The sequence below is a fragment of the Xenopus tropicalis genome, chromosome 7 (assembly GCF_000004195.4).
Source record: "Xenopus tropicalis strain Nigerian chromosome 7, UCB_Xtro_10.0, whole genome shotgun sequence".
Classification (NCBI taxonomy): domain Eukaryota; kingdom Metazoa; phylum Chordata; class Amphibia; order Anura; family Pipidae; genus Xenopus; species Xenopus tropicalis.
Window position 1 is genome coordinate 90,536,484 of NC_030683.2, and position 288,358 is coordinate 90,824,841.

Below are 288,358 nucleotides of genomic sequence, written 5' to 3' on the forward strand. Positions count from 1 at the left end.
CCAGAATCATCCTCCTGTACAATTTAGGCCATTAGATTTTCCTGTAACTATTATTGGGCATTGCAATCTAACGATAACATTGTAATCTGGTTACCAGCACTTCATATTTACCATGGTGCAGGTGGATGTAACCTATGCAAATGGTTTCCATTTTTTATGGTTCTTTATTTTTGTGCAATCTGTTCTGCCTCTCTCTGAAATGAAAGCTAAATAGCTTCTTATTTCTAAAATCGGTGACCCTGGGAACCAAAAAGCAGGTTCAATGAGAAAAGTGTTTATTGTTATTATTTTGGGAACACGTCTTTATTTTGTTTTTGTCATATTCACACAAATTCCCAGTTGCTAGGGTCAATGACCCTAGCAACAAGTTAGCAGGTTTAATTCCAAACTGGAGTTTAGCAGAATAAGAAGTTAACTTATAAGCCGTAGAAATGACAAATTACACTGTTCATATCATACTACATGTAAGGTGAACTTCCCCCTTTAATTAAAAAAAAAAAAATAATAATATTCTCGATCACTAAGGCCATTATTGTCTCGTAAGACTGCCAGCAAAGGGTGACTGAGACACCAGAAAAAGCTTTCTCAGGGTTTAGAAAAATGAATAAGGAAGGAAACAAAAGGTGTTTCTGTCCCCTCCACCCCAGGACACTCGCAGCAAACAGCTGGTAACTGACAGTGAGAAAGCAACTCTTGTGGCAGTACCAATTTACAGACATGCTGTGAGGAACTCATTTCTCAGTGGTACTTTCCACTGTTGAACTGAAAAACAACAGCAGTTATCAGAATGTACTTAGCAACAATGTGAAATGAACGACTGCACTAACAGCTTTAAAATCACCTAGGCTTATATGGATAAAAAGGCATTGTTACAATGGCTCAAAACTCTTTTCCTCTTTTTTTTTTTGTTGGTTTAATTTTTATGTAAGAAAGTCAAAAATGAGACAGTTTCTTTTAACTGGAGAACGGCTTCCCAGATGTGGGTTCTTCCTTTCCTTTGTACTTCCTCTTGCCATGTGTGAAGGGTATATACCTGTATTTTATCATGTGCTGGAAAACAAACATAGGACTAGAGTTAAACTTGTTGGTCTCTTGCACTTATTAACAAGCTATAGCTAAACATGTTTCTACAGTGTGGACTACACAAGTTTCAACGATATAGCAAGATGTGGCTGTTTGAGAAACAGCCTGTCCACTTCGTGATGCTACTGCATCTACAGGGATGTAATGGTACTGGGTGTGGATTCTGGCTTGGAAACGAGAACTGCACCCAGGCTGAAGTCGTGCCTTAAGGTGCAGTAACATCACTGAGCGGAGGTGACCAGACAGGCTGTTTCTCGGCCTTCCTTTATGATAGTAGCCAAAAGAGATATTCAAGCCCATGAAAAACAAGAATTAAATCCAAAATCATATAATGTATTGTTTATAACCCCATAAAAACAAGGTAAAATATACAAGACATTGCTCATTGAGGCCTTCATGTTTCTACTTATACCTATCGGTGAGTGCTACTATTTTGTGTTTCTACTATTTTAGACAGACGATTTTGCATTGGTGCTACCCTAATTCTTGCCCAGTCAGAATTTTTAGGTTGAACTCTATGTAGGTCATATTCATATGTATAAATGCGTATTACAAAAGGACTTTTTAATGCAAAGAAAGCTATGTATGTATACTAGAGAGAACATAAAGGGGAAATTAATCTGAAACAAAAGATTCATGCAGAACAGAACCATAACAGCCTCAGTAAAACAAGATCACCACAAGTTATTTGTACCACTCACTATAAGCCTTACACTACATTTATAATGAATCATCATGATGAAAGACAAGTAGGTTACTGTCTGTTATTTTTCCTTTGTAAACAAGTACCATATGCCACGGAGATAATCTTAATCCGTATAAAATATACTTGACTGCAGAGGATGAATTACTTGCTGGCTGAAATGTGTGGCCATGATCTTTTTTGATGAATACTGAATCCTCCACAAAAGTTGTGAGATACTGACAGTACCCATACTTATAGTGGTAGGATAGCCCCCTTGTTCTATCATCAGGGCTTCAGCTACACAGAGCAAACTGTTAAAGGAACAGTACCACCAAAAAATGAAAGAATTTTAAAGTAATTAAAATATAATATACTGTTGCCCTACACTGGTAACACTGGTGTGTTTGCTTCATGAACACAATTATAGTTTATATAAATAAGCTGCTGTGTAGCCATGGGGGCAGGCAATCAGGCTGGAAAAAAGGAGAAAAGGCACAGGTAGCAGATAACAGATAAGCTGTGTAGCTTGTCATTGTATTTTATAGAGCTTATATGTTATCAGCTATGCAACCTGTGTTTTTTGAATGGCTGCCCCCTTGGCTACACAGCAGGGTATTTATATAAACTATAGTAGTCTTTCTCAAGCAGACATACAACTTTTACCAGTGCAGGGCATCAGTATATAGTCGAATTACTGTGGTGTTACTGTTCCTTTAGGATGAAGACACAAGGAGCTACAAGTCACAGTTACTAAAATTGTTTCTGCATGTGTTTTAGCAGAGGCAATTCTCAATATTGTCTATGGCAGGGTATCTTCTATCATTTAGAAGCCGTGACAAGTAGCTGCTACTAAGTAGCTCTGTGTTTCTTCACCCTTAGGCTAATGTCTCACAGAGAGGTTAGTCTCTGGTATTTTTAAAAAGTGAGTTCCAGAGACAAGTAACTAGTTTTGTCTGTACATAGACAAGAATATAAATCGCCAGTACCTACTTCAAATCGCTATGAGACCCTTTTGAGTGATTTTACAAAGAAAGCACTGTCATTCAAAACTATAGGAATCACTGAAAGGGAGTGGTTTGTAACAGAGAGCCAATTATCTAAAGTTAAACCAGCTCAGTTAAAGAAAAAACTATACCCCTGAACAATGTGGGTCTCTATAAGAATATATTGCATAAACCAGCTCATATATAAAACCCTATTTCATCTAAATAAACCAGTTTCATATAAATATATTTTTTTAGTAGTATGTGCCATTAAGGGCCATCTCCTGGGATCATAGTGCACGCAAACAAGCCAGGGCACATCAGCCAATTAATGGACAGAGCTTTGGCTTTTGCTCCCACACTACTTCCTGTTACAGTTAGAGCTGCATTATTTCTAGTCATGTGATCTCTGTGGGAGCACACAGCCCATCACTAAATGGTAGATCAAGAGAAAAGATGCAAGTGCCTGTAAGTGGTAACACCAAACAATGCAAGAATAAACGGCACGTTATTTTTAACCAACTCATGTTAAAAAAAATATGTATACTTACCCTTTAAATGGGTCCCAAACATGTTTTTCAGTTCTAACAGTACACTGGAAATAATGACTTTTTAATAGTTCTAATTATTTATTTATTTATTTATTTTTAATTCTTGCCCTTTTTTCTAAGATTCACCTTCATTTTCCACCTTTTCGTGTTTCCTATAAGCAGCTAAGATACACATTACTGCTAAAAAAAAAAAAAAAGCCACTGAAACTCGCGGGCGACTAATCTCCCCATCTGTCACAGCCCTTATGAAGCATGAGCAACCATGCCCTCCTCTTTGCTGCAGCATACTTCCCCAAAACATTAGCATCCATTAGTGTGAACAGTCTAATGCAATTTATTTATTTATTTCTCTTACCTTTATCTGTCTTTTCATAGTGATGCAAAAAAGCATGATAAAATACATAACCAGGATAGGCCAAAATACAGGAACATTAAATGCATCAAAGAACGTGCATACCATTGCAACAACAATTCCTTTTGTTGCAGAGTGCCTACAAAGCAAAATAACAGGTCACAATCATTGTATTTATGGTGCATGTTTAATTCAGGACAGAAAATGCAATCATTTGTCATAAAGCTACTGATTAAATTACTGTATGTGGAAGTGCTAGCCAAGCATCAATACAACCAACCTTAGCCAGTAAAATGTATATGTGTTTCTATGTAGCCATACTAACCAGAATAAGGAATTTGAGGGTATGATGCATTTTTTTGGTAAACATGAAAAAGCATCAAATCAAACAAAAAGGATGGCACTGTAGAAAATATAATAGGCTTTTTCAATTATACCTGCTGCTTGGTGCTGTATATCTATTGTTCATGGATGCTTTTTTTCCCCCTTAAATTAGGATATGTAAATTAGTTTGATTAGGTTTGGGATTCAGTTGAATCTTTTGTAAAGGATTCTGTATTTGGCCAAACACAATAATTATGGATTCAATGCACTGTTAAAAACTAGTAGCAAAAGCGCATACCTCGAGGGCCAGTTGTTAATAACTGAATGGAGGCAGAGCTACTATAAGATGAACTGATGCATACTGATACACATTAGTTTTTGTTTTTAGACCTTAAATAGCACCATTACCAAAATATAGTTATCAACACAGTGCTAGTAGACCACTTTCAGAGTCAAAGGTGGAACACTTTACACATAAGACACACATTAAGTTACCCACCAAAATTTAAATTCAGGCAGTCTTCTGATAAATGGCCGAAACTCCTCATTTTGTTTAGTAGGTAATGAAGGTCCCTCATCTATTTAGAAAAGAGACAAAAAGCAAGTTTTTGAATTAGTAAAATCTATCAAGCTAGGACCCAACATCAATAAGCAGAAGTACTACAGTACACTTACCACTACCCTACACTATCCCTACCCTACAGTACACTATCTCTACCCCCTACCCTACAGTACACTATCCTTACTCTACAAGTACACTATCCCTACCCCCTACCCAACAGTACACTGTCCCTACCCAACAGTCCACTGTCCCTACCCCCTACCAAACAGTCCACTGTCCCTACCCCCTACCAAACAGTCCACTGTCCCTACCCCCTACCAAACAGTACACTATCCCTACCCAACAGTACACTCACCCTACCCCCTACCCAACAGTACACTCACCCTACCCCCCACCCTACAAGTACACTATCCCTACACTACAGTAAAATACCTTTTCTTCTGCCTACTTTGCATTCTCTTTCAGAAGTCAGTAGTTCAGTCTGTTTAAACACCCTTAGATCTTAAAATAAGCATAAGCAGAGGAAAGGGCAGGTAGAAAGCAAAAAAAATATAAGGAATTCTGAAATCACTCCTTTAAAGCAGTTCCACATATTTTTTTTTAGTAGTATTAGCTACATCAGTAAAGAGTATATGGCAATTCAAGGCTTCAATACATGCATTACATTTTGGCTAGAAGATTATGTGAAATATTGATAGCATTCAACTGAATTTTCAGCCCCTTCTCTGTCTGTCTATTTTATTATTACAACATTTTTATTGGTAAAGATAACAGGAAACCAACAAAACAGAGCTTTAAAGAGCAAGCTTTAAAGAGCAAGGAAAGGCTTCTACTATAGCCCCTAATATATTGTAGAGCCCCCTTTGCCTGTAGCAAATCGCTTTCCCCCTGGTGTCTGTTACAATATTTAGTATGTGAAAGGTACTCCAAATGTTATACATTTATGGGGCCACGATTGCAAATGTGGATTTCTGATTGTGGCCCTTGCGCTATAGGTAGGGTTAGGGAGGTTATACCTAGAGCTGGGCGGTATGACCAAAAATTTATATCACGGTATTTTTCAAAATTATATCGGTGTCACGGTATTTGACGGTATTTTTTTTTTCCCATGCATGATTAGGTGTTAACCCCATTTCATAATAAATTAGAGAATAATTACTGCAGTATTGAAAACCAGGCAAGCGAAGGATTGGCAACAGAAAGTCGTAAGGTAAATCAGGCAGGCTTAGTTTCCCAGGCAAGGCCGCAGACAACATAGCACAGGAGGAGGCGTTTGATAGCTTTAAATACCCCCCATGCATGTGCAGAACCGGCACCGTCAGCGCGTCACGGACGTGCACGCTTTGACATGCACGTGCGCTTTGACGCATGTGCACCTGGACGCGCGTGCGCAACGTCCCGCGGACAACGGGACGCGCGCGCACGCAAGGAGGCGCGCGAGACCGGCCCGTACGGGTGAGTACCCTGACACCCCGGTATTGCGGTATCTGAAAAATTAATATAGTTTTAAAAAAAAACACCGGTATTCGGTATTAAACGGTATATCGCCCAGCCCTAGTTATACCGGCACAGTTTCTGTCATATTATGCCACTATCATATCATTCACAGAACTACAGTACTAAACATAATTAATAAACAGCATGAGAATGCCTTGTTTTGCTCGCTCGACCCCCCTCCCCCCTGCGCTTCGGTTTCCTCAGCGTCTGTATGCTGAAGGGGAGCGCGCTTGCTTCTGTCTCTGAAAATGAGCACTGCGCATGCGCCACCTACAGTGTTCCGGTCACATAGTCTTAGCAGGAGCGATGCATTATGGGAATCCTCTTTACCCAGCTCAGCGTTTTTTGTTCCTGTTTGGCTTCAGATCTTTTGAACAGGTGAAATATGGGGAGACTTAAGGGCACTATTGAGACAACTGAAGGTATGCCTGCAGCTTGAGATTAACTCTTTATTAGCCTTTCCTTCTCCTTCTTAATACAATATACACTGCACACTGTTGGTAAAGCTAACAGAGGGATTGCACTGAAACAAATCATCAGACCAAATATATAATTGGTAATTCCAAAGGGAAACAAAAAAGAAAGGAGGGGAAAATTGTGAAAAAGAGTTACAGTATTTTAAGGTAGTACAAGAGGGGGGAATGAAATAGCCAAAAGTAAGAAAAAGAGAATGAAGTATCATAAGATAACATTTTATGATAAAGTAAAATGAGGTAACGTAAGGTGAGTTAAAGTAAACTAAACAAAGTACCAGGAAATCAATGAGAAAGAGAAGTTTTATAGAAGGATAAAGTAGTATATAAACCTGTAGAACAAAGATTTTAACTATAAAAGGGTAATACCCTTTTAAGTGCCGACAGCAGTGGCCACTATTAAGATTAGTTTGCTATGATATTGATATAATGATATTGTGCCTTTGAATGTGATCAGTGTGGCTGTGCCATAGAGGTTTTTTTTTTTTTCTTTCTGTTTGATGCACTGTTTAGCACCCACAAGATAAACAACTGACTGATTTAAAAAGAGGATGTGGCAATTGGCCTTGAGGGGTGGTAATGCTTATACACACAAGCAATAGATATTGTTGGTTGAAAAGTGTAATAATTATAGTGTCAACAGTTGAAATAAAATGAAAAATGCGGCACTCTGTGCCTCACAGTAGTCCCTTCCCTTTAGTTATCAGGTTACTCTCCTACTTAGCAGTAGTTAAGAAAATGTCAAAAAAGTAAGGAGTGCAGATATATAGCCTTCCTGCATTAATCCATTATCAGTCTTGTGCTCTGTATATACTTTTAGGCTCAGAATACATTTTCTGTAGTAGTGTCTTATGCTTTAGCTAGTTAACCTTGAAAGCATGATACTTTTGTTTTACATGTATAGAATAATTTTTCACTTGGATTTTCTGGAACTTTTAGTTAACAATGTTAGGCTGTTAACACAGTTTACTAAAATACAGTGCTAACAACCGGAAATACAAAAATGCTGTCAGGAAATTATCAGTTCACCTTTGACTACACTTACAGGAAAAACAAGAAAGAATTACAGGGCCATACCTGAGTCTTCCATTAAGGATGGATCTACCTTTGGAGATAAGAATGCTATGAATAGATTTAAGTGATAAATACCCAAGGCATATGTCACTATGTACCAACCCTGTAAAGACAAATAAAATACTGATTAAAGCAAGTAATAAGATAAATCAAACAAAATACTATACACAATAAAAGCCAGAAGCCATCATGTACTGTGCACCATGTAAAATGACTGTAGAACAGACTTACCTGTAGTATATACACCCTTATCATGTAGATGAAACTAAGGCCCAGTGTCATCACCCATCGTATTGCTGTGAATGGTGTGGATTTGTCTAAAAACGACTGATAAATCTGAAAGATATTTAGCAACATATAAAGAAATAAAACAATTTCAGATTTATTTTTACGTATATTCTAACCCTATGGCATACTGTACCCTTAAGCCAGTGCATGTGGATAAACTGTCTCTGCATTTTCAAACATATAAAGTAGGACTGTTCTACTAGCTTAGTTACTCCATTTGCACTAATATAAGGTCAAGAGAGATTCTGGGCCCATGGCCAAGTCCTTTATTATGTGTACATAGCCTGGGATAATTTGAAATGCTGTTGCAACACAAAACTGCTGCCATCCTTCTGTCATAGTATAAATCAACATGCACATGTATATTTATGCCTACGATTAGCCTCTGCCCTAATAGTATAAGGTCACACTAATAACAGCAATGCAGCAATTTCATATTTGGACCACAGTACGAGTTGCTCTTCCACAGCCCTGTACAATAAATGCCTGTGATCTTTGTTTTCTGCAGGGCTAGAAGTATGTTCTACACACAGACAATGGACTCTGCTTAGGTCTGACAAGCAAGAGGTGCGGTTTTGTTTAGAAACTCTGCCTGTCAGAGCTAATAAAATAAATGCTCAGAAGTGTATTAAAACTCCGGTCAGCGTTATGCCAGAATGTATGTAATTATTTGCCATCTCAACAGGCTTTGTGAAATCTATAGAAATCAACGGTGAAAATCAAATGAGTAGAAAACCTGCATAGAAAAAGTTAATACATTTACATCTATGCTGATCTATATAGTATTTTTTATATGCAGCTAACCCAGATTTTTTGTGTTACTGGAAATAATTTTCTGTACCACTTTTAAGAACCCCTTAAAAAATAAAAATGGGTGCCTAAGTGAGTGGTGGGCAAATGGAACCTCCTGTTCAATTTTTTGACACTGCAATAATTTCTGAGCTTTGATTAATTGCTTTTTGAAGAGATGTGGAAATATGAAATGAACAAGTCCTGTAAGAATATGCAGCGATAGTTGCACTTACCTGCCCAAGCCTTGAAAAGAACCGAAACACCACTGAAGGCTTTCCATGAACCGACTCACCAACACTGTCTCCTTCTGACATTCTGTTTCTGTGCAAAAAATAAGTAAGACTTACTCAATGAATAAAAAATACAGTGTTTTTTAGCAGCATCATTATCTAAGAACACAATTTGCTTGTGCCAAAGAACAAAAAGCAGCCCTGTGGAAAATAACCCGAAAACAGAATTATATTTAAACTATAGTTATACAGAAGAATCCAGATTCAAATCCAAAGATTCTGTATAGTTTTTCCATTATGTTTTCGTATGCCGCTAACAGATTTCACTTGTCCTAACTGCAAGTTAACAGTGTGCAATGCACTACTCACAATTAGCATGGTTAAAGGAGTGGTTCATCTTTAAGTTAACTTTTAGTATGTCAAAGGAACAGCAAATTCTTAGCAACTTTTCAACTGGTCTTGTTTTGTTTTAGGTTTTTTTTTTTGCCTTCCCTTCTTACTCTTGGCAGCTTTCAAATAGGGGAGCAGCCAAAAAGCTATTGTTATTTGAGGCTACAAATTTATTGGTATTGTTAGTTTTTATTGCTAATCTTTATAATCAGGCCTTCTTTTATTTATAATCCAGTCTGTCATTTACACCACTGCCTGGTTGCAAAAGTAATTTGGTCTGGCAACTAGGCAACTGCTTAAATGGCAACTTGAGAGCTGATGAACAAAAAGCAAAAAAAACTCAAAAACTGCAAATCATAAAAATGAGGATGAATTGTAAATTGTCTAAGAATAACACTTTCTATAACATACTATAGCATGTAAAAAGTGCATCAAAACCAAAATAACTGCACATAAGTACAGCTAAAAATGTGGCAACATTTAATATTTTTTTTGTAACTTAAATTTTATTTGTTTTTTTGACAGCATAATTTTTACATACAGTATTTGTTTCTTCAAGGTGTAGTGTTATACATTGTATGATCAGTAACAGATATCGTATGATGTAAAGTCAGGTCAAATTTTTTATACATGTAAATAAAATAAAGGAAGGGGGGGAAAATTCAGGGGAATAAACAAATAAGATACAGTTGTACTAGTAACAGTTCTAAAGCAACATTTAATATTGAGTAGGCCTAACTTATATTTGCATACCTACTCAGAGAGAGAGTAGCATACCTACTTGCTGATTTGAGAACAACTGCAATGGGAGTTTGTTTGTAAGTGATCTGTTAACAAATGACTTATTGAAGTTTAAGGCTACAGCCATATATGGCACATAATCGTGCATTCTACTGCAGAAACGCACTGTATGTGGCTGCACCAGGGCCGAAGCAGTGGCTCTGGGTGCAGTAACAGATGTAGGATAATTGAAGCTCAAGAGTTCTTTCTTGGCCTACGTTTATCCACAGCCCTTAAGTCAGTCTGGTGTGGCATTAACCTAACAGAAATCATAAATTGACATCCATATTCTTGTTTATTTACAGGTAAATGTGCTTTTCACCTCTATGGTCCTGTATGCTGCATTTTGCAATTTTATTTGTAAATGCTTTTCTTTGCATTCAATACTGCCAGCTGTGCTATAACTGTAGTGTTCATTTCCAGCTCCTGAAATTGTAACATTATATAAACTCTCTGTAGTCATGCAACCTGCACATTTTATGACACCTCCATAAACTCCTCTGTAAACTCTTTTTTATCTTAGTGTTCATCATTCTCTTGCTCTGCTCTCACCCTGTGTCAAATCTTGCTGATCACTTCGCTGGTTAATCAGTTCAGATCACTTGTGATTCACCAGTCCTGTATGCTGCAGTACCCAGCTTTTAGGGCCATGGGGTTTGTTTCTAAGGTTTGAACTTAATGGATTTTGGTCTTTTTTTCAGCCCAACTTAGCCGATTTATTCTACTCTTCCACAAAACTGTTCACGTTTCACTACAACATTACAGCAATCTGACTTTCATCATATGCATTGCAGCACATAATAAAGTAATGTTCAATAACGTTTGTAGCCATGAACAAAGAGCACAAAATAGTAGTATTGCAGTAATAATGAAACAGAACAAAATTCTCACATAATTTAAGCAACCATCTTAAAAATGTGCTAAATTTACATGCTACATGTGCCACGTGAAAAAGCACAGACTGGAATTTTTCAGCAGATGTTAGCGTGTAAAATGTTGTTGTTCCTAAGTGATTCATTTACAAGTGATCTAGAGAAGTTTAAGAAGGAGAGCTACTGCAGAGAACCCTGGAATTGGTCTGCCTGCTACTGGATAAATGGATTGATTAACATCTTAAAAGATATATTGTTCTTGAAATTAGAAGCCATCTGCTCCAGCAATACCTCTTTGGAAAGTAGACTACAAGTTACCTGCTACAAAACAGGCCATGTCAAAATTATTCATGTTTGTAGTGTGTGCATAATGCTACCCTAAGAAGGCCCTTCTTTTAACCCTCCCACTGACTCATTATTCTCTTTATCCCTGCTACCACTTACATAACCCACCTTATATAAACTATAACTATATAAACTCTGCTGATCCTAAATGATATCCATACATTGTGGATATGTTGGTTCAGGGAGTGGGTTTGTTTGGTAGATTATAATTTCAATGGTTCTTACTACTTAATACTAAAAGTCAATTAACGCAAACCAAGAATTGAGCAAATTGTTTCTCAATATTATAGAGTAGAACATAGGTGCACATGAAGAACAGCCTGAAATTTAGGAGCACTGCACCTGTATGCCACAAGCACAACTTTTTCCCATTTTAACATTACTGGAAAGGTTTGCAACAATTCTCTGGTTTCTATAGATATATTATGGTAAAAAAATGACACGAATCCTTGCATGCTTGTAAGAAGAGTAATGGTACACAAAGCTATGCCCCTCTGCTTGTGTTTTTCCACAAGCGGAGAAAAGCCGATGTGCTCCCATGTCTTTGCACTGACAGGCACAGTATCAACCTGTGTGTAGACAAAGGAAGCAGATATCAGCATGAAATTGCAGTTTCACACTTTCGCATCAATATCGACTCTGCATCTGCACATTATGCCCTATCAGTGCAAAGACACAGACGGGAGGACTATGGGTTTTTTCCACAATTGGGGAAAACCAAACTATTAAAAGCAGAGACACAACTCTGTGTGCCATTAGCCTAAGGGTGCTGCCTTACTAGCAATAAGTAGAATGCTATGCTATAAAGGAGGAATTATTTGGAAATGCCACGTATTTTAATGTTTGTGTAAATGTTTAACAGAAATTCTTGCTTAAGGCAAAAATATATAAGAATCCTCTTCTTTAAATAGCCGAAACTGAAGTGATATTTGCTGCTTATACACAATTTGAGCATCTGACCAAAAATTAAAGAGAACATGCCTTGTGCGTGGCCAGTTTAGGTTCTAGATTACGTTATCTACACAAATTAACAGCTCTCAATGCAATCATTTTATGGATGCAGCATACACTGCTGGGTGGGCAGAAACACAGATATGTTCCCCCTCCACCCCCATCAGCATCTCTGCCAAAATCACAGTTGCATGTTGTGCCACTGCACATGTGCTTTTTTTAAACAAGGGTGTTTTTTCCATTCAACATTTATTTCTTTATTATATTGTAAACAAATAAAATACATAAAAATGTAGTATTTTTTGCATTTAGAAAAAAATGCACTATACCCAGAATACAATAGTATCAATGAACTCATGCTTAGGTTACTCAAACCAGCATCTCAAATGCACAAATGAAAAAAAAAAAAAAAAAATGGTACATGGAATTGTGTATGTCACAAGGAATGATGTAAGTAAGGGATAACTAGATTAGTTGCTTTCTCAGTCACAGTTTAAAGGAGAAAGAAAGGTAAAAACTAAGTAAGCTTAATCAGAAAGGTCTATGTAAATACAGCTATAAGCACTCACAGAAACGCTGCACTGAGTTCTCTGAAAAAAGATTTCTTGTGTTTGTAATTCCTGTGCCACAGACACGCAGCTAATTAGCCAAATATCACCCACCCGTAGGTGGGGATATCGGGAGAAGATCCGCTCACTTGGGATGGGAGGGTCTTTATTATGCTAAAATCATTATCTATATTCAAATAAACTCTCTTGATTATAGGGATGGAAGGCAAGGCGGTATTAAGGGTTAAAAATGTGCTTTATAATAAAATATGGATTTTACCATAGGTGTAAATTACCCCATTATCTTTCATAAAGCTAATGTTTTACCAGCATAAATAGTCTATTTACATCAAAACTAATTGGTCTAAATGATCAGACAATAGTTGTGACTAGATGTATTGCATTCTGGGTTTAGATTCTGGTGGAGAAGAAATATGCAAACAGAAAATCAAAGTCAGAGAATCTAAATCTGGATCAGCACCATAAGAAACCTATTTGCATTACTAGTCCCTGCATGGTACTACTCTACTGTCACACTCTCTAAGTCTTTCCCAGAGCCCAGTCTGCTTCTGGGGAGGTGGCACCCTTGTGTTTCAGTATCCCATTTGCTGGACATGTACAAGACTCACAAGCGTCATTGTTTTCCTTCTCCATTTTCTTTTTATATACACCATTATATCTGGGCCTGCTGTCAGCCACTAACGTGTGTCCTGAAGTGTTACGTATATCCTGTATATTATATCATTCTTAACGGTGCACTGAGATGGCATCAGTTATAATCGGTGCTTAGTAACATAATTTCTGTCACTGAAACTTGTGTATTATAATAAATAATATACCTCCTGTTGGAAAATAAGAAGATATTAGAAGTCACTTCAGAGTTTCCTGGACCTGTTAAGTACTTGGCCTTTGGCCTTATGCTTAAATGATCATGGAATGCATCTGTGACTTATAATATGTTTATATATTTCAACAGAGGGTATATAATTCATTATATTTCCCATATAGCCCCTGAATGCTATGGTTACTGATTCTAACAGCCAAAGCATATAAATGGAGCATCATAGGTTGGACCTCCCAGCCCCATCAAACAATGAATGCGGAGAACAGGGATACTAGTTTGTTTGGTTGGTTCTCACAAAGCTGTAATTTTTCAATGATTTCCTAAATCAGCCAAGATATTATGTAAATAGGTTTAATACTAAAAAGCTGACTGTTTACCCAATGTGGTGTTACAGCAATTGTATATATACAGTATCTACCTGAGGGCTGAATCAGCTCCTCCGCTGGCAACTTACCTTGCCAGCACCTATATTTTTTTCTTTAATAACAAATTACATTGGACAATAAACAGACATTACACCTACCATCCCTGCAAAAGCCACAATGATTGCACATTGGCCTAGCTTTTCTCACTGCTTTTAAAACGTATACTGTAAATTGGCCTGGCCATGAAAGATCATTTACAAATAAATCTAATAAAGAAAGGTATGAATGAATACCCCTTTGTCCCCACAGTTTCCCAGACCAGCAGAACCAGACTACGAAGCATACCAAAAAGAGAGTTTTAATTGTGGAAATCAAGGCAGTGTATTACAGGCAGCATTGTAAATCAATGTATAAAACATACGCTAAGAATCCACTAACCATTTATACATATTAGATATAAAATGAAAGAAGAATGATGGGAGCCTAGACCTTCTTTCCAAGGCCATTTAGCAACTGGGAGATGTAGTTTACATAGGTACCAAAGCAATGGTTGTGGCAGCTCAAAAAACTACATCTCCCAGCATGCGCCAGCGCTGACCAACTCACTTCCGCCTCTCCCTTTGAGCGCAACAGACGATGCAGGGCAAACTGGCTGGCAAGGCGTGAAGATCTGGAAATGCTAACACCTCATAAACGGACGCACAATTAATGTCTGTGTAGTAAACTGAATAGAAATTATGTGGCGGTGCTGCTCTAGAGAGGGTAACAGTCCTTACCTTCTAGGTCCTGTCCGAGTCGGAACTGAGAGCTCCTAAAGCGTACACGTCACTGTCCCAGCCCACCGGCATTACACGGAAGTAGCGAAAACAGAATGCGCGGTGACCTCGCATCGGATTGGAGAGTTCTGAACTGACCTGTTACTTCATATCCTCTAGCTGCGGTTTCCTAGGAAACAGGTCAGCAGCGATGTCAGGAGATTAAATGTGTTTTGCTGATTTAGTTCGTGCCACTATTTTGTGTGAGGATTTAGGTTTAAAATAATAGAGAACCAGAACTGGATAATTATTTCTCTCATGGTATTGGCTGACAGTTGATACCTCTGTAGAAGTAAAGAGCTAATAAAATAGCATTTCGGTGGCCGCCTTGCCAGACAATCTCCTGCTATTTTTGAAATCACTCTTCTTATCTAGTTTGAGAGATTTGGCTGCAGCGGGAATTTTAAAGTTAATGCTAAGTGCAAAGAATACAGACACATTTTCCTTTTATATGGCAGCCAAGTGTCCTCAAATACCTAGGGATACTTGTTCCAAGAGACACCTCTACAGCTGCTGTGATCAACTATGAAAAGTTACCCCTCCAAATCAAGAATTACCTAAAAATTGCATATTAGCCTAGGCTTTCCTGGTTTGGGAAAATTAACTTAGTAAAAATGATTATTTTACAAAAATTCTTATTCTTCAAAACCACCCATCTTCCACACAAGCCAAACATTTTCCTTACAGTAAATCAAATACTTACACAATTCGTTTGGGGACATAACACTCCCTGTATAAGTGCAAACACAGGTATGGGATTGGACTACCTGATTTACTATCCTATTGACAATCTGCAGGTTGTAACTGTGTTGTGGATAGTTCCACCATACACAGCAGGAGGACTGGTTACAAATAGAACAACACAGCAAGTACAATCACCCCTCACCCCTACCCTGACTAATTCCACATGAGAGACAACATACCATTACTGTCCTGTTGGTACTACAACACACTGTCGACATGGGACAACCTCATGAGCATCACACTCTTTCCTGTAGAATGGGCCTAATGACACCCCTAAAAGGTAACCCCTCTTTTCCCCCGTGACCTTCTCAATAAACGATACACAGAAAACTTACCTTTCATACAGGCACAAACCTCTACCGGGCTACTCCCTTTAGACATACATTTCCCAGCTTTGTTCAGAAATGTATGTACCGCCAGTTAACACACTTAAACACACCAAACACACCCAGGAAAAGAAGAACTACTTAAAGACACAACCCTCTGAAGATCTGTGCTTAGCTAAGATCATACCAACCTATACCCTCTCTCAGATCTATTCTATCCTACTAGAACCCAAAGGCGAACATTTCCCCAGTTTCAAGCAATGGGAAAATGACTTTAACTGTTCTTTTACAGAATGGGACTGGGAAAACTGTTTTACTCTAATACACAACATGGTAACTGCATGTAAGGCACAATAAACTAATTATAAAATAATCTCTAGATGGTATAAATGTCCCTCAGTCTTACAAGCTACAGAATGTTCTCCACTGTATCAGACAAGGTGTTTCAGTACCCAGAAAGGGGGCATAAAGCACGTATGGGTGGAATGCCTGAAACTACAGCCTTTTTGGACCATGGTATCAAATTGTTTCCAAAGTGCTATGTGTAGACCTCTCCCCAGACCCAGTTAAGGCATTGTTATCTATACTACTTTTTAACCCTGGAGTCTGTTACTGCTTTCCCCAGTCTGTATCCTATCTTGTGCAGCTTTCCATCCCCCAGATGTCTGCACTGATTTTATTTGACCATAATATGCCCTTCTCTGCTATGTTGCTGTGACCTACCCTTCTACCTTTTCCTGTTCCCTTCCCTGTTTTTCCTGTACCTGTTTACCTATTAAGACATTTATGCTATAAACAAAGTGATATAGATCATTACTGCTTTTTTTATTCTCTGTATGTTACGTTTATAAACGAAAAATGAATAAAGAATGTGCAAAAAATAAATAACATTGCTAATTGTCTTTCCAAATTGTATTTGAAACCAAAATAATTTATGAAAGGGTAGCCCAGATTTTATTCAGTAATGTATTCATTATTCAGTAATGTACTTTTTGTTCTTGGTCAGTGCCACACTAAGGGCTGTCAGCATGCTGAGGTGATGGGGATAGTAGCACAATGCGCAGTAAAGGCAGGAGACTGCAAATGAGCAGACAGTAAACGCAAACCGTGCATGCAGGGTTAATCACTGGGGGAAATGTATTTACTTGGGACACACTCCACTGATTATAACTGATTATTTAAAGTGGCCCTCCTCTTCACTTAAAAATACGCACCAGTCTGGTGTACCATCCTTATGAGGCCAGAACAACCATCTTTTTCCTGTCCCAAAGACATTTGCTGCTGCCCTGGAATGTGCACACACAGCAGAGCAAAGGTTGGGCATTTTACATTCCAAAGCATTCCCTAAGACTTGAGAGTGTAGAATGACTGAGCTCAGGGTAGTCAAACAAATCCTCACTCCCAGTGATTAAGCCATTTCTTTTGGTTGAACTCAGGTCAGCATTAATTTCGAACTTAGATTTGGTGCATGTGCCCTTCTGAGTTTGGCAATATTAAGAGGCGCTGTGTCTATATATTACCATTCTCAATAAAGGGCAGTACGGTATAAACAAGGTATAAAGAAGGCAGGAGTGAATGAATATCCCTCTGATGTGGGAAACATAGCGGTAAGTCTGTGCCAGGCAGCTGCCATTGGTTTCCCCTATCACTGCACAAGACTCTAGGGGAGGAGACTGCTTCTACAAACAGGGAGCCTTAGCCTATCGACATGTGCTAATCGCCTATTGGCTCTTGACGGCACCCAAGCCACGCCTCTTAGCTACGGCTCACGTTTGGGTTGCTATGTAAACATCTCGTAAAGACATGGCGGCCCCCTGCAAAATGACCAGAAACTCTAGGTACTATACGGGCGGAATAAAGAAGCAGCTTCGCGATGGTAATAAACTGGGGGAATAACTGGGTACGGATGGGGGCGGTGTGTGTGTATATATAAATATATCTAAATACACACACGTTTATTGTCTAAAATCTAGCTACTTGCACATACATTCATTCATGCTTGCTATCGTTGTATTGGTTACATACCAGGTACCTGTTTTTTCTATACGGCAAGTCACTTAACCCTACAGCAACATTATTTTATGAAAAAGAAAAAAGGTCGTTATCTATGGAAATACATTGAACTGCTTATCAGTCTGTACCCCACTTTGTCCCCCATACTTCTTAGCCCCACCCACCACCCAGCAGGCATAGCATTCATGTCTAATGTAGTTATGCCTGTAGTTGTATTTATGGCATGGTGCGTCTAAGGTTGGTCCTTGTCAAACTGGCTTCTTATTGTCCACGGTTTTAGTAATTTACTGAAGTAGGAATCATTTCCAGACATTTCTTTGCTCAGATCAGTAACTTCTGTCACACTGTGCCAATAGAATGGAGTTAGAAATATCAGAAGCAGTGCTGTATTTATGTCTAGCACTGCCCTGGACACCAGACCTCCACCCTCCATATGCAGAAGAGTCTGTGCATGAATTGATCCCCAAGTGTCTGGCAGTAGGCTTGTTTTTTTATGTATATGCATTCAAAAGCAGCCCTAATAAATCTGCCACCCTAAGCAAATGCTCCCAGGTTCCAACATAGAGAATACTGCCCTGACCAAGAGACTCTTTCTGATTCAGTAAATTAAGCTCTGGCACAGTAGGAGGGGTAGAATTCTGGGCAGCTTTATGGCCACTGGTTGGATAACCCCTTTCTCTGCTTTCTGGAGAGCTGTGTCATATTTCTAGTGTACTTTGTTAAAAAACCACAGAGTGGCAGCATTGTTTCAGTGGTTTCACTTTGGTGCTTTAATCAAAAAGACATATAAAAGAAAATAAACAGATGTGTAACTAAAATAATGAATCTTAAGAGAAATGGAGCTCTTTAATATTGTAGTAGGTATTTCACAACCAGGGCTAGCCTTGCTGATGTAGCTGGCATTCCAGATAACAAGTATTTACCAATAAACTGAGAGAGCTACATCTCATCTGTGTTCAGTTTTGTGGCAATGTAGGAAAAGCTTGGAACACTGTTACATTTGAGATCAGGCACACTGGTAGGTGTTGAACATAAAAACTGCTTTGTTGATTATTTTGCATTCAGTGACTTGTATGTGTCAGGGTGTGCAACATACAAAAGCAGTAATAATCTTTATTTACTGAGTACCACCAACTTTTTCTGTCTGAGACTCCAGCAAAAGTCATTTGTTTGCAGCAGGAAAAAAACTGTCATGTTGATGAATCACACTAATTAAGGTTTAAAGCAACCAATGAAAAAGTAGTATTTTTTGGTCATTTTTGCGATGACAATTAAAGGTTAAAACCATCAGTCAGTCCTAATCCTGTAGCTGCCCCCAATTCAGTCTTTGGCAAAGAACCTAATAACAAACCCACACACAGTAATAACCTGAAACTGCAGCTGCTCATGTGATCTTATTTATTTATAGCTGGGATTTCTAACCTGCAGTCCTGCAAGCTCTTGGAGTAGTAGCTAAACAAGTTGAAAATCCCAGGCATAGTATTATTACCTACATTTTTTTTATTAGGAACCTTAACCTAAATTTTACTCTTCACTCATACTCAGATGCAGGGATCCTCAAACCTTTTAAGCAGGGGGCCAGTTCATGGACCCTCGGACTGTTGGGGGACCAAACCATAGTCCTCAAACTGCACCCCCCTGCTTCAGCTCCCTGCTGCGGGGTCAAACTACGCACGCTCCTGTGTCCTCCCTCTCCCTGCTCTCCGCTGTGTCCTCCCACTCCCCACTGTGTTCTCTCTTTCCCAGCTCCCCCACTCCGTCCATCCTCCCTCTCTTATTTCCCCCTCTCCTGCTCCCTACTGCCAGTGGTGAGGATGCAGCGGGGGCTGGGTAAATTACCCTGAGGGGCCGGATCCGGCCCACAGGCAGTTGTTTGAGGATCCCTGCCATAGTGTATTAATCACAACTCTCTGTCTTCCTCGATCAATCTTGATAGAAGTGTTGTTACTGTATGTAAACAAAGGTAATACTGTGTAAAAGTAACAATTATGAAACATAAAAAATTGTAACAGCATAGTAACAAAGACAAAGCTGTAGGTAAAATGTCCCATGGGTCAAATGCAGAAAACAAGCAATTAAGAAGCAGCGTGCAAAGTGCAATTTTTGGATGCAGATTTTAAATTCCCCCCCAACCTCCCTTAATGTGGTATCTTTCTCAGAATTCCAGCATCATTGCAAGTTACGTTGATAGAATGGGGATTGCAGTACTTTAGTCACACAGAAGAAAAGTTAAGTCTGTTGTGGCTACAGATACAACCCACTGTCGTAATTCTGACATCTAGGGTGGGGGTAGTTCCCTAGCATCAATAAGCATGCTTGTGCATAATTAGGAAGAGTTGATGCACGTTGGTGCTCAGCACAAGTGTCAATTTGTGCCCAACTTTTGTTCATTTTTGTGCAACAATGTTTGTAAAGCTCCAGATGGCTAATTTATGGACACAAGTTTTAACCAAAATGCAATGTTTCTTAAAAAATATAGCCTAAAAGCTTTAACATACTAAGTAGAGTTTGCTGCAATTTACATGCAGTTTACCAGTGCAGATGCATTTTCACTGGTGCAAGTTTTTTTTTTTTATGATGTAATTGATGATGTAAGTCTGTGATTCACTAGGTGCAAGGGAATCTGAAAGTACCACTTTCTCAAGGTAGGTGTTTATTCCAGGGGTTGTGTCCATGTGCACATGTACTATGAACTTCGATGTACTTCAGACAGGACTGGCGCATTTTTGTACATACATGTTGTAAGGATCATGTATAGAAGCAAAGTATCTTAACTGAATATTCTTAAGTGCACAACTTTGAATCAGTGTAATCACTTTGTACTTTTGCTGTTTAATAAACCTTATCATCAGGCTGAAGGAAGCAGGGACATAAGGAAAAGGCAACAATCTCATTAATGTTGTTGTTTTTTTCTAACTTTCTAGTATTTAGTTAAACGGTTCTCCACAGGGAGATATTAGGACTCATTTACAACCTCTGAAACAGGGCGCAAAATGCAACGACCAGACACAAACCACCCTGGTTTTTGCAGTTTGCACCCAGCCCTATCCTTAACACCCTGCCGTATCTTTAGCACCCATAGGTTCTTGTACATTAAAATAGAGTGCAAAAACCGGTGCCTCTCTATTGAAAGGCTGCATTGAAATCCCCTGATTCAAGTGCTCTATAACTAAGAACTGCAATGTGCAATTTTACTTACTGCTCTAGTGCTCGTGACAGGGGGTTTCATAAATGAACCATTATGTGCCATTAGTCTAAAGAGCAAACAGTGCTACAGCTTGCAGTAAGTTTGCTACAAGGAACTGAGAGGCACAGAATAGGTAAATAGTCATTATATGTACAGTAAATGGTATAAATACAAAGTATTTCACTAAGAATCTTTTTTCTCAGTACAAATGTACAAGTTTGTAATGTTGAAAGTAATGTTTAAACATAAAAGCATATTAAGTCACACTTTGTCAATCAATATGACACCTAACGGTACCGCATAAAGATTTTAACAAGCAGACCGTCTATTTATTTTTCTTTCCAATATCAAAAGAACATTGTGACTGTACTCTGATGCCATGTACCCATGCCGATTTTTGTTTGAATAACTAATTATAACATTAACAGATTGTGCCAAACTAAACTTCACACGGCAGCTGTAACATTGTTTCAGCTAAATCCAAAAGAAATATTTATGACTCACTGAGCATATTGTCTGCTGAGCTCCACGGAATCCTGCGAATTCTGATTTGCATGTACCTGCTTACAGAGGCTGACTTCACTTCAGCTTCTACCAACTTGCCATCTGATACACTTACTTAAAACAAAAAATAACCTTTCAGGACAGCGTGAAGCAAACATTCATTCTTTGTCTTGGCAAGCTGGGAAGCTGATATTTTCTTAAAAAAAAACTTTTTATAAATAGAGATAAAGCATGCACTTCTTTTGCTTATGTGATGAAATGGAATTATACCCTACCCTGTACATTTAACCCTAGGGGATGCATTCACTGGATTTTTTCAGATATGTACAGTAAAACAAAGTACATAGTAGACAAAGCTAAATAAAGGCACTTATTTATGTTTATGTCTCTATGTCTGTCTTATTTAGACTCATGTTTGTGTTTGGAATTGCCTTTTTTAAACTGTTTAAATTGGTTTCTAAAACCAGATATAAGTTTATATGTCTTCTCATGCTTTAATCCTTTATAAAAGCAAGTTCAATAAACTTCCCCATTCAGGTTTGTGCTTCCAGAGTTCTTAATATTCTCCCATTTTGAGATGTGCCTGGGCAAGGAGCAAGCACTCTTTTGCCACATAAGTACTCTCACCAGCAAAATTCCACATTACATAGAAAAAGGAAATAATTTTTAATATATGAAGTCTATGGGAAATGGTCTTTCCGTAATTCAGAACTTTCTGCATAATGGGTTTCCGAATAAGGGATCCCATACCTGTACACAAAAGCTCAAACAGCCCTCCCCAACCACCAGACCACTAAATAGTGACTGTCTAAAGCAGTCCCCTTTTTACCTTTGAGCCATATTCAAATTTAAAAAGAGAGAGCATTAGAATAAATAAAAATTTTTGGGCTGGTGAGCAACATGTTACAGGTTGGGGATCACTGGTCTATAGCATCTTACAGTACCCACAGATTGTCAGTCTGGGCCTGGTGTCCCTTTAATGATAAAATGTTAAGTTGTAGATTTAGAAACCACTGGGCTGGTGCCTTAAATTCTTACTTAATATATAGATGAAGGACGATTTAATGGTGCATTATATCTTACACCTAAAACATATTACAGGTATGGGACCCATTATCCAGAATGCTCGGGACCTGGGGGTTTCTGGATAAAGGGTCTTTCTATCATTCAGATCTCCTAACTTAAGTCTATTACAAAAATAATTTAAACATTGAATAAACCCAATAAGATAGTATAGGTTGTGTGCTGGGTTTACTCGGATGGGTTGAACTTGATGGACAGTGGTCTTTTTTCAACCCTATGTAACTATGTAAGATTGTTTTGGCTCCAAAAGGGATTAATTATATCTTAATTGGGATCAAGTACAAGGTACTGTTTAGACAGAGAAAAAGGAAATAATTTTCAAAAATGTGAACTATTTTATTAAAATGAACATTTTATTAAAATGGAGTCTATAGGAGATGGCCTTTTCGTAATTCAGAACTTTCTAGATAATGGGTTTCCGGATAAGTAGTCCGATACCTGTACAGTGGAACACCATTCATTATACCTGAGAGCCTGCACAGAGTGTGGATTTATATACAACCGTCCACCCCTGCCACCACAACCATAGGCTCTGCTTCCTCTATTGTTAGCCTGCTTTATGGGAGACTTTACTAATACAAAGGAGAATTAAATGTTTTCAAAATTCCTTTCTTACCAATCGTCTCACAGTCATTCATCAAAAGTCTATAGGGGACAATTACAATGGCCCACATAATGTGGGGTATGTGAGGAATGCCCGCAGACCAAGCAGGAAAATTTATTTCACAGTTACTAGGGCAGTGAGACTTTAATATTTATTTATCTTTCATCTTTTAGCTTCTTATATTTAATTTTTTTCTTGGGCTTCAAAACAGCATGACTTTATATTATGATAACTGTTTATTGATTAATCTTTTCTGTATTAAAGTTATATAATTAAATGCACATTGGGAGTGTGACCTGTTTGTATTTGTGCTGTGCCTGTCTGATCTTAGCCCTCAGCAGCCATTCCATATTTAATGGAGAAGAAAATATGAATTGTATGCAGCATAGCATAATTATGACTGTTATTATATGAATCCCAATAAATCGTTGTGCTACACAAAGGAAAGGAATCAGAATATATAATTTCTTTTTTTTCAGGTTATGGACTTTATGTTTATGAAAACTCATTTTTCCGCTATGAAGGCCAATGGAAATCTGGCAAAAAACATGGTAAGAAAATGATTTATTAAAATACTTTATTAAAATATGTTGTCCAACTTGGTACAAAAACACGCCATGATTCACAGAATTCGGAAGAACAATACTCTAGGGGGCTGATTTACTAACCCACGAATTTGAATCCGAATTGGAAAAATTCCGATTGGAAAACGAACATTTTGCGACTTTTTCGTATTTCTTGCGATTTTTTCGGCGCCTTTACGACTTTTCGGAAATTATCGCGACTTTTTTGTTACCAATATGATTTGCACGAAAAAACGCGAGTTTTTCGTAACCATTCCGAAAGTTGCGATTTTTTCGTAGCGTTAAAACTTGCGCGAAAAGTTGCGCTTTTTTCGTAGCGTTAAAACTTAAAAGGCGCGGCGTTTTGCGCAAGTTTTAACACTACGAAAAAATCGAAACTTTTTGCGCAAGTTTTAACGTTACGAAAAAATCGCAACTTTCGGAATGCCTACGAAAAACTCGCGTTTTTCCGCAAAAATCGTATTGGTAACGAAAAAGTCGCGATAATTTTCCGTAAAAATCGCAAAATACCAATCATTACGAAAAAAACGCAATCGGACGCATTCAGCCCGTTCGTGAGTAAGTAAATGGGCCCCTAGATGTGGCCATACATGAGCAGATTTAAGCTGCTAATTTGGGTCCTTTAGACCGATTCAGCAGCTTTTCTGCCTGTGTAAGGGGCCCTCCAATGGGCCTCCCCTATCGATATCTGGCCGAAAATCAGCCAGATGTTGATCGGACAGGCTTGATTTTCCTGTTGATGTGGTCCTTGATCCGACGGCTCCATTTGCCTTCATTGTAAAACAGTTGGATTAGAACTATATTGCCCACCTTAGGTGGGTATATCAGGGGAAAGATCTTATAATGTGTGGCCACCTTAATTTAGGGGTTCTTAAATCAGACCTTAGTTTTATCAGCAGTGCATGTTTGGTGCATAGTCTTAACATGGAACAGTTGAATCAAGTAATGGTTCGGTATATCTGGTAGACAAACTTGTTGTCCTTGGAATATCAGCAAGATTTTCAAGTAAAAATCCTAGTTTTGGAGTACAACCAGGGTAAACTGAATTGCAGACTGTTTTACCCTCATTTGGGCACTTATATGGACACACTTTGTGACACTAATAGTGATGTAAAGCCAAGGAATTCTTTCCAAGGGCAGCACATTTGGGCAAAAGAGACCCTTTACTTATTTTAATTCAAAGGAATAGGAATCCTTTGAGCAACAATGTGTAAGCCACTGGTTGGGGATCAGTGGCTTACACATTGGGTTTTAAAGCACTTACTTATTGCATTATTTTTAATAACATATACCAACTCCTCTTACTCATTAGATCAGCCATTATACAAACCGGATTCCAAAAAAGTTGGGACACTAAACAAATTGTGAATAAAAACTGAACGCAATGATGTGGAGGTGCCAACTTCTAATATTTTATTCAGAATAGAACATAAATCACGGAACAAAAGTTTAAACTGAGAAAATGTACCATTTTAAGGAAAAAATATGTTGATTCAGAATTTCATGGTGTCAACAAATCCCCAAAAAGTTGGGACAAGTAGCAAAAAGAGGCTGGAAAAAGTAAATTTGAGCATAATGAAGAGCTGGAAGACCAAATAACACTAATTAGGTCAATTGGCAACATGATTGGGTATAAAAAGAGCTTCTCAGAGTTGCAGTGTCTCTCAGAAGCCAAGATGGGTAGAGGATCACCAATTCCCACAATGTTGCGCAGAAAGATAGTGGAGCAATATCAGAAAGGTGTTACTCAGCGAAAAATTGCAAAGATTTTGCATCTATCATCATCAACTGTGCATAACATCATCCGAAGATTCAGAGAATCTGGAACAATCTCTGTGCGTAAGGGTCAAGGCCGTAAAACCATACTGGATGTGTAACAAAATTACCGGTGCGGCGGGGACGCCCGCCGCGCCGCTCGTTTTGCCGGCTTCCTACTAGTGCGCGCGCCGCGCGCCTTCATTCTATTTAAGGGCGCAGGCGCGCTGACGCATGACGTCAGCGCGCAATGGCGCCAAATTTGAAATATTTAAAGGGCCTTTCCTGTGTTTCTCATTGCCCGTGATAGGTTTATTCCTGGTGCTTGAATTTGTGCTTAAAGCTTTTGTTTGTTCCTGTTTTTGACCCTGCCTGGCTTTGACGATTCTGATTATCTATATCCTGATCCGTGCCTGTCCTTGACTACCGTTTTGCCTCATCCTTCTGATTGATTATCCGGTTTGACCCATTGCCTGCCTGACGATCCTAGTTATCTGCCCGCCTCGACCCAGCCTGTCTGACCACGTATTCGCCTACTCCTACCTGTACTGTGACCATTGGCCTTAAGACTTTCTACAGTCGTGCCCCATTGCTAGCCAGAACTCCTGCTCTGCACCTCTCGTATAAGTCCAGGTGGCATCCGAGTAGCTGAGGGCTCCTCCCAAAGCCAAAGGCGGTCACGCTACTGGTGAAGCACGAGCCGAGACCAGGGTGCTTGGCACTTGTTCTGGTATTGGGTGCCGACCGTGACATTCAAAGAGGCTTGTAAACTATATGTCAGTTTCTTTCCTCATTCATTCCCTACTGATGAGGAGAGAGTAAGATTTGTAATGACCCTCCTTCAAGGTGACCCTCAGATTTGGGCCCTCAGATTGTCCACCTCAGACCCAGCCCGTTCTTCCTTAGATAGTTTCTTTGACTCCATGGCGATTCTCTACGATGACCCGGATCGTGCATCCACTGCCGATGCCGCGATTCGTAGGCTTCGTCAGGGGAAACGGGATGTAGAGGTGTATTGTACTGAATTCCGTCGGTGGGCAGTAGAAACTGGCTGGAATGACATGGCCTTGCGCAGCCAGTTTCGTATAGGTCTGTCTGAGTCTATCAAGGATAGTCTGGTCAACTACCCCCTATCTTCTAACCTGGACGACCTCATGTCTTTAGCCATCCAGGTAGATAGGAGACAGAGGGAAAGAAGGGGTGAGAGGAATTCCTCTCTTCGTTTTAATTTTTTCAGCTCTCCCAAAGCTGTGTCTAACTTTGAATGTGCGGGGTCCTCCGTACCTTTGCCTCAGGAAGAACCCATGCAATTGGGCATTTCTCACTTATCCCCTGAGGAAAAGGCTCGCAGGCGTACTCAAGGGTTGTGTATATACTGTGGGGAGAAGGGTCATTTCCTAAATCAATGTCCTAAGAGGCCGGGAAACTCCCAAGCCTAAATGGAGAAGGGGAGCTCCATTTGGGTGCAGGTGTTTCCTCTCCCCTATCTGCCTCTAGGATTTTGATTCCGGTCAAATTAACATGGCCCGTGATAATGTCACGGTCGGCACCCAATACCAGAACAAGTGCCAAGCACCCTGGTCTCGGCTCGTGCTTCACCAGTAGCGTGACCGCCTTTGGCTTTGGGAGGAGCCCTCAGCTACTCGGATGCCACCTGGACTTATACGAGAGGTGCAGAGCAGGAGTTCTGGCTAGCAATGGGGCACGACTGTAGAAAGTCTTAAGGCCAATGGTCACAGTACAGGTAGGAGTAGGCGAATACGTGGTCAGACAGGCTGGGTCGAGGCGGGCAGATAACTAGGATCGTCAGGCAGGCAATGGGTCAAACCGGATAATCAATCAGAAGGATGAGGCAAAACGGAAGTCAAGGACAGGCACGGATCAGGATATAGATAATCAGAATCGTCAAAGCCAGGCAGGGTCAAAAACAGGAACAAACAAAAGCTTTAAGCACAAATTCAAGCACCAGGAATAAACCTATCACGGGCAATGAGAAACACAGGAAAGGCCCTTTAAATATTTCAAATTTGGCGCCATTGCGCGCTGACGTCATGCGTCATGACGTCATGCGTCAGCGCGCCTGCGCCCTTAAATAGAATGAAGGCGCGCGGCGCGCGCACTAGTAGGAAGCCGGCAAAACGAGCGGCACGGCGGGCATCCCCGCCGATGGCAGCGCGGTGGGCGTCCCCGCCGCACCGGTAATTTTGTTACAGGATGCCCATGATCTCCGGGCCCTTAAATGACACTGCACCACAAACAGGAATGCTACTGTAAAGGAAATCACAGAATGGGCTCAGGAATACTTCCAGAAACCATTGTCAGTGAACACAATCCACCGTGCCATCCGCCGTTGCCAGCTGAAACTCTACAGTGCAAAGAAGAAGCCATTTCTAAGCAAGATCCACAAGCTTAGGCGTTTTCACTGGGCCAGGGATCATTTAAAATGGAGTGTGGCAAAATGTTCTGTGGTCAGAAGAGTCACGATTCAAAGTTCTTTTTGGAAATCTGGGACGCCATGTCATCTGGAACAAAGAGGACAAGGGCAACCCAAGTTGTTATCAACGCTCAGTTCAGAAGCCTGCATCTCTGATGGTATGGGGTTGCATGAGTGCGTGTGGCATGGGCAGCTTGCATGTCTGGAAAGGCAGCATCAATGCAGAAAAATATATTCAGGTTCTAGAACAACATATGCTCCCACCCAGACGTCATCTCTTTCAGGGAAGACCCTGCATTTTTCAACAAGATAATGCCAGACCACATTCTGCATCAATCACAACATCATGGCTGCGTAGGAGAAGGATCCGGGTACTGAAATGGCCAGTCTGCAGTCCAGATCTTTCACCTATAGAGAACATTTGGCGCATCATAAAGAGGAAGGTGCGACAAAGAAGGCCCAAGACGATTGAACAGTTAGAGGCCTGTATTAGACAAGAATGGCAGAGCATTCCTATTCCTAAACTTGAAAAACTGGTCTCCTCGGTCCCCAGACGTCTGTTGAGTGTTGTAAGAAGAAGGGGAGATGCCACACAGTGGTGAAAATGGCCTTGTCTCAACTTTTTTGGGATTTGTTGACACCATGAAATTTTGAATCAACATATTTTTCCCTTAAAATGGTACATTTTCTCAGTTTAAACTTTTGTTCCGTGATTTATGTTCTATTCTGAATAAAATATTAGAAGTTGGCACCTTCACATCATTGCATTCAGTTTTTATTCACAATTTGTTTAGTGTCCCAACTTTTTTGGAATCCGATTTGTACTACAGAAACTTCCCACACTTGGTCAAGTAACTGGCTGGTTAAACCACAGACTGGGCTCCATGGTTTATTTTGTATCTTTTCATTTACTGAACTTGCACACATAATAAGCAGTCTTCCCTCTAAGCTGTAAACTTTATGAAATTTTGTATAACAATCAAACTTGCATCAGCACATTAGATTCAAAGTTAATGCAGTGTGCACTTAGTGCTTTCAAACAAGTATGATGCATAATTTCATTGTTGCCTGGATCCACCCATATGGTGCGCACATGTTCAACACATAATACATTGTTCTAAAATCATGCAAAAACAACACAAGCCTGCAAAAAATTAGAGGCACTTTGATTGTAACTTGTACAGAATAGGGATCTCTTTCTAGTCAAGTCATAAATTATCTGACTTTATTTATCTGTTTCAGACCCTGAGTAGAAATTTTCCTTTCCTGTGTCTGCAAAGCTCAACATACACTTGTGTCACTATATAAATAAATATATATATGTTAACCCAGCCTAGATTAAAATATTTACATATAACATAGCATAGGAAAGGATGGCAAGGGAATGCACCGCCATGATTCATTGTTGAAATTAGTATTGTATTAGTATTGGACGCAACCCATGCATCCATCTGCCTTGTGTGCCTTTAGCTCAAAAGTCTGACAGTTGTGGGAAGGTGTTGCAAGCTATGTTGTATCGGTTATTGATTGCTTTATATGTTACTCAGTATGTCCAATGTATGAAACCCACTTATTGTACAGCGCTGCGGAATATGTTGGCGCTTTATAAATAAATGTTAATATTAATATGTTTATCAACATCTATAATATTGGTATCAGATTCTTCTGCAACTCATGGGCTTTGCAAACAGGGATCAATTTTGTTAAACTATAGTGACTACTTATAGAGATCGTGGCCCTCTTTTACTAACGGGGATAATAGCAAAATTAATTCAGTTAATGTTTTTTCCCACAATGCATTTTTTCCCATTGACTTCCATTCATGTGTTGACATTGAAGTTTCAAGTTTATACTTCTCATGTTTATAGTACTCACTTTCACAGTTGCAAAAATAAGCATACACTAATACAGAGCAAGTACCATGGTCCATGTCAGGTGTAAAATATTGCTAAACAGATAGTAACACGTATTTCTGCAAGGAACTGCACAGCCAGTATGGCAAACACGGCCTGTCCACGAATTGTCAAACATTTTGTTGACAATACTTACGGGCAGGGTGTACTGACAGGCACTTTTCAAGTAAAGCGAGAGGATAGGGAGGCAATAAACAGGATTTTAAGCTTGGGAGGAGCCCAAGACAGGAGCCTTGTTTACCTTACCCCTAGCTCTGGCCCTGCCTCAACACGACTGAACACCTGTAAGATGAATCAGAGACAGACCTGATCAGCCAACCCAGTCACTGCTCAACATCTAGGAAGGGAAACGTATGTTTTACCTGCAAATATACAAATATATATATATATATATATATATATATATATATATACTGTATTTATAATATACTATAATAGAGGGAGAGCACACTCAAAAAAACAGAAAAATGCCTGGGTGCCGGGTGCAGAGTTATAAAGTATAGAAAACCAAGAAGGACTCAGCACTGAGCAGGACTTGATAGAAAAATCAAAATAATTCTTTATTGTGCAATATCAACATTTCAGTCACATATTAGGACCTTTCTCAAGATGCCTCATGGGGTCCCCAATCCCCTCTAAATACCCTGTGAAAGTATTTGGCACCAAATTGCATCACAGTGACATCACCCACCCCCACCCTTAAAGGAGAAGAAAAGGTAAAAACTAAGTAAGCTTTATCAGAAAGGTCTATGTAAATACAGCCAAAAGCTGTCAAAAGAAACAAGATTTCTTGTCTCTTTGTTTTCCTGTGCCAGAGTCTGCACAGCTCTCTCCTCTCTTCCCTCTCCTGCTCCCCCCTCCTTAAAGAATGCTAAGAACTCCCTCCCCCCCCCTTAGGAATGTGTGATCTGAGCCATACAGCTGGAAGCTTCCTTATAGTCTAACTGAGCATGTACAGGGGTCTTGGTCTTGGTGAAGGATTTTCTTTACAGAGCTCAGTGCTTTTTGTTAGTTTCTATGAGGCTTCTGATCATCTGAACAGGAGAAATATGGGGAGACTTAAGGGCACTATTGAGAGAACTGAAGGTATGCCTGTAGCTTGAGATTAACTCTTTATTAGACTTTCCTTCTCCTAAAGTGAAAAAAAAATAAACTTACAAGAACATAGAAATATCAAAAAAGTAAATAAATACAAAAGTAGTGACTCAAAACTAATAAAAAGGCCTGGAGAAATCAACTTGAAGTGTGAGAGCCAAATAGAAAGTATGTTTCTAATCACAACATTGTAGCAAATACCAAGTATGTGAATAGTAGTTACATATGTAACCGGTATAGAATCAGGGAATATATATATATTTATATAAACTTGTTTTATTATTACTTATTTATACATTGTCTATTTTTGTGCTAACAGTCCCAAAACATGCCTTATTTGTAGGTCATGGGAAGCTTTTATTTAAAGATGGAAGTTATTATGAAGGGGAGTTTGCGGATGGTGAGATTACTGGAAATGGGTTACGTTACTGGTCATCATCTGGTAAGTTCTAATATGCCAATATGAAAACAGAAAAGACTGCCATTAAAGGTTTGCAAGTATCTTATTAAGTATACAAGCAGTCAGAATTTTCATTGAAAACATGAATTTTCATGGATTTAATAAACAAACGAATTGAAGTCCTGCTGTTTGTCGGACACTGGAATGTGTAATTTATGAAGGGACATAAAAACCCTTTCTATTTTTTCTCAAATATAGCTGAAACTAGTACTTGCCAACATATGGCTTACTGTAGAACAGAAAACATTGGTTTAATCCCAGTTATAGGGATTCTAGAAAGTCACATTAAAAAAAGAAAAAAAAAATCTGCATTTTCACAACACCTATGTAGTGCTTTCATTCTTATTCATTTATGCATCAAGCATTGGTGAATGGTATATTCTGCAAACAGACTAAGCTATGCGTGACTGTGAAATACACAAACAAACTCGCACCAAAAAGTGGAAAGCAAAATTCTCTTTAAAACAGGGAAGTATCTATGGTAACAGACATTTATACAGGTATCGGACCTCTTATCCGGAAACCCATTATCCAGAAAGTTCCAAATTACGGGAAGGCAATTTCCCATAGACTCCATTTTAATCAAATAACTCACATGTTTAAAAATGGTCTTCTTTTTCTCTCTAATAATATAACAGTAGCTTGTACTTGATCCCAGCTAAGATATAATTAATCCTTATTTGAGCCAAAACTATCCTATTGGGTTTATTTACTGTTTAAATAATTTTATTAGTAGACTTAAGGTAGGAGACCCGAATTATGCAAAGACCCCTTATCCGGAAAACCCCAGGTCCCGAGCATTCTGGATAATGGTTCCCATACTTGTAGTATATTTCTATAATGGCTTTGAGAAAACCTAAGATATTGCCTTTTCTGTGGAGAGTGCCATTTAATGAACTGTTTGCATGGTTAGAGGAAAGGATTTAGCAGGAATTATGTGGAAACAGGCATTAGCTTGCGTTAAGTACCAAGCCAGATAAAAATATAACAAATGAAGCTTTAGAAATTCACTAGCAGTTTCTTAGAAAGCAAAGACACACTTGATTTTGGTGGATGTGTTAATAAGCTTTCAGTAGTGATATGGCCATACATTCGCCAAACCTCCCTCCCAACCATCCAACATGATTGCAGGAAACTGCCCCCGTTCTTCCATATACAGCCAGATGGTCACGTAGTATGGTTGAAATCGACCAAACTGTCTAACCAAATCTGAGCATAAATAGCCAGATGGAATTTTTTAAATTAGTCTGTTGGGTCAGTCAGAATCAGAGTTATGTATTACTGTTCATAGCTGTCCTTCAAGTTTAATTTAAATTTTCCTCTTTATTCACAAAATTTCACATATTGATAAGTATGAGATGCAGCTGCCCTTTCACAATGTATTTATGCAGTAATTCAATATTAGGTCAAATTTAGTTGGTATATAAGTCTCTCTCTCTCTTTTTTTTAATAGGAAACAAATATTCTGGAGAATTCCAAACTGGAGAGATTCATGGTCATGGTGTAATGCAATACAAAGATGGTGGAAGATATGAAGGAGAGTTTGTATTTGGAATAAAAGAAGGTAAGTGGCAGGACTAGAATATTTTGCTATCCACCTACTCTCCAACTATAAAGTCTGACACTTATTTGTGCAGTAGTTTTGAGCGAATTTTTTCTCCAGGTTTTGCTACAAAGCCCCTTGTCTCCAATGGCTGTAAATAAAATGTTTCCCTGTAAAAAAAAAAAAAACTGTTGCCCATTGACTTTATAGCATTTTGCGAATTTTGTGAAATGGGACAGATTCACCCATCACTATTGCACATCACTATTGTCTTATTCCATCTATTGATAGTTTATATAACTAGAAATGGTTTGTTCTAGTTTGTATGTAATGCACTTCCTATTTCCAGGAAAGAAAGAGGGAATTATTTTGCAATCAGAAGTAAACATTAGGTTTGTTTGTCCTAACCCAAACCTAAACTCACACCTCATTTACTAATTCCATGGGTGCAAGTTTTGAAGCCCTTCTACAGTGCACTTTGGCCCTTGGGATTTGTGGTGCAAGCTGCACTTTGCAAATAGTGCCATATAAAATATCAGTCTTTGGGTACAGAGTGCAGTTGGGTGCAAAAGAGCCCTCTACATAATGCCTTATTCACTTGTTTCCTCTCTGTTCTATTATTTTTAATGTACAGTGCTGTACACAAGTGATGCTATATAAATAAAAATATACCTACATACAAATCAGGTTTTCACAGTGAGATCAGGTACAGGTAAACCAGCACTTTCTACCTGGTTGCAGGCAGGTAATATTGGTAATCTTGTCCCATGCCTTTTGAGATATGAATAAATAGTTTTTTTTCCTGTACCGTATATACTCGAGTATAAGCTGATCCGAATATAATTTTCCCTAAGAAAACTGGAAAAACATATTTACTTGAGTATAAGCCTAGGGTGGGAAATGCAGCAGCTACTGCCAGGATTAAAGACGATCTAAATTTGCTAAAATAAAACATTGTTTTTAAGTGTGCAATAATCAGTTAAACATCTTAAAGGAGAAGGAAAGGCTAAGTCATTTGGGGGTGCCAAAATGTTAGGCACCCCCAATGACTTAAATTGCTTACCTTGTACCCCGGGCTGGTGCCCCTGTTAGAAGATAACCGCATCAGCCCGGAGTACCTGTAGTGAGCGCCTCCTTCTTCCGCGTTTTTCTGCGGCGAATTCCCTGGGCCGGCGCATGCGCATTAGAGAGAGAAGCCGGCTTTGTTGTTAAAATTCGGCTTTTCACTCTAATGCGCATGCGCAGCGTGCCAACGCGGAAGACGGAAGCGCTCGTAGCTACCCCGGGCTGGTGCTGTTCTCTCTTAACAGGGGCACCAGCCTGGGGTACAAGTTAAGCGATTTAAGTCACTTGGGGGTTCCTAATAATAGGAAGATGACGATTTAATGTTACCTATACAATACTTTACTAGAGATGTTTGCAAGCATAGTGGGAATAAGTTATATGGCCAAGATCTGGGAAGTTTTCCTGGACAAAGTGGAATTTGGATGGAGAAAAATGAGCAGGCAAATCTTAGAGCCAATCCTACTTCAGTCTGTAAAAGGCTTAAATGTGAACCAGACAACAATACATAATGCCAGAATTTAATAGGAAAGTAGTTCTGATTTAAAGCTTAAATACAAAACATATATACAGTAACATAATTGAATGACCCTATTTATTTTGAGAGAAATACACAGAAAAACAACAAACCAAAACACAAATGTTTATGTCTTTTAATTTAATTTACTACTAAATGTTCTAAAATGTTCTGACTCTTTTAAAGCAAGGCTTTCACAGCAGAAACAACAACCGCCCCGTTTCCAAGACCAGTGCAAGCTCAGTCTATACTGCGTATGTGCCAACTGGTGAGAAGAGGGGGGGGTACAGTTGGTATAAAAAGGTTTAGCTGTAAACCCAATAACTTTTTTATTAAATTATTTTCTATAATATAACATTGCAACATGTGAGGATCAGTATCCATCAGTGGCCAAATTGAAAATCTATGATTGCAGGAAAAAGAGGTAAATAAAACAAAAGGATCTTTTACAGATAATCATTTACGTTGGGCAGTCACAGTGGTTAGCCCTGCTGCCTTGCAGCACTGGGGTCCTCGGTTGAGTCCGGCTAGCGTGCTCTATGCAAGAAGTTTGTATGTTCTACCTGTGCTTGTGTAAGTTTCCTCCAGGTGCTCCTGTTTGCTCCCACACTCTAAAAACACACAAGCAGATTCATTGGCTCCTGATGAAATGTAAATTTAAAAGGCACTTTAGAAGAAGATCTACTGAGTGCACATCACCCTCCACACCCCCCCCCCCCCCAGCTCCACTGCCAGATTTGTACAGGTATGATCTGGCGGTGGCTGGGAACGTTTTTTATTTATTTATTTTAAATTTACTGAATATATAGGCCCCCCAAATAAAGCTGCCACCCTAGGTACAGGCCCTCAAGTGCATATATATAAATAAAGCCCTAACTTTAACAAATTCTTTTTTTACATGTTTCTTCTGCACAGGACATGGTTTGCTGATGGACAAAGAAGGACAAACATACAGTGGAGCTTTTCACAATAACAAGAAATATGGTGTAGGCCAGATGAAATTTATGTGAGTTACAATACAAATGTAAGAAAAATTATAACTGTGCATGCAGCTTGTATTGTAGTTTTATTCATAGCCAACATTTTACACACTACAACATTCAAAAACCTTTAACCAGGAGAAATGTAGAATGCAAAGGGTGTGAAAGGGAATGTCATGCCTTAAATAATTACTTTTAGTTTTTAATTTTTATTAAAAAATGTACATTTTTCTATCAAGTACAACTTACACTGACACACATTTGATTGGTTACTAAGTGACCTATAGTCATTTTGTTTGCTTTTATTAAGATAACTACAGGAAACCAGAAAAAGCTTTTCTGGAGGCATTAAGGGTGGGGGCACATGAAGCAGATCATTTGTTTTCCTCCACCGGTGTTTTTCACCCTCTTGTACTCCTTCCCATAGCCCCATTCATAGGCACAGTGTCAGTCTGTGTGAAGCTTCATGGAGCAGATATCAGCGCAGAAATACATCGTTTCATATTTACACGTTGATATCTGCTCCGTGTCTGCAATTGTTTACACTGTTAAGGGACGGGAAACATTTTTATGATAGTTCCCGTATTAAGTGTAGCTCTTGCACATCTTACCTCTATTTCTTCTTATTTGACAAAGAGTTCTCTTAGCCCTCCACCCCTCCTCTAAAAGAGTAATGTTTCATGTTTATCCTCTCTCCTTGATTTTATGAAAACGAAATATCTAGAACTTATAAAAACAAAAGATAACATTTTCCACGTTATGATAATTATGATATACTTGCTACAGTGAAAAAAAAGAAATTAGCATTCTGTTTTATAAATAAATACATATTGGCAAGGCAGCTAAGGTCAAAATTAACAAATGAAAACATTTGGGTTCCAATGGGTTCCAAGCTGCACAGTGCACACCGCACCTGTGTCAAGCAGGTTTAGTGTTTATCTGTAAACACTTGGCTAGTGTTTTAGGTCATCTAATGCTAAATGTGTCTGCCAGCAGGATAGCATCACACTGAGTGCGCACGGCTTGCAGTCCAGTGAAATGTGTTTTGACGTCATGCATTCCAAATGGGTTTCTAAAGCTTACAGTGTAATGCAAGCTGGCTCTCTGGCAGCCACCACTGGCCACATGTCATATGGTTTCTTTCCTTGGCACTTCATCAGTTGAGGCTGGCACAGAAAGAACAGCAGGTGTGCCACATTTTATTAGACACAAGTGGCACCAAAGTGACAGGCCCATCTGAGTTAAAGGATATCCCACAGAAAGGACATTTTAGGTTTTCACATGGCCCCCTTGTATGTGATTCATATGTATTTTAACTCGATTATTCACTTTTAAATTTTGTATGTAATATGACAATATTATATATATATTTATACCAGTCTAGTACAGTTAGAAGAGTGGAATTAAACTTCTTACTAGCTGCTTTGGGTAGCCAAGCTGGGGTACATTTTGCCCATGTTGCTACAGAATGGTCATAAGACTTCTTGCATCATTGTCCATTGTACAGAAGATTTTATTAAAAGACGTGAAAGTGTAAAATACTAGGTAGTATGTATAATAAACTAAAGAACTATGGACACAAACTCCAATGGTAAGTTAGAATTAGTGTAATGTAATACCATGTAATTTACATAATATTTTGTGTGTGTGTGTATGTTCTTCTTTGATGCTTCTAGGTTCATCTGTTTTTAACTATTGTTAAATGTGACTATATTGAACATTTAGTAACTAAATGTATGCTCATGAGCTTAATATCAGCATTAAGATAATATATTTAAGCAATCAGAAATTAACACTAGATTGATGTGAATAGAACAAATTGTGCTTATGTGTTCACCGTGATTAGTTCAACACTATCATTTATCATAGCAGTAATCTTGTGTGATTAAATATCTCATAACCCTGGATTGTTCACTTGCATTGTCCAGATCTACTAAAATTTGACAAATGGATTTGCTTCTATTCTCAAATAAGAGGTTGAGTACTGATATTTGGTGATGAGGCCTAGCTTACATAAGTGTTCCAGTTTATCCACAGGTTTTCAGGTCAGGTCTCAGTGCAGGCAGACTTGTAAACTCACTACAGTAACAGGTTCTTCACTACTGTCAGTAATTTGCATTTGAAGCCTAACTTAACCCACTCCTTTGAAAAGCATGGAATCATACAATATCCGTCCAAACCAGTGGTACAGGAAGCACAGCAAGGGCATGGCCTCTGTACAGGCCAATCAGGTTCCTCCATTCTCATCTCTGGGGTTCTGTTTGGCTCTTGCTTTGTGCATGGTGCTGATATCCTGCAGAAAAAAGGGAATAAACTGCTGCTACAAAACAGAAAGCAAGGAATTGTCAAGAATAGTGGCACATTTGTCAACAATGATGGGTGTGGTTGCTATTGAAATAGTAAATAACAAAATAGAGTCCTTGGGGGGAATATAAATATGTATTGGGACATAGCATCCAGTGCCTGGGTCTCTACATGTATAGCCTAGACCAGGCTGCAATGACCAGTTTTATCTCTTATGCCTTCAGATGGTTAATAAACAACATTTTCTGCTGTAATATTTCCAGAAATGAAATGTGAAAGCTTGACTTCACCTTTTACTGACATTTTTTTTAGGTTTGCATTGGTTTATTTATAAAGTTGCCATGTTTATCATTACAGGAATGGTGATCATTATGAGGGAGATTGGATTTTGGATCAGAGACAGGGACATGGAGTTCTTCAATGCACTGATGGATCTATTTATGAGGTAACACATATTATTAATAATGGTTGGGAAAATAAAATATACATATTCCATGGAAGATTAGGCATTGGATTGCTGCAACTGGGGTTGGCCCGGAGGGGTTAAACCTGAAGAACGTTGGCCTTTTTTTCAACCCAAAGATTAAACTGTCTTCACTTTTTTAATAATTATGTCAATATTATTCAATTCAAACTTCATGAATGTGGGCACAGCAGTCCCTAGTTCCCTTTATATAAGAGCTTAAGTATCTATGCCATGATACATTTGATTGGACAGTTGTTCTTCTTAAATTAGTCTAACAAGCTGTAGTTTAGGTTTTTTTTTGTAATTCAGTGAGAAAAGGGTTTATCATTTGAAAACTCATAGACAAGATTCAATTTGAGATGCAATTCAATTCAGAGAAACTTATCTTTTTGAAAAGTTTTCTCTCCTCAGATTGAATCTTCTCCATGAGATTTCACATGATAAACCATTACATAATGTTTTCTTTCTGAATTAAATCTGGTCCATTATGCAGCTTACATGGTTTAAAGGAACAGTTAATGGTTACTATAAAAAAAAAATTATACGTATAATACAAATTATACAAATATAAATGATGTAAGCAGCTTATACCTTCTTGGGGCTGCACATGGGTTGGATTATTTGGTGCCCAAGGCATATACCCTCTCTACTATACTACTTGGGGAAGGATATTTAATTATTTTTATTTTACCATGTGTCCGTAAAGTGCAGCATAAATAAAAAAAGCAGAACCCAGAACTGCAGAATCTATGGAGTTGATGCGATGGCACTTTTTGTCAGTGCCATCAGTTTTAAGAAGGATGGTAGGCAAAGGGTTAATCTAAATGACACACATTTTAAGTGTCAATACTAGTTTTGCATCACTGCTTTAATTTCTGATATGAACTTTGCCCCAAAAACCATTATCCCTGGGTTATGGCCATACCATCCACAGTTTGGTAATTAAGGCCCATTAATACATTAGTAGGAAGAAGTCAGTGATTTAATGAAAAATGGTGGAAAAAATTAGGGATATTATGGAAAAATAGGCTGCAAGCCAGCACAAGGGGCAGACCATTACTCCAGGTGCAGGTGCTCTGTTTCTAGGCTGAAAGGGTGCAGTGAAGTTGTCCCCATCCCAACAGCCTGTATCCCATCTATGTAATTTGATCGTTGGGCCATCAGGCCAAACAATCTGATCAATCCGACATTGTCCACCTCATCAGGTAAAGCTCTGCTCTTTTGGCAATCTCTCCAAATGGGCAGATCCTTTAGTAAATTGTTTACCATTGTTCTGTGCCAGACCCCTGCAGGCTTTAATTGTAATGTGACCTCATTGCATCCCTCTTATGTATACACCCTTCAATTGTACAGCACTTATGAATACAGTCACGTGAAAAAGTAAGTATACAACCCATGTAAAGTTATTTGCTCTTTAACATATGTGGACAACTGGACATCTCAATCTTCATTCAAAGACTATATTTAGAGAAAGGTGATGTAATTGAACAAAAACACAAGGATAAATTAACTTTGCAGTAATGTATTCAACAAAAGATTAACCATTATGCCATTTCCTTCTGTGGAAAAAGTATGTACGCCCTTGGCTCTGAAACCTGGCATTTTCCCCTTTGGCAGAAATAACCTCAAGTAGGCGTATCTTATAACTACCAGTCTCTGATAGTGACTGCATGGAACATACTGTATTATACATACTGTATAATGTATTATACATTATTAAAACAGAGACAAGTCTGGCTGGGGGGCGGGGTGAGGGACTTGCTCAGTGTAATATTACCATTGCAAGTTGATTGTGTTTAACAGTGAGAGTAAAGGACCCCTCTCTCTTTCTTTAAGACCTTTTAAATAAAATCAAATGGCAGTTGACTTCTGCCTTGTAAAGTCAATTGGCAAAACAGACTGTCTTTCAAGCACTGTTTCTTTGCAACTGAGATTAGAGGACCTCTCCTAAAGGTTAAAGAAATTGTCTTGACCCCTATTGAAATTATACCCTGCTCCTTTTTTGAAGTGTGCCTACTAATTTTTATTATTGTAGGAACATGACAACATCCTGCAAAAAAATGAAGTTCCCATGAATTGGGTTTAATTAATCTGACAATTTACATTTATATATAGAAAACATAAGGTCACGGTGCTTAGTAATGTTACACATTAAGCCCTTCTGGGATTTCTATAAGCTAGGGAAATAATGGTTTCCTTTTATTTTAAAGAAGTTTCCTCTCCCAGCTTTATGCTAATTGAATCCTAGATTTCATGAATAATATATTCATTTTTTCAAGCTAGGAATCTATCACACTGCTATGTTAATGTGCAGTGTATTAATATTGATTGCAATTATCTTCCATTATATCTCAATTAGCAAGCTCCTCTACTGCAACAAGGCTCAGCACCGTGAACCAAGTGTGAATCTGTGATTTCTCAAATGGCTGCAGTAGATTATTTCACTCAATCAGACTGCTGTCTTGTCAGAAAAAAAAATCATTTAATTATCTAGCCTGCAGTGTTGGTGGAGTAAATAAAGAATGCATGCTTAATCATTTTAAACTGAACCTGATGTATTCCCTGCTATAATGGGCTGAGGATCTGCAGGTCTTTCCTGTTTTTTTCTCTATCCTTTCTAGGATACGATTCTCATGAATTATTAAGAGAGAAACACAGCAGATATATGTATTTATAAATAGTATAGAACACTTAAAATACAGTAAGAAGGGTTGACAGTTTACAGGCAAGGCATATATGCACAATTAGTTTTTAGTTGTTTTGGAAATACAAATATAGGATCTGGAATGTTCGGGACCTGGGGTTTTCCATATAAGAGAAAAAAACCTGCGCAATTTGCTAAAGTATTATCTCGTGCGCTCGTGCGCAGAAATAATACTAACGCATGATTCACAAACACTTAGACGCGCTAATTATCGCATTTGTCTGTGCGAAAAATAACGGTAATTATAGAAAAGTACAGTTAATGAGCTTTTGGCAATAAAATATGGACTTTGCAGTGTTATTTATTCAAGTATGTGTTGGCCCTAGAGTGATGCAGCCTCCAGTTTGCAGGGAAATGGTCATTTTAAAAAAAGTAGTGTTACGAAAGTAATGCCATGTATTGCTAATATGTGGTGCGTTTTTTCGCACACGGCGACTGTTTGTGCGCGATGCGTTGATTAGCGTGCGTTCCGTCAAATACCGCACGAAAATAGTCTTCGTGACTTAAATAACGCAAGCAGCATCGTGTCTAAATTAACGCAAATATACTTTGTGAGTCGTGCGTTAAGACACAAAAAATTAGACGCGATAAAATTTTTACCGCATGCTATAAATAACAAACGTTTTAACGCACTTTAATGAATCATCCCTATTGTCTACTAAAAATCATTTAAAAATTAAATAAATGAAATAGCATTGCTTTACTTAAGGATTAATTATATCTTAGTTAAAATCAAGTACAAGGTCATGTTTTTTATTAAAGAGGAAAAATGAAACATTTTAAAAATTTTAATTATTTGCTTAAAATTGACTCTATGGGAGATGTCCTTCCCCCAATTTGCAGCTATAATGAGTACCTGTAGGCTTATGCCACACATAGCATTTATCCGTAGGCCAAGAATCCATCCCATATGCTTGAATCAGCACTCTTCTGTGTCTGCACCCAGAGCCACTGTGTCAGCCTAGGTTCAGGCAGACAGAGTGGTTTTCGGCTCAGAAACGCATGAGCACGCTGAAACTTGCTCTGTGTGCCTGCACCGGGCTGGGGCAATGGCTGTGGGTGCAGAAGAGCACTGATTCAAATGCAGGGGCCTTCGTTTATCTGAGGGCCATGTGTAGCATTAGCAGTACCATTCTGGTCAATTATGCAGTGTGACTACATGGCTACACAAGGATACCAGACTTGTGGTATCACTATGAAATATATAGTAAATAAACACAATTCAATGAAGCTTAACATCTTTTTTTGTGCCAGGGTGATATTTTGAAAAGGTTTAAATACTGTTCCTTTAAATCTGTTTTTGCTGTAGACCAGACCAAAATGTTATTAAATCTCTGAGCCAGGGGTGCAGTCCAAAAAGTCCTTCATCTAATACTGCTTCCACCAACTGAAAGTAAATGGAGAGCTATACCCCTAGATTGTTGTTCCCAATCTGTGGGTCATTGTATAAAAGGTTTTCCAATCTGCAGGCCAGTCCTGATCAGTAAAAAAGAGTAGAAAAATTGCTGGTGTAGTGGTAGCCAATGTAAACAGGTAAATAGGAAGAAAAGTGCAAGTAGGGCGCAATATTCAGATGCAACATGTTGTGTCTCCGCTGTCCATTAAAGGAATTGTTTGTGTGTGTGTTAAGCCTGCCTTGCTGCTTTTCTTCCTATTTACCTGTCTCTATTGCCTATGCTACTTCTGGTACAGCACTGATCACCTGACAGGGGGAACTGCATATTTTCCAAATAAATAGACAACCCTTGTATTATTATTACAATTTGTGGTATAGTGGTGTCAAAAAATCGTGGTGCGTTATCAGACTTTTCAGGTAGTTATTGATGTTCTGTACGCTTCATAATATGGCTCCTTTAAAAACTGGTAGTGTAATGGGCACAAAACTGCATCTATCAGTTGTGCAGGAAAAGTGCACCCTCCACCCTTGCTCTAGTTGCAGTAATAATTAAAAATAATTGTCAAGCATATTTTTTATATCTGTTAAGCAGATATGCTTTTTATTTTGACATCTGTTCTTTCATTCTAATTTATGCTATAGGCATATGAATGATAGAATTATTGATTTTTAAATCAAAGCTCAGTCTCACCTTAAAGCTAATTAGTATACCAATTTCTTTATACTGTAGTACTGTATACACATGTGTTGTGCAGAGACAGGCCATATGTTCTTTTTGCATGGAATTTGAATTCCTTGACCTAGTGCAATCGACAAGTTAAAAAGTAAAAACATACTTCTATATATAGAAGCTTGGGGTTCTAAGTATAGGCAGATGTGTAAAATTGTTTAAGCTACTTATGAATTGATCTTGATTGCTGGGATGGTACCTGACATTGTAGTGTGTATGGTTCTTGGTCAAACAGTACATTGTGCTGTGACCCTAAATCTGTGAGTACAAGATTATTTTCAGCATTGTAACGCTCATACTTAATAAGCTAGTTGTGCCCATTTAGGTACTTTAAGGTATGTTTGACTACACATCTGCATTGTATCAGTTTGCTGATTTAATGTAAGGTTGAGTAAAATCCAGTAAATTTATTATGCCAGAATTTGCTATCTGCTAAATATTTATTAGTATCTACACAGAAAAGTGCATGGTTAGTTCTGATGCCATATATCTCGGCTACAAATAGCAAGTGGAAAGTGGAACATTCAAGCTAGTGTGGGATAGTTTGCTGCATTACAGTTTCCCCATAACAGCCAATAAAATATTTGTATTCATGTTACTGTGTTATGTTATGTGTGTTACTGTGGGCTACAATACCTTTACAAATTGACACCCATGCTAGTAAGTAAATACCAGAGTTTGTAGAGATCTCTTGCACATTCCTGCATATGCAGTGGGCTCTGATGTGTTGGGCAAAGCCACATTACCTATTTAATGCTATGGGTAAATGAAGTGCCATACTCTGTTACCTTTAAGCAGGGAACACTGTCCTTTTACCTTTAGCTGCCCTCATACCAGCATGGAAATAATGGCATGAACAGAAAATGTGGTATAGCTAAACATAATGTAGTAATAATAATTCAGTTTTTCGAAAAGTTCACACAAAATATTAGTTTTGCAGACACATTGCAAATTACTGCCATGCCATCAGACCTTACACAGAAATAGCAATATTAGTATTTGGTAGTATATATTATTATCTGACCCTTACAAACTATTTATTTTCAACCTTGGTATTGTATAACTTTGTAAAACAAAGTAATTGAGTCTGAGGAAATAAATGATAAAGAGGAAGCAAGAAGAAAGAGAAAGGAAGTCTAGCCCCCATATGTAGTAAAAGGCTGTTTGATTGCTATAGGTTACTGCTCCTGGGCAAACTTAACGCCTTTCATTACATAACCCCATAGGTGAGTAAATGGTTGGGAGAATAATTTATGTCGATGAAAATGACTGGGACTAGAAGAATTACATTTGTTAATGTGGGCTGCCTTGTGTAATGTAACTAAAAGAAATGTAAGGTAAGGGTAAAACTTTGAAAGAAATAATAATTTTAAGCAACATTCCACTACTCACTAATTAAAATTGTTTGGTGATTTTTATAGTACTTTGTAGATGATGTGTTAGGTGTTGTAGATGAATAGTGTTTTCCCCATTAGTATTCCCCTACACTGCTGTTCCTTACTCCATGGGGCACATTCATGAAATGCGAGATCGAATCTTGAATGGGATAAATTCGGATTGGATACGATAATTTCTTAAGATCGCAAATATCACAAAAATGCTTACGAAAAAATAATATCGTATTGGCGATCCGAAAGTCACGAAATTTTCGTACCGAACGATTGTAAACAGCGGAAAAACCTTTTCCGATTTTTTAGTGCAAGCGTACAGAAAAGTTGCACAAGCGTACGAAAAAGTCATGCGCCCGGTGGAAAAGTCGCGCAAGCGTAGCAGTAGTTGGCTGTCTTCCAAGCAAAACTCCCACATTTCCCACAATGCATTGTGTGTTCTGGGTTTAACAGACCTGTAAAAAAAGAGAATCACAGACCATGCAGTCTTGGATGGGCCTACTGCTTAATTGTTTCATTCCTACATGTAGTCAGGACCAACAGTGAAGGGAACAACAAAGGACAGACCTACTGCTTTCCATAGCAATTACCTATGCAAATAACTTTAAAATTATTGAACATGTTTTAAACAATGTATATTAGAAAGTTGCAATTGCACTAGAAATTTTCTAAGTCTGGTTGGCTTCATTTTCACAATTCGCCATGTGAATGATGTTTGCTCCCTATTTTTTGGGTGCAACTGCTCTGCGGTGATTGACGAAGGCCACTTCAGAACTGCTGAAGCTACTGCCTGGTTTGGAAGTAGTGGTAGCTTGAAAAGGTGCAACTACGTTGTATTTGGAACAGAAGGAAGCACTGGAGCCGAGTGCAACCGTGCAAAAGTGCAAGAAGCACTTTTTTAGGCTAGTGCCTTTACTGAATGGGATTGACTACGAGGAAATATGCATCATCATAACTGAGTTTGTGGTCATAAATGTCCCCCTTTATATTTAGATGTCCTTGGAAGCACAAATAATATGTAATGCAAGAGAGCAGGTTTGTGTCATACTAACAAATGAGGCAGTACAGCAAACCACCAGATCTTCATACTTGCAGTTATATTATTAACAATGAAGCTGTTTGATGCCAAAACAGAAACTACAGTCTGCAACTTCTTATATATTTTATCTTTGTGGACATGAAAATAAGATACGCACTCAGTAAATCAGAAAAGTGCCAAACAGACACTATCTGCACACCTGATGTCAGCTCATCGTGTGAATGACGGCTGACAGCAAGATAAGAGCAGAAGAGATAAAAACATATTCCTGAATGAAAACCAGAAAAAAACCTGCTGGGAAATCGCTTTGGTGGAAGTGAAAAGGGACATAATGCACACAATAGCAGTGGTAAAATATACATGAAGAAACAAGCTAGAGGCATCCTGGAAAGCAATGAAAAATTCATAATCTCAACCGCAATTATGAAAAATACTTTCCTTTCCTGACTTTGTACAGAAGCGATGAGCAGCTACAGCTCAGCATTGCTCTCCTTTTACATGTTTTTATTCCCTCTTATTTTTTTATGTATTATGAATTAAAAGGATTAACCCGGCACCATTATAGCTAAAACTACTCCAAAATGTTGTTTAATACCATGATGTTATTTAAGCTTTGTAGGCTGGATGAACTGGTTTTTGTGTGATTATTTATTATGCCTACCTTCATCCGAATGAAATAATTTAATATCAGTATCACAAAGATAAACTCTAGTCACACTGATCATCTTGTGTTGTATTTTTCCAGACATGTTATATCTTTCATTTGTGGTTTCTTGATGAGTTTTGGAGGTTTTTAATACCCTTAGCAGAGTATCTGTGCAAAGGAAACCACTAGGTGGCTCTCTATGATCTCTGTATTGGTTCCTTGAGAAAATGTAATCGGTTTGATGCTAGTTGAGCCTCCCGCTGGGCTGTAAATGTTTACCACTACAGTTACATTTTCAATAGAAATGTGCTTAAAGGTGGAACAATTTCTTGCTGGGAACAAAATCCAACAACACTGCCAACCAACAATTCTAAGTACTCAGGCAGATACTTAGAAAGGTAGAGCATGTACAAATGCCTTTAAAATCCCTGTATAAATACAGATTCAATTGAAATAGCTGCATTTAAGGAAAACCGTGTCAATTTTATGATTAGAATTTTCTTTCATTTTATCTCCACATCCACCTAAGTGACATGATTTTTAATAGTGTCAAAGTCATTTTTACTTTATCTGGACCTGGTTTCTTCCATTGCATGCTTAAGTCTCAACTTGCTTTATAAACCCTTACAGGAAAAAAAACGTTTGTTTTTTTTTTTGTTTTTTTTTTTTTAGTGTAGAGTCTCGTGCTGGTTTACACAGCCTTGTGTTTGTCTGGTTGAGAATATAAAAACTGTCTATGTTGTTGCTTTTAACAGGGGTCATTTATGATGACCGCTGACAGAAGTGCAAGAGCAGTAAAGGGGTCAAGAACTTACCCCTTAGTGCTCATGCAGAAAGCACTTCTGTACAGGGTTTGGCTGTGTGCTTTGCACCCTCCCTAGGTTGTAAAGAGTAGTGAGAAAACTAACCTTTAGAGAACAGTGTTAGCTTATGGACCTAGCTAGCTAGAATCTCTTGTTAATGCTGGAGTGGTACCTCTAAACAGAGATGCACTAAATTACTAATTGTTGATACAGCCTCATACCAATTTACCACAAAACTTCATATCATAATTTTCATGTTCATGTACAAGTGGATCATTTGTGAAGTAAAAAAATGTGTTTTTATTAAAAGGAATCTGGAACCCAGTTATTGGTTCCATACACCTGTGCTATCAAAAGCTTCTTTGCACAATGTGTTTTCCTTCTGTGGCAAAACAAGCAAGGAATTAAAACTAATATAGATCAAGTCTTTTAGCATCCTCTGTTACTACAGGTATGGGACCTGTTATCCAGAATACTCGGGACATGGGGTTTTCCAGATAAGGGGTCTTTCCATAATTTGGATCTCCATACGTTAAGTCTACTAAAAAATCAATAAAACATTAATTAAACCCAATAGGATTGTTTTGCATCCAATAAGGACTATTTATATCTTAGTTGGGATCAATTACAAGGTACTGTTTTATTAATACAGAGAAATAGGAAATCAGTCTTAAAATTCTGTACTATTTGGTTAAAATGGAGTCTATGGGAGACAGGCTTTCCATAATTCGGAGCTTTCTGGATAATGGGTTTCCGGATAAGGGATCCCATACCTGTACTAAAAAACTGGCATAATCAAAATGATAAACTTACCTCAGATAGGACCAATAAAGGGAAGCTACACTTTTTATGCCAAGAAAATGCATTTATCTTTATTTAAATGTTTAATAAAGATCTTCACAAAGGGTGTTCTTTGCATGGAGTCTTATTTATGTGCTTTTTGTGTTTATTAATGTTTCTATGTCCTTAAATAACACAACAACATCTTATCCAAATATTACCTTTTAAAAGAATGTTAACAAAGGCATTTATGTCAAAGCAAGAGAAGCACAGACTTTTAGTGGTGTTTCTAGATCTGAAACAGGGTTGAGAAATATATCAATAATTTAAAAACAGGATGCCCCATGTCCTTTGACTCGGCTAGAAAGAAAGGGTCTAAGAATACAGTCCTTAATAACTCTCTAGATTCCCCACCTGTACAACCAGTTACCTGTCTATGTGCAAAAAAAACGGTTGCCAGGGGTATACTGTATGTATAGATAGTATCCAAAAAAACACTGTGCCAAGAACATGCTTTGGACCACTGGTGCCGCTGGTAACAGGACTGGATTAATTTCTCACACATACTCATATACAAGTCTCTTGCCTACTTGTCTGTCTTCCTGTATTTTAGGTCATGCTTCCATAATGCATAACTTACCAATTAATGGTATATGTTTTATAAATATCTGTACAGTCCCACCACATTTATACAAAGTCTAAGAACAAAATTTTATGTATTGTGCTATTTGTATGACACATAGCAAAGCTCTTACAGGTGTAACATTTTTTTGCTACATATTTAATCTTGCCACACTAGGGGGCCCATTTACTAGCATTCGTATTTTTTTCTTCGTAAATTGTTTTTTGTGCGCAAAAAATCATAGATTTTTTTTCACGGTTTTAAAAAAAACTACTAAATTCAGAATGTTGATAATTGGGCCTTTAGGTATTGTCATTAAAAGCACAGTACAGCATGGATCAAAGGTAATCTTTGGATCATAGAATCATCAGTTTACCATTATTTTTTTAAATTCCTACTGTTTCTCTTAAACATTTTTTTTGCACCCATCCCAGTCTGTCTCTTTACCCTCTTTTTGCCCAGATCTCACTTTCCTACATATCTTCATTTTCAGTACCCATCTTCAGATCTCATCATTTTACTTTCTTTTTTTGTCCTTTCATTTTCTCTTTTTCTCATACCTCATGTCTAGATCTACTTCCCTTTTTCACTTTGCTTGCCAGTCATCCTTTCTTGTTCTTTGACTTTTCTTCAAACCCATGCCAATGTGCATGATTTATTCCACTCTGTGCTTCCATGTACATGCGGTGCTGATGCGTTTCATTCCTTTATAGGGTGTGTATGTGTGTGTGAGAAAATGGGTCAAGAGCAGTCAGGAAATAAGGTTCAGCTTTAAAACTCCTACTTGCTTGGTTGAGTTGCTTTGGGTTATGGAGTCTCTATGGGAAGAAGCACCATCCTCACATTACAGGGGGAGTAGAAAGATAGATGCCTAGAATTTCTTTTCCTAGTGCACTAGCAGTCAAGCTCAACTAGTACAGAAAAAACATACTTAAAAACTTTTAAGAAATATGTATAACAATTTATTGGGGGTCATTTCTAAAGTTCGCACAGCGCGTATTTTTTCACAAATGGTGAATAGTGTTTTCCCCTAAGCGCTTAAATTTTGCACTGCTGTGCCCATCGTTCCTTTTTTTTTGAATGGCAGTGAAATGGGAATTGTGCACAAAAATTCAAATGAGATTGCAATTTGCATGAGCATGTCCTTTGTGTTTGTTTGTTGTGCGCGAATATATCAATAAGATTTTCACTTTGCAAATATAAACTTGCAAAATTAGTTTAGCAAATATATTTTCTGTCACCAAAGGTGTGGCGTAACTTGGATGCAGAGTGTGCGCATAAATATTCGCAATTTGCGAATATGCCATATGTAAAAAGTTTTTGCCTACATTCGCTCTGCGAAAAAAAATTGCAATTATGTTTGCACATTAAATGCACCAGTCTTGTCCAGTTTTTTAAATATAAAGGCAAGCAGGGCAAATATGTTCACTGTGCGAATAATTCTGAGCTGCGCAAATTTTATAAATGACCCCCATTAAAAGTTGTGTATTGCCCAACAGTCATTAAGAATATAGGTGATGAGAAAGGCAAATTATGGAAAATAAACCAATCAGAAAGTAGATTATGCAGTATTTTTCCTTTAAATAGGTATGTGATAATTGATGATTTAACAACACATAGAAATACATTTTTTTCTTGCATGTTCATTCAAGTAATGTTTAAGAACTTTGTGTTTTGATATTTGAGTTTCAGATCTGTTTAGCATAAACTGTTGCTTGTGTATGTGTGTTTATTTTTATTTGGATAATGCTACTTGTTTAGACAGCATTGTATTAATGTTTCTAATATTTAAACATACATACATACATACAAACATTACAATCAAATACATGCTAATATACACATTTACAAAGATCATTTGCCAGGGGGCTGTAGGTCCATGCCCTCCTGTATAGCTTACATGCTTAACAATGTTGTTACACATGTAATATTAAATATGAAATTCTATTTATGAGACCTTTGTTCACAAACCCAGTTCCTCTACACCTACTTGTCAGGTTATCCAGCCAGGTGCCCAGGTGAAACAGCCAGCAGCACGTGTGACCTGTAGGGAGGATTCATTCACATTGATTTATCTCTGCACCTATGAGAATTCCAGGAAAAGTTGCACTGTTGGGGAAACCACTCTTTAATGATACCATAATGTGTGGAACTAAAGCTTTGATTCTAGCTGTGGCTGAAAGGAAAATTGTTAGTGTGTGGGTTAAAGCCTTCTTAAATCAGAAGCAAATGAAAGAAAGCTATTATTACTTTCCTGTATAATTCTTTAGTTACTAAACAATGCATGCATCTCTTTAGCGCTCACGGTACTTTGGTTATTTGCTGCTTTTGTAGATGAATATTCGCTACTTTTTCTAATAGAAGAATACATTGTTTTTTTCCATCTGAAATGAAGTGAACAGGCAAACCATTGATTGGTGTTTTAGATATTAAGCTCTCATACTATTTTTACACATGGCTAATCCATTTTTCGCGTTTGCTCCTAAACCTATGTCTTTACCTAAGTCTTTTATATAAATCAATTTATCTTTCAACTTATCTTTCAGCATCTGACGTAATTAACTGTTAATTTAGAATTGACAATTGAATTGCTAATTGTCCCAAATAATAATATTTGTGGGCTGCTGAAGAGTGCTAGATATGTCAAACAGTATTTTCTTCTGTACAGGCATAGATAGAGGGCATTGCCCAAATCCAATTTAGGGGCATAAATAAATGTGTACATACAATGGCACATTAAAAAAATTATAAATGAGTAGAGGTGATGGGATATAAAAACAGTGGCCAGTGGGGACAAAGGTGTATGGGAGACCATAAGGGGGAGGACTCTGCAAAAGATATTAGAAGCAAAAAAATAATAAAATAAAAAATGCAATATTGTATTGTAGAAAAATTACATTCTGGCACATCACATACCTTATACTATCCTTTCATTTTAGTGCCATGCATAACCATGTCCATATTAAGGACACCACATATTATCATGTTTTTTTTTCTTCCATTTTTTTCCCTCCCTATTTATTGTTTCATATGAGGACATATTTACTGTTCTTTAAAGCTTTCCTCTATGTGTCTATGTGAGGTTTCATTTTTAATTCCTGCTCTATCTCACAGGTCTGAAAACAGCATGCATGTGAGCGCCTGGATTTATGACACTTAAATACAAATATAGAATCTGAATTTATGTAGGAGACATAAATCCGCCACATAATTAAGAATCCATGTCTGCATGCACTTGGTGTAGATAAGAGGGAGAAAGGGAGTAAAATGTGAGATATACATAGCCAAATTACATATATGAATATGTATTATACATAAAAAGCCTAAGGCACATTAAAATCAACCAATCTAGGGGGGTACATTAAAACTTCTATTTGGCATAAAGGGGTAATTACAGCAGCTTGGTGTACTATTCAGTTATTATTTATTCATTGGAGTGTTTTTCTACTGAAAACATAATTCATTATATCTTATTTGATCAAATACTGTTATGATCCTGAGTCTCTTAATATTTCTGTCTCTAAATTTAAGGAACATTCTGAAGATTTTAGATTTACTGTATGGCTATATTCCTTACTGATACCTATATTATGCACAGCATCATCAACGTATGAGTCAATGGCAGGTGTCCTTTTTACAAATGGACGATCTTTCTTTGCTTTATGGTTTTAGAGGTTTTTGGTTTTTCTTGATGCTGACATTTGTGCTTTTTTCCACATCTTTTTTAATTTGTGTTTTTTCAGTTTGGGTCTTTTAATAAATTACTAGACATTAGTGGTTTTTGTGGATTTACTGAAGTCGTAGGTTCAAAAACCTCTAAAACCACGAAAATAAGAATGTTGATAAATGAGCCTCTATGAGGCAGAGTTATTAAAATTTGTATTTGTGAAATGTTTGTGGTTTTTTTCGAGAACTAAACTCACTTTTTAAAAAAGCTCTAATGCCTCTGCATTTATTAAAAAATATGATTATAAAAAGTATGAATGAAAAAAAACCTCAAAAAACTCTAAAACCTTGTAAATAATGTACATTATATATATATATATATATATATATAATTTTTTTTTTTTTTTACAATTTTCAAAGGACAGCTCCCATTGACCTCTACATGACCTCACTAGCATTTTGTATTAGAATTTTTTTTGGTTTTTACACTCACACTTAATTTCAGAAAGTTAGTGGTTTTAGAGTAATTATTTAAATACATGATTTTTTTGTGCTAAAGAATTTTTTTTATTTTTTTTTCTTTGATTTAGCTCTCTTTAGACTGCTTTTTCCAATCTGTTCTCGCTTTTATGTTTGTAATGTCTGTGCCCTTGACAGCAGGCAGGGAGGAGGCACTGTTATCTTAAAAACAACCTAAGTTTAATGTTTTGTAAAGTTTCTAGAAGTGGTATATTTTTAATTGTTAGTATTTCTTTAAATAACCTTCCAATGGCCTAATAAGGAACTGAGGCAAAAATAAGTAAAATTAATAGAGCTAAAATGATTGATTCACTTAGGGGCAGACTTATCATATTTATTAAATGGTGAGTTCTAACTTTCATCCATTGATAAATACGCTTCTCAAAATCCCATAGGAATGAATAAACATGGGTGGGTTTTAATGTATTAATCTCTAAACTTACATTTTGATAAATCTGCCCCTTAATTATGTATAAACAGGCCATAGGAGCATTTTCAGCAAGTTCCTTTTTTACAGCCAATTAACTTATACTGTAATTGTTACATATAGGCAATTTTATGAAAATAACCCACTCGTTTTTAATTTAGAAAAGCAATCCTGATTTTAACCTTTATGAAAATTCTTTTTCACCCTCATATTTGTGTTCTACGTTTGAAGTCACGATGTGGAAAACGGAAAGCATCTTGCAAATAATATATCATCAATGAAATATACAAGTTTTACCTTGATGGAGAGTTATTGTTGGAAAAATGCTTTCATATGTATTCCTCTTTCTGAAATTCCACAAAATGTGGTTTTATTTATGCAATGATAACATGTTTTTTGACATGCCATATGTATTAATCACACCTTTCTGGGGGGCTCTTTGTGGGACCAATCAACATCTGAAAGGATTAAAAATTCCTTGTACTTTCAGTGCTTTCTAGCAGTGCCATTATATTGAGTGTCAGTGTTATGAAAAATGTGCTCTAAAAGGATTCCACAGTCAAAGTGCATTACCACTTCATGCTAGTAAAATGGCTTTACAAGAGTTCAGAACCTACACAGAGTATAAGTAATAATGTATGTCCGCCAATCTTCTAGTCCACAATTTCATCAGAGTATGGAAGTGCTAGTCAGTGTCACAACTTGGATTTATATTGCAGAAAAAAGACAAGATGAACATTCTAAAGGTGATGGTACCAGATTATGTCAGGAAAGAAAGAGACCATTAGCTAAAGGAAAAATATACTCTTTCTTTTTAAAGTATAGTTTATATTTCATTCATTTCCTTTTCAGTATGCAGTGATGCTTGGAGAGTCAGCTTATGGTGTGAATAGCTGATTCCTTGTCTGTGCAAGTATATATACATTCTAATCAGAGACCCATTTATGGTGTAGGGACACTTAGCTGCTGTCAGGAGTCCCAGTGAAAAGGGGATCGATGTGTGTTGATATATATTTGTAACTTTTAATAGCATATAATGATCCAATTTTAATGTTTTTGTAAATTAATACAATTTCCTTCCCAACCTTAGTATATTGTATGTGCAGATCTCCTCCAAAAAAAACATAAAGGTGCTAAATATTGGAACAAAAAACATTTCCACCAAGATAACGGTGGGAAGATCCAAGAGGAGAGAAAAAAACCCTTCCGGATAAAAGAAATTCAATAAAAAGCGTTATGAAAGTAGATGGCACTTATATGACTTGTGTTACACACACATAGCACTGCCTTAAAACAAAAAATAAGAGGCCTTAAAGGGAAACTTTACCCCCAAAGAATGTAGATCACTATATAAATATATTGCATAAAACTGCACATATGTAAATCCTTGCTTCATCTAAATAAACAATTTTCATAAAAATATATTTTTTAAGTAGCATGTGCCATTGGTTAACCCTAAATAGAAATTTGCCATTTTAAGTACTAAGGGCTGCTAAGGATCATACGATTCATGGTGCACACAAATAAACCAAGGCACACATATATATGGCACATCAGGCAGTTAATGGACAAAGGTCTTTTACTCCCTCACTTCTTCCTGTTACAGTTAAATTATTAATTTATGTTCTTTTGGACAAGTATGCATCCTAAACTGCTGATATGCAAGATAGTGGAACATAGCTTCTGGTGGGTAGGACTTGGAGAGAACTAAAAACTCTTTCTTGATGCAAGAAATATTTAATGGAATTACTAAGACATTTCTAACTTTAGTAGGTTTACAGGTTCTTAACTAATAGCATAAACACATAGCATAAATTGCACATTATATGGGCTTCATTGTATAATTTCATTGGCAAGTTGTGTTGTTTCTCCAAATCCTTGTTTTCTCTAACAGTCGTCTGTGGGACACAGGGACCATGGGGTATAGTAGCTACCATCAGGAGGCAGGACACTAGAATAGGAAGAAGAGGCCTAACCCCTCCTCCCTGCTGCTATACCCCCTTGCACTTCCTGCCTTAACCAGTTTTTTTCTAGTCTCCCACAAGGAGACAGGATCATCTCTCTCGCAGACTATGTTTCATCGGCCAGATCCAATCTGGCAACAGGGGTCGTCCTAGAGGTCTCCAACAGGAGCCCCTCTACCCAGGCTTCCCCCTACGTGGGAAAAACAGGGCGTTGGGGCTCTCAAGTAAGCTTATTACTAGCCTCACAGATTCCCTGCCTCTGACTACAGAGGACAGAAGCCCAGCGTTTCCTCCTGGTGCCATCTATCCTGCCTAGCCAGCGCTGCCTATGCGTGCCTCCCATGCCTTGCCCTGCCCTGCCTCTCCCAGCCTTAGTTAGCTTGCCTGCCTGCCATTCTTGCTCCTCTGCAGGGGTTGGGTCCCTCTCGCTGTCTCTCCGGCTTCTCCGGACCTTCCGAACCCGATGCGTTCCACCGTTTGCGTTCCACCGTTTGCGTTCCACCGTTTGCGTTCCACCTCCTGCACAGGCGGATGACGTCACGCGCCATGCTGGATTCTTCTCTTCGCGCCTTCCTTCTTCGCGTGCTCCTCCATACAGCACAGGATCATGTTGGCTCCTTCTGCTCTCCATCCTGAATCGCTGGCTCTCCCTCTCCATCCTGATCCAGGCAGATCGTTTCCCAGGGACCGGGTACAGTTTTCACCTCAGGAGCTAGGCGCTGGCACAAGGGAGATAGGCTTACTGGGTAGGGTGGGCAGGCACGCAGGCTATAAGGGGTTTTTCCCCCTTCATACAATGTAATAGGCACTCTGTTATTTTGAAACAGAAAAAAAAAAAGTTTTCTTTTCTTATGCTATTCTGCCCTGTTTTTTCACTGGCACCGCAACTGCTCAGTACTGACCTGTACTAGCACTGCTCTGGCACTATACCAATACGGTTTGTTCTGTACCGGCACTGTACAAACTCTGTGTTTGACCTACCGTATATACTCGAGTATAAGCCGACCCGAATATAAGCCGAGGTACCTAATTTTACCTAAGAAAACTGGAAAAACTTATTGACTCGAGTATAAGCCCACCCAGTTACATGGGAGTAGGAGAAACAATAGGTTACCTCAAAACAGTTCTAATGTGTAGCACTTGCTCCTTCTGAAAGCTCAGACCCAAGCACAATACCCTGAGAAAGAAGTGAGAAGTGACAGGTGTAGGAGAGCACAGTAGCTGGTGGATCCAGGCGAGGTGTGCCTAATATCACTGCAAGAGGGCTAAGCAAAATAACATCTCCTGAATATGAGTTCTGTATAGTAATAAATAAAATATGAGTTCTGTATAGTAACAACAACTAATACAGCTGTACAAACTAAATTCCAAATTGGGAAATATATCCTCCTTTTACATTATATATAATTGGACATTCACTAGAAGTCAGTGTACTGTTTTCATAATTCCTCGAGGGGGGCCCTCTTGTGCTGTTAGCCAAGAAACATGCCCTCTCTGCTGTACTATAGAACCAGCCCTTTATTTTCCACTAAAATAAAATATTATTTCATTATGCTCCACTTTTGCCCTTTAACCTGCCATTATTAATGCTCAGTATTGTTACTATGAAGTATGAATGATTCTGCAAAACGTTGGGGCCCAGAGCTCCCCATGAGGGCCAAGGCTAGTGCCACACGGGGCAGATTCACAGCCTGCAGATAAACGCAGGCCCAGAATCTGCCCCTACACTTGAAGAATCTGTCCAGGGGCAGGCACAAGCAGTGTATAGCTTCCGTGCATCCCTTAATGGCGCAGCGATGTGTCTCGCTTTCAAAGTAGATTCCGCAAGTGCAGCTGTGTGAGAGTGGCTGTCTTTGCCCCAGGATCCTGTCCACCAAGTTCGGCACTTACCCCTAGCTTCCGTGCATCCCTTAACTTAATGGCGGCGTTGCTTACGATGCCGGCAGCACGCACGTTCGGTCATCCAATCGCGCGCAACGATTTACCGTATATATCCTAGTATATGCGCGAGTATAAGCCGAGGCTTACTTTTTGAGCACATTTTTAGTGCTGAAAAACTCGGCTTATACTCGAGTATATACGGTAATTCACTATTGACGCCATACTGCCTCCATACTGATATTGTGTTGGCACTGTACTAGCATTGCTTCTGCTCTGTTTGTTTTTTCCTGCCTCTTTTCCCAGCTCTATCGCTACTGAATCATGGCAGAGGGCAATTCAGACGGCCCCTTTTCCAGGGGGACCTCTAGCGCATCCAAAGTAAAATATCTTGCCTGCGCCAGGTGCTGCAAACGCCTCAGGCAAGAAGGACCCACTATGCTCCTCCTGCTCCAAGATTCCAGCTGAGACTACTTCCCAGGCCCAGGAACTTACGCCCCTGGTCCAGACCGAGGAACCACAGGACGGGCCTCCGCCCGTGGAGACGCAGGCAGCACAGCCACAGGTCGCGGCCTCCAACCAAGAACCCCCATCATGGGCTGTTTCTCTTTCTACAGGCATTCCCAAATTAGCAGCATGCCTGGACAAGCTGTTGGACAAGTTGGATCGGGAGGATCCAGATCCCCGAACCAAATCCCTTAAACGCCAAGTACCGCCTCACACCGAAGAATACTCCGATTCTGATTCACCGCAGCCCTCGGCCACATGGGACGAACAGTCCCTAAGCGAAGGGGAAATTTCTGATGAGGATGACCTTGCTGACACTGAGGAAACTTCCAAAACTCCATCGGAAGCAGTAGCCTCCCTCATTGTGGCAGTCATATCTTGCCTTGACCTCAAGACGCCAGAGGCTCAGACTTCGGCGCAATCACTATTCAAGCGCCAGAAGAAGCTACTGTCCATGTTTCCCACCCACGAACAGTTGGATAGCATCATTCAGTCGGAGTGGGATCACCCAGAGAAACGCTTCCAAGCCAATAGGCGGTTCCAGCGCTCATATCCGTTCCCTCAGGAAGCCCTTCACAAGTGGTCCACTCCACCTTCAGTGGATGCACCCGTCTCACGTCTCTCCAAGAACACTGCCCTTCCGGTCCCTGACTCCTCTTCCTTCAAAGACTCTATGGACAAAAAGACGGAAGGGTTCCTCAGAGCCACATACACTGTGTCCGGAGAAAGACCCGTCTTAGCATCGGCGTGGGTAGCACGGGCCATCCAAACCTGGTCTACCTCATTAATCGATGGCATAAACTCTGGCGCCCCTAGACAGGAACTGGCGACCCTGGCATCCCAAATCAAGGACGCCAACGAATACCTGCCATCAGTCGAACTTCCGCACTATCGCTGGCGGCACGTCGTTCTCTGTGGCTAAAACTGTGGTCGGCCGACCTCTCATCCAAAAAATCGCTTACCACCATCCCAGGCGACAGGGGGTAAGAGTACTCTACTTCCACAACCAAGGAACCGTACCTCCTTTCGTCGAGGACGCTTTTTCCGCACTAGACCATCCAAGGCACCACCCTCTAGGGATTACCAATCCCAGAATTCCAGCAAGCCTAGATTCCAAGGCCGTCCCAAATACTCGTGGCAAAACAAAAAGCCTCAAGCCAAGACTTCCGATAAGTCCTCCACAGCATGACTACCTCCCTCCAGAAGATCACACCCCGGTCGGAGGCAGACTCCGCCTCTTCCGAGATGAATGGCTTCGCCTCACCACAGACACGTGGGTACACGACATAATCACCTCAGGTTATCGTCTCGAATTTGTGTCCGGGCCACCCAACCGTTTCTTCATGTCCTGGCTCCCTCAGGATCCACACAAACAAGATGCCTTCCTCTCCATCGTCCAGGACTTGTTGGAAGAAAGTGTTATTGTTCCGGTTCCTCCCGGCGACAAATTTCGAGGCTTCTATTCCAACCTTTTCATCGTCCCAAAAAAGGACGGATCCTTCCGACCCGTCCTGGACCTAAAACACCTGAACGTCTTCATTTGTTCTTCACGATTCAAGATGGAATCCCTACGGTCAGTAATCGCGGCCATGAACCCCAACGAATTCCTGGTGGCCCTGGACATCAAAGACGCATACCTCCATGTGCCCATTTTCCCTCCCCATTGGAAGTTTTTGCGCTTTGCGATCAAAAACAATCACTTCCAGTTCACCGCACTCCCCTTCGGACTCACCTCAGCCCCCAGGATATTTACCAAAATCATGTCGGCAGCCGCAGCCTCGCTGAGATCCAGAGGAGTCTCCATCACTCCTTACCTGGACGACTTACTGCTCAAAGCACCCTCTCGCCCAGCAGCCACATCCCAGCTCTCTCTGGTCATGGACACCCTGACCACGCTGGGATGGAAGATCAACATAGCAAAATCTCGGCTAACGCCAGCTCAACGCATGCCCTTCCTAGGCATGCTCTTTGACACGACACAGCAAAGGGTCTACCTCCCACCAGAAAAGATCGGCAGAATCCAGAGCCTAGTTCGGCAACTCATCCACACCCCTCAGCCCTCCATTCGATTTGCCATGCAAGTGCTGGGATCCCTGGTATCCTCTATAGAAGCGGTCCCCTTTGCCCAGTTCCATCTAAGGACTCTACAGTGGAACATTTTGGATCAATGGAACTGCAGCTCTCTCTCCCAACCAATCAAGCTTCTACCCAGAACAAGAGTAGCCCTGTCCTGGTGGCTCAATCTGACTCACCTGGAGAAGGGCCGTTCCCTACAGGAACCACAGTGGCTCATACTAACCACGGACGCCAGCCTCCAAGGCTGGGGCGCAGTCCTGGGACATCTCTCAGCTCAGGGAATCTGGGCAGCAGCAGAGACCCGACTTCCAATCAATATATTAGAAATCAGAGTGGTACGGCTAGCTCTATGCCACTGGCAGAACCGACTCACAGGACGCGACATCAAGATCCAATCAGACAACGCAACCACGGTTGCATACCTGAACCACCAGGGGGGCACAAGAAGTCGACAAGCACTCAAGGAAGTCAGTCGCATTCTAACATGGGCAGAAGCAAGGGAGGTACGGCTAACCGCGATCTACATCCCCGGACTCGAGAACTGGCAGGCAGACTATCTCAGCCGTCAAAGAATCGATCCAGGGGAATGGGCCTTGAATCCCAAGATCTTCCTAGACATTGTGGACCTATGGGGACTCCCAGAGGTAGACCTCATGGCCTCCCGTCACAACCGGAAAGTGACGCAATTCATGTCCAGATGTGGAGACCCCCTAGCGCTAGCAGCTGATGCCTTGACGACCACGTGGGACTTCGACCTGGCTTACGTCTTCCCACCTCTCCCTCTGCTTCCCAGAGTTCTCCGAAAGATCAGATCAGAAAGATGCACAGTCATACTGATAGCTCCACATTGGCCCAGAAGAGCCTGGTTCACCGAGCTGGTGGTGCTCAGCAGAGCAGATCCGTGGCCTCTACCTCTCACTCCCGACCTCCTCACTCAAGGGCCAATCCTCCACCCTGATCCAGCCTTCCTGAATTTGACGGCGTGGCTATTGAGTCGTTAGTTCTTACCTGGAAAGGGTTCTCCCAAGATATCATACGCACCCTGATGGCGGCTAGAAAGCCCGTGTCCTCTAAGACTTACCATCGCGTGTGGAAAACGTACAACGACTGGTGCAATCAGACAGGAAACTCCTTCCAGGACCTATCAGTTCCACGCTTACTATCCTCTGCCGCCATGGGACCTCAACCTGGTCCTATCAGCACTGCAGGTTCCTCCATTCGAGCCGCTAGCCACCATTCCGCTAGCCTGGTTGACCTGGAAGACGGTTTTTCTTCTGGCCATCGCTTCAGCTCGCAGAGTGTCGGAAATTGGCGCTCTTTCCTGCCAGCTCCATTTCTGATATTCCACGTGGATCGAGCAGTTCTTCGAACCCTCCCATCCTTTGTTCCCAAGGTGGTTTTGACATTCCACATAAATCAGGACATCACGATCCCTTCGTTCTGTCCTCATCCAGCATCTCCCAAAGAGGTGGCTTTACATTCCTTGGACCCGGTGCGGGCCCTCAAATTCTACTTGCACCGTACCCAGGACATACGAGCGACGACATCTCTATTTGTCCTTCATTCAGGAACACGAAAAGGTCACCAGGCATCCAAGACCACCATATCCCGCTGGATACGGGAAGCCATACGAAGAGCCTACGTCGCCCATGGAAGATCTCCTCCTGTCCACATCACGGCGCACTCTACCAGGAGCATAGGCACCTCCTGGGCCTTCAGGAACAGAGCCTCAGCCAAACAAGTCTGCAGGGCCGCTACTTGGTCCTCCATCCATTCATTTACAAAATTCTACCAATTTGAGGTATTCGCAGCATCTGACGCGCACTTTGGTAGAAAAGTTCTACAAGCGGCAGTGAATTAAACCTATATTCTATCAACCGCTTCTCCCGCCCTGAAATTCTGGGACAGCTTTGGTATGTCCCCATGGTCCCTGTGTCCCACAGACGACTGTTAGAGAAAAGGAGATTTTGTGATACTCACCGTTAAATCCTTTTCTCTCAGGAAGTCTGTGGGACACAGGGCTTCCCCCCCCCTGGAAGCGGAAAACTCTGAACTTCTCTCTGCCTACATGTATATAGTTATAGTTACTCGTTACCTTGTTGGTTCTTGTTGACAAAACTGGTTAAGGCAGGAAGTGCAAGGGGGTATAGCAGCAGGGAGGAGGGGTTAGGCCTCTTCTTCCTATTCTAATGTCCTGCCTCCTGATGGTAGCTACTATACCCCATGGTCCCTGTGTCCCACAGACTTCCTGAGAGAAAAGGATTTAACGGTGAGTATCACAAAATCTCCTTTTACTGCACATCTTTTGATTTTTAAATGAAATAACTGTATTCTTTGCAGTCTTTTTTAACAGAATTAAAGATCAGAGTTTACTCTAGAAGCATTACTATAATTCTGCATGCAATCAGACTATTTTACAGTATTGTTCTGCAGTATGTGAGACATTTTCATGTTGTGATGCCCACCTGGCATTTGTTCAAGTGCTCCAAGGCATATGTTTGCTTCTATTCCATCTCACTTACAGGCTTTTAGATGCTAGTTTGCTAATGAACACTGCTACTCTTGCTAAACAGGTGTGAAGCTGAATGGAATTCCTGATGTGCTAAATATTTACACTATATTCTTACTCGTTGCTACCTTCCACTAAAAATAGTATGTGACCAAGTGTTAATGTTTTTTCCCACTTATCACATATGTTACAGCTCATATTTTTGGTTGTTTGTCTACATTACATGTCACTATTTGTTTTTCACTGATTACTATAAAATCAAATATACTTTTTCTATTCACAAGAGAAGTCCTGTAATCCAGTGTAATAAATAAACATGAAAAAAATGTATTTCCTTTCATACATGTTACTATGGCTGATCAGAACTAAATGTTAATGGTGGATTAAGTGAAGCTTAAACCCTAGGTTACTCTCTACACATCCTCCCATTCCCAACTGACACCTCCTACCTAAGTTGCAGATTTTTGTCCCATTTTGATTTGATTGTCTATCATTGAAATCTGCACCTTTAAAAAGTAGGGGTGAACACTATTGTAAACTTGAAATTGAACATCTTTTAGTACTCCCCATGTCTGATTCCTGTGTCATTATAATGAAGGGAAAAATTACAAAATTATCTCTATATGTAAGATACCAGCAAGATGCCTGACGTAGCATTCTCATTGGTCAGTTCTTTTGCATTTAGAATGAAGCTTTTTTGGTAGAATTCTCATTGGCGAATTTTCTTGCATCTATAATAATGTTTTTTGGCAACTTCTGTAGTAAAACTAGGGGGCGCAGTGGGACAGCATCATGGCTGGGTTTACAACCCCTTAAAACAAAACAGTGATTCATTAAGAATTCTAACATTTCTCTAAGTTTTAACTGCAACTTGCTTTTCAAGGGTAAATAATTGTCTTTTTAGTGATCATCTGATACGTTAGAATGACAGCAGCTACATGGAGCTGGACACTGCTCCTTTATAAACTATTGCAAAAGTAAAAGTTGTGCTCTTTAATATATTAATATCGATGAGCACAGAAGATCTCCCGTGTTGTGGCCAGAAGGACAGCGAACATATAAGGGACAACGCACACTAGAGTAGTTTTGTACAAGGAAAGCCTATTTTACTAGGGCATAAAAAATGTTAGGCACCTCCCCAGAGAAACAGATCACTGAGCCGGTATTTACTTACCTTACAGTAATTGGCTTAGGTGATCATGCATATGCAGTAGAGTTTCACTTCACTATGTGCTAGGGGCGCCAGGAAAAAGGTAGTAAAATAGTTAATGTAAAGTAAAATGCCACACAGGCTGGTGCTTCATTTTTTCCAAACAGGAGCACAGGCTGTTGGATGAAAAAAACATTTCACCCCCCCAGTGAAAGCACTTTTCTTGTCTTTATTTATGCTTCTGTCTTTATGTATTTTTAAGTCACCTTCTTTGCAGCCCTGCCTAATAATTTAAAATTGTTTAGTGTCAGTATGCGCCAAGACCTGCACACTATGTACAAGGAGGTGTAGTGGATACTGACACCCCAGTCACATTATATTCAATAAGAGGCAGTGGGTAGCAGACTAACATTTGTTTTTAATTTATTATATGGTAAATGTTCAGTCCACAGGTCTCTAACGGGATAAATGTACCGTATATGGAAACTTGAATAGCCATCCTATTTTAGCAGCAACATATTCTGCAGTGGTGTACAATAGATGGAAGTATACATTGAACATACAGATTCATATACAAAAGACAACCAATAACTGATACAAAAGGTAAAGGGAGCCATGCCCAAAATGTCTGGTATATGGACACTTAATTGAAATCAATCAAGTGTCCATATACCAGACATTTTGGGCATGGCTCCCTTTACCTTTTGTATCAGTTATTGGTTGTCTTTTGTATATAAATCTGTATATTCAATGTATACTTCCATCTATAGGGGTCAGTTACGAACCCAAGTGCAGTGTGCAAAGTGTAAGTTATGTATAAAACTCAACAAACAATTCTTCACATATTTGGAGCTTTGCTTATTCACCTTTTTTTATTACATCTTTGCTTTATAAAACTTTACTCCACTTTATTTGATTTAAAGCTGTCTCCCAGGGTTTAGATTTTTTTTTCATATTAGTACCAGATTTCTGTTACAATTTCCAAGTTAAAATATACAAGTTTTATTTTCTTTCTATCAAAGGAAACACATTTTTTTTGGATGAATTAGAACTCTTACTCAGTGTGGTGTTGAAAATTATAACTAGAGCACATAATAAACTTGAAATGATGCTGTTTTTTATTTGAAAAAAAAAGAATGTGTTGCCACAAACACCAGTGGAAGACATGTGTACCTTAGCAATGGCACCCTGAGCTACAAGACGGGGTAAGGATCCCTAGCTAGCAGGAGATCACTCTTTTGTAAGCTTTTGTATAGTATAGGCATTGCTCTTTCTAGCTTATATCAGTGGTGCACTGTCTTTGCTTGGGTTCCTAATGGTATTCTACTGCTTATTAGTCCACTGGATATTATGGGAATCCACTTAACTGATGAGGATTTTGTGATCATTTTGTTCAAAAATGAACAAAATAATGAAATCAGTTAAGGTCTGTAGTTACACGAAGATCAAAAGACTTTGAAAATTTAGTATTTCTCTCCTCCAATCCAGTAGCAAAGAAAATTTAGTTTTTCTCTCCTCCAATCCAGTAGCAAAGAAAATTTAGTTTTTCTCTCCTCCAATACAGTAGCAAAGAATTGCTTTAATGGCTTCCTTGTCAAGGTTAGGCAAAAGGTGCCACTACTAATATAAACTGTTTTACTAAAACCTAGCACTACAAGAATTATTCACCATTTATCACAGAATATAAAAATGGAATATGTACACAGTATATACCAAGTTCATATTCTATTTTCAACAGTTAGGCAACGCAGAAGAGGTCATTTACAAACAGGAAGTCAGTGAACAAAGTGCAAAAAACACGCATACCCCATGCCAAGGTGCAGAGTTTTAAGGCCACCCTTCCATGCTAAACTCCATCACCTATTTTAGTCTGCAAAACCCCCTTTATGCTGAAGGCACTGTGTCTGTCTGCATACTGCACCAAAACTAGCCTTCCTGTTTCCCTATATGCCAAAGACATATAGGGCCTGATTCACTAAAGGGCGATAAAAATTATCGCACGCTTTTTCGCGTTAAAAAACGCAAAATAATTTGCTCGCGATTCACCATAGTATTATCGCGTGCGAAAAATCGCCATTTTCGCATGGGTTATTTCTCGCACTAGTTTTACCGTTTTGCGTTAATTTCCGCGCTGAAAAGAATACGATTGCATGATTCACTATAACTTTTGCGCGCTAAATATCGCATTCGGCTATACGAAAATTAATACCTACTACAGGCAGGCGAAAAATTATACAAAAGTACAGTAAATGAGTTTTTTGCAATAAAATATGGACTTACAGTGTTATTTATTCAAGTATGTGTCTTTTTACTCAATTTTACTAAAGTATTGGCATGTATGGAATTTCGCTACTAATATACAGTTCTATAGCGGTTAATATGTTGTCGCCAAAATATACTGTACTGTAGCGGCGAATATTTTTTTCGCGCAAAATACATTACTTTGTATATTTTGGCGATATTTTTTTTTCGCGATTTTGTAATCTCGCGAATTACGGACATTTTGTGGCGATTTTGTAATCTCGTGACATGTGCGACTTGTGGCCATTTTGTGTCATTCAGCCAAACTGAGAGGAGATGCCTGGGGTTTCTGACTTGCTACCAGGGGAGAGGGGGACCACCCACCTCCGGGGGACTTAGGGGTCCACGAGAGGAAGAGGGCAATCCTGGCTGAGCTAAGACAAGGTTTGCTCGCCAGGTTTGCCCTTGATGTGGGCCCCCACCAGCTCCGGCGGCTGTGGTCCGACCTTAAGCGCAGGAGCCCAGAACTGGTCGCTGAAATTAGAGAAGGTAATTATTGTACTTTATTATGCTTTTACAGTATACGTTCAGTAAAAGATTTAGCAAGTAATTTGAACTAAAGGTACAAATGTAAGAAATGTCAGGGATGATGAAAGTAACATAGTAACATAGTAAGTTGGGTTGAAAAAAGACAAACGTCCATCACGTTCAACCATAATGCCAGTGAGGAACTGAAACGTTGCTCACAATAAACCTCTGAATATATTACTTCACATCTTTGTGACTCCTTGTCAAAATCCTGTGTGTGCTGTCACCCCATGCCTGTCTAGATTTTGCTTTGCCCCAGGCACCCAGGTATTATTATTCCTTATGGTGTGCAGCTTCCCAGCACTTCCTATTGTATATATATATATATATATATATATACACATCTATTTTCAAATACATATGCATAAATAAGTTTAAAGCAGGGGGGAAGCAGCAGGGAGCGGCCCATAGTGTGAGTCATTTGGGGGAAGGGCCACGAATGTTTTAGGGGGCCCTGGCTAACAATGTCTGTGTGTCCTTTGTATTGATGTGAGGGTTCACAGGGGGAGGGGCCATTGGGGGCATGGGAGGAGGGGGGCCCAAAAAATGTTGTTGTGAGGGGCCCCGTTATTTATGATGGTGTATGAATGTATATATATATAATATATTACACAAAATAACATCTTGCAATACTATTTCACAGAACTTCAGCTGGCGCCTCCTCCCCAGGCCCAACCCCAGGCCCTCCAGGCTCTACCCCCCCCAGCGGCCCAACTTCCTGTGGCCCATCCACCGGCCCCCGCGGACCAACTACCGGCCCCAGAGACCCAAGAACTGGCCCCAGAGGCCCAAGAACTGGCCCCCGGACCATTGGGTGAAGACCCAGAAGAGGCCTCCGAGGCCGAATATGCCCCCGAGGCCCCAGACACCCCCCCCCCTTCTTTCCTCCCCCAGTTTCCCCTCAGTTTCCCCCCAGGCCCTTGGGTTCTCCCCCCAGGCCCCGGACTCTCCCCAGGCCAAGCGCTGGGCGCCAGGTTCTCCTGCGGGACCATCAGTGCAGGAGGACCTGGCCAACGTGAAAGCTGAGCTGGCCCAGCTCCGGGGGGAGGTGGATCAACTCCAGAGGGACATGGATGAACTCAGGGGCAGCAAACCCTAAGTTTTTTTACCCCCCTTTTTTATTTTATTATTTTAAGTAAAAGTTTTTATTTTTCTACTTTTGAACTGAGTAATGTGTCATTATTTTTCCTTCCTTGATATGGTATTCTATACTTTCATGTAGTTTCCCCTACACTCTTACATTTATCAGTAACAGCATCAATATGCTATATGGTTTAAATGTTTGCAAATATTCTGCCAACAATTTAGTCTTTAGCCCATTTTGCTGAATAGTAAAACTTGCGTTAATTAGTACGTAGCGTATTTTCTGCCGAGTATGATAACTGCCAATCCAATGTTTTGTTGCCAGAATAATTGCAATATTATATATGGTCCCATTTAATAAAGTGCCCACAACATATTTGCCATTTATTCTGTGTCTAAAATCTCTAACTTAATTTAAGCCACTTTAGCAAACAGACCCCTAAGTATTTGGCTAAATATTCTTAAATGCCCCCCCCCCCCAATTTATTATCTCTAGCACTTCTTTTTTTTTCTTACTTAGATTTTTATAATTTTTTGGGGGGGGGTTTGCAAATAAACTTTTATACAGCACCTCTCTAGCACTCTGTGCTCTCCCAGGGCAAAATGTCGCCATTTTTATGCTGCCGATTGTCGCATATTTCATGCGATAGGTTTGTCGCGACAATTAGCGCATGCGAAAATACCGCGCACGCTATTTATCGCATTGAAATACCGCGCGTAAAAAAGTGTGAGTATGCTTATAGTGAATCGTGCGAAAAATCGCAAAAATTAAGCCGCGGTAAAAATTTTAGCGCACAATAAAAATAGTGCACGTTTTATCGCCCTTTAGTGAATCAGGCCCATAAAGTTAGTGAAACACTGGAACTGAAGGAAACAAACACCTTTCTTTTGGTGCAATGCACATAAAACAGTTTACAGTGTCAGATTAGCAAATTCAATTTGACCATTATATTATTATTAAAGTGTATTTGTGATTCAAAGTGTTGAATTAAATTGCCTATATTGATGATTAACTGATCAGTACTGTGCATTAAGCTACTAAAATGGCCCCTTTAAACAAAAGAGGGATTGTTTGTTCATAAACTGTAGTATATTCAAGCTGGCCAGCTACTTCAAATTGTCTATGGTCTGGCCAATCCTGCACTCACTTTAATCTGATTCATTGAGAATGGTCCTATTTTATTATACATTTTTCAGAGAAACAAAGTTTAACCTGCAGTCTTAAATGTGGGTGTGCACGCACATTTACATTGGCTTTGACTGTATGCATTTTGTGGTTACATCCTAGTTGCACCCCTGCCTTATGGCTTGAAAATGTTTTGTTGTGAACACAACTTTCCTTTTTGCTATAGTTTATACAGGAGCAGTGGCTAGCTCCATATTGTAGCTTCCATCTTTCCCAACTACAGTCGGTGATCCCAGTGGAGGCCAATTAAAAGGGCAATCAATTGAGTTGTCACCTTTGAAAACAAGTTTGAAAAATGTATAACGAAGCAGTAGAATTCTTAATAAATTAGATAAACATGAGTGTAAGACTGGCCGGACTGGGGATGACTTGGACATACAGTAGTTAGCTAATATATTGCAATATACGAGCAATCAGGCCAAGGCGCAGATGGTTTGGGGTTGATCTCTTCTGCCTGTTCTCCCCGCCTACAACCTTATACTGCTGGCTTGAGCTTCCGGATTTATAGTTGCCTGCTCCGCTCCACCCCGCCCCTTTTGTGATGTCATCGGTGGGTTGGGCTTGGGTCTATAAATAGAGGGGAGAATCCTGGTTGGGTAGGGTTCGGGTTAGGGTCAGGTCACGTTTTTATTGACCCGCACATCACTAATACAGTTAGATTAACTGGTTCCTCATAATGACCACAGTGGGTGTGAATGTTATAGGAACCTTATATTGTAAGCTTCACTGGAGTAGGAACTGATATAGATGGTGTATTGTCTTTGTAAAGTATGCTGGTGCTATATAAATAAATATTAATTCAATAATAAAAGATCGTACCCACACAACTCAACCATTCCCAGTCAATGGGATAATTCCTCAGTGGTAGCCACAATATTATGCATCTGGGTATAATATTTTTATGCATAATACTAAACACATCCCTTTTTTAGACAAATAATTCATTTATGTTTAAAAGGTGCCTATGGATTCCAGGGGCTAGTGGATTTGTCAGTTATGTGTCAGTATAATTGTATTTACAGTATATTCATGGAGAGATATAAAATATTTTTTTAGATTTTGTTTTATGGCCCACAAAAAATACACCTAAGTACCTGCAGTTTAGCTAGTTTGTGTGATACTTGTTAACTTCCTATTGACAAATCGTGTAGCTGAACTTGGAAAGGCAGTCTGTGCATCACATGCAAGGGAAGCGTCTGGTAACGAGTGCCGCCTGCTTTCCCAAATTTTGCATGTGTCAATATAACTTTTTGGCGAATTTATTCCACATTTGACAGATGTATGAATGCTCATTGTTAGAAATTCAAATTGCATGGCATTCCTCTATCTAGGATTCTGGCGCAGCTGCTGGATAACAAAACGTAGGCTAGAATGGATAACCAATTACTGCAATTTCTTTCAGGCGAGATATTTGCTTGTAATGTGAAACATTTGTCTTCCTAGAAAGTACCCCCCCTTCTTTTTTTCTTTTTAGATTGTGAAAAGTGCATAATCTTTTAATATTGTGTGGTCCGCCATTCAGCTTGTCAGAGAAATGGTTGCAGCATCTTTCTAACTAGTTGCTCCTGTCCAAGGCCCACCCAGTTTGCTATTGAGAAGTCACAGAAGTAATCCCTTCTTTATTAGGCAGCTTGCATAGCAATCCTAATGCAGAACTAATTTTATTTTCTTTAAATTTCAGGGACAGTGGCGAAACGATGTGTTCAACGGACAAGGAATTATGATTCATTGCTCAGGAGTAATTTATGATGGACTGTGGATCAATGGTCATCCTGCTGGTATGCACAACATTATGCTTTGCATGTATATATAAATATAAATAAGTAGGTGGCTTGTCTCCTTGGGTTGCCTTTAGTGCTAGCAGTTATGTGGCACTGTGTTCTCAATTAGCTTCTCTGATGGGGCTTTATGACATGACAGCAAAACCAGCACCAGTTCAAATTCGCTGTATAGAAACACAGAGTGAATAGAACAAATTTAGACCTAGAACTGCATGGGATCAGAAAGAAGAATTGCACAGATAGATTTTTTTTGTAAAATTTCAAGATATTATGCTTTTGTTGTAGTCAGTTGCAAATCCCAACCATCTGCTATGGGTGTATGGGATTAGAGGAGTCTGAATGAAATGATTGTTACAAATAATATATATTATTTTTCTTCTGCTATTTGTGGGTGAAAGCCAGGTGTGTGTGAAATAATAAAGATTTCGTATGAGCTTTTATGCAGCGGAAGTAACATGCAATGATTAAATGGCACAAAATTGTTAATTCAATTCCCTGTCAGAAAATAAGCATTATTCAGTATAACCTTTGGTCATTTACTGCAACTGAATTGTGTGTTAAAGAACCATTATACTTAAAATATGTTTTCTTAGTATCATGGAATACATATGCTGGCAGAGTTTTTTCTCTATGCAGGATATGAGAAGTTTAGAGGATCCTCTTTACTTATGCTATGTCTAACGTATTTCATTATAGGTCTTGCTGGAATTGAATCATGCTTTAATCATACTTTCAATTAAATTAATACCCCTTGTGCCTAGTCTATATAACACAATAGAAGGGCTATGTGCAGTGATAAGAAAGGTTGTGGCCAGCCTACCTAAATGACTGGTAGCCTAGCATGACCTGTGGCCCAAGTGGTTGTATTGTAAAGGTAGCTTTACTTAAAAAGGTATTTAATTAAACTGAACTCAAATGTGTTAGCTGTTAAAAGCACATTTGTATATTTACAGATTATACTCTGCAAGTTTAAAACAGTTAATATGTGACACATACACAGGTTACTTTTGTGCATATAACTTGGAAGTATTGGCAAATTCAAGCTTCATGATGCAACTGCTGACGTGTTTGGGTGGTTCCAGAAGAAGAACAAGGGGTACGCAGGAGAGTTAGATGCCTCAAGAGCAGTTTTTTGTTTTTTTTTTGGGGGGTGGGGCACAATTTTGAGGGTAGTAATCTACGGGGAAGGGTGTGACCAGAGAGTGGCAGGGGGGATTGTGAGTGAGCAGAGGGGGTGTGAATGAGTGGTGGGGGGCACTGTCAAGACATCTGTCCAAATAATATTGCCTTGGGCACCAACAGTACTTGGCCCAGCTCTAAGTGGTTTAAAGGTGTGCTTACTGGGTATTATCAGGCATCTACTTAAAATGACATTGTAGCAAATGTGGCTTTTATGCTGCTTGTTTCTTAAAACAGTTGCTCATGTGTTTCAGATAAACACAATGTATGTATGTATGTATGTATATCTTTATTTATAAAGCGCTACTTTTGTACGCAGCGCTGTACAGTAGAATACATTAATGCAAACAGGGTGTTAATAAGATAATAATAGATAAATACAAAGTATAACAATAAATACAGATAAATACAGCTGCAATAAGATAAGAGTCGAGGACACAAGAGGAAGGAGGTCCCTGCCCCGTAGAGCTTACAATCTATATGGGAGGGTAACTAACAGACACAAATATAAGTGCTGTAGGTCACAGTGGGTGACACTACAATATAAGTGCCAGTTCCCAGGTCAGGTGCTGGGTGAGTGCTCCAGAAGGTAGTCTTTAACTTTAGTTTTAAAAAGACTGGGGGAGGATTCTCTCCAGAGGAAATCAGGGAGGGCATTCCAAATGTAAGGGGCAGCAAGGCAGAAAGGTTTAAGGCGGGAAACCGCAGTAGTAGTGGGGGGCGCAACCAAGCGATTGCTCTGCGAGGAACTAAGGAGTCGTCCAGGAACGTACAGAGACACAAGGGAAGAGATGTAGTGAGGAGCAGAGGAATGGAGGGCTTTGAAGTTTAGGAGAAGAAGTTTGTAAGATTCAAGTAGGTGATTTTTTAAGGCTTCCAAGTTATACTGTGGTTGCAGGTTCAAAACAAACTATTCATTATCACAGAAGATATATGAAGTAAAAGGGCATAACTACTGGACCCCACAGAGAAACCATTTTGGGGCTGTCCTAAACTTTGTAGCTAAGGTTTTTTTCCATAAATTTATGTTAAACCACCTTTTGTATTTCCCAGCAGTTGCATGTTCTGCTTCTCTGTGTTGTGGCCTCCCTGGAGGAGGTCTTAATAGTTGAAATAGCAAGGGGCAATTACTGAAGAGCATACTAACTTCAGAACAGAAATCACACATTAAATCATGTCACCGAAATTCTGAGGCACGCCTTTATATCAAGCACTGATTACTGTAACTCTCATTTAATTGGCTTTCCCCTCTAAAGACAACCAGTCACCCTCTGCCATGCCACTCTGCCAATCCCTGCACTGGCTTCTGCTTCCATCCAGAATAAAATTCAAACTAATGACACTAACATTTAAAGCACTTCATAGCTCTGCCCCACTCTGAACATACAGGTATCTCTATGAACAAATCATATGATCATATGAGCATACTCACTAAGCCGCTTGTTATGCTCCTCTACTGACACATTTCTTTAGAGAAGCTTACCTTTAACTATAGTGTCAGATTCTGCTAAATGCAATGCTTAGTTCTTCATCTCCCACCTAATATTGCCCATCCTCACACCGTGTGTCTTAATCCATTCTCCTTTTAGATTGTAAGCTCTTTTGGGCAGGGCCCTTTTTACGTCTTGTATTGCTTACTTTGTTTGGTTGTATGTATACACTAATTTATTGTATAATGCTGCAGAATATGTTTTATAAATATGCGTTGATTATAATAATAACAACAACAGAAGAGTCATGTTGGAGTTCTAGAAAGAAAGTAGAAGTAGGTGTTAAACAATGCAAAGTCATTGCACAACTTAATGTAGTTTGTATCTGTGAAAAGGTTGGGGCAAGCAGCCAGTCAAACACAATTAGTAATTAAGACAGTCAGTGTAAAAAAAGGCGTAAGAGTGTTTTCTGAAGAGTTTCAAAAACAAAATCAAACATGGTCAGCATGGCAGAAAGTAGTTGGTGAAAAAAGAAAATGTACTACAGACGTCCGTGCAAAAACTAGAGGAAATAAGTAACATATAAATTTAGGTTGAAAAAAGACATACATCCATCAAGATCAACCTTAATGCCTATACAGGTATATAACCTATCTAACTGCTATTTGATACAGAGGAAGGCAAAAAAAAAACATCTGAAGTCTCTCTAATTTGCCACAGAGGGGGAAAAAAATCCTTCCTGTCTCCAAGATGGCAATCGGACCAGTCCCTGGATCAACTTGTACTAAAAGCTATCTCCCATAACCCTGTATTTCCTCACTTGCTAAAAAGTCATCCAACCCCTTCTTGAAGCTATATAATGTATCAGCCAGTACAACTGGTTCAGGGAGGGAATTCCACAACTTCACAGCTCTCACAGTAAAAAATTATTTCAGAATGTTTAAACGGAACCTCTTTTCTTCTAAACGGAGTGGGTGCCCTTGGTTATATAGTAAAATATGCCAGCATTCACCAATTAATGCTGCAGCTAAGTTTGTAGGTGTTTATTTTTACAAAACAACTAGCTTTCAAATAGGATGTTTTAGTATTTGAGTTATTATTTCCATGTAGGCAAAACATAGCTAATGAAAAGCATAGCTTGAAAATGACTGCGCAACATTTACTGTATGCAGTGTGCCAGAGACTGGTAGTTACCAACCGAGCATCGTGTTCCCAGGGCTCTGTTAATGGCTGTCAAGAATTATAGTTAAGAAGTAAAGGAAATATTTCTTTCCAGCCAGCAATTGTGATGTTTCGCTGCCAAGTGAAAGAAAACTTTCCTTCCATTTATGATAAGCCCACCAAGGCTTGGGCATTTTTCTTTCCATTGTTCCCAGTTTTCCTATTTTCTTTCAACACTGCATGTTTTATATGTCCATGCTTGGCTAGCATATCTCCCCTTTTTTTATAAATTACACTATGGTGCCCACAATTCTTTTGTTATTGTGTTTTGTACACTATATTAAAATATTCTCTGGAATAAATAGTTCTCTGGAAATTCTGCATCTCTTCATGAAATATCATCTAAAGACAAGTGGTACTGTTTTATGTCATGATCTAATGTCAGCATTTCTTCTGATTGCAACATTAAATGTGAGATTGCATTTTTACTTTAAAAAATGTTAGAGCTTTTATAATTAATACAATTATTTTGGAAAGCAAATAACTTTAAACTCAGCTCACACAGTTATAAATCAAGGTAAAATGCAGTTGTAAACCCAGCAAAATCAAAATCCCCAATTCTTAAAGGAGAATAAAAGGTTCTGATACTCTTTGCCCATAGATAGGCTTTAATATGCTAACCAGCTATATTTGTATGGTTAAAAAAACTATTCTATAGCCAAGATAAGAGTTTTTTTCCTTTCCTATACTTATGCAGTTGTCATTTTAGTTGGGTTGTTTGATACATGCAGTTACATTTATGCGGCCTTCCTATTGTACTGCAATAAATGCTTTTCTTGCTGTAGTAATCAATATTGTGTTTAAACTTGTTAATATATTGCAAGTCTTTGCTACTTAAACTACATGTGCAACATACTATTTTTTCAGATTTAAGATCTATTTACCCTAAAGGTGTTATTCCTCTTTCTAGCTGTTTTAGATACTTTGTTATTCACGTGGAATTCCCAAGTTAGTTCTGTGTATGCTCTCCTCTGCACTGCATGTTGGTAGGGCCTACATGCTATACTCAGTTCTTCCACTGGAAGCTGGAGGGAGAGCTGAAGGGAAGTATGAACTTACTGGAAACAAGAAAAATCTCAAAAGAAATTCTATAAAGCATTTCGATTGTTGCACCTGATGCTTTTAAGTTCCCTATCGGAAGCTTAAAGGGGTGGTTCACCTAAGTTAATGTTTAATATGTTATAGAATGTTTTGTTCCAAGCAACTTTGCAACTGGTCTTCATTATTTAGTTGTTATAGTTTTTTTTTTAAAATTATTTATCTTCCTCTTCTACATGTTTCCATCTTTCAAATGGGGCCACTGACCCGACAGCTAAAAAATCTATTGTTCTGTGAGCTTACAATTTTATTATTTGTGTTACTTTTTATTCCTTATTTTTCTGTACAGGCCCCCTCCTATTCATATTCCAGTGTCACATTCAAACCACTACCTGGTTGCTAAGGTAAGCAAGACCTTAGTGACCAGAGAACTGCCAAACAAAAAGCTAAAAACTAAAGAACCAAAAACAATACTAAAATGAAAATCAATTGCAAACGGTCTAAGTATATCATTGTCTACATTATACTAAAAGTTATTTTAAAGGGAAACCACTCTTTTAAGCAGTATTACTTTTAAATTTTTATCAAATTAACTACTGTTTGCGTTAGTTTAAAATGTGTATGGAGTATATGAACTGGCTCATGCATGGCTGGGATCATTAGCTGATAAAAAGAGCAGCAAAATAACTTTAAAATTAAATTAACACTGCTCAGTAAGAGAGAGCAAATCAAATGGTAAAATGTTGATGTACTGGCAAATATGTCAGTCAGCAAACAGGAAGCATAATGACTTTAGAACATTAGCATCATGTAGTTATCATTAGTATGAAACCATCAGTATGATGTTATACAGTATGCTACGCATTATTATATTGGGTAGAGCTTAACTTGTATAAACAGGCTATGAGCAAGTGGCAGGGTATGTAAGTATAAACAGTCCAGTTTAACAAATGGCTGATAGCATCTCAATGTTAGGTTGAGGTTAGACCTTTTCTTTAAACATGCAAATCTCCAGAGATGGAAAACAACCTGGTAACATGGAAAATGCTGTTAGGATCTCTATTAGGGTAGATACCAGCAAGGATCTGTAATTTTTCATATTCAGATGCAAATGACCAGATGTGGAATACTTCCTGATGCTAGACTCATTGGGGTCATAGCAAACTCTGGTTACTGTAATCTTAATTTGGCATTGTCAGTTTAATAATCGGAACCTTATTCACAAAAAGTCAGAATGGTGGGGGAACCATCATCCTTAATACTTACAAATTGCTGTGGTATGACATGTCACATGGATAAAGATCTTAGGTATACATATCTGGAAAGCCTCTCAGAGAAATACGTTTAATTTCAGCAAAATTGCCCTGAAAGGAACATTTAACACAAAGCTATCTAACACTGGTTTTCAGTCTTTCAAAACGCTTGGGCTTCCTATACTGTTCTGTTTAGGTACCAACAGACAAAAAAGGTCCACTTTGATGCTACACTTGGCACCAGTGAAGAGCATATATTTAAATTAAAAAAAGTACTGTATAATAAGCATGATATTTATCAACACCTATTTAAGATTATTATATAACACCTATTGTAAAATAGATAGATATTGGAAGACACCAATGATTTTGTGGTTATATACAAAGCCATTTTACAAGTGCTTATATTTAGGAAATGGAACTCTAAGATAATTTCTAATATCAGGCATGGTATCTATTATGATTCTCCTTTTCTCTATAAAATAACATTAACACAGTATCTTGTATTTAAACTAAGTTATACATCCATGAGGACTAAACACTTCTCTTGGGTTTTTTAATGTTTAAATATTTTTCAGCAACCTTAAGGCATTGTACAGAACATTAAGGAGAGGCCCTTTATCTGCAAAACTCCAGGTCCTAAGCATTTCCTGTATTTTAAAGTTGGGTTACAGTATTCTCTATACACTGTAATATATATGTCATACGATTTTACCCATGTCATGTGAAATTACTATGCACCAGCATCACTAAGCACAATTGAATCATTTTTTCAAGGGTTTTACATATTTTCAATATTTTACATATTTTCCCATGTTCCTTTCAGTTACAGGTTAGTATTATAAATGGTATTTGTTACTTTTTTCACAGTTGCTGCCAAGAAGATGGTTATTATAGGGGAAGACATAATTAATTTTATCCAAGGATCACGTTCCACTGTTCACGTTCAGATACAGACTGAAGAAGGGGAAACTGTGAAAAGTGAGTTCTTAATTCTGTTCAGTTCCCTGTTTTATACTTCTATAAACCAGTTTTTTTTATAAAAAAAAACTAGTAACCAATATATGTATATGTTTTTGGGAAAGTTTCGTAATTTGTGTCAAGTCGTCTTCAACTGTTGGCTGGATAGACATATTTTAAATTGCATTCTTTTAATATGTACAGTATCTGCCTTGATTCATTTAAAAGGCGGTTCTGTGTAAGACCTAAATTTGATGTACTTTATGAACAAAGATGTGCAACATTTATGCATTTTAATTGAAGTTGCAGGTATGTTATTAAAAGTAACATCATTCTGTTATGCTCATATCCACTTATTTTAATTTCTCACAGAGTAAACCATTGCAACGAATCAGTGATTTGTTTTTTAGCCAGCTGCAGGTATTATATTGTTTTATTTATATATATATATATATATATATATATATATATATATATATATATATATATATATATATATATAAAACAATATACAAAGCCGGAGGAAGAGCACAGTTTGGTGCTCGAAACGTCGGATTTTTTCAATAAACCTTTTTTATATTTTCACAAAGTCCCTATGTGTGCGGTACTCTGCTTGTCTATTGAATTGTTTGACCAGCACCGAGGGCATTTGATTTTGTTTGAAGGGTGTGCTCCTTTCTGTTCTTGTATATATATATATATATATATATATACAGGTAAGGTATCCAAGGTGAATTAACCAAATTGAAGGAGGGGTCTAATGTGAGACCTAGACAACTGCCTTGGGAAACCAGATGTAGGGTGAAGTCACTGACTGTAATGTTAAATGGGGGAGGGGTGGAACCAGGATAAGGTGGGAATATGAGCAGCGCGGTATAAAAATTAAAGCAAACATTTTTCCTTTGTTAAAAATGTGCCCCACTGCAGTGGGGCAGTTTTTTATATTTATTTTTAAACACATTTTATACAGCCCCAATGAACTAATGATAACAACTGCATGGCGTTCCTGAAAGATACAGCCATAATAGGGAGGAGAAGCCTACTTGCTTTTGTACAGAGAGTTACGTTTATGGATATTTTTGAGAGGGGATCTTTGTTGACCATAATCTATCCTGTCACTTATAGTGTGGGGTAAATATAGTAAAGGTAAAGCACTACTCCATGTTTTAAAGTGATTTTAAACCCTGAATTAAAATATATAACAATGTCCCTAACCTAATAGCCAAAATTCATTTTTCTAGTAGAGTAGGGATAGGTCTGAAATGAGATGCTCATTCTCTAAATATTATTGTAATGGTGGCCATACACAAGTTGATTTCATCTGCTGCTATTGGTCCTTTAGACCGATTGGGCAGCTTATCTGCCCATGTTTGGGCACCACCGAAGGGCCTACCTGACCAACATCTGGCCTGAAATCAGCCAGATCTTAATTGGTAAAGTTTGACTTTTCCATCGGATTGGGGCCCACATCGGCTTGTTGATGTGTCCACGAACCAACAACGCCTATGCCCACCTCTTTAATTAGATCATTTGGCCACCTTCTTAGTGAATTTCATTATGTCCCTTAGTCTAAAAATCCCATACCTGTATACACAATTATATATGTATTAAAATGATAATAGCACTCTTTAATTTTTACTAAAGCGACCTGCAGTCAATCATGCTGCTCTTTAAAGAAACAACAAACAAACAAAAAATTCAGTTATAGCTGTATCATTTTATATAGATTATGATTTATATACATATTATACTTTATATTTACTTTTCTCAGCTATTATATAATATTATATAACTGAATATAGTCATACACTTAAATCACTCCATATAATATGGGATAGAACATTCTGCTGGTTGCCAAAATGGATTGATGACAAAAGAGGAAAAAAGCTATGGCATTTTTACAGGGTTCTCATTTTTTAATGGATGTACTGGCAACATCAGGCTTCTCAATCTAGGAGAGAAAATGTTAATTTCTGTGAAGTCTGACATTTTTTCTGCACAGCAGGAATTTCATCCTTCTCACCTTCTTAAAAGCATTCTATTTCAGTCAAGGTTTTCTTATGCTGTAACTCAGATTTAAAATGAGGATGGCTGAGGAAAACCATTTAAAAATAATACAAAATAACCCTTTTCTTTCAAAATCACAAGGTTACATATAAACATGGATTCAAATATAAAGTATGAGTTTATAGAGTCAGTGGAGACTGGTTGATAGCTTCTTTGTGTGCATCCCTGCATTAACTTGTTTGGGGGGCTGCAAATATTTGGCACATAAGGAATGTTTGTTTGTTTGCACCAATGTTTTTGTTTCTCACATCAAAACATTTAAATGATCTAAAGGTGTTATGATGAAAGAAATCAATATTTCTGCTTATATTCAATTCCTTTTTTTGTAATTAGAGTCCTGTGTTAAATTTTAGTTATTTTTTACATTTTATCTACTCACAAAATTCAGTCAGTGTCAATTAATCCAATTGCGAGTTTACATAAAACTCCCTCAAAAGCTAATTTTTCACTTCTGGGAAAAATTCACAAAACTGATAAAAAAATTCACAAAACGGCAAAAAACATGCATGTGGCTACCGCAGAATTGTTTGAGGGCACTTTTTTTTTACGTGATCACAACTTTTTTTTATGCAAGTTTTTGACGTCACCTCAACAAGTCTGTGGCATGCATTACAGTCAATGGGTGTTTTATCTCAGCGAATCTTTTTGTCAAGGCAAATTTTTCGCAGCAGGTTTGTGAAAAAATTAGCCAACAGTGAAATGTGGAATTTCACAGCAAATCCATGCCTGCCAAAACAATTCGCTCATAACTTAACATTATATATATATATATATTTCCCATTATGAAAGTTCTTTATTGTTAGCAATGCCAAATAATGCCCTACAGCCACTGTAAGAGAATGATACCAAAACTGGCTATAAAGGGAAACTATGAGAGAAACTCAACTGAAAAAAAATTTGTACAATTCATTTCATTCGTATGCACTTGTTGTTGTGATCCGATCATTTTTCTGAAGGACCAAACGGTTGGCTCAGTCTCATACTGCTCACCTCAAGGTAGGCATATTCGGGAAAGGTCTGCTCATTTGGCAACTTCACCGAACAAGCAGATCTTTCAATGTATGGCCAGTCATACTAGTCATTCTAGAAATAATAGGAAACACTCATATTGACTTAAACACCAGATGCATTAGAATACCATTTTTACAGTATTTGTTTAAGGTTAATAGCCTGTGAGATAAAATACTGCATTTTACTTCATCCTTCTTAACTTTTCCTGCTTTCCTTTTTCAGTTACATTTTGTTAACATTATTCATGTTTGCAACAACCTCAAATCAATAACCAAGGCATATTTAAAGAACCACAAATGTTGTAGGTGTTTAAAATTCAATACATGATGTCTCTGATAACTAAAATGGCTTGTTCCCCTTCAGTGTAATATATTTCTATTTTGGTTTACAGATGAAAATGGACGTGTCTTAAAAATCAGTGCTGGGATAAAATACTCCCAGCCCAACAGAAGTCAGACTCTGAGCTTTTTAGAACTAATAGAGGACTTAGAAGAAAAGCCTTTTCAGAGTCCTTTGTAAGTATTTTATGATGGATTATATCCATATCCAGCCTTGAGCAGTACTATATAAAAATAGGGTGGATATACAAAATTGCCCCTCTATGCACAATAAATATTTAAATCCTTGACTGAATTCCCATTGTGCAGCTCACTGAAACATTTGCATTCTCCTACTTAGCATACATTTAATAAATGTGTGGACTGCATAAGGATATAAAGGCCCAATAATCAGCATATGGTTATAGAAATTGCACTTGAATAGATGTATTTCTTAGCTCCTGGTTTATACCATTACAGAAATAAAGCAATTAAGTCTATTGTTGAATTCTTCGTGGAATTCTTCAGTTAGTTAATTGAAGATATGACTGCAGGTATTTTGTCTTTTTATCCTTGAAGTGTACTTAGAAATTTTACTGACATATTAAAGAACATATTGTTCTGAACACCAAACCTGTTTTCATTCACAGTGGCTATGAATGTATTAACTATCCTCTGACACAAACTGCATCAAGGAGCCAACACCAGAAAGACACTATCCCTTTTAATAGCCAGTCTGGATCTGCACCTTTTGGTGGATCCCACCTTTTAGAGAACAGCATATCAGAACATGGGTTTGTGGCTTCACAAGAAGCAGGATTGGCACTTAATTCTTCTGGTGGTGAGTACCAGTAGCTTTAAATATTTTAAAGTTATCATTTTTTATTATATATGTACAAACCACAGATTAGTCTCACAAATTGTCTTCTCATTTGAAAGACATCATTATTTAAGCTTATAACACAAGGTTATTTCTCTTTCTGTATTCTTGTATATTAACTTGTTAACTGACATAGATGTCAAATTAGCTAGTAGAGAGTAAAAAATTAACAGTGGAGAGAACACAAATTGCATAGAAAAGGTATTTTACCTGTTTATTATGGCCACAGAGTGTCAAAGCAGGATAAGGATTAGGGTGGTAAAAACTCCCTTCATTAGACCACCTAAAACATTATCCTGGTTTGACATTCTGTGGCCACAATATATGGGTTAAACACCTTTTCTGTGCAACACATGTGCATGTCCTATTCATGGCCATTTGACATTAATCCTTGTGGAAACATGCCTAGACTCAGGGGGTAGAGAATTGGAAGCATATACAGAATCAGAGGATTGAACAAAGAAGAATCAGTAGAATCATAATGAAAGGAAAGGGCAAGAATTAGGATGAAGTAGCACAGTCAGAATCAGGGCAGACAGCAAGCAGATAAACACAAGAACAGACACAGGTCAGGACAGGTGACAGTCAAGACAAATATGGAAGAGATTAAGGTTAGGACCAGGTGGACTTTCACCCAATAACTCAGCAGGAATTATAATCTGTAATCGGATGGCATAACAATTCAATAAAATTACAAAACTACAAAAACAGCATAAATTTATTGAACATAAAATCATTGTCACGCAAATGTTGCAGTGCAATGGTGTGTGTTTGGGTGCAGAGGAGGAATAGCTGGTGTCATTTTGGTAAGTCCTTACACACATGTTACCCAAGTAATGTTGTCCACATTTCCTTGCCAGATACATAACATTGATGTTGCTGGTGTTTAAAGGGATTGTTCACTTTGTTCAACTTTCACAAACCTAACAGTTCACATTAATAGAACATTCTTTGGCTGATACATAGTTAACAGAAAATGTGCAGCTGAAGAGATATTCACCTCATCCCACTGCTGATCCTTCACTTTTGCACAGACCATATGCTGGGGGGGGTCAGTGACCCCTATAATCACTACAGTTGCTTTTTTACTTCCTTATATGATGTCACAAATAGTTCTGGCAGCAGTATGCTAGATTTGTTATATTCCTATGCCATTGCAAGGGAGAAATTAACCAATGACCTTTCAATTTATACAACTGGTTAGAGTGCACAAGCATCCAATGAGAAATCCAATAGGAGAAAAGTAAGAGCAAAGCCTGGGCATGGTAATGCAAGCATATAGGAAGTTCTCAGTGTTAAAAATAGGCCACTCCCATCCCTTTAGAAAACCGATCAGTGAGACAGAAGAAGGACTGATTTAACAGGTATAGGAAGCAATTTTACAGTGGCCTTACTTACTTTTTTATGGAAAAGGGATTTTCTAACACGCTTAGAGCATTGTTGATGGACATTGAAGGTGAACAACACCTTTTATTAGTTTTAAAAGTTGCCTAATTTGGTTGGAATCCTGCTGTTAACTCTATTTACTGAACTCCTCTTCCTTTTTAAAGGCACACCTTGTATTAAAACTTTAAAATATCCTTATAGTTTACAATAGTAGATACAGCATTCCTTGCACCCTACCCATGCCTAGGGTACTGTGCTAGTCCTAGGTCCATGCATAGCCTATAGCCAGAAATGTTATTTTTATTTTGTCAAACTTTTAATAAATGGAAATGGCAAGTGCAGGATTTCATTTTCCAGCTCTATTTGCATACCTAATAAAAATGCCATTCTTTGTAGTTTTACACGTCACTCCTCCTGCGGCATTGTTTTATACAAATATACTAATTGCATCTTCATTTTTTATTGAAATTTTATTTTAAGCGTAGCTAATTCATTTGCTATTCCTCCCCCATGCCAGACGTGGTTTCTGAGTCACAGTTAATGCTACCTACTCCTTCTGAACTGAGTCACAGCTGTGAAATGATTGTCAAGATGCACAATGAATAACGATGTTCTAAAATAAGACAATGGCAAATTGCTTTCAGTGTTGCAGTGCGGCTGTAGCATTGCCCTTGCTCTTTCCTGGGGGCTGTCATGCCTTCACTGCTGACTTTTGTGTACTTGAACACATAAGAGTCATCCTAGAAACCATAGACCTTGGCAAGATCTAAGATGAAAATACTGTTATTGTATGATACACTGGAATTTTATCATAGACATTAACCTAAGAGATATGCATACAGTTGTACAATTGAGCAGATTTTAATAAACATGAATGAAATTCAAGAGCAGGTATTGTCAGCCATTGATTGCTTAATAGCTTTGCATTCTTTATGAACATAGATAGTTTTCTATACAGTATGACAAAAGGACACAGGATAGATTGAGGTTTGAGGGAATGTTGCATCTTGGCTTTCACACTCATCTTAAAATATAATTTCTTTAGCAATGACCCTTAAAGGAAACCGATACCCCTGAACAATGCACGTCTCTATAAAAATATATTGCATAAACAGCTCATATGTGAAACTCTGCTTCATCTAGAAGAAACTGTGTGAAACTGAATGAATACAAGAACAATTATAAAGAGAAGCCATGATTGGCACATGCCTCTTACATGGCTGTGCCTGAGAAAAGGCTGTGATTGGCCAGAATATTTATATAATCACAGCAACTTCTTACAGCCTCGTGCCTGTCTGAGCAGAGAGTGAATCCAGAGCACAGTAATAGACATGTGAAAAGGGCCAGACCTTGGCACAGAGGTGTAGAAAAAAAACCGAAAACACTGTGCCCGCAATTTGTTTGTTTATATTCTGAAAGTAAAACTCTGCACTGTAAATATATTACAGGAGGTAGGTTATTATGTTATTCAGAAGGCAGCTGTAAAACAATAAGATATCACAGATTGTGCTATTTCTATGATTTTAGAGTACAGTTTGTTTTATGGTTTCTTCAGTTGTCTCCAGGAGCATGAATTTCACATAATGAAAAGGGTACAGTGACATGTTCCTACATCAAAAGAGAAAAACAACTATACCTTTATTCTTTGCACCTCTTGATAGCATCAGTGAAAGAGCATGCACATCCTGTGAGCTAGGGCAGGGATACTACTGTTAGAGAATGAACCTGCCTACCCTTTATTCACAGCATGTTCTTCATGTTAGCTCAGGCAGGAAAGCTCTCTTACGTTGTTTGTTATTATGTGTCATTATTACAGTCTTATTAAAGTCTGTAGGTTTCGTAACAGCAATCTTATTGCTGGGCTGCCAAAGAGAAATACTGTACAACCAGAAGTAGAAAGATACTCACAGTATATAATATGATTAGATAATAACCTAGTAGATAGATTTATAGTTTATCTGGTAGTGCTTTTGGAGGACTTTTACATGATATAATTTTTTTTTTTTAGAGAGAGAGAGAGAATAATTACTGTGTCACAAATTAAGTTAGATTAAGTCAGCTGAATTGCACTATATATTGTATCTCTTCACCTTGGTCAGTGTGCAAGTGAAGTAAGCACAAGGGATGAGGCATGGAGGTTTTCACTTCAGACAGCAAGCACTGCACCCCCAGATTTGCTCAGATCAGTGCCACTGGAAGTTCCAAGTCTCATTTATGAAAAAATAGATATAACACATAGTACATATGGAAGCCATTCACTAAGGTACTTATGCCCATAAGTGCTCTTAGCACCTGAGGCAGCACCAGTGACACTATTTTGCTATCAAGAATTATGTATAAGTTTATATATTGACACAAGGGATTCCAAGAATTGACACCAGCTTGAATGAGACAGTAGTTTCAGGGTTCCACTCAGTGGGGCCCAGACTGCAGGCTCTCTATAGCCATTGGCGTGTGTGGTCTGGGAGGGGGCCGGAGGTAGGTTCCAGTACTCGCCAGGCCCGTTTGAAGTTTGTTTTACGGGGGCCCGGCATGGTGTTTTTACTAACTTTCGCTAAACATCAGATGCTGATCTGTCATACTTCTGAAAGATTTAACTAATGGTCACTAATTTGCTTCCATATTGGTGCATTGCATGCAAGTTTTGATGGTCTCAACTTACAAAGCACCTGCAATGACTCTGTATTTCTAGAAAAAGAGACACTGCAATTTGGGTAAAAAAAAAAAACATCAGTCGGGCCTGAAATTGCCAGGTTGCTCAATGCTCTACCTTAGTAAATAAGGCTAAGGGCACATAGGACAAATGTTCAGTTTCTGTTCTTCTGCATTTTTTACAAAGTCGGAGCTAAGCGGCACATATGCCATTTGTGCCCTAGTCTAAAGGTGGCCATACATGGGCCAATTTCAGTGGCCGATATTAGTCCTTTAGACAAATTTGGCATCTTATCTACCCGTGTATGGACACCACCGATGGGCTTCCCCGATGGACATCTGGCCTGAAATTGGGCAGATCTTGAACAGGTAGGTTTGATTTTTCCGTCGTATCGGCGACCGCATCGGCTTGTTGATGCGGTCTCTGATCCGATGGTGCCTTTGCCCCCCATTTTAATTTGATCGTTTGGCCCTGGGGCCAAACGATTAAATTAGCCTGATATTGCCCACCTATACTAAACTAATACTATTAAACATCTTGAGATTAATTGAAATTAATTTGTTTTAATAAATGTTACATAGTTATATGCAGACTACTTAGCTGTTGATATAAAGAAACTTTTTTTTCTCTTTAATACATAATCATTTGCAATATATACACATATATATATATATACTGGTATATAGTACTGTATATGTATATATGTATATGCAGCATATTTATATGCAATACTTTTCCAAGAGTGGAGTACTTTTATAATTTTTCTTATCTGACACATAACTTTAAAAGCAACAGCTAAATTTGATAAGCAGCCCAATGATGCAAGCTACAGTGTAAGTAAATCTCAATGTTGCTAGCAAAGAGCAGAGTTAATGATGACTGGCATCACACAGAGACCCAAGATCTGTGCTTTCAGTCTCCTGCATTAGCATGGAATGATGAAGATGTTTTTTAGGCAACAGGGGGTCAGTGTTAACTTCACAGCTAAGCACCCGGGTGTCAGACTATCTGAAAAAAAAACCGAAGAGTCAAACATGGCAACATATAAATGCGGTTTAAGAAATATATTTTATTTTGTGAATTTTTTTCAATGTATTTGCTTCCCAATAATTTACATATCTTCCTGGTGTTAGCACTATATGAAGAAAAGCTCTAACTCATTCAGAACAAAATACATTATCAAATTCCATGCTGCTCTTCAATCAAATAAGCTATTAGTAACCCCAAACTTGCTTATAATTTATTGGTCATTACATGCTTTTAGATTTCAGTGGACATTATTTCCCCTCTGTGCAATTTTCTGTGTGCTATCGGGGAAGGAAAAGGGAATAAACTGGGATAAGGTGGAATAAAGGAACATAAGAGGCAAAGAACAATTGCAAAAGTAGTGACTGGCAGCAGTATATGTAGATTCATTCTGTACTGTTAAACATATATTCTCATTTCACCTTGTGTTACAAGACATCAGAGCTGATTCAAATACAAGACTCCATAGACTTCTTCCACCGGTGTCATGTGACTCTGTCTCATATATCTTGGCTTAATAATGCAGTGATGGGGTGCAGCTATCAGATAAAAACATATGTTCTGGAAACAGTACAGCCATTGAATTATGGCACCCTGATCTCCTACTTTGCCTAAAGCCAAAAGGAACTTTAAGATATCCTTTTTTTTCATTAAAATTAAACATAAAGGCACTTCCACTAAATAAAAAGCACAAAAAACAAACAGCAGAACAAACGTGATATGCATTCAGAGAGACAACTTTGAAAAATGAAAGGGAAGGTCAAGAGTATCAGAGCCAGTAGACAGGTCTAGAAGGATAAGAACAGAAAATGGCTTTGGAAGTCTGGAAGTCATTTACATCTTTATATGGGGCTGTTTTAGTGGGATTTTTAACTAAAAATAACTAAAAGGCTGTAGAGTTTCAGTAAGTTATGGATTTGAAGTTAGGTGTAAGGTAAAAGAGAAGGCAATTTCCAGGTGTTTCGAGAGAAAAAACATAAAAGATCCAGCTTAGTTTTTATTAAGCCATAAGGGGTAAACCATAAGCAAAGGTTTATCCCACGCATGCTTTAAAGAAAAGGGAAAAGATCTAAAAGCCAGAAAGGTTTAAAGATGCAGGGATGAGTGATGACAGCATAGCATAAGGAGTGCTGTTACCCTTTAAAAAGGGATCTACCATTTTGGCCGTGCTTCACTCACAAGGCATTCCATTTCAAATACCAGTGTTTTATCTGCAACACAAATCAAAACTGATGGTATTGTTTCTCTGCTGTCTTTGAGAAAACAATAGGGTTAAGGTCTGACAAAGCGTGTAGTAATGCATTTCACTAATATTCTTTTAGCACCATTGCAAATGTGGCTAATACTAATTCTATAACATGTGTGTTTATGAGTTGGGAGCCCAGTAACTACACACCTTGTCAAAATCACAGATTAATTAAGTGAGGAGGAGGGAGGCATGAGTATGAGAATCTGTGGATGGAATGCACCCTTCTGCAAGAGACTGTGGATCATTTAAGTGCAAATAACAAGTTATTTGTAGTGATAAGTGACTGTGTCCCGTTTCGCCAAGAAATTTGCGAAACTTGAAAAAAATTCACAAAACGCAGCACGCACAATATTTTTTGACATGACTGCGACTTTTTTTGATGCACACAATCTTTTAATTGTCCGCAAATTTTCTGTGGGGAAATTTTGCACATGTTTCGTAAAAAAAATTGCCAATGGTGAATGCAGTGGGATTTTTGTTCAGCCACTAACACACATTTAAAAAATCCACAAGTGGAAACCTCTCAGATAAATGCCAACTTGAGTCCATTTCTCAGGCAGAGTATCACCTGAAAAATCTATCTCCAATCTATCATCCCTACCTTGGAGCTCAGTGCTGCTTTTTTGGCTGACCTGCCTAGCTTGCAATCTTGGAATGTATTATACTGTCAGGGTACCCATTCCCTAACTTACGCTAAAAGGATTGTTCCTCTAGGGCACATAATCTTTAGAGGGGCCTTGTCTGTCCAGGACGAAACACAATTCATTCTTTCTAACGTTCCCGTTCCTGACACAAGCGCATGTAAGCACTGAACACAGGTGGAATGCACAGGTGAAATGCAGCATGTTGTGTTCCACCTGCATTTGATGCTTCTATGCATCTGTGTTAGTACACTGTAGAGGGAAAATGGGTTGTTTCTGTTCCTAAATTCCCCTGTGGTGGAAAGCAGAAACAAACACTCGCCTGTACGAAACACTACTGTCTGACTATGTCTCCCAGCATTCTCCAGCAGTTGCTGATCCCTAGAGTTTTCCTATGTTTGGCATCATAGTATTTACATGCTTTGATACTATGCATGTATAGCCAGTTAATGTTTCCAGCTTTTAAAAAAAATGATAGCGCTTGATTGCCCTTCCTACCTCCCAGATTAATACTAAATATATTCATCTCTCAATATGAGATAAACTGTATTGTTGACATGAAATACTTAAATCCTGCTTAATTTTTAGTTAACTTCAAATCATGTCTAACGTGGAATGCAAACGAGACCATCTTCACAAGGTGGAAGCGTTCCAAATTTTATAATCCTATTATTGGCTAAATTATAGAACCCAGATTTAGCTTCAAAGCACTTTGATTTTATGGTCAAAATGATAGTTATATTTAGTCTGTTAACCTTTGATAATTCCCTCCCACTGCTTTAAATTGTAGAACATTTTTTATGCTAATTGTTGTCAGTGGGGTTTCTGCCACAGCCCCTCCGTAATTTAAACCCATTGCATCATAATGCAGGTGCTGATAATTGCAGAACTGCTTTATTATTGACAGATTGGCTGCATTTTAAACTTGTGCTTTATGCAATTTATTTTTAGATCACGCTTGTGAATATCCTTTACAATCCCTGGGGGGAAAAAAGCAGAAGCAAAATAGAATAAAATGTATTTGTAGCCATTGTATTTGTCATTTTACGATTTCAACTTCAAAAAATGTTTGGTTTTCTGATATTTTTGTTTAAGGATGAATTTACTATATTAGAAAGAGTATGGACATTCATGGTTAAAAAAACTCAAATGCAAATTATATAACCTCTAGTAAAATAATGTATATATGATATAAAATATATGCTTAAGGACATGGCAGACAATGTATTGTTAGTGCTGCAGTCTTTATAGGGAAACAAATACCCTTAGCCCTGTGGTCACATTCTATTACATAGAATGTTAGATTGACAGAATTATGGTGCACTAAAGTACCATTACAAGAGTATCATTTGAAATACTAGTAGTAAGGTAAGTAATAAGCAAAGGAGTAGTATGCTTTCCGCGAACAATGCTCCTTTTAAATAAATTAACCGCTGTGCATCTGTTAAAAAAATGAAATGCAAATTTATTTTTAAAAGACAGTAGGGCTCATTTACGTCCGTAATTGTGGTCCCTGAAATTTCTCTGCAGTCAGTTGTGTGTGAAACCACTTTCATTAAAGGTACTTGTGTCAAAATGTGCTCCTTTTACTTCCATATAGTTGCGTTCGGCACTACTTGGTCCTTGCCTTCCATCCCGAACTGAGCGGCAGCAGAACCCTGGAACTACCTCACCTCCCGACCAGGCTGTTGCTCAAAGGTTTCTTTAGTGCTCAGTATCAATAGATGCAGCACACTTGCCCCTAAAGATTAGAGTGCAGATGTCATGTTGCAGTAGGTGCAGCACAATTGACCCAAACGCATCCTCTCTTTGCGACCACAATGTCTCTGAAATTCTGGAAAAAAGGCATTGTGTAATAAAACAATGATGCCAATTGTGCTTACAATTGCACTTTGGTCACTGCACTTGCAGGGGTAGATGAGTCCAAGTATATGTTATAAGCAGTCTTTCCTGCTACTGGAGCACCTTCACCGGTAAAGTACTGTTTTTTTATCTCTAACTTAAACCACTTCAACCAAACTGAGTTGTTGAATACTGCAAATTATAGACATGAGTTGGCAGGCCAAAGTCAAAAGGCTGGCAGCATATCCTCTATAATATGCCATGGCACGTAATACTTTCATTTGTTGGCAAGGTAATTGTGCAATAAGTATAGGTTCTGAGTGGGTATAAATAAATCATTACATGTTATTTATTAGTAGAAAGACTGGCACTTGTTTAAGTCACAGGCTCAGTAGGTACCAGTATAACAAAAGGTAAATCTGCATATAAATATTATAGATGACAAGCTTTGCCATAAACCATAATAGCTTCTCATTGTATTTTGTTGCTTATTTCTGAATGTATCACTTATAAAATATATTGCTGGCTTTTATTTCAGTGTATGCAAGGTTAGTAGCATTTTCTTATAATAACCAAAATATGCTGCAGTTTAGGCAACTAAAAGCTAGCTAAAGGTCTCACAGATTTATTCCAGCTAGCATCTGCATAAGGCCACACATATTTTATTGTTTGAGGGCATATATTGCCTTTGATAAAAAAAAAAATTCTGGAAGACTCAGAAGCTATTGCTGTGGATATGACAACGTTTATCTGTTAGAATCATGTTTAATTTGATGTGCATTCTTAATTTCTCTTAGATATCCTTGAGGAAAGAATGTCTTTGATGTTGCCTCAGCAAAAAATGTAATTCTTTGACGCTGAACATATTACTGTTTATCCCTAGGGAATATAAATGTCCTATTCCTGGGAAAATGCATCCTTTTTGTACCTTATTAATTCATTTAATTGAAATTTCACTTTCACACCCATTCATTTTCTAGTAAATACATGTTGTCCTTTGCTCTTTCATGGAATGTCTTTATGATGAAAACCATGCCCCGTCTTCATACCTCTCCCCGCTTATGTTCGTCTACGCTTCTGGCAAGCATGCATAAACACTAGGTGTGGTGGTATAAATCATAAATTATAGTTTTACTATTTTGTTTCACATCAGTTTTATCCTTTATAATTTAACTGTGGTTTCACAAACTCCATTTGAGCAAAAAAAAAAAAAAATACAATTATGAAGGGTTCATTATTAGGGTTGTTGGGTCTGAGATGGTCGTTTGCGGAGTGAAGCTTGTCATTATGCTAACTACATATTACAGGGGGTCAAACATGGCAAGCACAGATGTCACAATTCAAGTCTCTTCTGTAATTATCACAAGCAATGAAAATAAAAATGCTCGACTGCTGAAAACTGGTTATTTAATTTATGAGGTCAAGCCTAAAGAATAAAACATTACTTGGGTCTGTATAAAACTACTAAGAGATGGCAGGGTTGCATTTCATTACAGTTTGCTAAAGTTAGAACATACAATCGCTGTAAGCTACTGGCACAATCACATACAGCAGTTTCAACATTAAACCTGTCAGTGCTGGTACTTTTGGGATCTTGCACAATCCCTTTAAACAGGCAGTATGCAATAGATCAAAGGGCATCCAGGAAACGTAGAATCTATGCTGCAATAGCATCTCAGTACAATGCTGTAGATTTTACGTTTGCCATCTTTCAAATGGGTTGTTCACATTACTTTTAGTATGATGTACTGTAGATATTCTGAGACAGTTTGAAATTGGTCTGAACGGGTCCAAATTACCCTACCAGCCAAGTGGTGGTTATGTGAGTAAGATACTGGAATATGAATAGGAGAAGCCTAAAAAGAAAAATAAGTAATAACATTTAACAAGAAAAGGTGTAGGAAGAAGAAGAAAGTGTTGGAAGAAGGCAAATAACCCAAAAACTATTAAAGATAAAAAAATGAAGCCGCTGAGAATTTCTCATTCCATAACATACTAAGGGGTTGATTCACTAAAGGTCGGTAAGCGTTATCGCATGTTTTTTTGTGTTAATATTGACGCAATAAATAACGACCGATTTGTCAAAGTAATTTTGCATGCGTTAAACCACGTGCTACTGCAATGCGTTAATTTTAACGTATGCGTTAATTCGCATGCAGAAATAATACTAACGCATGATTCACAAACACATAAGAAGCGTTAGACGCGCTACATATCGCATTAGTCTGTGCGAAGATTAACACCTACTTGGGGCAGGCGGTACTTAAAGAAAATTGTGGTTGGTGAGCGTTTGGCAAAACAACATGGACTTTGCAGTGGGATTTTTTCAAGTATGTGTTGGCCCTAGAGTGATGCAGCCTCCAGTTTGCAGGGAAATGGTCATTTTCAGAAAAGTTTTACAGACGTAATGGTTACGTGCGTTAAATCATGTGCTAATATAGCAGGCGGCGAAATATATTGCGATCAGCGGGAATTAACGCACGTGCGGAAAATAACACAAGAAAAACACCCATCGCGACTTAAATAACACAAAGAACATTGCGTCCTTTTAGTGAATCGTGCGTTGTCGCAAAAAATAAGAAGCAATAAAATTTTTAACACATGCTATAAATAGCGCTCGTTTTAACCTAAAAGTTCATTTGTAGGTAAACCCCTTTAAAAAGTAAAATAATGGCATAAAAGGTTTTTTACCATAAAAGTAAAACATCTTTTTTATTCACACAGGGCCCACCACCACCCAGCCAGCCACCTAAAGGCCCACCAACCAGCCATCGCCGCTCCCAGCTCCCGCTCTGCCCACAGCCACTGCCATTCTTGCTCTGCTGCGCTACTTAATTTGCACAGCCATCTTTAATTTTCAACAGTGAAGTAAGTAGTGCAGCAGAGCAGGGAGAGGTGGTGGATAAGGGGAGCTGGCTTTCAGGCTGGTGGCAGGGCCCAACAGGGTTGGGGCCCAGTGGGTTTTTTCACGGTATCCTGGTGGGCCAGTCTGACCCTGTATTTATATACATAAGATAGTATTGTATTCAGAAACTTCACATACGTAAGTTCTCTAGTTTTTCAGGTGCAATTGAAACAGTTGCTGTTAGGGTAGAAAGTTTTTGTACAGAGATGGTTTACATTTAAATTAAGGGGCTTTTTATCATGCTGTGTAAAAAACGTTCATCAAATTCACCACACATTGCCGTGGGCTGGCATGGAAAAATGTGTATAATTACCAGATTTATTCTAGGCAGTTGAATATAATTCTATTAAAAAATGGTGTGTAAAAACAGCTTTTATGCCACAATTTGCACCGTTTTTTAGTTCCCGCTTAATTTCATCCCCCTTGACATTAAATGAATAGTTCAAAAATGTAATCTATAAAGGCTCGAGTGAGCAAATGTCTAACATAATAGCCAGAACTCTACTTCCTGCTTTCAGCTCCCTTTCAGCTTTCATTTGTGAGCACGCAGGTCAGCTTCAAATGTAAACTAACTGAACAGTTATGTCCCATGTGGCCCCACCTCAAGTCACTGATTGGTTACTGACTGCTAACAGCTAAGAGAGCTAAAAGCAGGAAGTAGAGTTCTATATGTTAGACATCTGTCCACTGCAGCCTTTATGGATTACATTTTTGGCTAACTAACTATATTGAAAACTTTTTTTATTTTACACAGTCTATCTATGTTACACAGTTTCATTTTCATACTAAACTATTCCTTTAATGGCTCTATGCAAGGTCTGACGTGGCAAAAAATATGATGATCAGGCAGTGTAAAAGAAAGTACACACCTTTATAACACCTATTTTTACACCATTTTTGCGGTTTAATTACAAACCGGATTCCAAAAAAGTTGGGACACTAAACAAATTCTGAATAAAAACTGAACGCAATGATGTGGAGGTGCCAACTTCTAATATTTTATTCAGAATGGAACATAAATCACGGAACAAAAGTTTAAACTGAGAAAATGTACCATTTTAAGGGAAAAATATGTTGATTCAGAATTTCATGGTGTCAACAAATCCCAAAAAAGTTGGGACAAGTAAATTTGAGCATAACGAAGAGCTGGAAGACCAAATAACACTAATTAGGTCAATTGGCAACATGATTGGGTATAAAAAGAGCTTCTCAGAGTTGCAGTGTCTCTCAGAAGCCAAGATGGGTAGAGGATCAACAATTCCCACAATGTTGCGCAGAAAGATAGTGGAGCAATACCAGAAAGGTGTTACCCAGCGAAAAATTGCAAAGATTTTGCATCTATCATCATCAACTGTGCATAACATCATCCGAAGATTCAGAGAATCTGGAACAATCTCTGTGCGTAAGGGTCAAGGCCGTAAAACCATACTGGATGCCCGTGATCTCCGGGTCCTTAAACGACACTGCACCACAAACAGGAATGCTACTGTAAAGGAAATCACAGAATGGGCTCAGGAATACTTCCAGAAACCATTGTCAGTGAACACAATCCACCGTGCCATCCGCCGTTGCCAGCTGAAACTCTACAGTGCAAAGAAGAAGCCATTTCTAAGCAAGATCCACAAGCTCAGGCGTTTTCACTGGGCCAGGGATCATTTAAAATGGAGTGTGGTCAGATGAGTCACGATTCAAAGTTCTTTTTGGAAATTTGGGACGCCATGTCATCCGGACCAAAGAGGGCAAGGAAAACCCAAGTTGTTATCAACGCTCAGTTCAGAAGCCTGCATCTCTGATGGTATGGGGTTGCATGAGTGTGTGTGGCATGGGCTGCTTGCATGTCTGGAAAGGCAGCATCAATGCAGAAAAATATATTCAGGTTCTAGAACAACATATGCCCCCATCCAGACGTCATCTCTTTCAGGGAAGACCCTGCATTTTTCAACAAGATAATGCCAGACCACATTCTGCATCAATCACAACATCATGGCTGCATAGGAGAAGGATCCGGGTACTGAAATGGCCAGTTTGCAGTCCAGATCTTTCACCTATAGAGAACATTTGGCGCATCATAAAGAGGAAGGTGCGACAAAGAAGGCCCAAGACGATTGAACAGTTAGAGGCCTGTATTAGACAAGAATGGGAGAGCATTCCTATTCCTAAACTTGAGAAACTGGTCTCCTCGGTCCCCAGACGTCTGTTGAGTGTTGTAAGAAGAAGGGGAGATGCCACACAGTGGTGAAAATGGCCTTGTCCCAACTTTTTTGGGATTTGTTGACACCATGAAATTCTGAATCAACATATTTTTCCCTTAAAATGGTACATTTTCTCAGTTTAAACTTTTGTTCCGTGATTTATGTTCTATTCTGAATAAAATATTAGAAGTTGGCACCTCCACATCATTGCGTTCAGTTTTTATTCACAATTTGTTTAGTGTCCCAACTTTTTTGGAATCCGGTTTGTACAACACGGTTTAGTAAATAAGTCCACAAGTATGTTTGATGTTGAAAGTAATATTTCATTACACACCAATAGGTGGTATCAGTTGTGCCCAACTCAGTCCTGGCTAATTTTCTCAGTGCCAAACAGGCTACAATTGCACTGTCCATACAGGCAGTCACTGTTGGTGAAGGGGGCTTTTGCCCAGAACCCACTAAAGCCTTAAAGTGGTCCTATACTCAGAAACTATTATTTGGGCCTTTTTTATTATTACAGCATTTTCAAAGAAAATTAGACCAGGGAATATTGTAATGGAACAGTATCTACAATTCTGTGCTATTTTATAGCGCTGTTCCTGTAAGACAACCACAAGAATAAAAATGCCTGTATTGGTTCCTTTCCCAGTGCTAATTACCAAAGATGTAGGATTTTTCCTCTTGAATTCTTTCTACATCTGTCTGTCCAGGTAAGTTCTTGAAACTCCATCCATTGCGTTAATGCGCAGGATTACTGCTTGGAGAGCCTCAATAATAAGCTGGCTTTCACAAAGGAGAAGCCCTGCATGTCTTCTGCTTATTGTAAGCCCCCTGCGGTAAAACTCAGCCTGCACAGCTATCTTCTGTTGGAAGGTTTATATTATTCTAGGATATTATTCTAGGAGCTGAACGTGCTATAATGCATTGCTGGCTCCTGTAGAGAAGATAGGTGGGCAGACTGAATGCTACAGCAGGAGGCACACAGAAATAAATGCATTTCTTTTACGTTTCACCTGCACTTTATAGGCAGAAGATGCCAGTGAGCATCATGACACAGCATGTAAGCCTTTATAGGAGAAGAGAATGTATTTGACTCGAGTGATGTGGTCTAGGCATCCATACAAAGGTACCTGTGTAACCTATAGCAGTAGTTTCCAGAATTCCCGTTCTGACTCTGCAGAACCATTCACTTTTGCCTCCCTGAAAATATCACCAACCATATGTAACATTCTTGCAGATCAGTGCAGGTCAGTGGGTGAGTTTTTGAGGTGCAGTGAAATACTGAATGTTAGAAAAATATATTGTATTTAAAGGTATACCATAAACGCTTGCTCACTGGTGGACAAATTTTATGCAGGTGCAATTATTCAGTGCAGAAATAACGGATTGCAATAGAAAAAATCATTATTTTGGTTTCTGTGTCTGATGTACTATTCATTATTCAGATTCCCAGGAGATATTTAGTGTATAAGGCCTAGATCTTATTAACCCCTATGTATTTAATAAAGGATTCTGGAAGTTCAAGACCAACAGCAAATGGGGACCTAAGTTAAGAATCACTACCTAATAGTGATATTTAGCATTCTGATATAAAAAAAATACTTGACAACCAAGAAAGTGTTGTTTATTATGGTTAATCTCAAACTGCTAGGATTCATTGAGGATTTCCCAGGAAATTGTATAAAAATGTCCCTTAATGTGTGTATTTGCTTCCTTGTACTATGTAATTCAGAGGAATAAGGCTTAGGGCTTGTAGCTAGATATCTTGAAGCTTCTAAAAACCTGTTGTAGGAATAGAGGAAGAAAAGAAATACAATAACCCTCTGGAGTACAGTAACCCTCTTCAGCACCTACATGCACCATGGCAACATATGGAATATATGTGATACTGACACAATTTGAAAAGTAACTGGTATGTTATAATGGAGCGATAATAACCTGTACAGTTTTTGTATAAAAGTAGCAGATGTATGTGGCAATGCAACATTAGCTCTGTGGGAACAAAGAGCAGCTGCTAGTCTCCCAGTTTCACCTCTCTGTGTTCCCTATTACTCCTGCTCCATACTCAAATCAGAAATAAAAATACTGGGGCAATAAGTGATTCAACGTTGCAGCTTTTTGTTGATATATAGACAGTATATTTGCTGTCAAAATGCCGGGTTCAGTGCTCCATTAAATTTGTGCTGTATCAAAATGAGTCAGTAAATGGTGCATTAAAACAGAATTTGATCATGAAACCTATTTCATATGCCCATTTTAATATCCTTGTTTCCCAGTCTTTAAAAAAGTAATATATCTGTTCCATTATTATTTTTTTTCTAATTAATTTACTATAATAATACACTGCATTTTTCTGTAATAGAGAAAGAGGATCCTGGAATGATGTTATTGATTATGATGTCAAAATAATAACTCTATTTAATTCCTATTCTATCTGACAGTCATAAATCTTTACTGCTGCATCCATTTCATATTCTTTGTTTTTTTTTAATTTATTATAAATTAAATCTGTTTAATAAAGAAAAACATTGTTGTGGCATTGTGTATGGCATAACATTGTACTGATGTAGGTTAATATGTTACACATTATATGGAGTAGGAAACAGAAGCCAAGTTTCAGCACACGTTTTACATTTTAAAAGCCAAATTGCATCCTATTTCTCAATTAACAGTCAGGCACCAGATGTACAGAAAAGAACCATAACATGTTTGTTTTTTAATCATAGTAGAACACAAGGGAATAGCATTGATAGCATCTGTGTGCATCCTCACCTGCTGCTCCTACAGGATTCAGCTCTGCACGGTAGTACTGAAGAGGTGGTTAATAGAAGCCATACCCAAAGAGGAGAGCATTAGATTCCCTCATGGTGAGAAGGCTGTAAATGTACATGTGGATGTAATGAACCCGCGCAAACTTCAATTTATTCTCAAACTCTCTAGATAAGAGCACATTATACGTAACGCTAAAAAACAGTCACACACCCACTCATATCCTCTATAATTTCAGTGGTTCCTCACAAATAGATATTAGAAAGCCTTTTACAGTAAGGTAATATACATATATAGCATCTAACTGAATGCTTATGAAGTTCCTGTTGATGCTTTCATATGACGCTTTCATTGCTACTACTTATTTGCACTTCAGTCTTAACTGATTTGTAATAGAGATTTTGAATAATAGAGATACATGTCATATCATCTGCACAGTAATTAGAGTAAGTAGGTGTACCCTCAGAAAAATGCTTTCTCATTTTTGTTAATTTACTTGGAAATATAGATTTGTTTTTTTTAAATTTCAATCAATATATTTAGGTTGCCTAATCCACTGGGATGGGTATCACACTACAAGACATATTGGGCCAGATACAATTTAGTGAGAAAAATGTTTATTACATGAAAACTCATAGATGAGATTCACTAAATTCAGAAAAACCTCTCAAAGTTTATCACATACATCTCTATTGAATTCTATGGGGAAAAACTGGAACTGAACTTAGAGAAACATTTCTTTCTCCCCGAATTAAATCTTTTAAGTTTTCATGTGATAAACCAGATAACTTTTTTCACTGAATAGAATCTGGTCCATTATCTCTTGGGCTGCTTCCAGTTTGTCAGATACACTACGGGGCACATTTACTAATCCACGAATCCGAATCCCGAATGGGAAAAAAATCGGATTGGAAACGAAAATTTTGCGACTTTTTCGTCGCTGTCGCGTTTTTTCGTATTTTGCGCTTTTTTTTTCGCCACAGTCACGACTTTTTCGTCATCACCGCAATTTTAGTATTGAGCAATTGTAAACGGCGGAAAAATCCGATTTTTTTCACGACGGCGACGAAAAAGTAGTGGAAAATATACGATAAAGTCGTAACGCGGGACATACGAAAAACTTGCGACGACGGCGAAAAAATCGCAAAAATACCGATCATTACGAAAAAACGCGTTTTGACGCTTTTGGTCCGTTCGTGCATTAGTAAATCTGCCCCTACAGGTACCACTGGACCAAGGACTATGTCAATGATCCGATGTGGTCTCTGATCCAATCCAAAAATCATCAGGGAGGGATGGCTCATCGGGGACCCCCATACATGGGCATCTTAAATCTGCCTGTGTATGGGGCCCCCCAATTGGCCATCCCATGGATTGGATCGGGGACCGCATCGGATCATTGATGCAGTCCTTGGTCCGACAGCACCTATGCCCATTATTGTAATTCAATCGCTTGGCCCTAAGACCAAACAATCGAATTAGCTTGAAATGGCCCACCTTATGTGGGAATATCAGGAGAAGATCAGCGAGGTCACCAAACAAGGAAATCTTAACGTATATGGCCACCTTAAGACAGTTGAAAATAATCATAGAGAGAAGCTCAAAGTGCTCAACACAACATACAGAGGTAATGCTTGGTTTAGGTTGGTCTTATCCATACAGCTGAGTGGGTACCCATCATGCCAGAGTCAGTAGAAAGGGTTACAAAGCAATTCTGCAGGTTATTAAAGGTGTTATAAATATTTTCAAAGTTAGTAATTTTATGCTCTTATTCATTTTATTGCTTGCAACCTAAGCGGATTATTAGAGAATCCTTTTGTAGGGTGTGTCATGTCATCTGTCCCTGCCCATGTTTTGATTATCCCTGTGTAGCCCACTTTAGAAGGATTTCTGTGCTGCTACCTGCTGATTACTTATTCTTGGCGCTACAGGAGTCCTGAGCCCCCGCTTACTATGGGGGTTAATAAGGATTTCTCCCTTAAAGGCGTGCCTCCACCCAGGGATGATGTTGTGGAACTATAATCCACCCCCTGGGAACTTAACAGTCTCTAGTACCTCTGCCTTGGATCCACACACAGCCCCCAGTACCTTGCCCCTCCCTGGGGTAGTAGCTTACCGGCAGGTAGGTGATCCTTGTGCAGGAAATAGTCAGATACACACGGAGTATGATGAATTAGATAAATCGGTTTATTAGGGCAGGACCTCTCCAGGAGTGGCACATATTAATTCACACAGCATGCAGGGCTTTATCTCCTCACTACTCATTGAGTGCTTTCTCCTGTTGGGCAACTCACGGTACTCCCGCCAAGTGTCTCCTTCTAGGTGATCTCCCCGGTACTCACGCCAGAAGGCACCCCCTCTTGGGGTCCTTCCCGGTACTCACGCTAGGCAGCCTCACCACAGGCAGCCCACCCCGGTACTCACGCCTAAGCCCCCTCAGATCCAGCCTCCTTGGGTTAGCGGTGACCTTGTCCACCTACCTAACCACTTATGGCCCTGCACTCCGGCTGATGTAATGCCGGGAGGTCTTAACCTCACTTCCACTCCTGGAGGGGCAATGTCCGCCCATTCTAAACTCCTGGTGTCCTACATATTACTCCTAGAGCAATCTATTATATAACTTCTAACACTAAGCTATACCTGGGGTACTCCTTACTGGAGCAGTCCCCAAAATGTCTGACTCACAGCACATGGCTGCATCCCCTTATATGGGCCTATGCACCACCCTGTGGCCAAATCCCGAACTGCAGGTTTACACCCTATTAACTATTGACAACCCAGTCATCCCAGTGTCCCTGTTTCCCAGCACCACCCTGTGGCCTGTCCTAGGGGTTCCTGTCCTAAGGGCCCATTTTTGGTAAACCCCTACATTCTCCCCCTACAAGAAAATTGTCACCTCCTGGCTGACACACATTCTACCAAATACAATACATTTACCATGTTGTTACATCACGCTTCACAGCTCCTCCAGGAGACTGCCAGGGTACAATGGATGAACTGGAAAGGAAAAGTGAGAGAAAACAAAATCCCCACCCTCCAAGTCTTTGTGAAAGTCCCCACAAGAGTCTCTATCCCTTTAGACATTTCACACTCAAAGAAGAACCGGACAATTTATTTGCCCAAAAATCAAAACACATTTCTTTATTTTACATCAAAGAAAATAAAGGCAAACTTTTCTTTTTCCTGGCCCACCCCTCCTCCTTGAGGGAGTCCAGGTCCCAAAGTGCTCCCACTTTGAGCTCTCCTCCACCGACTGGTGGTACTTTTAGCACAAAGAGCCCTCCTGGGCTAACTTAAAACTTTCCCACTCTGGGATAAACTGCAGACTCCTCACTCCCAACCAGCCGGTTGGCTGCGGTCTTGGCTCTCTCTCTTTAGCCACCAACAGTCTCTCCTTGAGAAAGTGAGTCTCTCCTTGAGAAGGGTACCCAACATTGGTACTGCCTCCTGAACTGAAGAATCCCCTCCTGGGGCTAACTCTTTGCCTCCGGGGCATTGCTCACACCATGTGACTGAACCGGATTTTTATGTCCTCATAGGGAGCATAATAATTGGGATGTGGCTTTCTAGCCTTCTCCCCATTGGGCAGAACAACCTCTAGAAAGAAATACTTTGGATGGGGACTCTTCCTCCCACTGCTGTAAACTGTGTGGCGCAACACGGTGCGGCCCCACCACCATTCCTTTTCCAAGGCCCGGAGAAATCTCCACGCAGCCATCCTTTTCTTCACATCAGAGTGATGCAAGGCATTGCCTGCCCTCTTTTCCTTGGCAGAGATTTCTGCTATGATCCATTCGTCTAGCAGATCCTCCATCTTTTCAAACACCCACAATGGTGCGTATGGCATGAAATAGCCCCAGAGCCTGAATATTTTGTAATTGATGACCCGCTGAATGCGTGACACCCTACAGAACACATCTGGGTCAGCTTTGCCAGGCAGCACCCAAAACTCTTTTTCCTCCTCTTTGGGAATTTTCCTAGGAGCGTAAAAGAGGTCAGGCAGCTTGAAGATTTGAGGGCTGAACACATCCTCATCCTCCTCATCATCTTTCCAGGGTTCCTCCCCGCCAGGAGTAATACTGCTGCTATATGGCCCTATGGCTCCTATTAAAGGTTGATCCCCTCTAAACAGGGCCTGCTGATAAGAAGGCAGAATTACCCCTTCTTGGGTCTCTCCCTCTATTTTTGGCACACTGGAGGTTATTATCCCCTCCTCCTTAGGGACTTGCTGCTCAACTGGGGGTTCACAGTCCACTCCACTGGGCTCAGGGGTTATACTTGGAGCTATAGGCGAGGTGGGCGCAGGCTCACTCCCTTCTCCCTCCCTGTCAGGCACCTCTGGTGGAGACTCCCCCTTCTCTATCTTTATTTCTGCGGGCACTTGGACATCACCCCCTAAGGGCCTTGATTCCACAGCTCCCTCTGACTCTGTCACAGCCGTGACACTGCCGGTCCCCCCATCTCGGGTAATTAAGGGTGCGGTTCCCAGCTTACCACAACGCCGCCTGGGCATCAGCGCTATTGCTGCACTCGGCTCCTGGCTGACCCGCTCCTCTTTCAGGGGACCCAGCCAACATCTGCGGCCACAACGGATACAGCGCCCGAGTATTGCAGACAAGGCCTGAAATGCTTCGGCTCCACACTCCCCGCACAGAGGCACCATCACCGGCTCCCCCTTGGAGGTGGATTTTTCCGCAAAAGACCCCAGCCAAATGTAGCGGTTACTCTCACCACCCTTCATGCCTTCCTTGGGTCTTTCCGGTAGGGACTCTGGGCCCTCGCTACCGCTCTCACTAGTTGCATACATGTCAGGAATGTAGTGTAGCAGCCAGTCACTCACGCGTCTCACACTGGATGCTGACTGGGAATTTCCCAAAATGGCCGCCATGACGTCGGCGCGCATGATCACGCCCTCAGCTCTTGGCGCACTTTCCAATGCCTCTTATTGGCCGCAGACCCTCACGGGGCGGTCACTTGCACACGTACACTACACGTCACCCCCGGCCCGCCTCTTTTCGCGAGTCTTCCTAGGCTCTCTTGGCGCCAACTCTCTGCAATCCTATTGGCCAGGAGCCTTCCTTGCTCCTCTTTCGCGCCAACTCCCCTCTTGGGATGCGGATCAGGGGTTGCCCAAATCTGGCCCAGTCGGAAGTAGGGTACTGTAGTTACGCTAGGCCTCAATTCCTTTAGGGCCCTTTCTTCTAAACGGTTCTCAAACCGATCTCAGCAGTGCCTCCAAATGTAGCCCACTTTAGAAGGATTTCTGTGCTGCTACCTGCTGATTACTTATTCTTGGCGCTACAGGAGTCCTGAGCCCCCGCTTACTATGGGGGTTAATAAGGATTTCTCCCTTAAAGGCGTGCCTCCACCCAGGGATGATGTTGTGGAACTATAATCCACCCCCTGGGAACTTAACAGTCTCTAGTACCTCTGCCTTGGATCCACACACAGCCCCCAGTACCTTGCCCCTCCCTGGGGTAGTAGCTTACCGGCAGGTAGGTGATCCTTGTGCAGGAAATAGTCAGATACACACGGAGTATGATGAATTAGATAAATCGGTTTATTAGGGCAGGACCTCTCCAGGAGTGGCACATATTAATTCACACAGCATGCAGGGCTTTATCTCCTCACTACTCATTGAGTGCTTTCTCCTGTTGGGCAACTCACGGTACTCCCGCCAAGTGTCTCCTTCTAGGTGATCTCCCCGGTACTCACGCCAGAAGGCACCCCCTCTTGGGGTCCTTCCCGGTACTCACGCTAGGCAGCCTCACCACAGGCAGCCCACCCCGGTACTCACGCCTAAGCCCCCTCAGATCCAGCCTCCTTGGGTTAGCGGTGACCTTGTCCACCTACCTAACCACTTATGGCCCTGCACTCCGGCTGATGTAATGCCGGGAGGTCTTAACCTCACTTCCACTCCTGGAGGGGCAATGTCCGCCCATTCTAAACTCCTGGTGTCCTACATATTACTCCTAGAGCAATCTATTATATAACTTCTAACACTAAGCTATACCTGGGGTACTCCTTACTGGAGCAGTCCCCAAAATGTCTGACTCACAGCACATGGCTGCATCCCCTTATATGGGCCTATGCACCACCCTGTGGCCAAATCCCGAACTGCAGGTTTACACCCTATTAACTATTGACAACCCAGTCATCCCAGTGTCCCTGTTTCCCAGCACCACCCTGTGGCCTGTCCTAGGGGTTCCTGTCCTAAGGGCCCATTTTTGGTAAACCCCTACATTTGTATAATGCCACAACTGTCCTTCCTTAAAATTGAGACTAACAATCACAAAATAGTCTATTTTTTTGTCCACAATGGTAGTCTTCATTGGTATTGGCACTTACCAGAAACAGATGGGAGGCCAGCTGTTATTGTATAATCCTACAGTACTCTAATTTACAATCTAATTTGTTAATACTTTTGTGATGACTTAGGACTTTGGTAAAACTTTTTTTTTTAATCCTGTAAATAAAATCTTTTATAATGACTCAGATGGCCAAAAGGCAAACATCATTATTATTTGTGATATCACCCTGACCTGTCACTTTGCCAAGTTTAAAATTCTCAATATTATATAAAATCTCTTGTTCATTTAAAAATCTTGGCTAACATTTTTTTGGCTTCAGAAAAAAGCTCCTTTAATAAGGCTTCTATAAAACGTATATGCAGTTTTTCTTCAGTAAAATGCCTTTATATGGGGTTCTTGAAAAATTCTATATGCTTAATATTCCTTACCCCTTTGATTTTAATGTAATATGTTAAAGGTTTCTTTAAACTAGTGTCTTGTATATCTTTATTGTGTTCTATCATTTGGACTTCAACTTTTCTTTTGAATTTGCTCATTTTCTTTATATCTTTTTTACTGTCCCTAATTCTAAACTATTGGAATATTTTCCAAAAGAAATATGTCATATAAATAGACAATGCCTGTTAATTTAGACATATGATCATACATTGGGACTCATTTTGGGGAGAAAACCATCAAACTTGTACAGGAATATGAGAAAACAGCAAGAAAACTGACAGACTATAGAAACCCCCTGCGCTTCAACCTCAGATGCCGAAAACATGGGTTTATACCATGCAGCATACGTCTGGATTCCACAATAAAGGGCCACAAAGCCAAGCAGATTCTACAAAAGGCCCAAAAAACAACTGCTAAATGAACGCGCAAGACAGACCCATTTTACAGTTGATGCCATAAAACATAATATCATTCAACTAGAACAGAGCCTGACCTCACTTACCTACTGCAGTCTTGGAGAGAGTGATTGGTTTCACAAAACAAGCACAACTATTGCAGCACAGTAAGCAGAACAAGTTCTCCATTTTGGTATCCTGTTCTGGGAACAACCAAAAAGAGGAGAAATTAAGATGGAGGAGAAAGGAAGAAATGGGGACACAGGAAAGCAAAGAAAGGTGGGTAAAGAATCCGTTTGACAGGGCTCTTACCCAGCCTGAAATGGAGGTCCTAGCCAAAAACCATCCCTGTGGTAGATATCATTGCAGCCACTGAAGCCTCAATCCACAACAACAAAGTACAGTATCACAAAATGAGGCTGAACAACTTCGCCTCAGCGTGTCTGCAGCCCTAGCCAGTGCCAAACTACCTCCATGAAACCTGACGTCACAGGAAAGGAAGGCACTGACATCCCTCAAAAAGGACTTGAACATCACCATCCTACCCGCGGATAAAGTGACACTTCTAAGTGACAACAACACATATGAAGCGCTAAGAAGGGACCAGACCAACAGATACACGAAAAAGGCCACAAACCTTTTAAAACAGCTGCAGGAAGACGAAGCCATTGATCGGACCATATATCATCGCCACAAAAAACTTAAAAGGATTTTTAATAAACACCGCATCTGGACCCAAAAAGACCCAATCCCATAGCATAAGAAGAGTAACATTATATATGCAGTACAGTGCAGTGAGGAGTGCTCTGACTTATACAGTATGTGGTAGAAACCAAACAACAGTTACAGAAGAGCCAGCTCCTCCGTGTACCTACATCTAACGGAAAAAGGACACACATTTATAGACTGCCAGGTCCAGATTCTAGACAGGGAGAGTGACTGGTTCAAAAGAGGTGTTAAAGAGTGAAAACAGAGAAAACAAGTTTGAATAGAGGCGGGGGTGCGACATCTATTGTCTGCCACATACAATGCTGTTTTGGCACCTCCCCCTGGAAGGTTTAATAACACCTCGAAACTCCAATCATGCTAATACAATCAACACCTCACCTTCATGAGATCCCTGATCCCATTCTGGTTATGATAAACAGATTATGCTGATTGGAGCAACATTCCAGGGTATTTACTCCAGGAAGGTCTTTGTAAGAGTCATTCTGAATTGAGAAAGCCAGTTGGATGACTGGCGAAACATCTTCAAGAAAAAAAACAGCAAGTCCAGTTGATTTGACTTATTACTACAGAAATACGAATAAACATAAAATGAAAAATCCAGGTCATTTGTGGTATCTATGACAGTCTAATACCAGCACTTATTGGGGCACTGAGATGTTGCCATTTTTTAGTAGACTTTCTATTTTGCATTTGATTTACAGATGTACTAAAATATCTTTCACAATATTTAAAAATGATTTCACATTCTCAGTTTTCATTAAAAGATTTTTTACAGCTATATGAAAACATTTGTCATCATTCTAATGCTCGTAAAATGACCTTTTAAAGTAAAGGGCAAGAACCTCAGTAAAACTTCTAATAAAAATGTAAAATGCTTAAGAATAAAAATTCTTAAGTGCGGTGAACTATAAGATTAAAAAAATTGACTTTGTTTGCCATAAATAGCAGCACGTGTAAATGGTGGTAAAATTCCAGTTTGGAAATCAAATTAAACACTCCCTTTAACAGACATTATAACCCCTGCTGGCATGACATCATTAGAGTCTGACCACCTACAGAGCCCATGGGTACAGTTTTTTTCATTTATCTTTCATGGCTGATTGTAAATAGCCACATTTTTGTAAATTAAACACCAATTACTGATGGTGCTTAAACTGTTAGGTATTTGAAAATAATATCTTTCTAGTCTTGTTCTCTAAGCTTATTAAAAAATGATACCTGCTACAACTACCATGCATAACACATGAAAGATGATAAAAACTACTTTAGCAGCTGTTCATGCTGTTTGTGTAATTAAGACCCATTGTCAGTTAAAGGTGAACTGTCACCAAAAGAAATACATCCAAATCTTACTCTACAAAGTTAGCTGAGCAAATTAAACAATTACACTAGTTAAATCTTGTTTCCTTCAGTCTTTTGGAATCTACAATTACATCAAGCAGAATGCCAAGAAGCCATTTTGTGAAAGCTCTCATCAAGGTAATATTTGCATCATGTATATGCTCCAAGGACCTGATACACATGAGGGAATATGGGGAGCACAGTGATATCCAGGAAATGCAGAATGGAATGTGAAAGTGGTTGATGTGATTGAGGCAAAAAAGTGGGAAAGCCAATATATGATCAACAGCTGAGATGGGAGTTTACGAAAAATTTGAAATTCATATTTAATTTCAAAAGGGCTTTTCTTGTGCAGCTTTTTATGGCTGACATGTTCCCATTAAGTATGCTACCTATGTGCCAAGAGAGAGGACTGTTATAAACAGTGTCGGACTGAGATGGCAGGGGCCCACCAGAAAACCCTGGTCCATGAGCCCATTCTCAAAACTGTCATTTCTCCTCTCCTCCCTCAAACGCTATTATCCTAGTCTCTTTTATCTACATACTATACTTTATTTTTATATCTATCAAACTTCCTTGTTCCCATACAGAAATATTGAATGACCATAAAAATAGGCTAAATAGATAGAAGCAAGAGGGCCCACTGAAACCTGGGCCCACCGGGAGTTTTCTTGGTATCCTGGTGGGCCAGTCCGACACTGGTTCTACTGTAAAAAACTATGTTCAGCTAACCTTTGATTCTTGCTTTATTATGTTTTAGGCTAAATTTTATCCCAATTGCAACAGGCACAGGCATTTTACATTGCCTCACAGGGAGAACTTCTGCAATCAAAACAACTGTGCCTGCTGACAGTTTCTTCAATTCATGTAGCAGATGTTGCTGCTTGTAGGCCCTGTCTTTGGAAGCAGCATCTGCCCCACAGAGCTGATTTCCAAGTTATATGAAATGTCAGGTCATAGCATATTGAATATCATGGTTCTCACTGAGAGCACCACTGCAATGTGGAGGCACACAACTAAATTCACAAATGAGAAAAGTGCAAATGTTTCCTTTTTATTAAAAACCATAACAAAAAAATGTGGACGCCAAAATAACCAAAAGAAACCCAAACACCTTGAACTGTGAGTTTTACATCACTTAAATACACCCCAAAAATATGAAAAAAATACCTTGAACTGAAAAAATATTGCCTTGGACAGCTCCCATTGACTTCTGAATGACATTGATAGCTTTTAGAAAGCACAGTTTTACATTTACATTTGACAAATAATAAAAAGAACAAATTGCATTTTAGCGCAAAAAAACACGAATCGTAGAAAAAATACGAAAGTTAGCGAATTGGCCCTTAATTGTTCTTAACAGAACTTTGAATAGAAAATATAAAAATAGTGAATTTTTTAGATTATCACCTAAAAGAGGTTTAACAAATTATCTAATTAATTTGAGAACCATCATTTAAGCATCTACGATATGCTCTCATTCAAAACAATGCAGTATTCACTAGGAAAGCCTGAAAGGCGACTTAAGAAATAATGCCAAATCCTTTCTTGTCATATTAGTCAAACAAAATAATCTCTACTTGCACTATATAAATTATTTAATTTGTTCCTTCTTGATACTCACAATCACAGCAAGCAGGCAGGTACCATTTTGTGGATACTGTTATTAAGGCAAGTTTTGAATCATCCCAAAATATTGTGTATGTGCCAAAATGGGGGACCTGATGCCCATTCACAGGCTACACAATAATAGACAGTGAGAAGGGAATGGAGGAGTGCAGTGACATCTAGAAACTGCTGAATGGAAAATGAAAGTACTGTAATTGCTTGCCTGAGGCATAGAGACAGGATTTTTAAATACCTTATATACTTTAATACTTTATAAAAGGTATTTTAATAAAAAAAAGAATTAAAATTGTAATTTTTAATTTGAAAATGACTTTTATTATACTGCTTTTTATGTCTGGGTGACAGTTAACTGACAGTTAATTGTTAGGGTGGCATATATTTTAATAGCATTTGTGGCCAGGGTCTAAGCAATGGTTTTTACATATGTACATATGTACATATGCTAAGAACACCCACCATTTGTTTTTAATTCTTCTGCATGATCATCCATAAGTTCCTCAGTAAACAGACACTTTTTCTCATAATTATTTTTGAATGAGCCCCCAATAAAGCTAAGTATGCTTTACTCATATTTGTACTGTATTGCAGTTGATGCCAGTAGTTATGACATCAAACACTCAAGAATCTTACTTTAGAACATTGATAAAAACATGCAATATTTTACTTTACGTTAAAATACGAAAAAAAGTAATGCTTTCCTTGTCAAGGACACCAAATTTCGACTTGTGTGCCACAGGTTTTCCTCTGATGTAAAAAGTCATAGAACATAAAATGGTTCTTGTAGCATTGGTTGTTCAATGTCAAAAATCTTGATTCTGTCATCATATACAAAGGTGAGCTGTTTTTAAAAAAGATGTTGACAACATATTATGCAGTAAAATGCAGTATGACAAGTCAAATTAATAAAATATGTCCACCTCGAAAACAAAACCCTTCCTAATATGTTAAGACAGATTAAATATCAAACTATCTTTATCTTGGTGGCTGCTGTAGTATCAGCTTCAATCTTATACTGAGTTTAATCACTTTTGCTCTCGATCCCTAAGGGGCACATTTACTAATCCACGAACGTCTGAAAAGCGCCCGAATGCGTTTTTTCCGTAATGATCGGTATTTTGCGATTTTTTTGTAAATTGTCGCGACTTTTTCGTAGCCATTACGACTTGCTCGTAAATTGTCGCGCCTTTTTCGTAGCCATTACGACTTGCTCGTAAATTGTCGCGACTTTTTCGTAGCCGTCGCGCCGAATACGAAAGTTTCGGATTCATTCAAGCTTCAGTATCGTGACTTTCCTTGGGCCAGGTTGGAGTTGCAGAGTGCCATTGAGCCCTATGGGAGACTTTCCTTGGGCCAGGTTGGAGCTGCAGAGTGCCATTGAGTCCTATGGGAGGCTTCCAAAATCATGCAAAGTCGCAAAGGTTTGCCCACCGTTTACAAGCATTCAATACGAAAAAGTCGTGACAATTTACGAGCAAGTCGTAATCGCTACGAATAAGTCGCGACAATTTACGAGCAAGTCTTAATGGCTACGAAAAAGTCGAGACAATTTACAAGCAAGTCGTAACGGCTACGAAAAAATCGCAAAATGTTCGTTTCCAATCCGAATTTTTCCCATTCGGATTCGTGTATTAGTAAATGTGCCCCTATGAGTTGCTATTTGATAATTTTGCTTACAGTTGCATAAAGTCACCATGATTTTTTAGCCACAATGCCTGTTGCAGTTTGTCAATTAAATTGTCTTGAAAATTGTGGAGGGATTGCCCTATGGCCGATGAAAGCTGCATTATAAGTTTGCAAATAAGAACCCTTTCTTCAGTGCTACATAATGTACTACTATTGCAATTTTTGACAATTTGTCATAAAAAGCACCATTAAAGGAACCAAAGCATGATAAATACCTTATGGATTTGTTTTTTTTTCATAGGTACAGCAGCCTTGTGACAATAATAATTAATTCTTTCAAATTTGCCTGACCTTTTTTTTTTCCACAAATATTTTTGCTGGTTTTTCGAAAATATTCAATGCCAAAATGCATAATGTTTGCTCAAATTCATACCAAAAATTTTAGCTCATTGCTAACATTTAACAGTAACTGGCAAATTTATAATTTGAAAGTTACCCATAGCAACCAGTCAGTGATTAGCTTTGTTCAGTCATCTGCAGGTAGAAAAATTCAAGCAAAAATTTGATTGGTTGCCATGGATTCCTGCAAATTTGCCCAGTGTTGGTAAGTGCGCTTTCATTTGTTTTGTAATGATGTAGATAGAAAATTTACCAACTCTGTCAAATAACTTTTTTTCAAAGGTTTTTTAGGTTCAGCTCTTTAAAACTGCTCATGTAAAAGCAGCTATTTCTAATGTAATCAAACATGGAAAGTTTTTTTTCATAACTTGGATTATCATAGGTTGGTGCCAGTACTTGGCCACATAATGAATCTATTTTTCCTATATTTTACGATCATGGTGAATTTCTATGGTAACAGGAGCCATGTGTGGAATGTTAGAATATATTGAAAGCAGCAACATTATGTCATCTGTTTCCTAATTAGAGCTGCTGTAATGTGCAGTATGCATGAAAAACAATAAGACGCCTAAAGGAAAGATAAAGAACATGTACAGTACTACATACAGTATCTCATAAACACCAATTCTGCCATTGCAAAACATTTTTTTAAAAATAGTGCTCTATTAATGTCGAGAGTCATAAATAGTCTGAACCCAAAGGCAGCTTTCTTGTAAACCTTTGCTGCGGTTAGAAATAATAAAAAACACACATTTATTCAGAATAAATTGAAAATCTCTATACTATTGGGGTAATGTTATAAAAAGTCATATCTGCCCACATCAAGTAACCCATAGCAACCAACAAGATGTTTGTTTTTAAACAGATGACTAGTAAATGCTATCTGCTGGTTAGTTGCTATGGGTTACTAGACAAGTAGCAAGTTTGAAGAATTCATCTACCCAAAACCGTTGCTTTTTTTTTTTTTTTTAATTAAAGGGATTCTGTCATGGAAAAACTGTTTTTTTCTTAAAATGTATTAGTTAAAAACGCTCCTTCAACAGAATCCTGCATTAAAATCTCAAAAGAGCAAACATTTTTTTGAAAACAACATTTTGAAATTTTAAATGGGGCTATTTTTAGTTTCCCAAGTGCCCTCAGCCATGTGATCTGTGCTCTGATAAACTTCAGTCACACTTTACTGCTGCTCTGCAAGTTGGAGTGATATCACCCCCTCCCTTTCCCCCCCAGCAGCCGATCAGCAGAACAATAGGAAGGTAACAAGATAGCAGCTACCTGACACATGTATTCAGATATCAGTATATCACATAAGCATTAATAGTAAAAACCCAAGTCCAGCTCATGACATGGAGTAAGATAAACAATAGCTTATCTGAAAGCAGTTTTAATATATAGTGCTGGCTCCTTCTGAAAGCTCAGGATCAAGCACAATGCACTGAGATGGCTGCCTACACATCAATATTACAACTTAAAAATATACATTTATTGATTCAAAAGTAAAATTTGAAATGGTAGAATAAATTATTTGAAATGTACACTGTGTAATTTAGTAATAAGAACTATACCATAAAAATTATGACAAAATCCCTTTAAGGCATTACTTAAAGGGGCAGAACTCAGGCCCTCCCAAGCACAGACTCATTATTGTGAAATTTACTCCTTACTTTCTAATGATATGATCTTTAAGTTATTGCTTGGTAGTTCTTTGAATTGCTTGGTAGTTCCATGAATAATTTCCGTCTCTCTGTGTGCGCTATGTGCACTCTCTACGTGCATTAATATTTTACTAATCCATTAGTTGTATTAAAGGTTCTGATGCAGGGACAGAAATCAGGACTTTCCTTCCTTTTTGGGAAACAAGGTCTTACAAGGGATTATATCACCATCTATAAATATATTTCTGAAAATCCATTCAGAGACTCACAAGGCTCAGTTTCTATTGTAAAAAGATACCACAGCTGAAAAAAACTAATTTTATTGATCATGTATGTACCATTTTTGGCCTATAAGGTCTTTTATATGAAGTTCCCCCCAATAAATGCCATTCATTAAAGGAACATTAATGAAAATACATCTGAAAATGAAAATGAAAGTGTTTTAAAGTAATTTAAAGATAATGTACTGCTGCCCTGCACTGGTAAAACTGGAATATTTGCTTCAGAAAGCCTACTATAGTTTATATAAATAAAATGCTGTGTAGCCACGGGGGCAGCCATTTAAACTAAAATAGGGCTAAATGACACCTGTTACATAGCAGATAATGGAAAAGCTCTATACAACACAATGGGTTTAGTTCTTACTCAGGAATCAAAACTCATTGTATTCTACAGAGCTTATCTGCTATTTATCCTGTGCCTTTTCTCCTTTTTCAGGCTGAATAGTTACCCTTTTGGCTATAGATGAAAAATGTGGTGATCAGTGAGGATCTCATCCTTTAGGACACACAACTTAGACCTGTCCTTACCACCTGCCATAGGCTGATGCAGGCTGTGCATCCTAGCATTTTGAACATTGCACCTCTGAGTGACATGCATGTTACGAGGTGTGGGGGGGGGGTGGTAGAATGGAAAGCCTATATGCTCCCACCCAACTCATTATAAAGACCAGAGGCCTGTGGCTATTTGCAAAAAAGTTACGTAGGGTAAAAAAAAGACCATCAAGTTCAACCCTTCCAAGTGAACCCAGCACGCATAAACCTATACTGACCTATCTATACACTCACATACAGACCCATACTGACCTATCTATACACTCACATACAGACCCATACTGACCTGTCTATACACTCACATACAGACCCATACTGACCTATCTATCCACTCACATACAGACCCATACTGACCTATCTATACACTCACATACAGACCCATACTGACCTATCTATACACTCACATACAGACCCATACTGACCTATCTATACACTCACATACAGACCCATACTGACCTATCTATACACTCACATACAGACCCATACTGACCTATCTATACACTCACATACAGACCCATACTGACCTATCTATATACTCACATACAGACCCATACTGACCTATCTATACACTCACATACAGACCCATACTGACCTATCTATACACTCACATACAGACCCATACTGACCAATCTATACACTCACATAAATAAACCCATACTGACCTATCTATACACTCACATACAGACCCGTACTGACCTATCTATACACTCACATACAGACCCATACTGACCTATCTATACACTCACATACTGACCCATACTGACCTATCTATACACTCACATAAATAAACCCATACTGACCTATCTATACACTCACATACAGACCCATACTGACCTATCTATATACTCACATACAGACCAATACTAACCTATCTATACACTCACATACAGACCCATACTGACCTATCTATACACTCACATACATAAACCCATACTGACCTATCTATACACTCACATACAGACCCATACTGACCTATCTATACACTCACATACAGACCCATACTAACCTATCTATACACTCACATACAGACCCATACTGACCTATCTATACACTCACATACAGACCCATACTAACCTATCTATACACTCACATACAGACCCATACTGACCTATCTATACACTCACATACATAAACCCATACTGACCTATCTATACACTCACATACAGACCCATACTGACCTATCTATACACTCACATACAGACCCATACTAACCTATCTATACACTCACATACAGACCCATACTGACCTATCTATACACTCACATACATAAACCCATACTGACCTATCTATACACTCACATACAGACCCATACTGACCTATCTATACACTCACATACAGACCCATACTGACCTATCTATACACTCACATACAGACCCATACTGACCTATCTATACACTCACATACAGACCCATACTGACCTATCTATACACTCACATACATAAACCCATACTGACCTATCTATACACTCACATACAGACCCATACTGACCTATCTATACACTCACATACATAAACCTATACTGACCTATCTATACACTCACATACATAAACTATATATTTCATCACATCAATACTAAGGGGTCCATTTATCAAAGTACAATTACTGCCGAATACAAAAAAATCGTATTTTCTTTTTAAGTTTTCGTACTGTGTATATTTTTTGCGACTTAATTGTTAATTTGCGCAACTTCTTCGTACTTTGCTACAAAAAGAGCAACAATTTGTGCAAAAAATCGCATTTGTCGTGCCAAGTACGAAAGTTTTGGATTCATACAAGCTTCAGTATCGTGACTATCCTTTGGCCAGGTTGGAGCTGCAGAGTGCCATTGAGTCCTATGGGAGGCTTCCAAAAACATGCATAGAAGGATCAAAGTCGGAAAGGTTTACCTGCCGTTTTCATGATATTTCCGATCATCAGAATTTATCGTATCTAATCCGAATTTTACCCATTTTGATTACCCGATTCGAACTCCTACTTTGATGAATCGGCCCCTAACTGCAGATTTTAGTATCACAATAACCTTGGATACTAAGCCCCTCTTAAGGGCAGATTTATCAAAACACGAGTTCGAATCCTGAAAAGGAAAAATTCGGATTGGAAGCGAAAATTTCTGAAGATCGCAAATATCACGAAAATGCTTATGAAAAAATTGTATTAGTTACGATAATATCGTATTGGTGCTCCGGAAGTCATGAAATTTTCGTACCGAACGATTCTAAACAGCGGCAAAACCTTTCCGATTTGTTCGCGCCTAAGATACGAAAAAGTCATGCAAACGTCAAAAAAGTCGCAAAAGCGCCGAAAAAGTCGGGCAAGCGTTGAAAAAGTCGCGCAAGGTACGAAAAAGTCGCAGGAAATACGATTGAACTGATCGAACAAACGTTCAGAATGTTCCTGGATAAGTAAATGTGCCCCTTAACGTGCAAAAAGGATGGTGGGGTGTGATTTTTTTTGCAGTTGGAGCAGTGTGAATGTGCCTTTTTTTGCCTTTTAGTATAATGTCAAGAAACAGCAGTGAGCTGATCGATCCCTTTGGAATTAAGGCAGACCCCAAAGACTGTGTGAAAATTGATAATTGTGTGGCTGCTACTTAAGTTCACAGTGTAGAGTAGGTGCTGTAAACCTAAACCCGGTGCTTTGATTGTGCCAATCATATACATTTTATGAACTGGACATATTTAACTGCAGCTTCTGGCTGCGCTTCAGTTGAAAAAAAAAAAAAAGAAAATTAATATTTTAAATTTCAGCCTTCTCCATATTCCCTCTCATCAATGTAGCAGTGTCAGTTATTAATAATCCACCCTTTAAATTTTCATCCTTTCACTCTTTTATACGTGAACATACTGTAATTTTAATTTTCTTTTTCTCTCCTTCAAATGTTTTTCATGACCTAATTTTGCTTGCTTTATTGCTGTTTTTGCATATTCTGTTTAATTTTTATGGTAATAAAATATTTTTCATTGTAAACCTTACATTTCTATGCTAAGTAAAAATCTGCTGTATTTCTACTTATTGTTTATATTGGGAAATATACACCATTAGAAGAATATGTTATGTTTACCAATACTTTCAGTTTTCTCCCTCACCTATGCTTTAAATTAGTCTCATTGGTAGTGATGAGCTATTTTGTTTGCCAGGCATGGATTTGCAGGTAAATTCTGCAGAAATAGTTGCAGTTGCATTAAAAAAAGATGTGATTGCGTCAAAAAAAGTTATGTCGCGTCAACAAAAAGTCACAGATTCACCAAAAAAGAAGCAGTTGCGACAAACAAGACGCAGTAGCCGTGTTTTCCAAATCTTTCGCCGTTTTGTGAATTTTTCAGCAGTTATGTAAAGAAAAAGACAGATTTGCTCATCATTACTTTTTGGCACTGTATCCATGTTATTGAATGTAAGTATAGGTAATAGTTGTACCATGTTAGCCACTGATAGATGCAGGAAGTGGAATTCCAGCCTAGGCACACCACACCTAGGGGCTGATTTATCAAAGTACAATTGGGTCCAAATGGGAAAAATTTGTATTTTCTGCATATTTTCTGCGATTTTTTCGTTAATTTCCACAGCTTTTTTGTACTTTGCGACAATTTGTGTGACAAAATCGTTTTTGTTGCAACGAGTACAAAAGTTTCAGAATTCATTTCAGCTTTGGTATCGTGACTTTCCTTTTGGCCAGGTTGGAGCTGCAGAGTGCCATTGAGTCCTATAGGAGGCTTCCAAAATCATGCACTGAAGGACCAAAGTCAGAAAGTTTTTTGCACCATATACAATCGTTTGGATACGAAAATTTCAGATCGTACCACAATATTTTCGTACGACCATAATGCGAAATTTTCACGCTTTTAACGCACATCAGAAATTATCAGATTTAATCCGAATTTTTTCTATTGTATTCAAATGTCCTATATTCGAACTTTGATAAATGGGCCCCCAATAATGAGTTATGTTCTAAATGGCAGAAATACCCTTCTTACAAATTCAGTCATTTCAGTGTGAACTTGGAGCGAATGGGCATTCATCTATGTGATCCTCAGTGATCCCCAACTATTGACTTGTGAGCAACATGTTGCTCACCCCCCCTTCCCTTTGATGTTGATCCCAGTGGCCTAAAAGTAGGTGCTTATTTTTACATTTCTGGCTTGGAGGCAAGTTTTGGAAGCACAGAGACACAGTTTTACTCCAAGCAGAGCCTCCTGAAGGCCAGCAATCCACATGGGGCCACCAAATAGCCAATCACAGACCTATTTTCCACAAATAACTTTTTTCATGCTTGTGGGGCTCACCAACACTATTTACATCTGTGTGTGTGCTCACAATTAAAAAAAAAGGTTGGGGATCCCTGATCTAGGTGATATCCCATATCCCTGATATGTATTACTGTGTGCCACTGGATAATTAACAACCTAGGGGCACACATACTTGCTCGGTTAAATTAGCCAATGAATGGACTGAGCTCTGACTCTGAGAGAGAACACAGCCCATCACTAAATAGTGGCTCAGGGTAATAGATGTAAAAGGTCAATATTTACTGATATATATATATATATATATATATATATATATATATATATATATAAAATGTATAAATACCGCACTCACAGGTCTTTTGAAAACAAAAAATATTTATTGGCAAAAGACTTAGTCTTTTGCCAATAAATATTTTTTGTTTTCATAAGACCTGTGAGTGCGGTATTTATACATTTTATACCTATGCCTTGTGATTCTGCACCCAGGCAGTATTTTCCCCATTTTTTTAAAGTGAGTGCCTGATCTCCACGCTCTTATATATATATATATATATATATATAAAACACAGTTTGGTAAGATTCTTTAATAGTGTGATCATCCCCCCATTACCCTCCCTTTTGTTTAGACACATAAGGGTTGATTCACTTATCGCATGCTTTTTTGCGTTAAAATAGATGCGAAAAAAATGCGCTATTCGCTAAAGTATTATTGCATGCGTTAAGTTGCATAATACTTACTAATAATACTAACGCATGATTCACAAACACTTAGACGCGCTAAATATCGCATTAGTCTATGCGAAAATTAACACCTACCTGGAGCAGGCGGTAATTATAGAAAAGTACAGTTCATGAGTTTTTGGCAACACAATATGGACTTTGCAGTGGGATTTATTCAAGTTTGTGTTGGCCCTAGAGTGATGCAGCCTCCAGTCAGGGAAATGGTCATTTTAAAAAAAAGTAGTTTCACGAACGTAATGGTGTGTATGGCTAATATGGCGTGCGCGTGAAAAGTAGCGCACGTGTGTTAATTAGCGCGTGTGCGACAAGTAGCACGTTGCGTCAAATACCGCAAGAAAATAGTCTTCGCAACTTAAATAATGCAAAGAGCTTCGCTTCTAAATTAACGCAAATATCCTTTTAGTGTGTTAAGACGCGAAAAATAAGACGCAATAAAAATTTTAACGCATGCTATAAATAGCGCTCGTTTTAACGCACCTTAGTGAATCAGCCCTATAATCATCATACTACCTTCTGCTATTTACTTTTTATATCTTGAAATATTAAACCTTCTTTGTGCAAGATATCATTTACCAACTTCGAAATTTCCTTTTTTCTCAAATTACTGAGGTCACGTGCACTAGGAAAGATAACTGTGCTGATGAAAAGTCGAGCATGAACAGGAACAACAGTCATAAAATTAAATCAAGATTGTATTTCATGAACATACATAATAAGCTTTGCTCTCTATTGAGAAATTTGGTATGCTGAATAAATGCAATTAGAGAATGTGCAGATTTAAAAATGGTGGCTATCATTCTCAGCAATTAGAGGCCCTGCGTCACCATTGGTAATCAAGTGAGTCAGTTGCATTGTATACACATTCAGGTGTCATTTAACATTCCTACTGCATACTTATTCAGCAACACTATGCAAAGCAAAATGTCTCATTCTCAGTGCACAGACACCCATCATTATACAGAATGGCCTGCATCATTCCCATTGTATAGACAACAGTGAAATCATTTGTGTTGTTTTTCGCTGTATATATATCCACTTTACTTTATAGGACCCCCTATTTTATTTGCAGTAGAGAGATACAGGATGTCACCATATGTGTAGTAAAATGTGCCTAAAGACATTTCTGCAAAGGGTTTAACTGATACATTTAGACATACTGCACTATATATTTATTTTTAGGGTTTTAGAAATTCTAATGCTCCATTATTCACTGAACTTTTATGCATATAAATTTAAATACATAACCCAGTATTTAATACAAAACCCAACATATAGTAATTCATAATTATTATAGGTAAGAGTAAAGATATTGAACAGGTCTTACATTAAATATTCAACTTGTTTGTGACAGTGACACCAAAAAATTAAAGTGTTTTAAAGTAATTAAAATATATGTTATAAATGTACTTTTGCCCTGCACTGGTAATGTGGGAGTGTGAGTGTTTGCTTCAGAAAGGCTACTATAGTTTATATTATTATTATTATTATTATTATTAACTTTTATTTATAAAGCGCCAACATATTCCGCAGCGCTGTACAATAAGTGGATTTCATACATTGGACATATAAAGCAATCAATAACCGATACAAGAGGTGAAGAGGGCCCTGCCCAAAAGAGCTTATATAAGCAAAACCATGGCTACACAACATTTGAGTATTCAGGGCCCGATTCACTAAAGTCCGAAATAAGGAGTGTTATTTATAGCATGCGTTAAAAATCTTATCACTTCTTATTTTTCGCTCGATTCACTAAAAGGACACTTGTCATAATTAAGAAGCGATGTTCTTGGCGTTATTTATCTTGCGACGACATATTTTCAAGCAATATATTACACAGCGCACAACATATTACGCAGCACGTTGCTTGAAAATATGTCGTCGCAAGATAAATAACGCCAAGAACATCGCTTCTTAATTATGACAAGTGTCCTTTTAGTGAATCGAGCGAAAAATAAGAAGTGATAAGATTTTTAACGCATGCTATAAATAGCACTCCTTATTTCGGGCCCTTAGTATTTTACTGCAACCGCAACTTTTTCTTTGATTCGCAGCTAATTTTTTCGCAAAACTATTTGCCAATGGCGAAAGGTGGAAATTTGCTGTGAATCCTTGCCTGGCGAAAAAATTTGCTCATCACTAGTTTTGATAAATCAGCCTTTTCATGTATACCTGGATGCTGGATACAACAATTGACCTGGTTAGTGCTTCCTTTTTAAAATATGCTAGTTTTTCCATTGTGAAATACAGTGTAGAATGAATAGATAAGTAGCTTATTTCTTAAATATCTGATGAATTCAAACTTTGTTTGCAGAAAACATCAAGATTAAGTGCATAGCTCCATGTGTCACGCAAATATCATGCTTTCTGGAAATGCTGTAGAATTTTTGAATGTGCAGTCTCAGTGCAGTCTCAGTGGACATTATGTGTAAATGTTTCTAGGGCATATTCATTTACTGCTCCTAAATTCAGGTTCTTGGTAATTGGGCTGAGCTGCTATAATTAGCTAGTAAATAGAAATAAATATTTTTGCTCATTATTTGACCCAGAACATGATAAAAATAAGAGCACATTCCACCATATGTTCACAGATTACGTTTGTGTAATAAGCCTTAAGGCTATACTCTGTGTTTTTTATTTAGCCTGGAGGGTGAGGAGGAAGGACATGAAAGAGACTGGAAAACAATTCCAGATTCCAAGTATAATAACAGTGCAATTCAGTCATTTGCTTAATTCCCAAGGGTTAGCTGTCTGGAACTGGAGAGTCAGTAGCAAATAATTCTGTGCTGCATAAAAGGCAGAAGTTGGATCATATTGGGGCTTTTGTTTTGTATATCTATGCAAACAGTATACTGATCAATGTTACTGTTTTGATTATCCATTGCTAGCTCTGAGGCTCATCTTCATGCCTGTATTTGGCTGTTTTTTTTTTGTCTATGATGGTTATTCTGTATTGCACAATGGGTTGTCAGACCCAGCAGTTGCTCTCTCCTCCATTACAGAGGAAAGGGTCTGCAACTATTATACTGGTTTCAAGTGTGTTACCTTTAATTTTGTTTTATTAAATACAAATTATATTAATCTTATGAGCATGACACTCACGGGCAGATTTATTATTTATTAAGCCTTGGGTTCCATCATAAGAAAACACAATAGAGATCTTAGGGGCAGATTTACTAAAGCTTTTTAAAATTTGAATAAACTAGTTTCCTTGAATGTCTTACATCTAGGGGCTGATTTACTAAGACACAAATTCGAATCCGAATTGGAAAAATTCAGATTGGAAAACGAACATTTTGCGACTTTTTCGTATTTTTTGCGATTTTTTCGGCGTCTTTACGATTTGCGCGAAAAAACTCGAGTTTTTCGTAGCCATTACGACTTGCGCGAAAAAACGTGAGTTTTTCATAGCCATTCCGAAAGTTGCGCAAAGTCGCGTTTTTTTCGTAGCGTTAAAACTTGCGCGAAAAGTCGCGCCTTTTTCGTAGTATTAAAACTTAAAAGGCGTGACGTTTCGCACAAGTTTTAACTCTACGAAAAAATCGCGACTTTTCGCGCAAGTTTTAACACTACGAAAAAATCGCCAGATTTTGCGCAACTTTCGGAATGGCTACGAAAAACTCGCGTTTTTTTCGCAAAAATCGTATTGGTAACGAACAAGTCACGATAATTTCCGAAAAAATCGCAAAATACCGATCATTACGAAAAAAACGCAATCGGACGCATTCGGCCCGTTCGTGGGTTAGTAAATGTGCCCCTTACTTTTATATTATATTTAGTGACCTATTAAAGAATCTCTCATATATATATATATATAGTATACAAAAATGCTGGAAGAGCTGCACACCATGAGGTAGTGTTGATACCTGGGTGCCTGTGCAAAAAATAAGTATACAGGCTGGAGTGACGGCACACACAGGATTTTCACAAAGGAGTCACAGGATCAAAAAAATTGAATAAATCAGAGGTTTATTGTGACCAACGTTTCAGCTCCACACAGGAGCTTTTGTCAGGGATCCCTGACGAAAGCTCCTGTGTGGAGCTGAAACGTTGGTCACAATAAACCTCTGATTTATTCTATTTTTTTGATCCTGTGACTCCTTTGTGAAAATCCTGTGTGTGCCTTCATTCCAGCCTGTATATATATATATATATCAGTAAATATTGCCCTTTTAAATCCTTTCCCTTGATCCACCATTTAGTGATGGTCTGTGTGCTCCCTCAGAGATCACATGACCAGAAATAATTCAGCTCTAATTTTAAAAGGAAGAAGTGAAAGGCAGAACTGTGTCCATTAATTGGCTGATGTGGCCTAGCATGTATGTGTGCCTTGGCTTATTTGTGTGCACTGTGAATCCTATGACCCCAGGAGGCGGCCCTTAATTTTTAATTTTCTATTTAGGATTACCCAATAGCACATACCACTAAAAAAGTATATTTATATGAAAATAGTTTATTTAGATGAAGCAGGGCTTTACATATGAGCTTGTTTATGCAATATATTTTTATAGAGACCTACATTGTTTGGGGGTATAGTTTTCCTTAAAAAAATGATCATGGGAAATAAGAGCAATAGATGCTAGAAAACTCGAGTGAGATGCTGCTGTATAAGTCTGCAATTACATTGCAGTATGGTGATCCAAATTACAGAAAGACCTCTTATCCGGAAAGTGCCAGGTCCCAAGTATTATGGATAACAGGATCCATACCTGAATTAGTTATTACTTTTAGCATGAACTCTCCCTTTACCTAGCTTTCTATCCCTTGAACATAAGCTATTGTGCAATATTAATACTATTTCTTTAATTATCTTCTCAAACTTTTAACGTATATAAATTGCTAAAATGAATTTCTTGCCTGAGGTATTTTATTCTGCTTAGTCTTCATCAGTTTATAATTTGAAAGTAAAATCGGATAAATCTTTGACTTTGCTTTATCCTGGCAAGTGTTTAAGTTATTCACTTATTCAGTAAATTGTGAATACACGGCAGTTATGTTTAATTTTCCATTGTATAACCTCTAAGTTTCAATGTTGTACATTAATTGAAATTATTATGTAATTATAAGCAATGTCTACACCAGCCTCAAGACTTTTCAGTATTTCTATTATAATGTTTTTTTTCAATTTTTTTTTTCTGAGATGATCTTCTTGGCTAATTGAGTCTGGCTTTAAAGCCTAATGCAGTGTGTCTGGTCACCTTTAAATGAGCGAAATCAATTACTCTATGCGTATTACCCTTAGGACCCATACGATGTTATTAGGAAGAGAAATATGGTATCTTAGATGAGAAAAATTTTACAGCGATTACAGAGATTAGGTTATAAACAGTCTAACTATTTACGCCCCATTGTTAAGAATCACATTTGCAATTTTATGATATGACTGCTTCCCTTCTCAAATGAGATTTTCTTATTCCTGGGGGGAACACTTCCCCGACTTGCACCTTGATGTCCTACACAGCTGATTAGTGCGGAGTAATTGAGCCGGTTGTAAAAAAAGATAATTAATTGACATTTTGCTTGCTGAGAAATCTGTCTGGCCTTTCTTCATTATGAGTCCTGTCATCCTGCTGCCTTTCACTCCCTATGGTAAAAGTACAACCTTTTTCTCGCTGATCATGTTGTAATTGTTCTCATTAAAACGGACAAGGCTAGATTTAAAGAGTAATTTCTGACTCTCTAAATTCTTATAAATATTGACTGAATATCCCTTAAAGTGATTAGAATCCCAGACGTAAACATAGCTTTATTGGATTGTGCCTATTAACACAATTAAAAAGAAAAGAAAACACGTGGAGGCTTATTTACCAAAAATTCAAATTCGAGTCATTTTTGTATTTTAAAAACACAAATGTTATTTCTAAAAAAATGGAATACTAAAGCAAGTACATAAAACCATATAAAAAAATCTAATCTCAAATTTGTAATTTTTACTTAATTTTTAATGCGTCTCAAAGCTCTAAAAATATTTTACAGTTTTGCCTAGCACGGCTCCCATTACCTTCTACATGACTTTGCAAGTTTTTTGCTTAACAAATATCAAAATTCTAATTTTTCAGACCATAATTCAAATTCATGATTATTAGTACAGATGTTGATAAATAACCCCTTTAGAATGTACCATAAAAACATAGGGTCGGGTTTAGCAAAACAAACAATATTTGCAATACAATTATAACATTTTCTCAAGCAGCTGTGAAAAAAAGCTGCGTGAAAATTGGCACTATATTAAGATTTTTAGCCTCATTGAAAATAAATGGAAAATATGATTTTCGCTTGTGCATAACCTTTCTTCCATAAAGAAAACACAACCATGACTATGCTGTCTGAATTTTCACTTACATTTATTCATGATAAAAAAAAAACAAAAAAATGTAGTTGCATAAAAAGAGTTGAACGTTTTTTTTTTATCCCCCCAAATTCGAAAAAAAAAAAAAAAAATACCCATGTTAATTACAGCACTACCTTTTTAAAAGAAAAGAAATGTGTCCCGTAGTTTGATGTTTGGTCTTAAATTATAGCTGATCATCCATTAACTAAAGATGAAGTAAAAAAAAGCTGTTGATTTCTTAACAGTATTTATTCACTATTTTATTCACTGTTCATTTACATAGTTACATACGGTTGAGTCCATCAAGTTCAACCCTTCCAAGTAAACCCAGCACACACAAACCTATACTTACCAATCTATACACTCACATACATAAACTATACTGTATATACAACCACTAATATTAACTGTAGATATTAGTATCACAATAGCTTTGGATACTGTGCTTGTTCAAGAACTCATCCAGGCCCCTGTTAAAGGCATTAACAGACCTAGATCAGCAAAATATAAATATCAACCCTACCCTAAGGGGCAGATTTACTAATCCACGAATGGGAAAAACTCAGATTGGAAACGAAAATTTCTGAAGATCGCAAATATCCCGAAAATGCTTGTGAAAAAATCTTATTACTCACGATAATATCGTATTGGTGATCCAAGAGTCACAAAATTTTCATACTGACCATTGTAAACAGCGGCAGAGCCTTTCCGAATTTTTCGTGCGAAAAAAACGGCAAAAATACGCTCCGAGCGTTTGTGTCTTAGTGAATCTCCCCCTAAGTTTTATTCCACCCGGGACACTGGGTAAGGGTATGGTAAAATCACGGTCGGACTGGGAGTACAGGGCCCACTGGGGCTTCTGCCTGTGCCTCCTTCAATAGTAAACCCAGTGCACAGCCTAGAGGGTTGGCGCCCTCACAAGAACACGAACAAGTGTAATGCAAGTGGGACTTGGCCCCTGCGTTTATTGAAAGTGTAGCAATGTTTTGGGGGTGTACCCCTTAGTCAGGCATGCCACAAAACATGGCTACACTTTCAATTGCAATTGCTTACTGCTACCAGTCCGTTATTAGCTTGCAATATTTTATCTGCACTATTAGTTGGTTTTGTGAAGAAACTGGAGCGTAATTGTAAGATCTTTATTCATGGCCACTTTTTAACTTTTCTTATATCTGAAAGACCTTAATGCTGCCTTAAGCTGGTTAAAAGTTTTAAAAAAGAATGAAGTAGCTCTTTTCAAAGAAACTAAATCAGACCTGCAGTGTGCTCAGAACATTTGTTTTGGTTTATTACTGATTGTTACATTGTTTGTCTTTTCCTTGTCTGCTTTGTGCAGGCTTTAGAAAATCTTACGCTTTATAAATGAATAATAATATATGTCATATAGAGAGGTGTCACAGGCTAATAAGCAGCGTGAGAAGAATTAAATTTTCATTGCGATCAACAAGCTGTTATTGTGCCGAAAATGTCATGGTACAGTTTGATACATCTTGAATACATTAAAATATGTAGCATTTTACATAAATGCCATCATAAAGTGTTATCTTTTCTAGAGAAAAGTAACTTTGTTTTTTTTTTAGTCTTATTAGAGGTTTTTTTTTTAGTTTTATAGTTTAGCTTGCATGCTCGCATTGTCTACCTATTTCTAGCTGTTTCATGCAAATCTGGCTTTTTATAGGTTTTAGGATAATGGATAGTAATGAGCAAAAGTTTCATTTTACAGGAAAATTTGTGAAACCACTGAGGAATTAGTGAAAAAGCAAAATGCATTGGAGTCAACGGGAAGGCAAAATTGCATTGCAGCTAAGCATTTTTAGTTCTGCAATAGCACATACATTGCCCTACCTTGTTAAAAAAAGCTCCTTTCCACGGTGTTCTTCATGAAAAGAAAATGATCCCATGTTGCCATTCAATTCTAAATACAGTGCCCGAACAGCTTCTAAAAAAGATGGGGTTGGGGAGTGCTTCAATTTTATTAGCTAATGGGGAAACCAAGGGGCACATAATAACGTAATCAGTGTTTTCCCAGCACAATGGACCACTTTTTTCCAGTGAAACAGAATGCATGCCAAAATTCTAGTGCAAATTTTAGGATTTTCTAGTCCATTTTAGGTAAATCATTTATTTTGGTGGCCTGTTCATTGGTGGCCTGTTTGCTCCTTTCTGCTTTTCACTCTTTCTCTCAATCTTCTGTTCTACTCTGTTTACATGTGTTCCGGGGGGCCACTTCTATCTCTAGCTTGTCTTGGGTTCATCACCTGCTTGACCCATTGCTATGTGAATAGTTGGGTTTTTGGAGAAATTTTCAATAAATCAGCCCCAACCACAACTTTTTTTTTATAGCATATTCCTTCTGTATTTAAAGGAGTATAATGCACTTCCACATTCTGTGTTTAATTACCCCATCCCAGTTCTACATAGGAAGACAGGGGCAAATAAACTGGTAAAGTTGTTGCATCTATCATGCAAAATGTTTTGCACATGGGATTAACCATGGGGTCTTTGCATAATGTGAGCAATGAGGCTGCTAAAAAAGAATTGCTAACTGAGATAAATACCTTGATATGATCTAAACAAACAATATTATTATTGTTAAATTTCATAAAACAAAAATTGTGGTTCAGTGACAGTCCTATGAATAAATGTAAACGAATAACACTTAGCTGAGTGGTTGAGCATACCCAGGTTCAGACAAGCCACATAGTAGCACCTATTCATTTGCACATGCGGACAAGGACTGCTCTGTACTCCTACTAACTATACAAACTAAACCCTGTAGTTAGTGTTCAACCTGTACAATTAATTGTATTTAAATAGACAATAAATAATATTAATTGTATTTGTTTCAATATATATGTACTTGCCAAGTCTACTTGAAGGTTTATTTAATGCTACTAGCTATGCCAAGATCAAAACAGACAGAAAGGCAAACACTGAATTTTTCTTTCCAATTACATTTTTTTTTTCTAAGAAGTTACTGTGACTGATAGAAAAGCCTGGATCCTGGGCCAGGTTTTCCTTAGGCTTTAACATTCCTGGCGCTGGGTCATGATTCTGAAGGATGAAAACAAGGACAAGTAATCTAAAATGTCTCTATACGTGTATCCCAGGGAAATGGGCATGTTATTAATTTAAAGGAAGAAGACATTTGATTTAAAGTATACATGCCACTACAAATATGCTGTAAACCAAAACGATATATATCTATGCAGTAAATAGAGAAAGCGGAAAAGAGTTTGCCTGTAAGAATTGGCAGCTTCATTTATGACTAGTAACCATTATTGTTCTCACTATGGCTTTCTCTATTTCAGTAATAGAAAAGATGTTTTAAAGATTTTTTTCTGAGAATCTTTAAAAAAAGAACGAGCACATTATAGCATTTAATCAATTCACAATAGCCTTTTATACAAATTAGGTTTCTTTAAGAAGATCTGGGCAAGCAAGTTTAAATGATTCAGAAACCATATTAATGGCAATCAACTGTAGTTCAGATCAAACATAATCTTTTTTTAAATATCATTTTGTACCAACTTTATGATGGCAGCAGTAATATATCTGGCAACCAACTGCAATAAGTTTCTGGTATACTTGTATAGGATATTTATTAAACAACTAAGTTTGGGTCAACTATAGCACTTAAAGTGATACTGACACAAAAAAACGACTTTTTAATGATGAATTATGAATCTACATAAAAAGTTCCCTATAGGCTGTGTTGATAATTTTTTGCATATAGGGCTGCTTTTGTGGCTGCTTTTGTAAGTAATTGTTACTTGAAGTCCCTAAACCTGACTTTTGCCAACCTGACTGTCCCCTTCCAACCTGGCAGTTACAGCTTCTAATGCTAATGACCTACTGCTGCACAAATATGGCCGCCCCCTCGTAGAGGAACATGGGGTTTATGTTAAAGGTAATGTAAAAGCATTAGGCAAATACATATATGGCAAAATTCTAAAGCTCATGCAAAGACAATGCTATGATAGATGTAAAAAGGATTTAATTTCTGGTGTCAGTATCTCTTTAAAGAGGTAGCTCCAAATTGAATATCAGGCTGTATGTACCCTATTATTTTCTAAATAAACTCTCTTTGCTTATACTACGCCTTTCTATATGTGATTACAACTACTCTGTTTTTTGTTTACGGCAGTGTTCACCAACCAGTGGTTTGTGAGCAAAATGTTGCTTCCCAACCCCTTGGATGTTGCTCCCAGTGTCCTCAGAGCAGGTGCTTATTTATGAATTCCTGGCTTGGAGGCAAGTTTTGGTTGCATAAAAACCAGGTGTACTGCCAAACAGAGCCTTCTATACTATGCCAGTCCACACAGGGGCTACCAATTAACCAATCACATCCCATATTTGGCACCCCATGAACTTTTTTTGATGCTCGCGTTGCTCCCAAGCTCTTTTTACAATTGAATGTGGGGGATCCCTGGTTTATGGTCTGGAGCATGTGTCCCTGGATCCCATGTTCTTTTTATGAACAGAATTATTTCTCCTTGCAATTATTCTAAGCAAAAAACAAACTACCAGAACACATTGGGTTTTAAACAAACATCATTTGTGATGGTTTTGTTTCATTTATTTAATATTACATCTATAACATGTACAATGGCTTTTCTAGGAAGTTGAATTAATTAAAAGGTTGATCGGATATATCTGCAAGATTTACAGGACAATGGGATGCCAGGTTTCCTCTAGTGATGGATAACATTTATATTATAATTAAATGAGTATTTATGTTTTAATTTCTATACCTAGTACTAAAGCAACTTTAATGAATTTGTGATAAAACAAATAATTGTAGGAACAAGGAACTAAATCCTTATAATATATGACTTTGTGCTTAACACGCAGATCATGCATATATTCTGCATTGTATTGCCACTATTTTTACTTTACATATATGGGATATCTAATTAGCCTTACATCAGATTCCTATTAATTAGATTGTCAGAAATGTAATATACATTAGATATAAAGTCCAGGGCAAGAGCCATGCACCAGTGCAGGCCATATAATGACATTCTTGTTAAACTGGAGTCATGTTGAGAGGTGCATTTGCAATTTTTTTTTTCTTCAATGTAAGTCACATTTAGTGGGATGGCAGTGAGCATGTGTATTAATTAAACAAAAGATGGGACATTACAGATAGCATTACAGCTTTAATTTGTAATGAAATTGGTTGAAGATTTTAGTCACTATGGGGCCAATTAATCAGTGCTCAATGTGAAAATTTAGTTAAATTGTAATAGAAAAAAACATTTTTTTACAGATTTTTTTTAGATATTTCTCATTAAATATCACTGGTGTTTTCGTGAGGAGAGAAATTTAGAAACTCAAAGCTTTCTCAATCTTCACCTTTATGTAACAGATGATAAATGTCAGAAAACTAATATAAAGGACAATGTTTCCGCAACATACATATCCATGTATGTGGAACTATACTCCATAGATCCATAGATAACATTTGCAGCTGTTATGTTTTTTCTTTTAAAAAGGAAAGATATCTACCAAAATGTATATGTTTAGTAAATCTATTTCATAAATACCCTTTTGCACATAACTTTCCAATACTTGTTCCAGACTGGTAGCACAAGCAGTTGTAAATGCTAGGTTGAGAGAGCTGAGGGCTCATTTACTAACACAAGTGCAGAAAGCTAGAATGTACAAAAAAATGTGCATATGCAGTAACACTATTATAAAAGTTCATTGTGCTCACTTGTGCGTACTTGTGGGGAGCAATCAATGTCCCTGGCCAGCCTGCTCCTATAAATGACTCACAAATGCAGGTACTTACACATTTTTTTTATTGAAAGCCCTAAGGTCTTAAGTGCAAAAGTGCAAAATCACACGTGCACAAAGGGTGCAAACTGGCCAGTTCTAAAAAGCACAAGTCCACCATACTCAATTCCCAGTGGCCAAAAAGCTCAGGTGAAAAAACAAGACTTCAAGCCCTCCTTCACTGAGGATAGGGAGGGCCCCTTTATCCCCAACCCCCGGACCAAAAGGCTCCAGAGGCAAGGGTCTTCGAACTCTCCTTCGCCTCATGGCTAGGGAGAGTCCCTTTCCACCGGGGTCGGCCAAAGCTTCCCCTGAGGTTTTTTCATGGCCGAAGTCTTGTCTTTTGTGTTGGGGAGAGACCGGAACCTCATGGCCTCAAAAAAAGTGCAGTGACAAAACAAGTGAACCACAAATTACCGCCAACTTTGACATAGCAGTATTTTCAGGTTTCCACCAGTGAGTTGCCTCAATACGCACTATAGACTTCCACATTGTATTGACATTGGAATTCTGGGAATAAACACTGCATTATGAAAGAAAAGCAGATTTATGTTCAAAAAGTGCACTTAGCACCTTGCTCTGCTTTGTAAAGGAGGCTTCATGTGTCACTCATCACTTCAATGACCTGTCTGGGATTGATCCCTGATAAACAGTCAGCCGTCAGTTGCAAATTATCTGCAGCAGAAAAATGGACATTGAATATTGAGGTAGCACAATAATAAACCATTTCATATCTCGAAATGCTACAAAAATATCTGAATAATTTCTAAAGCAAATTTGCTAAATGCTCACCACATTATAGAGCATATTATTATTCCAATGAAAGTTTCCATTTAAATGATATAAATATAATATTAATATATTCATATTTAAACTTTGTTTCAGTGTATTTACTTAGTCATTTTAGTGAAACTGAATTATTCTGTTTATATTTTGTATAGAATTACTGCTCATTGGTAAATTAAAAGGAGAACTAAAGCTTAATATAGAATCAGTCTAGACAGGCTACACCATATGTTTTGACACCCAAGGCTACAGCAGCCCCATTAGCAGTGAAGATTTGTGCCTTACAAATATGCCCCCAGCAGCTTCCCATATTCTTTTCTTCTGATTTATTCTTCTTGCTCTGGGCTGCCATAACCTTACCAGAGCATTCTGTATCAAATTGAGTTAGTAAGTATCCATCGTAGTGTTAGTTGCTATTATACACATAACCTCCCCTTTTGCTAATGTTTTGATAACTTGCTTGCTTGTCAGCAGCAGCCCAGATCACAACTGAGCATGTGCAGTGTCACTGGCACACTCAAGGTGTCCTAAAAAGATTAAAGATGGGGAGCTGCTATTTTAAAGGCATACATCATAAATGTTTTTAAGGCAACTCAACATCTGTGCTGGTAACTCAGTTCATTTTAAAATATAGTATTTCTAGTAAGAATTGAAATCTTTTTTTAAAGAAAAATCTGGATGCAGCCCTTACTTGCATGTATGTATTAATGTGCAGATGACTTGTTTTGTCCGAGTATTATTTTTTTTTCTTTGAGGCCAAAATCATATATTTTTGTTATGCTCCCAATTCTTGTACACTCTGAGTTTTGAGTTTTAGTAGTATGAAAAGTGCTTTGTAAGATCTTCAAAATAAAACATTTCTAAATTTGGGTAAAAAGTAATGGTATTATGCCCTAAGGGGCAAACAACGACAGGGAAAAGTAACAGAGTCAACGAAGTTGATCATCTTTTTGTCTAATTATCTCCACATAAATATCAAGAGAACCCACTTTACTTAGTCGATGAAAATTCTAATAGCTCAATTAAGGATTTATGTAGAAATATACAACTGATAGTTAACGATGCATTCATTTCCATTAAAACAAAGTAGGCCATAATGTGATTAAGTTTATGTTTCTTCTTCTAAGTACTGAAGACTAAATCAAATTCTGTGGAGATTACTGACACATTGCTTTCTTCTTTTGGGGACTGATTCGTTTGAGTGACATTAGAAAAAGACAACATGGTACTTTAAAGGATTATTGTGAAAATGACAAATCTATGTCATGTATATATATGATACAGGTGTGGGATCCATTATCCAGAAAGTAAGAAAGCTCCAAATTACGGGAAGGACATCTCTGATATTGTACATTATTTTGCGAATAATTCTAACTTTTTCTTTGTAATAAAAAAACAATACCATGTATCTGATTGTAACTAAGAAATAATTAATCCTTATTGGAGGGAAAACAGACCTATTGCTAATGTTTAAATTATTTTTTAGTATATGATTCATCAAAGCACAAGTTTGAATCCTGAAATGGGTACAATTTGGATTAAATGCGATCATTTCTGATGATCACAAATATCTTGAAAATGCTTACGAAAAAATCGTATTAGTCACGATAATATCGTATTGGCGATCCGGAAGTCACTGTATTTGAACAATTGTAAACGGCGGGAAAACCTTTCTGACCCTTCTCTGCATGTTTTTGGAAGCCTCCCATAGGTCTCAATGGCACTCTGCAGCTTCAAAGCTTGAATGAATACAAAACTTTCGTACTTGAAAAATACGATTTTGTCGCACATATTGTCTCGCTTTTTATAGCAAAGTATGAAAAAGTCACACAAATTAACGAAAATGTCGCAAAAAATATGCACAGTATGAAAACTTAAAAAAAATAAGATTTTTTTGTATTCGGAAGCGATCGTACTTTGATAAATGAGCCCCTAAGTATAGAGATACAAATAACAGAAAAGGCCCTATCCAGCCACTGTTAAGGGCTATGGCACATAGGAGGCACATAGGAGGTAATTTACTGACACTCCTGATGCCATGTATGAAAAGCACTAAGGGGTGCAAAAGCACAACCCATAGCCCTCATTTAAAAAGCACTTGCATCCATAGTCAGGCTGTTTTCTGCACCTCATGTGGGATAAAAAATATGAGGGCTTCCTTCTGCCCTACGCCAGCTGGCACTTAGAGGGCAGGTAGTTGGAGGGAGGGGACACCATATGCTGCCCACTATCCATCCCTCATGAATACAGTGTTGCTGAACACAGGCAGCACTGTGGTTACAAGGAAAGCATAGGTCTCTGCAGCATTTATTTCTAAATGCAGGATTGAGCCTGTTTTTTTGCACCAGTAAATGAGCCCTAAAGTCATTAAGTAAAGGAGATCTTTGCAGGGTCATTCTGCTGACTACAATGGGGATCACCATGCCCAGTCTACTGTCCACCATCATCTTCTGAAGTGAAATTAGCCACAGTTTGCATTTTATTCCACCTCAGGTGACAGCAGCCCCTGATGTTTGGATGTCAGTTTCCTTTTGAAACCATGCATTTTGTAAATGTAGTGAAGGAATAAATGTGAAGATTGTTTCCTAGATATAGAGCAATGTCATATCTTTCATTCTGTTATTGTTTTTGGCACACAAATGTGACTGAAATCTTAGCTGCATCATGCTGAAAACTCTCTAGACATTTTAATTTAGCATTATTTATCCCCTTTTGTGTGTACGTGTGAGCAATGTACAAAGGAGATATTGTTATACAAATGAATTAGTGCCTACATTGCTTGTTAATTCTGAGCTGCCATCCTTTTTAGTGCCTTTATAACTAGGAGATGCAATGCGCAGTTTTACATATGCAGCAAAATGTTCTTCAGTCCCCTTTTTATTACTAACAAGAAAGAAATTGTCACATCTCCTTGGACTTTGGAGTGCATTAAGAAATTACAATTATGCTCCAGGCAATTTGGTTCCTACTCATTGCCCAGAGCACTGATAGTGCTACCACAGCAAAAACGAATGGAAAGATAGAATGTCCTTGCGGTACTAAAATGCTTAACTTTCTCCTAATGTATTGTAATTAGAAAATAAAGACCTTTCATGAAGAAAAATGGATTTTAACTTAATAAAACACCATTGTGTGATTTAAGCTTCTTTTGTGCTGCAAATGTTTCACAAACCCTAATCATATCTGCTCCAGCGATTTCATTTGGAAAGGTCGGGCCATATTTCTAAATGGTGCTTATAATGCCTCACGAGTTAGAAATTTACAGATGGTTTATACATAGTCTTTCCAATGACATACTATCACTCTGCGATGTCGGGATTGGTTCCATTTCTCACATACCTTTAAATGACCGTCATAGAATGGCACTATGCAAAACCGCATATGCTTATCAATGGCTACATGTCCATAAAATGTTCCATATTGCTTTTTGCCCGTTTAGAGCAAATCTGCTGCTCTTGTGGCTCTAATGTCTTGTTATTGTGCAGATAAGCTTATCAACTGTTGCTGTGCTAGAAATGAAGCAAAGTATTTGGAAAAAAAGAGCTGAATTTTATAACATCGACATCATTGTAACACTGAATATTTGGCTATCAGTGAGGTCAAATCAGCACACATTTCTATATCCCCTGCAGAGAATATCCAATTATTTCCTGATGTAATCTTGTGAGTACAGAGCATTTTAGTAGCCCAGGAGGATAGGCTAAGTGCAATAGCTGATTGATGAAATAGCTCACATTGTTATGTTATTCTGTCGTTCCCTCTCAATTATAGGTTTGTACAGCTTTAATTAATTAAATAGACATTTGTGTCTATGACTAGAGTAAGATTGTGCTTAAATTGGAATGTATTGTGCATTACTAAGCAAAGCAGTGTAATGCTTGAAAATGTCTCGTACTATGCAACTAATTGTGATAAGTTTTCTTGGTAATCATGTGACTGGTAACTACTCTCTGAGGTTTTGAGTCAATATCATGTATCATGTGCAAATAACTGTTTCTTGTCTGCTTTGCTACACTCTTCAAGTCAACATATGTAACTGCTGAATAGCACTGTCCATTTCATTATTTGATGTGAAGACAAATGAAATTAGTATATTTTTCATAGATATTGCCTTCTGTGCTTCTCTCTTTTTATTATTTCCCTTATTAAAGTTGTTCTTTTTTGTGCCTACTTTTAAATCAGAGCATTACCTCAGTATCAAAAAAGGCTTAATTTTCTTTTTCCACTATTGTCAATGATTTTTTTTACATCAACATTTCAACTTACATTTCTGGCTGGAGTATGAGATGGGGGTAGGAGTAAAGGATAGATTGTCTACTGCTTGTTATTTACTACCTCTTTGCAAAGTACCTTAAGAAAACCTCCCCTAGTTGTACAGATAGGGAGCCTCGTGGGCTTCTCAAATAGCCTTTATAGTACCGACTAGGCTCTGATTGTTTTTATTAATTGAGTGTGGCAATTAAGCCCCAGTTTTAAGTGTATTATTAATAAAGATTATGATTTTAGGGTATCACACTAAAAATCTTTTTGTATTTTGTTAGGCTAAGGAAAGCCTGTTACTCAGTTAAACAAATTTTTTTAGAATAATAAGGCTGTTACACGTTTTTGATCTACTATAGACCCTGAGTTAAAGGGGAACTCCACCCAAACACAACTTTTGTAAACGTAAACATAATTTCAAGCAACTTTGCAATATACTTCAATTAAAAAATATGCAGCCTTTTCATGACTTTTAATATAATAATATTGTTTGGAACAGTTACCTAAACCTGGCCCCCTGTTTTCCTGCTGTTCTGACTGACTACATTAAGTAGTTAACTGTCCTGCATTCTACAAATCCCACAATTCCCTGTACACGTGATGTCACTAAGGAAAACACAATGCAGTGCATTGTGGTTATGTAGTTTCTGCATGCTGTCTGTAAACCGTGGAGAAGGTGTTACATTTTGTAACATCAGTGTTTCACTCCCTCCTCCCCTGCCAGGAATTCAAATAAGGCAGAAAGAGAACTGTTTTCAGCTGGATTTCAGCATATAAAAATGCTATTTATCCATATTTTCCCAGGAACGGATTACAGTGATAGGTATATTAGGGGTTGTGTTGTGTTGTGTGGGGCTCTTTAACACAATTTGATTCAAAAGCCATATATATATATACTTTATCTGGCTATACCATGTTGCTAGTTTTACCTACCAGAATCTTATATAACAAGACTCAGAGATAAGGTGCTTAGCAGAAGTGACTGCTTTATCGTTCGTCAGTCTTCAGAAGCCACAAAAACAGTTCCATTGCTGGCTTTGGTAGCCTTCCATAGGACTCAATGGCACTCAACAGATCAAACCTGGCAAAAATATAGTCCCGACGAAAGTGTAATCAAAACGTTAAAGAAATCTGAAATGATCTGAAACTACTAATTTTTTCAAGGAAATATCTCAAAAACCAGGAAAAACTTCTGGAATTTTAACAATTTTTTTTTCATACATTCCAAAATGTACTATAATTTAGAAAAAATATGAATTTATCTGAAAATTGATTAGTAAATAGGCCCCCTAGTACAGTGTATATGTAGAATACATTAACTAGAATACATTAACTACATTAACTAATATAAAACAGTACAGTGTAGAGATGTGGCTCCTTGTTTACAGCACAACACTTAAAAAATAAAATGTATAATTCAGTTGAACAAGTGCTATCAAAGGATACTGTTATCATATTATGGACCATTGTTTTGCTTCTTTAGCTTTTATCACGCTGCTTATAGTAGATAATTACTGTGACTTTTTCTTTCTCATATATTTTGATGAGTAAAATTGTGTTTTGCGGTACTGTGGCCTCTTCTCTATTCTTCTATGAGCTGCCTTTGCTATAGATCTGTAATTAATAGAATAAAAAGTCGCCTATGTGATAAATGATTGAATAAGTCTTAATAATTAGTGGCATTAAATTCACTAATTGTATTTCTTTGATTTATTTACACAATAGTCTATTTTGCATGTTTTGTTATTGCCTAAAAAAATTAACTAAATGGTATTTCTTCTATGACTTTATTTCAAATCAGAATACCCGGAGATCTCAGGAACCACAGATGAAATGTGTTTTCTACCTTCAAACGTGAGAGTAGAAGCAGGATGTGCTATATTCAGCGATATTATGCTTGGGCCACCATCTGCCAAATTCCATTGCGATGAGACAGACAAGGTATAAAATGTGAATAGAATATGAGTTTTTATACTTAGAGGGGTATTTATTGAAAATTTGTGTAAAAATGGGTGCAGTTGCATCAAAAAAAAGACTCATGCCCATCAGAAAAGCCCCACGTATCAGAAAAAGACGCGCATGACAAAAAAGGCACATGCGTCAAAAAAGACGTCAAGCAAGTTTTGGAAATGTTTCGCCACTTCCTGAATTTTCCTGCTGTTTTGGAAAATTTTCACTGAAGCAAAGCGGGACACATTTGCTCTTCACTATTGAAAACTAAATGTGTGAGTTTGAGTGTTCTTTTTCAGAATTTGAATCTAAAAAGAAATTAGAAATTTAGCAAAAATTCAATTTCAAACATCAACCCTTTAGTGTTTTTAGTTGTTAGTTGGGCATGCACATCATTGCTTTTTCGCCAGGAATGGATTCACAGTGAATTTCCGCATTTCACCATTGGAGAATTGTTTAGTGAAACTTCTGCAAAAATTTGGCGCAAAAAAAATCATTGTGTGTCAAAAAAAAGTCGTGGTCATGTCAAATTGGGTGCGATTGCGTCAAAATAGCCGCCATCACGTAAAAAAAAGTCGGACAACAAACGTGTTTCACGGATTTTTAGGGACAGATTCACTCATTGTTAATCATAAAAGCTAAAACTGGAACCAGAGGGTTTCCATGCCCCCACACAAACTGATGGCATGACAACAAATTAATGCATTTTACTTTGAAGGAAAATTGTGGGAAATTAGATATTTCAGTCTATTGGTAATCAGCTGCAGGCATCACCATAACTAGCAAGTAGGTGTCATAAAATGGTCATTGGATACAGAGGGAATCACTGTCTTTGTAGAATAGTGGAATAGCTCATTGCCAACATAAACATCAGATAAAGATGACCTGAGGAGCAATGTTAGAAAACAACTGCAGAATTAAAAAAGAAAACTGTCTAACCCAATTAACTTTTTCTTTGCAAATCTAACATCAACCCAATTTTTGTATGTTCTGCATTTATACCAGACAAGTCACTTTAAAGGAATACTGTCATGGGAAAACATGTTTTTTTCAAAACACATCAGTTAATTGAGCTTCTCCAGCAGAATCCTGCATTGAAATCCCTTTATTAAAAACACAAGCAGATTTTATTTTTATATTTAATTTTGAAATTTCACAAGGGTCTAGCCATGTTCTTCATTTCCCAGGGTGGCACATCCATGTGACCTGTGCTCTGATAAACTTCAATCACACTTTACTGCTGCGCTGCAAGTTGGAGTGATATCACCCCCCTCCCAGCAGGTGATCAGCAGAACAATGTAAGAACTCGATAGTAAGAAATCCAAGTCCAACTTGGGACTTCTCCATTTACAATAGGGGAAACAATAGGTTAGCTGAAAGAAGTTCTAATGTGTAGCACTGGCTCCTTCTGAAAGCTCAGACTCAGGCACAATGCACTGACATTGCGCCTACACACTAATGTTACAGCTAAAAAAATACATTTGTTGGTTCAATGGCAGAGTGAATTATTTGCTATGTAAACAGTGTCATTTAGAAATATAAAGTATACCATAAAAATCACAAAAGTATCCCTTTAAGGTGGTGAAATGTAAAATCCTCAAAAGAGATTGTTTCATTTCTCTGATAGGCAAACATGTTACTGTTTGTGGAGATTTCTTTTATACAAAATAAAAAGCAAGCATAGCTGTGATACACTTGAAATCATGTATATACTGTAAATCAGTGCTGTCCAACTTCTGCGGTGCCGAGGGCCGGAATTTCTCTAGCATACATGGTGGAGGGCCGCTAATGGAAGCCAGTTTTGACCACTCCCCTTTTTGAAACCACACCCACTTCAAACCACACCTATTTTATCACAATGGTGGTAGCACAGCAAAATCCCAAATGCTTGGTGCTTACTGTGGGGATATCAACCATCATTCATATGTGAAAGAATTATGTCATATTAAGATATACCCTTAAATTCCATATGCCTCCTCCTCCCCTGTGGATAGCAGAGCAACCCCCAGCATATAATTACACACCTTAGGGACCATTTAATGGCTATTTCCAACTGCTAACAAACTCCCACAAACCCCTGCCAGGTTCACCTCCCACAAGCAGCATAGGGCAAGCAGAGTATGGCACACATAGGCAGCACTCTGCCTTTCCTATGCTGTCTGTGTGTGCCATACTCTGCCTGCCCTACCCTGCCTGTGTGTGCCATACTCTGCCTGCCCTACCCTGCCTGTGTGTGCCATACTCTGCCTGCCCTACCCTGCCTGTGTGTGCCATACTCTGCCTGCCCTACCCTGCCTGTGTGTGCCATACTCTGCCTGCCCTACCCTGCCTGTGTGTGCCATACTCGGCCTGCCCTACCCTGACTGTGTGTGCTATACTCTACCTGCCCTATGCTGGCTGTATGTGCCATACTCTGCCTGCCCTATGCTGGCTGTATGTGCCATGCTCTGCCTGCCCTACCCTGCCTGTGTGTACCATACCCTCCCTGCCCTATGCTCCCTGTGTGTGCCATAGTCAGCATAGTCCAGGCAGTACCTACATAGGTACCTACAGTACCTATGTCTGAGGTGTGAAGAAGTGAACAATGTGGGTGATTACAGCCTGAGCCTGAGGTGTGAACACTGCAGGGGGTGAACAATGCAGGTAGTAAAAGGTGTGAAAAACAGGGGATTACATTTTTAAACAATACAGAGGGATTACAGCCTGAATCTGAGGTGATAACCATGCAGGGGGCCAGTTAATCTCAGTACTGATACCATTTAAAGCTTACTCAAAGGTAAGCCATCAAAGCAGCCAGACAGGTGGGGGGCCACACAGAGGGCGGCCCGCGGCCCGCCAGTTGGACAGCACTGCTGTAAATGTATTTCGGTGCCAGATCCTATTTAGGTTAATGTACATATATTTTTTTTTCCATTCATTGGACCATGCTAAAAGGAAAGACCTCTAGGTTTAAAATGCATATAAGATAAAGCCGATGCTATTAGACATGCGATCAGACATGCGATGCACATCTTAATACACCAGTACAGGTATTATGCAGAGAGCTCCAAATTATGGAAAGGCCATCTCCCAATGATAAGCAAATAATTCAAAAATTTTTAAAAGAGATTTTCTTTTTCTCCGTAATAATAAAACAGTACCTTGTACTTGATGGTAACTAAGCTGAATGAATCCATATTGGTAGCAAAAAAATCTTATTGGGTTTTTTAATGTTTAAATTATCTTTAGCAGACTTAGGGGCCCATTCATCAATGTACGAATCTGAATCCCGAAATACGATAATTTCTGATGTTCGAAAATGTAATGAAAATTCTTTTCATTTGAATACGAAAATTTCAGAACTTTAGGATCGTAAGTACGAAACTTTTGTATTGAAACGATCGTAAACGTATTGGCGATCCGAAAGTCACGAAATCTTTGTATCCCAATGATCATAAACCCCGCAAAACCCTTTCTGACTTTGAAACTTTAATGCATGATTTGGGAAGCCTCCCATAGGACTCAATGGCACTCTGCAGCTCCAATCCGCCCCAAGGAAAGTCTCCCATAGGGCTCAATGGCACTCTGCAGCTCCAACCTGGCCCAAGGAAAGTCACGATACCGAAGCTTGAATGAATTCCGAAACTTTTGTACTCGTTGCGACAAAAATGATTTTGTTGCACAAAAAAGTAGCGGAAATTAATGAAAAAATCGCAGAAAATACACACAGTTCTAAAAGTTAGAAAAAAAAATCCATATATCCATTATATGGGTTCCATATAATCCCTGTACAAACAAAAATATGAAGGTTTTCTCCTGAGAAAATGTTTATAAACTGTGTTGTTTATATACAACTATATATATATATATATATATATATATATATATGAGACATTTCTGTTTAGACAATCAAATGTTGTTCTACTGTTAATAAACCTAAAAAAGAGATTTTTTTCTTTTTTACCCATAATTCCATTAATAAGCAGTGGTATCAATTATTATAATAAAAAAATGTCAACTAATGCTTTTGTCATTGAAAATATAGGAAATCTTCTCAGTCAAACAACAAGAAAATTGTTCTTTAGCACCAAAGTGATTAATTGTTATGTAATATATTACTTTTGCCGATATCCAAAAAGGGTGAACTGTTATCCTAATGGAGAATTATGCAGTATCTAAGAAACAGCATTAGGATCAAATGATGTTGCTACCTCAATGGTTTTTCAATGGTCCTTGACATGAAGCGCTGTGTACAATATTTCCTGATCTTGAAGCAATGTTGATTAGCTTCAGAATCCTTCATTGTCCCACCGACATTGGAAGAACCTCCACTTTAACACTAAATAATTAATCATGGTTCCCTGGAGATTTCAGAAATGGGTTTCCACATCATGGCACTTTATATAGGGCTCTATTTGTTGATTTATTGGTTTGATGTTTGGAAGTTAGCACAAAGATATTGATTATTTCTTAAGCTTAAGCTGTTTTATTAGAATTTAACAAGGGTGTACAAATGGTTATTAGTGGTTTGCAACAAATCGGTTATCTTCTTCAGTCTTCTTTGCATGAGAATAAAAAGGGCTTGCAGTTTCAACCTCTGCCTGCATTTTCAAGCCATAACTTTACCCATGTGACGTGTTTTCTATTGACAAACCTTCTGCAGTTTACCATGTTTTGTTACTGACAATCATTAGCAACAGAACTGATGCACAAGTAGCATATTTAATACCAAATCTCCTAAAGGTCTTATTTTTTGTAGGGCAGTCCCAAATTCTGTCCTTCAAAGGAAAAGCATTTGGAGTGGATCAGGGCATGTCATGTCTTGGTCTTGGATGTATTCAGGTAGATCAGAAGTATGTTCACTTCTGAAATGGTCTTAATATGGCAGTAAAATATGTTATCACAGTAGCCCCTCTAGCAATTATATACCCGTGCTTACTCAAAGAACACTTGAACCAGGATCTGCCTGCATTCCACACCTTACCTTAGTTTAACAAAATCCAGAATGTGATGCACAGCAGGCCATAGAGTAGATGGTAAGTACAGGGCTCTGTTGCAGCCTGTACAGGCCTGCACTTCTATGAGGGATGAATACAGCACTGCTGGATGCTACATTTTGGAGCACAGACACCTGGAACATTTTTTGTTCAATTGTTAATGCACAGGACAGGGCACAAAGTGCAGAAAACATGGCAGGCTGAGCCTGTTTTATGCAATTTGTATCATACACTTTAGAAATGACTGAAATATTTTACATACCTCATATATAGTCAGTTTTAGCCTGGTTGTCTTCACTTCAGACACTCATAGTCAAAATAGGGCATCCACCTATTTCTTTAGCTGAAAGTGCACTGCGTCTTTTGACGTAAGCCATTATGGGAACGCTGGAGCTGGACGGACTGATTGTTGCTGAGTGCAAGTATGGCTGGTCGCGGTCAACTAAGTTTGACCACAACTGTGGTTGTAAATGACCCCTATAAACTCATTGCAGACAGCGCCTGTCATGAACTGAACTGCAAGGCAAAAGTGCTACCCAATAAGCAACCTGGCTGCACAGAAAATGACTTTCTGCAAGACTGAATCGCTAATGGAAAAAAAAAACCTTTATGTGCAAAGGCCATTTATCATGATTCACAAATACATGATATTGTTTACACTGCTAAACAGCCAATGTTAAACAGTCAGACAGAATTAGTTGTAAAATAACAGTTATGTAAAATTATGCTTATCTTAAAATTGATTTTTCTTTGTCACACTAAAAATGCAACAATTATGACATATGAGTATTTTATAGTTTGTTTTTTTGTGATTCATTTGAAGACAAGATGATATTTCATATTGTTTACCTGTTGACACTGAAAAACCAACTAAAGATTAGGTTGGGCATCTGGTCAGAAAAACACTACAACAATTGCAAGAAAAAATAATTCAGGAAGATTTTGAACATTATTACTTAAATATTTATAGCAAATCCATTGTCACCTGATTTAAATGGCTTACAAACTTCAGCATACAACCACAGATGCTCACGCTATCATCTTTATCATTTTTGTACCAGAATAAGGGGAAAAAGCCAAACGGCAAAATATCTGCTGAAAAAACTGAGAAAATGACAGTCTCACAAGAAAAGATTGAAGACAGCAGGTAGGTGTGAATCAGTGTTTCTGTCACTCAGCTGGGTTTTCTTTCTACTTATGCTGTTCTTATGTTCCCTGAAGCAAGTGAGCCTTCTGGCAGGGACTTCTATTTTGAGAAATAACAGTATGTCCTTCCTAGAACAAACCAGCACCTTTCAGAGAAATGAAATTCTTTAACAATCAGTGGGTAAAGTTTGGGACTGGTTATTTGACATTTATAATTTATTGTTTGATATGCTTGCATAAAATCATTTTGAGCCAATTAAAAGATAACATCAAATAAATTCACAGCCGTCCAAACTTTAATATGATGAGGTTCTCATTACGAATCATTTAAACAGTCTACTATGAATAGCAACCTTTGCGCCCCGAGTTGATTAGCTGTCAGACCTGCCACTGATTGGCCAAACCCTGCACTGTTCTACTTTTTTTTGATTACATACAACTTCTCTTTCTTTTGTGTGTGACGGGAAATACAAGAGTCTGGGCCAGTGGGTATTTCTAAATCCATAGGGCATCTGTTGCAATTGTTCATTCTAAAGGTCTGTTTATCTCTTGTTAAAGGTCTGTTTATCTCATGTTATATCAGTCTTTTATTGATCATTGTGTTTGAATGTGCTTCATGGTTTAACTGAATCAGTGAAGGCAAAGCAAAGGAACAGATCATTTAAAGTTGTTTTGAAAAGCTTGGAGATTGATCATGTGCATATCCCAATAGTTCCAAGCCATGCTTCTTTAATATGGTATTTCTTTTCAAACCACCATGGGTCATTTACATCTTTATATCATTGTTATATTCTAACCACTGCTTTTAACTCCTTTATTTATAAGAATAGCAAAACCTTTTCCTAAGTAGGTGATATTCATTATAGTATGTAGCCCATTTAAAATATGGCATAGAGAAGCATTTCTTGCAACTCATGAATTAATGCTGCATGGACTGTTTTAGCAGGTTGCTTTATGCTTACATGAGCTACTATCATATCTATTTTTGATTTCTCTTGCAGCCCCTTCTGCCATGGGGCTCCTGACTAAATTACCCCCTTTCCCCTGCTAACAGTGGTCCTGTGTGTATGTATAACTTTTTTTGCCAAATATTACTAGTATACACAGCATTGTACATTTTTATGATAGAGTAAAAGTGCAGAGGTGGAGGACAACATTGCAATAATTAGATAAAAATATGCAGATTTACAAAGAATAAGTGCCATGTGTTAAGAGCTGTATGAAGAAGGAGTTTCCATCCCTAGAGAGGTTACTGCCTACATAACATTAATGCTACACATGGGTAAACACAGGCCAAAAATCTGCCCCTATGCTGGCATCAGCCTTCATCAGCCATTGAGTTGGCCCAGGCGCAGGCACACACAGCGGATTTCGGTGCAGAAATGCATACTCAGGCTTTTCTGTGCCAAAATATTCCTCTATAGGGCCCATGTTATTGTATGGCAGGGTCATTACTGAGACCACAGACAGAAGTGCAAGGGGATTGAAAGATTTTACCTATGTACCCCCTGCTTGCCTTCCCTACATGAACACAGTGATGTTGAATGCAGGCAGCACTATATTCATGGGATGAATGTAGGTCAATGTCTATGACAATTCTGCCGTCTTCAGGGCAAGAAACAAAGTACAAAGAAAGACTGTGCCTGTTGCTTGCACTTGCAGGTAGTAAATATACCCTACATTCTCTCTAATTTGATTCCTTTATTATAGGAGCATTTTTATTTATCATGCGCAGTGCACAGCCAGCAGTTTAAGGGTCCATGTGTACACTGTAGCGAAAATTATACACTCCAAACTGTGAACTCTGAGAGTGGTCCACTCAAGCATTTACCTTTTGACTTTATGATTATCCTATATATGTACTGTATCATCTTTATAAATTGCAACTCTTCCTGAATGTTCCTGCCTCACCCCAAAGCATGCATTTACTACTTGAAAGGAAAACTGAGATTTTACATTCTACCATAACCATACTTTAAAATTCCATTTGTATCTTATTATAAATATTCTGTAAAATTGTTTGTATGTTATGTAATTGGGTTAATTACCTTATTGAGAAAATAGTGCAAATTAATGACAGAAGACATCAGAGTTGCTGCGGCTGTAATTTAATATATAGTTATATTCCTTTACATTCATAAAATAACACCTGTGAGGGTTCTCTGAGAATGTCAGTCAGGCAGCTTGAAACGTTCGGCTCCAGTTCTTGCTGTCTGGGGACACATTATCACAAGGCTTTCAGGGTCTCATGCTCAAAAGCTCTGGGAAATGTCATGATGACCTCTTCCTCAATCATTCATCCTGTAATCTGTGTCTGCATTAATAGCAGAGAAGTGCCCATTGTGTCTTGTACTAAGGAGCTCAGCATGACAGGTTTCCTGCTAGCATGTCATCATGTCGCAGAGACAGAGGCAAGTATGAAATAAATAGCAAAAAGTAAGACTAATAGCATAGGGCTCAGTGGACTGCATGACTAAAATAATGCTCTAAGAAGACATAAGAGCAATCTACGGCATAAAGGATGGTCACCCAAATAATTCTACTTTTGTGGCAATACCAGTATTTATTTGTTATTCTACAATGAAATGAAAGGGTCACAGCCATCAGATGCATTTAAGGCAATAGGACCATCACAGAGAACTCTCACAAGCTAGCTATCATCTTGCAATATACTGTACATAGATGTAGGTGGGGGAGGTATGTATTAAGAGCTACAATCTTGCCTGCTTTAGGCATCAATCTTTTTAAACTTTACTTATTATTTATAACAAGTAGAAAAACAAAATGAAGCACCAAAAACAGTAAATATAAAGCTAACATGTTTAAAAAATGTACATCTTTTATTTGTGGGAAGTGCTAAGAAAAGGGGAAACAATAATAATGCCCAAAAAAGAGTCTATTCTAGAATTCTTCCATGTACCTCCTGGCTTCTATGTACCAAAAATGCCACAGTCACATACAGAGAATAAAGCACATAATAATGCCTTATTAGCAATGTACAGTTAGAAACATAGTCAAATGCCTACTTATTGGAATCACGTGTAAGATACATTGCATCTTAAGCATTAGCCCTAGCCCCTTGGCGTGTCTTGGTGTTTTTTTTCTAATCCTACTGTGATACGGCAGCATGGCAAGCCAGGTGGCATATGGCATTGTCAGAACTGATAACTTGACTGCTAAAGGAAATAAAATATCTCAGAACATATTTTGGCACGGAATAGTGTAGAAGGTTGGAGGCTACATTTAGCAAGAAAAGGATCTGTAAAGAAGGTGACAAAGATGAATAAAGAAAGAAGGCCAAAATACCAGTTTGACATGTCTGAATAAGGAGAAACCATAAGGAAAGTTACATCTTCATGCATATTTGTACTATGCATTGAACTTATGGCAGGAAAAATAAAAGAAAACAATGTGTAGCTAGCAAATGGCTGACATTTAGAAAAAGAAAAGAAAAAATGGCACAGCACCCCCCGTGATTTAAATGATACTGTAATAATACTAAAGCAAAAGGACATTTCTTGTCAGAAAGCACAGTAATAAAATAATAACTATAACATTACTGGAAGAAGAACTGAATAATTAAAATTGTTTCACATTTGCAGTTATAGTATAATCTGATATTTATGATTTAGAACTAACCTCATAGAATGCTGAAATAAATTATTAAGGTTGTTCAGAGAAGCAAACAAGCAGGCGGACAACAGAAATATAGTACAGCGACTCCATAACCTTTGGAGCAAATATGAATCTACCTTAAGGGATACACGAGATCTCTCATAGTCACTTTGAGCCATATCACTGTATAAGCAAGCCTAGTGATAAACAAGGTGTGGCTCTATGCAGCAAAAGTCCTTTTATACCAGTATTTATTTGTTATTGGACTACTGTGAAAGGGTCACATATATAATTTACTTGGTCTAGGTTTACACAAATTGTTTTCTTTATACCTGTAGGGACCATATAGCAGGGCAGCAGTATACATTCCAGTGGTTAGAGGCCCAAGCCTTAATTACTGTGATTACTGTAATTTATACTCATATAAACAGCACCAGTATTGTTGTAGTAAAGTACGCTCTGTATTACTTTTACCATTACATATCCATAGCTATCTATGGATTGCAGTAATCGATACACACATAGAAATAAAGTCATTAGACTTATTTTATTATAAAAAAAAAAATCAACAGGAAGTTCTCTACTGTATATAATTAAAGAACTCCTGACAATTACTTGTGCCAGCTGGCTTCTGGTTAATCTTAAGAAAATGTCATATGTATGGAATCAACATTTGGCTTGAGATTCATCAGAACCATAGGAATTATTCCAATGTTCTGAACCCTTGCTGCTATCTGACATTTCTGTGCTGGGCACCTAAACAGAAAAGAATGTTTGCTGAAGCTGTTTCATTTACAAAAAAAAAGATTGACCATTGCACAATTTAAATATATAGTTTAGGGTTAGTTTGAGTTTGGAATATGTCCACATGTCCTCAGGAGCATTACATATTCACAACAACCAAGTTTATATGGCAGCAAAAACTGCAATGTTTCTGTATTGTCGCACAAATGTCAGTGTCAAACCCCCCACAATCCTCTAAAACCACCAAGCAAAGCAATTGTAAAAGGGACATCTGCCATTGACTTTTACATGATCTGGACAGGTTTTAGATGGCGTATTTTTGCTGTTGTATTTTTCACTTTTTTGTTGCACAATAAATCATAAAAAATTGCAGTTTTTCAGGGGAAAATTGTATTTTGGTGCACAAAAAAATTGAATGTTAGTAAATGCCCTTCTAAATGTTTTGTCAGTGAGACTATAGAGGTAATTTACCATTCCAAGTTCTTCCCTTTAGTGCTTATGCAGTCACTTACCCCAGATGACACAAAGTATAAAAAACATGGTGGTTTGTAGAGATGTAGCGAACTGTTCGCCGGCGAACTAATTAGCGCGAACATCGGGTGTTCGCAAGTTCGCAAACTTTTCGCGTATGTTCGCAATTTGGGTTCGCGTGGCGTTTTTCCGCTGCGTTTTTTCTCGGCCTAAAAACACCGCACAAGCCACACATGGCGTTTTTCAGCAAATCCCGTTTCCATGGTGCTAATAGTGCGAAATAGCAAGAAACGCTGCGTATTTCCGCCTGGTCTGCCAGCTGCCTTTGCGTATACATAGGAATAGCTTGCGTTTTTACGCAACGCTGTGTCAACAAAGTATTTTTCAGAGAAATTTTTGCCCTTGATCCCCCTCCTGCATGCCACTGTCCAGGTCGTGGCACCCTTTAAACAACTTTAAAATCAGTTTTCTGGCCAGAAATGGCTTTTCTAGGTTTTAAAGTTCGCCTTCCCATTGAAGTCTATGGGGTTTGCAAAGTACGCGAACTTTCGCACTTTTTGGCGTAAGTTCGCGAACTTTTTTTTTGAGGTTCGCTACATAGTGGTTTGCACCTAGTTTTTACAGTTTGCACCCTGATGCACCGATAGTAAAGGACCCCTTATGTAGCACAGAGTACCAGTGTAGAACAATCTTACTGTTTTCATATCATGTATTATAAATGATGTTGAAAACTATATAGAAACAGAATAGAAATTTGAAAATATTTGATCAACCATACTGGAAAGTTTCTGTAACACTTTCCTCCCTAGATATTTTGAAGACAATAAAAAAAGAAATGTTATAGCAAAACAATACATTGAAAGTCATATTTCTAAACACAACTAATGTACAGCAATGTAACCATGAGGGAGACAGGAGAGTGCATGCGGTTTCCATGGTCCCACCCTCCACTGGGGTTGTGGCAGACGGGGGTTGGGCGATGCATACTTTGCATCAGAGCCCATGGTCTTGTCCTTACACCACTAACACAGGTTGTTTCAATACATTGCTACATACCATGCTTTTTCTGTTAATGTAATAAATCTGAGCCCATCACAGCTGAAAGAGCAGTTAATGTCTCATACCTTCTCTGATCACCCTACACACTTTGTTTCTGGGGGTAATGCATATTCCACTTTATTGTCTCCTGCAAAATATTAAAGTAAGCCCAGTGTAGTAGTATGAAATTTTATTGGGCATGCTGTTACCTGATAGGCAGTGCCATTCACCCATGCTTTGGTACAGAGGAAAAGGGCATTAGGGTTGAACTGGAATGGCAGATTCCTGTTAATCACTGTTCCATGTCCAAAGTGAATGACTACCCCATGCTTACCTGGCTAATATTAAGGTGATTAGTGTTGACTCCTGACATATTGGTATGAAAGTGGGGGAAGGGCTACCATAGATAATTTTTTACATGAGAGCTCTTCACCTTTTATTCTGTAGTGATAAATTTTATGGCAAATTAATGTCAAAAAACAAAATTTAAGGCCACAGGCAATAAAAACTCCGGAGAGCTGCATCTATCCCCAGGGCCTTCGGATGACAGTCCTCTTCTAGGTCATCATTGCCCCCAACTCACCTGACAAAATAGTAATGTTCTGTTATTTCTCAATATTTTTAGCCAGTGTATCTGGTGATAAGGCATATGTTACTCAGTTCTGAATAATTTTGTCTGTGGCCCATGATTTCAATTGCTATACCCTTTAAATGAGTAGAGCAATGCTCCAAAATTGATGATCCTTAGTTTTTTCCCCCCGATATATGCTGAAAATTGAATTTGAGAATTAATTACTTGCTATTGCATTAAAGGAGAAGGAAAGGCTAATAAAGAGTTAATCTCAAGCTGCAGGCCTACCTTCAGTTCTCTAAATAGTGCCCATAAGTCTCCCCATATTTCTCTTGTTCAGATGATCAGAAGCCTCATAGGAAAAAAAACGCTGAGCTGTGTAAAGAAAGTTCCCATAAGGCCTTGCTCCTGCACCAAGACCAAGACCGGTGTTCATGCTCAGACTATTAGGAAGCTTCCTGCTGATTGACTCAGATCCACATTCCTAAGGGGGGGAGTGAGTTCTTAGCATTCTTGAGGGAGGGGGGAGCAGGAGAGGTAAGAGAGGAGAGAGCTGGGTGTCTCTGGCACAGGAAAACAGAGACAACAAATCTTTTGACTGAGGACTGTCTGTGAGTGCTTATGGCTGTATTTACATAGACCTCTCTGATAAAGCTTACCGTATATACTCGAGTATAAGCTGATCCGAATATAAGCCAAGGTACCTAATTTTACCTAAGAAAACTGGAAAAACCTATTGCCTCGAGTATAAGCCTATGGTGGTAAATGACATTAGTTGCAAGTACACTAACGGTTTAAGACAAACACACTGGCTCCCATCTATAGCACCTGCATGTCATAACAGTGACTGAACCCCAGCATTTTATGACAGCCACAGTATTTCCCATCCCATGCTACATTTTGGCCCTGATCTTTTAGTTTGATCTAATCTTTTAGTTTGAGGTGGGATAAGTGCATAGCACATACCAGTACATACATAACCCACAATTATAAATGGAGGCTTATTAGCACATGGTTTTAAATGCTTACATGTATGAAACTTAGTGCTCGCCCAGGCAACCCCTCTGGGTGGAGGAGGGTTGCTGTTTAAATCATTTAGAGCATCACCAGCACCTCAGGGAGTTATGCAGTTTTACCTATAAAAAATGACCCCTTTTTGTCCATCTGTGCCACAGATTTTCAGCTCTGCTTAATTCACTAATAACTTTCAGCATTATGTATTCCCTATGCACTCCAACTCACCCCCCCCAGCTTTCCAACTCCCCCACATCCATGCTCAGTCCTTCGTCTGATGCTGCCATCCATTTTCGGTGTTTATGCCTTGACCCTCCACCTTCAACAAAGTAAATATAACTTCAAGCACATTTGTTTTCTGCCTTCTATTTTCTCCCGGCTCTGCCCCCTCTGACCCGCATCCTCCCGGAGCTTCCACCCCCCCCCCCATCAGGGCAGCTACAATAACACATGAACGTGCCGCACTTGAAGAGGAGCGTTTATATTGAAGGTAAGGCAAAGGAGGCAGAAACACTGGGGCCCGCAGCACTACAAGCGGAATGCAAGGAAGACATAAAACTCACTGTTTTAAAGTTAACGGAGCAGTGCTGAATAGGTGTGGGCGTGTCTAATGCGATGAGGCGTGTGATGTCACGCCGGGGGCGGGGCAAGTAGCCAGGAAGGAGAGGCACGCAGAGGAGCGCACAGGGAATCAGGTAGCAGAGAGTGCAAGCTGTAGGGACTCGAGTATAAGCTGAGGGTTAATTTTTCAGCACATTTTGGGTGCTGAAAAACTCTGCTTATACTCGAGTATATACGGTACTTAGTTTTTACCTTTCCTTTATTATTATTATTATTAACATTTATTTATAAAGTGCTAACATATTCTGCAGCGCTGTACAATAAGTGGGTTACATACATTGGACATACAGAGTAACATATAAAGCAATCAATAACCGATACACGAGGTGAAGAGGGCCCTGCCCAAAAGAGCTTACAATCTACAAGGAGAAAGGGTTGAGACACAAGGTGTGGGAATGGGCATGACCAGAGTTGTGAGAGGTGTGGCACAGGGTATTGCTTTTATATATATTTATTTTCTCTGCATATAATAAATGATCAAGAATCTAAGATTTCCTGTAATATTTATTGGTTTTATAAACAAGAATAAGAATAAATTAAAAAAAACATTAATTGTGCAAAGCAGTGTTTACTTATGGGAGTACGGAAGCATCAACTTGTCTGGATTACATGGGAGGTGTGAAGTATGTGCTGCTCTTTCTATTCCTTGTTAGCAAAAGAACTCCACTATGTAGCAAAAGGCGTCATCAGATATTTGTTTAGAATGGTTGTCCATGAAGTCATAAATGGAGAAATAGTAGATAAATCCTGTTTACAATAATGGAACTGGCTGAATATTATATTTGTGTTTGCCAACAACTCAGTAAAATGATATTCAACCACAATCTGTACTAATTGTATAATTCAGTCTTACTGCAGTCATGCCCAATTCCTAGTAGATCACATGTGTCTGTAGACGTAAGTCTTGAGTATGCGGTCAGTCCAAAGTGTCGTCTTTGTTGCAAGATCAACCCCCTTGTAAAACTCATTGAACGTCAGTAAAAAAGAGTAGTTCCTCTGTAGTGAACACTTGCGTTTACTGTTTGGAAATTATATTCAAACCCAATTCAACCACATTTTTCTTTTTTTGTAATGAATAACTAATGAATAACACTCTAATGATTTTCTATATTACATCATGCGCTTGTATAATCCAATTCCTAAACTTTATTTTATGTCTGACAATTGGCCTGTTACATGGAAGAAGCTGGATGGTACTGAGTTAGATAGTAATGTTTTCCATTTGGTTTTATTCGAAATTTCTGTTCTTTTTATGTTTTTCTAGCTGAATGCCCAGTACATTTGACATCACCTTTCCTATAGCACTCTACTAAAGTAAAGCTCACCACACATACTGTACCCATGTTTACCTTGGCGAGAATATTTCATTTAGCCTTAGTAACATACAGTATAATCAATTCTCTGTGCGAACAAGCAGAATCTGTTGGAGTTCCAGACAATTAGGTCACCTAATGCACTTGCAGCTGTCTGGTGCATTGATCTTCTTTGCTGTCTGGAACAGACTTCCTCATGACCTACAGCACACTTTGCATTAACTCATTCATTAGTGTCCTATAAAAGCAGTCCCCTGCAATGCACTGCATTTGGAATTTTTTAAATGAAAGGTGGGTATTCAGCTACAGAAAAATAACATTGATTTTGCAAAAAGCAAAAACATATCCTGATATGATTTCATGCAAGATCATTTTTTTTCAGTTTGGTGTTGCTTAATAAAGACTTTGCAGTGCTTTCAACTGGATTAAATTATTTTTTTTAAAAGTTTACTACCTGCAATTACAGCAAATTATGAATGAATATTCACTTGGGGCACTACCCTTCATCTCCCAGTGGATCTGTACATTTCTACAAATGAGAGATGTTTGGATTTAAAGGGAAACTCTTATGGATGGCTAGGGTTCTTAATGGATATCTTTTTCATTTATAAAAACTCTCCTGACTGTCAGAAATCTGTCTTTCTGTTAAATGGAGTGGCAAGTGCTCCTGCGAAACGGGACAGATTCGATCATCACTACTGAAGGATTCTCAGCTATTAAATATTTTCGCATTTATTAAAGCTTTCCTGGCTGTAAAGAAAGAAAAGGTACCTGTGTGCTTTGAGTTGTTGAATGGCATTCTGGTATAGGGATGTTAGTGCTTTAAGCGATAGATAGATAGATAGATAGATAGATAGATAGATAGAGGAGGCTTTTTAATGAATGTTAATCATTCTAGAAATAGAAACCAGATTTAATGATGCTTCCTTATTTTTTCTTATTTTAAGCTAACAGTGAATCACAATTAACTTGCCATTACTTGTTGTCTTTTTGATTTTTATATCAAGGCATTAACCTTCATGCTGCCAGTGACAACACAACTAATTCAGTCCAATTCCTTCTTGTTTTTGTAAACCAAAGATTAATTCAGTGCTGAATAAATATAATAAAAAACTATTTTGAACTTGATCATTTATTGCCATAGAGAATGACTATTATCAATGTCAGCATCAAGTAATAAGAAACTTGTGACTTTATTGGGTAAAAATATGGCAATTGATTGCCCTGTTTCCATATGGTTTTGTAGTGATGAGTTTTTGCATAAAGGAGTAATTTGTTATCCTAACAATACAGCTTATTTGTTCGTATGTATTGCATTTTTAGTGGTATATAAGACTTTATCAAAAGAAACCTCTATTTTCTTGGCATAACTGCAACATGCTTGATTAACAAGCATAGATCATAGGAATGACTTGCATGCGAATGGAAAATTGGCCTATTTTGCTCTCAAAATGTCCTTGTTTGAATCCAATACTTTTTGTTAAAATATTATTTTATTTGAAATTGGATTCAGCTGGTGTTTTTTTTCTTCCTGATTTTCCCACCAAGGACTTATATTGAAAATGTAAAATTACTGCCTTATCTAAACAATTTCTGTGTTTTTATAGCATTTTATTCCTGGATGAAAATAACAATTGTATGGGAAACCTTTTAATCGTGGGAGCTGACAATCCGCTTTCTCATTGATTTCAGTTCCACAAAAAAATGGGAACAGCAATTTTGCTGCCTTTAAAGCTGGAGTTAGAAATAACTTTCAAGTGGAAAGCATTAATGAGACTATAAAACATAACAACCTTTATTTTAGTGAAGAATGACTCCAGCAGCTTCTACATTATTTCTGAATAACACAGCACCCAGAAGAGTGGAATGACAAGTTAAAGGTAGCAAAGCAAGCATTTAGGTTATTTTACCTCCAGGACCTTACCAAGATCAGCCTATCCATCCTAATTATACAACCAAGCTTAATAAAGAAAACAGACTTCAACAAGGCCAGTGCTGCTGTACAACTGCTACATGCCATAGAACCTCTTAACCATTCTCTCCCCTAGCACAGTGGACCCCCTTCCATTGAGGTGCAATCCATCATGGCTATATAGATTGTACCCCAAAGAAAAGTCAGCCCAGTGCTCTAGGAACCCAAACCCTTCCTTCCTATACCTTCCTTCCTACATCTAAGCCCATTTCCTCACTTCAGCAAAAGTTGCCTGCAATACCTGCAACTGTGATAACAATTAGATGCATGCTAACTCTTCAGCAAAAGGTCTCAAACTTCCAACTCCATTGGTATATGTACTTCCAATGAAGGCATTTCCTAGAACCATTTATAAAGTATTTTAAAGGTAGCCACGCATTTAGCTCCCTAAGCTCTTGCTGTCTCCCTAAGCTTGCACATTGCACTGGCAAAACTTCTGAAAAAATTACATTAGAGAACCTTTCCTTAATCTTAGATCCCTAAACTCACTCTTTAAGGTCATCCACCTACCATTAATTTTGTCATTAGTACCAGTATGTACTGGATCATTCCCAGCCCCAACCAATAATTTGCCAACACGATCGACCACATGCCAAACCCTGGCACCAGGAAGACAGCAATGCGCTCGGTTGTATCGATCCGGACGACATGGGGCAACAGCACCCTAAACAGAAGGGCATACTATTTAGGAAATTCCAAAAGCACAGAATGGCATTTATAGGTATAAAAGGCACAACCTATGGAAAGAAATTCCAAAGATGGCTTAAAGATAAAATAGTCTATACAATAATTCAAAGTCAAATCCAGAATGAAAATGACATCTACCAAAACAGCCTACCCATATCCATTTGGAGCCCAGCTAGAGCTCTGACCTAAATGTAGCTGAAATTGTATAATATGAATTGCCTGCTGACCATCAGCTCTTGAATAGTATTTAACAAAAAATTTTTGCTGGCACCATGGGTTGTTATAATTCACACTCTAGCACAACTGTTATTTTCCAATATTTTATTTAAAGAGCTCACCTGCTGAAAGCATACAGTGTTTAGATACAAGAAACTCAACAGTTGATATAAACATTTACTCTGCTGCTTCATAATTGCTGTAAAGCATGCATCTAATTGTTTTTTTTGTAACTTATATTTTTATTTTTTTTTATTTTTTTTATAAATAAACATTTATACAAAACATGAAAAAAAGCATAGTAAGTAATCTAAAGATAGTGAACCTGAGTTCTACTGGTTGTGGTTGTCCTGAAGCGGTGACAGTTATTGTCCTTATTGTTATTGCTGTATGTCCTCATTCTCCTTGTATGAGTGATCCCATGTGGACCAAACTTTTAAGTATGCCGGGGTCTTGTTGTGAAGATGAGTGATCCTGGACTCAAAGTTTCTGTTGCTTTCAATTCTTTGGTAGAGTTCTTCCCATGTTGGGAGAGTTGGTGTTTTCCATTTGGATGCTATAGATATGCGGACTGCAGTTAGTATGTTGTTGGCGAGTTTCTGTTGTGATCTAGTGAGACCGGTTATGGGTCTGCCTTATGGGCCTTATCCCAGAGAGATTGCAGGGGAGGGCAAAACCAAATTATATGTGGTACATCTCCTATAGCCCCGCCGGTCCTCCAACATGTCTGTGGGTTTTCAGGATATATTCTGTTCAACCTCATCGGGGTGAGGTACCAGAACATTAATATTTTATACAAGTTCTCTTTTTGTTTAGTACTTGTCACACTTGTTTTTGCGTTTACCCAAATGAGGTTCCAATCCTCCATTGTAATTTCTAATCCTATCACCTTTTCCCATTTCAACATATAGAAATGTTGGTATCCTTGTTCAAGAAATGGGTCATTAATCAAAGCATGTATTCTAGATATCAAACCCTTTTGGGGAAGACCCCTGTATGCCAAAGATTCAAATTAAGTATGCGGGTTATCTTTAAAATACTTTATGAGTTAGCATGCATCTAATTGTTATCACAGTTGCAGGTATTGCAGGCAACTTTTGTTGAAGTGAGAAAATGGGTTTGGCAGTTCTTTGGCAGATGTTTCACTAACATTTGCTTCATCTGTATGTAACAGGGAGGTTCTTCCCCCGTTGCAGGACTATGAAATAATTAAACCCATCCACTGGATTTATGCAGAACCAGACCATGCAAAAGGCTTTGTGTAGTCTAGTGCAAATCAGAAAATGAAAGCAAAAGGTTATTTACCTTTGGTGCAATTTAGTACATATATTAATAAATTAGCCTCTCTACACATATGAAAATATAATGGTCATTTATTGCGGTCAATATTTTGATACGGAACACTGAAAATGATGACACAGAATATTTTTTAGTGCAGTTGCATCTGATTTGTGTCAAAGCTCGCATAGACTTTTGCATTTTAGTACATCGCCCTCAGTTGAATAGGGCACATTGCAACCTCACGGCCACACCTACACTGGAGACAGGAAATCCTACTATGGGATGTAACAACACAGACATGTTCTTTTTTGGGAGTTATTGAATATCTGAACAATTTTGATAATTAGGTCAATGTGGTCATTCTGACCAAAATACCAGAAAAATACAAGTGGCTAGGGAAGATGGAGAAAACCTGAAGGATTCTCTGTTTGGTATTTGATAAGCAAGGTTTACTTTGGGACTGTTCCTAATCCCATGTACTTTGATATGATCAGTGAAAACAATAGGATCCACCAATGTTGTTTTTTGGTAACAGAATGTCATGTACATTTAATAATCTTGAGAAGTGTACTGTTTTTGAGCACTAGACAATTTTAAGGATTAGACAGAATCTAGAAACCCAAAATCAAAAACTTTTAGAGGATATGGAAGGGCATAGACTTTGACTAATATTGGAATATCATCTATTCTGAATCAGTCAAGAGTAATAATACATGTTAATAATGGCAATTTGCATGCAAATTGCTTCCTAGGTAATGCACATAGTTCAGGATAGATGGACAAGCGAGGGCATATTTTCAAAATGCCTTTCTGTTAGCAAAATGTACATGATATTCATTCTGAGTATTTGCTAACATGTGCAGATGTAGTGCAGTTCTATAAGGAATGTCTCTGTAATTTTATTACGAACCAAACTGATCCCATATTGTGCCATTGAGCCTATGAATAGCACCTCAGTTGCAGTGAATCACTAAAACACAGTTTTGAGGTTCTACTTGAGTTAATGTAACATTTTTAACGTAAATGTTCTTGGCAATATGTTTGATTATTAACTGCACGTTTGTGTAGTCATACTGCACTTGGTCCCTACTAATATTATGGAAATGAGTTCCTATGTAATAAACAATAGCACCAATCAACAATCAGAAAGGCGGCAATTCACTTGTCTGCAGTGATTTTCATTTCTGGCAGGGACAGCTAAGGTACCAACTTTAAAAGCAGAATATGTGAACATTGAGGTATTAATATATATAATAATTGAGGTATTATATATAATAAATGCCTCAATGCTCATATATCATATATATCTCTATTTATTGTTTTATTTATTTTCTATCCTTCTCTTGTCTATCAGGCACATCAGTGTTTGGCAGCCAGAAAACAGCTCCATTCCGTGGCCAAGTGTTGATTTATTGTTTTCATTTCTAGCCATCATTTAAATCAATACCTGGTTGTTTGGGCACCAAATATGTAATTAAGTATACCAAGAAACATAAAAAAAAGATTATTAAGGGGCAATTGGCAGCATTTTGCTTCCTGCCCAAAACAGTCTAGGACTATGTCAAAAGTTTCAGTAGTGCAGCAGGAATTATTGGATTATTGTAGAGAGGTATCAGTATCAGTTGGCTCAGGGTTTAGCACTGCTATCTTGCAGCACTGGAGTTTTTTACTAGCTCCATATGCCAGGAGTCTGTATACTATCTGTGTCTGTATGGGTTTCCTAAGGGTACTCAGGTTTCCTCCCACACTTCAAAAAAATACAAACAGGTCTATTGGGTCTTGATAAAATTGAACCTGGTGTTCTTTGAGAATGTGAGGGACTTTAGATTGTCAAAGTCTGTTTACACTGGAGAAGAGGCGCTTAAGAGGTGACATGATAACTATGTATAAATATATAAGGGGATCATATAATAACCTCTCTAATGTTTTATTTACCAGTAGGTCCTTCCAACGGACACGAGGGCACCCACTCCGTTTAGAAGAAGGGAGGTTCCATTTAAATATTCGGAAAGGATTTTTTACATTGAGAGCTGTGAAGTTCTGGAATTCCCTCCCCAAATCAGTCGTACTGGCTGATACATTATATAACTTTAAGAAGGGGCTGGATGGATTCTTAGCAAGTGAGGGAATACAGGGTTATGGTAGATAGCTCTTAGTACTAGTTGATCCAGGGACTGGTCCGATTGCCATCTTGGAGTCAGGAAGGAATTTTTTCCTCTCTGCGGCAAATTAGAGAGGCTTCAGATGGGTTTTTTGCCTTCCTCTGGATCAACTAGTAGTTAGGCAGGTTATATATAGGCATTATGGTTGAACTTGATGGACGTATGTCTTTTTTCAACCCAACTTACTATGTTACTATGTTACTATGTAAATACACTGGAACTTGTGTCATGTTAATGACAAACAGTCTCTGTAAAGCACTGTGTAAATGTGTTGGTGGTCTAAAAATAAAGGATAATAATAGCGACTGAACATTTCTTCTTTATCTATATCTAGAGCTACAGTTGGAAGTGTGGGTCAAAAATAAAAGGTACACATGCGGGCTCCCTTTATCATTCTTTTGAAAAGAGCTTTTGTGCATAAAACACTAACACTATGTCTAACAGCTTTGTGAATGGAGCGTGGAATAGCTCTCTCTGGATAAATGTGACCTACATGTCCAGACTGACCTATTGTGAGTAGATCAGTAGAACGCCACTATATATTAGAAAAAGATAAAATACTGTCTTTTTTCTCCTATGAACCATGCAAAATGTTAGTTCCTATTATATGTTAAAATACAACAAATAACAACATTTGTTGGCCTTTGAGGACTATATTCTTCTGTGATCATGTACAGTAGGAACAGTAGGAAATCTTTCTTAATTTAATCAGCAGATGGCTGCAGTCTTAGACTCTTTATTAATGTTAATCAGGCTGTTGGCGTTGCAAATGCACATCAAACAAAATGGCATCAGGTGAAAATAGAATACTCCAAGGTTATATATATATATTATAGCATAACATAAATTTTAAAATTTATACAAAAGAGGGTGAATGTATTTGTAAGACTTAAGAACAGATGGTTTAACTCCATGCCATGGAAGATCTCAAACTGAACTCTCGGGATCACTGTGAATATTTTTTTTAACTAGTCCTTAAACGTAGTAGTATGAGTTCAAGATATGGTGACATGGCAGATTACAGGGGATTTGTTAAATGTAGGCACAGTACTAGGGGCAATAATAGGCACACAGTTAATCAATTTTTGAGCCATGTTCTACAGTGTTTACTTGTATTCTGGTAGAGGAATGTACTGTATGGATGTAAATACAGCCCTGTCCTGTGACTTTTTGTACATTGAACCCTGCCTGATGATCAATCTTATTGAACCTCTGATCAATCTTATAGTGCTGCAGGTATGGGAGCCGTTATCCAGAAAATTATTAAGAAATAAATTAAACCATTTTTTCCTCATTTTTCCATTTTGCCATTTGCTGTGAAATCAGGATTCACTGGCCGCAGAGTTAAGAAAATGGATGTTCCCCTCTCTGATCAGTGTATAGACTAGACTTTTGCACCATTGAAAATCAGATGGGATGGCATGGGCTTGCATAGGGTAGTGCTTGCTCTAAATACAGCATTGCCTATACCCCCCAAAAAACTTGAAGATAATGTATTTTACATATACACAAAATGACACAACACTGAAGAAGACACTGGACCCTAAACACTCCTACACTGCTCCTCATGCAGCTGCTGAACTTGCTTTCTCTTCTAAATTTATGTTAACATAGTATTACACATTATGTTAGTGAAGTGTGTTATAATATATATGAGTGTCATATTCATGTGTCCCTGACCTAGTCAAACTTAGTAATTACAATGTAAATACAATAAATTAATTGAAATGATGGTCTCAATGACCAGACCATATCACCCCGAGTCAAGGCAAAATCTGGTTGCACATATTCCCCACTACACAGGCACTTGCTATAAAGTTGATAAAGTTGAGGCATTTGATGGAGACAATTGTGTGAATTAAGAGGATTATAAGTAGTCGTGGGGAAAGTGGCAGTAAAGTTCTCCTGATCTGCAATAAAAAGACCATGCTTTAATAAATTGTATATGTGTAGCTTATGGCACAAAATAATTAACTTAGGACATAGGTATATGACGAACATAATAGGCTGTAACTAGTAACTCACAACACATAAGATTAGTTTTAAAGTACAGTATAACTTTTTATTTTTATTAAAACTGCTCAATGTAAAATGTAACTGGTTTAATACAAAGCAAAGGCTGAATTAGAGACATGTTTAGGGCATTTTTTCTGTGTTGTATTTGGGCTTCTGGTCATATCAAACCAAGCTCTGGTTTACTTTTACACAGGGATTTTTATTGCTCTTTCTTTCAGGGTCTTTGTTGCTTAAGCAGACCTTTCTGGTAAAACTGTGTGCCAGCTCTCCCATGCCCTTTCCCACACTTTCATTTTTATAATCTTGAATATCTCAGCTCATTTTACTTGTGGAGCCCCCTGAAGAGCAAAAACACACACTTTGCAGTGACCTCGCTATAGCCATAATATAACCTCCTGCTTCCTGTTCCTTTAGTATGGTCTTCTAGAACCTCGCAAGAATAGAGATGTCTACACCATAGAGGAATGAGGTTAAATTATATGAGGAAATAAATAATGTAATGAAGACTGGCTTATTCATTCCTAGGTTTCCAGGTCACTGGGTTAAAGGAGATGAAAATTCTTCGCATATTGCGAGATTTTATAATGTGTCAGAGACGAATGTCAGTTCTAAATGCAGTCAGCTGCGTGAGGTAGACTTGATTTCCTGGAAATCACCTTGGGCTTTAAACGACATGAAGATATAAGGCCGCTGTGCAGACTTGCTTCACGTCTTTCTTTTCTGTTCCTTAGCAAACTTAATTGCCTTGTAGTAATAAAGAAAATATACACTGAAATACACAATCCTTGGGAACCAATAATCTTTGCAGGAAAGCTTGCAAAACAGTTGTCTATTTAATGCTGTGAAAGCTGATAATGTATAGTAAAGTCTGGTACCTTACTGTTTACGTACTGGAGAAACATGCAGGAGATACCTGGGGAGGCTTTGGATGAGGGATAAGGAGTGAAACCCAATGCATTATGCCAGCTCACAAGTATCACTCAGATTTTGTATTTAATCAGAGCAACCCACTGGTTATTTCAACAGCTGTAATTTCTATGAGAGAGACAGCGTATTTGAATGGAACTAAAAGTGGTCTATTTAATATACAGTATAACAGTAATAATTGTTTTCCCTTCTCTCTGATTCTATATTTGGTGCATTAAAATATCAATGGAGTTATTAAAACTAAGTACAGTTTCATGCCATAAGCCACCCACATTGTCCTTGTACTCTGGCTCTTTCTTGGGTGGCTTGAATGTCCCTAATCAGGTAAATATTTTTTAATGCCCTTTAAAATTGGCACTTTATGGTAGACATGTCTATGTGCTATATGTAAAGGAGATGTCAGTAGTGATGAGTGAATCTGTCCCGTTTCGCTTCGTCGAAAAATTTGCGAATCTTTCAAAAGATTTGCGAAACAGTGGAAAATTCGCGAAACAGCGAAAATGTCGCATGACAAAAAAAAATTGTCGCGCAGCTATTCTTTTGTCACCCGCAGCTATTCTTTTCTCGCCCGGGCTATTATTTTGTCGCCCGCGGCTATTATTTTACAATTTTTGGACGAATTTTTTCATCCGTTTTGCGAAACAATCTGCCAATGGTGAAACGCGGAAATTCGCCGCAAATCCATGCCTGGTGAAACATTTCGCCCATCACTAGATGTCAGTGATATGTACAGGGCTACACTGACTGCTGCCTGCATGTAGCCATCTGCTCACTACATAAGACAGGGCCATGCTTGCTAAGTTGCCTATAGGGCTTATTTATGATAAATCATAAGTTTGCCTCTTTGTAGGTCCCTGGTAAGGCCTCACCTTGAGTATGCAGAGCAGTTTTGGGCTCCAGTCCTTAATAAGATTATAAATGAGCTGGAGAGAGTGCAGAGACGTGCAACTAAACTTACAAAGGGGATAGGGGATTTTAACTATGAGGGTAGACTGTCAAGGTTGGGGTTGTTTTCAGGCCCACTATCAGAAACAAGTTATTTATATGGGGCCCCCATGAACATAAGCATGCAGTACCAAAATTCTGGACATGCCCCTTGTGTGTGCAAAATAAACAGCTAATGTTACTCTATAATAAGCAGTTCATACAAAGAGTTCCATTGATTATGTGCCAATAAACAGTTAGTTAATTGAGGGTCAGGGCAGATTTAAACCCTACACTCCTTCCTGCCTATGCTCTGCGCTGTCATTGCTTGATATGGAAGTTACGTAAGTTTTTGTATTACATAAGCTGCGTAAGTTTAGGGTCCCATTGATTTTGCTGCGGGGCACAATAACTAGTCAGTAGTAGTTCCTAAAAATGGTCAAGATAATTATTGTGCTCAGTATTTTAATTGGGGATCAGTGGAGTGTATACATACATTACGTAAATTTATTTGAAAGTAACACATTTTTGCATAAGTTATGTAAATTGCATAAGCCTAAGGGCCCAATGATGTTGCTGTGGGGCCCAATAACCAGTCATTCCCCTGCTGGAAAGTTCATGTAGAAGACGCTGATATAATTCAGTAAATAGATCCCAATATAAACAGCTAATGTTACGCTAATAAGCAGATCATATAAATAGTTAAAAAGAATAATTAACGCGCTAAAAAGTCAGTCAATTCATTGGGGGCAGGGTAACTTACCTTAAGTTTTTTAATTCATTTGTGGTCAGTGGAGTTTGCCCCTGTCAGTCTTCTCTGCATTGTCTTTCGCTTGATACACAAATCAAGTAAGTTTCTGGGCAGTTATTGGAGGTTCTGTAAATTTACAAAAATGTTCAGGGCTGGGTCCCCTTATGGAAAAAGATTTCACCTTGCACTACTGTATCTTCTCTCCCCTTCATGGTGTCCCTGGTTGTTTTCCCTGGAGAAAAGGCATCTGCAAGGGGTCATGATTACTCATTACAAGTATAGGTATGGGATCCTTTATCCGCAAACCCGTTATCCAAAAAAAGCAAATAATTTTTTTTAAAAAAATCCCTTTTCTCTGAAATAATAAAAGTCTACCTTGTACTTGATCCCATAGTTAATCATTATTGGAGGCCATACAATCCTATTGGGTTTAATTAAGGTTTAGTAGAGTTATAATATGACGATCCTGGGTTTTTCTGGATAAGGAACTCCTTATCCAGAAATACCCAGGTCCCAAACATTCTTATACTTGAGATCTGTATATTAGAGGGGATTATAGACAAATAGCTAAGGGATTTTTTTCCCATAGAAAAGATCAACGCACCAGATGCCACCCCTTTAGACTTGAGCAACAGCAAATTCAGTTAAAGCAGCGTAAGTGGTTTTTCACGGTGAAGGCAGTGAAGTTGGGGAATGGCCTTCCTAGTAATGTTGTAATGGCGGATTCTGTTAATGCCTTTAAGAGGGGCCTGGATGAGTTCTTGAACAAGCATAGTATCCACGGCTGTTGTGTGTTTGCCTTTCTTATAAGCTGATGCTGAAGGGCTGATTATTAAATAATTCTGATGCCAATTGCTCTAGTTTCAGAGCTGCCATGTAGAAATGATCTGTATTAATTACTAATTAGCCTTATATTATATTGTGACATCTGTGTTCAGTATATTGTGAGCCGGCCCCTGAGCTCAGGTAACTGACAGTAGCACAGAGCATTTTCAGTGAATAAGCAGAAAAGAAGATGGGGAGCTACTGGGGCATCTTTGGAGGCACAGATCTTCCCTGCTAAAGGGCTGCAGTTGCCTTGGGCTGGTACAGAATACCAAAACATTATGTACAGCATTTCTGCCCTACTTCTTTAGTTAGGCTTTAGTTCTCCTTAAAATAAGAGAGTTCAAGCACAAATTTTATAGTTTGAGTTCTATGAAGGTTAGCACCCCCAATAAGTAATATTTCACAAAAATGATTGTGCTCCTTTATACTTGCACCATGTGCTGCTCTGCCAGCATGCCTGCGTTTAAGTATAAGGCACAAGCTCCAATGTGCTCTGATGCAAGAGTGCCCTGTTTTTCACCTGCCATAAACAACTGGTAAGTGCAGGGCTCCCAATGCATGTTGAAACCTGTTTAAATGGCTTTATTGATGTTGTACCTGTACAATCCACATCAGTTAAACTCTGTATTTACACTAATTTATGCTTAATTCTTGAAATGGGTGTAACCAGGTTTGACACATGAGTTGCAAGTTGGAGTTGGCACAATCATGCTGAAATTGTGGGAAAGCATGTTGCATTTTGTGTAAAAAAAAAAACATGGGCAGACACACCACCTTTTTGTACATGCACTCGAATAGCAAATTAGCCCTATTGTTCTAAATATACAGTAATAATAAACTATATGCAGGTATATGATGGCAGTGCCCATAATATAAGTATCTAATGGTGGTCCAGGCAGAGAACGTGAATGGGAGAGTTAAAGAGTTATACTCCATATGGTTTGTGCTATTTTAATGTATTAGGAATGATAACAAATTGAGTGTGATGCATAAAGCATTGTGAGCTTAGGTACTTTTGTCCAGCATCAAGTGTGCCTAGAAAGTTTTCAGAGGTTAGCAAATATGAACTCATATCCTCTCTGATGAAAGGTTTTTCCACACCCTTCATCCCCTCTGTAAAGTTATACTTCTATTAACATACTTTCTTCTAAATCATCTTTTCAGTTTTAAAGCACATCTTTGGATTTTGCTTAATGTAAACTGTATTTGTTCCATAACGTGTATTTTCCATATATTTCCAAATGTCTGTCACTGTGACATGAAACAATCACAGTTTTAGCTCCAGTTTGATGATTTGCAGTTATCCTTCAATCCCACTGTCCTGTGGTGCACCACTTGTCATGCTCTATTATGTTTTGGGATCTGTATGTCATGCTTGCTCAGCCTCCCATTACTTACAGATTGTTTTAGGAATGCAGTGGATTATCTGGTTGTCATAGCAGGACTTGCACGTATACTGGCAATAAAGGACACACCCATGTCCTTCTTAAGAGCGAACACACAAATGAATGCATATAAAACCCTTTGTTGGGTTCTCATTAGCAAAAAGTAAATTGAATGGTTCACTCTTGAGGGAACCGTAAACCAGATGACCTTCTTATAAAATGTAATTTTCTTGGTGTTATAAAGTTGTAACTCCTTATTAGCGGGTCAGGTTGAGCTTGACTTAACATTTCCACACCTTTTTATTGTTGCTTAGGGATATATTGAGTTTTATATTTGGACATTCTGCAACTTACTTTATACAGTTATGTTTATTTAAAAAAAAAAAAAAGTATGGCTTTTGTGCACTATATCAGTTGGTTCAGTCCCCCCTTTTTTATTAAAGTGTAAAAAATATTCTAAGAAATAATGCATTAAAGATTAAAGATATGGGGGTCGTAGAAGAACTGGCGACAAGCACTTTTTTGTGTACTGTTAATTTTAATTGATCAGGATAATTTAGCAGCAGGCTATTAACATGTAACGACACAAGGATCTACCTTTAAACTTACTAAAACCATCAGTTTTCACAACTTGACCACTTTGTTTCTCTCAGTTGCTGTAAATATGCCCTTTATTTCCATCTACCACTGGCTAACAGCGCCATCTTTACCCCAATTCCTGCCAGCTGTTGCAGTGCTGTGTCTAAATGTCAACCCTCTAACGGTCTGTCTTGTGTGGGTAAGGCATCTTTGTACTCCCTCAGTCAAGTTCAAGTATGACTCACAGTGTTATCAGTGGAGTACCACAGGGGTCAGTCCTTGGCACTTTGATTTTTAACTTGTTTATAAGTGATCTGGAGGTGGGCATTTTTTGTGGATAAGAAGCTGTGCAACTCTAGGCATTGTCATTCATTTGCAAAATGCATTTAAAGTGCTGTCTTGCATAGAAATGGGCATTATCTCAAGGGATGGAAACATAATTTTGCCTCTTTATAGGTCTCTATACTCACTCTGAGTATGCAGTGCAGTTTTGTGCTCCAGTCCTTAAGAAGGATATTAGTGAGCTGCAACCAAACTGGTAAAAGGGATGGAGGATTTAAACTATGAGGTTAGACTTTTGGTTGGGGTTGTTTTCTCCGGCAAAAAGGAAGTGAGGTTGGGGAATGCCTTGCCTTGTGATGTTGTGATGGCAGATTCTGTTAATGCGTTTAAGATGGCTTGGATGATTTCTTAACAAGTATAATATCCAAGGTTATTGTGATCTTAAGATGCGCAGTTAGTCTAGGTATTGGTATATATACATATAGTTTATATATGTAAGTGTATAGATAGGCTGATATAAGCACGTGTATTTGTGTGCATTGAGGTTCATTTGGAGAAGCTGAACTTGAAAGATTTGTCATTTTTCAGCCAACTTTGTAATTATAAGTTACTAAGACGCATTCAGAGTTAATACTTTAACACAGGGAGAAGTACAGTAGCTCAAGGGACGCTAAGTAAAATGAGGGACCAGATAGCCTACTCACTACCCTCTATGCTAATTTATAGTCCCTACATGCTTGTAATGCATTTTACATGGCTCTTTTACAGTATAAACGTGTGTTGCTAATGCAGTATATCCACTACAGACTTGTTTGATGGTGAGCAGATATAAAAAGTTAGCAGATACTTACTGTTGTTGTGTTAATAATGTCACATAAGATTCAATTTTGGGCTGGAGTGCATTAAAACTGCTTTTATTTCTCATCCTTGGTAAAAACAAAAACAACAAAACACTCACAGTCACATAACCCTGCTGAGACCGACATTTGATACAGGGAAGATCTCATTATATTCAGAAGAGAAACAAACCTCTAGGATTTCACACACTAATGTTCTTATTATTTGTACATCCACATTCTGTGCCATGGTGTCTTCTTTCAACATCTTTAATTGTTAGGCATGTTAGGAACCACCCTCTGTGTTTTCTGAATCCTCAATTGATTTATTTATCACCTAAAATGAACCAATTTAAAGGTCAGTGTACTGGGCTCATAGGTATCCTAGCTTATTGCTGTTAAAGAAGTTCTATGATATGCTTCTGAGTAACATAAAGCTTTGAACATGCACGCATTTAATTTCAGCACAGTTGAAGATTGCTACTCATGTTGTTCTAAATTATACAACACACACACGTATCTGTAAGAACTAGACTTAAGAATTTATAAACTAGAATTTATAAAAAAAACATTCTGGAAATAGTGAAATCTGACATATTTTGTGTGCTTAGTAAGGATGCACCTGATCTTGAATTTGGGTGGGTATTTGGCTAATTCTAAAAAAAGAACAAGTTCTTTAGTCCGTTGGCATTTTCTTGCATCTTTCTGAGTATATACTTTTTTATGTTTAAAAAAAAAACCCCACAATCATGGGAAAAGAAGCAATCATTAAAAAATTACTTCTATTTTTTAAACATTATATCAGCTGAACCTGGATAATATATCAGCCCCCAAATGTTAAGCTGAACCTTTAAAGTTATGTGACTATACATCTGAACACAACAATTTGTTGGCTAGTTTGCAGAGGATTCAGTATTTGGCAGAATCCAAAATATATGGATTAGGTCCATCTCTACTGCTAAGTACAATTCAGGGGCAGATTTGATGGTGAGTTGGCCTTAGATTCATCTCCTCCATCCCACTACTGCTCACATGATTTAGACTGGGAGGCATGCTGCCTCTCTGGTGCCCAAAGACCTGGATTTTGTGGCCTTCTCACAATTCTAGGCATTTGTATGTTTTATATACTCTTATGTTAGTTTGTTTAACAGGCTTTGGGAACACTTGGGGGTAGTAGTTTTCAGAATTTTTGAGTTTGGGCAAGGCTACACAAATACAAAGCCATCAAACTGACCCTTCCTATCCACAACTTCAGACTGCCTAGAGGAGCAGCAACGCAGCTTGGGACCCTATAAATTATAGAGTCGTTTTGGCATCTTGTGGCAGTGCCCCTTGTAGGTAGTTTATTAGGCAGCCTGGAAAGATTTGGGAGGATATTAGTAGGTAAAACATTGTTCAGAGAAAAAAAAGGCAATGTCAGCAAGCTGAATCACTATATTTATAAAACTGTGTCTTAATATTTCTGTACAATGACAAAGTAAGTGGCGTTTGTGACACTGATATAAAAAGATGATGGTCTAAATGAGTCTAAGGGGCCGATTCACTAAAGTGCGATAAAACGTGCGCTATTTATAGCGTGCGGTAAAAATTTTATCGCGTCTTAATTTTCGCGACTTTTCACACGATTCACTATAAGCATACTTGCGCTATTTTACGCACGATATTGCATGCGTTATTTAACTCGCGATGACTATTTTCAAGCGGTATTTGCCGGTACATGCTCTAAATAACGCACACGAATAGTCGCCGGATATGAATAGTAGCTTAGAAATAGTGTATATAAATTGTCGCCTCATATAAATGGTAGCATATAAATAGTAGATGCTTATAAATAGCCACTAGTGATGAGCAAATGTGTTCTGGTTATCTTTGGTGAAAAATTAGCAAATCTTTCTAAAGATCCACGAAACAGCAAAAATGTTGCGCGGGCAAAAAAATTGTTGCCTGCGACTATTATTTTTTGACGCTTGTGTAAATTTTTGGACGTGCGGTGAATTTTTGCGTGGCGAATTTTTTCATGCGTTTTGCTATTGGCAGATTGTTTTGCGAAACGCATGAAAAAATTTGCCGCGGAAAAATTTGCCGCACGTCCAAAAATTTGCTGCGAATCCATGTCTGGCGAAACATTTCATCACTTGTAGCCGCATATAAATAGTCGTGCGAATGAACGCACACCATGTTAGCCATACACGCCAATACTTGCGGAAAATTACTGTATTAAAAATGACCATTTCCCTGCAAACTGGCGGCTGCGTCACTCTAGGTGAAACACATACTTGAATAAATAACACTGCAAAGTCCATATTTTATTGCCAAAAACTCATTTACTGTACTTTTCTATAATTATTATACCTAGTAATGTATTTTGTGCGACTAAATATTTACCGCTACAGTACTGTAGATTTTGGCGAATAAAGATTTACTGCTATAGTACTGTATATTTTGTCGACTAAATATTTACCGCTACAGTACTGTATATTTTGGCGACTAAATATTTACCGCTACAGTACTGTATATTTTAGCGACTTAATATTTACCGCTATAGTACTGTATATTAGTAGCGAAATTCCATACATGCCAAGACTGTAGTAAAATTTTGTAAAAAGACACACTTGAATAAATAACACTGCTAAGTCCATATTTTATTGCCAAAAACTCATTAACTGTACTTTTCTATAATTTATCGCCTGCCTATAGTAGGTGTTAATTTTCGCATAGCCTAATGCGATATTTAGCGCGCCTAAGTGATTGTGAATCATGCGATCGTATTCTTTTCAGTGCGGAAATTAAAACTAGCGCATGCGGTCGCGCGAAAAATAACGCATGCGATATGGCGACTTAACGCACGCGATAATACTATGGTGAATCGCGCGCTAATTATCGTGACTAATTTAACGCAAAAAAGCATGCGATAACTTTTATCGCACTTTAGTGAATCAGCCCCTAAACTATAGTGCATAGAGTTCTTGTACAATTTCCCACATCTTCAGATGCTTTGCCAATCCCCTACCTCAAGTCGATAGCTTGTGCATGTTTAGAGGGTTGTGTGTTGGTGCAGGGGATAAAAGCACATGTGTGAGCTTACGGGAAGCACAGTATGTGTGTGGGTGTGGGAAGTCATGTATTCAGGGCACAGGGCTATTGTACTTTAAGTGGACACTTATATATCATACAGCTACTGTAGTTTCACTATGCTGAGCACATCCTTACATAGCCACTTAACTAAATTCCAGGATTATTCTCTCTATAGCATCAAACCTGTAGAATTGCACTGGTGCCAGTACAGGACAAAATCTATAGTTTTAGTATACACATAACAGGTAACAGGAATGCCCAAAGGAGTCCAAACATATAGACCAATAAGCCAATTGTTGCCTAATGCATTGCAAAGAACAACCAAATATTACATATATTTTCTGCACTATTCTATAATATACAAGCTGCTTTACAATTATTAATTGTTTATATACAGTGTGTACAGTACCCAATTAACCAATGGGATTGCAGTGTATGTTCATACATTAAGGGGAAGATTTGATAAAATGCGAAGAGCAAATCCATTCTGTTTTATGGGGCAGTGGCAGTTCTGAGCTCTCACACTCCTCTGAATCATTAATCCCACATGCAAATATATGGTGGCATTGATGTTTCTGACAAGATATGTTCCATACTTGAACAATTCATACCAGCTCCGAAAATAAATCGGTAAATCTGAACACAGTAATATTTTTTGGCAATGGTAACCTTGGTTGGATCTCATACCCACTGTGCTGTTGAAGTCAGGTCCATTTTGCTTCTTGATATTTTATTATAAACCACCCATAAAAAATGAATGTGTTTCCTAAACATGTAAAGCCAACATTATAATCTGCTTTTCCTACCTCTCCTTAAGACAGTGTTGCAGATAGTGAAGATCTTTTTTAATAGAACTGAATCCTGAGGGGCCGAATTGCCCCCCTACCTTTTTCTGCAGTAAAACGTTTAGAAAATGTACATAGGCTTTCGACAATAATCATAAAAACTGTGGAAATACCAATGAAAAATGGATTTTAACAGAGGAGCAATAAAAGAGACGTGCATGTTAACCAGTAAAAAGTTCTATGCTTAGGAGCAGCTGGGCCTAAATAGCTGAATAATTACCCACATGATTAGAAGGCAGAGGGATTTACACATTTAAAAAATGTATTATTTAGCACCAGCCACAATGTTGAAAGTATTCTTAGGATGTATAAGAGCAATTAGATTCATATAAATGAGCCTGAAAGATGTCCACCTAAGAGAAATGGGCCCCTAAACCAGAAATTATTTCCACAGGAAGAAACACATTGGACTTGTGAAAAGATGTTCTTGTCGCATGAGTTCATCTAGACGCTAAATCCACAAAGCTTAGAAACGTCTTCCCGAATATAATTCATTGCTCGAGTCATTTGGGAGAAAATAAACCCCCACGACATCTAAATTAGCGAGCCACAAAGGACAGCATTAGATTATATTTCAGTAACCGGATGGGCCTTAAAAACACTTAAGACAATGCTGAGCTAAAAGTAAACGAGGCAAATTAATATGCAATGATTCGGTTCCAGCGTGAGGAAGCGTTGCGCCAATGATTAAAGAGATGCTGGGAATAAGCTGCGACAGAAGGAAAAAAAAGACTTTCCTTTCACAGATGACTGCATGATTTTCTTTTCAGGGCTGTCCTATTAAAAGCAACTAAATAATGGCTATTCTAGTCGCCAGATCTATGTTTTTGCTGGTATTTAATGGTGTCTATAGGCACTCATGCATTCACAAACTGTTAATTAGTGGGATATTGCAGCTAATTACACTGTCAGCAGAGCAAGGAGGTTTGAGAGAAAAAATGTTGTTACTTATATATCAAGTGGATTCCATATTGGATTGATTGGACAGATATTGGTCCAGTGAAAAGAAATAATCAATGATATATACATATATACTTTTGTACAGTGTCAGCCATATAGCGTGGTGCATTTCTTTTATTATGTTCCAATACAGAATATACAGTACTGTACATCGGGGTGCAGGGGATGTACCTGGCTATTGTAGCAGGGACTAGGCATTCAGTTATCAGGCTGATATAAAACTGAACCTTGGGGAAAGTGCACCTTTTAACACAAGGCGACTCAGAGAAACTCCAGGGCGGCTTAAGAACAAAGAGGTCAATGTCCTACAATCAGGGTCGGACTGGGCTGTATTTGGTCTGGTTAGTCAAGTGCAGATTGGTTGCTCTTTCTTACCACTTACCTGCCAAAATTCTGGGACGTATTTGTTCCTGCCCCGCTTAGCCCAATCCACCCCTGAGCTATCACAACCCCTCAGCCCTTTTCCAGCAACCCCCTGTCCCTTGTCACATTGTACCACCTGTCTGTGTTTGTCCCTTAAAGTTAAAACAGGCTGTGCAGTTTGTCCTGATCTGGTTAAATTATTCCTGAAAATGTTATGTTTATTTTTGTAATTGTGAGAGAGCCCTCAGACATAGTATGTTTTTGATTAATAATATTTACTGCATTTGCTTTGTGTCAGCGATGGCATCAATGTATAGGAATGCGTTTGCACCAAACTGCAGTACAATGTCTATGTTAACAGTAAATTGTGAGGAGGAATTTACTATTGGAATTCTTTTGCATGCAGACTACCAACCACTTAAAAGTATACAATGTTAAAAATGTTTGTGTGCTCTACAGGAGTTCTCTCTATGATCTATATTTCATGCACCAGAAAGCAGAAATATGGTATTTGCGATGTATGGTATGATAACACTGGACACAGATTTTACAGTCAGGTATTTGTTTATCCATTGCTAATACTTCCTTCTTATAGAAAACCTCCCTTAAATACCATCTATTGGATTTTATCAGCATGGTGAGAAACTGAAATCTACGCCTATACCAGACTGTATCTGAGAAGCTTAATGATCAGACTCAACAAGTTTGGTTTAACTGCCTTACAGCACATTTATGGTTTGGTTTAAGAGCAGTCATTGAAACTGAGCATATAAAGGCTTTGTGGGTAATGGGTAGCATGTAAAACCACAGGGTGCAATTTGCGAATGCAATGGAAAGTGTATATTGCAACAGATAACTCTGATACTTTAACCCAAGCACAAGGGTGCTCTAGTTATAATGCAAGTTGAGGAACTTGCCTCAGGTGGCAGTGCCCCCCCCCAGGTTACTAGTAGTGTTACAATATGAAATTCAGATTTTCATAAACCAAATTTGGACTCTATTAGTGCAGGAAGTGCAATTACACTCTCTGCAGCAGTGATCTAGCCTCCCCTCACCCAGATGCTGACAAGTTAAATACAGGGGTAGAGGGGGGGGGGTGGCATTGCTTCAGCCACCTTAGGGCACCAGGGGGGTCAGGAACCGCCTTGTTCAAACACACTCATGCACTTCCACATGGTTGCAAATGATTCCATCCAACCCCTTCTTACATTTGTATCATACACAAGAGCCATGAATATCCTGTAAATTACATTGTAAAATATGAAGATATTAGAAATCACCTCAAAGTTCCAAAGTTTATAATATCCTTATATTTTGCTATCGGGGGGTACATTTTTAACAATATTATTCCCGAAAGCTATCTATGACCTGTAAAATATATCCTTAAAAGCAAAACGTATAAGAATGACATTATCTAGTTTTTAAACTATCAGTTCCCCATAGCCAGTACAGAAGATGGAATTAGTGATTCTGGGTGCAGCTAGAACCATGTACTAAACTTGAGTGCATTTTATGATGCACTGTACCCATGGTAAAATTATCATTCATGTGTTAAGGCCATGCAGCATGCAGATATTATTCATCTGCATAGTCCTCCCAGTGAGAACATTGGCTTTAAAATACTTTTAATATGTTATAAAATGTCCTATTCTTAGTAACTTTCAAATTGGTCTTAATTTATTAATTCATTCATTTATTGGTCAGTGACAACAGCTGAAAAAAAGCTATTGCTCTGTGAAGCCACAATTTTATTGTTATTGTTACTTTTTATTATCAGGACTCTCCTATTCATTGTCATCATTCAAGCCACTGCCTGGTTGCTAGGGTAAACTGGACCTTAGCAAACTAATAATTGCTGAAATTTCAAACTGTTGAACAAGTTAAAAAACCAAAAAAAACCACCAAGGCCAGTTGCATATTATCTCAAAATAATCCTGTCCACATCATACTAGAAGATAATTTAATAGTGAATTCTCCCTTTATTCACTTTGGGATGCTAAACTCTGCATACTTAGTTATACCTGCCATAAGGTAGAAAACTACCAGTTAGCACAATAGAAATCACTTGCTGGTCTGAAATGGGAATTTTATCACAGAGGCTTGCAATGATCAAAACACTTGTGTGCCATAACCCTCTTAAAAGCCACAACAATGGGGGCCAGAGCACATTGGCCATGATGTATGTGAACTGATTCAGCATCAAAGTCAAAACAGTCAAATATTGGTATTTTCCCAGTACATTTAGTGATGCTCTTCCAAATGTATAACCTTATTTTAGTGTAGTCATATGGATTTCAAGGGACTGATGAGTAAAAACCGACACATCTCACAAGGTGAGAATATAAATATCTTTCACTATTTCACTGCTGAAACACAATATCATCTCCTGTGATAACCAGTGGCCAAAGCATATTATGAATGATAACCAGATGGCCACAGCAGGGTCTCAGGGGCCAATGGTCTTGTGTTTGAATTAAGGTCTAGATGGGCGGTGACAGGGAAACAGGCAGATACTTACCGAACAGGAACACTTTAATGAAGCACAGGTAGGGTTAGCAGAAAAAAAGCAACCAAGGTAGAAGGTAGGCACTGGTACAAGCAGGGTTAATAAACAGGTTAGCAGGCTTACTGGCAAGGCAAGACAGGCCTACTGGCAAGGCAGGGAAAAGTCCAAGGTTCAGCACACAAAGAGCTCTAAAAGTCCAGAGTCAAGGCAAAGGTTCAAGGTAGGTAGGTTCAGAGAAACATGAGCAATACCAGGATCAGGAGTACCTACCACAGGGAGAGAGACCAGCAGAAGAAGACCTAAGAACTGGCACGGTTACAATGCAAGGATGGGGTATTATAAGCAGTCTTTGCTGGAAGGTGTCTGAGAATGAGCTGCACCTGAACCTGGAACACAGACTGGAATAGGGGGCTTCAAAAAAGGGAAAGCCTATCCCTGTCATTTGCCTGTATAGCATAGCGATAAGGGAAGAAGGCCATATTGTACCAGGTGACATGTTCAAACCCAGCAGAGGATAAGACACAGCTTTTTTTTTTTTACAGATTCCCTTTAGTTGAAGAATAGCTAAAAATCACAAATGTAAGATGTCTGGAAGAGTATTCTGACCCAAATCTTACTGTATTTGTGAGATATGGAACAGTGCACTCTTCTTGTCATTGCACATGGAAAGAGGGAATTCAGACATACACTTGTACTAATGTAAAGTAATATTGATTTGAACTTCATTTATATAATGCAGGTTGTTAACTTCTCATTAGCTCATTCCCCATGTGATTATATTAGTGTAGCAGCTCTCCCACAGCATTGCTAGCCACTATATAGCTAAGAGTTTAACAGTTGTAGTTGCTTATTGCAATGATCGGTAGAGTAACCAATCAGAGGCAGGCTATGCTCAGACACTTCAAATAAAGATTTAAATGTAAAAAATGAGCCCTGTCTTGTCTAAGGAAGGAATAATAAATAAAAGCAGGTGTGAAATGTTGGAATTGAAAACAGCTGGATATGACGGATGTGATCTGACTTCTCCGGAGCTTCAGTCTTTAATCCCTGTGGCTCAGTGTGAATATTTCCTTTCTGATGCAATGCAGAAATAATAAAATGGAGTGCAGCATATGGAGGGTTTTCAACGGATGAAAGAGGATTAGGGTGAAGCAGGAGATTAACCGATTAGTTGCTAGATCAACAGTGCTTTGCCCTACAATGCAATGGATGCCTCTCTTCTTGCAACATATGAGAAAATACCTTTCAACCTTCCCATTAGGAAGCATTACAGAAGATAAATGGATAAATACCACATACTTTTATGTTATACTCCCAGCTCCACATCACTTCTATCAATTGTTTTCCCACTTGCGCATTAGATACTAATGCTGAAAATGGCAGACATGCCTGTGGGTGCACCATCTGATTTATGGGAAAAGATGCTTTGAGACCAGGGAACTTAAGAAACCAAAAAAAAAAAAAGAGAAAGCGAACACAGGCAAATCTTGTTAACTTATTAACAGGGCTGATATGTCTTCACTTAACACTGATGACAACCATGAGGGTATTGTTAAATGACTAACCTGGGAGACTATATCCTCTTACAGTCAGACTTGGGATTTTGCTTTGAGAACTTGAAGATGTATTTGCATGTTAAAAATGACAGATAGTCCTTTAAGCCAAGAAGATATATGTAGTTTCATAACCACATGAGCTAGAACCAGAAAAAAACAGAATGCACTGGAAAGCTCCAATCCTTCTAAAACTCATCTAATCTAGCCTTCAGCATACTGGACGTGGGTTACATGGGCATACTACAAACTCTAGTGAAAAACAAAAATACAGATATCTGCTAGAAAAGTATACAACAATATAATAATTAATAGTTTGGTAAAGAACACGAGGGCTAGGACAACAACTAATGTATAAGCGGAAAGAACAGTGATGCCACTAGAGATACAGTGGGGCTAGGAGTCCCAGAATCCAAGATAGCCCTCAAGTTAAAAAAATAAGATCTTTCACCAAAGAATGAAAACAAATTGCATTTTAAAGGGGTAAACATATAATATATAAACATATAATACAATAAATGGGTTGAGAAGTATTAGATGTAGAAGAATGCTCTACCATTATTGTATCAATTGATCATAGAAGGAAAATGAAGAATGTGATACAGATGCCAGTAACAGTACTTTGCTGGAAAAATAGTTTGCCCTGATAACATGGAAGGGAAGCTGTGTTTTGGATTTCTACCCATAAATGTATTGGCATTTGTTTTGCCTCTCATATGCAGTTGCCTTGTTCTTAAATTATATATCCTGGATAAGATTTAGTTGCTGCTAAGGTGGGTTGATCTCACTGACATTGCTCTGACTGCAGTGCTAAAAGCCGTGTTTCCAAGAGATATTACTTCCTTGTGGCTAAACACCAGTAATGTTCAAGGGAATAACCACAGGGACAGTGACACAGTGGCTGCTGGGTTCTCAGGAGTGCTTGGGCGAATGTGTGTTTGCAAAACATGATATCTTCTTGAACATGAGGGAGCAATATAACCCCTTTGCTGTGCCCAATAACCAATGGCAATAGGATTCACAGAAAAATAAAAATATAAAGCTGCTACAGGCACTCCTGGTGTGAACCACCTCCTTGTCTCGCCAAACTCCCAGAAATTGCACAAGTAATGGAACAGTAGATTTAGATGTTATAGTGATGGAACAGATTCTGTTGCAGGGGATTGCTGACTTTCTTTCACAGTCCTCCTAAGCATGTCTTAGTGTTTATGGCCTTCCCATAATTTGGATCTTTCTAGATAACTGTTTTTTTTCAGATAAAGGATCCCATACTCTCTACTCTACTTCAATGAAGTTGCTGTTTTTATCCTGGTGTTACAGCCGGATTCTCTCCATAGACAATATGAGTCACAACTTGATGATCATAAATTTGGTACAAATCTAGGTGACAACTTTTACCAAGCTCTATTAGTATATTATGAATCACAGCAATGCTTCCCCCAATAAAGATTCATACTCTAGATTCAATCATCCCACTTATTGGCCCTGGACTACATACTTTATCTTTCGGCATTCTGCATACATGCATGGTTACCTTGGCTGCTATAAAATGCTAGTCCCTGGAGGAAAGCAAGTATGTAAATCCCACATTATGCTTTTATGGTTTATTACAGTGAAACCTTTTTGACATTTGCACAAAAGTGAAGTATTTGTTCTTGTTTCATGCCTACTCAGGGATAAATAAATGGAATAAACAATCATCACTGCAAAAAAAATTAACTTAATAAGACAGTAAAGCAAAAACAGAAGTCACTGTTATATGAAAGGTGATATGTAATGTGGCACTGACAGCTCCACACATAGGGGCAGATTTATCAAAATGTTAGTTTAGAGCTTAATAAATAAAAACTCACCCACTTTCTAAGAATTCTATTTCTGGGACTTTTAGAGTTCTAACTTTCACCCATGATAATTACGCTTCTAAACATCCTATAGGGATGAATAGAATGTTTGTGAGTTTTCATGTATAAAGCTCAAACACACATTTTAATAAACCTACCCCTTACTGTAAGTTACCTGTATGGTGTGCCGACACCTGCACACACAACTGTCATACAGATTATAGAAGGGGAACTCCGAAGAACTTCTCCACAGCTTACAGACAGCATCCAGGAACAACATAACCCACAATGCATTACAGTGATGTTCCTTTCCTGTGTGCTGGGGATTGTGGGAGTTGGAGCATGCAGACTGAAGGCAAGCTGTGTAAAGTCCACTACTGTTACATTTTATTTGAGTCTGAAAGTAGTCAGCCAGATCAGCAGGGGCCCAGGCTTAAGTAACTGTTCCAAACCATATTATTACATTAAACATCAGGAAAAGGCTGCATATTTTTTAACTGATATTGCAAAGTTGCTTAAAATTATGTTTAATTTGCTCAAAACTTAAGTTGTGTTTGGGTGGTGTTCCCCTATAAGGCTATTCATTTTTAGAGAAACCATAGACATTTTAGTAGTCCCCATTCAGGTTTTGGCCTGCATTAGAGCAACATACAGACAGGTGCATGGCTTGGGTTATTAGTAATCAGTTCACATGCATCCAGCCTCTGTTCCAGTGCAACTGAATTCACTGCTAATCACACATTGAGGATATGCACTGTCATGCCAGGCCATATTGCCCTGGCATGGCAAAGGGTTAAACCCTATCACCATCTGGTCTCCCGCAGAGACCCTTAATTAAATATGCAACCAGGGACTGCGGGAAGGTGGCAAATTAAGCAACCTCGTCAGACTAGCCATATCCAGCCATTTGTTGGGGCAGGAAGATGGGGGCCTTTGGTTTCTTTGATCTGTTGATCAAAGAGAGGCAAAGTGTGGACTAGACCTGCAGGGGGGAACAGCATACAGAAAATATGGATTATAGAAATGGATCCATATCTCCTCTGCTTTACGGTTCACATCCTCATAAATCACATAGGGTTTATGAGGAGGCCCCATGCTTCCCAATGATACCAAACAGGGACTTCCTATACCCACCAGTTAGGAGGGATAGTTTAGGGGGGACTGGTACATGAGACATCCCTCATGTTTGGTATCATTTTGATCACCCACATATGGGTTAAAACAATCCCCTACTTTCATATTAATATTGGGTACTGGCAAGTACCAATATTATATGACAAAAATTAGCATGAGAAGTACAGCTCTCTACAGGGAGGGGGTCATGTGACCAGCTCCTGGGCACTCCCTCCTCATGCATACAGTAATGAGGGAGGAGTCCAGCAGGGAGATATAAGGGGCACAGACCCAGGTACTAGTTAACTCATTTTTGGGGCTCCATGTTCTGCTGGATTGTGAGTTCACCTTTCCTAACTCTTGCCTCAAGTGGGCACACGGTAACCCGGTAAAGTACTTAGGGTTTCTCTGTGTTTTTTATCCCCTTTGATTTTATTTACTGTTTTATATGTGTGTCTCTTTTTGTAATATCTTTTTAATGCACTGTTTACCCTGGTAATGTTAAATATAAAACTTAATAAGTTCTGTCCTTTGGCTCTATATCGATCCCCACGAACCTTGTATGACTGCTTAGGCTTAGGTACTGTAACTGCTCGGCTATATGTGTGTTGAGTAGGGGGGTACAGTTCTGTGTAACTACTAATTAACTAGTGGACTGTTAGCAGGAGAGTGTGTATGTAAATTAACCTTGGCTGCTGGTGTGTGTGTGGAAGTAGTAGAACTATCCCTCACTGCAGTAGGAAAGGTTGTGTATGATATATTTGGGTAATTAGGTTTCTATCGCCTGTTAATGATAGATGGTGGCAGCGAATAGTTATTTGGGGCGGTGGTGTGTTTGGGGGTACTGGATGTTAGTCTAACCTGTGTGAAAGGTGACTGAGTGTAACCCCTTGTTGCCACATCCCGGTGTCAGACGCGTCTCGGAGTAGCGCGTTCCTGACATGCACATTATAGGTACAGTTTATAAGGGTTTCATTGCAATATCCCCCTTTATTATTATTGATTAAATCTGCATTGTACAGACTGCATGGAAATCTCTGATTTCAGCACAGCTCTACATTTGTCACGTTTTTGTTTAAACAGGAGGTTTTGGACAATAAAAAAAAACAGAGCACTATAAGGGCAAACACAGGAGTTCTCGTTTATGTGCCCATTTGAGACATAGGCTTGAGCTCACCTAAATGCAGCAGCTATTTGATCCCATTACCTTCTGTCTGGTTGTACTCATGCATTCAGAATTGCATTTAATTTCCATCAAGTTTACCATATTCTTTTTAAGACTCAAAATGTGCATTTTTGTGAGTTTGATACATGTTTAAAAGGCAATTGAATAGAGAGCTGCATTTGGAACTAACAAAAACATATGGGATTTTATACTTTCAGGATTAAAACACAATGTGAAAGAACCCTAAGAATAACTGCATTTTAAACACAATTAATTTACCCCTCTTATTCATATTCTTATTCTATATAATAGAGAAGATTTGGAGAAATATGTCAGTCTGTATGGGCAATAACAGTCATATTCCAGGTAGGCATGTTGGTTTCTGACGCAGGTAGCTGCTGCCTTTTAATTTAAAAAAGCATATACAGGTATGGGACTTGTTCTCCAGAATGTAGGAACAAGGGTTCTTCCTTTACTTTGGATCTTCATACCTTAAGTCCAATATTCATACAAACATGAAATAAACCCAATAGGATTGTTTTGCATCCCATAAGGATTAATTATATGTAAGCTGGGATCAAGTACAAGGTACTGTTTAGAAAAACTAAATATAAGTGATGAGCGAAGTAGAGGTTTTTAAAACCACAACTAAACTAAAACCACAAATGTCTAGTCATTTAATAAAAGATCCAAATTGAAAAAGCACAAACAGATTAAAATGTGGAACAAAAGTGAAAAGATCACGAAAACCACAAATTTGCATGGATTTTCCATTTTTCCATAAATCTTTGAGCAAATCTTCAAATGGAAGAAAACTCAAAAACCTCTAAAAGCACAAATGAAATAAAGATTGTTAGAATTTCCCTAGGACAGCTCCCATTGACTTCTACATGACTTTCACAGGTTTAAGATGGTGAAGTTTTGTATTGTTGGACCAACTGCAAGTGGCTGCTATGATGATGGAAATGTGGAAACCAAAATTGCCCTTTGCACACTGCAGTTATTGTTGTAAATTGAGCCCTAATAGTTGGAAAGACAAGACTTAAATTGCAGGCTGAGCCAGTAATACCTTTACTGAAACTTGGGGAAAAAAAGCATATGTGAATCTGAATATTTTACTTATTCATAGGAAAAAAAAGGCCCAGTGGCTGTTAGTTACCAGAGATATATACATCCCTACAACAAGACAGAACTGTGATGCATATGTTGTTTTTACCGAGAGCAGGGAAAGTGATTTCTTTTTATTTTTGTTTTGGCTCCTTTTTAAAGACCATTATCTGTTATGGAAGGAGAGCACAGGGGCTGCTTTTAGAGGTCTCAGGGAGCCCTACAGTATGGAAGCAAAGCAACATTTTAAATACAGATCTTAAATTGATTTTGAGAGATGACTAAACTTGTTGAAGGTGTGGGTTTTGGCAGAGAATATGACTCCAAATACATTTGCTGCTGTCAGATTTAATCTAATCATTTAATTTATAAAAAAAATTAAGTACTGTTCAGGAATTTTACACCTTTATTACCTAAAAGAGGTTTACCTACAGTAAATGAACAAAGCTAATGAACTCACTACATTATTTGGACTGTTCCATTCAGTTTCAGTAGGGTTTGAACAAAAGGGGCCTCATTTACCCTGCCCTTAGTGCTTATTCCCTTGTGCTCTGTATCTTATGGCAGATTAAATATTCAGCTTGAGGTGCAGAATGCAGCACCAGTGAGCCATAGGGAAGAGAGTAAATACTGGATACCTTTGCCCTCTACCGCTCCCTAACGTGCCAAAATGACAAGCAAGTTAGGTCATGGGAAGGGGGGTTACCTATGTATGTCACCCAGTCCCTCATGAATATGTTGTTACCAAGTGCAAACAATGCTGTATTCATGGAAGACATGGGTTTGCTGTCCAAATAGGTGTGCAGCTTTGTAAACAATCCTTAAAATGTCTAAATGGCATGAGGTAGGCGCAGGTTCAGGACTGCCATCAGAAATTATGAGCCCCTTACTACATAGCAAACCCCCAACTTAATTTTGCTTATAGCCATGCCACTTACCTGTGTAGGGACCCATAGGGTTAATATGCCCCTATGGCTTTAAACCCTACCATTTCCTTCTTTATGCTGTTACTGGACAAAGATCCATGTATCTAGTTTACAATTTACATTATGTGCCTTATTGATTTATAGCTTGACCACACCTTTGCATTCTAATATAGGCTTTAGTAAAGGGGTCACCATTCAACTCTAGTGAAGTCGGGGAACAGGGACCCCATGAACGAGGAATTGCTAGATAGAAGAACTCTGTAGAGCACTTTCTAGGAAAGTGAGGCAAGGTAGGATATGGTAGTAAGAGCAATTTCTGGCTCCAACCAGGAGGTTAGCTGGGAAGTACCCTTCCTTACAGGCATTGTTGCCTTAGTATAGGGCCACAGTTAAGACACAGGAATCAGGCTAGGGAAAACCCCTGATCCATAGTCGGCTGATGAGATCCTAACACGTTAAGGTATTCATCCTGAGGACCTGAGGTATCTATCCAGACTGCCCTCCATAATGGTGCCGTGCTGACAGGTGTCTTTACCCTGCACAGACTCATTAGAGATGGGATAAACCGGTGGACATCTCCTCTTGCTGTCCTCAGAGTGTGGTACTGCTATTTCCTCTGTGTGAGTATATACATCAACCCTGTGCACTACTTGTCTGGGACAATAAACCAGTTTCTGTTTGTTTCATCGCAAAGAACCTTCTGGCATCCATTCTTTCCAATTACTTTGCACACAGCAAAGTGAGTTGTAGTTGCACTACACCCCAAGGATATTTCCACTTAGTGAAAGCCCATCTGATGTGTAAAGTTCTATGTACCCCATGCTCTAAAGCCATTCTAGCTGGTGTTATCTGTTTTTACAGTCAAAAAGGGGTTACACCTGTATCTGCCTAAGCCATACCCAAAGCACCTAAAACACGCCCACATTTTGTGCAAACCCTGCCCACTTCACCGCAAATGCCCCTTTACACCCCAGAATTTGACTACATTTCTCATTTCTCAGGGCTTTCCTCTAATATAGAGCCCCTGTAGTACCCCAGATAGCAAACATTGGGCAGGTCTATTAAAATTTAAATGGTAGAATCTTAAAGCAATTCCAATTGTTTTACAGTTATTAAACTGTGCCTGTCAGGAAAGCATTTTAATGATTTGCAACAAAGCCTTTTGGATTTTTTAAAATGGCTTCAGTTCTTTCCAAGCTTTGAACTTCTAACATCTGATTGATTCTGTAAGTCACTGAAAAAAGACGTGCATTGCATTGAATGAAAATCTTTAGGGACTTTCCAGATCTATAGAACTTATTTTCCTCATTATTACCTATTTGTACTAACTCGAAGAATGACTTGTAAATAAGAAACACTCATTACATATATATAGATAGACATATTGTTTTTCATGATGGTTTGTATATTTGCCCCTAAATTTCAGCAGCCGCTCATTATTTAAACAAATAAAGCTGTACTCCATCTTGCTTTAGTCATAAATTGAATTTATTTGCACATAATGCATTATTTGGCAACATTTCAGGAAAGACTTGATAAAGGGCACCGTTTTTCTCTTTCTTTTATTTCTAGGTATTTCCTAAAATAATATACCATAAAAAAAGAAAAGGAAAAACTCTGTTTCCTTTTCAAGGAGCATCAGCCACATTTCAATTATCAAAGCTTGAACGCAAGCCGATATCTGTTTTGTGACCCTGCAGAAACTAAATAGCAGATCGTTTGCAGAGTGTGACATTTTGTGTAGCACGTTTTGCACATCAGAGGAGCCAAAATTACACCTCTAAAATGAGTTTTCAGAACAATGCATTGCAGGGCTGTCGCTTTCAAGCACTTTATCCAAAACTGTGTTATGTTTCTGTCTGAGGGGAAAAACAGTACCATTTGTCCCCTTTTATTAGAATTAATATGTAGTTTTCAGTAACCATTTAAAAATGTACATCTATTCTATGCTGCTTATTCTCTTAGCATATTCCCAAGACAAAGGCTGTGTTGCAGAAGTCTAGGGGGGGCATTAGTGCCCTCGGGTTGTTTAAAAACTCCATAGAGTTCTCTGTATTGTTTGTTTTTTTTATATATTCTGCATCCCCAAATATTGACTTCCCCTGTATGGCATGATCACCAGGGACTGGTGAATTGCTAATGTGGTGCTGTTATTAAAAAACGGATCCCCTTCTCAGTCTGAAACCTATAGGCCTGTTAGTCTGACATCAATGGTAGGAAAGCTTTTGGAAGGAGTAATAAGGGATAGGGTACTTGAATCAGTTGCAAATCACAATACTGTGAGTTTGTGCCAGCATGGTTTTATGTATAACAGATCTTGCCAGACTGAAGAGGTGAGCAGGTACTTTGTGGCTGGAATGGCAGTAGATGTCATCTATTTGGACTAAAGCATTTAATACAGCACCTCACAGTGAGTTAATGATCAAATTGAGGAATATTGGGCTGGAACTTAATATTTTTACTTGCATATAGAACTGGCTAAGGGATAGATTCAGTAAACATATTCAGATAGGTCATGCTGAAAATGGGATCCTTATTGCATTTGTGTTTATTACTATGAGGGGGAACAGCCATGATGACTCTGACAAGTTTACTTTATTTATATACTTTAAAGGAGAAAGAAAGGTAAAAACTAAGTAAGCTTTATCAGAAAGGTCTATGTAAATACAACCATAAGCACTCACAGAAATGCTGCACTGACAAAAAGATTTGTTGTGTCTTTAATTCATGTGCCAGAGACACGTAGCTCTCTGCTCTCTCCTCTCTCCTGCTCCCCCCTCCATCAAGAATGCTAAGAATTCACTCCCCCCCCCCTTATGAATGTGGATCTGAGCCAATCAGCAGGAAGCTGACTGATAGTCTTACAAACTGAGCATGTACACTTGGTCTCGGTGCAGGAGTGAGGCATTATGGGAACTTTTTTTTACCCAGCTCAGCATTTTTTCTTCCTGTTTGGCTTCTGATTATCTGAACAGGTAAAATATGGGGAGACTTAAGGGCACTATTGAGATCATATGGCCTGTGCTGTCCACTTCTAAAAGCTACTAGAAAACAATGACTATGAGTTCATAATTGGTTGAATTATACATCTATATCCCTTTAAATTCATGAAGTGTCACATACAGTGCTGGTAGTTCTGCTGTTGACTTGCAGTGTGTTTCAGTAAATTCCTTAGAGGTCAACTGGACCACACCACACATAAGTCAAGCTGAATGGTTTTGTATTTATGAGTACAGAGAGAAATGCTGAATACACAGTACTTTCATTTTGATTATGTATTTAGCAGTGTTAACATTTGGTTTTCATAAATATTAATGTGTTCAGAATATATCCCTGTCTTTGGGCCAATGGGCCAATGGGCCAGTTACTACACATGGTGCTTAGTCCACTGGAAGACATGGAAGCAAACTATATGGCATCTATGACTGGAAATGACCAAGGATACAGTATGTTATTATAGGGAGTTATCTATAAGGGGACACTGGCATAGAACTGAATGGTCTGTATAACCCCATGGTGTATACTAGTAATATGAGGGTGCTTGCCAGCATATTGCTTAAGACATATTAAAAATTGAAAATCCTTAACTAATTTTGGCACTACAGCTGTTAATAAATGACCACCCTTGTGAGTTCAGTCACTTATGCACATGATTGAATCTGCTCCAATACAAAATAACGTGTCTTCACTAAGTGTGTATTAACAATCTTTAAAAGTAGAGAACAGTTAGTTTAGACCAATCATCTAAGGATTTTGCACCATACTTATATATGACAGACTAAATTGTCTCACTTGCATTGTATCTAACAGTTACTCATTATGGAGATAAAATAACATAAAGACAGGTTATGCTAATGTGGTTTTAATGTCATAAAGATGGCATCTTGTAACGATACTTGACACCCAATAATAGGCACCATGCACAATTTCAGTATATTTAAAGTCTCCTGCTATAAAATGGGAATTCTACATATTAAATCCCAAACTTTCCACTTGGTTTCTTTTTATCTCTCCATTTATTTCTTGTTTTAATTAAACCTGCAAGGCGGCAAAAGCCAAATAAATCAGTTGGCACATTGCTTCCATGTAAAGTATTGTTTAACTGCCTATTCTCTTTTTCCGTTCGCAACCTGGGATCAATAAATCAATATATGATTTGCATTTATACGGAGATTTTACAACTCTGTGTAGGGAGAATTTAAATAAAATTTAAACCAACATGAATAGCAAAATGTGATTAGTTTCAGTCCTCCCACAATAGCTGGTTGGTGTATCTATAAAACACATTCCACTTTTCTACCTGGGACCAACCATTCAATGTACCGACAAATTCCAGCCAAAAAAATATCAGTCAGTTTGGCTCCAGTGTCACTGCACTGGGGTGTGCATAAATGCTAAAATGGCCAAAAGGTGGCACACCTTAAACACATATACAAACCCAGAAATATTCAAACATGGAATATAGGGACAAAGGTAGGCTTTTTTAAATGAACAGTCTTGACCAAATCTTAGTGGGTCTATCTAATGTGGCCACTTCTTTGTAATTCAGTTGTCAGCTTAGGAGCAGCTCAGTTGCAGAGCATATGTCAATGTTGAACCAATGTGTTGGAAGTGCATAAAAAATACAAATACAAAATAGTGCAATATGTTTCAAAAGTTAATGAAACTAAAGTGAAAGAGTTGTGCCTATAACTCCAAATAATAACAAAGTGCACATAAAATCCCAAATCGCAGTGTGGTGTAGTTGCACACTCACTCGATGGTAATTAACATATGTAGAGGTAAATGAAATCCACTGTTGACAGAAGTAGGTTCACGATCTCCATTCACTTTGGAAAAGCAAAAGATAAAACAGAATATAGTGTAATACCCTTTATTAAAAATAGTCCTCCTGCAGTACAGGCTACTTACAGTATCTGGATAAGAACAAAACGTATCCAAGAGGGGTATTTTCTTTGGAGGAAGCAGCAAGACATTTGAGCACTACGTTTATTGTCTACATCAGGGATCCACAACCATTCTTACTCGTAAGCCACAGTCAAATGTAAAAAGACTTGGAGAGCAACACAAGCACCATAAAAGTTAATTAAGGTGCCAAATAAGGGCTAAGATTGGCTATTAGGCAGCATCTATGCACACTATCAGCTTACTGGAGGCTTTATTTGGTAGTAAATCTTATTTTTATTCAACCAGAACTTGCCCCCAAGTCAGGAATTCAAAAATAACTCCCTGGTTTGGGGGCACTGAGAGCAACATCCATGGGGTTGGTGAGCAACATGTTGCCCCCGAGCCACTGGTTGGGGATCACTGGTCTACATTGAAGACTGAAAGTAATTAAGTACGAGGACACCTATAGCGCTGAGTATCACTTACAAACTATATATACAGTGGAGGAAATAATTATTTGACCCCTCACTGATTTTGTAAGTTTGTCCAATGACAAAGAAATGAAAAGTCTCAGAACAGTATCATTTCAATGGTAGGTTTATTTTAACAGTGGCAGATAGCACATCAAAAGGAAAATCGAAAAAATAACTTTAAATAAAAGATAGCAACTGATTTGCATTTCATTGAGTGAAATAAGTTTTTGAACCCTCTAACAAAAAAAGACTTAATACTTAGTGGAAAAACCCTTGTTTGCAAGCACAGAGGTCAAACGTTTCTTGTAATTGATGACCAAGTTTGCGCACATTTTAGGAGGAATGTTGGTCCACTCCTCTTTGCAGATCATCTCTAAATCCCTAAGGTTTCGAGGCTGTCTCTGTGCAACTCTGAGCTTGAGCTCCCTCCATAGGTTTTCTATTGGATTAAGGTCCGGAGACTGACTAGGCCACTCCATGACCTTAATGTGCTTCTTCTTGAGCCACTCCTTTGTTGCCTTTGCTGTATGTTTTGGGTCATTGTCGTGCTGGAACACCCATTCACGACCCATTTTCAGTTTCCTGGCAGAGGGAAGGAGGTTGTCGTTCAGGATTTCACGATACATGGCTCCGTCCATTTTCCCGTTAATGCGAATAAGTTGTCCTGTGCCCTTAGCAGAAAAACACCCCCAAAGCAAAATGTTTCCACCCCCATGCTTGACGGTGGGGACGGTGTTTTGGGGGTCATAGGCAGCATTTTTCTTCCTCCAAACACAGCGAGTTGAGTTAATGCCAAAGAGCTCTATTTTGGTCTCATCAGACCACAGCACCTTCTCCCAGTCACTCACAGAATCATTCAGGTGTTCATTGGCAAACTTCAGACGGGCCTGCACATGTGCCTTCTTGAGCAGGGGGACCTTGCGAGCCCTGCAGGATTTTAATCCATTGCGGTGTAATGTGTTTCCAATGGTTTTCTTGGTGACTGTGGTCCCTGCTAATTTGAGGTCATTAACTAACTCCTCCCGTGTAGTTCTAGGATGCTTTTTCACCTTTCTCAGAATCATTGACACCCCACGAGGTGAGATCTTGCGTGGAGCCCCAGAGCGAGGTCGATTGATGGTCATTTTGTGCTTCTTCCATTTTCGAACAATCGCACCAACAGTTGTCACCTTCTCTCCCAGCTTCTTGCTAATGGTTTTGTAGCCCATTCCAGCCTTGTGCAGGTCTACAATTTTGTCTCTGACATCCTTGGACAGCTCTTTGGTCTTTCCCATGTTGGAGAGTTTGGAGTCTGCTTGATTGATTGATTCTGTGGACAGGTGTCTTTTATACAGGTGACTAGTTAAGACAGGTGTCCTTAATGAGGTTGACTAATTGAGTAGAAGTGTCTAACCACTCTGTGGGAGCCAGAACTCTTAATGGTTGGTAGGGGTTCAAAAACTTATTTCACTCAATGAAATGCAAATCAGTTGCTATCTTTTATTTAAAGTTATTTTTTCGATTTTCCTTTTGATGTGCTATCTGCCACTGTTAAAATAAACCTACCATTGAAATGATACTGTTCTGAGACTTTTCATTTCTTTGTCATTGGACAAACTTACAAAATCAGTGAGGGGTCAAATAATTATTTCCTCCACTGTAAGTGTTGACCTTGGTCAGTGGTATAAAAGCTGGCACTAATGTGTGGTTAAAGGAGAACTGAAGCTTAACTAAAGGAGTAGGCTACAAATGTTGCACATTATATATTTCTTATATATTCTTCTGTACCAGCCCAAGGCAACCACAGCCCTTCAGCAGGGAAAATCTGTGCCCCCCAAAGATGCCCCCAGTAGCTCCCCATCTTCTTTTCTGCTGATTCACTACATGCTCTGTCCTGCTGTCACTTACCTGAGCTTACAGACCAATGCATAATATACTGTATATCTAGAATATAAATGTAACAGCATAAGGCTAATTAGTAGTAGTAGAAGTGCAATTAGCAGCAGAATTTAATAATCAGCCCTGTAGCATCAGTTTATATGACAGGCCAACCTCATTTTCTGCTTGATAATTTGCAACAGCCCCTAAGCTAGCCCTAATGCCGCCTGAGGCCCCCTCTGTACTTCTTGCCATATTCATATTTAGGGGATATAACTTCATTCATTTCTCAGCTGAAGGATTTCTTCTATCTCCCTCTGTCTGAATAACTGTCCCAAGATTCTCTGATGGTCATATATTAAACAGTAAATATCTTGATCTATTAATCTTAATTCTGCAACCCTAGTTGGTCTTATTATTTTTCTCATGTTAATTATAATTTAGTTGTAAAGTGCTGCGTAACTACAGTATATAATAAAGAGTGATTATGATGATCATGATAAGTTATTGCCAACTGACGTCATAATCATTCACACTGTTCATTGTATAGCATTTGGGGTTATTGTTACCTACCCTTATTTTTGGATAGAACAGTGCATATAAAAAATTCTGTCAGCATAATAACATCTATTCTAAGGGCATAATGTCTCTGAGTCTACAGATATATTAGTCACGTGCAAACAAGTGCTCACAGTGTAACCTGTACACCTTGAAATATATGTTTCTGTCAAAAACCTCTGCTTTTTATCCTTTCACCTTCTCACTGTGTCTTCGAGCTGTACAATACATATTACTTTTCATTCCATGGCCATAAAAGTTTGGATTTGATAAAAATGCTGAATTGTCATTTAAATATGAAATGATGTTTCTCAAGGTGCAAAAGAAATGTCTCAGCGTGTGGCATGTCCTTCATAAAGCGAGCTGTAATGATGATTACATCAGTTAAATTCCCCATAGGAATCATATCACTATGTAAGGGTATAAGCCAAAGGATGAAAGCCCAAAGGATTCCATTTCTTTGCATGTAAAGCACAAAGGCATTTATCTCGGTAATAATGGGGAAAAATAGAACTTGCAGTTTTTTTCAAGGACAGACAAATCAGTGTCTCCTGAAAATTCTGTTGGACAGTTGGAATGCAAACATCTATCTATCTTTCTGCCTATCTATCTTTCTGCCTATCTATCTATCTATCTATCTATCTATCTATCTATCTATCTATCATCTATCTATCTATCTATCTATCTATCATCTATCTATCTATCTATCTATCTATCTATCTATCTATCTATCTATCTATCATCTATCATCTGTCTATCTGTCTGTCTATCTATCTATGTCTATCGCTATCTATCTATCTGTCTGTCTATCTATCTATCTATCTATCTATCTATCTATCTGTCACGACTAAGCAGGAAGCGTCACTGGAAGGAGTCGTTGAGGAAGGACCTCTCCTACACCTCCCACTAAGGAACACAGCCGCTGAGGATGAAACAGGACTGGAGCCAAGTGAAGGAGTGGCAGGAGTGCCGAACCAGGCGTCTTAGGCAAAAACGGAAGGCAATCGGAATCTCAGGCAGGCAATAGGTCGGTACAGGCAGCAGGATTCAGAATCGGAAGTCAGGCCGGGTCAAAATAACAATTATCAATCAGGAAACAATGCTTGGCGTCTTTCACAAGGAAAATGATCACTTCGCAGTGATCCTAGGCCTCTGGCGTCTTTTTAAGCGTAATGCGCATGCGCGGGCGTCAAGACGCATGCCGGCGTCAGAGCGTGCGCGTGCGTCAAGGCGCGCGCCGGCGTCAGAGCGTGCGCGTGCGTCAAGGCGCGCACCGGCGTCAGAGCGTGCGCGTGCGTCAAGACGCACGCCGGCGTCAAGACGCGCGCCGGCATCATAGCGTGTGCCAGCGTCAGAGCGCGCCCCCTTGCGACCAGGAGGACGGCCACGACGAGCAGGTACCTTACATTGCCCCCTCCCAAGGCACGGCCTCCGGACGTGCATCGGAGCGGGCTTTCCAGGACATCTCCTATGGAAAGATCGAATCAGCCGAGGAGCATGGACATTTCTTACGGACTCCCAGGAATTATTCTCCGGCGAGTAACCCTTCCATTGGACCAAGTACTGCAAATGCCCTCTATGGAATCTGGAATCAAGGATAGCCTGGACCTCGAATTCCTCCACACCCTGCACAGTTACCGGCTCCGGAGGCATCTCCAAACGACCAGGGAATGGATTTCCTACCACCTTCTTTAGGAGCGAGACGTGAAAGACAGGGTGAACCCGAAGATTAGCAGGTAATCTTAATTTGAAGGTAACAGGATTGATCTGTTCAACAATCGAGAAGGGTCCCATGAACTTTTGGCCCAACTTCTTGGTAGGACACGAGAGCTTAAGGTTGCGAGTGGATAACCAGACAAGGTCACCAACCTTAAATTCGGGATTTGGCTTCCGTCTTTTATCAGCATGTCTCTTATAGCTAAGTTGTGCTTCTCGTACAGCTTGTTGAAGAAAGTCAAAATTGTGATTTAAAAATAAAAGTCTGTCTTGAGCTGCAGGAACCGACACTTCAGATAGACCTGGCAGAGAAGTGAGATGAAAGCCATAATTGGAGAAAAAGGGAGTCTGTTTGGACGAAGTATGTATAGCATTATTATACGAAAACTCTGCTAAGGGCAAGAGCGTAGACCAATCTTCTTGAGAATAAGAGGAAAAACACCTTAAGTATTGCTCCAAGGTTTGGTTGGTGCGTTCAGTCTGCCCATTCGTTTGAGGGTGGAATGCGGAAGACAGAGCGAGGCGAATATGAAGCCCTTGGCACAAAGATCTCCAAAACCGAGAGGTGAACTGTGATCCCCTGTCCGAAACTACCACCTTGGGTAGGCCATGGAGCCGGAAGATCTCTCTAATGAACACCTCCGCCGTTGTAGCAGCCGATGGTAAGCCAGACAAGGGTATAAAATGAGCCGTCTTCGTAAGCCCGTCAACCACTACCATAATCGTGTTAAACCCAGCAGACTTGGGAAGATCCACAATAAAGTCCATAGAGATCCTTTCCCAAGGTCTTTCAGGAACAGGAAGGGGCTGAAGTAGACCCATTGGGCGTGAGTGTGAATTCTTGAACCGGGCACACGTTTGACAGGAAGTAACATACTTAGCACAGTCTCTCATCATTCCAGGCCAAAAAAAATGTCTCTTGGCAAGTTCCTGTGTCTTGTAAACACCCAAATGACCAGACACCGGGTGGTCATGAATAAATTTAAGTACCTCAAGGCGTAAGTCTTCAGGGACAAAAATCTTATTATTTGCTATGAGGTACTTCTCTTGGCGGACAACATCCCCCGGGGGGTTGACAACAGACTCAGAAGCATCCTGGATCTTTTGTAGTAGTTCTGCGTGAAGTAGGAGAAAGTTGGAGGTGTGTAGAATCGTGCTGGAAGACGAATTGTTTTCAGGAGCAGGGAACAGGCGAGATAAAGCGTCCGCTTTTCCATTCTTGGAACCAGGTCTGAAGGTTACATGGAAATTAAATCTGGAAAAGAAGAGTGCCCATCTGGCCTGACGAGGCCGAAGTCTCTTTGCAGATCGTAAGTATTCCAAATTCTTATGGTCAGAGAATACTAGGATGGGGTGAGCAGCCCCCTCCAACAGATGACGCCATTCTTGGAACGCCGATTTAATGGCGAGTAACTCTCTGTCTCCCACATCATAGTTCTGCTCAGAAGAGGATAGTTTCTTGGAGAAAAATGCAATAGGGTGAAGCAGACTCTGTACGTCATTCCTTTGTGACAACACTGCTCCAATGGCATACTCCGAGGCGTCTACCTGTAAAACAAATGGGCGAGTGGGGTCAGGATGCTTCAGAATGGGTGCCGAAGTAAAGCGACTCTTGAGATCAGAGAAGGCTTGCTGGGCCTCAGGCGTCCAACAGAATTTCTTTAGCGAGCTGGTAAGGGCGGTAATAGGAGAAATAATCTTAGAAAAGTTCTTAATGAATTTTCGATAGAAATTGGCAAAACCAACAAACCTCTGCACAGCCTTGCGGCTATTTGGTGTGGGCCAATCTAGAACCGCTGAGACCTTATGAGAGTCCATCGACATTCCCTCAGGGGAGATGATAAAACCCAGGAATTCTATAGTTAATCTCTCGAATTCACATTTCTCCAGTTTTGCGAACAGTTTATGGGCTCGCAAACGAGAGAAAACTTGTTTGACATGGCATCGATGTTCTTCCAAAGAGGACGAAAAGATCAAAATGTCATCTAAGTAGACGATAACAAAGAGATCCAAGAAGTCCCTAAAAATATCATTCACAAAGTGTTGGAACGTTGCAGGAGCGTTACATAGGCCAAAAGGCATAACCAAATATTCAAAGTGTCCGTAACGTGTGCGAAAGGCCGTCTTCCATTCATCCCCCTGTCGAATACGGACCAGATTATACGCCCCTCGAAGGTCCAGTTTAGTAAATACTCGGGCGGAGCGTAGTCTCAGGAACAATTACGGTATGAGTGGCAAAGGGTATCGATTCTTAATGGTAATTTTGTTCAAATCTCGATAATCAATACAGGGACGTAAGGAGTGATCCTTCTTTTCGACAAAGAATATACCTGCTCCGGCAGGTGAGGTGGATGGACGAATGAACCCCTTCTTGAGATTTTCCTCAATATAGTCTTTTAGAACGATAAGTTCAGGTTCTGATAAAGGGTAGATTCGCCCAAAAGGAATAGCTGCGCCAGGAAGAAGGTCCACAGGGCAGTCGTAAATCCGATGCGGTGGTAGTACATCCGCTCCTCTCTCATCAAAGACGTCTAGGAACTCGTGATAGGATTCCGGAATGAGCTTAAGCCGAGGATCGGAAGACAGGACCGACAACTCCTTCGAGGCCCAGTCATGACGAGAGCATTGGCCGGAAGGAAATGTTATTTGATTAGAGACCCAATTGATGAGAGGATTATGTGCCTTCAGCCACGGGAACCCCAAGATGAGGGGATACAATGGGGAAGAAACTACATCAAACGAAAGAGTCTCACTGTGCTTCTGAATCTTTATTAACAAAGGAAAAGTCTCAATCAAAACTGGACCAGAAGAAATATCAGATCCATCTGCCAATTTCACCATCAATGGGCTGGATCTGGGTTTCAAAGGAATACAATGCAATCGGGCGAACTCCCGATCAATAAAGCAACCGCAGGCCCCGGAGTCAATCAGTGCTGGAACCTGGAGCGTCTTTCCGGACCACTGTAAAACAGCAACAACAGACATAAGTGAAAGTCCATTGACCCCTTCTGCACTGAGAAGAACTGGTGCTGAATTCTTACTATTAGGTCGCACAGGACAACTGCGAAGGAGGTGGCCCGAAGCACCACAATAGAGGCATAAGTTCATACGTCGTCTGCGTAGTCTCTCCTCAGGTGTTAATGGAGAGCGGATGAGGCCGATCTGCATGGGTTCAGGCTCCTCAGACAACGAAGAGGCGGCCGTGGGAGGTGTTGAGGTGGATTTGGGGAACAGGGGTGCTTTGGGGAGCAACCAGCTTGGTTGCGAAACCCCGGATTTCTCCAGTCTCCTTTCCCTCAAACGCCGATCAATTTGGATCACTGTCCCAACAAGCGATTCTAGTTCGTCAGGAACTCCGACACGAGCTAGCTCATCCTTCAGAACTTCCGACAAGCCAATTCTAAACTGGTGTTTCAGGGCCGCTTGGTTCCATTGGGTGTCCGCAGCGTAGTTGCGGAAATCTGTGATATACTCCTCAACCGGGCGTCTACCCTGGAAGAGGGATTTGAGCGCAGCTTCAGCGGAAGCCTCTCTTTGGGGGTCGTCATACAGTACAGCCATCGCCTGAAAGAAAGCAGTAGAGTCACTGAACAACGGGCTGTCTTGTTCCAGAAGACGGTGGGCCCATGTCTGAGGCTCCCCGGATAGAAGCGAAATGGCAAACCCCACCTTAGACTGTTCAGTCGTATAAGTATAGGGGTTCAAAGTAAATTCCAGCTTGCAGCTATTCATAAAGGCCCGAAACTTCTTGCGGTTCCCAGAAAAGCGCTCTGGCAGAGAAAGCTTGAGCTTGGGCGTCGCTGGCTGAATAGCCCCAGGTGAGGGAGCAGCGGGAACATCAGCAGGATCTCCAGGCAAAGGCTGTAATTGAGCCTGGACAGAATGCAGCCCGGCTTGGAGTTCTTGTACCACTTGAGTGAGGGCGGTCATTTGCTGAGTCAGCAGTTGCATGGCCGGGATTTCCTCAGCTCCTTCCATACTGGCGAAGTGATACTGTCACGACTAAGCAGGAAGCGTCACTGGAAGGAGTCGTTGAGGAAGGACCTCTCCTACACCTCCCACTAAGGAACACAGCCGCTGAGGATGAAACAGGACTGGAGCCAAGTGAAGGAGTGGCAGGAGTGCCGAACCAGGCGTCTTAGGCAAAAACGGAAGGCAATCGGATGGTCAGGCAGGCAATAGGTCGGTACAGGCAGCAGGATTCAGAATCGGAAGTCAGGCCGGGTCAAAATAACAATTATCAATCAGGAAACAATGCTTGGCATCTTTCACAAGGAAAATGATCACTTCGCAGTGATCCTAGGCCTCTGGCGTCTTTTTAAGCGTAATGCGCATGGGCGGGCGTCAAGACGCACGCCGGCGTCAGAGCGTGCGCGTGCGTCAAGGCGCTTGCCGGCGTCAAGACGCGCGCCGGCGTCATAGCGTGTGCCAGCGTCAGAGCGCGCCCCCTTGCGACCAGGAGGACGGCCACGACGAGCAGGTACCTTACACTATCTCTATCTAACTTGATCTACAAATGAAGCAGGCTTAATAGATGCCCCTGGCTCTCTCAAACAGTCATATTAATGGCCTAACACACTAAATGGTCATGTTTGCTAATTTTTAAGTGTTTAACGTATTGTTCCTAAAAATAATGGAAAGTATACCCTGTTCATCTTTGTAAGGCTTGATGTAATTTTCACTGGTAATAAACTGATTATAAATTTACATTTAATATTACCCACATTGCATTGTGGGTAAAAAGGCATTATTACCATCAAAATATTTAATTCAAAACTTTTTTTTATCAATGTGGGACATTTGTAGTCACATTTATTGCCCATACATATAGAAATACATATACCGTGCCTTGCAAGTTGCATACTTGACTAATTTATTTTTTATTGAGTAAAATAATCTTATATAGTTACTAATTACAGTGTTTTTCTTTGAGTCCTGAAAGAGTCCTGAAATGGACAAATGCCAAAGCAGCTCCAATTCTGAGCTCAGTGGCTACTGTGTTTAGGTAAGGGGCAGTATCTACTGGGCAGTATCTACGGGGCCACCCACAGGCATGAACATTCTCATTTAATTATGTTGAATGGGAATATGACATACCTAAGAAGCCCGATAGTAATTATATAAGTCCAATAAGGCATCAATGCACAGTAAATTAATTAGAGTTCTTCTTCTTTGAGTTATATTTCCTTTAAAAGTCAATGTTAGTGATAAAGATAGTGATAACTACATAGATGAAAAAAGGCGTAGTAAGGCCTGGGGAAAAGATGTTCTTCAGGAAAAAAGGAAACTAGCAAAGCTTAAAATCAGAGCAATTATCAACTATTACTAATCAGCATCTGTATAGGTATATATATATATATATATATATATATATATATAATTTGCCAGTAAATGCATTAAGATGCAACAGTATGAATCAAGTAGGAAGAATACAGCATTTGTCTTTGAAAGAAGAATCAAGTAAGCGAATGTGCCTTTTAGGTACCAGCAAATTAGTGATACATATTTCAAATAAGCGTTGAAGAAAACGGCATCATTTTGTGCTAATGTATGTTCCATTGTACCGGCATTTTAATCAGCATCTTTAGAATCGACTTGCGCACAATACTTTTGAACTCTTTTCTTGTTCTGGATTTATTTTCTAAAGCCCTGGGGGTTCTGTAAAAACTCTTAGGATTCTTGTAAACCCTTTTATTTCCCTTAAAGCTGGCAGACTGACAGGTTTTAGTTATTCTTAGAGCTAAATTATTCATCTTGATTCCCCCTCCCAGCTCTGACTTCTGAATCTTTAACATGGCTCCTGGGATATATCCGGACCCTTTTTTTCCATCTAAAATGAGGTAGTTTGTAATTTTTTTTTTCTTCACTTTAATTTTTCATTCTGGAAATTGTATATGCACAACGTTCACAGTGATGGATCATTAATAAGACAGTACCTGATCCTTAGAACAATTACACATTGGTCTAAGTGCTTAAAATGATGTTCGGTTCACCTTTACCCCTCTTTGCCTCAAGCACTGCCATCATTTGATGTGAATTTGACTAAAGATTTGATGTAAAATATAATCTTTTTCATCATCTTGTGAGAAGACTGCTTTTTGGAAGCAGCATGTATTTGTCTCTGTGTGTCCTAACGTCAGCATATTAATGTGTTTCTCTGGGATTTCTTCCTACTCTAAAACTGTATATTAACTTGACAACTCCCCAAACCCTTCTTCAGACATCCAATGGGATTTGTAGTTTAGTGCTATGATAAGGTTATGTTCTAATAATGTTCTGCAGTAATGTTTGAGGTCATAGTTTGCAGCTTGCTTAGTAATTTATTTCATTTTCATGTTTCTAGGGATGCCATATTGCTAACTCAAGGACAAGTATACTATGTCAATATCAACCTCAACTTATGACCCATATAAAATGGAATGGAATTAATGTATTAATAAATGATGCCTACCTTATATTCTAAACTTGTTAGTAAACCCACTGTCTAGTTTAAACTGTCTAGATCTTACATGATCTCTCTGAGAAAATGCAGATGTAAAACCATGGTTTTATAAAAGCAGCATGTAATAAGATGGCCCATGGTTTTGTGGGTGTCTTTACTTGTGTCCAACTGTCCCAGACACAAGTAAAGACACACCCACAAAACCATGGGCCATCTTATGACATGCTGCTATTATAAAACCTGGTTTTTGATCATCTAGGCATGGCTGGCAGGGCAATGGTAAAAAAAAGGTGCGCCCACACCCCCTGCCGGCAAATGTGGGCACGGGTGCCCCCATTGCTGTCTGCAAGTGCGTGGGGGAAGGGGGTTAGCGTTGGACATCGCAACTGGGGTGATGGCCCCAAGATGGCAGCCCCGGTGGACCCCTGGCACCCCAGTCCAACACTGGATCTAGGTGCTTCAAGGAAGTGTGCTCCATCAGTTGATAAGGGTAAGGAGATAAGGAGAAGAACTGTAGCTGCCACCTATGATTTAACAAAATACTGCTATTCAGCTACTCTCTGCATTTAATCAGAACAATAAAATTATTCCCGTGACATTAAAATAAGGTTCAGATCTCATCTTATTTAGCACATTGACCACATTTTCTTATTGTTTATTGCTCATTAATTAGACATGACTTATCAAGGGTATAACAGCCACACTGTACCCTATACCCTACACCAGTGATCCCCAACCAGTGGCTCAGGGGCAACATGCTGCTCACCAACCCCTTGGATGTTGCTCTCAGTGCCCCCAAACCAGGTAGTTATTTTTGAATTCCTGACTTGGGGGCAAGTTTTGGTTTAAAAAAAAAAAGATTTACTACCAAATAAGACTCCTGTAAGCTAATAGCCAATCGTAGCCCTTATTTGGAACCTCCATGAACTTTTATGATGCTTGTGTTGCTCCCAAAGCCTTTTTAGATTCGACTGTGGCTCAAAAGAAAGAAAGGTTGAGGACTTCTGCCCTACACAATAGGCTTTTATAAAGAAGGGGGTTTACAATCATTTGTAGCTTACTAAATGGCTTCAAAGTATAATGGTCAGACCACAGCAACATCTTTGCCTCTAGTTCTGTATCTTCTGCTATAATAGATATCTTTTTTTTCATATAAATGCATTTTAGCAGTTTTATGGGTAGTTGGATCAATGCATTTCAATACATTTTCACATATGGGACCATTATAGCCAGACTGTTGTAAAATGGGATTGCTTTTAAGGAAAGTGGTAAAGTCATGGAATAAAGGCACTCACTGTTTTCATCCGATACTACATTAAATATGGTATTTTGTTATGTTGACCTTTTCTTAACCTAGTTTCTCTTATTTCATTTCAAGCATGTAATGGTAGATGTACTTGTAAATCATCATGTACATGTTCTATACAGCACAGAGAATACATTATTAAACCTTTCTATCAGAGGTAAAATATTACAGCTGTGTTGAACTTGAAATAGGGTGTAGAGTTAATCAAAATGTATATGGAAGGCAGGCTTAATGGGTACGTAGTAGTGATGGGTTTTTTTTGACAATATTTTATTGTGAGGTCAATGGGCACAACTACTACATCTCTTAAGATTGGGACCTGGAGTTTTCTGGCTAAGGGGCCTTTTTAGATCTCCATAACTTAAGTCTACAAAAAAAATAATTTAAAACTTAATGTAGTCCAACAGGATTGTTTGGCCTCTAATAAGGATTAATTATATCTTAGTTGGGATCAAGTACAAGCTAAGGTTTTATTATTTCAAAAAATAAGGAAATAATTTTAAAAAAATTTGAATTATTTGCTATATATATAATGGAGTCTATGGAAGAATGCCTTCCTGTAATTTGGAACATTCTTGCATGAGTTTCCAGATTGTGGATCAGATACCTGTATAACATTAATGTTATCTCACCAACTGTGGTCACTGCTCAGCACCTGGCTTTCAGGTTAAGAGGGGAAACTTTCTTCTGCCACTACTTCTTCTTGTCTTCTCTCTGATCACAGCTCCGAGCCAAGAAAAGGGCCAGAGTTTGAGGCAGAATAGGCATGTACCTAGGGTCCTAGTGCCCCCCACTGTGGTACCCTGGGCACGTGCCTCTTCTGCCTGCCTCTAGTTATGGCTTGACTGTCTTGTAAATCAGCCCATCATCTTTATCCAAATTATATACTATGTGACAATCAGAAACCTACTTGGATCTTAAGGGGCCCAGGACAAGATTTATAAATGGGCTTTCTGTGATGTACCCTTACTACAGAATAATGCTTTCTTAGACTCAGATTTAAGGGGCCCAGAGCAGTAAGCCACAGATGGCTCTACTGTTTATACATTTGTGACATTTACAGAAATAGCAGATAATTGTCTTCATCCTTTGTGAAACAGTAAGCATAATATAAGTGTTTAAATGCCTAATATATTGTTGTAGAGAAATCAGTGTTAAAAACAGAAGTACAGTAAGCCATTTAGCACTGACGGTCACAGAATTCTCTTATTACACAACTGTAATTTCTAAAAAGGATTGTTTATAAAAATGGACTGGCCCATTTATAAAGGGCTAGGTGCAACTGCGGGAGTGATAAGAGCTACAAAATCAACATCTGGGCTGCCTAGTCCATAGCTTTTACAGCTCTCTTCAGCCTGGACTTCTTGAATGATATGTCAGCTAGGGGGATTCAAGGATTTGTTCATGTTCCACCAACCTCCTGCCCCCCTTTCTGCATAAAGTATGAGCATGTGTTCACAAAGTGCATGTGGCTAAATTTTTTTGGCAGTACTGTGTGATTTATTCTCTCTACTTAAACAGCCTCCTAGTTACATAATTATGGAAGTTGTAAGCTACCATGAGCTTTGCCAATACAATGATTTCCTACAAGCTTGGCACCTACTTGTTGTATACAAGCTTAGTCTTAGAAATACAGGTTGTTTTTGCTTGATGACTGCCCCCCCTGGAATTTTTTCTGGGTGCACCCATGGCATACAGAGAGAGGTGTAACTCATTTGCTTTATTCTAGGAGCACAGCACACAAATTCAAGAGGCAAAGTACAAACAACAAAGCTTTGTACCCAATGTTTGTGCTTTGTGCCTTACCCTATTTCAGTAAAAGACCCCTCTAAACTTCTGGGCAATATGAATTGATGTACCAGGCTCCCATACTGCACTATAATTGTACATATTGAATATAAAAGGCTGAAATTGTTCACATGTGCTAACTGCATGAGTAAGAGTATGCATGCCAACATGTTCATGCTGGCAGTTTTGCTAAAGGAACTAATGAATACAGCAGAGATTTTCTATGGGATATTGGCCTGACTTTTATTTAGCTGCTTTATCATTCTTCAAAGACATAATCCCAACTTGCTCCCTGCAAAAATTATGTAAATAATCCTTGGTCTTTATTGCACTTCACAATTTATGATAGTGAATGGTTTGAAGAAAAGAAACCATATGAGCCCTGCACGCATTGCTAGCACACTCACATGTTTGGACCAATGTAAAGGTATGCTGCAAAACAGATGAGCAACCCTGAATTGGCTTTCTGCAAGTATCAATTTTCTAATGGATTATTGGTGTTGCCTGCAGTAAACTTGCAGACATTTGTCAAATCTATTGCAAAGTGTAGTGAAATGTTGCTAGGGGTATATAGTAGCCAAATACACTATTAAAGCATGCAAAGGATCATTTGTTAATGTTGGGCATAAGCAACATGCGCACTAATGGGCTCAAAATAGTACCCTTTATACACAGTGCGCTTAATGTTTGAGCCTGCCCTTTGCCAATTGCACCTTTTTTTGCATATATGAAAGATACAGATCTGAATGTACTCCTACACAAGGGAGCCCTTAGGCAAGAGGTTTGTACAGGAGTCCTGCTGTAATTTGCTTCAATAGTAGCTTAGGTGTTGAAGTATGCTTGCTAGCTTAAATGGTCCTTAAATGGTCGTATCGGGAACCATCTTGGGTCTCCAAAATGGGGTGAAAAATGTGGTCTGGACAATAAAGCATGGTACCATTAATTAATTTATACATAGGAACATAACAAATTAGAATGCATAGTACTTTTATTCGGTCGACTAACAGATAAAAACAATATCACATTAATGGGTATTGTGCAGTAATATATGGAAAAAACTGGAACCAGGGCACCACAAAGCAACCTATGCCATTATCATCTTTCACTTTGATGATTCATTTGACTGCTATTCTGCTATATTTGAAAAACATGCATAATATCTACACCTTACTAAAAATAAACTGTATTAAAATGCCATCACAATAAAACTGAAAGCATGATCAACAGAACTAATGTTTTAGTTAGAATAGCTTGGTTATTATTTAGGGGGCTCTTGAGGAAATGGCAAATGAATAAGAACTAGGCATTTTATTATCAGAGCTAATGCTTTCATACAGAATATTTAGCTAAACGTATTTAAATAATTTTCAAGATGTCGATGGTGCATATTCTAAGCTACTTTGTGTCATGTTGTTGCAGATCAGAAACATCAATAAAGGATCGCAAAGTCAAAAAAGACAACCAGTTACAGGACAGCAACATTGTACGACCAGGTAATTTTTGCATCTGTACTTTTGCTGCACTGTTGTCATTTAAAAACACCCTTAATATAAGCTATTGCAGTGATGTATTACAGTATTGCTGCATTGATCATTTTTTCTACCATAGGTTCTGAAGGTGAGAAAAAATCATAGCTTGGAGGGCTGCAGAATGATGCAAAATGTGCTGTTTTGCCCATTACTCAAACTAGGTGTTGTTTCCTGTACAGTACATGTTTCAAGGAAAACTATACCTCCAGAATGAATACTTAACCAACAGATAGTTTATATCATATAAAGTGACCTATTAAAGAATCTTACCAAACTGGAATATATATATCAGTAGATGTTGCCCATCTCTTACCTTGAGCCGCCATTTAGTGATGGGCTGTGTGCTCCCTCAGAGATCACATGACATTGAAATCTTCTTCAGAATTAACAGGGGTGATACCACCATTAACATGAGTTTATGGAAATGATTATTATATGACAATGTAAGTACTTTTAGGGCATTAATGCTACATAACCCCATACTTCCTATGGTGAAAAAGTAACTGATAACCGAAATGTCATCAGTTGAAAATGTCAGCGATCAAATAGTACATTTTACAAATAAAATTAGTAAAAGTTAGAATGCATTAATTATATAAGATATGAGTTGCAATGATAATTTCAACTACATGTACTATGGGACATATTTATGGGTTGCCAAGCATGCAGGGCAGGTATCCTTATAGTGATGATTTGTCAAACCAGACTGGCAGGCACCAGGACATAATTGAGTTGCCCTCATTTGATGCACAGGTTTGCCCACAATGGGATTGTATCCAGTGGACAGGGATTTCAGAGTATAATCTCTGGTCCAGTTTGTGCATTGCAGGTTTTGGTATCCCTAATACAGTGGTAGCCAACTGCTCTGCTGCAGGGCTATGATCCTCAAAACTATTAGTATAGGTAAATAAATGGATTCAATTACATGATCACATTCTAATGTTCTCTGGGATGATCAAAGGATTAGTGGATGTCAAGTCAAGTAGGTTTTTATTGTCATTTCAACCATATACAGTACAGTACACAGTATGTACTGTACAGTATTGAATAGTATATATAATTGTATTGTGTAGTATTGTATAGTATAGTATAGTCACACATCTCTCCTTTACAGGTAATGGGTACTCATGAGTAGTCATATAAGGAAACTTAGCATATTATGCAAGAGGCATGATGGTTTTCATTGTGGGATGTTCAACATAGTAGATGTATGAAATTCCCCTTCCTAAACGTCTTAACTAGTTCTAAACGGGTTGTCCCATTGTTTACTTCTAAATCTCTTCTTATATAACGTTGCATAACCTAGAAAAACTCCTTCATGAGTTCATTAAAGTAATTGGCTAAAATACTGAATAGCAAACAAACTGGGCCTTATACAAGAATGGCTGATTTGTGTTATGTTTCAGCAATTGTTCTGACTTCTAACTCTCTTGATGTCATTAAAATATGAGACTGAGAAGGGGAGTAGGGGTCTTTTCTTACTTTATTTTCTTTAAAGAATGCCCTGAACCACTAAAATAGTGTCTGTTTTCCATTCTAAAATGAATAACATGCGGTCAAATAATCCCCAGACTTGGAATGCTCTTTTTCTAGACATGATACATATGGAAACTCTACAACTTTAGCAATGTCTGTGAGGTTTAAAACATGTTTTCTATTTCTAAGATATATCTGTCCCCTATTCTATTCACTTACTAACAAAACATCTTTGTTCTCTATAGTTACAGTGAAACAGCCAGATTGCCCATTTCACTGTTATCAACATAATGCTGTCCAAGTCATCCATAATTAGACTGAGCAAGATTCCATTACGTAGCAAGGACAATAATGTTAGAAATGATTAGAAACCCTTTATCTGTTGAAAAGTTTCATTTGCACACCTGTTGCAATATTCCAGAAAGAGATACCATTTTCTGTTAAAGGGCCAACCCCACTGACAATGCAAAAGCCTTCATATAAAAGTGTTTTTATTTCTGTAAGACATACTAGTGTTCCTGACACAAAGACTTTCTAGAACATACGTTGTACGTTGAACTAAGGAATTCAGAAATATTCATTAGAATGTGTTTGACTTAAATTTCAGTGGGTGTTAGCAGCAGCACTGTGCACTAACATTCATCTGAATCATAAGGCCGATGGCACAAAATGTGCTGTATATATTTTTCAGCTCTGACTTGCCAAAATCTGATGATTTCCTTTGAGAATTATCAAATTTTTATTTTGGGGCAAAATTCATCAATAATTTGATTTACTACCCTATTGATTTTAAGAAGTACTCAAAACCTAAATTTGCTGGAGATGGGTATTTTTCTTCTTCTTCTACTTTTTGTAAAGAAATTATCTTTCATGGGGCCCAAAAGCACAAATCTGGCGTTTACATATTGAGGCTAAAAAGACTCACATATATTAAATGTAATTCTTTGTCTTTTTAACAAGCATTAACCTTTAGGGCAAGGGCACATTAAGTGGATTCATCACTTTTCTCTACAGACATTTTTTTATAGATATGGAGGAATCGGATCTGCTCACTTTATTGATAGGCCCAGCGTTGGCCTATGTGCAGCTATACAGAGTGGATATCGGCACAAAAATGCATACATTTCTGCTTGCCGATATACACACAGGCTGTTGCCAGGCCTGTCAAGGGAACAATGGGGGGTTTGTGAATAAGAGTGAATCCACTTTTCTCCATGTCTATAAAAAACGCCTACCGTGGAGGCTAGGACCGCGTCAATGAGCCAATGGAGCCAATGTACTCATCGCCAGATGGGACTTTTAAACCTGCCCAGTTGACATCTGGCTGATTTCTGGCCAGATATTGGTTGGGTGGTCCCATCTGAGGGCCCCATACACAGTCTAATAAGCTGCCAACTCTGTTGGAAGCTTTTATCAACCCATGCATGGCCCCATTTATGTTGTGACAGTGTTTTGTGGACACCCAGACTACCCAATGGCTCCAGAAACATGCGAGGTGTTGCAAACTCTGACACCAATGATTCCAATTTTAACAAAGGGCAAGGAGTTTTTGGGGAGATTTGTCACAAAGTTTTAGTGCAGGGAACAAATCTCCCTACGTATTATTGCCGTAGGATGGTTCCTGCAAATGGCCAGTTTAGAGTGTGTTGCTTGCAAGAAATTCCCAGAAATTTGACTGCTGCTAAAGAGCTCTGTGTGCTTTAAATATTGCATTGCGCTGCGGTACTTGTGTAGCCAGATCTGCACTGAATACAAATCAACTGCAAATGAAACTCTAATAACTACATTTGTTTTAAGGTGACAAAACCTTGGTTTGCAGCTTCAAACCCCACTGGTAATATTCAGTACAATGAATCTATCACAGGCTATAGAAAGATTACTAATACAATTATTAGGATTGCAGAGAAGCTGATTCTAAGGGGCCGATTTACTAAAGTGCGATATTGCATGGTTTTTTTGCGTTAAAAAGCACGCAATAAATAAGTACTGATTCATCAAAGTAATTTCGTATGCGTTAAAATGCATATCGCATGCGCAAAAAAAACGCACTGCGTTATTTACCTCGCATTGCGTTAATTCTCACATAGAAATAATACTAATGCATGATTCAAAAACACATATGAAGCGTTAAATGCACTAAATTTCGCATTAGTCTGGGGGAAAATTAACACCCACTTGGGGCAGGCGGTACTTTGTGGTTCGTGAGCTTTTGGCAACACAATATGGACTTTGCAGTGGGATTTTTTCTGTGTTGGCCCTAGAGTGATGCATCCTCCAGTTTTCAGGGAAGTGGTATTTTTCAGAAAAGTAGTTTTCCGAAAGTAATGGTTATGTGCATTAAATCATGCGCTAATATAGCACACGCTGACATATATCGTGTGCAGCGGGAAATAATGCACGTGTTGGAAAATAATGCAAGAAAAGCACTTATCGCAAGTTAAATAATGCAAAGAACATTGTGTCTAAATGTCCTTTTAGTGAATCGATCAGTAAGTCGCAAAAAATAAGAAGCAATAAAATTCTTAACGCATGCTATAAATAGCGCTCGTTTTAACGCACTTTAGTGAATCGGCCCCTATATGTTATAAATCATATTATATTATATATACAACAAATTTAAAAGAAAACTATACACCCAGAATGAATACATAATCAACCAATAGTTTATATCATATTAAGTGACCTATTAAAGAATCTCACCAACTGGAATTTATATATCAGTAAATATTGCCCTTTAACATCCTTTCCTTGATCCACCATTTAGTGATGGGCTGTGTGCTCCCTCAGAGATCACATGACCAGAAATAATGCAGCTCTAACTGTAACAGGAAGAAGTGTGGGAGTAAAAGATAGAACCTGTCCATTCATTGGCTGATGGGGCCTAGCATGTATGTGTGCCTTGCTTGTGAATCCTATGATCCCAGGATTACCCAATAGCACATATTACTAGAAAAGTATATTTTTATGAAAATGGTTTATTTAGATGAAGCAGGGCTTTACATATGAGCTTGTTTATGCAATATATTTCTATAGAGACCTACATTGCTTGGGGGTATAGTTTTTCTTTAAGCAATGCTATATTCTGCTTCTCTTTTGATAGTGAAGTGGTACCCAGTGAGTGAGAGTGCACAGATAGGATAATGACAAGAGCACGGCAATATGGAGCTCTGACGAGGCTGGACCCAAATTCTTTGGGGGCTCTTTTTCTAAAGTACTTCAGATTCTTCTCTGTTCTGCGTGCAAAAAAAAACCTTTTGTCTAACATGTCTAAGAGGATCCTGAATGATTCTTTAATTGCTTGTGTTTTTATGTATGCAAAACCTTTATTATTCACTGCTTCTCCATCACAATACATTAAAAATAGCTAAAACTAGAATATCTGGACTGAAAGTAACAGTTGTCACAGAAAGAGAAAATAAGGTCAGATCTTAGGTGCATCTATATTTAATGTACTCTTTCATTTGGTAGCCTCTTTAGACATGTAATATGTGCTCTGTTGAGAAATCCAGTAGACAGACTCTTTATGTGCAACTATGCAGAATGCGTGAGGGAGCCCTGAGGCTATACATAACCATGAGCACTTGCCCAGCGCTGCGCACCCCCCCCCCCCCAGCAAGGCATATGAACATTTGCATAAAACGCTGCAAACTTGCTGCTTATTGTGCTCGAGTGAATTGATTTAGGTAATTGAAAACATTTTGAATAGTAATAAGCAAAATATAAACACTAGAGATTCAGGGTGCACTAGAGACTCATGTATGCTAATAATGGAACCCTGTTTGCTCTGCTCTTGATATGGTGTGATTGCTCCTGATTAGCATTAATAGGGGGAGAGAGTTCTTTTCGATGCGCTAATCGCAGGTGTTTGATTAGCATTGTGCTTACATATCAGGGGACAGCTGCTTTCTCATTACTTCTCCTGCTTCAAGAGTGCACCAATTACAGGCTTTGGGAACTATCACACCCTTTTCTACTCGTTTATTCTAATTTAGTGCTTATTAAATGTACTGTACTTGGGTAAAACAGCGCTCTGAATGTAAACATGCTTTATGTGCCATTGGTGCCGCCATCATACATGCATATTGCACAGACAATGCCTATTTCTTATCCTCTGCTGTGTAATATCTACATTTATAGTTTATTTTAAAAAACTGTGCTGCGTGAAACAAATCCTTGAGAGATGTATCTTTGCAAAAAAGGAGAGAAAAGATAGTTATCAAAGTACTCATTCATTAATTATGTCGTATTAATATTGCTCCATACCAGTATTACTACTGTAATGCAAAGCCGAATAACACTTATTAAAGTCATGTGCTACTGCTCATAATCACTTGTATAACATATTCCTGTGGATCAATGCATATGCAAAAATGTACTAATGCTCTTACACATGAGTGTTTCACCCTGTGTTCGCGTGCGGTGGATTTCCTCAGTGGAACGCAGGAGAATTTGGGGCAAAATGCTCATGAGTAAAAGCCTTAATGGTTGAAAAACACAAATTTTCAATATTAAGGTAAGAAAAACACGAAAAGGAATCCACTGGAAAACCTTGAAGCTGTCATAGGCAACATTTGAACTAGTTGGTTGAGTTTTCCTATTTTTTTGTAGCTTGTTGACCCAGTACAAATGATAACAAATATAAAAAAATTTAAGCTATTCAAGATTTATCCGATCTGTCTTTAATTCAGATTTTTAAACTGTTTTTAAATATTAGAATTATTTGATTTAAATGTACTCTGTTGGCAAGGTTGGACTGGAGGGTGCAAGGCCCTCCAGGGCTGCCACAGCAGGGGCCCAGCACCCCCCTCAAGAGACACCCCTTGTGGTCCCCCCCCAGGCTCAGGCCGCCCCCCAACCCCATCCCCTGAGCGTGCAGGAGAGGGGGACCTGCAGGCCCCTGAGTGTCCAGCAGGGATTGGTTCTGAGACAGTGGGTCCCACCGGATTTTTTTCCTGGTGTCCCGCCGGCCCAGTCTGACCCTGTTTGTCAGAGATGGCCTTCCTGTAGTTTGGAGCTTTCTGGATAATGGGTTTCTGGATAAAAGAGGCCATGCCAGAAAAGCCATACACAGAAAAAGATGGTGCATATTATTATGTAGGCAGTAATACAAATAGCCTTGGATTTCTAAGGAGGGGGGTGGTGTATTCTTTAATAATTTGCCTTCCTCCAGTCTGATATTCCTCCTTGCTTTAGTGACTTGAAAGATACATTTATGTGTTATTTATTGCATAATTGGACATTTCACAATAAATACAATAGTAACTGGATATGGCTATGAGTTCTGTAACAAATGCAAGTAAGCAGATTTGCATATGGACTCCAGGCATGTACTAATGTGTGCCTTAGAGAGAGCAGTGCACTTAGCACTATTAGCTGCCTGCGCTGACATGACAGACTCATCTTAAACAAGAGCAAGTTAATAAAAATAGTGCTCAGTTAATTAACTTCATTAGTGCTGCCGTAACACACAGCTTCTAGAGAATTCTACAATGTGTGCATTGTTGCTCCACATTTAAAAGAGTGTGAATTTATAAAAAGAAGAAGACTTCATCAAAATGCAAATGGGGCTCCTGTGCGTCAGCCGCGCTAACAATCTGGGGGCGGGAAAGAAGGTGGGCGTGGATCTCATTAGCATAATGACAGAAGGCGCAGTAATATACAGTATGGAGCATTGCAGAGCAAAAATATGTTTACACAGATCTGTGTGTAATTGTGTCTTTTTTTTATTCCTGAAACATCAGAATATAAGCAGTGCCTTTCTATACATAGAACAATGTTTATTTTGCAAGAGGAAATTTTAATAAATTATATCCAGGCCCATAATATAAACCTGCTCTTCTCTTTCAGGGGAATATATCATCATTGTTAAAGATGTGACGAGTCCTCCATTCTTGGGTTATACACTCCCACCTGTATTCAAGCGTGTCAGACTTCTGCATGAAAAATCCAAAAGCAAAACCAATCAAAAAGAAGCCCCTAAAATTCCTAGCTCTTGAAGAGCCTTTGGGGCAGCAAATTTACACTTTATGTTTTATGTCTTATTTTTTCTAGAAATAAAATTGTTTCACTGCAGATTGTTTCCAGGCCACTTGACCAAGATCATGAAATGATTTTAGTGAGCAGGTGGGAGGGATGCTGCTCCTGGGCCATTACCTGCTCACTTGCTGCTGGTACCTCCCACTCTTTCCCAGAACCTGTTCTGTCTACTGCTTCCCCCTATCCCTGTCATATCCTCTGACCCATCCACTGCTGCTACCTGTCTGGAGGCTCTAATGCCATATTGCCAATCAGTGCACAAAAAGAGTTTTTTTTATATGTTTTTATTACATAAGATGTTTGAGCTGATTTATCAAAGATGGGAAAAGGCCAAAGTGTAAACAATGAGCGCAAAGCACCCTGTTTTTGCATTACAGTGCCCTACTTCTTGTGTCCTGTAATGTAGGTCCAAAGAGCTGTTCCTTGCTCAGAATGCACTGCTGCTCGTGTTAGCCATTGCTATATCCACAATGGATGCCCCTCGCCTTAAAGTCATTTGTACCTATTGCTGCACCAACAGCATCTTGCAATTTGTTAAAGGAACAGTAACACCAAAAAATGAAAGTGTATAAAAATAATTAATATATTATGTACTATTTCCCTGCACTGGTAAAAGTTCTGTGTTTGCTTCATAAACACTACTGCAGTTTATATAAATACCCTGCTGTGTAGCCATGGGGGCAGCCATTTAAATTGAAAAAAGGAGAAAAGGCACAGGTTACTAAACAGATAACAGATAAGTAGCAGATTTCCATTGTATTCTACACAGTTTATCTGTTATCTTCTTATGTAACCTGCGCCTTTTCTCCTTTTTTCAATTTAAATGGCTGCCCCCATGGCTACACAACAGCTATTTCTATTAACTACAGTAGTCTTTCTGAAGCAAACACACAACTTTTACCAGTGCAGGGCAACAGTACATTATATTTTAATTATTTTAAAACGTTTTTATTTTTTAGTGTTACTGTTCCTTTAAAGAGCCCCACACAACACAGAAACCCCTAATATACCTATCACTGTAATCTGTTCCTTTAATTGGAATAAGTGAATAATTGCCATTTTAGATGCTAAAATCCAGCTGCAACACAGTTCTTATCTTTCTGCATCATTTGAAATCCTGGCAGGGTAGGAGGGACTAAACATTAATGTTACAAATTGTAACAACTACATAACCCACAATGCATTGCACTGTGATGTTCCTTTCCTTATTGACATCATGTGTGCATGGTATTGTGGGCTTTGGAGGATGCAGGCTAAAGGCAGGCTAAGAGAGACTTCTGTTTATTTAAGTCTCAATGTAGTCAGCCAGGTCAGCAGACCAGGGGCCAGGCTTAGGTAACTGTTCTAAACCATATTATTACATTAAGGCTGTATATTTCTTAATTGATGTATATTGCAGTTGTTTAAAATTATGTTTACTTTTCAAAAAGCATAAAGGGCACCTATCATGCTCAAATTGTACCCCCCCCTAGGCTTTTTCAACAATATCACACTGTCCATTCTCACAGCAACGTAGGCCAAAAATCCCCCCAATCAGGTTGACCAAAATCCCCTTTTAAATTTGCAATAAATATGTACTATGAAAAGATGAATGAAAAAGCCATGGCAGGTCAGGGAGGGAACTCCCAGTGCTGGAAGCCATGTTGTGACATAATGCGTGAGCGGGGAGATGCACTTATTAAGCGAATGTGCAGCAAACAACTTGGCCGTCTTGGCTTCTTCCCTGCACAACGGGGCCCGCCTACTAATATTGAATTTTTTTTTTAAGATTTGTGTTTTTTCTCACTAAAACTTTCTTTTTTTTTTTTTTTTTTTAAAAAAGCGATTTATTTGCCATTTATTTAACACTAACCACTTATACAATAATCTAAAAGCTGTTTACGTCATGTAGAAGTCAATGGGGGTTATCCTAGGCAAACTGTAACAATCTTTATTTAATTTATGTAAAACCCATGAAAAATTGTGGTTTTGTGTTTCGTGTTCTTTTAGTTTTCGTTCCACAATTTATTTTGTTGTGCTTTTTCAATTCAGATCTTTTAAAAAACCATGAAAATCTCAATGCTGATAAATGTGCCTCTGTGTAAATGTAACATTTATCTAAAATAAAATATCAATATACTACCCAATATCAGAATGTACATCTATGCATAAACTGAACTATCAAATCAATTGTTATCAAATTGTTTTCTACATAACCAGGAATAGTACTGTGTCTTTAAAAGGGATTTAAAGTCAAATAGAAGATTAAAGTACACTTGCTCAGACTGCTCTTCTAAGCATTTTTGTAATTTATTTTAATTTTCTGTTTTGAGAGATGCAAAAGTTATTAGCAGTTATCTAATGCTAAACTGGGACCTTCGGCTCAGCAGCTTTCTCTCTGCTGAATCAGCAGTCCCAGGGTTAATTGGATATTCTCATTGGAGCTGCCGCTGTGCATATAGCAGCAACCTGCTTGAATGCTTCAGATAGAACCACATTGACTTCTGTAGGATCTTAACAGGTTTTAGGGGATGTTTTTCTTTTGTATGTTTGCATTTAATAAATTGAAAAATTTATTATTTTATTGATATTATATTTTTTTTTTGCTGTGATTTTTATGAGTTTGATGAAAAATGAGATCTCAAATATTGGTAAATTTATTTATAATTGTTGAAATTTTACATGCACTTATCGAGTTCATATACTTCTAAAATTTGAAATCCTTACACTTCTGCTTAGAAGAGCTAACCCTTACCTGCTGGAGGGACCAGTAAGACTAACTCCATGAGCGCTTGCTCCCCTTTTGGTGCCAAGAAGGAACACCTCTGGTCTCTTAACATGTTTTCAATGCTAACGTTATTGTGGTGACGGAACTGGGTGTCATTACAGGGGAGCAACTGAATGTTACCCTGGTTTCAATTTGCTGGGGAAGATTCGGCAAGAGTTTTGCTACATTGTTTCTCTGCGACTGTGTTATTGCCAAAGTCCATATAGATAAACCTTTACATTGTCATTTGCTACTTTCCTTCCAAATAACTGTAGAATTTTAACAATGGCGACATACAAACTTCTATTTCATTATTTTTTAAATGGAACTCATTTTTCCATGAATGGGGTGGTGCATTTTCAGAAGAGTCCTTTCCTTCCCTTTTTCTATTCTATTGTTCTATTGTATGGTTTTAACCTCAAATCACATCTTTGTACCTACGTTTGGATCAATTAGAGGAAGAATAAATAAGAATTAGAACCTTTAGCTAATTTCCTTTAAGAGCAAGCAGTAAGAGATTGTATATGTGAAAATACGTAGAACATACCATATACCTGTAATAGTCTGGTTTATCTACCAGCCTTAAGGAAATCTAATGTGAACAGTACAGTATAATTCTTATGAATTGCATTCCATCTATTGATTTCCACATCAACCTCCTGAATAGATCTTACTAACAGTTGCAATAAGGTAAAATGAATTCCCAGCTACGTATTTTGCTCCAGCATTCTAATCAATACTATGAGCATTGAATATTAATACACTTTCTCATCGCAGCTTACAATTCCACCTGGATCGAGTTTTACATTACAGTAACCTGAATATAAAAGCTATTTTACATAACATTCCTTTTGTTGAGTTTTGTCTTCATTCAGCGTTTGAAAAATGGTATCCAGCCACTGAAGTTTTTTTACGTTTTTCCAGCATAATTAAACAGAAGGACAAACTCCATCTGCTCCTGACCTGCCATGGCTTTTTCATTCATCTTTTCATAGTACATATTTAATGCAAAATTAAAAGGGGATTTTGGTCAACCTGATTGGGGGAATGTTTTTTTATGAATAGCAGTTGTTTTGCAAAATTTCCCACAGTTTCACAAAAATTTCCATGAAGCAGAACACCCAAGCTGCCATTTCTAGTGATGAGCAAGATTTGTCACCAGGTTTGGATTTGCTGCGACATTCCGTATTGCGCCATGCTCTAATAGCGCAAGTGACAGAAATTTGCAGAGTGAGGAAAAAGTTGCGGCTGCGTCAAAAAGTCACGGTCATGTCAAAAACGTTGCATGGTAGCCGCATTTTGTGAAATTTTCATTGTTTCTTGACATTTCCAGCAGTTTTGCAAAATTTGGGGCAAAATGGGACAGATTTGCTTATCACTAGCTTTGAAACCAATTTCCATTCCATGTCTGAGTAGCAATGCAGGATATGAATAACATATCGGTGAGGAAACAACCCTATGTTATGTCCTATTAAATATTAAGGGATTACATTCCGAACCAAATACTTTAGATTTTAAGTATTTTAAGTCATTTATCCTTGACTTAAACTTTGTTTTTATAATGCAGTGATTTTATTTAATAAATTTCAATGTAGGTACTGCATTATCATTTTGCTCACCTGGTTCATCCTAAAACTGCTATTAATAAGAAATGCGCTAACCTTGGGGTCTGTGTTGAGAAGAACAAGATGTCTTCTTTACAGAAAGTAAAAGGACTCTCTACATAAATAAGAACTGTATAGAAAGAGTGACCTTTCCATGTGGCTAACCTTGTATGAGACCTTTATAGTCTGTACAATAACTAGACTGAGCTCTTACTAGGTTTTATATTTCCAAGAAAAGATAGGAAATGGAGAATGGGAAATAGAGAAACATCTTGTATGACATGGACAAGAGTTGAACCTAGAATGTTCAAGCTATTCAGTATTATATACATTATGTGACATTTGTTAGAAGCGGTTTTATGAACAAAGGTATGCAAAAATGAAGGTTTTACTGTTCATATTATGGATCATGTAATCTACTGGGGTCAATCAGGGATTGGAAATGTGAATAGAAAGGAGACTTTCTGGTGGAATTTTTTACTGACTTGAAATTAACATCTATTAATAATAGTTTCATTTGTAGTTACATTATAGGGCTAGATCTAGATAATCTATATCAGGGCTGTCCAAGTGGCAGTCCGTGGGCCCCCACCTGTCTAGCTGCTGTGACTGCTTACCTTTGTATAAGCTTTAAATGGTATTAGTACTGAGATTATCTGGCCCCCTGCATGGTTTACACCTCAGATTCAGGCTGTAACCCCCTGTATTGTTTAAACATGTAATCCCCTGTACTGTTCACACCTTTTAATCCCTGCATTGTTCACACCTCAGGCTCAGACTGTAAGCACCCACATTGTTCATTTGTTCACACCTCAGACAGACTGTCAGCATTGTGTCAGTGTATGTACTGCCTGTGTGCCATAGACACAGGAATCATAAGCAGGCAGAGTATGGCACACACAGGCAGGGTAGGGAAGGCAGAGTATGGCACACACAGGCAGGGTAAGACAGGCAGAGTATGACACACACAGGCAGGGTAGGGCAGGCAGAGTATGGCACACACAGGCAGCAAAGAGCAGGCAGAGTATGGCACACACAGGCAGCATTGAGAAGATTTAGGGAAGTGCTGTCCAACTTCTGTGGAACCGAGGGCCGGAATTTTTCTGACCTACCTGGTGGAGGGCCGATAATGGAAGCCAGTTTTGACCACTCCCCTTTTTGAAACCACACCCACTTGAAACCACACCCATGTTATCACATGACCACACCCATATTAATGGTTGTAGTACAGCAAAAACCTGCCATACTCTGCCTTCCCTACCCTGCCTGTGTGTGCCAAAATCTGCCTTCCCTACCCTGCCTGTGTGTGCCATACTTTGACTGTGTGTGCCATTCTTGGCTGGTTTGTGCCATACTTGGCCTGTGTGTGCCATACTCTGCCTGCCCTACTCTTTCTGTGTGTGCCATACTCTGCCTGCCCTACCCTGCCTGTGTGTGCCATACTCTGCCTGCCCTATGCTGTCTGTGTGTGCCATACTCTGCCTGCCCTACCCTTTCTGTGTGTTCAGTACTCTGCCTGCCCTACCCTGCCTGTGTTCCATACTCTGCCTGCCCTATGCTGTCTGTGTGTGTGTTGGACAGCGCTGATTAAGATAAAAAATGTAATTCAGTTGTGATTGTAACAGTGTTACTCAATCTTGATGAAAAATAGAGTTTGTTTCTCCAGCAAATAGAAATTTCAAGACATTTTTGTGTCTTATCTTCTCAACAGTATTGTGACAAGGTATTTTTTTTATATGGAAATCTTCCTGTCCCTCCACAAGTTACCTTACTAATAAAGCCTATGGTAAATAAAAGGACAATTTCATAAAAAAATAAACATAATAAATTCTAAATGCGGGGAAGGAAAAATTATTTTTTCAAATGCAAGGTACCTCAATAACTATCAAGATCAATGTTTATAAATCTGTAGGCTTATGTTGAAAGGGACAGCTGCAGGCAACTGCAGGGGTTGCAGCAGTTATTACAAGAGTGGTGTCACTGTGTGAGGTGGACACAGGAGGACTTTGCAGCTGAGATTCCCCCACACACACGAGTAGAACATGATTCCCCCACACACATCAGTAGAACATGATTCCCCCATACACATCAGTAGAACATGATTCCCCCACACACATCAGTAGAACATGATTCCCCCACACACATCAGCAGAACATGATTCCCCCACACACATCAGTAGAACATGATTCCCCCACACACATCAGTAGAACATGATTCCCCCACACACATCAGTAGAACATGATTCCCCCACACCCATCAGTAGAACATGATTCCCCCACACACATCAGTAGAACATGATTCCCCCACACACATCAGCAGAACATGATTCCCCCACACACATCAGTAGAACATGATTCCCCCACACACATCAGCAGAACATGATTCCCCCACACACATCAGTAGAACATGATTTCCCCACACACATCAGTAGAACATGATTCCCCCACACACATGAGTAGAACATGATTCCCCCACACACATGAGTAGAACATGATTCCCCCACACACATGAATAGAACATGATTCCCCCACACACATCAGTAGAACATGATTTCCCCACACACATCAGTAGAACATGATTCCCCCACACACATGAGTAGAACATGATTCCCCCACACACATTAGCAGAACATGATTCCCCCACACACATGAGTAGAACATGATTCCCCCACACACATGAGTAGAACATGATTCCCCCACACACATGAATAGAACATGATTCCCCCACACACATCAGTAGAACATGATTCCACCACACACATGAGTAGAGCATGATTCCCCCACACACATGAGTAGAACATGATTCCCCCACACACATGAGTAGAACATGATTCCCCCACACACATGAATAGAACATGATTCCCCCACACACATCAGTAGAACATGATTCCCCCACACACATGAGTAGAACATGATTCCCCCACACACATGAGTAGAACATGATTCCCCCACACACATCGGTAGAACATGATTCCCCCACACACATCGGTAGAACACAGGGATATTTGAGAAAGGAATCGTAGGAGTGAGGTGAACTCTTGAACTGGGGTGTGTATGGGAACCTGCTGGTTCCGTTTGAGCAGTACACCCCCACTTCTGCTCCTCTGAGGTTTTCTCTCTCTCATTTCTCTTTTTGTGTAGGTGTGGGAAGTTGATTAACTTTCACTTAAAGAACTTCTACATATAAAGTCCCTGCATCAATCTGCTGGTGATTATATTATCAATGACATACCAAGAAACCCTTATACCTAAGCAGAAAAAAAGAAGAAAATGTATGAACTAGTAAATCTCATGAAACAGAATCTTCTGCAAATATATTACTAAATGATTCATTTTTAAACAAACAAATCTATATTTCATGGGGGTGGGGGGGGGGGGGGGGTAATAAAATGATGCATTTTGTCCCAATTTTCCAGGACCTTAATTATGAAAGGCAGGCACTGGAAACTGCTGCTTAAATAGCATATTAGGTTTACATTACCTTCACATCCATTATCACAGTACTTTGATTATTCTCTTCCACCTTTAGCTTTCAAGACACTCTCACTCTCACGGGAAACCCATTCTATCCTAACACTTGAATCCCTGTAGTAGAAGTTGTAATTGGAGTAAAAATAACTTTATTGGGGTTGAGTTAAAGATGTTAATGTATGTAACCTACATATCAATCTGCCTTGTTCTACTAAAGCACCTTTCATTGAGACAGTAGGCCTCACAGTATAGCTCAACCCAGGCTTCCTCCTTCACTGCTTTCACCAGTATAGCACAGATACAAAGACACAAATCCTTCCAAAACAGGAGTTTAAAAAATCAGCAGGAAAAAGCCTCCCCTGGGTAAACTACTCTCATGGGAAAGTAATCGGCATTCAATTAGCAGTCCTCATGGGAAGGCATGGCAGACAGCATTTTACCCAACAAGAAGAACTATTTCATTTTTTCAGAGCTAAATTATAATGTTACAATAATTATATAAATAGGGCTTTAGTCAGTTGTGTTTTAAACCATAAAGGGTGATTGGTATAAACATGCAAACCTCTTCAATAATGTTGAGAAGGCTAAAGCCAAAAACTATAGAAAAGAAAATGAAAATGCTGTTGTAAAACCAAAACAGATGTCCATAAGTTGCCTTCATAATTCTAAACAGTTAGATACAGCCAATCCGCTATCTACCTCCATTTACATTCACTTTCTCACCTCAGCTAAATAGCTGACGCTGGCTAGAGTTTGCTGTCTTAGCACAAAGAAACACTCTGTTAATCAGTAAACAGGCATATATAACCAAAGAGCATTGCACTGGACAGCAGCCAGACTAATACATGAGAGGTATGAGAGCCAAAGAAACAGGCATTCCAGACAACAAAGGTAGTACTGAATAATGGTAACCGTCTGCATGAATTTGCTAACTAACTGTTCTGAAGCTACAACAATATCTAATATATATATTGGTTAAATATATATATATTTATATATTGGTTAAATATATATATATATTAGGGATGCACTGAATCCCGTATTCAGTTCGGGATTCGGGCCGAATCCAGCCTTATTTGAAGGTATTTGGTTTCGGCCGAATCCTTGTTCTGAGCCGAATCCGAACCCGGAAGTGCCCCCCAATTGCCTCATAGAGAGTGCCCCCCCCATAGAAAGAACCCCCAACAGACCAAGTCATCGTCCGCGGCTCCTCTCTTATGCGGCAGTGACGCCTGTTGCTGCAGCATAAGAGAGAAGGAGCAGCCGACGATGACTTGGTCTGTTGGGGGTACTTTCTATGGGGGCAATTGGGGGCACTGTGTGTGTGGGGGCTACTGGGAAACCAATGCTTAATTAGCTATCACATATCAATTCAACTACAATGAGTACATTAGATGAAAATCATCTAACAAAGAATGCAATTAAGAGCCTATATACAAAAAGATAGTACAGGTAATGGGATCCATTATCTGAAAAGTTCGTACCCAGAAAGCTGTGAATTAAGAGAAGGCCATCTCCCATAGAGTCAATTTTAAGCAAATAATTCCAATTTTTAAAAATGATTCATGTGTAATAATAAAACAGCACCTTGTACTTAATCCCAAATAAGATATAATTAATCATTGGAGGCAAAACAATCCTATAGGGTTTAATTCATGTTTAAATGTTTTTTAGTAGACTTAAAGTATGGATATCCAAATTACAAAAAGACCCCATATCCAGAAAACCCCAGGTCCCATAGTCAGTACATGGAATTTAAACAGTCACTCATATAAAATGGAAAAGTGCACAGAAATGTTTTAGGATAAAACACATATTAAACAACAAACATAAATCTTTTTAACTTTCAATACTTTTAGCCATTTTAGTGAATTTTAGGACCAGCTGAAGAACATATCTGCCATTTCCTGTAGCTAAATTCTAAAAAGGAGACGTAGGGTCACTGCCAGTGCTGAAAGTGTTAACTGCAGAACAGTTTAGCCTGAGCATTTGACCCGAGATGGTTCATGAAGGAAATGCACACTATTGTGTAAAATGATGGCGCGCTGTTTGGAACATCTGTTCTGGATTTAAACTGGTCAGATTTCCTTTTTGGATTTTTGTCTCCCTCTGCTGAAGCCATAAGAAAATTAGATACTGGAACTCTGTATTTTCACATGAAATGAATTCAAATACATCAAAAGGAAGACCATAAGCTTACAAGTGAACCTTCCTATAATGTTTTCTCCTAGTACTGTGTTTTGTCAAGATTTTTGATTGCAACACCAATAGTTAAGCCATTGCAAGCCAGCTGATATATAGACTAACTCATTTCTTAATAGTCATTGGTTAAATTATATATTTATTTAAATGATTATTAATGTGCTGTTTCACTGTGTTAAAAGACAATTGATATGTCCCTCAAGGCAAATCAAACACAACATTTTGGGGGTGTACCCTTTTGTTGAGTTTGAGTTTTGTTTCACTCAATAAACAACAGGGTCTCAGTTGTGAATGGCCTTGAGTGCCAATAATTTTTAACAGATGAATGCAGGAATGCCACCTCCTGGCACTACTGGACCCTGGGCATTGTTTACAAGAGAGGCCTGGGTGTGAGTGTAAGATTTCATTGTATTAAGCAATAATGACACATTAAAGAATCTTCCAACTCAATATTTAGGTGCTGCTGAACAGTGGTGTAGCTATTGGGGCCTGGGCCCCCACAACATTTTTTTCCCAAGCCCCCACCCCCTCTACAGAGGAAGCAGACCCCCCACCAATTTGTACCACATAATCTGTTACCTTCTGGGTAGTCTGGCAATGGTTCCTTCAGTAGCCTGGTACAAAGTAAAGATAACACACTTGCTCTGTTTATAATGAGAGTGACTGTTTTACTAGAATAGCTAAATCATAACCATAAAACAACAATTACAAAGAATGTCAGTACAGAACAAAGCAATACAGTAACACAATTTGTTAACCCCTGTGGTGCACCACATATAAAGCCCCCCAGTGTTCCTAGGAATTGCAGTGTCCGGTATTTAGTCCTGGTTCTCTTCTTGGATAGAACTGGGCCACTAACTAAGCAGGGGTAAATGATGTGCACCAGAACCTGGGGCTCTAACCTACTCTGATCAGAGGAGGGGCCCGACTGGTGAACCTTCCGGTTCTTTTGTAACAATTTCTTAAGTTCCTTACAGGGCCCTAGATCTGCACTAGATATAGTGAATGCCTATTGGAACAGGAACCTAAGGGACCTAAAGTGCAAGGAGAGTGGCTGGCTGACATTCATTGGCATATTAAGGGGACTGTGCAGTTGGTGCAGCCTTTCCTGCACTTTACCAACCTTGCATTCCAGGGGGTCTCTTTCTCCTCGTAGCCAGATCTGTGCATGCTCTCCCCTTGCCTTATTGCCTTGGGTTCCTCTTTCTCATCAATCCTTGCACAGTCACATGGTATCATCTAGCTTTTTCCAGATTGCCTAAGGCTGCTATCTGCAGGCTGGAGGTACCCTTTGCATGGTCCTCATTTGCCCCATTTACTATATGAAGGAGAAGATTTATTATGCTGTGTAAAAAAACTGTGATTTTTCTTCCGCCCGAACATATGTAAAATAACGGCATATTTTTATGATTTTTTTTTTTTACATATAGGCTATTTTATGCAATATATATTTATAGTGACATACATTGTTCGGGGCATTATAGTTTTCCTTTGAGATGCTGACCAGCACTACATTATCTTCTAGTAAACGTTTATGCATTCTGTAAGAGTAGTTTTTACTCTTTATCTACTCTTATATGTGTTTATAAAACACGCTTTATGTTCCGGTGGAGTATATTTCAAATGACAAAAGTAATGAGCAAAAAGAGGCTAGCAGGAGGCTTAACGGGTCACAAGGAAAGGTCACTGAAAGTAAAATATGGGAATACGTATTCAAACAGGATTACAGTCAGTTGCACAGAACCACAGTGTAATTGGAAGGTCTCAGTATCTCAGTACTGGTGGTGGAATAATATTGAAAAGCCAGGAGTTATACAAACCTACAGGTCCACTGAGTGGTATAGAAAAGGGTTAGCAGGTCATTCCCATGGCAAAATGAGAATGTTCGGTTGCACTGACCGACACCCAGCATGAGCCATAAAGGGCAAACTTCCAGCTGATGCAGCTTTAATATAAAGCACTTGCATGGGCTCACTGAGCCATCATCTCATCACGTTCTCTCAAATGTTCAATGTTGACCATCTTCCAAACAGCATTTCCTCATGCATTTCGTATCGTTTTCATTAATATGGTCTTTATCTGGAAGAGAGGTCCAGCTCTTGTCAGCGAGGATTCCGCAAACATGCTTTGTTGATGGCATAGCCACCGCAGCTGTCTCTGACACACACATTCACTTTAACCCTTTTTGACCTTATGTTCTAAATAAACTGTGTGAGAACACAGATAATATAAATTCACCACATCATCAAGTCTTTCAGCTTTGAACAATAAAATGTTACAATAACACAAGACTGGAAAGAATTCTGTACCTGATTGCGCTGTTATACAGTTGAAAAGTTCAAAATGCTTAGCAAAGCCTCAAAATGAAGTGCTGATAAATGTTTAAAGCCTCATCCTCTATTTCGTTCCACCATATTGTACCTTAACACCGGCCCACTCAGCAAAAATGTACCCTTCTGCTTTTAATATTTGCACTTTTCTTGCTTTTCCTGCTATATTCTCTTGTGCAACAACTGGGTGAGTAAGGGAAGTATCAACCATGGAGCCAAGGGATATATGAAACCAACCCCAATGTGCCACCATGTACCCTAAATTTAGGCACTCTACTTAATCCCTGCCATAGATTATTGTAGCTGTAGATATGTGGAAAGTGTCCATTGGACATGAAACACTAGCCCCGATATGTAATAAAAGGCACTAAGTTTGCCCAGGAATAGTAATCCAAAGCAACCAATAAGATGTTTGCCTTTAGGTGACCAGTAAATGCTACCATCTTATTTGTTGCTATGGGTTACTTCTCCAGGCAAACTTTGTGCCTTTTTATTACATAACCCCAATTGATCTATGCATTAATGCAATCATTTTTTTCTACCTTCAAGAGAAAGCAGCACATTGAGTGCATTATAGGCAGGGATACAAGTATTTCCTCACTTTCCTATCCCTTTGAGCCTCCGCGGTGGATCATAGGCAAACTTTTTTAACCCAACGCTAGTTTTATCTTATATACATTAAGGGAAGGTATATGGGAATTTTAATGTGATTAATAAAAGTTATATTTTAGATTGCTTTCAAGGACCTTCCTGCCTGTTTGATCATTGTGGGAATGGTGCAAGATTCTTTGGAGGTCTTTAAAGATCACAATATTTGTGATCTTATTCTTAATATAATGGAAATAATGGAATAATTACATCTAAAATGCTTATTTTACTTTATTTGAAGGGTTTAAAAGGCCAACCTAAGGCTGATATTAATATATAGAAATAAATATGCTTTTATAGTTATATGATACCTGTATCTCTTTACATGGTATTAAAAAAAAAAAAAACAAATTGGAGAAAAGTACAATGTGGAAAAACTGGTGTAAATCATATCTTTCCCCCCTACCAGTGGTGTAAAGGGTTCTCTTGTAGACTACTCCATCTCCCAAAAAAAAAAATAGAAATATACAACAATCAACTTTCAAATTATTAACTATTAGTAACAGTAAAATAATTTCTAAAAAACCCACCGAAATATGATATGGTATCAATCTGCATCAGAGAAACAACCAACCGGTAAATCTAGAGCCATTGGACTGGTATGGGAAGTCCTCAGCATATATACTCTCCTACTAATCCAATCACAATGGCACTATGTAACTGTTCAGAATGTGAATGCTGTGGGGTTACTTTGGCAGGATTACCGAGGTATCATATACTCATAGAGACAGGTGTTACTTGTGAGAGTTGAATGAATGGATGTGTGAAGTGTTCTGAAACTGGTACAGATGTTAGAACCCCAAGGTACATCAAATTGGCCATCTTTCTGGAACAAAATCTTTGTAATAAAAGGAAAATTGAAGCCTATCATTTGTGTCATTATGGGCAATTAAGGGACTTGTCTATCTATATAAGAATGCGGTGGAAGAATAATTTCTTAATGTACTTATACAAGTTTATACACTACAAAAGAGCTCTGAAATTCGAAAGCAACGGCTATATTAAATATAACTACTGATTTTTATAACAAATGATAGGATACCCATAACAACTTACAGAAACTAAAAAAATTGAAGCTTGCAGAGTAATGTTGAATGTTCAGGAGTATAAACGATGCCTGCCAAGGAGAAATCACTATTGTGCAAACTGGGTAAAAATGTACTAGCAGTGTCACAAGCATTTATCTGGCCATGATGATCAAACTATATAAAGGGACACTGTTTATTTAAAAAAAAAAAAAAAGGAAACATGCCGTTTAAATAAGTATTCAGTCCTTAAAGAATACGTAAACCTTGTTTTTCTATCAGTAAAATTACTCTAAACAGCCTCCAGCATTACCTACCTTTGTCCCAGCATTTTATCTGACCTGGTTCCATAGTCAGAAGGTGTTCATTTTTCTTTGCTTCCTTGTGCAGAATGAAGCCCCGCCCCCACTTCCTGTTCAGGTCTCTCAGCAAAAAAAAAATAAAAAAAACTAGCTCCTGCTGCCTCCAGGCATGCCCAGAAGGCTCTCCAGGTAGACAACAGTAGTCGATTTAAAGAGAGAACTGAACAGGAGGAACCAGGTCAGAGAGAATGCTGGGACAAAAGTAGGTAATTCTGGAGGCTTTTTAGAGTAATTTTACTGATAGAAAAAAAAGGTTTACTTATTCTTTAAGCAAATAACAGCTTTCAGCTTTTAGGGGTTATGTGCCTTATTTGCATTGTGACCTGTGGAATCTTCAGAATAGGGTTGCTCTGTGACTCCCAACAGGTGACACCAGCAACCTCCCAGCATAGATCAGCACATTGACCCCACATCAGTACTGGGGTACCCAGAATCATAGGGAAGCTCTGTGATTCTCAGCAATCACCTCCATTATAAGACAGCATTGTGATGTCCTACATGTGACCCTACCAACCTCCTCAAGCCCATCACTGTCACTCCTGGCACCAACTCTACCTCCCCCAAAACACTGAGCAGATTACAGATCCCCGTTGAAATGGTGACTATACTTCCATGATCATGTCACCTTTTTTTGATGGATTGTTTGCAAAATTGTAGCTGGTTACAGAGGTAATAATGGACAAAATAATTCTGTACAAATACACTTGGGCAGATCCAGTTCCAAGTGAAAAATGATCTCATGGTTTATCTCATGAAAACCTCAATAAAGTCTGTCATATAAATTGAATAGCTCCCAACATGATATTGAAATCTCTCCAGCATTCTTTCTAACATATTATCTTATATATAATTGCTGGTGGGTCTTTTGCTGAGGGGGCAGCATAAACAAATATATATCTTTGCACCTTTGGGCAGGTTTTTTTTTCCCAGTTCCATTTTATTTGCTGAATCTTTGAAAACTTTGCCACTCAGAGGGGATGAGTTTCTTTGTGTGCTTGGAACCTCTAAATAACTCAGAGCCCTGTGCTTAATCATTTTGTCAAAGCTTGGTATCAAATTCCTAATGATTCTATACATTGTTTTGTCTCCTATAGCCAGTTGAGCAGCAGGATATCTCTCCTTGGATGTAGCACAGGCCAGGCATTGTGTGCCAGAGGTACATAGGTATCCTCACATGCACACATTGGTCAGGAAAAAAATATTGTTTATTGATTTTAGTGACCATAGAGAACTAGCAAGGTACTTACAGAAGCTAGACAGGATGTGATTTTTATGTGATTTTAGTTGTATTGTTATCTAAAGTATGGGAATAAACATTTCAAGATATAGAGGGTGAAGGACAAAGCATTAACCCTTAACCTAGAAGCAGTGTGAAGAAGTGTTAGCTAGAGATGTTTAAATGAGCTGCTTTATTCATTTCAAAATAAAATTAAGGAAGCCTTATTGTGCAAACACTATGTTGTACCATCTCTAGATTTGTCCTGCAGCTTCTCTAATAAACCTTCTCCCGAAAAAAGTCTGCTTGGTGTTTCATAAATAAACAATACTTATTCTGGTAAATGATTTATGGCATTGCATATTAACTACTTTAGTCCCTTTAATATGCACTTCCATACTGTGACTTGTTCAGATGTGTTTTCAGTGTGAAAGGTATAACAATAAGATGAGGAAGTGTTAATAGGACTGAAGTTCCCACAGGGGCCTATTCATGTCAAAAGAATTTAGCTTTCGCACTTTTTCGTCAGTGTGTTTTTCCTTCCCCAGACCCACCATACATTTGTAATAGAGAAAAGAGCAAACCCTGAATAAATTAGAAGAAATAATGACTTGTTTACCAAGAGGGGAAGGTGCAAAAAATAGATGCAATCCCTGGTTCTTCTGGGTCACAACGAACCTTGATACCTTCTATTTGCCCCCATTGCTGTCAGCTGCAAAACTTTATGCCACATTCTGGAGCGTGCAAAGCTTTACCCCTAACAGTAAATAGCATGTGAATAGCCCATGGGCATTGCTATTCGTGCCAGCAGTGTTCTGCACAAGTCTGACCCCTTATATAACATGCAGGCAATGTGTGCCAAGAGAGAACAAGGCAGGGGAACAGAGCTGAATCAAGGATTTATGTTTACAGTGGGTCTCGTACACTGCCCATGTCCCTGGAAGCATGGGCATATTCGCTTACCCTGACACAGTGAGCAATGTGCATTTTCCGATGCAACCGCCATGTTTTTTCCCCATAGTGCATTGGGTTTTTCCCAGAATTCATGCATCACTGCAGTGTATGGTCACATATTTTTGCAGTCTGCATGACATCAATTCCAGTGTTTTTCACATTATTTCTGGTGATGTCTGTTCCCAATTCTTTAGGTTAAGTTACTCTGGGTCTATTTACAAGGATGCTGAGGCACTGCTGGAGCTACCACCTGGTCATGACTGTGCATCATTAAGCTGGCAGGCTGACCCTCTTATCAATCTATTCGCCGACATCCAAAGACAATGGTTGGCATATATCAGGCCACAGCTTTATTAATAAATGGTAACATTTACATTACATTTTGCTAAATAGCAATACAAAAATAACATGAGCATTATACACCCCAACACGGCGTGCTTGCACCACTACCCACTGGGGTACCTGCTATGCTGGCCATCTGTCGCAAAAGCCATAGGTTGGCAAGTGGGAGCAGGCGACTGGAAAACCACCATCTTGGGACCCTTATCTGAGAGACCATAATCAACCATGGAACTGGGGCATAAGCCCCCACCCCTGGCAAGCATTCTTCTGCAGTTGTGACAAACAATTTAACCCATACTGAACTCATCCTTCCCCATAACTTATGCTAAACTGGAAAAAGCAGGTACTTCCTTTATCTCTATATCTCACTGTCCCTTCCTACTGATCCATCCCTTCCTCTCTACCTGCCTTGCAATTAACTTTTCATTGCACCTACCTTTCCTTTCCTGTCTACCCTTCCTCACACAGTCAGGGCCCTTCCTTTTTAATAATTAATAAATTAATATTTTAAGCCCTAGGAGGTGCAGAGTTTACATAGTGCCGTGCTTCAATCGAAGCAGCAGGGGGGAATGGAATGCACGGAGGACTCATTGCTATTGAGCACAACTATACAGATGTGCATGGGGTCCATTAGGACACAAGTACCTTTAGTAAAAGTGTTTTTTAGATGCAACTCACTGTGGAGAAAAGCGCACATTGCCCACTGTGTCTGTAAATGAACCTTAAATTAAATCATATGATGTTTAGGAAAAGGGAGAATTGTATTCATACTTACCGTAATTCTCCTTTCCTGGTCACTCTCCATATCAGCATTACAACCGGGAGGCCCCTCCCGCCCCGCCTACCAATCAGACTGTCCCTCCCTAACCAAACCTTTAAGTACCCCAGTAGGTACCCACCTACCTTGTCTAATACCAAGTACCAGACTACAAGGGTGGGAAATGCTGATATGGAGAGTGACCAGGAAAGGAGAATTACGGTAAGTATGAATACAATTCTCCCTTTTCCTGGTCACTCCATATCAGCATTACAACTGGATGTACCAAGCCATGCTGCATGCCAAAAAGGGTGGGAAAAAACTCACAGAGACTTAATGAAACTGCAATTAATTTAATGAAGAAAAGGCAAGATGACTTCCCGAAGCAAATGCATGACTACTGGAACCAGACAGATCTAGCTGATAGTGTCTGACAAAGGTCCTGGCTGAAGACCATGAAGCCACTTCACAAATCTGCGCCGAAGGAACTTCAGCCCAAGCCGCCCAGGAAGCAGAAACAGCCCTAGTTGAGTGTGCCCTTAAACCTTCTGGAGCTAGCTTGCCTTGAGCTTGATAAGCCTTCTCAATACAGATCGAGATCCATCTGCTAATAGTAGAAGTAGCAGCCGCTTGTCCCTTGCGACATCCTGCCGGGATGACAAACAGTCTATCTGATTTCCTGAAGGTACCTGAAACCTCCAGATAATGCCTTAGGCAACGGACCGGATCAACCTTTTGTAGTTCCTCCTTGTCCTGCAAATCCGGAGAAAAAATAGGCAAAGTAATTTCCCTCTTTAGATGGAACGTCGAGACCACCTTGGGCAGAAAGGACTTAACTGGCCTCAAAATGACTCTGTCATGGAGAAAGGAGATATGGCCCGGACCGCATGAAAGGGCCTGCAACTCACCCACTCTACAGGCCGAAGCTATGGCCACCAAAAATAGAGTCTTTAACGTGAGGAGCCAATTAGAGATTGACTCCAAAGGTTCAAAAGGTGATCCGGATAAGGCCTTTAACACAAATGGTAAACTCCACAGGGGAGAAGGCTTGGCTCTTGGAGGTCGAATCTTGAAAACAGCCAGAAAAAACCTTTTGATCATGGGATCCTCAGCCCAGGATCTCCCAGATAAGGCAGATAAGGCGGATACATGGACCTTGAGGGTTCTAAACTGTAATCCTTTATCCAGGCCTTCTTGCAAAAAGCTTAGAACTTGGGAAAGAGTGACCTCTTCCATTGGCAAATCATTGTGAAATTTCCAAAGGAGAAACCTTTCCCACACTCTGTAGTAAGCTGCTGATGTGGAAAGCTTCCTTGCCTTAAGCAAAGTGTCTACTACACACTGAGAGAGACCTAAATCCGAAAGTCTTTTGCGCTCAACCTCCAAGCCTGAAGGGACAGAGCAGAGGGATTTGGATGAAGAGGGCCCTGATTCAACAGGTCTCTCCTCCCGGGAAGAGGCCAAGGAGGATCCGTTGCCAGCTTCAGGAGTAAAGGATACAAGGGTCTGCGAGGCCATTTCGGGGCTATTAAGACCAGTTCCGTCCTCTCCTGAATGACCTTCAGGAGGATTCTGGAAATCAGGGGAAAAGGAGGAAAAGCATACGCCCGACTGAAGTTCCAATCCTGCAGAAGAGCATCCATGCCCAATGCCCCTGGGCAAAAACTCCTGGAGAAAAACTTCGGAAGCTGACAGTTGCGATGAGTCGCCATGAGATCGATCTCCAGAGGACCCCATCTTACCATCAGTTCCTGGAAGACCTGATGATTCAAAGACCATTCGTGACTTGAGACCGAGTTCCGGCTTAGGAAGTCTGCTTCCTGATTGCACACCCCCGGCAGATACTCCGCAGTCAGCAGAAAAAGATTCTTCTCTGCCCAGGACAGGATGGGGTCTACCTCCTGAAGCAGAGAACTGCTCCTTGTCCCTCCTTGTTTCTTGATGTACAACACAGCCGACGTGTTGTCTATCAACAATCTGACTGAGGAACCCCGGAGGGTCTGAGAAAAGGATTGAAGAGCCAGCTTCGCTGCTCTGATTTCCAGGACATTGGATGGGACTCCCAACTGCCTGATGGACCATTTTCCCTGAACCCACTCCGGACCCAGGTGAGCGCCCCAGCCCAGGGTGGAGGCATCCGTGACCAAAACTCTCCATTTCGGTTGAAAGAGAGGCATCCCCTGTTCCAGATTTTTCTTGGAAAGCCACCAGCGAATTGAGGCCTTGAAGGGTTGAGAGAGCAGGATTGGCTGATTCCAATCCCTCCTGAACCTGTCCCATTGGCTCCGGAAGAGACACTGCGCCGGTCTCATGTGCCAACGAGCCCACCTGGTAACTGGGATGGTGGATGCCATGGAGCCTAAAAGAGACATCAGTTCCCTGGCTGGAACCTGTTCCCTCCGAACAAAGGTACTTGCCAAATTGATGAGGGCTGAGATCTTTTGATGAGGTAGAGAGACTGAACCCTCGATCGTGTTGAACCAGGCTCCCAAGTAGATCAGAGACTGGGACGGAACCAGTTGACTCTTCTCCCAGTTCAGAAGCCACCCATGAGCCTCTAGAAAACGAATGACCCTGTCTCGATGAAGCAATAGAACCTCTCTGCTTCTTGCCGAGAGAAGGATATCGTCGAGGTAGTGCCAGATGGAGATACCTTCCTTCCTCAACTCTGCAACCAAGGTGACCAGAATTTTGGAAAAAACCCTTGGAGCCGTCGACAGGCCAAACGGAAGGCAGCGGAACTGGTAATGCTTTCCTGCGATGCAGAAACGAAGGAAGCGCTGGTGAGCCCAAGACACTGGGATATGAAGATAGGCATCTCTCAGGTCGATTGAAAGGAGCCAGTCTCCGGGAAAAATGGCTGAAATTATGGAGAAGATGGATTCCATCTTGAACTTCTGGATGTTCAGATACTTGTTGACTGACTTTAGATCCAGAATGGGTCTCCAACCGCCTGACACCTTCTTTACTAGGAACAGAACCGAATAAACTCCCTTCCCCTGCTCCTGCAAGGGAACTGGAACAATAGCCTTTTCCTTGATTAGCCAATGGACGTAATGGGACAAAACTTCTCCCTTTTCCCTTGAGCTGGGAAAGGATGACACTAAAAAACGGTCGCCTGGAGGAAGAGAAGCAAATTCCAGCCGATAGCCTCTTCTTAGAACATCCAGAACCCATTGATCTGAGATGGAGGAAAGCCAGATGGGAAGGAACCCCCCCAGCCTGGCTCCAACTTCGCCGATCTCTGTCGGACAGTCAGGATGGCTTCTTAAAGGACTGTGGAGCTCTGGACTTCTCACCCTTGGGAAAGGCCGCTTGACCCCTCTTCCAAGCAAAGGACTTAGAACTTTCCCCTGCAGAACTAGAAGACGGATGAGCTGATCTATTTCTAGATGACCCATGAAAACTGGAACTTCTGAATGGAGCTACCTTCTGCTTCTTCTTTTCTTGAGGTAGGAAAAGGCTCTTTCCCCCCGAAGCCTTGGATATGACCTCATCCAGTTTTGGTCCGAAAAGCCGAAGACCCTCAAAGGGAAGAGTGCAGAGACTCATTTTTGAAGACACATCCGCAGTCCAAGATCTAAGCCAGAGGGCTCTCCTTGAAGAGACAGAAATAGCCATGGACCTTGCCGCCAGTCTAGTCAGGTCAACAGCTCCCTCTGAGATGAATCCTGCAGCCAACTTTAAATCCGCCAGACTAGAAGAAATTTCTTTCACATCTGCTCCCTCCGACAAGGCTTTATCTATGCCTTCAATCCAAAAGGACATTGCCTTGGCCACTGAGATTAAAGCCACCGCAGGCTTGCAGGCTGCTCCTGCCACTAGAAAACTCTTTCTAAGGTCTGACTCAATACGTCTGTCCATGGGATCTTTAAGAGCAGAACAATCATCGATTGGAAGAGTAGTCTTTTTGGCCAGATGAATGACCGCCGGATCAACTGAAGGGACAGACACCCAATCTTTTATTTCGGACTCCTTGAACGGATATAGCCTGGAAAATCTAGATCCTTGGGAGACAAGAGATACCTTCTTAGCAGCTCTTTGCCATTCTGACTTGATGAGATCCGAAACCTCTTGGAACAGGGGAAAAACCTGACGGTTTCTTACTGGGGTAGGCAGAACCTTGCGAGAAACCGACCCCTCTGACTCTTGATCAACTCCTAGTGTCAATTTGACTGCCTTAATTAAGGGGGAGACTAGCGACAAATCCAAGGAATCCCTGACCCCTTCAGAGTCCTCATCAGAATCCAAGAGATCCTCAGTAGGAAATGAATGAGAAAAACAATCTTCATCAGAAGAATCCTCAGAAACCCAGACCTCTCTATGGCTTTGGGCTATAGCAGAGAAGGAGACCTCAGGTTCTACAGATGGAGCCGCAGAAGTCTTGCAAAAATCTCTCCAGCAGCAACTACAAAACTTCTTTCCCTGAAGAGGAGCCTTGAAACAGCCTACACATTCAGATGAGGATGGAGCTTTAGAATTGCTTTTACGCTTCTTAGGCGGACCATCTTCTGGCAAGCTACCAAGAAAAATAAGAAAAGACAAAAATGAACATAATGTATAGCAAAAAAGGGAAGGACAAGAAGAAAAGGAGAGGGACCTACCTAGCTTGGAAGGCAGAGGCATTTGAGGCTGAGGAATCCATAAGAACAATAGAACACTGCAAGAAACAGGCACAAAACTTAAGAGAAAAGTAAGAGAATCTCCCAAGAAGGACAACAAGGGAGAAACTGCTAAAATATGAAAGCAAAAAATGCTCACAAAAAAAACAAACGCAGCAAGAAAGACTAAGGATAAAAAACCCTAACAGAAGCCCAAAAACCTACCGACTTGAAGAAAAGGAGAAGGGAGCTTCAGGACCGAGAAGGGACACCCCTGCAGCAAGGAACAGAGAGCAGCGCGAACGCCAAAGACGCCAGGATTAAAAACCGCGCGACCGGAAGTAGGAAGTGCCGAACTTCCGCCCTTTGGAACGCATGCTTGGAACGCATGCGTGGAACGCATGCTTGGAACGCACGCTGAAAGCAAGGGAAAGAGGAAGGCCAAACGGTCTGCAGCCGACACCAGCCCAAGCAGGAAGAAGGATCCTGTGACACAAGCAACCTCAAAGAGCCACTTACATGTCACAGCCTCAGAAGCTCTGAAAATGATGTGTAGCCAAAATAGTTACACTAAAGGCAAACACATGGATACAGACCCTGCTGCCTCATCAACTTTGAAAGAAGAGAAGGAAGACAGGAGCACTCTGCCCAATTCACCCAAGTAGCATCTGATACCACTTAAGGAATATACCCAGCTGGTAGAGACCCTGAAACTGTAGACAGGACAGAAAGAAAAAAGACAAGGTAGGTGGGTACCTACTGGGGTACTTAAAGGTTTGGTTAGGGAGGGACAGTCTGATTGGTAGGCGGGGCGGGAGGGGCCTCCCGGTTGTAATGCTGATATGGAGTGACCAGGAAAATAGGTTTGTAGAGCTCTCCAATTTAACAGAAGCTATTTAATGGACTAATGTTAGGTCTTTTTGCCCTGGTGGTGCCTGAGTAAATATAACTTTAACCCATTTTCTAAAGGGAACCCTGCCTAAGCAATGACAATGTTGAAATGTACAATGTTGGTGATTATAGCAGAGCCATTTGTTTTTCACACCTCACCAGTCTTTGTAGATGAAGGTTATTGATACAGGGGATGCCTTGAAATCTGTGTTATGCTATGCCATTAGCAGCCAGTTCCTCTGCCAGGTCTGAACGTGAGATGGGTGGATCTTTTCATACAGTCATTTGTAAATCTGCAATAAATCTGCTGTGAATTTATCAGACTAAATGATTTTAGCCAGTGTGAGCATAATCAAAATAAGTAAAACTTTGCTCTTGACCAAGATAACAAGGAAATGAACCATACACCATAACAAATTATCTAAGGATGTTTTTTTAAAGCGGAAGAATGACTCAACAGACCATAATATATGACTGTCTGTATTTCAGAACTAGCAACAAGTTGTTCTCCATGTATAGCCTGATGAATCCTTTGTTGGGCCATATATTCTGCCATAATGTAAGCAGTGGACTATGCACAACTGCTGTACTGTGGAGCTATGAAAGCTACAGTATAGATCTATGGACCTGCTGAAACACAAAAGTGGCTGTAAATAAAAAAATCCACTTTCATTTAGCAGTACAAAATAGAGTACAAAAGTGAATAGGTATTTCTTAGGTTGTCAAAAAAGTACTAAATAGAACAGGTATTTCCTAGATTATTAGAGCATGTACCTTTAGCAACCAAGGCTGTCTGTGCCCCATGGTCTCACCACACCTTTATCCTTGCTGTGCGATAATCTGTGCACATCACATCACTTTTTTAAGTTTTTCACCTCCCCAAGTCCTAAAAATAGAGATTTCAATCCAATCTAAAGTTTTTGTTATCACTAGGTTTTTAAAGTAAAATGTGGTGAAGCATAGCATGTCACACAAATTCTTATTTAGGCCATGCCTACGTTTTGGGCCAGTCCCCCGTGACCACACCTACTCATGGTAATAGCAACAAGGTTCAATAAAAACACCAAAAAAAACCCCAGAAATTGAATATGTTAGCATAATACAGGTATCGGACCCCTTATCCGGAAACCCGTTATCCAGAAAGCTCCGAATTACGGAAAGCCCGTCTCCCATAGACTCCATTTTAATCAAATAATTTAGAATTTTAGAACTGATTTCCTTTTTCTCTGTAGTAATAAAACAATACCTTGTCATTGATCCCAACTAAAATATAAATAATCCTTATTGGATGCAAAACAATCCTATTGGGTTTAATTAACGTTTTATTAATTTTTTAGTAGACTTAAGGTAAGGAGATCCAAATTACAGAAAGACCCCTTATCCGGAATACCCTTGGTCCCGAGCATTCTGGATAATGGGTCCTATACCTGTATACTTTGTGGCTGCTGCCACCACTGCCATTGCTGCAACTGCAAAATCAGCTCCCCTACTGCAGAACTGTTGAATCATAACTGCAGGCAAGGACGCTATATGGGGATACATTTCCCAGGTACCTAGATCTTGATACTAATGGAAACCCTGATGGGAACCTGCTCTCTCTATGCTAGAAGAGCCAAAACTTGAAAAAATGTGAAAATGGTGGCTATTTGCCACTGCCTGAGGCTCTCACCATTTCTTATGGAAGAAATGGCAGACCAGCACACCACAGTAAGCTAGACACATTCTGCTCTGTTTTTTTAATAGAAAAAGTCTTTATGATGTACTAGCTCTAATGTATGCACCCCATTATAGTTTAAGTGAAATAAACACTGTTTATAAATTGGTTTTGCCTTAACTTTCCTCTTTTGATTATCCTTGTTTAATAGATAATATCAGCATGATTTATGGTGCAGGATCCCTTCTTACTACATACTACTTACTATATACTGATTTAAGTGGGAACAGTCATAATTTCTCAAAATGAAATAACCTCAAAAACAGTAATATTTGTTTTCCACTATAAATTGTGGAAGGTTTGTGTTGCTCCAAGAACTGTTAAATTTAATATTTTTTTTCAATGCAAAATGTCATTATAATATCCCTTTAAGGTGAGTTTAAGTATACAAAGACCTACTAAGCAGCCATGTAATTAGATTTGGCATGTCTCACTAATGTTTTCAATGGCTTCTTTATGTAAATTCATAAAATGCTGCATGAATAAGGGCAATAACCAAATATATTGTGTATGTAGGAACACTAACTGATTTCTGGCTCTTGGTGTTTTACAGTTGAACATGTGAAAGACATTACAGAATGCTAGTGTTTAGTGAGCAGGAATTGAGTTTGGAAGTTGCCATGGTACAAGCTTGTTTATCTAAAACCTATACATGGTAATTCAATATTCAGCCTGAAATATCCGCAGCCAAGTAAACCCCTCACAGATGATGCTGAATATTTTCCTTCTGTGACTTTACCTGATTTAAGAGCCATTGAAATTCACTAGAAAATGAGAGATCTCATAAACGGATCCATCCAGTTTTGCTAAGCATGTCTGGCTGTTCCCACAGTCGCTGAAGTGATATTACTGGAATTCTCCAGCACTGAGTGCACGGTGCCAAGCGGTATTGCTTTCAGTATTGGATTGCAAACTTGGATCGCTTTTGAGGAATAGACATTCTTATAAGAAAGTAATAGAAAAAGTTTAAATAAATATTAAACAACAGAAATGTATAATTGTGTGAATGCATACAACGGTGAAGTCTCTGGCAATATGTCATGAAATATTTATTAAGTACATTTACAGGCACACGGAGAGCTCCGTTGTTGCATAAAACAATAATGTTTGCAGAAAAAAAGACAAAAAGGCTTATGAGGCATTTTAAAGGGTAAATGTGACCTCCCACTATGAAGCATTACTCACAAGTTGTGATTGATATACCAATGAGGATGCTTAATTGATCTGCTTTGGGAAGTTTCATGCAAGTTGGCTGCAAGTTTTCCTTGGTTAATTATGCCTGAATGGCGTTACTTCTGGCACAACCTACCTTGTATTACTGGGTGACTAATCTGATTGGGGAGCAGACCATATTAATAAAGCATGAGCTTTGACTGTGTTAAGAAGGGTAGACAGGGAAAAGTGAAGAGGTTTGGTCAGTGAAGGGTTAATAGATAAGGCAGACGGCGGGCAAAGGGAGTGATAGGATAGGAGGAAGGGACAGTAGGGTATAAGAGACAGTAGGGTATAAGGGACAGTAGGGTATAAGGGGCAGTAGGTTATAAGGGGCAATAGGGTATCAGGGGCAGTAGGTTATAAGGGACAGTAGGGTATATGAATAGGGGAAAAGGGAAGAACCTGCCTTTTCTGGTGGTGAGCAGGGGACAATCATCATTATACCAGTCTGTCTTCTTTGTGTCAGTAAGCCATAGCAACCAATAAGAATCTTACTTTTAAACAGGTGACCAGTAAATTCTACCTGATGATTGGTTGCTGCGGGTTACTGCTCCTGGGCAAATTCCATGTGATCTAAACACGAGTGTGAGAATAGGCATGCATGTAGCCAGTTTAAGTGGCAGTTTTATGTATTTACAATGCCATTACACACAAATACACACATTATCATACAGTATGTATACATCTGTAGAAAAATATATCCTATCTACATTTGAATCTAACAAATACTGTATGTGTATAGAGATCAATAGTAAGGCAGATGTGAGGAAAAAATACACCACTTGTGGGTGGCTGATTTGTTAAAAACAGACTTGTCCTTTTCATTCTGTCACTTTAATGTTTAAAACCCACATGCAGTTAGGGCCTTCTAAATTAGGCTTTTGCTATTGTTCCGAGCTAGTTTCCCACATATGTATAGTCCCTAGAAATTATATCAAATGACTGGGAAAATTTCATACAGGAAACATAAAATCAGCCATCTGAACCAGTTCAATAGCAATGCTGGCTCTTATACAGTGTCACACAAGCTAAATCTTTATTTGTCAGCTGGGGACATTTCAAACAAAACTTGCTTCAAACTAAATGAGCCTGAAGTCCCAAATCATCTGCAGGAAAGGAAGCAGAGCACATACAGAGTAGAAATGTTTTGTCTGATCCAGTTTTGGAACATTTGAGACTCACAGAAAACACTTTCTCACTTAGTGAGTGACACTTCCTTCCTAGAGAAATGACTCTGGAGTAGGAATTGAAAGCTAATGCTCTGATGAATACTCATATCCATTATTATTCTCATTACTTCTAAATCTTGGCAGGGTGGAACTCAATCACCAAAACTATTTCACCTTCCTTGTTAAAGTAACTTAAACTTGTGTTACTTGTATACATATGTTTTCAAGTTGCCTGTTTGGTTGGCTGTTAGTGTGTTCCATGTATGCACATTGGTTACTCAGGATTCCCACCAGGGAGCACTTGGCTAGACTTTATTTGTTGTGCCCGATACTTTCTCTTTAGCAGAAAACATTCCTTATTGTAAAGAAGGCAGGTCGGCCATTATTAGATCATAGGTTTCCTAAAGACCAGGTGTCACTGTACATTTCCCCTAGAATATATCACTTTGAATTACATCACTGCACGTTGCACAAAACAGCATGAAGCATATAAATGTCTAGGGCATGAAACCTGAGATGTTTTTGTAAGGCTAAACATGTTGGAATCAAGGGAAATTGTCCACGAATAAAGATTAATCATGAAGGGACATTTTTTCCAAGTTCCACTATTATAGAAACCTTAGCCTTTGGCCCTGTTACACAAAAATGTATTATTGTAATTTCTGTCAGCTGGAACCCCTTTCCACTGGAAGTAAAAAAAAATCTTTTTCAACATCTGGAAAGCAGAAGACCAGGATTAGGACTTGTGGCATATCTTTCAAGGGCACATATAAAAACACATACAAAAAGCCTTCCTGAGATCCATAGATCTTTTCAGAGATGTGAAAGTTGGAGTATAATAATAGATGTTCAATGAAAACACGGTATGGAAATATTAGAAATGAAAGGCCATCAACTCTTTTTAGAGGCCGTTATGGAACGGGGCAGTTGGAACTGTAACAGGATAGAGGCTAGCATAACACCCCTCCCCCCAAAAAGGGGAGGTGCAGATCCAGGAAGTCAACCCATTAAATGGTTTCAGAATAGTTGATTGATCAAAAGGGAATGCACACTTTATTTAGTAAAAAATGTAATTTATCACTCAAAAAACAGAATACATAATAGTGAACATAAGCCTGCTATTAGGCTTATGTTCACTATTATGTATTTTGGTTTTTGAGTAACAAATATTGTAATTTTTTTACTAATTGGGTTGTGTGGTCCCTTTTGATTGAAGGAACTGTAACAGAAAGTGCTATCATGTTAACCAAAATGCCTGACCACCAAGATGTTTTACCCTGGGGCAGACTTGCTAAGGTAAAAAACGAGCCTAGTTCTCTTTACCTTTGTGTAATTTGTGTTCCTTTATTTTTCGTATTTGTCTTTTTCTACCTATTTTGTACTCTTCTTATATCATAGATTTACAGCACTGTATATTGGTTTAGCATAATAGCATATGATATACATGGAATTGGTAAATGAGTAAAAGTAAAGGTGGAGGACGAAGTGACCAATATCAGCAAAAGCCTTGGATATCAGTCACCTTGTTGATCGGTCAGATTGGGGTAGGATTCTTTTGTTTCTAACTGCATATGATGATTCAGCTATTAACGTTGGTAGAGAAAATAATCTTTCCTGCAACAAATGGTTGTGGGAAAGATTGTACTTTTAACATGTATGGCCACCTTAAGGAAAAACATAGAAGAGACGTTTAGACTTGAACAGATTTTCCTGATTTGTTCTAAAGTCTACACTATGGGGCAGATTTATCAAAGTACGAGTTTGAATCTGGAAATGGGAGAAAAACGTAATAGTCACGATAATATCATAATGGCGGTCCGAAAGTCACAATTTTCGTCTCGGAACAATCGTAAACAGTGGGAAAACCTTTCTGACTTTGAGCCTTCAGTGCATGTTTTTGGAAGCCTCCCATAGGACTCAATGGCACTCTGCAGCTCCAACCTGGCCCAAGGAAAGTCTCCCATAGGGCTCAATGGCACTCTGCAGCTCCAACCTGGCCCAAGGAAAGTCTCCCATAGGGCTCAATGGCACTCTGCAGCTCCAACCTGGCCCAAGGAAAGTCACAATAACGAAGCTTTAATGAATCCAAAACTTTCATACTCATTGCGACAAATACGATTTCGATGTCACGCAAAATGACGAAAGTATGAAAAAGTTGTGCAAATTAATGAAAAAGTCGCAAAAAAATATGCACAGTATGAAAACTTTTTGTATTCGGAAACATTCGTACTGATGAATGTGCCCCTGTGTGTAATGTGCAACAAACTCTATAGAGGGTGGATCTGAAAAGCAATGACTGGATTATAGTGTTCGCTCTGAGAATAGCAAATGTGTCAATAATTGTGTACACGATAAGTGATCAATGTTTTATAATTGTTCTACAAAATTAACTATTAAAGAACCTAATGCACAAAAGCATTTACATTAATAATTAGATTGTTTCAAAAAGGTATAAATCAGGGCTTATAAACCTAGGGGTTGGGATATAAACATTGGTACCCATGTGGTTTAAGATGAATCCCCATGATCACCTGAATACAGTAGAATATCATGCTACAAATAGTAATAAAAATGAGGCAAAAAATTAGTTTCAAACCAATTTTGAATTCTAAAACTGACCCCATGACTTCATTATAGTAGAAATATAGTCATTTAGAACAAAAGTTTCCCTTTGTCAATTAGGAGATTAGCTCTAAATAATAGGACACCAGTAGCATGCAAAGTGTCCAATTCAAGTATGGGACCTATTATCCAGAATACTTGGGACCTGTGGTTTTCCAGAAAAAGGATATTTTTGTAATTTGGATCTTCATACCTTAAGTCTGCTAAAAATTATTTAAATATTAATTAAACTAGGTACCGTTTTAATATTACAGAGAAAAAGGAGATCAATTTCAAAAATTTTAATTATCTGCTTATAATGGAGTCTATGAGAGATGGCATCTGGGTGGGTTTACAGATAACAGATCCCATACCTGTATCAGCAATCTCAATTAAAGAATTGTCAGGATGCAAGCAGTTCCATGTAGGTTAGCGACAACATAGGGAGAGTGATATATCAATTTTCTAATTTTATTTTTCTAAATGAGATTGCAAAACTCAATAGTTTTTGCAGTCTTGATTTATTTCATTACACGATCCCAGTAAGGATTGAAATTTGCCAAGAGTACAGCAGCTTTATGTGTATATGTATCTGCTCTTATAGGGCTAATGAAGACTCAAGATAAGTTTATTGGAGTTTTGCTGGTTTCCAGCCGTTAAATATAAAGATAAAAAAAAAAAAAAATGGGGACCTGGCCAAAACTTTAGTCTTCACTTCAATAAACGTATTCTTCATAAACTCTGTGAGTGGGATACTGTTGATGTGTGTGTATACAGGTATGGGATCCATTATCCTGATAGCTCTGAATTACAGCAAGGCGTCTACCATAGACTCCGATTTCATCAAACTATTTCAATTTTTAAAATGTGTTTCTCTTTTCTCTTTAATAAAAATAAAACAGTACTTTGTACTTGATTCCAACTAAGATATAATTAATCCTTACAAGAGGATTAATAAACAAGAGGGTTTATTTATTGGTTTAATGGTTTTTAGGTAGACTGAAGACATGGAGATCCAAATTACAACACAGAGGGGCATATTTATAAAATTTGAGTTTAAAGCTTAACATAAAAAACTCACCCACGTTCTATTCATTCCTATGGGATTTTTAGAAGCCAATTTATCAATGGATGAAAGCTAGAACTCACCATTTGATAAATACACTTCTAAAAATCCCATAGGAAAGAATAGAACATGGGTGAGTTTTTATGTGTTAAGCTTTAAACTCACATTTTGATAAATCTGCCCCAGAATGTAGTACAGGTATGGGATCCCTTATCCGGAAACCCGTTATCCAGAAAGCTCCAAATTACGGAAAGCCTGTCTCCCATAGACTCCATTTTAATCAAATAATTCAGAATTTTAAAACTGATTTCCTTTTTTCTCTGTAGTATAAAAACAGTACTTTGTAATTGATCCCAACTAAGATATAATTAATCCTTATTGGATGCAAAACAATCCTATTGGGTTTAATTAATGTTTTATTAATTTTTTTAGTAGACTTAAAGTATGGAGATCCAAATTACGGAAAGACCCCTTATCAGGAATACCCTTGGTCCCGAGCATTCTGGATAACGGGTCCTATACCTGTATACATCATTACTTTCAGCTATGGTATTTTTACTTACCAGGTAGATTAAACAAATGTAGTATTACTATGAGTCACCAGAACCAATGAGAAAGTAGATTTTTTGATAATGTGAGTACTGCCATGGCACATATGAAGTCTACAGAAGTCCACACTGTATGTGGTGTTGGAAGATTAGCATTAGAAGCTCTGCATATTTCAGTCTGTTGTGTGTGTGCCAATATACCCCCCCAGCATAAACTTTTGGGCTCATCTCTGCCTCCTCTAATTATTTATTGCATTAGGTAATAATTCCAGGACTCGATATAAAAGACACATGCTCTAAAGTCATATTATGAAGTGGAAAGGAAACATGGTGGGATGAAATTATTGTAAAGGACACAAATATCTTAGTCATAATGGAACAGTCATGTCCAGATGATATAAATTTCTTGTTGAGAAATCCGGGCACGTCTTTCGAGGATAACTGTATAAAACTGAATTACCAGACCCTGCAAATAAAGGCAATGCGTATTTGAATAATATGTTCCTTAACTGAGGCTCATTGTGTTTTTCATAGTTTGTGCTTATTGTGAAACATTACTTCTGACAATCACAGCCAATACGGGCAGCCAACAAATGACATTTTAAGTCCTACAAACAGTTGTGCTACACGAGTTTCCAAAGTCATTTAAAGAATAACTATGTCAAGCAATGATCCCTTGTTTGTTCTGACTCACCCCATAGGCGTGTGCCTGGCCCTTTACACGTAGCAGGGGTTAAATGGAATGCAGAGACTACAGCAGACCACATGCTGTTTTTCCTGTGATGGTAAATGTTATATTTCTTCAGTAAGGTTGTTCAAGAATTGGATTCTAATCAGGTTATAATATTCTGGGGAGAATTTATTGTCCAGATGAAAATGGAAAATATTCCATTTTAATAAAGTGGAGAGTGTAGGAAAAAATAACGGCCCATAACCCTGCTGAATTCTAAGCTTCATTGTTCCTGCCTACAAGATGTTCTTTCACTGTTATTTCTGCAAAATAATTGAATATAGAGTCTAATCTCCAGCAATGGGGTTTACAAATAATTTGAGGGACAAAATAATTTCCTCCTTCATTCTTTTTCAGAGTTACCCATTAGCCTTTATGGCAGTTCAGCTGCCTCCTTTGTTAGCATTGAAGATGCTTTTGCTCCACACAAAAACTAGCTCTGTAACTGCTTCTCTACAGGTACATTCAAGGGGAACTGCTTCTACACCTTTATCAGGCAATTGTCTTGTATTTAACAAATGATGAGACTTGCCAACTTAAATGGAGACCATTTTGCTTTTTACATTTATTCTTCAAAATAATCTTTTGATGTCCAAATTGCAAGGACTCACATATATGTTGAAATTATACATTCTTGCTCAATAATAATATCATCTTCATGATTAAATAGATTGGCGCCAGTACTGAATTCTAAGGTGACCCCCATAAATATATTCCATTTAAAGAATGACCATAAGATAATTTTTCTGGCAAGCTGTATAACAATAGACAAGAGGGGGCATTTACAAATACAAGTGCAGTGAGTAAAGTGCAATGTTATTTGCATATTGCCATGTTTTTTTAACATAATTACAGCTGCACTCTGTACCTATCACAATTGCATCAAAAGGTATTTTATATTGTCTAATTGGGCCAATTGCATCAGGCACATTGCAAAAGCCCTGGAAATCTGGCAATAATGCTGCATTGTGGGAAAACAACACGGTAGGTTGTTGAAATTACACTTTACTCACACACAAAATTGCTGCACTTGCAGACATGAATGAGCCCTATAAATGCTTTACCAGCTAGAATGTTAATCATAGTAAGAATATACCCCCACCTTTGCAAATACAGAAAGTGACTGTAACAGTTTTAAAGTGAATTTTCCAATATTGCTATACCACATACAAGTAGGGGTTTAACTGGAACAGTTAAACCTTAAATAAACCCAATAGGATTGTTTGGCCACCGATATGGATTCATGCAGCTTAGTTACCATCAAGTACAAGGCATTTTTTTATTATTACAGAGAAAAAGGAAATAATTTTAGAAAATGTAAATTCTTCAAAATTGATTTTGATGGTGGGTGTTTAAGTTAATCAGCCATTAAACAGCTTCTCCGTCTAGTGCCAAGTATGGAATTTATTGGGTGCAAGATAATATTGCAATTTAATCCTTTCCCTGGTAAATTGCAGCTATTGCACTAACGTGCCCATACAGCAACAATGGCATCTCAGAGGGTACAAGTGCCAGTTTGTTCATCTTGGCTTTCTCCTTATATTAGAATTTTAGCTTTAATACAGTTTCTCACCTGCTTGTATCTATTCTGCTGGGTGTCTGCCACACATCTATATTAGACCTCATTAGGAGATTTACCTAAAGGGCTAACCAGTTCAAAATATGCTTGCCAAAAAAAGCAAGGATCTAAACAAAGAATGCTTTATAATTGCCAATGGTCTAATCTTCTTTTAATATTTTAGTGAACCTATAAATACACTTATAAGAGGAAATTCACTTTAAATACAGTTGTTGCTTTTTAGCTTTTTTACATTGCTTTGTTGCTGGAAGGGAAATGTGTTTTAAATCAACTCCATGCACAGGAAAAAATCTATTAAATTATATGAGAACCTGCAGAACACTACCATTCCCTGAATAGTTATGCTGATTGGCTGGAAAAAAAACTCTAGTTAAGCACAATACAGACCAAATTATATGGTTTTATACATCTATGTACAATTAACATATACTGTAGGCCATTCTTACATATTAAGTTACCTTCAGTTATTTAGCGCTTTGTTCAAAGGAAAACTTAACTAAAGAACATGATTCCTTATGTGAGAAAATCTTCTGACTTTCACAGACAGTTTAATCTGTTTACAGAAAATGGTATATTTGAGATAAAAACCTGTGTTCTGGTGTATGTTTGTAGTACAGGTATGGGACCTGTTATCCAGAATGCTCGGGACTTGGGGTTTTCTGGATCAGGGATCTTATAGTAGTAGTTTTAATATCTTTACCTTAGGTCGACTAAAATCCATTGTGATGTTAAATAAACCTAATAGGATTGTTTTTCATCCAATAAGTATTAATAATATCTTAGTTGGTATCAAGTAAAAGGTACTGTTTTATTATAAATTTACCTGCAATAAATGCTCTTACATTTGTAATACTGGCTCTGGCCTTGGCTGGCATTTTATCAGCTAGGTTGGTAAAATAGTGCTTAGTGGCAACCCTAGCTACAGGTAAAAGCATGCTTATTGTAGGACAGACATACCACTGGCACAGACTACAGGTAGCAATAGACTGCTACCTGCAGTTTGTGCAAAACGTGAAATAAAGGCATTTTATTTTAAAGGGATATAATTGTGGAGTGCTGTCAAGAATATATCAAACATGTCACTGGGACAATAAGAAACTGGGTCATTTGGGCACATTATTCACCTAGGCAGAATGAATCAAGCTTTTGCTTTCATTGTTCTACATGTCTGAAAAAAGCTTATCACTAATTGGTTATTATTTTTGCACTAACATATTGCAGGAATCAATAACTCACTGCTTTTGGCTGACATAGTGCTATGGGCCAAGACTGCTTTTGGAACAGATTAACTGCTGGAGGCAGCACTGCATTGGGGGGGGGGGGGGGGGGGAAGGGGGTAATCAAAAAGGGACCTAGAAACAAAAAAAACCTCAAGATAAAAGTTAAAAGGTTAAAAAGTTGCTTATGTGGAGTCAGATTTAGTGAAATGATCATCTGTGTCCATTTTGACTTGAATTAATCTGCAAATGTTTTGGGAGGCAATGTGGGAGAGAGCATTGGGGAATGAGATGGAAAGGTTTATGAGGTAGGTTTGCTTACACTACTTTACCCCATGGAAACAGAGGAGACTGCAATTGAAAAAAGCTGTGTGAAGTTGCACCATGCAAAGCCAAACATGCCCTTCTAACCCGCCCCTTCTCTGTGAGACACCAACCTTGCTAAAAATATACTATAAATCTAAACCCAACAAAGTAAGAACTGACAAAGCCCAAATGAATTATGATTTTTAATGCCATAAGCACATACATTTCATGATTATTTCTCCCCAGAAGCTTTTTTTTCCTCTAATTTGGAACAGAACTGTTTACTAGCATTTTACAGTGAGACATCAGTTTGGCTGGGAGTTGAAACATAAACAGTAGCAAGTGCTTCAAATATGGATTTTTCCCCCAGGAAGACAAAAATGAATTCATTAATGTAAACAGCATATTTTAATAATGATCTGGAAGTTAGTGACTGTAAATCTAAAGAGCGAGAGAAATCAGGAAGTTTTGTGGCCGCTAGGATCAGGGGGACTAAAGGCATGCACCAGAATAGACCTGGGGTCTCCATTTAATTCCTTCCATGGTTAATAATAGAAGGACACATAAAAGGAAACCCTAACCACAATCAGACTTTTGACTGCAAATGGAAAGCTCTGTTTCACATTTAAGCGGAGCAGATTAAAACAAGAATATGGGTACTGTGTGGTGTGCATTTCACTTTTATTTTTATACTGTACGTGCCCTAGCTGCATGGCCTTTTTTGCTAAGAAAAAGTGCTGACAGAATTAAAAGTGTTTTCCCATGTATAAATTTAAGAACTCCAGGGCCCTCCAGGGCCCACTAGTTGTGTTGCATAATATACAGTAAAATCCAAATATATATATAAGAAACTAATTTGCTATTGATTTCTTATGATCTATTAATGGGACAGTATTCCCCCCCGTTTCGATATGAGCTCCATTATTAGGGCTTGTGCTGAACATACATTTTTCCAATTGCTTTTATCAAGGAATATCTGTGGTTTTTGTTATTTCTGGCACTAAACACAAATATGAAGCCAGTTTCACTTTAGTTCTCCTTGTCACTTTCTGATTCTACAGAATTTCAGAGGAGCTGGTAAAACTAATTAGCAATCCACGGATAAGCCCCTGATAATGAGCTGCTCAAAGGCTGCTGCTTAACAAAGGGATAGGTTTGTTTGTTTAAAGGTAGATAGGGAGCTCTGAACAAATTGCCCTGTTTATAAAGAAGGGTGGAGGGTAAGTAAGTGAAAATAGACCAACTTTCAAATCAGTGCTTTATAATAACAAAATACAGGTATAGGATCCTTTATCCAGAATGCTCAGGACCAACGGTATTCCAGATAAGGGGTCTTTCCGTAATTTGGATCTCCATACCTTAAGTCTACTAAAAAATCAATAAAATATTAATTAAACCCAATAGAATTGTTTTGCATCCAATAAGGATTATTTATATCTTATTTGGGATCAATTACAAGATACTGTTTTATTACTACAGAGAAAAAGGAAATCAGTTTTAAAATTCTAAATTATTTGATTAAAATAGAGTCTATGGGAGACGGGCTTTCCGTAATTCAGAGCTTTCTGGATAATGGGTTTCCGGATAAGGGATCCCATACCTGTATAAGAAAATATGGATTTTTTAAAAATAAAATAGGCATAATGTAATTTTTGAGTACATTTTTGTGTTTATTTTCGGCAAAGGTGTTTTTAAGTGTATACTGTCCCTTTAAAGAGCCAGGAAGGCTCAAGGTTGAACAAATATAAAGATGCACTGTGTAACATTAACATGTGTATTTATATCTATGCACTTCAGTCTTGCATTAAGTGAGGCTACATTATTTTATTTGGTAAAAACATTCCCTCCTACCGATACATTCTGGAATGTGACAATAGCTTGTCACTCATTTAGTAAGACATTTTCTTCATATGAACATCCTGGAATGTGACACTAGCTTGTCATTAAATGTCACTGATTTAGTAAGGCTATTTCTCCATAGTGCAACGGGCCTTTAAATGTCATGCTTCCTTGTTGTTGGGTTGTTGCAGTGTCTCTTCCCTGCATTGCTGCTCATAGAATGCAAATCATAAACAACATGGCTTCTTGGAGGATTTCAAACTGTAGAGTTTGGTCATTTTCTGCATTGTTGACCTCAGTTTTGCTAAAATGCAAAAGTCACATGCTCAGAAGTGGATTGTCCTACCCACAATCCACAGGTTACATGCTTTTTTTGCAGGTAACCTGTGGGTACCTGCAAGTAGAACCTGCTGGAGGACCCTACACCCAGAGTATATCATGCAATACACCTTTCTATTTCTTGTAAGTGTATATGCCAGTCTCCTATATTGTAATGAATACCCAGCCTCATGTAAAACGTACGTTGTAAGTTAAACAGACTTAAAGTGCTCCCATAAATAGATGACATAAAGAGCATGACAGTCAGCTGCTTTGTGCACATTACTCTCAGGCAGCCCAGTCATGCAGTAAAGGAGATGGACTTTGTGCATCTTATAACCAACAAACTGGTCAATAGGTTTTTGTACATTACCTCCGTAACAGAATGAAAATGCCGTGCAATAGACATTGTGTAGACACTCCTGATAAATTCAACTTAAATTTTGTGATAATTACTGCACCCCTTAATTGTTTTATTTCTGTAATGCACTATTTTCCCCAGAATTCAAGTGTCAAGCAATTCTCTTGACACAATTACAATTTGTCTACTGCAGTTGCCCCAAAATGGACACAACTGCATGTGTGCTTCATCGCAAATCAGATGCATTTGTGCCAAATATTTTATAATTCTGCCTGGGATCGTTTCTGGTATTTGCTGACATTATATCCAGTGTTTGGCACTTTTGTCCTATTTTTTTGGCACAAGTTTGCTGTGCTATTGATGCAGGGTGCTGAGGGAACCTTGGAGCTACTGTCAGGAGGTGCTGGTAGCTCCAGGTTCCCCTGTGACAATAGGCACAGTAGTGCCTGATTCAGAACAGAAAACTGGAAGGACTGAGTGGAACCCAGCGCAACTATATAGAAGTGCAAGGTGTGCATTTTGATGAAAAAAAAATGGTGTTTTTCATGCTGGAAAAAAATATGAGAAAAACTTCCATTGACCAGTGCATTTGGTGTGAGATAAAAACAAAAAACCATTGACACCTAACTTTTCAGCAGTTTTCCAAACCTTCTGGCAAAGCAGAACAGGACAGTAGTGATGAGCAAATCTGTTGCGTTTTGCCAAAAAATTAATGGAACAGTGAAATTTCATAGGTGTTTTTTCACTGTGAATTTTTCCATTCTGTGCAAATTTTTTTGTGGCCATTGAAGTCTGTGGTCTTTTTTTTTTTACGAAACCTGGCAAAATATTTTGCTGATCGTTACTAGAATCCCAACAAATGTATTAAGTGCTTGTATTTCCCAAAGTTGCTTTCATTTTGCATTTTCATATTTAGGGAAATTTTATATCTTTTTAATATCAAGGCAAATATGTACCATTGGGTGATCCTAAATAGAAAATTGCCATTTTAAGTAATAAGGGATCATACTATTCACAGTGCACACAAACCAAGGGCACACATACGTGTTAGGTCACATCAGCCAATGATGGACAGAGCTTTGTCTTTTAAACACTTCTTCCTGTTACAGTTAGAGCTGCATTATTTCCCGTCAGGTGATCTCTGAGGGAGCACATAGACCACAACAAAATGGTGTCTCAAGGGAAAAGAATTAAAAGACCAGTTTAGTAAGATTCTTTAATAGTTCACTTAATATTATATAAACTATTGTATTAATTCTTGTATTATATAAGTATTCATTCTGGGGGTATAGTTTTCCTTTAATGTAAGATAAAATGACTTATCTTTAACTTAATTGTGAAAAGTGTTAACAAATCAGATAAGAACATAGTTCTTCTATAGACAAAAATAAAACATTACTGGCTAAATCTTTGCATTCAGATAGATTTGAGTGTTTGGATAGAACCTGTCCTAATCCATATTGGTGGTAAATGTGTACAAGGCTTTCATTTGAGCCTGTGGAAAAAGTAGGATAAGTGTCATTGACACTTACTGCTCTGGGACAGTATAGCTCACCCTATGCACATCCTGAATAGGGTAAGGCCATCTTTTTTAAAACCATTTTTGTTAACATCTGGAGTAAAAAAGTCAATATGGTTCCTTAGCTGGAGGGAAGCTTTTCCACAGTTGGGGAATTCTCCAACTATGAGAACAGCCAAGAAAGAAAACAGATTTTTCACTTCACCTTCATTACTTCAGCTTCTCCTGAAAATTGAGCCAAAACAGTCTGAAATTTGTGTCACTCTGGAGGGGAAAAAAATTATCCGAGCTTAACAGCTTCTATCCATACAATCCAGATGTATTGTTTCTTTCCCAGGCAGAGGTGAGAGATTCAGAACTGAGGCTTGGTAATTGCATTTCCAGATCATTTTATGTCTTGGATTGTTCAACATATACCCCATGACCAGAGACCATTTAGAAATGTTCGTAAGTCTAAAATATAAAAAGCAAACTGCCTGGATCATAACAACAACTCAATCATAATAAAAATGCAGTGGCATATACTGTTATAATTTTGGCTCAGTTATTCTTTATCAATTGTTTCCTTTTGCCAATGTGGTTAAAACTTGTAAGAGGACTTGCTGCTAGGAATCAGCTACTCTAGGATGTGATGCAGATACGTGGTCCCAGGCAATGGGATGACTTGCCAGCTCCCCAGGGTTATGTTTACTTAAAGCAGAAGGAAAGGTAAAAACTAAGCTAATAACAAAAGTAAAGCTTTTTCAGAAATGTCTGTGTAAATACAGCAATAAACACTCACAGAAAAACTGCATTGAGTCCTCTATCAAAAGAAACATGGGACTTCTTGTCTCCTTTTGTGTAAACATTTTCTTCGGGTATCTGACTTCCTCTCTCAGAAAAATCCTTCATTCCCAGGGCCGGAGTCTGCACAGCTCTCTCCTCTCTCCCTTCTCCTGCTCCCTCTCTCCCACAAGAATTCATAAGATTCACTCCCCCTCCCTTAAGAATGCAGATTCTGAGCTACCAATGGCTAGAGCTGCAGCAGGAAGCCATAAGTCCAAGCTAAAATGGCATCTGCTATCTTAAACAAACAGAGGGCGTTTCTAGTACTTTTTACTTAGGTATGGTAAAGCTTTCTGCAGAATAAATAAAGTGTTCTAGGTGGCACTAATGTAGCAAATCTATTGGCAGTAAAATGCCAAAAAGACTTTCCTTCTTTAAATTATTTATCTTTATATTTTGCTTCCCTTCAATCGTCAAAAACAGTTTAGGGCAGTGGTGTAGGCAGTACAATGCAGATGTGGTCTACTTAGATCAGGGTTACCGAACCTTTTTTTACTTGTGAGCCACACTTAGAAGTAAAAAGAGTTGGTGAGCCACATGAGCATGAAAAAAGTTCCCCATGTGGACTGCTAGCCTGCAGGAGGCTCTGCTTGGAGTAAAACTACTTCCCGGTGCTTCTAAAACTTGCTTTCAAGCCAGAAATTTAAAAATGGGCACTTACTTGAGGCCACTGGGTGCAACATCAAAGGGGGTGGTGAGCAGCATGTTGCTCATGAGCCACCGGTTGGGGATCACTAACCAATACCAATACAGGCACCCAGCTTATTTATATCTTAACTAAGGTATGTTATTCTGTGTGCTACGTGTACAGATAACTAACTGAAGGAGTTGGGCAGAGAGTAGTTGCAAATAGTGTATTCTCTAATTTGGTTAGGGTTTTAAGTGATGTGTCCCAAAGCTCGGTATCGGGTGCATGTTTATTTAATATCTTCATTAATAGCTTGGTGGAGGGTATTCAAAGCAATACATCTGGGTTCCTTATCTTAAACAAACAGAGGGCCGGTATCGGGTGCATGTTTATTTAATATCTTCATTAATAGCTTGGTGGAGGGTATTCAAAGCAATACATCTGGGTTCCTTAATGACACAAAGCTATGCAGAGCAATTGGATATATCTGTGATGTGTTAATCCTCGAGGCTAAGTGTCAGATGAGATTCAGTGTCACTAAATGTAAGGTTATACATTTAGTATTTAAAAATATACTTATATCCTTAATCAGATTAAGAGTGGTGAATCCTTAATGGAGAAGGACCTGTGGGGTACTTATGGATAATAATCTTAGCTGTAGCTAACCATGTCAGTCAGAAGCAGTAAGGACCATGCAATAAATTCTCTTTTCTGATAATCTTTACAGAGTGTTGTTCCAGGGGCTGGACCGCTTGCCTTTTTAGAGTTAAAAATAAATTTTTACATCTTTTGAGGGAAATCTGAGATGTTTAGTTGTTTATTTTTACTAGAAAGTAGGTTTCACTAGGGCAAAGGGTTAACCTGTATGTATGTCTTGTTTTCAGGTACAAATGGTGTAAATAAGGGGTATAAACAGTTACAGTACCAGCTTGAATTTAAGAGTGATGATGTTCAGAGAAAAACTTAGAACCTACCCAAAAATGTGTTTTACAATGAATTAATACTTAAAAAATGCTTTTATCAACATTATCAACATATTTTTATCTCAGTATCAATGGCTCTTTCGAAATCCCACACTGTCGTGGCACAACAAGATTCATTTTTGTATCCCAGAAGAAACGATAGAAAAGGTGAATAGTGATTAGCAAATTTTTTTGCCAGACATGGATTCGCAGTGAAATGGCGCATTTGTAAGGTTTTTGCTGTTTTGCAAATTTTTCGGCAAAGCAAAATGGGACAGATTCACTTGTCACAAAAGGTGAAACTATATAAATATATATGTGGAAGAATGTGTTTTTTGTATTTTATATTAATATGTTTATATAGTCTGCATTGCTTTCCTTTTTCAAGTCAGAAGGTAAAGTAATACTAATAATAATAAGTACTGCATATACAGTATTTCAGTGGGAGACCTCTCAACCCCCCTGCGCAATTTGTCTGCAGCTAAATCATAATTAGGCAATCTGTGGATTCTGGCAAATGCCAGAGGGGCTACTGTAAGATGCCACAGACAGTCACTATTTATTGGGCTGGGGGGCTGTTTGGGCCTCTGTGTACTTGAAATGCCAGGGCCTATTTTGACTTCTAGTCCAGACCTGGGTAACTCCTGTTACCTTTCTCATCTTTTGTGATTGTACCTCAGGAGCATTCCATGTTCCAATGTTGCCATCTACAAAAATATACTGACAGGTACCAAAAGAAGGGCCAATAAAGAGATGGAAACAAAAATTATCAGTGTTTAAGTCCTCTAACTCTTGTCTTACAATCTGTGTGGGAATCTGCCTAATTTGTATCATTATTATTATTATTATTATTTATGGAACTCTGTGGAGCTAGTTTTTTAACTTAGGTTCTGATTTGCAGCAGTGCAGTTATATAGCAACACTGTATTTGCTTTCATTTTTTAACTTGTAGTAGGCAGCTCAAAGTAATTGTTGACTGAATGCCCATACAACTATGAATGCCAGGGCCCTTTTGCTACCCACACCTGCAGGAATGGAAGATTGCAGGATGTGTGCTCTGTGACAGTGGAAAGGGTCATGGGTTAATATTGGGCCCACTCACTGTGACTCCTTTGTGCCTGTGGGGTCCCCTGCCTCCAGCCACTGGCTGATTTGTTACTGGTAAATGCACTTGAGCAATTTAGCAGCTATGTTAGCAAATGTTAGCCCTTATGTGGTGTGGTCTGACTCTGTACCCATAGAGGTGGCCCTGCTAACCCTACAGAAATTATTTATGCTTTCAGAATGATGTTTCTATTACAGCATTTTACTAAAAATATGACTTGCCTTCTGTATCCTGCAAATAAGATCTCAATACTAGCTAAATGTGAAGCATTTCAGGTAACATTGCCAATTATATATTTCTCCTTTTTACAAAAAATATTTCCTTTGTTTGAAGAGAAGGAAACTAGGAAGAAAAATATAATTTTAAATAACCAAGCAGTAAGACATATTAGGGTTGATTCACTAAAGTGCGATAAATTTTATCGCACGTTTTTTTACGTTAAAATAGACGCGAAAATTAGCATGCGATTCACTACAGTATTACCGTGTGCGTTAAGGCGTGTATCGAATGTGTTATTTTTCGCGCAACCGCATGCGTTAAATAGCGTGCTGAAAAGAATACTAACGCATGATTCACAATCACTTAGGCGTGCTAAATATCGCATTAGTCTATGCGAAAAATAACACCTACTTGAGGCAGGCGATAATTATAGAAAAGTACAGTAAATGAGCTTTTGGCAATAAAATATGGACTTTGCAGTGCTATTTATTCAAGTATGTGTTGGCCCTAGAGTGACGCAGCCGACAGTTTGCAGGGAAATGGTCATTTTTAATACAGTAATTTTACAAAAGTATTGGCATGTATGGCTAACATGGCGTGCGTTTATTCGCGAGACTATTTATATGGGGCTACAATTGATGAAATGTTTCGCCAGGCATGGATTTGCGGTGAATTTTTGGACGTGAGGCGAATTTTTCCGTGGCAAATTTATTCATGCGTTTCGCAAAACAATCCGCCAATGGCAAAACGCATGAAAAAATTTGCCGCGGAAAAATTCGCAGCACGTCCAAAAATTTGCCGCGAATCCATGCCTGGCGAAACATTTCATTAATTGTAGCCGCATATAAATAGTCGCAGGCAACAATTTTTTTGGCCGCACGACATTGCGAATTTTTCGCTAAAGATAAACAGAACAGATTCGCTCATCACTAGCAGTTACTATTTATAAACAGCTACCATTTATATGCTACCATATATATATGGCGACAATTCATATGCGGCTACTATCTATTTGCGGTGACTATACGTGGCCGTTAATTAGCGCATGTACCGTCAAATATCGAAGGAAAATAGTCTTCGCGAGTTAAATAACGCATGCAATATTGTGCGTAAATTAGCGCAAGTATGCTTATAGTGAATCGTGCGATAAGTCGCGAAAATTTAGATGTGATAAAATTTTTAACGCATGCTATAAATAGTGCACATTTTATCGCACTTTAGTGAATCAGCCCTATTATATTTTATTCAAACATAAAGACATGGAGCATTTCTAGCAAAATGTAACTATGGTGTCCTTGTCTACTGCAGCAATATAAAGCACCACTTTATTAATGCCAATGATGTTTTGTCTTTGCATATCTTTTGAAACTGCTATAGAAGTGGAGTAAAAGAAAGTCTGTCTCCCAACACCTGCCTCCTGGCATCTGGATAACAGATGTATGTAAATGTAGGCGCTGGCAAGTCCAGCAGGATTCCTAATGTAATTGTAAGGACCTCTAAGAGAGGTCTATTTATCATTCTTAGCTCAGCTCTCTGCAGCTCTGGGAACATCCAGACATAACACTCAGTGGAATGGGGCTGGAATGTTCTTTGGGACTTGCTCTCTGTAGAACAGCATTTCGTTTATCATATACAGATGGAGAGCAAGCTATTACAAATACTGGAGTAAGTTTTTCTTCAAGAGAGTCAGCTTTCTAGTATAATAAAAGCCATTCACCTGGCACAAGAAAATGCAATTTCTCAAGGAAACCCTCATGTGCAACAGGATTGATTGCAATAACCCGTAACTTCGTCTTTAATAAGAGTATGGGTAAAAAAGAAAAACACTTGATGTTGCCATATTTGGATAAGTCCATGGTCACATATGCTACTTATTCGTGCATCTTGATCCTATTCACCATATTAATTTATGAGAAACCTAGATCACCAGTGGGGGCAGGCAAGAGCAAAGCCAATAATTAGGTCTCACTTTGCAGCAATAGGCTGTGCCCACTGGTGTGGGCAGCAGGACTCAGCATTACCCACCCCAGATGGCTAGTAGCAGGCCCAGCCTGGCAATTAGTTGGTTCTGGCAAATGCCAGAGGGGCTGCTGTAAGATGCCATAGACAGTCACTATTTATTGGGCTGGTGGGGGCTGTTTGGGCCTCTGTGTAGGGATGAGTGAATTTATTTATTTATTTATATCCATGGATTTGCAGCAAATTTCTGCATTTTGCCATTAGCGATCATTGCGGTCCAAAAAATTGCATGTGGCACCGCGTTTCGCAAATTTTTTCCATAGTTTCCCGAATTTTCCGGTGAAACGCGACAGATTAGCTCAACACTACCTATGTGTACTTGGAATGCCAGGGCCTAGTTTGAATCCCGGTCCAGACCTGGCTACCAGTGCTCCTAATGGGACCTTGTGACATAACCTGTAGCTGCATCCATAGAACAACACAATACATCTTTTTTTTTTTTTTTTTTTTTAACATTGAAAGAATTTGAAAGTGCAACTCACTATTTGGAAGGGGGCACCGAATCCTGGTGTCCATTGGCGCTTGACCTCATGTATAGCATTTTTTTCTTTTACTCTGCTACCTGGTGGTGTGGCCATTTTCTGTGAGCCTTACTGTAGTCCAGCCTTGCCAACTTTCAGCAGTTTAGTCCAGCAGTTACATAACTAAAAGTAAAGTAGTATAAACAATATCATCTACAATAAAATAAGATATATTCTGGAAATTTCCTTGGTAATGTGCAATTCTAAAACAGACATAGACAGAACTTAAGCTGCTGCTATAATTCACTAACCTAAATCCTTGGAAGTTTCACTAAATACGTGCTTTTTAATATATTTATATGAAGAATAAGGATTGTAAAACTCTTATAAGTTTTATAAAAGACTACTGAAGCTATATACACACTGTACTTTACAACGGTATTTTTAGGTCTGTTTAGAGCCCACACAATTGTAGGTTTTAGTATAACAACCCCACATATAGATTATATGTAAGATAATGGCTGATAGGATGGCTCCCTTTTCAGAATTAGCTTGAAACAGAAAATGTTCTCAAAAGTCAAAACACCAGGTCCAAGTGATCTGTATTGTTATTGATTACAGAAGACATTACTGAATCTCTTTGTTACTAATATTAAACATTACAGTTATCAGTTTTTATCAGGTATAGGAAGGGTACAAAGTAAATTGGACTAAAGCTGTTTTTTATTCTTCATTTCAGGAAATGAAGTACATATTAATATGTGTGGTGTGGGTAAGGTTTCTTTCTCAAAAGAAAAATGGGGCTATTTGATTTTATTGGTCTGCTTGCCAAAGCCTTTTTATCTCCACTCCCACATTATGTCTTCCAAAAGGTAAGAATGCCCAGAAAATGTCTATTGCAGATAAAGTGTTTATACTTTAACCAAACAGTGAAAAATGGGCTGAATTAATTTCTTTTGGCTAGAGAGATGTGTAATTTATGTGCTTAGATAAATTCTCCATATGCCCATGTTTGTAGCCTCGGCACTGCAATTTCTGCCTACAAAAGAGGAGTATGTTTCAAGGGTTTTACAGTAATATGAGCTGTTTTTTAAAGTTCCACAACAGATGTTTTCTTGTGTAAAGTTATCATTCCAGCTAGCCATTCCATTTCAGCTCATATTCATCGTGTTATGCCCATTTTCTTCCAGGAATGGTGAATATTTATCTGGGTCACAAAATGTTTTGCACAGAAAAGCTGTTCTTCCTGGAGGTTAGGTGAAGTAGACACACTCATGCACTAACACACACACTCATGCACAAACGCACACACTCATGCACAAATGCACACACTCATGCACAAACGCACACTCTTACACATTACTTAAGTTATCATATCTTCCCAAAGAAATAATATTACATTATAAAACATGGTTTATGCATGCCCAGGGCGTGATGCCAGATGCCTGAAGTGACTTCTCCTTGTTGCATCCAATTATTGTACAGTTATACAATTTAGGCAAGCATGAGAAGGCATATGAGAATGCAGTTTTTAAGGAAATGTAAAGGGAACATAAGATATATGAGTTCTTTATTTATGAGTGAAGCTGCCCCTTTTCTCATAGCTGAAAAGTTTTGCCCAATACATTGAAGTCAGTGGGAGTTTTCTGCTGCATTTTTTCTTGCACCAAATACTGTATATTGCAATGGGTGTTTTGTCTCATGTCAAATGCATTGGAGTCAATTGCCAGTTTTTCTTGCTCCAAATGCATTGGGGTCAGTGGGTGTTTTCCCTACTCCAAATGCACTGGAGTCAAGAGGCATTTATTTCCATGTTTTTTCTCATGTCAAATGCATTGAAGTCAGTGGGTGGTTTTTTTTTAACATTTTTGCTTGCGGCAAATGCATTGAGTCAATGGGCAATTTTGTTTTGCTATACAATTTTTTTTCTGACAAAACATCAGCATGATTGTTGCTGTATAATAGGGGCATATTTATCAAAGAGAAAAGTTAGAGCTCGCCACTGCCTGCCAGAGTAATAAATCCTCCACTCTCTATTCATTACTATTGGATTTTTAAAAGAGTATTTATTAATGGATGAAAGAGAAAGCTCACCCTTTGATAAATATGCCTTTCTAAATGACATAGAAGTCACCGGAGAGTGGTGGAATTTAACTCTGGTGAACTTTGGGGGCTCTGACTTCTCTCATTAATATGCTTCTTAATATCAATATTGCTCATCCCTATTGTTTTCCATAATGCCTATTTCCAAAGTTTATTTTTATTTATAATTTTCAGCCTGTTTACACAGTAGGGGATACAATTACCATATTATCCTTAAGTGGGGTAAATATGGCTTGCTGTATTTAATAACTTCTATGGAATTAGATTTTTGTCTGGAATGGAACCCCACTACATTCAATTTCTATAGATTTTACCTGCACTTTTGCATCTACAAAACTCCAGCACAGAACTCCAGTTGCCATCGTCCTCAGCAGCCCCGGTGTTAGTGTTTGGTTGAGGTTTGAGTCGATTTCTTTTCTAACAAGCACTTCTGATATCCTTGCCTTAGGTATTGAACAAGAATAGCTTTTTTCGTACCCATCATTGGGAAGTGCTTGTAATCCTGTTTTCAAATGTCAAGAATTAGGTGAAATTAAATATGTGCCACTTTAATTATCCCCAAGCTTTGCCTTATATCAGACAGATCCATGAGAAAATTGTATATGTTAATATGCTTTATAGGTATGGTTGCTAGACAGATGGATTAAATAGAAGATGATATTTTTTTTTCATGATCTGCAAATGTCTAATGCATTCATGGAAAGAATGTGAGAAGTCTGGAGATGCATTTAACTGCTTCAGTGCTGGATTTGCCTTTTGAGCATGCACAGATTATAAACTAATGCAATACTCCAGGTAGGAATTGGCAGGCTAAACTGTGAACTTCTGTCAAAAAGTTAGGCCTTTACCTGATAGGGTTTTTGACATACACAGGTATAAGATCCATTATCCAGATATCTGTTCCCCAGGAAGTTTATAATTAAGGGAAGACCATCTCCCATAAATTCCATTTTTAATCAAATAATTCAAATTTTTAAAAATATTTTATTTTTTGTAACAATACAACTTCTGTAATAATAAAAGAGTACCTTGTACTTGATCCTAACTAAGATATAATTAAGCTTTATTGAAGGCAAACCAATCCTACTGGGTTTATTTCATGTTTAAATCATTTTTAGTAGACTTAAGTTATAGTGATCCAAATTACAGAAAGACCTCTTATCCAGAAAAGCCCAGGTCCTGACTATTCTGGATAATATGTCCCATTCCTGTATATGGATTTGTAGTTACTAAGGAACCCTTTTGCATCTTTCATGGTTTATAAAACAGGAAAACCTCAGCCTGTGCTCATCCGCAGGCTGACAATCTGCCCTGTCTGCCCCAAGCTACCAGCAGCATTTATAGTGATCTAGATAAGGCAGTATCTAAATGAATGCACGTCCATTTAATCCATTTATTAATTTTCCAAACAATTAAAAAATTCACAGTATCTGTGTTCTTATATTACTGTGTGAATCTCTGTGCACTAAATACGTCAGCACTATGAATACCTGGTTCAAATCTCCTAAACTGCTAAATTTTAGGTTCTAAGGCATATCAACCAGATGGCAGTTGAAATTCCAAGCCTAAGTTACATCCGACATAAATAAATACATAATCAATGTAGACTTATTGCAAATTGATTTCCAATGCAATTACCTACATTATACCAAAAAGTAATCTGAAGGTGAACTAACTCTTTATCATTATCCCTTTGGCATATTAAAGTCTATTATACTGTATCTACTGTATATCCCCAGGCCTGACCACTTTAAAAATTGGTAAAAATCCAATTAATATATCTTATCCTGGTAAATTACAATATTCTATAACTCTCTGCCCTTCTGGCAATATCTAGTGTACATGACACCCAGTACAGTAGGCTCACTGCACAGTATAATGTAGGCAGTGGTACAGTACAAGCTAGGTTTTATAATACATGCATTTCCATGATAATCTTGCAAAGGGATTTAATGCTATCTACTGAATGTCACAATCTCTGTGCCTTAGCATACTGCAGTGCATTATATGAAATTATCAGAAGTGTCTTCTGCTATCAGTTTCACTCTAAATCCCCTGAGCATTTTTAACATCATATTCTTCCATACAATATACTTTTATTCCATCTGAGAAACCCACGTATATCTATAAATCTGTGTCAGTGAATCCATCATTTCCTCGAAATAAGGTATGTGGTTTTTTATTCAAACCAAGATGTTACTGATAATTACAAGTACTTCGGTGAATGACTGGGGTGCAGTTGGAATCCCAGAAGGACATTTATCGGTGACTCAGAAACGGAGTTGCTTTTATTAAGTAATGCACTAATGTTCTGCTACAATCTAATAAAAAGGGATCATACCAAAACCAGCACCAGTTTAGATATTTATTAATTAATTAATGCAGCACTTTCTGTTTAAACATTCATAAATCAAACTCTGCTATAAGGCCCTGAAATTAATCAGGCAAGGTCACCATTCTGTGAATATACCATGAATGTCTTGCTTTCTAACTTTCTTGTTGTGAAAAGGATACAAGAATATTGATCCCCTATCTATATATATATATATATATATATTTATATACCGTATATATACAGATGCAGCCAAGATTATTTACCATGTTGTCGCTTTATGTCTCTTCCAGTTAAAATACTAAAATTCACCACCAGGTGTTGCATGGTCTATGGCATTTTCTATTGTGTTTGCTAGCAAGTCTTTGTGCTCTAGCACCATCTAGAGGCAGGATTTAACACTTGAAAAATGGTGTCTAGACAAAGTGAGACAAAAGGGCTGATTCACTTATGTGCGTTAATTTTTATCGAAACATTAGTTATGCACTAAAGTGCGTTAATTTTTATTAGACGTGAAAATGAATGCGTGATTCGCTATAGTATTATTGCATGCGTTAAATTTCGCGCTACCGCATGCGTTAATTTGCACGCTGAAATAACACTAACGCATGATTCACAAACACTAAGAAGCGCTAAATATCGCATTTGTCTGTGCGAAAAATAACACCTACTTGGGGCAGGCGGTAATTATAGAAAAGTACAGTTCATGAGCTTTTGGCAACACAATATGGACTTTGCAGTGTGATTTATTCAAGTCTGTGTTGGCCCTAGAGTGATGCAGCCTCCAGTTTGCAGGGAAATGGTCATTTTCAGTACAGTAATTTTCCTAAAGTAATGGCATGTATGGCTAACATGGCGTGCGTTTTTTCAAACGCGGCAAATATTTGTACGGGGTGCGTTGATTAGCACTCGTTCCGTCAAATACCACACGAAAATAGTCTTCGCGACTAAAATAATGCAAGCAGCATAGCGCGTAAATTAACGCAAGTATGTTTTTAGTGAATCGTGCGTTAAGACACGAAAAATTAGACGAAATAACTAGCTGGCTGCATCTGTATATATATGTAGAAAAAGGCTGAGACACACACTTATAGACGTTACAACCTGGGTGCAAATCAGAGAGACAATATAAATATGTAAAAAATGCTGATGCACACCAGGAATATTTAATCAAAAAAAGATACTTATTTTTATTTTATCAACGTTTCAGTCCTCACCCAAGACCTTTATCAAGCATTTTTTACATACATACATATATATATCTCTAAATTGTATGGACTTGTGTGTTGTGATTGGCGGTCCCCCCTTTGCTGGGTACGGACACCAACACTCAATCAGTCCACTACTACTCAGTGCCCGAAAATGAAACATGTGCCCGAATAAGAAACAGTTTTTTTTAAAATACTCCTTTATTACCATACAAACCAAGTAACGCGTTATGCGGCTGTACCTACACCCTGGACGGTACATTTTGTGTACCGTATTGGCGTATTAGGTCCCCCCCAGGGGGTGGATTCCATGTCCATACGTGTCACTAGCCGTCCTCGAGGTGACTTAGATGAGCTGCCGTCTAAATGTCCGTGTCTGGACCGATACGCACTGACAAGATTAGTACCGCTCTGCCTTCACTGACTATCTCGTGAGTCTGGTTTTGACCAACTCTTCTCAGGTATGTGCGGCAGCTTAGACCCCCGTAACTCCCTCGGTATGTGCTGCTGCCTTTATTCCGGACCCTATGAACCCCAATAGTTCTTGCCCCCGTGCAATAATACCCTATGGACAAAAAGTGTGTGAGTTACAGTTCAGTACATGTTGGTACTAGCGCTTCTTTTCACTTTTACTTTTTTTGCTGCACTGGGTATCTTATCTAACATATCTACACTCTCTTCACTTTTACATTCTCTATTTTTTATTTGCAATTAGTTTCTTTTTCATTTCCACTTGATGTTCTCTGTTTATTGGATCATGTATTGTAGTACACTCCCAGTGTATGACGTCATACTGGTCTAATTGGTATAATTAGGTTTAATTGGGGGATTTGTTTGCTGCACACTCACTTTGAGAAAGGCTGCTGTGTCAGCCGAAACGTTAGTCATTTGCCAATAAAAGTTTTTCGTATTCATAAGTCCTGTGAGTGCGGGATATTTTTTCATAATACATATATATATATATAAACAAAAAGAAACAGAAGAGCACTCCCTACAGGCAATCAACTGCCCCAGGTGCTGGCCAAAATTTATAGATATGTATAATAGAAGAACAGAATGCCTTACACATAGGGATTCAAAAAGAAATTTTTATTAATCCAACGTTTCAAACACCAAGGGGGACATTTACTAACCCATGAACGCTCTGAGCGTTCTTTCAAATGATCTGTGCATATTTTTGCCAACTTTTTCATACCTTGCGCAACTTTTTCGTACTTTGTGCGACTTTTTCGTACTTTGTGACAAAATTTGTGCGACAAAATCGTATTGTTGCGCCGAGCACAAAAGTTTTGGATTCATTCAAGCTTCGGTATCGTGACTTTCCTTGGGCCAGGTTGGAGCTGCAGAGTGCCATTGAGCCCTATGGGAGACTTTCCTTGGGCCAGGTTGGAGCTGCAGAGTGCCATTGAGCCCTATGGGAGACTTTCCTTGGGCCGGGTTGGAGCTGCAGAGTGCCATTGAGCCCTATGGGAGACTTTCCTTGGGCCAGGTTGGAGCTGCAGAGTGCCATTGAGCCCTATGGGAGACTTTCCTTGGGCCGGGTTGGAGCTGCAGAGTGCCATTGAGCCCTATGGGAGACTTTCCTTGGGCCGGGTTGGAGCTGCAGAGTGCCATTGAGCCCTATGGGAGACTTTCCTTGGGCCAGGTTGGAGCTGCAGGGTGCCATTGAGCCCTATGGGAGACTTTCCTTGGGCCAGGTTGGAGCTGCAGAGTGCCATTGAGCCCTATGGGAGACTTTCCTTGGGCCGGGTTGGAGCTGCAGGGTGCCATTGAGCCCTATGGGAGACTTTCCTTGGGCCGGGTTGGAGCTGCAGAGTGCCATTGAGCCCTATGGGAGACTTTCCTTGGGCCAGGTTGGAGCTGCAGAGTGCCATTGAGCCCTATGGGAGACTTTCCTTGGGCTAGGTTGGAGCTGCAGAGTGCCATTGAGTCCTATGGGAGGCTTCCAAAATCATGCACAGAAGGATCAAAGTCGGAAAGGTTTTCCCGCTGTTTACAATCGTTCGGTACGAAAGTTTCGAATCGTACCTTTTACGCTCCATCACACCTCTTTTATCAGAATACATGCAGTGTACCTAACATATATTACGATGGGCTTACATCGACAAAATCTCTTATAAATGGCTTAAAATGCCTACTATGAGAAATGAAGATGCAACTAACATCCAAGAAATAAACAACTCATTGCTTAGAAGATCTTTATTCATCCAGGTCATGACATCCAGTATCTCGTAAAATTAAGTCTAAAGCAATAGGACTTTCTGAGTTTTCTTAAAAAAATGGTAGGGAATGCCCAAGCATTTACACCCTTAAAGGAATTCTGTCATTATTTTTATAGTGTAGTTTTTATTCCTAAATTACACTATTTACATAGCAAATAATTCACTCTACCATTTAAAATGTTATTCTTGAACCAACAAATGAATTTTCTTTTAATTGTAATACTGGTATGTAGGCAGCCATCTCAGTGCATTGTGCCTGATTATGAGCTTTCAGAAGGAGCCAGCGCTACACATTAGAACTGCTTTCAGGTAACCTATTGTTTCTCCTAGTCCCATGTAACTGGATGAGTCCCAAGCCAGACTTGGAAACTGATGGCTATTAAGCAACCTCTAACGATGCTAACCAAACTACTAGAAGGCTCAAGAAAACATTCCATACAACAAGAATGGAACACTGTAAAACCAGACGCCATCATAACACGAACTGCAAAATCAATCAAAAAGTTTAAAAACAATGCAGAATCTTCTACTTTGTAGTGAGAAACTACAAATAAAAAACATAAAAACCCTGAGTCCCTGTAAGTCTATTCTTGCTCTTGCCTTGTTTACCAGTGTTCCAGTTTGCTGGTTTTGACCCTGTGTGATTTTGCCGATGCTTTAAGATCTGGTTTTGTCAACTACACGTTGCCTCCAGTGTTCAAGCCATTGATATGTCTGTTTAAAGTTACACAGCATGTAGGCTTCTGTAAACCAGTTCAGATAGCATTTCTGATCACAGTAGAGTGAATAATATGCTGTATTTTGCTAGTAGACATCATTTGTGATTATGCTTCGAGTGAGCTGGCAATGTAGCCACCAAGTTCAGTATTTTATTTCTATTATACAAAATGTTGTAGGGATCACACTGTAAATATTCTCCTGGTTCTCCAATAAAATACAACAATTTAAGGAAGCACTTAAAGGCCTCTTTTATCATAAACCACACCAGTATAAAACCCAGAGACTCCCACTTTATCCATACAAATTACCAACAACATCCACAAAAAAACTCTAAAGAGTCTTAAAGGAGAAGGAAAGGTAAAAACTAAGTAAGCTTTATCAGAAAAGTTTATGTAAATACAGCCACAAGCACTCACAGAAACGCTGCACTGAGTCCTCTATCAAAAGAAACACAGGATTTCTTGTCTCTTTTTGTAAACGTGTTCCTAGAGTATCAGACTTTCTCAGAAAAATCCTTCATTCCTGGGACCAGAGTCTGCACAGCTCTCTCCCCTCTCCTGCTCCCCCTCCCATAAGAAATCATAAAACTCACTCTCTCCACCCTTAGGAATGTGTAATCTGAGCTACCAACTGCTAGAGCTGCAGCAGGAAGCTATGAAGACCAGGATGAAATGGCAGCTGCTATTTTAAACAAACAGAGAAATCTTCTAGGGCTCTTTACACAGGTATGGTAAAGCTTTCTGCAGAATAAATATAGTGTTCTAGGTGGCACTAATGTGGCATTAAATGCCATAAAGACTTTCTTTCTCCTTTATACTATGCTAAATAGTTTCAAAACTAAGACCATAATTATGATATCTTTAAATTGCATACATTAATCACAATAATGTTAGCTAAGTTCTGATTTCTATGCATTTTCAAGCAAAGTAGTGATGAGTGAATCTGTCGCTCTCGACAATTCTTTTGATGCAGCAAATTTTTTCATACGTTTTGCAAAAAAATCCACCAGTGGCAAAATGTGGAACTTCAAATCCATGCCTGGCAAAAAAATTTCACCCATCACTACTCAGAAGACAATATACATTTTTGAGGACAAAAAACACAAAATTTGCATTCATTTTTATGGCATCTTGAGACATTAATGTTGGAGAGAACAGAAACTGAAATTCTATTAAAACAAGACAACAAGCGTTTCACTTTCCCCTCAAACTTTAACAGAATCTTTATAACAACATCATTATAAATAGATGCATCACAGTAAGGGAGATTCAGCACGTGATAGGAAACTGCATCACAGTTGTCTCACATGCACTTTTCTGATGCCAGATTTATAAAAAAACACGTTGTCCGGAAAGCTCTGAATTATGGGACATCCATCTCCATAGACTCCATTTTAATCAAATAACTCAAGTTTATAAAAAACAGTACCTTGTACTTCATGTTAAGTGTTATGGACTGTGTAGAACAGTGGTTCTCAACCTTCCTAATGCCGCAACCCTTTAATACAGTTGCTCATGTTGTGGTGACCCCCAACCATAAGATTATTCCTAAGACCATCGTAAATATGTGTTTTCCAATGGTCTTAGGCGACCCCTGTGAAAGGGTTCCTGACCCACAGGTTGAGAACCACTGGTGTAGAAGGAACCCTGCGGACTGCTTGAATGATCCCATGCTTTTGCAAGAAAAAACCTGAACATTGTGGAGTTTGATCCAAAGCATTGTATAGGCATGGGTAAATTAGAATTGAAGTTAAGGACAGGAAGGGGTCGGGACAGGCAGCATACAAGTGAGTCAGGAATCAGGCAGAGATTTAAAAACCAGCAGATCAGAATCAGTAAACAAAGGTTTGCCAGAAACTGTAATAACAGAGTCAGCTTGGGCAATGAAAGAGGCAGCGCCGGATTTGTCTTCTGGGCGCACTGAGGCCACCCCTGTTGGTCGCGCTCCCTCCCCCGTGTGCGCATGCGCGAGTATGCAAACTACAACCCCACCCCCCCTCGCAGCCATGATCGCACACGTGCAAACATTTAAACACCCATACGGAGCAGTGGGGAGAGGTCCCCGTTGCTCCGTATAGGAGCCTAATTTAAAAAATTTGTTGCTTAGGGGCGGCATGCCGTCACTAAATTTATGCTGCCCTAGGCCCGGGCCTTTGTGGCCTCACAAAAAATCTGGGCCTGGAAAGAGGAGCCAGGGAATGTTTTTATTTTCAAATTTGCCGTTAACAGTGATGTCACTGGGTCACAAAAATCTGCCAATCTCCGCGAATCCATGCCTGGCCAAAAATTCACCTATCATGAACCCTAAGAGATAGGGAGGCATGCTGGTTTCCTCGGGTGCCTTACAGTAACTCAGCTACAGGAATCCATATTGGAGGCAAAACAATCCTGTTGGGTTCGTTTAATGCTTAAGGTATGGTAATCCAAACTAAAGAACGATCCCTTATGTGGAAAACCCCAGGTTCTGAGCATTTGGGATTTTTAGCCATTTGTAAATCTAGTTTAGAAATCATGAGCTTCAGACATAGGTAATGTTCTCCTAAACAAGGAAAAAATTAATCTTATGTTCATGTTCAGAAACAACTCTTTCCTGTTACAGCGCTCTTTTCCTTCCAGCATTTGGGGTTAAGGTCAATGGAATGTCTAAGCACCAGAACACTAGAAATTTGAAACAAAAATAAAACATAATTTAGATCCAAAAAGTGGAATTATTTGGCTGAAGCCCAGGTCACATTTGGCAGGTCTGAAATTAAACAAACAAAATAAACTGGAGTTATCTGTAAAGCAGTTTGTTAGGAGGTGAACAGCGAGTTAGATCAAAGGAGACAAGGACACGAATTTCTTTAGAAAAATGAAGGGTCATACAAAGAAATGTGGTATGCAGAGAGCTAGAGACTGTGAGTGTGTGTGAAATATGCGCTTACATACATGTACAATATATCTACCAAAATAAAAGTACAGTGCAATCATCTTCCTTTCAGTATATGGGTGAAAGGTAAGGGGTAGTTAATAGCTCCACACTCATTGTAGAATAAAAATTGCATAATAGTGGAAATTAGAAACAAAATGAAATATAATTGAGATCCAAAACTATTTGGCTGAAGCCCAGAGCACATTTCTAGACAGATCTTAAAAGAAAAATTTCAGTTATCAGTGAAGCAGTTCAGGTTTGTAAGGAGGTGAGCAGGGAGTTTGATCAAAGAAAAGAATGACACATATTTCCTTAGAAATATGAAGGGTTGTATGGAGGAATGCATTCAGCGGAGAGTGGGAGTCTGTGTCTATGAAAATGTGTATATATATATATATATGCATGTAAAAATGTATCTGTGCAGGACAGAATATATACATGTAGGGGTTCTCTGGGATCCCATTATCCACAGAAATATATGTGCCATTTTCCATAGTGTCCTACTTAAACTAAAAATGTGTTGTTTCTGACTGTAATGTTAACTTGTTTAGTGTAATGTGTAATGTTTCATATAATATCCACCATTGTTAAAGAACAACTATGACCCCAGAATGAACACTCAACTAACAGATCATTTATATCATATTACGTTGCTAAACTGGAATATATATATATCAGTAAATATTATATATATATCAGTAAATATTGCTCTTTTACATTCTGTCCCTTGATCCACCATTTAGTGATGGGCTGTGTGCTCCCTCAGAGATCACATGACCAGAAATAATGCAGCTCTAACTGTAACAGGAAAAAGTGTGGGAGCAAAAGATGGAACTCCATCTTCCATTAATTGGCTGATGGGGTGGCCTTAAGTACTTAAAATGGCAATTTTTTATTTTGGATTCCCAATAGCACATAATACTAAAAAAGTAGATTTTTATGACAATTGTTTATTTAGATGATGCAGGGTATAACATATGAGCTGTTTATGCAATATATATTTATAGGGACTGACACTGTTGATGGGTATAGTTTTTCTGTAATAAATCCAAGATTTGCTGCTTACCCTATGCCAGTGCATGTATATAATTTGATGCAGGGGTGCAAGTGTATGGTGTACAGTGCATATACCATATTGGTGAGAATGACTAATTCTGAAATGATATACTGTATTTTTATCCATATGCAGCATTTACGTACAGATTCTTATGAAAGGTCAACTCATTAGAATTTGTAACCAGAATTTGTATTCACCAGTGATGGCTAAACAATGACAATACATTTACAGATTTTTCATTATGTTCAGTTTAGTGTATTTTATATTATTTTTTGGTGAAAAAGTAACTCCCTGTTCTCATTAACTCAACTTGTAGAGTTGCCTTTTCAGTTTTTTCCCTATTTACAGTTCCATTGTTACATGTACAATTTTATTTTTGTACTTCCTCTTGGAAAGGCTTTTGTGCACCTCATACTACTGATTCATAATGCCACTAAGAAAGGGAGTGTTAGCCTTAACACTTGTGCTATCCATCTTTCTTCAATATACATATACAATACATTATACCATAAAAGATTTTATGATCTACTTGACATTTGTGTATATTTAAGTCCTAGGTTTAAGCAACAAAACAATAGCAATATACCCAGTTTGTCCTGCAAAGCATATTCATTATAGTGTGTAAGCCAGCATCACCGTTGATGTTGCCCATAGTAACCAATCAGAGTTTTGCTTTTGTTTTCTAACTTGTAGGTGACCGTTAAATTATAATTGATTGATTGGTTGCTATTGGCAACATCACCGGTGATGTTGGCTTACACACTATAATAAATATGAACATTGTAATTGGTGAACCCTTATTGTTATTATACGTTTTGCAGATGGGCTTAACATAATTTAACTAAATTAACATGATTATTTAAGGGCAATGACCCACGATAAATCTCCTCTACTGTGGGCGACTAATCTACAGAAAGTTCTTTCCCATTGTTGATAATGTCAATTGTCACTCAGTGTCACTCATGTGTGCCTCACAAGGGTACACTGGGTGACTAAACGACATATATGTTTTCCCACTGGCAATTTACATTATTGCCAATGGGAAAGCAATTGCAGGAGACTAGTCCCCTGCAGTTTGGGGAAAGTTATCATGGGTGACTAGCCTCCTTGTGTGCCATTGCCCTAATATTATCCCATTACCTCCAGTGCTCCCATTGTGAGCGGAGTCAGGGCTATTATATTATATTAGAGGGCAACTGCACCTTTCTTAGGGTGGACAAACCTTTTAGTTGTATGGAGGCCCTACATTTTTGGATGGTCCTGTCCACATACTAAAATGGAAGTTTATGCAGTTTATGGAGCAATCATGAAGATATATTAACTGGTGTCAGCATAGGCCTTAACCTTTAAAAGACTGAATATATATATATATGCTCAGTGCTTCATGTATGTACAAAGTAGCAATGGTTAAATCTCCTGTTAAAACCCAAGAAGCTGGCATTTAGAACTAAAATCAAACTGTTTCCATTATTTTGGCAATATCTGTTTCCTCTTTTTGTTTTCATTTTGGCAGATAGTTGCATGTTAAGATCTTTGTTGAAAGACATCACACAGTTGCTTAAATGAAAGTAAACATTTATTTTTACATTTCATCAAAATAACTGTAATTTCTAATAATGTCTTGACATCAAAGTTCAGTAGTATCAAAGCAGACTTGTCTTGTTCCCTGTCATGACTCCTTCTGTTACACAGTAAAAATGCAAATACAAAGCACTAAAATATCCCATGCTGGCACAGAAATGCATTTAAAGGGCCAGTGTGCCTTCTATTTTATTATGCCTAGTGGAAATAATATAGTTGAATGTATATTTAAAATATATTTTTCCTTTGCCAAGGATTCTGTGAAATTACTGCTGGCCTAGTCTGCAGCTTTTGATTTGCCTAAGTAGCCACGTCTCACTGCCTCATTGCCCCACTGCCTCACAGCCCCACTGCTTCCCTGCCTCACTGCCCCACTGCCTCACTGCTTCACTGCCCCACTGCCTCACTGCCCCACCACCTCACTGCCCCACTGCTTCACTGCCCCACTGCCTCACTGCTTCACTGCCCCACTGCCTCACTGCTTCACTGCCCCACTGCCTCACTGCCCCACTGCCTCACTGCCCCACCACCTCACTGCCCCACTGCTTCACTGCCCCACCACCTCACTGCCTCACAGCCCCAATGCCTCACTGCTTCACTGCCCCACCGCCTCCCTGCCTCACTGCCCCACAGCCCCAATGCTTCACTGCCCCAACGCCTCACTGCCCCACCACCTCACTGCCCCACTGCCTCACTGTCTCACTGCCCCACCGCCTCACCGCCTCACTGTCTCACTGCCCCACAGCCCCAATGCCTCACTGCTTCACTGCCCCATAGCCCCAATGCCTCACTGTCTCACTGCCCCATAGCCCCAACGCCTCACTGCTTCACTGCCCCACCGCCTCACGGCCCCAATGCCTCACTGCCCCACCACCTCACTGCCCCACTGCCTCACTGTCTCACTGCCCCACCGCCTCACTGCCTCACTGCCCCACCGCCTCACTGTCTCACTGTCTTACTGCCCTACCGCCTCACTGTCTCCCTGCCCCACCGCCTCACTGTCTCACTGCCCCACCTCCTCACTGTCTAACTGCCCCACTGCACCACCCCCTTACTGCCCCACCACCTCACCGTCTCACTGCCCCACTGCCTCACTGCCTCACTGCCCCACCGCCTCACTGTCTCACTGCCCCACTGCAGGGTAGCCACCCCTCTAAGGACTTCTGTCATGTTTAGAATCCCTTTAAGGTAAGTCAATACAGGGCATGACTTTGCAATCAAGGGGACACGGTTTGTGCTAAATGTGGTCGCAAATAGCATTCTCCATACTAAGGGCAACTTTTGAATTTTCTGAAGCCTGTGTTGATATATTTTGCTTAAAGAATTATTGACATATTCCTGTATTATATGTAGTAAATTGTTTCAACATCAGTGAATCTCCCACAAAATTGTTGAATCTGCAATAATATATTTATGTATAACTTCAGTTGCAGAATGAGCTCATCACTATATATATATATATATATATATATATATATATATATATATATATACAAATGTATATAAAATGATATTTATTAAGAAAAAAAGAGCAAAATAAACATAGCAAGCCTCAACGTTTCAGTCCCCACTGGGACTTTCATCAGGAGGCAAAAACTGAAGGCAAAAACAGGTGCTTCAGTTTTTGCCTCCTGATGAAAGTCCCAGTGGGGACTGAAACGTTGAGGCTTGCTATGTTTATTTTGCTCTTTTTTTCTTAATAAATATCATTTTATATACATTTGTATGAAACCCTGTGTGTGCTGGCATTACTCCTGCAATATTTTAGTTTATATGGCTCTTCCACCCAGGTTGTATTTTTTTGTTAGTGGTGTGCACCATTATGATCTCTATATTTATATATATATACAGGTATTGGATCCATTATCTGGAAACCCATTATCAAGATTCCAAATTCCACAAAGGCCATCTCCCAGTAGACTCCATTATAAGAAAATAATTCTAATTTTAAAAAATAATTATCTTTTTCTCTGTAATAATAAAACAGTACCTTGTACTTGATCCCAACTAAGATATAATTAATCTTTATTGGAGGCAAAAAAATCCTATTGGGTTTAATTGATGTTTAAATGATTTTTTAGTAGACTTAAGGTATGGAGATCCAAATTACGGAAAGATCCCTTATCTGGATGCCCCAGGTCCCGAGCATTCTGGATAACAGGTCTTATTCCTGTATATATATCTTGCAAAAATGAACAAATTAAATTTTGACTTATGTAATGTTGGCAGTAAAGTTAATTCAAGCCCAGAGATATGGCTAAAAAGTAAAAAAAAAAACGTACGTATGATACATTAGCATTTTAGGGCTTACGTATCAAGTTTTAATAAACATATTATGCTGGGCCCAAAATAAATAGCATATTTATCGAGCTGTATATTTTTACACTGTCACTGAAAGTGAAAGTACGCTGAAAACGATGTATATATTATCAATTGTATTTTATGCCCCTGGCTAAATTTACACAGTTATTTTACATCACCTCATATATGGTGCAACTCATACAAATCAAGAGGGAAAAGTTTCTGAGAAGAAGAAATTATGTTGCACATTTAAATAGCTGTGTAAAAAGTGGCAAAAAATACATTTTTCCAAACACTTCTTTTCATGCCAGAAATATACAATGCTGCACATATGGCAAAATTCATTATACATCTATAAAAATATGTTAGATTTTACACATCAGTGCACAGCGTTCAGACCATGATGTGTGGTATACACCATTTTTTTTAACATAGCTTTTAAATGAGGCTCCTTAGTGTGCAGATATGGATATACAGGTATGGGACCCATTATCCAGAATGTTCGGGACCTGGGGTTTTCCGGATAAGGGGTCTTTCTGTAATCCAGATCTCCTACCTAAAGTCTGCTAAAAACGTTATTTAAACATTACATAAACCCAAAAGGATTGTTTTGGCTCCAATAAGGATTAATTATATCTTAGTTGGGATCAAGTACAAAGTACTGTTTTATTATTACAGAGAAAAAGGAAATCATTTTTAAAAATATGAATTATTTGATTCAAACAGAGTCTATGGGAGATGGCCTTTCCGTAATTCGGAACTTTCTGGATAATGGGTCCAATACCTGTACTGTACGCCCAGTGAATTCCATGCATCATTGCACCATGAACTCACTTATTTTTTACCCCTTCTTGTGAATACAGGGAAGGAACAAAGGAGCCAAAATCTGACATTTCTGCATATTTTTGAATGATATTTTATTCAGAGTATTTGTTCTTGATCGCATGCATGTACTGTGTACATAAAAGAAAGGCAGAAAGATTAACAAAGAATATGAACTTAAAGGTGAAGGAAAGGTTTAATCACTGGGGAATGCCAAATGTTAGGCACCCCAGTATTGTAATCACTATACCTCGTGCCAGTGCTCCTGTTAGCGGGGTACATGCGAGCACCACAGAGCGTTCCTCTTTCTGCTTCTTTTTTCGCACTCGGTGCACAAGTGCAGTAGAGTGAAAAGTTGATTTTTTTTTTAAAAAGCCATCTTTTTCACTTTACTGCAAATGTGTCAGCCCTGGGGTTTTGAAGAAAGAAGGGAAGAAGATGATTGCTCTCTCACAAGTAGGAGGAGCACTGGCCTGGGGTATCAGGTGAGATTACAATCACTGGCGGTGTCTAACATTTCCTATTCACCTGTTTCAGTAGGAACTGCTCTATTGTTTCCATTATCTTAGGCAGTCCCCTTTGACCCTAGCAGGACTATTTATTTCACTAGTGGTGAAGCAGGTTCTTCGCAAGGCTACATTTATTTTGTTAATTTTGTTTTTATTATGAGCATATGCTTGGTGTTCTGTGGTACAGTGTGTCAAGGTGTTGTGAGTTCCATTTAAACGTGGCCCCTTATTTTGCAACAACTTAAAAGGAAAATAAATGGTGGAGCAGCTACACACATACATTTAAGTTGACAGGCATATTTAACGTCTCCCAGATCCACAGTTACAGGCAGATTTATATGCAATCAATGCCCCTCTATAGAGAAGGCTGCACAGCAGCACCAGTTACAGCAAGGAATAAGGCTCACAAAGGGATGGGAATTATAGTCTGTAGGTACAGTGGGGTAAACTGCCTAATGTAACACTGGGGCAGTTCAGTTTCAGATTTATAAGGGTGAGCAACCTTCTATTAAATAAAATATTGATTGCACAGTTTGTTTGGCCATGTCCCACAAAGTTAGTTCCACAACTACTGCATATACAGCACTGGTACCAGCATTGCAAAACCCATTATGAGTAATTCCTCAAGAAATACAGATGTAGGTCTATTAAATCTTTTCTGCCTTTAATATTTAATAAAATATTCCAGAGCAGTTTTAATGTCTGGGAGTTCCTCCAAGTTTGGATTTATACGTGGATATATGCGCTATGAGATCCTTTGTCTCCATTCACACTGCCAGCCAAGTGTAACTTTTTCCTAGTTATTTTACTTAGCTGAGCTGCACATTATTATTTCTGTGTATTTCTCCTTCAGATGGTGTCTTTGTATTAAATAATCCATGGGACATTCATGTCATAATGTTTGCCTACATTTTTTGACAGATAGTTAGAGGTTATTTCAGATGGTTATATATATATATACAGTCATGTGAAAAAGTAAGCACATTCCAGGTAAAGTTTTCACTTTTTTTTTTTACATATGTGGACATATCAGATCTAGGGAAATTGCATTTTTTAAATTTTTTCACAAATTGTGAAATTTTAGTGAAAATTAGGTTTTTCATGCTTTCAAAAAACCCTAAAATCAGAATGTTGATAAATCTACCCCTTAGTCTTCTAAAGTGATGTACACAAAAAAAAACAATGAAAAATTGACTGTGCAATCCTTTACTCAACAAAGCAATAATATATATGCTGTTTCCTTCTATGAAGAAGTAAGTAAGGGTATGGCATCCCCTCTACATTATAACATAGTTACATAGTTAGTTACATAGTTACATAGTTACATAGTTACATAGGGTTGAAAAAAGACCAGTGTCCATCAAGTTCAACCCATCCGAGTAAACCCAGCACACAACCTATACTTACCAATCTATACACTCACATACATAAACTATATATACAACCAGTAATACTAACTGTAGATATTAGTATCACAATAGCCTTGGATAACAAATTATTTAATTTCTTTAATGATTTCCTTTTCTTTGTAATAATATACTATACCATGTCAATACACAGCCCCTCTGCACCAGTGATGGTGAGATTGCCAACCATACTGGATGTTTCTGAATGAAATGAGTATCCACGCTTGCATATGTGTGTGTTTGTGTGTGTGGGGGTGCGTGTGTGTGTAGGACCATTTTTTGATCACTCTGACTGTCATTCAGTTAATGAGCATGGCTATGGTTGCTTTGTACAGTGGCACGAACAGAAAGTCAGGGGCCTTAAAGTTCTTATGTATTCCATTTGCTTTTCTCACTGGCTCAATTGTTTTAACATTGGTGCAATCTGATCAGTGTATGTAACCTAACTTCATTTCATAGATTGCAATGGCCCTGACCCATGTGCTGCCAGAAATAATACCAAAAACTTATTGCTGCTGTGACAAATCACCATTTTGACCTACCTGTAGAACAGGTATCAAAATGTAATGCTGTAGGACATAGGACAAATGTTCATTCTAATTTTAATTAGATTATTAATTGCTTTAATAATTATAAGGACAGATTAATTAACCACTTTTTAACTCATGAGCCACATACACATATAAAGAGACAACAAGCAACACAAGCATTCAAAAAGTTCCTGTGGTGCCAAATAAGGGCTATTATTGGCTATTTGGTAGCCCCTATGTGGACTGGAAGCCTACAGAAGCCTCTGTTTGGCAGAACACTGGTTTTCATGCAACCAAAGCTTGCCTCCAAGCCAGAAATTCAAAAATTAGCCTGCTTTGAGGCCACTGGGAGCAACATCCAAGGGGTTGGTGAGCAACATGTTGCTCCCGAGCCATTAGTTGGGGATCACTGTTCTAGGATTTAACTGACAACATGGAATGCAATAATGCCAGTGCCCTACATCTTTTTTCATGGCAACTTTCAGCTGTGTAGATCTTTTTATATTCATAATAAGAGGCCACGGCTCATTGCTACATTTGCAGCAAGCTTACATAACGATGTTGTGAGTCATTGTTTTTGGAATGTCATACTTCAAAATGGATTAATAAAACTGGAATATTCCTGACCAAGTAAAAGATGACCAACACATTAGATAGAATCCCAAGACAGCAAACATTTGATCTACTTTTTACAATGGTCTGACCCAGCTGAATTAATTTGCCTCTCAATAACTGTGAGGTAATGCCAACGAAATGCTATGTTTGGGAGAAATGCCAATTTTCCTTCTGTTGTTGAAATTGTTTTCCAAAACATTGTGAACGCAGGTTTGTATTTTTTCCACTCAGTCTGCAATTTGGCAATGTAGGCTCCCTTGTTAGAGCGAATTTAGTAGATCTCGCTTTCTACACTATGCTGCTTATTGTAACTAATTCAGAATGACTGGCAATAAATGTACCTTCTATGGGTTTCCATGGAAATTAATGGCTTTGCAGGGTGTGGAGGTATTAAAAAAAAAGAAGCATTTTCTATTCAGTGTGTTTTTTTTCTCCTTGCAGAACCCCCACCATGTTTTAATTCTATTTGCAGAATATTTCTTGGGATGCTCTATATGTTTGGAGCAGCATGAGTCCTTAGTAGATTCTGCACTGATAGCAAATCCATTGATCTTTATGATGCACAGAAATGGCGTATCTGAATGGTGGTTTAAAGTACATATTATTGTAAGAGACTCCAAAGCAGGGAATCTGCAACATGGGGTTCTTTAAACTGCTATGCTAAAATGATCTGCAGCCTCCAGCAGTCATTGAATCAAATGCTACTGGCAAATGTTAGCAAGTGCCAATCAATATGGGGATGAAACTGTTACTCTTGTCAAGTATTAAGACTTCAGGCTTGAAAAATAATTGTATATGACTAACATGTAGAAATATCTGTCAGTACTGAATCAGAGTAATGGGGCTCCAACGGCAGAGGGGAAGGAGCCTTAACTGGGAAGGGGCAGACCAGGAAAGGTTTCTGGCAAGTCAATAGGGCTGATGTGGAAGTGGAAGAAGTGGAGCAAGGTACAGCAAGTATGGTGGGTTGGATCAGGTAGAAAAAGGGTTAAGTATGGTTCCTGCTCAGCAGCACCCTCTTTTCTGGCAGGTAGGACAGCAAGTAGAAACATTACTACCCACTCTCCATTTTCCAGGTTGCCAGGTCACTGCTTGGCCATATAAATTCTTGCCAGGGGGTTGGGGAGTACATCCCCTAAGCTAGAAAACATAAGGGTGGTGATGGTTCAATAGTCTCCTCAGGCATGGGGTCCTGGAATATTGGACCTCTTTATGGTTGCCTGCTTTTATTTGCCCACCTTATGCGCCTGCAGAAGGTGACCATCATGGCAGGTAGCTTATCTTGTTTGGCTGGCACGCATTTCAGAATGATTGTATTTTGGTAACAGATTTGTTTACAATAATGCTTTTACCGTTTATATTCCAATCAGGTGGTCTGTTTTATTATTGCTTTATGGGTACAATGTTAATCTTTAATAAAGCCTGCACACTGATGATGTCGAAGTCATGTAAAGAGAAGAAGGTATATTGAAACCGCAAAAATAACTGCACTCATTTATTAGAGAATGTCATATAAATTTCATATAGAATGTCGTATAAAGCAGAGCACTCAAAGGGCTAAAAATATTGTGAAAAGAACTAAAGTTTATATGTTATTCCAATGTTTTAGTCTTCCCTAAGACCTTTGTCACACCAAAATCACGTATTTGCCAATGTAAGATACAAGGAGTGAGGGGACACATAGATGAGGTTTAGGTTATATACACTCATCTAAAGGTTTATTAGGAACACCTGTTCAATTTCTCATTAATGCAATTATCTAATCAACCAATCACATGGCAGTTGCTTCAATGCATTTAGGGGTGTGGTCCTGGTCAAGACAATCTCCTGAACTCCAAACTGAATGTCAGAATGGGAAAGAAAGGTGATTTAAGCAATTTTGAGCGTGGCATGGTTGTTGGTGCCAGACGGGCCGGTCTGAGTATTTCACAATCTGCTCAGTTACTGGGATTTTCACGCACAACCATTTCTAGGGTTTACAAAGAATGGTGTGAAAAGGGAAAAACATCCAGTATGCGACAGTCCTGTGGGCGAAAATGCCTTGTTGATGCTAGAGGTCAGAGAAGGGTATTAGTATGGTGTTTCTAATAATCCTTTAGGTGAGTGTATATATATATCTCTAGTATATTTATCACTAGTTCCTTGGCCCAAGAGAGAAAGTGAAAGAACAGAGTACCCCTATTTTAGGAGAAAGGAGGTATGGACAGGCGAAATGGAAAGCAAGAGCAAGGGGAAAGTTATCATTTAAAAAGAAATACACAAAACGTGCCTCAATAGCAGGTTTCCCTCAATAGCAGGTTACTACGAGAAAATAACAGCCTTTATTGACAATTTTGAACACCCTAACATTGCATTTTAGAGAGATTTTACATATTCTTCTATTTAGTGTCTAATCCTTATTTTTCTAATTGCATCTTCACACCCACAAAAGAGCCTTCTATGAATAGCAAGCCTTCTACTTGGTTAACCATCTAATGGCTTCTTTTCTATGGCTGACATCCTCCCTTGTCTTTCCTTCATGGTTCACTTAACAAATGCTTTGGGCCCATGGCCATGAACTTGCTTGCAACCACTTTTTGGCAAGAGAAAAAGATCTAAAAGTCTATTTAAAAACCAATTCTCTTATTTTTTTATTGACTGATTTGTCCATTATATATTAATCCTTACACAGGCTGGTTTTCTGAGATGCCAAACATCTGGGCCTCTTTCAGTAGGCAGCACCAATTAAGCAGGACTTTAACTGCATTTTAATTAAGAAAAAGCCACTGTGAAACTGACAAAGAAACACGTCTGGCTTAAACAAACATATCATTGACTACAATAATATTCTGTTCGTTAAAATGCATTAGGGCATTTGCAATGTAGTTGAAAGAATACAGGGCAATAGGTACATTGTCCATGCATTTTGCTAGTATGAAAATGCATATTTGGGGAGCAGATTTCCGAATATTAGATAACGGCTAACAAATGTTAATTGGTCTGCTTGTATTTCAGTGTTCCATCTTTGCTATGAGCAATTTAAAATGTAAAATACAGTTAATGTTAATTACATGACTGAAGCCAAGAGGTAGATTACCCCCTTGGTGAACCGAAGGGTCCTTGACTCAGCAGCAAGTGATCTGGTCAGGGTTTAGAAATACTGACTCCATCTTCCTTTATCAAAAGGCACTGTTTTGTCTTCTTATATATACCAATCTTTCCCCAGCAACCTCAGTTGTAGGAAAATGATACCCCTGAACAATGCAGGTCTCTATATAAATATATCAAATTAAACAGCTCATATGTAAAATGCTGCTTTATTTAAATAAACTGTTTTTCTAAAACATACTTTTTTAGTAGTATGTGCCATAGAAAATTTACATTTTAAGTACAGTACTAAAGGCCGCCCCTGGAATCATGATTTATGGTGCACACAAACAAATCAAGGGCACACATGCATGTAAGGGATCATCAACCAGTTAAAGGACAAAGTTCTGCCTTTTACTCCCACACTACTTCCTGTTACAGTCAGAGCTGCATTATTTCCTGTCAGGTGATCTCTGAGGGAGCACACAGCCCATCACTAAATGGTGGCTCAAGGTAAAAGATGTAAAAGTGCAATATTTACAAATATATATTTGGTAACATTCTTTAATGGGACACTTAATATGACATATACTATCTGTTGGTACGGATTCATTCCGAAGGTAGTTTGGACAAAAATATACTTCTAGACTAGTTGTATGTGTCTTATTTGATGACGTGGTATAAACAGAATTTATTATCTTTGCTGTTTTTGGAATCATTTTTAATATATTTTAAGAAATATCTTGGAAAATTCTATCATAAGTATTTTGTTGATGATTGCCAAATCAAAGTGTAACTTTCATTAAAATTCATCCATGCAATGTTTTTTGAAAAACCAATTAATGATGACTTTTTATAGGAAAATGATGAGCCCTTCCAAACCTATAGGATTTACACATTGCTTTGTTCAATATCCCTGATTTATTGAGTTCAAATTCTGTGTTTTTCTAAGAAGGGGTAAAATCACATCCTCTGTTACTTATCACCACCCTAAAAAGGCACAATTAAAAAAAAATCTGCCAACATTTTCATTGACACAAGCATTTTGTCTGCTGATCTCTGGTTTCAAGAAAAGATTCTAAGATGAATTTCAAACCAATTACCTGGTCTATATGAATTCCACTGTTACTTGTATAATGCTGGCACTAACAACATGTACTCTGAGAACAAAAGAATATCTCTTGATTGTCTAGAGACAGTTTAAATATCCTGCTCAATTCAATAAAATCATTTTTACTAGAACTATCTTTTCTTTTACTATCTTTTCTGCATCCTCAGTAGTGTAAAAACATGCCAAAAAGCCCACACACTTTGCTGGCAAATCACAGTGATCTCGGTGCAGTTATAGTCCAGTCATTCAAACTTCAGGCTGATTACTTCTGCCTTTTAAACGCCAGAAAGATAGTGTATTTCAAGAAAAGGTCAAAATGTATCATGAAAACAATGATGCTTTTAGGAAACAAGTAAGAGTTAATAGACAGTGATCAGAAGACTAATGAAAGCTATAAAAACTTCTTATATAAAAGCTATAAAAGTAACTGAATATGACATAAAACTTTTGTAACATGAAATAGGTTATTATGGTGAGTTTATCATACCAGGCAAGTAATACGGATTACATTTTTCAACAATAAAAAGGCATAACAGTTTAAAATGGAGCTACATTATAGGGAAGAGACATTGGTTTATCTTTAACCATCTTTAAACGACAACTTTTTTGTAATTCTTTCACAACCGCACCTATTTTGACACTTCCGCCCCTATTCTGATGTGTCCGCTACTTTTTTTTACATGCAGTGCATATTGCCGTGACAAATTTTTGCTTAACAATTCGCCAATGCTGAAATGCGGAAATTCACTGCAAATCCATGACTGGAAATGACGACTAAATAATTGCCTGCTTGGACACCCAATAAATTGCACTTTCTTGGAAATGTTTTTTTGGTCCAGCATTTCTCTTATGCTGGAGGCTCCAAAAGATCAGGAGTCCCCTTAGCCTATCTATAAAAGGGAAGGTATTTTGCTTGTACATTATATTATATTCATCATCCCTCTGATATACCCATATTGTAACCCACAAAAACTAATCAGTATGGTCTTGTTTTCAAATTAAGCATAAACTTACAGATAACACTTAAAACCTCCCTAGATTACAAACCTTATTTTGCTACAGATCTTGATACAGATACCATAGGCCTTTCATCTTTTGACATGATTTCATTTCTCTACAATATGTTATATACATGTATTCATGCAACTGTGTATTATTACATTATATTAACCTTCTCATCATTACATTACATGATTCTATTAACTTTCTATTACGCTTTCACATAATCATGGTCTACCATATCAACTTACTTATTGCTATTCAATTAATTCATGATTATATTGTTATACAATCCATTCTTGCTTTTATCTTTCTATATAAAGGGGTTGCTCACCTTTGATTTAACTTTAAGTATGATGTAGAGAGTAATATTCTGAGACAGTTTGCAATTGGCCTTCATTTTTTATTATTTTTTTAATTGTTAGTTATTGTTTAGCAGCTCTCACATTTGGAGTTTTGGAAACTGTTTGGTTGCTGGGATCCAAATTAGAACCAGGGTGTTGTTTGAATGAAAGACTGATATATGAATAGGAGAGGACTAGAATATAAAAATAAGTACTAAAAACTAGCAATAACAATTAAACTGTAGTTTCACAGAGCAAAAACAGTGTATATTAATAAATATTTGCTTGAACTGTGTGCAGTGTGTTCCAAGTGAAGAAACCCCCGTATCTGATGAGCATACCAAACCGACATAATGCTACAAATTCTATGAATGATCCCCAGGTCAGATACTTCCCTACTCTCAGATACTTCTGTAGTGGGACAAAAGGTGGAACATATCTTTGTGAGTATTGGGTTGGGAATTCCTTTACCACAAGTGAGAGCAGATGTGAAAACTGATATGAAAATGAATGCATTTGCAGCTAAAATTCCTGTGTTATGTCTGGATATATTTATATTAAATCTTGAAATGATTCAGAAAGTGAACCAAAACAGCCCAACTACAGAAAAAGGAGAAATGAAGTGATGTAGTCTATATGTTAAAAGCATCCCATTTCTTTCCTTGTAATTCCCTTCAACTCCATACAGCAGTCAACAAAGATTTACCTTTGAATTATATAATATAGCTGAGATTTTCCAGGTTAACAACTCTTTGGAGGGCTGACCTACCGGGTCCCTGAGAGGTCATTAAATGTAAAGAGTTCCAAGTTTTCTATCAGTGCTGTTCTGTGAGGCATCTGACAGTGAACACAGACATATTATAGCAGTCCAAGTGGTTAGCTGGACAAGGAACAGGATACATATGCTAGCGATTTGATTCACTCCCTGGAGAAGACTAGTAGGACTTACAAAGTTCCAAAATGAGTAAAAAGGAAAATAATATTTGTTGAATGCTACCCTTCCTTTGGCTCCATCAGATCGAGTCCAAACAAGGATTTATTTCTCTATTTTAAACTTCACAACTATTTCGCAATCGCTTGTGGCTTCCACTGTGTTCTCAACCTCCAGGTCACTTGTTCATCTCACCAAACATCCTCTATTTCGCTCATGCTGTGCAGATGCCCCCATCACTATGGACAGTTTTGTTGAAAAGCAGGACACGCAGTTTCTGAATAGAAAAGACTTCTAATTATTCAGAGAATGTGCCTGTATCATCAATCATGGTCTAGACATCACATTAATATTAATTTAAATGACATAAACATTTTATAGGCCTCATTCTGATACCTGAACCATGAGGTCACCACTGATTCCAGTATGCAGGACTCTCTTTTGTTAAGATGCTTTTTTTTTTACTTAGAGAGTCTGAAACAAAAAATGTTTACAGACACATTAAGAAAATGTTGGCAGGTTCATCCCAGTGACCCCCTGGGTAGATTATTTTGCCTCCCTGCTAGTTCAACAATTTTTAACATGATTACGATAGAAATGTCCCATGGAACTTGGGTTTCCTAACTTTAAAGGGAAACACTAGGCACACAGCATTCTGTAACAGAAATGATCTGTAATCCAACCAACAACCAAATGAAAAACAAATCCTACAGTAAGCATGGAAAAACCAAACAACCAAACAAAAACAAGAGTAATGGTCTTTTTTCAACTTAAATAGCATTTACTTTTCTCTTGAGACTTCAATATGCCTGTTTTAAATTGGGTTCTTTTTATTAAATGTTGTATTGCTATGTGTGCTTTCTTGGGATCATCTGTAAGTCTTGCCCACCAGTAAATTGTTTACTTGTCTTTGCTTTAATGTGATCTTCAAGCTAATCTTTAAATCTAGGAAAACATATCAGGTTTGTGTTATTTTCATGTATCGCTGATGGGTTCAAAACAATGCAGTGAACACTGGTTTTGTGTTAAGTAACAACTGAACTCAACTGCCAGAGTGATCCAGCCACTGGGTACTTTTCCAAGGGTCTTGAAATATACAACAACAGCCAATCATATTAACAGATTATTATTTTGTGAACACATATAGGTGCTGGAGATTAACAATTCTAATATTTTACATTCTACCAGATTAAGAATATTACCATTAACTAGAGTTATATCAGTTATAAGAGTTTCTTCAGCAGAATCCTGTATTGAAATATGTTTTTTACATTTAATTTTGAAATTTTACATGGGGCTAGCCATATTCTTCATTTCCCAGGGTGCCACAGCCATGTGACCTGTGCTCTGTTAAACGTCAGTTATACTTTACTGCTGCGTGAAAAATAATACTAACTGTGCCCGCGCTCCAAAATCCTTAAACAATGTGAACTTGTGTGTCACAAACTAACAAAAAACTAAACTCTAAAACGGAGAAAGAGTACAAAGAGAAAAAACAAACAAAAAAGGGGATATTATCCCACCAACTCTTTAAGTGTTATATACCTATAAGTCCACTAATGTGGGTTAATGAGCTGCCTTCCTCCACCTAATCCCTATATCAACCACCAATTAATCAAACTGAGTTGGCGCTCGTGAGCGCCAACTCAGTTTGATTAATACTTTACTGCTGCGCTGCAAGTTGGAGTGATATCACCCCCCCAGCATCCAATCAGAAAAACAATAGGAAGGGAGCAAGATAGCAGCTCCCTGACACCTGTATTGCTAAAAGTAGTAGATATCAGAATAGCACTCAATAGTAAGAAATCCAAGTCTGGCTTGGAACTCCTCCAGTTACATGGGAGTAGGAGAAACAATAGGTTACCTGAAAGCAGTTCTAATGTGTAGCGCTGGCTCTTACTGAAAGCTCAGACTCAGGCACTGATTGTTGTGACATTTCTCCTGAGGAAGCGTGCTGTGCAGCTTTTTTTGCCTTGTACACGTCTCCAAATTGTGAGTAGCCTGCATTGTGCAGCTTTTGTTCTTAATAAACGTTATTACACTATCCCGTATTTCTTTTTCTATTATATCCTATTGAGGATCCTGGCTCTACTTTCAATCAAAGTTCAACTTTATTTATTTTGGTCCTTATCCATTGATATCTGGTGAGCATATATACCACTAGCACAAGTGGGTGTGGATTTGTCATGCATACATCACACTAATGTCAAGTTTGCCTTTACCATCTGCACTATATGTGTTTTATTTCTGTGTTTTCCATGCGCTTCCATTACTGCATCTGTATGCAATGCACTAAGATGGCTGCCTACACACCAATATTACAACTAAAAAAATACATTTGTTGGTCAAGATAAAATGTTAAATGGTAGAGTTAATTATTTGCTATGTAAACAGTGTAATTTAGAAATAAAAAGTAAACCATAAAATTCATGACAGCATCCCTTTAAATTCCATGCTTCTGTTTGTACAGATAGAGAGGCGTAACATGATCATGCCCTCTCCAGGGCCAGAATGCCAGCTCAGGTGCAGCAAGAGTCCTGTAGGTATAAAATGATGCTCATAATTGCTTCTACACTCCTATTGTTAGACTTTTGTCTTGATTCATGCTTTTACTTGCACTCTGCCTGTCTGCCCTTTACCCAGAACTTTGTGTTACTTGGTACCTTGGCATTGGACGCTTACCTGTCTACTTCCAGTACCTATATTACCAACAGTACCTTGCCTGCCTGTCCCCTAATAAAGGACTAATCAGTTTTGTCAATACCTGTTATGTCCCAGTTCCTGCCCAGTCCGCACATCTAATCTGGAGGCCAGTGGCTCTGACACTGCTTGGCAAACCTGTACTGTAGCAATGATCTAATTTAAGAAGCCTGAATTCAATAACCTTAGGACAGGACTACATATATTGTCTGATTTTAGAAGACATATTTTTGTTTTGTAGATGATTATTGAATAAAATAACTATATTATATAATAAAGTACCATTTTAGATTCTTATTTATGTTATACATAATAGTTACTGCAACTGTACGTATTAAGGGAAAAAAATCAATTAAAATGCATACTGAGACATTCAATATTCTATGACAGCATAAAAATAGCTAACACTGTGTGATCATTTTTCAGAGCATAACTGGAGCAGTACATTTATCAAGAGACAGAAACACTGTGAAAATAAAGTGCAGAAAAGTAAAGATTCGAGCAATAGATTTTAAAGGAGAAGGAAAGTTCAAAATCACTGGGGGGTGCCAAATATTGTGATTGTAATCACTTGCCTGATACCCCGGGATGATGCTCGTTAACAGGTCAGAGATCCTCTTCGGCGCAATGAAAGAGGACAGAAGAGGATCAATTGCTTATGTGTACGCAAGGCTGATGCATTGCAGGAGCACAAGCTTGGGGTATCAAGTAAGTGAATACAATTACTGGGGGATCCCTAACATTTTGGCACCCCCCAGTGATTCAACTTTTCCTTCTCCTTTAAAAACTGTCAGGTTTCTGTAATTACTAGGGATGACCATTTTTTTTTTCAGTTGGTACAGATTTATGGAAACATGTACATTTTTGTTAGTGGTGAAAAAAGTTTGTAAATTAGTTCTCAAATTAGTTCTCGTTGCCATGCATTTTGCTTCGCTGGGGAGGGGGAAATGCCCATTGATTAAAAAAATCCAATGAGTTTAATGCATAAAAAGAAAAAGAAAAGCAAAAACTCCCTTTGACGTCAACACATTTCAACACATTTGGAGTGAAAAAAACACCCATTGACTTCAATGCATTTGTTGTGAGAAAAAATCACAGCCAAAAACACAGATTGACAACATTTTTAATTTTTTTCTGCGAAATGAAATGGGCCAGTTTTTCTGGCCAGTATTTGTGTTACAGATCCATAGGAATAGCAGTTATTTACAGGACAAACTTCTAGGTAGAGCCAAAGGGTTTCAGGTTTATGTTATGTAAACTTAATGCCATAGTTGCCTAAATTGGTAACTTTGGAGTTGCTTTGTGTTGCCTGACCCTCATCACCTTACCCCCCTGACACATCCAACTGATCTGTGGGTCAGCTGTGCATATAGCACTAAATGATTGGGCCAATACTAATGTTAAGAATTCTGACTCCTAAACCATTCCTTGGATTTCAAGACTAATGGGACACTAGCACCCTATGTACAACAGTGCCACCATCAAACCTAGCAACTTGCAACCAGCCACTAAAATTCCAGAACACCAGTTGCAAGCCGCCATTGTCCACAGCATACTAAAAATGAATCTTCAGGTAAACTTCCCCTTTGGAAAATCTTTTAATACTCTCCATTTAATAAACCACAAATAAAATAAATAAATAGAAAATGGCTAATATTATTGCCATCTCATTTCAACTGTAATATTGTTGTTTTTTAATGTATTTTTGGAAATGTAAACCTACTGTAAAGGTACGGAGTCATGCACACAAACACACACACCAACACTTGTTCTTGTCTATGTACCCATCTTACCATGAAATATCTGTGACATTTACATATCACAACTGCCACCCACAAAGAGAAAAGGAATTAGATTACACAAATGGATTAGAGACTAGACAAAGATTTTAATCAAGATATCTAATTTGTGAGAGCTTTTCAATCAGAAATGTGTTGAGAAT

General features: G+C 38.6%; 2 protein-coding genes across 2 annotated transcripts; one reads left to right on the forward strand and one right to left on the reverse strand.

Moving 5' to 3' along the window:
• Positions 1–258: 258 nt before the first annotated feature.
• On the reverse strand, positions 259–14,796 carry rer1 (retention in endoplasmic reticulum sorting receptor 1; the record flags this gene model as incomplete). Its single annotated transcript, NM_001011464.1, is given in 7 exon segments — positions 259–1,050; positions 3,658–3,793; positions 4,478–4,556; positions 7,588–7,687; positions 7,816–7,920; positions 8,898–8,985; positions 14,766–14,796. Coding segments are annotated over 6 exon segments (597 nt in total). The 5' UTR covers positions 8,979–8,985; positions 14,766–14,796.
• A 2,849-nt stretch (positions 14,797–17,645) lies between these two features.
• morn1 (MORN repeat containing 1) lies at positions 17,646–211,436 on the forward strand. The gene is made up of 14 exons (XM_002936560.5): positions 17,646–17,750; positions 23,745–23,816; positions 31,390–31,488; positions 32,960–33,070; positions 35,544–35,634; positions 38,270–38,357; positions 69,962–70,058; positions 77,053–77,163; positions 80,612–80,735; positions 81,188–81,378; positions 137,375–137,514; positions 143,561–143,646; positions 203,779–203,852; positions 211,212–211,436. Exons 1-14 carry the CDS (start codon positions 17,678–17,680, stop codon positions 211,358–211,360), a joined length of 1,506 nt encoding a protein of 501 aa, XP_002936606.3. The 5' UTR covers positions 17,646–17,677; the 3' UTR covers positions 211,361–211,436.
• The last annotated feature ends 76,922 nt before the right edge of the window (positions 211,437–288,358 follow it).

Excerpts from the sequence above, each read along its gene's own strand:
- morn1 (XM_002936560.5), top strand. The coding sequence starts at position 17,678 with ATGGCGGCCCCCTGCAAAATGACCAGAAACTCTAGGTACTATACGGGC. Across the intron at positions 17,751-23,744 it reads AAAGAAGCAGCTTCGCGATG|GTTATGGACTTTATGTTTAT; the intron begins GTAATAAACTGG and ends CTTTTTTTTCAG. Across the intron at positions 38,358-69,961 it reads CTGATGGATCTATTTATGAG|GGACAGTGGCGAAACGATGT; the intron begins GTAACACATATT and ends TTTAAATTTCAG.